This window comes from Symphalangus syndactylus, chromosome 23 (assembly GCF_028878055.3).
Source record: "Symphalangus syndactylus isolate Jambi chromosome 23, NHGRI_mSymSyn1-v2.1_pri, whole genome shotgun sequence".
Lineage (NCBI taxonomy): Eukaryota > Metazoa > Chordata > Mammalia > Primates > Hylobatidae > Symphalangus > Symphalangus syndactylus.
The window spans coordinates 44503299-44755578 of NC_072445.2; the positions used below are offsets into that span (position 1 = coordinate 44503299).

A 252280-nucleotide genomic window follows, 5' to 3' on the forward strand; every position below is an offset into this window, starting at 1 on the left:
AAGACGTAGATTTTTTTCCCACAAGAGACAAATTTGCAGGGCCATTTCAAGACAAGGAAATATATTTGGGGCTAAAATATTTTGATTTCTTTCCTTATTTATTATGTGAGGTCATGCCAGAGCCAGGTTGGAAAGCAAACCATGTCATATAGGGTTAAATAAAACCCCTCTGATGAAACTTTATGGTTTGTAGGGGTGACTCCCCAGGTCCCTTAGGGAGAAATTTGGCCAAGATAAGAAAAAAAGTCAGAGTTTAGTCCTCAAAGACAATGCTCCCCTGAAAACTGCTGCCATTTCTATATATTCTTTATTGAAAATGCAAGGTATGTATCCTGCTTAGAGTAGTGTCAACTGCTGTAACAAATATATTTAAAAGTTTCAGGCCAGGGAAGATGGCTCACGCCTATAATCCCAGCACTATGGGATGTCGAGAGGTGGAAGGATCACCTGAGCCTAAAAGTTTGAGACCAGCCTGGGCCACATAGGGAGACCCTATCTCTTTAGAGAGTTTAAAATTTAGCTGGGCATGGTAGTGTGCACCTGTGGTTCTAGATACTCAAAAGGATTGCTTGGATCTGGGAGGTCAAGGCTGCAGTAAGCCATTAACATGCCACTGTACTCCAACCTGAGCTACAGTGATACCCTTTCTCAAAAAAAAGAAAAAAAGAAAGAAAGAAAAATAGAAAGTTTCAATGGCTTAACCAAATAGCAATTGATTTCTTGCTCACATACTTGTCAATATAGTTGTTTCCTCTTGGCAGGCAGTTTTCACTGGTATGACTTCTTTCTACAGGACTGTTCTTCAGGTGGCCAGGGACTGACCCAGTTCTCCTCCATTTCTTGCTTATAGTCTGAAGAACAACTGTAGAATGTGTGGGAATGCCCATATCCTGAGGTAGGGAGGAACTGCCTGAAACAGCCTGGGCCTGGCTCCTGGCTCTCCTACAGAATGTAACATCTTGAATTAAGGAGGAACTGCTAGGACAACCAGAGCCTTGTTCCTCTCTCCCTGGAAGTAGGATGAGATTTAGCCCAGTGATTCCTGTGGCCCCTGAGGTATAGAGCCTGGGGTAAGCTGCTTTTGGGGCCCCTCAGCTGCAACACCAGTAGGGCATGTGCAATTAGAGCTCCACCACCCAAGGCAGCTTTCATAAGCCTTGGGAAACTGGCACACAATGAATTCTAGGCTTCTGTTGTCTCTTGCCTCCTATCTGTAAGTAATACATTTGCTTCATGTAACTTGTTGCATGTGAGTGTCTTCTGTCTCACCAGGCTCAGGCAGGTTCACAAAATTCACCAGTGCATGGTGAATCTGGTTCACAAAATTGGTGCAGTGAGCACGGCCCTCTTTGATAGAACCATGGCTTTTTGATAAAGTGGAAGGAAGAAGTACCCAGCCCAGAGTGTAGGCATCAACCCAGGGGGGTGCAGGAGCTGGACAAGCAACTGGATGATTTATAAAAGGAAGGATGAGAGGTGAGATTATAAGCCAACAATAAAATTCGAAGGCCTTCTAACCATCTGAACGGATCTTTCCTCTTGGCCAGGGCATTCCAAAGTTTACCTGATTATCTGGTTCAGGCCGTGACAGGAAAGAAGGGCCAATTATACCCCACTCAAGTTTGGATTTCGGGAAAACTGACCAGCATTAACATCAACACATACCTTAAGTCTGATTGGAAGCATTTACAATCTATTCTCTCTGAAGCCTGCTTCCTGGAGTCTTCATTTGCATAATAAAGCTTTGTTCTCCACAGCCCCTTATCATCATAACCCAGACATTCCTTTCTATTCATAATAACTGTTTCAACCAGTTGCCAATCAGAAAATTTTAAATCTACCTGTAACCAGGAAGCCACACCCTCACCTCACCACCCTTTCTCAGCTTCGAGTTGTCCTGCCTTTCCAGACCCAACCAATGTATTTCTTACATGTGTTTGATTGATGTCTCATGCCTCCCTAAGCCCTCCTGAGGGCTGTGTCACGGGCCATGGGTCACTCATATTTGGCTGAGAATAAATCTCTTCAAATGTTTTACAGTTTGACTCTTTTTGTAAACAGGACATAGGTCACCCCCAACCCTGCAGATATGAATGAGCTGGCTGCACTGACTGAGGCCGAGAGAAAGAAATATAGAATAAGACAGTGGCAAGCCACCCTCTGATTGTTGGACACTTGTATGGTTGTTCATTCCTGAGAGCTAGAGAACTCAGGAAATGGATACTCAGATGACCCCTGAAAATCCTGAGAGGGAAGAGGAAGAGGTCCTCTGGTGGTCCCTGAGGCATCTGAGAGGGAACCAAACACAGTTCATAAGGGCGTTTACAGAGCAGAAACTCATTATCCAAAGAATAAATATGGAGAATAGCCAGCTAAATCTTGTGCAGCCTGGGTGGTGTGTTTGTCCAGCTCCTGCACCCCTCTAGGTTGATGTCTACACCCTGGGCTGCATACTTCGGGTATCACTCCTTCCACTTCATCAATAAACCATGGTTTTATCGAAGAGGTTCTATCAAATCCAAATGTCTCAGGCTGAATGACCCAGTTGGGAATGGAGCCAAGGTCTCTGGTTTCCTCCCCACTGGAGGTCAGTCACTCTATATTCCTGTCAAGATAAAACAGGAGTTCCTGTAATAAGCCAGGAACAGAAAGACAAACTTTGGATGTCCTCAGTTATTTGCAGGATCTAAAAATCGAAACAATTGAACTCATGGAGATAGAGAATATAAGGATGGTTACCAGAGGCTTGGAAGGGTAGTGGGAGTGGGAAGAAGCTGGAGAGGAGGTGGTGATGTTTAATGAAAAAGGGCCAGATGTGGTGGCTCATGCCTGTAATCCCAACACATTGAGAGGCTGAGGCGGGTGGATCACCTGAGGTCAGTAGTTGAAGATCAGCCTGGCCAACATGGTGAAACCCTGTCTCTTCTAAATATACAAAAATTAGCCGGGCATGGTGGCGTGTGCCTATAATCCCAGCTACTCGGAAGGCTGAGACAGGAGAATCACTTGAACCCGGGAGGCACAGGTTGCAGTGAGCTGAGACCGTGCCATTACACTGCAGCCTGGGCAACAAGAGCGAAACTCCATCTGAAAAAAACAAAACAAAACAAAACAAACAAAACAAAACAAAACAAAAAACAAAAGAATGAAAAAGACCTAATGTTTGACAGCACAACAGGAAGACTATAGTCAATAATATCTTAATTGTACATTTTAAAATAACTAAGAGTATAATTAGATTGTTTTTAACACAAAGGATAAATGCTTGAAAGGATGGATACCCCATTTTCCATGATGTGATTATTAGAGATTGCGTGCCTGTACCCAAATGTCTCACTTACCCCTTAAATATATCCACTTACTATGTGCTCATAAAATTTAAAATTTAAAAATTAAAAAAAAAAGACATGCTTGCTTCGGCAGCACATATACTGAAATTGGAATGATATAGAGATGATTAGCATGGTCCCTGCTTTTAAAATTAATAATATTCCTTTAAAAGATAAAAAGGGGGAAATAGGAATTCAGATTTTTCTGGTGTTCTTAGATATTGGAACCCATGTGACAATATTTCTAGGTCTCCTTAAGGGAAAAATTAAACTGGTGACATTAAGAGGCTTGGGGACAAAAGCAGTGACCTATGGTTCTTATCTGCTGTGGGGTGCCTCTGGCCATTCGAGGTGCTGGTGACTTTGGTTCCTGTGGCTGAATGTCTTATAGTCATTGATATTTTGGCTGCTTGGGGCTCAGCACATCATCACTGCCTGAGGGGTGCGCCCCCTCACAGCTAAGAATTCCAGCCATTACGGCGGGGCATATCCATGCCTGCCTGCCACCTAAGCCACACAAGTCCCAATGGGTTATTCAACAAAACAGTACTGCATACTAACGGAAGAACAGGACATTATTCTGTTAATTATTGTTACAAATGGAAATGCTACAAACTACCCTGTCATAATGTAACAGCTCAGTTTGGCTAGTCAAAAAAGCTTTCGGATGTGGAGACTAACAATGGACTGTCCCTGGGCTAAATGCGAAGGCCACATGGGCAGTAAGCCAAAAAAGTATTCTAGATACAACCAAGCAAAAAAATTTAATCTTGGAGGCATCCACTAATAAAAAGGAGGTCCAACAGCTGGAAGGCCTCTTTGGGTACTGGGGCATTGGAGACAACATGTACCCCACCTGAGTGTTCTTTTGGTCCCCTAAGTCAGGGTGACCAACAAAGCCACCAACTTTGAAGGGGCCCCTTGTAGCAGTGGGCCTTGGAAGCAGTTAAATAAGCCATGGTCCAGGGACTGCCATTAAAACTTTTAGAGCCTCCTAGCCTGATGGCATTAGAGTAGTCCCCACTTATCCTTGGGGGACATGTTCCAAGACCCCCAGTGGATGTCTGAAACTATGGATAGTGTCAAACACTATATGTACAATGTTTATCGTAGACATACTTATGGTAAAGTTTAATTTATAAATTAAGCACAGTAAGAGATTAACAACACTAGCTTAAAATAGAACAATTATAACAATACACTGTAATAAAAGTTGTGTGAATGGGGTCTCTCTCTCAAAATATCGTCTTGTGCTGTACTCCCCCTTCTTCTTCTTGTGATGAGATGATAAAATGCCTAAGTGATGAGATGAAGCAAGGTGAGTGAAGTAGGCACTGTGATGGAACGCTAGGCTACTGTTGACCTCATGATACATCAGAAGGAGGATCATCTGCCTGGGTGATCCTGGATCACTGAGCCATGATAACATCTGTGGTTGGATGTCAGGGGCAGATGATGTCAATGACTAATGGGCAGATAGCATACACAGCTTGGATAAGCAGGACAAAGGGATGATTCATATTCTGGACAGGGTGGTATTTCATCATCCTACTCAGAGTCACTCGCAACTTAAAACATATGAAATGTTTATTTCTGAAGTTTTTCATTTAATATTTTCAGACCAAGGTTGACCAGGAGCAACTCAAACTGCAGAAAACAGAACCGTGGATAAGGTAGAACTATTGTACAGGAGTTACAACCCCCATTCCTGTTGATTGGAGTTTGTGGCAACAGAAAACTACCAGTGGGATACACCAATCTATCAGATTTTGGACACTTAAGCTGCATGAGGCAGCCACCAAATATATTCCTTTCCAAAAAATTGTATTTATTTTTTTGTCAAGCATTTAGATATATATTTTTTATATAGTCCTTTGGAATGGCAATTCAATATAGAGACACCCAGTATAACATAAATGTTATTACCATTAAAAAAATTAAAAATAAGTTTAAAAAGTAATAAATATTATTACCATTAAAAAATGATAATGGCTACTTCTTGCCACTGATCAGAGGGAAGACTCTATTAGCTAGGTCTGAGGTTCCACATTTTGTGGATCAGAACAACTTAATCATCTTGCTGGCTATGAAGGTGGGGAAGGACATGAAGAGAAACAGATATTGCTCTCTGCACCCCAGAGAAATGTTAAAAATCATTATTAACTCTAAGGCATGGTTTAGGAGAGAGTCTCCCTTATACCTGAAAATATGTTTCTAACCTGCTTGCTATTGCCTGAAGTCTATTTAATGAGGGAGATAGCCTTTTATTCCACAATTAGAACTGAAAGACCTCAAATGCAATGTAAAATGAGTTGGAGCAAATGAATTTTTAAGTCAAAGGTAAACAATAATGATAATTTCTTCCTCTCTCTCTCCTTCTCTCTCTTTCTCTCTCTCTCCTTATGCAACCAATGGTTTGGTCAACTACACCTTATCTTTCAGGCGAGAACTTCATTACTTCAAGTATGCAAATGTGAAACAGATAATGGCCTTGCCTTGCAGAGTTTATCTGATAAGGGATAGTGTTAAAAAGTCAGCAGGTCCTGGGTATGTGAAACTGAGTACCAAGAGGAGACTGGATATCGTGAAGTCAAACTTCTCAAATTCCACAAATTGGCCTCAGGTACAGTCTATTTTTGAAACAAACAGAAATGGAGTTTAAAGACGTTCCACATTTGATGGATGCACAAGCTTTTAGAAGTGCTCTAACTTACCCTTTCAATTGAAAATTACCATCCTGGGAGCTGAGACTGACATTTCTGCAGAACAATCCTTTCTCCCCCAACCCCCAACATTTTTTTTGAAATAGAGTCTTGTTCTGTTGCCCAGGCTGCAGTGTTGTGGCTCCATCACGGCTCACTGCAGCCTTGACCTCCTCTGCTCAAGCGATCCTCCCACCTCAGCTTCCTGAGTAAGCTGGGACTACAGGCATGCGCCACAACCCCTGGTCTTTTTTTTTTTTTCTTTTTTTTTTTGTAGAGACAGGGTCCCACTGTGTTGCCCAGGCTGGTCTCAAATGCCTGGGCTCAAGTGATCCTCCCACCTTGGCCTCCCAAAGTGTTAGGATTACAGATGTGAGCCACTGCACCCAGCCTGAACACCGTTCTCTTTGAACAGTGCCTGACACATAGTAGGCATTTGGTAAATACTTGTGGAATGGATTTGTGAATGATGTACTTTTATTCCTAAATGAATTCTTAATACGTTGTGACCTGTCTTTTTATTGTTCAACAATGTACTAGGAGTGTTTTCATGTCATTTTAAAATTCGATTTTAAAACTTTATATTATGGAAATTTTCAAGAAACACAGAAGTAGAGAATATAGTATAAGGCTGAGTGCGGTGGCTCATGCTTGTAATCTCAGCATTTTGGGAGGCTGAGGTGGGTGGATCACCTGAGGTCAGGAGTTCTAGACCAGCCTGGCCAAGATGGTGAAACCCCATCTCTACCAAAAATACAAAAATTAGCTAGGCGTGATGGCGCATGCCTGTAATCTCACTACTTGGGAGGCAGAGGTTGCAGTGAGCCCAGATGGCATCACTGCACTCCAGCCTGGGCAACAGAGCGAGACCCTATTTCAAAAAAAAAGACCAGGCCAGGCACGGTGGCTCATGCCTGTAATCCCAGCACTTTGGGAGGCCAAGGCAGGTGGATCACCTGAGGTCAGGAGTTCAAGACCAGCCTGGCCAACATGGTAGAATCCCGTCTCTACTAAAAATACAGAAAAAATTAGCTGGGTGTGGTGGCGAGTGCCTGTAATCCCAGCTACTCAGGAGGCTGAGGCAGGGAGAATTGCTTGAACTGGGAGGTGGAGGTTGCAGTGAGCCAAGATCGTGCAGTGGCTCACGCCTGTAATCCCAACACTTTGGGAGGCGGAGGTAGGTGGATCACATGAGCTCAGGAGTTCGAGACCAGCCTGGCCAACACAGCAAAACCCCGTCTCTACTAAAAATAAAAAAATTATCCTGGTGTGGTGGCATGCACCTGTAATCCTAGCTACTTGGGAGGTTGAGGCAGAATTGCTTGAGCCGGAGAGGCTGAGATTGTAGTGAGCCAAGATCACGTGACTGCACCCCAGCCTGGGTGACAAAGTGAGACTCCGTCTCAAAAAAAAAAAAAAAAGAATACAGTATAAAGAAGGCTAATACAAAAAGAAAAATAAATAAGCGAAACAAACAAACAAAAAACAAAAGAAGCCCTCATGCGCCCATTCACAACTACAGCAACTTCAGCAACTTTAACATTTTGCCAGATAGAAAGTGTTCTGTCTCTTTAACCTCCCTTTTCTTCCCACATGCCATACATTTTCACCCCTAAGCATTTTCTGTGCATTTGTGTGTGTGTGTGTGTGTGTGTGTGTGTGTGTTGTTTGTTTTTGTGACAGGGTCTTGCTCTGTCTGTCACCCAGGCTTTAGTACAGTGGCACAATCACAGCTTACTGCAGCCCCGAACTCTTGGGCTCAAGCAATCTTCCTGTCTCAGCCTCCGAAGTAGTTGGGACTACAGGCACACCACCAACTTGGCTAATTTTTATTTTTATTTTGTAGAGACAGGGTCTTGCCCAGGCTTGTCTTGAACTCCTGGCCTCAAGAGGCCTCTGCCTCAGCCTCCAGAAACATTGAGATTACAGGTGTGAGCCATTGTGCCTGGCCTCACACATAAGCATTTTAGAATGAATCTCTGGTAAGCTTTTTTTTCATAACCACGGTGCTTTTATCATGTTTAGTAAAATTAATACTGCATTTTCTTCAGATTGTCTAAACCCAGTCTTATACAAATTTCCCCAATTGTCTCAAAAATATATTTTTATAATTGATTTGTTCAAATGAGGGCCTTAATACAGGCAGATCATTGCAATTTAATGCAGGTAACAGACAGTGGTGTAGGGGATGAGAATGAAACTAATTTTTATCAACTGCTAATTATTGGCTTTTTTACAGCCACTATACTTGTGTTTTATATATGCATGATCTCATTTAATCCTCAGAACATCACTTTTAAACAGTTAGTGCTGAGCTTACATTACCCATGCAACAGGTTCCATCGCTTGGCAGGTGTCAGTCCAATGACTGCAACCACGGAGGATTTAACAAAGGTATTTGATTACTTGCAACAAGTAAAGAGAACATTGGAGTAGTTCCCAGAGCAGTGCCTCCTGGAACAAAGGTGAAAGTGGGGCCTTTATTGTGCTGTTCAGCTGAGTCATTGTATGTAAAAGTGGGATAAAGTCAGCGCAGGTGTAGCCATTGATCATGTTTCTTCATACATCACATATACAAAAAATGATGAATAGGCTCCCGTCTTGGTTTTAATATGGTAATATGGAAAGTTAAAAAAAGTTCTTCTCCAACTCAGGCATCTCTGGATCCAACTGGTTTTTGTTTTGCAGGGGCTGGGGTTGTTCCTGGAAACTTTTTGAAACAACAAAAACTCAAGGTGCAACAGTTACAAGTGGGTACTTTTTCTGCAGTGACCTGGGGATCCTGGGTTACACTTATCCCACAGATGAGGCTCAGAGAAATTAAGTATCCGGCCCAGGTCACTTAGAGATGAACAGATTGCTGATATTTAAAGCCAGATCTGTCTCATACTGAAGTTTCTGTTCATAACTGCTGTGTTGCGTATGATAATAGAGGAAATAGTGAACTACTTCTCAGACTATAGAAATTATAAAATAAATACTTCATGAAGAAAAACATTTTGACTTTATGAAAGTAATGCTGGAAGGAGTTATGCCACTTGCTATTTGTGAGTGTGGGGACCAAGGCTTTTCTTTTGGCCTTCTGAAGTTTCACTGAAAAAGCAACTCACAAAAGGCAAATTAGTTGGAGAAAAGGCATACAAATTTACTTAATGTGTATATACAGGAGCCTTCAGAATGAAGGCTCAACCCCTCAATGAGTATAGAGACTTGTATATCATCTTGAGGTTACAGAAAGAATGGGGGCAAGGATCCTGGCAAAACAGGTTATGGAAGCAGGATGAACAGGAATTCTGTTGAGGGCAATAAATAATTTCTAGGGAGAATCCAATGGGTTTGAAGAACATACAGTGGTGTGGGGCAAAGTCTGTTGGGTCCTCAGAGTGGACAATGGTTTTTGACAAAAGTCTGTTCAGGTTTCTGGACAGACTTTAGTCTTCCTTTCTGCTATATTGTTACTGGGGGTCCCAGTTACTCCTAAAGAGGCTCTTTTCTGTGTGGCGTCCAGAAACCAATACACAAAACCCAGTGTCAAGCAGTGCAGGCTTTATCCAATGACCGCGGAGTTGTAGAAGTGGGAGTATAGCTTGCAAATAACTTTCCAGCCCCTGAGAACTGGGAAGTCACAGATGTACGGTATCTTACTTAGTAAAGAGGCTGGGCATTAAGAGCAAGGGAAGGAATATTCCTGCTTTTTCTTGGGAAGGGACGAAGATTTTCTTGGAATCAAGGAGCCTCTTCTTTTTAGTTCTTTTTCGGTCTCTTCCAGTCATTGTCATGGTGATTGTCAACTGTCATGGTGCAAGTGCAAATGCCATTTAGCAGGGAAATTGGATTAGAATGAAGCTAGAGGTTCTTCAGGGGATGAATAAGCTGCCTAAGAAGAAATCTATGATCACAGACATCCTGTTTTCTAAAATTAAGCAGAGTTAAGCTGAGTAGGAATTTACTCAGTATATCACATATGCCTTGCACTGGGCAACAAAAGCAGAATAGGGGTCCAGCTAAGGCATGTAGGCATTGCAAGGGCAACAAATTCCCTTTTTAAATGTTCACACCTCATTCCTGAGGGGTGCTGAAGGGCAAAGTCTATTTTCTGTAGCTTCTTTATGCTGAGTTTGGGCATAGGTAAGCATCCTGTTGAAGGAGTGAAACTCTTCCTGGTCATTTTCAGATAGGTTTGATTCTCTCCTGGCTATAGGCTTAGCTGTTAGTACCCCTGAGTAGCCCAACATTTGAAGGTTTATGGCTTTTAGGCTTTTTGCAACAAACTTGGTGACAGAGTTCAGAAGTCAGGGACCAAAAATTAAAAGGGTTACTGCTGTGAACAATTACTGAGACAATGGGGCTTAGTCATGGTCCCAACCACCCTAATTAATCATTAGCTATCCTGCCTAGGATGGGTGAAGAGGGTTCTCCCTTTGTCTTGTCCAGTATAGCTATATTTTGATAACAGATTTCTAAGTTTTCTTCAACTTGGCCTGAGGTATTTATATAGAAGTAATATTCCTCTCTTAACATGGTACATGTGCGCCTGCCTCTGCTGTGAGTACATCTAGGGTCGTTCGGTTTTGTAGCACTGAAGTAGGGAGTTCAAGGCTCTCTGTTGAGCATCCAGAGTATTGACTGTAGCTTTCTGTGGTTGTTGAATAAGGATTGAGATGTTTTTAATGGACTTCTCTAGGTCACCTATCTCTAGACACCAGAAAATGCTATAGGGAGTGCCCTATACCACTTCCACTAATAATTAGATTAGAGGTAGCTAAGGGCCCAAAGTGGAGTTGGTCTGGACCGTATAGGTTCCTTTCTCCACAGCCTTGGATCCTGTGATATTTAAAGCAGTGGAAAGGAATACCCTAAGGTTAAATACTTTCCCTGAGGACCCTAGATGAGATGTATTGATGCAAACTCCCTTCTAACAATGAGAGATAGTAATAAAGAGGGTTATGCCACATAACCAAAGGTTTCCAGTTCCTTTTAAAGACACTGCAGGCTGAGGGTGGTGGCTCATGCCTGTAATCCCAGCACTTTGGGAGGCCGAGGCAGGAGGATCACTTGAGCTCAACAGTTCAAGACTAGCCTGGGCAACATAGTAAGACCCCATCTCTATTTTATGAAAGAAAAAGAGAGGGAGGAGAAAAGGAAGAAAAGAAAGGAAAGAAGGAAGGAAGGAAGAAAGGAAAGAAGGAAGGAAGGAAGAAAAGAAAGGAAAGAAGGAAGGAAGGAAGAAAGGAAAGAAGGAAGGAAGGAAGGAAAGAAGGAAGGAAGGAAAGAGGGAAGGAAGGAATGAAAGAGGGAAGGAAGGAAAAAAGGAAGGAAGGAAGGAAGGAAGGAGGGAGGGAGGGAAGGAAGGAAGGAAGGAAGGAAGGAAGGAAGGAAGGAAGGAAGGAAAGAGGGAAGGAAGGAAGGAAGGGGAGAAAGAACAGATGTTGCAGTGGTAAGCCCTTGTAACCAGGCATGGAAGTGGGAGGCATGTAACCCTATGGACCCCAGTTCTATTTCAGGGTCCCATGCACCCTGGGGTCAAAATTTGAGGCCATGCCCTGAAAAATAATCATTAATAATTATATTTGTGCTCCTGCTTTTGGTGGCCCCTGCAGTGAACAATCACCACCTGGGCTTTTTCTCTCACAGGCTGGTTCTCTTATTTAAAGTCCAATAGCTTTAAAAATGACAGCACCATTCTGACCTGTTTGTTATCAGATGTTAACATGCTCCTTTCCTTCCAAATAGCTCCATGTGTGTAGCATACAGTAGGCGTACTTGGAATCTGTGTACACGATGATAATTTTTCCTTCCCCCAACTCCAGCAGCCAGGTTAGTGCAATAAGTTCTGCTTTGTGAAGAGCATCCCGTCGGGAGGGCATGGGCCTCTATAACTTTAGTGAGATAGACGATAGCATAACCTGTCCTGTCTGTCCTCCTTGCATACAGCTACTCTCTTTAGTCAACCATTCGGTTTCTGCATTTTCTTTTTTCTCTCTCTCTCTTTTTTTTTTTTTAGACAGAGTCTTGCTCTGTCACCCAGGCTGGAGTGCAGTGGCACAATCTCGGCTCACTGCAACCTGCGCCTCCCGGGTTCAAGCAGTTCTCCTGCCTCAGCCTCCCGAGTAGCTGGGACTACAGGTGCCTGCCACCACACCCAGCTAATTTTTTTGTATTTTTAGTAGAGATGGGGTTTCACCATATTGGCCAGGCTGGTCTCGAACTCCTGACCTTGTGATCTGCCTGCCTCAGCCTCCCAAAGTGCTGGGATTACAGGCATGAGTCACTGCGCCCGGCCGGCTTCTGCATTTTCAATGGGCTGGTCTACTGGAGTATACTTCTTCCATCACTTCTAGACAGTTGTGGAATAAATGCCCATCCTTAGGTGGAAAGAGAGTGGTAGGGTTCTAATTATTACACACTTTTAAAATTATATGGGGGTTATCAATAAGCGTTACTTGTAACTAGAGGGTCCTGCCTGGGGATAGCCATTCTGCCTCCCTTTCTTTTATGAGAGTTTGGGTATGGTGAAGAGTCCAGATGGTTAAGGGCTGTCCAAAGATTAGTTCTCTGTCTCCTTCAGGAGGAGGGCTGTAGCTGCCACTGACCAGAGGCAAGATGGCTTGCCTTTAGCAACCAGGTCCAGTTGCTTAGAAAAGCAGACCGGAGGCAGAGAGGCTAGTGTTTAATACCCCTAGGGACATTCCTTCTCTTCTCATGGATATAAGGATGGAAGGGTTTGCTTACAGTTGATAGGGCTGATGCTGGGGCCCTCATAAGCTGGGTCTTAACCTCTTGGACTGCTTGGTTGCATTCTACCATCCATTTAAAAGGGCCCATGTCCTTTCCTTTTGATTGTTTATACGAGGGGTGGGCAATGAGGCCAAAATTAGGAATCCAGAGGTGGCAGAACTAGGCCATTCCCAGGAACTCTCAGAGTTGCTTCTGGGTCCTTGGTGCTTATAGTTGGCATATTACCTCCCATCTGTCTTGGAACAAATGTTGTTCTCCTTCTAGGAGGGACCCCAAATAGGTAACCTGCTGCTGAGAAATCCGTGCTTTTCCCTGGGAGACCTTATAACTTCCCTTTCTGCTAAGAAGTTGAAGACTAGCATGGTATTCTGATCTGAAATTTGTTTGGAGGGGCTGGAAATAAGACCCCCCTCAGGATCTCTTTCTAGTCATTTAGAATGAGCCTTCCAGTTATAAGGATCTGAAATTGTGAAGGGAACATGTACAGTAACCATCCTCCTTCCCTATTGGAGACCTACTAGAGGGGAGAGGTAAGATGACTTACCCTGGGTACTGTCCCGGCTGACTCCCTGAGAGGAGTCCAAGGATGATTGGTGGAAAGAGGGTATGTTGCCTGCAGGTAGGGGCTATTGTCCCCGTTTGTCAGATGAGAAGGCTGCTTAAAACCCTCCCTAACTGCTTCCCTCTCCCCTTCCCCTCTTTATCCTACTTCCATGCCTATGCTTAACTTTTCTCCATAACATTTAAGTCATCATCTGACATTATATGTTACTTATTTTCTCTCTGTACCATTAGCATGCCAATTCCTTGAGAACGCACTTGTGTTAAGTTTTGTGTACTGCTCTGTCCCTTTGCCCCTGTGTCTGAGCTCTGACATGCTCAGACAGCGTGCTTTTTGGTGACATGCTATTCAGAGATCTGAGAATTAACATAGAAATGGATTTAAAGAGACCGTGAAATGTAGCTCACACATGGTGGCTCATGCCTATAGTCCCAGCTACTATGGAGGCTGAGGTGGGAGGATCCACTTGAGCCTGGGAGGTTGGAGCTGCAGTGAGCTGTGATTGTGTCACTGCATTCCAGCCTGGGCAACAGAGCCTTGGTTTTTGAGACCCTGTCTCAAAAAACAAGGCCGGGCTTGGTGGCTCATGCCTGTAATCCCAGCACTTTGAGGGACCGAGGTGGCTGGATCACTTGAGGCCAGGAGTTCAAGACCAACCTGGCCAACATGGTGAAACCCTGTCTTTACTAAAAATATAAAAAATTAGCCAGGCGTGGTGACGCATGCTTGCGATCCCAGCTACTTAGGAGGCTGAGGCACGAGAATCGCTTGAACTGGGGAGGCGGAGGTTACAGTGAGCCAAGATAGCACCATTGCATTTCAGCCTGGGTGACAAGAGTGAAACTCTGTCTCAAAAACCAAAACAAAACAAAAAAACACTAAACTAAAACGTAGTAAATGTTCATTAGTCTGTACACTTGCCCCAATGTTTCTCTTTATTTTGTCATATATAAAGTATGTTTTGTTAAAAATAACATTTCAGGTTGAAAATAATACGTGGACAGCAATTACTGCTTACTGCTTAATTGGGTTGTTACTGTGAGGGAAACATGAGCCAGTATCTGTGACACACTGTAAAATGTAAAGTACTCTACAACTGTCGCTAACTGCTGTCCAGAGAACTGTTTTACCCCTTCAGTAACTTGCTTTCCCTCCTCCCCTGCTCCTTTCACCTCTCATTCCTGCTTCTTTCCCTCCTACTCCACGCTTCTCCTCCTTCCCGTTCCTCCCTCTCTCCTCTCCCTCCTCCCACTCCTCACCTTTTCTCTGCTCTCTCCTCTTTCCTCCCACAAGTCCTCCTCGTCTCCTCCTCGTTCCCTCACTCTATCATCTCTTCCCCTCCCTCCCTGCTTCTCTCTCTTCCTCCCCATCCCTCCCTGCCCGTCCCCTTTCCTCCCGCCCCTGCTTTTTCCCTCCTCCCGCCTCTTCGAACTCACGTCTCAGGGTCTCTCTCTTTCTCTAGGCTTCGCCGCCCCCTCGTGGCGAATGTGCATCACTGCATGTGCCGTGGGCTTGAGAAAGTCTCACCCTCTCAATCGCTGTAATGCAGCGGCCTGTAGATGGCAAACTGAGGGCTGTGCACAGAAGGGAACCTCAAAAGCTGAAATGCACATGTTTTGCTCCTAGAAGCGTTGCCAGGCGTGGTGGCTCACGCCTGTAATCCCAACACTTTGGGAGGCCGAGGCGGGCTGATCGCGAGCTCAGGAGTTCGAGATCAGCCTGACCAATAAAAACACAAAAATCAGCTGGGCATGATGGTGCGCGACTGTACGTTTATATGAATACAAACTGAGCTTTATTTCCATCCTCTGCCCCTTCCCCCTTAATAGCATATCCTTCATCTTAGTCAAACCAGGCTACTCCTGAGTCAATGGTCTTCGTCCTAGTCAATTCAGGGGTTTATTAATTAATTTTGGGCCTCTCCTTTTCCTCAGATTACGGTATCTCAGTTTAGACATGAAGAGAAGACCGCTGCTGTGTCCACGCATGGAGAAGAATCGCTGGCCCTCCCTGGTCGTCTGTCCACTAGGACATCTGCCTCTGCGTTCTTGAGCCTTGGTTTCTGAGTGCAGAACCACTAAAATCCTGGCTTCTTTCCTCAGCATCCTGGCGAGGTATCCTCAGCCTCTGAACCTGTCAGCCACATTCACACCCAGAGGAACCAGGAAGCATCCACAGCCTCCCCTACACCCTACAGCTCTGCCTCAGGTCCTCCCAAAGCTATATCCAAATAAGGTTACATTCTGAGGTACTAGGATTAGGATTTCAACATATGAATTTTGGGGGACACAAAACTGAATCCATAAAAAGGTGGTTCGGGTCCTTTTATAAAACATGTTCCAAAAGTCCACGTATCTACAAATTTTTAAAAACTAGAAGATGATTTTGAATTGAGCCTGCTATTAAGAGAGATTTCATTTAAAGACTGAAAATAAACATCTTCTACAAGAATGATATATTTTGTGCATTCCTAAACAATGATCAGCATATGGTAGTTGCTGAAATATGCCATTGTTTCTATAGGAAATGTAGACATTTTAGTTACTTGGGGATGGAAATGGGAAAGTCATTTTCTTTGGAAGAGTAACTAGGAAGGAACCCAAAATAAGGGTATTGTCAAGGATAGTTCACCAGGTGGAGAAGGTCTTAGTTTCTTTCTTAAAGCATCCCCCTTCACTCTCTGAGAAACTTGTCTTCCTATCTTCACCCATGGAGAAAGACACTAAGTCAGTCCTATGCTTCTTGCTGAGTTCACCAGATCTCAGAAATTGTTTCAGTTGTCTGTTAAGGAAGACCTCTATAGATTTAACTTGGCTGTGATACCGTCTTCTCTGGAAAGTCTCATCTCTGAGTTCTGTAGTTGAATATTGTGACTACCACACATGAGAGAAGGGAGAGGTGTGAAAACCAAAGTTAGTGAGGGGTGGTAGGTGTGGGAGAAGAGGGTTGGGGCTCAGAAGGCCTGAATTCTGGCATGAACTGATTCCACACCCTGGAGTGTCAGATTGATTTATTGGCTTAAACAATAAAGAAGAGTTTTCTCAATTAACAAGAAGTTCTCAGGTAGGACAGGGAGAGGCTGTAGTAAGGTGGCATGCCACAGTCATTCTCCCTCCTCCTAGTGATCTTTTCTGTACTGTAGAGGCAGGAAAACAAAACACTACATCTCTCAGGTTCTCAGGCAGTCATGATTTGGAAAAAAAAATGTAGCTTAAACAAACTATATCTAGCAAATCAGATGTAGTCACATGGAATTTGGAGGATAGAAATGAGGTGGGGACTACATTTCTGCAGTTTTAACTGTTGTTTGGTTCTCCTGTATAATGTTGTTAGCAGAGTCTCCAGTGACCCATAATGGATTTTTAAGACTTGAGAGGCGGGCCATAAGGCATCTGTTTTACTGGTGTTGATGCAGGTGCTGCATGGTTCTGGTGCTGGCAGCAGGCAGGAGCTTTCTGATGGTGGTGTTTTTCTTGGTTGTGGCAGTGATGCTGTAGTGCTGTGGTAGTGATACTGTAGTGATTTTAGAAGGGCCAGCAGCTCCCTCGGTGGTCCAGTTCTGCAGTGTGGCATTGGAAGTCAATCTGAATGCTCAACATAAAAATGTTACAAAATTTCTTGTAAAAAATATTTTCCTGTTTAAACAAACTAAAGTGCATTCATTCGATTGTTTGCATTTTAACCCTGACAGAGGACAATTCCAATGTATCCTCATTAAGGACCCAGGTTCTTTCCATCTTTACATTTTGCAAGGTTAATGCAATGCATCAGCTTAGCTCCCTTCATGGTCACGAGATGGCTATGATTGTCCCTAGGATCATATCCAGGCATAATAACATCCAACAGAGGAATTTGTTTTAATTGGTTTGTTAACTGTAGTATCCCCTGGGTCTAGAAAAGTGCTTCGCACACATTAGGCCAATAATAAATATTTGTTGAATGAATAAATGAATGGATGGATGGATCACTCATCTAGAACCACAAAAGAGCCTGTTTACTTTTCTGCTGATTAAGAACATAGTGGCCTACCCTCCCTGCAAAATGGAAAGAATGATTTTTCTAAAGTAACATACACATACACATACACAAAAGTTGAGCTTTCATATCCTAATACTTTGTTTCTAACAATGCAACTCAAACTCAATTAAGCAGAACAAAAAAGGAATGTATCATACTATTACAAGGATACAATGGGGAATGCCGAGGCCAAGCACAGAGCTCCAGCTGCGCCTCCAGTCACAGCTGGGAACCTGAGCAGAGGGAGTGAAGCTGACAAGCAGACGAGTCAGCTGGAACTAGGGGCCACCCCAAGTTCAGGTCTCCCACAGGCTATGGCCTTGGGCAACAGTATGTGTTGGAAGTTTCTAAATCTTTCTGCTTACTGATACCTGTGCTAACCCCGTAATAAGAAAGAAATTCTGGAGATGCATCTGATGCCGAGGGGAACAGCTGCCTCTGTCTGCAAGAAAACACCTTCCTCTGGTGCAGGGGCCTGAACTCTTTTTTTCTGTATATTTTCTGCTACATTTTTGGCTTTGCAGGTCCTCCTGTGTCTTTCATAACTGCTCTTGTAGTGCAGCCATAGATAAATGAACATGGCTATGTCCCGATAAAACCTTATTTATGGGCAATGAAATTGGAATTTCATATAATGTTGATGTGGCACAGATGATTATTCTGCTTTTAATTTATATTCTGCAATCTAAAAATGTAAAAACAGCTGTAGGCTATACAAAAACAGGTAGCAGGCCACATGTGGCCTGCAGGCATGTTTCCTGACCCTTGATCTACCCTAATGACTGTTGGATATTTGAGATGTTTTCTGTGGCCTGGTTTTTCCAATCTACAAAAAAAAGTTTTTAAGAGTTTTTTGCTCAAAGAAAGGAAATCTAGTGAAGGAATTGACCTTTAACTTATCATAGCCTGGCTTTTTTGTTAAAGTGCTTTATATTGAATACAAACCAGCAAAAATCCTATTATCGAACCATCAAACTGTCCTACTATCAAAATGCCACTCTTTCGTAAGTGAATTACTACTGTTTTTATATCTGGGATATGGAATGTTTTATATACTTGATAATTATGTCTTAGAAAAGAAAACATTTTGGCCGGGCGAGGTGGCTCACGCCTGTAATCCCAGCACTTTGGGAGGCTGAGGTGGGTGGATCACTAGGTCAGGAGTTTAAGACCAGCCTGGCCAACATGGTGAAACCCCGTCTTTACTAAAAATACAAAAATTAGCTGGGTGAGGTGGTGCACGCCTGTAATCCCAGCTACTCAGGAGTCTGAGGCAGGAGAATCGCTTGAACCCAGGAGGCAGAGGCTGCAGTGAGCAGAGATTGTGCCACTGCACTCCAGCCTGGGCAACAAAGTGAGACTCAGTCTAAAAAAAGAAAAGAAAAGAAAAGAAAACTTTTTTAAATTGAATATTTGTAATTTGTTGTTCCCAGTGATTTTTATGCTATAAAACTTAGGCACTTCTATAAATACATGTTAAATATAACCCTGTGTTACATTGGAGTTCTTATGATTAGAAACTGCATATTAGAAGGAATTAGTTCAAAGAGCAAACTCTAATGAGAAGACTCATTTATACATTCATTAAAACATTTTTATTACTATCAATTTATTATTATTATTATTATTATTTTGAGATGGAGTCTCCCTCTGTTGCCCAGGCTGCAGAGCAATGGCATGATCTTGGGTCATTGCAGCCTCCACCTCCTGGGTTCAAGTGATTCTTGTGCCTCAGCCTCCCGAGTAGCTGGGACTATAGGTACGTGCCACCATGTCTGGCTAATTTTTGTATTTTTAGTAGAGATGGGGTTTTACCGTGTTGGCCAGGCTAGTCTTGAACTCCTGACCTCAAGTGATCCACCCACCTTGGCCTCCTGAAGTGCAGGGATTACAGGCATGCTCCCGACCTCATTAAAACATTTTCAGTAGATGTAATACTTTGATCATAATTGGGAGGTGTCAATCAAGTTGTCTTGTAAATCAAGTTGGCTTTTTGTTGTCAGATTCATTCCCCATCCTTCCTCTGCTCTGAGCATCCTTGCCTTCTGGCTTCTGGGTAGGGTTAGCCAATGGGAGAATGACAAAAGTTGGAATTCAAGAGGAACTCTGAGACCAGGATATTCTTTCTTTGTGCTTCCTGTAGCATTGCCTGCAATAGCTGCATCCATTCCAAGGTTTGAGATTCTCCCCTTGGAATTCTAGCTCCTGATGGTCATTTCCTGTGGGCCACTGTCACCCTTCTACCTTCCACTCTGGGCTCTAACATGGCCTCTTCCCGCTGCCCCTCCATCCTCAGGGGTGATAATAGCTTCTTGTTGTGGCTTATCTCTGGGTTACCCATCTGTAAATCCTTATCTTGGCAGCCAGTTCATTTTGCTCTTTGTGACACTGTCTTATAAGTTCAGCCTAGATCATCTGCTTCTTGCAGGAAGGTAAAGTGATCTCTTGTATGAAATCTTATCTCAAACAACAGCCTCCCTAACTCTTCAGTTTAAACTTTAATTTTCTCTTCTGTAAAATGAAACTACTGACACTGTTAAAGTCTGCTGACCAAAGACCTCTAGGAACACACCTGTGGTCAAACAAAGCTAGGTTTATTAAACTTGCTACTGCAAGAGAGAATGAATACTAGTGGAATAGTAAGGCATCTAGGTAAGGGGGAGTTGGGAGAAGCTTACTATTCTAAGGAGAGTGTAAGGGAATCAAATATCAGCTCTGGACTGGGTGTGGTCAGGAAGTGGAGCAATTCAGTAACAGTGTGAGTCACTTTTTTTTATCTAGGAGGTAGGAGAATAATTAAAGTGGGGCTGGGGATATCATTGGTAAGAAATCATAGTCACTCTACTATCCTGGAAAAGGGGTATTTACTTTTTTTTATGGATGTAGAGTGTCCTTACTTCTTTCCTGTGTCATATATAGTTATGGAGTGAACTTGTCTTCATCTTGTTCCACCTCAGGTAACACAACGGCCTTGTCTGATCATTGTTTATATTGTGCAACAATATAAACAAAAACAAATTTTTTGTGTGTAAAAGTTGTGTATGTTCAATTGTCCTAGCTTTTAGCTTCTAGATGTTGGGCAATTTTTTGTTTTCAGCACCAATCTCACAGACTTATTGTAAAGATGGAATATATTGGCCGGGCGAGGTGGCTTAAGCCTGTAATCCCAGCACTTTGGGAGGTCGAGGTGGGTGGATCACGAGGTCAGGAGTTCAAGACCAGCCTGACCAACATGGTGAAACCCCGTCTCTACTAAAAATACAAAGATTAGCTGGGTGTGGTGGCACGCGCCTGTAATCCCAGCTACTCAGGAGGCTGAGGCAGGAGAATCGCTTGAACCTGGGAGGCCGAGGTTGCAGTGAGCCGAGATTGCGCCACTGCATTCCAGCCTGGGTGACAGAGCTAGACTCTGTCTCAAAAAAAAAAAAAAAAGATGGAATATATTATATGTCAGCATATAAAAATTCAGAGAAACATTATTGGCACATAAATGCTTAATAAATGTCAGTGCTATGGTTTGGATATGGTTTGCTAGACCCCACCAAATCTCATGCTGAAATTTGATCCCGATGTTAGAGGCAGGGCCTTGGGGGAGGTGTTTGAGTCATGGAGGCAGATGCTTCATGAATAGTTTGGTGCTATTCTCACTGGAGGGAGTGAGTTTTGACTCTTCGTTCTCACAGAACTGGTTGTTAAAAAGAGCTTGGCATCTCCTCCTCTTTCATTTTCTCTCTCTTACCATGCGACCTCCACATACTGGCTTCCCTTCACCTTCCACCATGAGTGGAAGCTTCCTGAGGCCCTCATCAGAAGCAGATGCTAGTGCCATACTTCTTGTACATTCTGCAGAACCATGAGCCAAATACACCCCTTTTCTTTAAGATTACCCAGCCTCAGTTATTCCTTTATAGCAACACAAACAGATTAAGACAATTAGTTTCTTCTAAGTGTCGTTACTGTTGAGAAAACTATAGACTAGACATTGGTGGTACAATAGAGCCGCTTGTACTGGCTCACAGGGGCCAATTATGCACATCTCTTCACAACTTAACATTCAGTGACTGTAGTTTGAATCAGTTATGGTGAGAGAATTTGCAAGCACTACTTGCTGAGATAGTGTCTTTCACTCAAGAGCTGGTTGTTAAACATTTACCAGCACACCCATCTGGGAATGACCAAGACAGTAAGGAGCTCAACAAAAAATAAATGTGGGATTGAAATTTATTAATTTCTTAAAAAATAAATTAAGAAACATCTTTGCTTTGGTGACAGTGGGAAGAAATTTGAGTCAGGCTAAAATAAGATTATACCTAGAATGAAGTCCACATTAATACAACATTTTTAGGGTACTATTGCGTTTACTTTTTTTTTTTTTTTTTTGAGATGGAGTCTCGCTGTGTCACCCAGGCTGCAGTGCAGTGGCACGATCTCTGCTCACTGCAACCTCTGCCTCCCAGGTTCACGTGATTTCTCCTACCTCAGCCTCCCGAGTAGCTGGGATTACAGGCGCCTGCCATCACACCCGGCTAATTTTTTTTTTTTTTTGTATTTTTGGTAGAGATGGGGTTTCACCATGTTAGCCAGGATGGTCTCGATTTCCTGACCTCATGATCCGCCCACCTCAGTCTCCCAAAGTGCTGGGATTACAGGCATGAGCCACCGCACCCAGCTTTGTTTCTTTTTTTTTTTTTTTTGAGACAGGGTCTTACTTTGTCACCTAGGCTAGAGTGCAGTGGCACGATTTTGGCCTACTGCAATCTTGACCTCCTGAATTCAAGCAATCCTTCTACCTCAGCCTCCTGAGTAGCTAGAACTACAGGTGTGCACGACCATGCCCTACTAATTTTTGTATTTTTTGTAAAGATGAGGTTTCGCCATGTTGCCCAGTCTGGTCTCAAACTCCTGGGCTCAAGGGATCTGCGTGCCTTGGCCTCTCAAAGTGCTTGGATTACAGGTGTGAGCCACCACACCCAGCCTTGTATTGCGTTTACTAAAGAGCATTATCTATTTATATATTTCTGCTCAGCTTGGTTTTTTAGGGTGAGAAAGTAAAGTGCGGGAGATATTCTAATTAATTTACAAAACAATGGTGCATTATTAAATGAGGTAATAATTTTCAGAATTTTGGAAAATTGCATTTTCTGCCATATGTTTAGCATGTATGTGTTAATGATTCTAGTTACCTTATTACATGGTGTTTTATGAGAATGCTGTAATTATGAGATTATGCACTAAAACATGGGAGACAAATGAGCAAGGAGAAATAAAGCATTGTTACATTAGTTATGAATAGCTAGTGATACCATTAGCTTTAACACTTGTGTTACTCTATAATGGAGTTGCTATAACACAGCTATACCATAAGTCTCAGTTTTTAAACTCAATAAATGTCTTTTTTCCCCTCAGGCAACATCTAATGCAGGTTTTCTGGTTGGTCTTACCAGTGATCACCAAGAGATCATTGAGCCGCTTTGGCTCTAGGATCATGGAGTTCTTCACTGGATCTTCAGCATTTGACCAACAGAAAGAGAAAGGAACACTCACGAGAAGTTTTCCTAAACCAAGACTTCTTCCCACATTTCATTGTCCATATCTCAGCCACATGGCTACATCTAAGTGCAAGGGAGGATTATGTAGATTAGCTGTGTTTCTGATGGGAAAAGAAACAGACCTTCATAATGTTTTTGTTTTGTTTTGTTTTGTTTTGACAGGATCTCGCTCTGTCACCCAGGCTGGAGTGCAGTTGCATGATCTTGACTCACTGCAACCTCCACCTCATGGGCTCAAGTGATTCTTGTGTCTCAGCCAGCCACCCAAATAGCTGGGATCACAGGCACACCTGGCTAATTTTTGTATTTTTTAGTAGAGATGGGGTTTTATCATGTTGCCCTGTCTGGTCTTGAACTCCTGACCTCAAGTGATCCACCCGCCTCGGCCTCCCAAAGTGCCGGGATTATAGGAGTGAGCCACCATGCTGGGCCCAGACTAGCTTCTATGTTAGAAACAACTCATTATAAATAACCAGACAATCTGCTGTGCTGTGAATCACAGCAGATTTAAATACCAATTAAAATGAGTGAATAAACTTCTATAAGGTATTTCACTGAGTTTTTCATTCCAGTTGCTGATCTGAATTGGTGTTCATTTCCAGGTTTCTCCACAGCTGGATGCTGTCAATGTCCTGTCCAATTTTAGCTGCGACCTGGGATGATGACCATTATTACTATTTTTTTGTTATCCTCATTACAGAAAAATTCTAACATCTAAAATGAGCAAATGTATTTAATTGTTTGCTAACACCAAAATGTAAACTTATGGAAGAAATCAAGAATTGATAAATGTAAATTTTACTACACTCTCTGCTGAATGAGGCTGGTGGTGTGAGCAAATGCATTTAAGAATGTCACCAAACTTTAGCTGTGAGTGGTGGCCCTGTAGTCCCATCTACTAGGAAACCTGAGGCAGGAGAATGGCTTGAACCCTGAAGGTTGAGGCTTCAGTGAGCTGTGTTGGAGCCACTGCACTCCAGCCTGGGTAACACAGAGAGAGAGAGAGACCCTGTCTCTGAAAACAAAAACAAAAACAAAAACAAAAACAAAAAACAAAACAAAAACAAAAACAAAAATAAGAATTTCACCAAACTTTATAGTGATACTAACATTTATTGAGAGCAATTGATGTGCCAGGCATCGTTCTAAGCATGTATAAACTCTTTTAGCGCACAACACGTAAATAAAGTCACAACAATCCTATGAGGTGGATATTATTATCACAATTTTATAGATGAGAAAAGTATATATTTCAACTTTCAGTCAACAGCAGATCACACTGGATTCTCTGGTAACGCCAAATCTGGAGTATCCTTTCATTCTGTAAGCTGCTGCAGATCCTCCTAAGCCCTCAGTTATTTATATTCTGAAACACCCGTTCATTTCGTTGCCCACTGCTTCTGACTCCCAACGCACCCCTCACCCAAGCCGCCTAATCTCTTTCCACGACCCCGTAGAATGACTACCTTAGCTTGTTAACAGTCAAATAACAGCACACAACCTACCAAAGCTACTCTGATATCTACAGGTGAAACACAAACTCCTTCAATTTAGGATTTATGGTCCTTAACAATTGCCAGCTGGAGCCCTTGGGCTTTGGACCGTTTTTCAGAATTAAGAAAGGGAAACCTTTCTCTAGTCCATAGCAAGGCGGGGGAAAAGGTGGGGCGGTCCTTAATTTTTAGAGAAAGATGCATGTTTTATAGCAGTGGACCACTTTTTGGAATATCTTTTCCTAAGAGTTCAAAGCGGCCCCTGCACTATTTGCGGAGATCGTCTGTATGTAAATTCGAGGTCCCCAGACAAACCCCGCTGACTTTAGAAAACTCTGATCTCTGTTTACCCAAGGCAGGCTCTTTAACCAGCCAAACAAAGCGCAGTGCCAGAATAACCCACTCACTCCTGATGACAGGATTTCTTGTTCTTTTTGGGGTCAGTTTCAGGTCCGGTGATCTGATTTTGAAGAATTGTCGGGGTGTGAAATCAACTCTCTCATCAGCTGAGAACGGAGGCTACAGGGAGTCGCCGTTATCTCTCAGAAAAGACGCAGCACAAACAACCTGCCAGCCCCCTCGTGAATTCGTTAATGGAAACACTGGTTGTGACCTGCAGTGAACTTTGGAAACCAATTTAAAACTCAGCTTGATCAGCGTTCCTTAATGAGGAGTCAGGAGAGGAAGGATCCTCATTATTCCCTCTTTGCTGCCTCCTCTCTACAACCCCATTCCAAAGCGACTGACCTTCAACAGAATGTACTTCTATAAAGATAAAAACAACGAAACTCCCAAAACGTCTATATTTGGAATATACAGAGAAAACTACTTAAGAAACGGAATGAAATATAAACAAGAACAGGTGAAAATGAAGCAATTCGGAGGTAGAGAAAATCAGTGATTGGGTGGACAGCAATTTTACCGAGAGGGAAGCAGCTAGGCATTATTTTGTATCTGTTAATAGCTGCCTGGTCTTCACCAGTACCGAAATTATTTTTCATGAATCAGATTGACAGGTAAATAAGAATTAAGTGCCCCGGAGGCCTCGTGGCGCAACGGTAGCGCGTCTGACTCCAGATCAGAAGGTTGCGTGTTCAAATCACGTCGGGGTCAAAGGTTTTTTAGCTCGCTGGCTCAGATAACTGTATGGCGGGGAGTACATTACATATTACAGGGGGAAAATAGTTGCTTTTCCTGCTTCTCCTAGGCACTTGTATACTCAATTACTTTAGCCTCCTCAAAACTCCCCCCTTCTCTTTTTTTAGTAGGCAGATATATACAGGAACATGTTATGGTATTTTGGGGCTTATTTCCGGGTTTATAGAGACGTTTTCACTCTTTTATTGCAAACATTCTGAATTATACTCTTCAGCAACTCATCCGTATTGTTAAACCCTCCTGGACTTCTCTCCATACTCACTCCCATGCCCTCGGCCTTGTCTTTTCATCCATGTCTGTCTCTCTAACCTTCAGAAGCTTAGCAGATCTTCGCAGAGACGTAGTCTGGTTTGAGTGGATGACCTAGGCTTACCTGCTTCATATTTGGATCAGCTGTTCCAGGCTAAAGCGATTCCATAGAACTTCCCTGGATCTCTGCGATTTCCTCAACCCTCCCTGCAAATCACGGAAGTCACTTGATTTCCAGAGGCAGAAAACCTGAATGCAGTTACTTTCCCAAATTCATACAGGGAATGAACCACTACATCAGAGAAGGCTAGATATTCCGTGAACCCCCTAATAGTATTATCTGAAAATGTGCATGAATGTGCTGTTTTTTTCCCCACATGTGGCTCAAGATCCCTTACAGATTATGAATTAGCAAAATACAACATGGAAAAAAGGGAAAGTACGTTTATTTCTTCAGAAGTGTTTAAATTTTTATAACTTACAATGACTTTAAAACATGACATTTGAAATATTAGCAGACGTTCTCTTATGTATTTACATTCACACAATACACAGTGACAAACATTACATCGGAGAAGTGTACCTAAAATAACCTTTTTCCTATTTCTGATTAACTCTTTTCTTAGTAGTAGTCTAAGCCTATGGCCATATTACGAACAGATTACTGTTCTGGAAAAAAAGAAGAGAAGACATAATTTTGCGATTTGGAAACTTGACACACTATAAAAAAGGTGACTATTAACTATGGGACTTCTCACTCGCGTAGCAGAGTGGCGCAGCGGAAGCGTGCTGGGCCCATAACCCAGAGGTCGATGGATCGAAACCATCCTCTGCTAGGGAGGTTCTGTGGATTTGTTTTTTCCCCCTTCAAAAATAGATCTACCTCATAGGAGGAGGAAATTGGTATAATTGTCATGGACACCGTAAGGGAACTTATTTTGATTTGCACCTCTCTCAGAGATCTGCATCTCTGGTTGCAATACATTACTATCCTAATTAGATTAAAAATAACAAAAGCAGTAGTTTTAGCTTGTATTGTTTGAGCACTTAATAGATACCATGCACTATTCCAAGTTCTGAATCATTTATTCCTCGCAATTCTACGAAGTAAATACTTGCTATTACTCTTACTTTACAAATGAGACAAATTGGGGTTTGTCTGCAAGTTGGGGTTTGCAGAGGTTAACTAACTTGCCCAAAGTCATGCAGCTAGTAAATGGTAGAGCAAAGATAAAGCTCTAAACCGCCGTTCTGCATAATTACAAACACTAACATTTACAGCAAACTTCAAACGTTATTTCAGCGATTCCTTCCGAGTTTTATTGGTAGGACACGAACTCACCTAGTATTATTAAATCCCTAGCAAAATGAGAGGTACAATATGTGACATACAGTAACATGTCTAGATTCGAGCAGGCTGTAGGAGACACTTTTTTTCTTGTTCTTATTTTTGTGTTTACTCAAACTAATACAGATGCATAAGGAGACATGTTTAAAGTAGGATGAAATCTACAGACTGTGCAAAGCTTTTGAACTTTTGGAGAGATGTTTAGGCAACTGACGAAATGCTTGGGGTTGAATTAATGATAAATGCCTAGAAGCTTAAGCAGTAAAACAACAAGAAAAGACAATTATGTACTAATGCCAGGGAAAAATAAAAATTGAGAGGAAAGGAAAACTTAACAATGTATTTCTTTGCTCACCTGCTGAATTACGTTTATAAAGTTGTCATATTTTAAGCTACAAATATTAAAGTATGATGTATTGTGCTATAACCATATGAGAAGACATAGAAAGGGAGCATGTGTGTGTCGGGGGTCCTGGGGTGTGAAGAAGAAAGTGAACCAGTTACTCCTCTTATATAAAGTCAACAGAAGGACCATACAAACATATTATTTAGAGATATGTAGTTAAATAATTTTAAAATAAGCTATCTAAATGTTTAAAAAGTAAGCTTAACCACTCAGCCACGACTACAGGTGCCAAAAGTTTTCTTAAACGTCGTACATGTTATTATATGTCACATATTGTACCTCTCGCTTTACCAGGAATTTAATAGCTGAGTTCATGTCCTGCCAACAAAACTTGGAAGGAATCAACAAACTTCAAGTTCAGGCGCATATGTGGTAAGCTGAGAATGTTCTTTGGGTGTTTTCTATAATACAAATCAGGAATATGTTTCAATAACTTTAAAAATTGCTAGAGGACAGGGAGCAGAGAAGAGACTGTTGATTTTTGTTTCAAAAGATTCTTCAAATTATGTGTATGTGAAAAGGATAGAAAAGAACCCAAAATTGTTTGCTATCTAGAAATTTTCTGTTTGTGAATTCTCAATCGTAACTCTCACAGAATGACACAAGATTTTCCCGGACGGACGTGGTGGCTCACGCCTGTAATCTAGCACTTTGGGAGGGCGAGGCGTGCTGATCACTTGAGGTCGGGAGTTCCAGATCAGCTTGGCCAACATGGGGAAACCCCCTATCTATTAAAAATACAAAAATAATTAGCTGGGTGTCGTGGCGCACGCCTGTAATCCCAGCTACTCTGGAGGTTGAGGCTAGGAGAATCGCTTGAACCCAGGAAGCAGAGGTTGCGGTGAGCTGAGATCGCGCCATTGCTCTGCAGCCTGGGCGACACAGTGATACACCTCAAAAAAAGAAAAAAAAATTCCCCTGTATTAAGTTTTATTAAGCAATGTGAAAATTGGTCAGTTCTGAAACTTATCAATTTAGTGATGTGATTTAAAAAAAAAACTCTTATGTATGTGAAACAATGGTGAACTGAAGCTGGAGTCTATTATAAAAATTTTTGTCATCTTGTGTAATTCTTTTAAAAATTAAAATAATAAAATACATAAAATGTATAAATGCCCAGGGAAGGGGCATTTATGTAAATCTCCAAGTTTCCACCAAAAACCAAGCGAGCCAGCCAGGAGTCGAACCTGGAATCTTCTGATCCGTAGTCAGACGCGTTATCCATTGCGCCACTGGCCCTGCCGAGCGCTAACGGACGCGTTATACCTACAGAAAAAAAATGTTTTGGGATTACTGCGTCGTCCTCAACATGAATATATGAAACTTTTATTTCTTTCTGATTATAAGGATTTTGAACCTAAAACCCTCCAATTAAAACAAAATATAGTTTTATTTGTTCCTTTGACTTGGTTTACTCATGAAGTATGATTCCTTCGTGGGTAATGAGAAATCCATCCTCGTGCACAATGATTACTTTCTGAACAACGAAATATCCATTATGATGTAACTTGTGAAAGATCAGAGATAAGGTTTACTTTGGGCAATGAGAAATCCATTTTGAGGACCTCTGAGACATAAATTCAAGTTGTCTTGCCCTGAATCTCCAAGAAATCCATTTTGATGTTAACTTGTAAAAGATCGAAAGTGTTTTTACATGTGAAATATCACTCGGTCGGATGAAACCTGCTTGAAGATGCAAAAACCCCACCACCGTAGTCGGCAGGATTCGAACCTGCGCGGGGAGACCCCAATGGATTTCTAGTCCATCGCCTTAACCACTCGGCCACGACTACAGGTGCTGGATGATTCCTTAAATATCTTACATGTTTCTATATGTCACATATTGTACTCGTTTTATTAGGGATTTAATAACAGCTGAATTCGTATCCTAAGAATAAGATTTGGAAGCAATCAACAAACTTCAAGTTCAGGCACATACATGATACGCTAAGAATGTTCTTTAGGTCTTTTTTATAATGCAAATCAGGAATATGTTTCAACAACTTTTAAAATTCTCATATTTTTGCCTAGTAAGAAAATTATCCTCAGGCCGGGTGCTCACGCCTGTAATCCCAGCACTTTGGAAGGCCAAGGCGGGCAAATCATGAGGTCAGGAATTTGAAACTGCCCAATATGGCGAAACCCCGTCTCTACTAAAAATACAAAAAAATTAGCCAAGGTGGTGGTGCACGCCTGTAATCTCAGCTACTCGGGAGACTGAGGCAGGAGAATCGATTGAACCCAGGAGGCAGAGGTTACAGTGAGCCGAGATCGCGCCATTGCACTCCAGCCAGGGCGACAGAGCAAGACTCCGTCTCGGGGGTAAAAAAATAAAAAATAAATTAAAAAAAAAAGAAAGAAAATTATCCTCAATAAATAACAAAGATGTTCCATAGACATCCCCTATATTTTCTGACGAAGCCCAGTGCCTGCGATATACTAACGGCTCAACAAACGTCAGTGCAATTGTAACTATCATTGTAAAATCCCAGAATCTAGATTCATCAAAATGTTCTGCCGTGAAGATAGGCTTCTGTCTTTTCATAAAACTCAGAATATTTTAACCAGCTGAAAGAACATTTCTGAATGAAACTAGAAAATAGAAAATATTTTTGCGGGTCAAATCCTCTTTCGTTTATGCGGCCTTCTCTCACAAGGGGAGGAACAACTGCATCTGATATTCTGTGAATAGTTTGAAATTATATTCAAAGACCACTTCCAAAGGAAGAGCAGAACCCCAGTTTCTAAAACTACACTACCACTACCACAATACTATGCGTGTGTGTGTATTAGTGAACAAGTCAGGGATTCTGTATTTCATCAATGGCGCAACTCTATGAACAGAAGAAGGGTAAGGAATGATTGATGAACTACTGCTCATGTGCGGATGGATTGAAAATCGTCTCTACTCCAGATCTCTCTCCTCTGGGCTCCAGAATATACAGTTGTCCTATTTTTTTTTTTTTCTTGCATGTCCATGGGCATCTCAAAAGCAATGCAACCCCAAAGGAATGTTCCATAATTTTCCTCAAACTTGAATTTTCTCCAACAATCCAAATTTTTGATGAGATACCAAAACGGAAGACTAGCTACCAAGACCGAAGACTCCGCTTCTCCTTTTACTCTCTCTGATTCCCTTCCTAGCAGGCCTTCAATTCAACCTTCTAATTAGCTCTCAAATCTGGCTCTTCTTCCCCATTCCTCCGACCACGTTTTTTTTTTGTTTTTTTGTTTTTTTGTTTTTTTTTTTTTTTTGACGGAGTCTCGCTCTGTCGTCCAGGCTGGAGTTCAGCGGCGCGATCTTGGCTCACTGCAACCTCCGCCTCCCGGGTTCAAGCAATTCTCTTGCCTCAGCCTCCCTAGTAGCTGGGATTACAGGTGCGCGTGCCACCATGACCAGCTACTCAGACCACTTTTCAAAATGAGGTACTTAGTTTAGGTACTTAGAAGTACTCATGAGAAACTTCTCATTAAGTTATTGCAACAACTTCTTAGTCTTTTGGCCTCCAGTTCCTGATCCCTTAAATGATATATTCGTTTCTTCATTCTTCCAAAAATTTTATTTTTTTAGAATAAAAATAAGCACTTTGAATATGGGTAGTGAGACAGAGAATTGCCTATTTTTTTCAAATTCTTTATATGTGAAATAGCAAAAGCCAAGCACTTTGCTAGGTACTGTTCATTGAATGGAGAGCGAGATTTCTAAAGGATTACAGAAGTTAACAATGAAACAACTGAGTGCAAGTGAGAAGTGCAGCCGTAACATAGCAAGCAGCCCACAGGAAGAGTTCTGGATCTCAACCACAAAGGTTTTAGGTGGTTGCCTGGAGGGTCACTTAGACTCCAAACTTCACGAAGAAAGGTTCCAGTTTTACCTTCTTTACCTCTGAGTCCTTCATAGGTGCTTAAGTATTTTTGGAATGAATTATACTTAAGCTCAGATCTGGATCTGAAGGATGTGTTAAAATGAGACAAATTGGTGTGGGGTGAGAAAATGGGGTAGGGTAGTGTTCCAAACCTAAACCTCATGGAGTGTGGGAGAAACTGAAGAAAGTTCCTTCTAGTTGAAACATTGCTTTTTGGAGGGGTACTGGGAAGGGCATTGATGAGCGATAACACCGGAAATGTAGTTGAGTGGAGATTATGTAGGTAGAGCTAAGTTAGCACTAACCTAGAATGTGTTTCTGACTGTGTCCCTTACCTCTTTTAATGCCTTTAAGGTACCCTGTGGCCTAGCGAGAAGATCGCAGATGACATGGGAGGCCTTCATCTTCTGCATCTGTCCGACCTTTTTAGCTCCTCTTCTGGTCACTCTGTCAAGGGGGCCTGGAACTCCTGAGACGTGAAAGGACCAGCCCTATCTCAGATGGTGCGGGTTTCTTCACCCTGACCTCTGCCATGTTTGCTTGGAGCCCCAGCGCTCATCCTTCAAGGCCTTTTTAAAAGTAGCACAGGCTCTGTCAAGCCTTCTTGAAAAATTAAATTTTTTATTGTAAAAACTTTCAAACCTATAAAGAATGTGAAAGAATAGGCAATTATCTGTATACTCATCACCCACATTCAATAATTAACATTTTGCCGTCTTAGCCTCATCTACCTATTTCTACTGAATCATATGAAATTCACTTGCAGACATGATATAGCACATCAAAATCCATAAACATGTGTCGCCTAAACATGTGTCTTTTATTTAACTACAATATCATTAACGAAACTAAAACAATCGAGCAATTCTTTAAAAATATTTCATATCTGGTTGGGTGCAGTGGCTCACGCCTGTAACGTTTTGGAATGCTGACGTGGGAGGATTTCTTGACCCCAGGGTTTGAGAGCACATGTAACAAAACAAGCCCTTCTCTTGTGCCTCTGTACAAAACAGATTTTAAAAAATCAACCTGGCCTGGTGGCGCGCTCCTGTAATCCCAGCTACTCCGGAATTTTAGGCGGGAGGATGACTTGAGCTCAGGAGTTCAAGGTTACAGTGATCGCGCCACTGCATTCCAGCCTGGGCGACCGAAAGAAACTCTAAATAAATGAATAAAAACATCTAAGTATTTATTTAAATTTATCTAACATATTTTTAGAGTCAGTATTTATGTTTCCTTACATTCTTTCACAGTAGAACAGTTTCCCAGCTTTTTATTTTTATTGTTATTTCTTCATGACATCTTTTAATCTTCCCCTCCCTCCCTTCCTCCCTTCCTCCCCCCAGCCTGGGCAACACAGGGAGATCCGGTCTCTACAAAAAATAGAAAAATAATTAGCCAGGCATGGTGGTGTGTGCCTGTGGTCCCAGCTACTCGGGAGGCTGAGGTGAGGATCACTTGATCACCGGAAGTTGAGGCTGCAGTGAGCCGTGATTTCACCACTGCACTCCAGCCCTGGGGGACGGAGCCAGACCCCGTCACAAAACAAAACAAAATAAGCAAAAAAATCTAATTGTCTCATAGAATGTCCTACATTCTGGATTTGTCTCATTATTTCCTTATGGCATCTTTTAATTTATTTTTGTTCCTTTTAAATTAGAAGATAAATCTAAATGATTGCTCTTGTGATTAATTTGAGTGATTAGATTTAGGTTAAACATTTTTGCCCAGACGCTGTTCTTTACACTGTACTAACTTCACATCAGGAGGCACTTGTCGGGATATCTTGCTGATGGTGAAGACCGAGTGGTGCCCCCCAAGGTTCTTTATTTCTCTCTTTGCAATTGACAAGTAGTTTTGGGGTGGCACTTAACACCATGAGCATATGTTATTTCCCAACCACCTTCTCCTAATGGTTTTAAGGTCGTTAAGCTCGTTTGTTGCTTTGGTCTATTATGTTTCTAAGGATTGCAAATGGTGATTCTTCTAACTCTACCAGTCTTCTGTATTTGTTAGAAGATACTTTTGTCAAACGTGTGGACCTCTTTTCTGCCTTCCTTCGTACCCCAGTCTTTCCAAGAGGTTCCCATGGCAGCTTCACATTAACCCTGTCATAACAGCCTTAAAACTCACGTAGGTTGGCGCTAAATTGTCATTGGTTCTGACGTGCTTTATGGTCTAGAGTGCATTCTACAGTCTGTAAGGTCTGTAAATGGTTCTCATATTCGAGTGTGCAAACGAACCGCTTGGATAGCTTGGTTAAAACCCAGAATCCTAGAGCCCACACACAACGATTCTAAGTAGGTCGAGTGTAGTGCGGACTAGCAAGGGAGGTCGGCCTCGAAAAGTTGTCATTTTTAAGAAGCTCCCAGGTTATGTTACTGGTTCAGGGACTGGACCAAATTTTGAGTAGCGCAGGCCCAGAAGATAGACTGTATGGCGTTATGGTGGAGAGAGAGAGGATAAACAGACACGCGGTGGCTAAGTACAGAGCAAAGGCAAGGGATGTGTAGGAAGGGACCTACAATGAAGATAACTTAGTGAAGTAAGTGGAAAGAAGTACATTTCTGATTACCAGCTTTGAGGAAGGAAAATAACACCAACTTAGTCAGTCTCCCAAACAACCACGGAGGGATTCGAACCCTCAATCTTCTGATCCGAAGTCAGACGCCTTATCCATTAGGCCACGTGGTCCCAGACTAGTGAAGAAAGCAATTTTTTGACAGAAAATAATCTCCTCCCCATGAGTTGTGAATGTACTAAGTATAGTGAAATCATTGTTGTAAACCAAGGAATTTCCAACCCCTGAAAAAAACTTACAGCCTGATTGGGGAAAGACGAAGTTTAATCTAATGGTAAAAAAATCTAATGGCCAGGCGCGGTGGCTCACGCCTGTAATCCCAGCACTTTGGGAGGCCGAGGCAGGCGAATCACGAGGTCGGGAGTTCGAGACCAGCTTGGCCAACACGGTGAAACCCCGTCTCTACTAAAAATACAAAAGTTAGCTGGGCGTGGTGGCGGGCGCCTGCGTGCCGCTGCACTCTAGACTCCAGCCCGGGAGACAGTGCGAGACTCTGTCAAAAAAAAAAAAAAAAAAAATACTGCAATTGTGTTCGTAGCCGCCGCCGTCCTGCCGTCGCTCTCCAACGCCAGCCCAGCGCCGCCTCTCGCTCTCGGAGTTCCAGCCAAAGGAGAAGCGGAGTAAGTAAGGAGGTCTCTATACCATGGCTCGTACAAAGCCGACTGCCCGCAAATCGACTGGCAAATCGACCGGTGGCAAAGCACCCGGGAAGCACCTGGTTACAAAAGCCGCTCTCAAGAGTGCGCCCACTACTGGAGGGGTGAAGAAACCTCATCGTTACAGGCCTGGTACTGTGGCACTCCGTGAAATTAGACGTTATCAGAAGTCCACTGAACTTCTGATTCGCAAACTTGCCTTCCAGCGTCTGGTGCAAGAAATTGCTCAGGACTTTTAAAACAGATCTGAGCTTCCAGAGAGCAGCTATAGGTGCTTTGCAGGAGGCAAGTGAGGCCTATGTAGTTGGCCTTTTCGAAGACACCAACCTGTGTGCTATCCATGCCAAATGTGTAACAATTATGCCAAAAGACATCCAACTAGCAAGCCGCATACGTGGAGAACGTGCTTAAGAATCCACCATGATGGGAAACATTTCATTAAAAAAAGTGCAGTGGTGAGATCTCGGCTCATCGCAACCCCTGCCTGCCGGGTTCAAGCGATTCTCCTGCCTCAGCCTCCCGAGTAGCTGGGATTACAGGCATGCGCCACCAAGCCTGGCTAATTTTGTATTTTTAGTAGAGACAGGGTTTCTCCATATTGGTCAGGCTGGTCTTGAACTCCCGACTTCAGGTGATCCGCCCGCCTCGGCCTCCCAGAGCCAATGCGCCCGGCCTTATTTTCTTGAAAGAGCAAAATATCGGGTTTCTAGGCTGGAACAGTGATTCTCAAACTTTTTCCTACATCCCAATCTCCTGGAAAGCTAGTTAAATAGACTGGTGGGCCCCACGCCCGGTTTCTGATTCAGTAGGTGTGGGGTTCCCTTTTTCCTAGGTTCCCTGCTGCTTCCGACCCTGAGGCACTTCTTGAGAATAGCTAGGCTGGAAGAAGTTCATCCATGGGGCTAGTGGAAAACGGTGAGTTCAGTAAATGTTAGCGGATTCTTTGGGGTTATTGTTGTGAACTGAATGGCCTGTGTACACAATAGAGACCAGAGGGCCCGCGAATTTGGACTGAGAAGTGAGCGTTTAGGCAAGAGATATTATTTATGTTAGGCTTTTGAATCCCAGCAGGTTGAGGATGGGGCGGGTGTGCGGATAGGTTTGAGTGAAGTAAGTGCTGGCTAGGCCAGGTCCTGCGGGGCAGTGCAATGCTGGAATTCTTTTCCTGAAGAGAGAGTAGTCTAGCGCATTTACAGAAAGTACTAGTGCAAACTTCATAACCGTTCTTATTCCTGTTTCACTGCTAATCTAAACCCAACACATAGACACTTTTTCTCGAAACAGAGAAATTCGAGAAATGGAAAGATCGAACTTGAGCAACAACTGTTTTTCATATATGGAGCATTTATTTGGGTTTGGGGTTAATATTTAATCCGGCCACTCCCTTATTTTTCTCAAAAAAGCCTTAGTGAAACTGTGAAAAGAGATCAAATCAAATAATAAAGAAATTGGGAGGAGGATAAGATTAGATTCTTATCCTAAAATGAAAAGATAAAATTGTCGTGACCTCGTGGCGCAACGGTAGCGCGTCTGACTCCAGATCAGAAGGTTGCGTGTTCAAATCACGTCGAGGTCAGGGGTGGTTGTGTTTTGGAAGCTGTCAAAATGATCTGTACCGAGATATTTAGTCAGTCAACCTGGGATAAAGAACTGAAGACATTGACAGAAAGGACACCTTTCGTTTTCTGCATTCACAGATAACTGAGATCTGTCTCTTTTGCCCTGGGCTTGCTGTTATGACCCTAAAATGAAGAATTCCCCTCGTGGACAGTCTATCTTTGGCCACCTCTTTAAAGGGAGATTAAACGCTCTCTTCTGGCATTAGATAACTTTTCCTACACATAAACCCCTAAACGTTGGCGCTTTTTCCATGCTCATGCCCTGCCCTCTTTTCTTCCTGACTCTTCCTTTGCTTATCTGCCTGCAACACTTCATGCCTTCCTCTCAGTTTCATCCCCACTCGACCTGGAGTCAGGAACTTGGAGCCATCCTGGACATTACCTCTTCTTCCCTTCTGAAAGCAGTCCCAAGTTGTGCTGAGTTTTACCTCCTCGTATTTCATGTCCCATTTATCCACTTCTCTCAATTATTACAATGGCCTATTTGCTTCCCTCTTTTCTCTCTTGCCAAGGATATTGACGTAAATCTTTTTTTTTTTTTTTTTTTTGAGACGGAGTGTCACTTTGTCGCCCAGGCTTGGGGTGCAGTGGTGGGATCTTGGCTCACTGCAACCTCTGCCTCCCAGGTTCAAGCAATCCTCCTGCCTCAGCTTCCCGAGTAGCTGGGACTACAGGCATGCGCCACCATGCCCAGCTAATTTTTGTATTTTTAGTAGAGACAGGGTTTCACTATGTTGGCTAGGCTGGTCTCGAACTCCTGACCTCAGGTGATCTGCCTGCCTCGGCCTCTCAAAGTGCTGGGATTACAGGCGTGAGCTACCATGCCATGCCCACTTGTCATTTTTTTTTTTTTTTTTTTTTTTTTTAACAAGCAAGCATTTTCTATTTTACTGTATTCCTAAAAGGTGTATAGAGTTCTGTTAAAGTTCTATACTGTTATTGCACGGTAATTATTTTCTTGCTCCAGATTTCACTGTTAGTAATCTTATTAGTTTGCTAGAGTTGCCATAACAAATACCATAGACTGGGAGGCTTAAATGACAGAAATGTATTTGCTCACACTGATGCCACCTTAGCAGAATTATAAGCAATGACGGAAATCTAACATGACTGACTGACTCCATCTTGCTTCTCACCTCACAGGCTAAATTGTTTTTTTGCTTATTCTAGGGCAGAGGCCAAGATAACTGCAAGAGGAATTCAGTTTACAGATAAACTTTGAGGCAAGGAAAACTGACCTCCAACTTCTTTTGTGGAGACTGAAGCTGCATTCACAAGAACAGGTAAGAATTATGGTAGGGTCCTGAACTTTGCTAAAGAATAGGCGTAGACATAACCTGCCACTGCTTAGCTTGTTTTTCTGTAAGTTTTTTACTGCCCCAGAGTCGCTAACTGGGGGTTGCATGATTTATAACTTCCCAGCCGAGAGCGGTGGCTCATGCCTGTAATCCCTGCACTTTGGGAGGCCAAGGTGGGTGGATCACCTAAGGTCAGGAGTTCGAGACCAATCTGGCCAACATGATGAAACCCCATCTCTACTAAAAATACAAAAAATTAACACAGCATGGTGGCACCTGTAATCCCAGCTACTCCAGGAGGCCTGAGGCAGGAGAATCATTTGAACCCGGAGGCAGAGGTTGCAGTGAGCTGAGACCACACCACTGCACTTCAGCCTGGGCAACAAGAGTGCAACTCCGTCTCAAAAAATAAAAACAAAACGAAAACGTGGCATCTGAGACATTTCTGAGATTTAGCTTTTCAGCAGATCAAGAGATGCCACTTGATCCTAAGACCCCTGCACCCAGTACAGATTTTAATCCATACAATATTCCAATAAAGAAGAATAGAGCATGGAATGAACTCAAATTTGTGCAGAAGTGACTGAGCGTTTTTTTGTTTTGTTTTTGTTTTTTTTGTTTTTTTTTTGAGACGAAGTCTTCCTCTTATTGCCCAGGCTGGAGTGCAATGGTGCAATCCTGGCTCATTGCAACCTCCACCTCCCAGGTTCAAGGGATTCTCCTGCCTCAGCCTCCTGAGTAGCTGGGATTTCAGGCACCTGCTACCATGCCCGGCTAATTTTTGTATTTTTAGTACAGACGGGTTTTCACCATGTTGGCCAGGCTGGTCTCGAACTCCTGACCTCAGGTGATCTGCCCACCTCAGCCTCCCAATGTGCTGTGATTACAGGCATGAGCCACCAAGCTCACCTTGTGACTGAGCATTTTAAAGGCAAAATGAAGGAACGGAAAAGGGAGTGAGCAGGGCTCAGTGGAGTGAAAAATTACAAAAATCAGAAAGAGGAGATTAGTTCATATGAAACCCATCTACGTTTGCTAACTGGTGCTTACAGAAGTTAAGCTCCTACATTCCCACAGAAGTGGGAGACAGGGGCTTTATCTTCAGGTGTTGTTTGGAAGAACAGTGCATTCTTTTGGCAGTCTTGAGTTTTCTCAGGCAGACACTTTAAGGGGGACTAAGGTCATCATCCTAGGGATGTGGTCTTAGAAACTATGTTAGTGTCTTTAGTCTTTAAAGGTCAAGGTTGAGGCCTAGTTGAGAAGAATGTACAGAGGAGCCTGGCTAGAGTTTGGTCAAGGAGAAAATCGTTTTCATTTGACACAGCAGACATAGTGTGGCAGGCCAGGTCTCCCTAATGGCTGAACAGGCAGGCCTCCATGACAATGGTTTCAGCACTGACTGAGTGGTTAAGTTAAATATTAAAAGCAAAAAAAAAAAAGCCAGTGCCCTTATACAAAGACTGGAATGTAACCAAAGCCCACCAAGGGTATGTCTTTAAATGCATGCACACTTACATGTAGACATATAGCTTAGAAGGTATATAAGCTCTGGAAAACTTTGTGATTTTGAGTTGGTCTGACCATAATTTCCAGGCCTTCTCTGTGTACCCCGTTACAAAAATAAACTCCTGGCCAGGCACGGTGGCTCACGCCTGTAATCCCCGCACTTTGGGAGGTTGAAGTGGTCATATCGCCTGAGGTCAGGAGTTCGAGACTAGCCTGGCCAACATGGTGAAACCCCATTTCTACTAAAAATATAAAAATTAGCTGGGCGCGGTGGCATGCACCTGTAATCCTAGCTACTCGGGAGGCTGAGACATGAGAATCACTTGAACCTGGGAGATGGAGGTTGCAGTGAGACAAGATCGTGCCACTGCACTCTAGCCTGGGTGACAGAGCAAGACTCAGTCTCAAAAAAAAAAAAAAAAAAAAGAAAAAAGAAAAAAGAAACTCCCTTATTTCCCAGTTCATCTGCATCTCATTATTGGGCCCCAAGAATAAGCAGCCTGACCCTTGGTTTGATCGGGGAGCAATAGTAGCAGTATTATTCAGTTACAGAAGTGAAAAATAATAAGAAACTCAGAACACTAACAGGAGAGAATTGGTTAAATAAATTTATTATTTATAATAGAGCAAAATATTATGTAGCCCTTAACGTGATATTGAAGAATATCTGATATAGAAAGATGCTTAAGACACTTGAAATAGACAAATGATGTATTAAGCAATTAATTTCCATGTGTGATTATAGATTAGTCAGATTATACGGTATGATCCGTATGGCTAATGATTATACTACAATAATAAGAGTAAATATTTCTGGGTGTGGGATTAGACATCATTTTAATTTGCTTGCTTTTTGCCGACTTGTATTTTTAAAATATTTTAAGATGAAAAGTTTTTATTTGAAAAAAGAAAATATACAAATTATGTTAAAAAAATTGCTGCACATATACTCTGTGCCAGCTCCATAGAAAGATACATCACACAAAGTTTTTGCTCTGGGGGAAATAGTAGTCCAGTGGAAAAGACAGGCAATATCAACTCATAATTAAGAAAAAGGATGAAATTTACAAGGATAAGCCTATGCTTGACCCAGCTGTAGTGCATTGATATGAGTGGTGGCCTCTGACTGGATAATGTGAGTGCCAAGAGTGCAGAATGTGGGATTTAGGGGGGAAATCACAGACTATCTACACCAAAGCAGGATTTTGGACTACTATGAGAGTTATCTATGATTTTAAAAAAGAGTGAGAGGACAGAGAAAAGAACCTATATACTGATCTACAGTCTAGGTAGCCGTAGTTTTGTTTGTTTTCATATATGACAGATAAAACTTAGATTACTTTGTATCAGGAAAGATGCACTGGATAGTTCAACTGTAATTGTTGAGTTTTTGCAACACGATGCACAGTAACAAGTAGAAGTCACCTTTTAAAAATAACCTTGGGCAATTCATCAGCTGTTCTTGAACTCCTGGCCTCAGAGGATCCTCTTGGCTTCAAGGGATCCTCCTGCCTCGGCCTCCCAAACTGCTGGGATTACAGGTATGAGCCACGGCCCAATTTACTGTCTATATTAACATGACTTTACTATTCCACTATTTTCATCAACATACCTTTACCATTCGCAGAGACCTTTGCCCAGGAAGCTAAAGTTGCAAATACATTTTATTTATTCTAGGACCCTATTGTTTATTCCAGGAAGTTCTTGAAACACATATTAACTTCTTAATAGAAGGCCATGGCCAGGCGCGGTGGCTCACGCCTGTAATTCCAGCACTTTGGGAGGCCGAGGAGGGTGGATCATCTGAGGTCAGGCCAACATGGTGAAACCCCGTTCCTACTAAAAATACAAAAAGTTAGCCAGGCGTGGTGGTGGGCGCCTGTAATCCCAGCTACTCAGGAGGCTAAGGCAGGAGAATTGCTTGAACCCGGGAGGCGGAGATTGCAGTAAACAGAGATAGCGCCACTGCACTCCAGTCTGGGCGACAGAGTGAGACTCCGTCAAAAAACGCCATAACTGAGGCTTCCAGTTAACAGCCAAGTGAATGAGCTTGATTTCCTTCCTGAAACTCAAATTTTCTTCCTTCCCTTCCCTCGCCTCTCCTCCCTCCTTTGTCACCCAGGCTGGAGTGCATTTGATGGGCCATCTCGTCTCACTGCAACCTCCTCCTCCGGGGTTCAAGCGATTCTTGTGCCTCAGCTTCCCTAGTAGCTGGGATTACAGGCGCGTGCCACCACGCTCGGCTAATTTTTGTATTTTTAATAGAGACAGGGTGTCACCGTATTGGCCAGGCTGCTCTCGAACTCCTGACTTCAAGCTATCCACCCGCCTCGGCCTCCCAAAATGCTGGGATTACAGGCTTGAGTGTCTTTTTCACTTTGAAAGTCTCCAAGGGCCACGTATCAGCAGACTTTCTGCTTACTTCTACGTTCAAACGTTCTGAGAAATATTCTTACGTATTTACTTACTTCTATGTTCAAACGTTTACTCAGAATATTTAGACATAATATTTGATTGGAGTTTTAAAACATTATAGACAGAGAACATACATTGTCACTTTTTTTAAGGACGGTATGATGATAGATGTAAAAGAAAACAAATCCATGTGACTACGTTTAGCACCGATGCCTGCCGCTCGGGAGGTCTAGATTCAGTTGCCTCCTCCATGCAACTGTAATTTTTTTTTTCCTGTGAATATTTTCGATGCAAATCGCAAGTAAAAAATGTTTGGAAGTAATAACGACTCCCTCCGGTATCCAGGAATGGCTGAAATTTGCCCAAGCATTTATAATTTCACCTTTATAAATTATGCCACCTTTATAAATTATGGAATACACTTTGTTTTCCAATACACTTTGTTTTCCAATAACTCGAAACATGCTTCCGTTTTAGAGAACTTCAACCTCAGCTGATTCTAATTTATCGAGGAAGAATTCTAAACCGCTGGTGTTTGGAAGTGGCGTGCAGCCCCATATGGATGGCCAGTGTGCACTTCTCATTCTCCAGGATAATTTGGCAAACGACAACAAATCATTTAAAATTAGGAAGACGCCAGAAATTGTAGCCTTTAATAAATCCTTGACAGGACCAAAATTGCGACAGCAGAGTGGCGCAGCGGAAGCGTGCTGGGCCCATAACCCAGAGGTCGATGGATCGAAACCATCCTCTGCTACGTGGCAGTGTACCTTTTACTTGAAGACTAGGACCCTACAAAAAAGGGGTTTTAAATGAGGCGTGCTAAACGTCAGCGGACCTGACCCGTGTAAGAATCCATGAGATATCCGGGTGGAAATGCGCATTTGCGGTCTTCAATATCTGTAATCCTACTAATTAGGTGTGGAGAGCCTTTCAGCCAGTGTCTTAGATTTGGAGACCATTTAGGGGTTGGCGTGTGGGCTCTTGTAAAGTCTTTCTTACTTCCTACATCAATATCTCTTTCAGCCAATATCTAAATCTTTAAAATTTTGATTTTGTTTTTTAACCAGGATGAGAGACATTCCAGAGTTGTGACCTTGTCAAAGATGTCTGTGAAAAGAAACATATATTCCTCATGGGAATGTATCCAGGGCGTTGAAGGAGTCACGTAGTCGTGGCCGAGTGGTTAAGGCGATGGACTTGAAATCCATTGGGGTCTCCCCGCGCAGGTTCGAATCCTGCCGACTACGGCAAGCTTTTTTATTTTCAGGTAGAGGAAATCCGGTGCACTACCTGTGCAATCACACAGAATAACATGGAGTAGTGCTTTTTATTTTCCTGTTATTATCTTTCTCCATAAAAGTGGAAGCAGATAATTTTAGTTCTTTTGTGTAACAAGACTTAGAGATTTTTGAAGTGTTACATGGGAAAGCACTTGAAAACACAAGTAATTTCTGACACTGCTATAAAAATGATGGAAAAACTCTCAAGTTGTTTCGCCTTTAAGTCTTCTTGAAATGCTGTCTCCCTATCTGAAATCCAGCTCACGTCTGACTTCCAAAACCGTGCTTGCCTTTAACTTCTGGAATCAATATCTCAAACAAATCCTTTCTGGTTCCCCTCGTATCATCCTACTTTCAGAGGCAAGAATTGCAGAGGAAACACCAGATAGAGGATCTCCAAAACTGTTGCTAAGATGTTTTAAGAGATGTCTAAGTGTTGATATTTTCTTTTATAAACCCTTAAGTAGAAAAACGTATCGTGACCTAAAAGTTCAGCAAATACGCAGTTCTGATTAATCAAGGAACGCTCCTATTCATAATCTCCGTGGGCAGATCAGAACAAGGTTTTGTAAAGGTGAGTTCTGTTCTTGCTTTCTGCCTGCTGGAGCAGTTTTGTTGCTTTCTTGGAATCTGGACTATGCACATATTTTGAGAGGCCAAAGTAAACGGCATTCTCAATGGACCAATTCCACGTACTACATTCATGCTATCAAAAATATGCCAGGAGATCACTGTATTGTTGGCCCCATGGTGTAATGGTTAGCACTCTGGACTTTGAATCCAGCGATCCGAGTTCAAATCTCGGTGGGACCTCTCAAACTTTTAGTACTCTTTCCTTCTCTCAAATTACCATTGTACCCAGGGGAGCGTACACCTGATCACTCAAGCACCTTAACATCCCATCCCAGTCGGCAGCACGATGCTTTCCTGCAGAACAGAATCCTCTAATCTGTCACCTGGAATTTCACATCTGTTCTCTCTTGCCCCTCCTCTCTTGTTGGACGCGAGTTCCTCAGATTTAAATTATCATACTCAAGTTTAAATATACCTTTTTCACCTACCAGACCTCAGTTCTTTCCTTTTTTGAACAATACTCAAACGGGTTCAAGTTTTATCAGTTTCTAAGACGGACTTGGTCCAGATATGTTTGTAGTGCATGTGAGTCTCTTGGAGCTTCTGCTATATGGGATGCAGATAGCATTAATTTAATAAATATTAATAGAATACTACATCGAATAGATGACACGCTGTGTAATCAGTATTTATATGTATTCATGAAATTAACGATTGAAGGTGGCCCCGTGGTGTAATGGTTAGCACTCTGGACTTTGAATCCAGCGATCCGAGTTCAAGTCTCGGTGGGACCTGTCATACTTTTGGTGACCTTCGTTCGTCTCTTGAATCTTCAACACACGCCTGTCTGTAGATTTACTTTTTCACTCACAGTTTCTTCTCCCGATTAGCAAGTGTCATGTAACTCCTGATTGTCATTTCTAGCTTCTGAGTAGCATCATGTCCTTGTACATTCTTGGTCTTTTCTCTTAGCATCTACTCTTCCCCGAGTTCCCAAAGGCAGCCAGGGTGCTATTTGCGTGCTCAGGGTGCTTAATGGTTTATGTGTCAGAGGCCCCGCCTGCGAATCGTTTCTTCTTTGGAAGCCCCTCAAAATGCAAGGATTTACATAAGAATTGTACTAGCAAGTGCCTCATGTAAGGGTCCCATAGTATATCGGTTAGCACTCGGGATGCTGAATCCAGGAATTTGAGTCCAAATCTCTTTGGGATATTAGCAACACCTTGGTCAATTTTCCTCCGTGGTTCTCTTAAATCATTAGCCCACCTTCGAGGTGTACCCACTTGGCTGCAAGCGCTGCCAATCATCATGGCACCCTGTCCTAGAGAAAACTGTCTCTATCTATTGACCTCTGAAATTTTAGCCCTACTCCTATTTTACTTGATGTCTCTTTTTGCCTTTTTGCCCAGAGTTTCTTAGATTCTGGTAAGTTAGAATCTTGGCCCCAGTGATTAAGAGTTTATGTTTTACAGCCCCAAATCTCAGTTTCTTCCTTTTCTAGAGCCTATTTAAAGCGTTCCATCTGCTTCTAAGCACTAACACTGTCCCTAAAATGTTTGGACTGCACGGCGCTGCAGTTGTACACATCTTAGAGCCTCTACTGTCTGTACTCAGTTGGGGCGCCATCCAAACTCCTTAAGCTAATGCATCGTCCACATTATTTGAAAGATTAGCTGGTATGTTAAAAGTACACATCAGTCTTTCAGTAGGGATTCAATTTCCATGTCCTGGTGACTTAATGGCTAGCACCTAGGCTTCAAATTTCAGTGGAACTCTCTCAGTTTTGGTGACTTTGCTCTTGAGTTTGCCCAAATGGAGAAGCACACTTGGGCATGTATAGATAGTCTCACATGCTTGCACTTCTTTTCTGGAGCAACATCCAGCTTCTTGATCTTTTCTCTGGCTACTGAAAGTTGTCCACTGCCCATTACCTTCATGTATCCCTAGAAGCTCTTCTTCTGAAAGCTTTGCTTTGCTTTGCTGGAGCCTGAAGTCAGTTAGACCACTGTAAGTTAATCATCTGCTGGGATGAGTAAATGTTCATGTGTTAGAGGCCCCACCTATGACTTTTTCTTCTTCAGAGCTCACTCCGAATGCTCTGTATGCTATCTCTGGACTCGGGCATGAAAATGTGCAAACCACAAATTGAGTCATCTGAGAGCCTGCATTTTTCTCCCTATGAGAAGCTATCAGTGTTCCTTACATTGAATCTATGCCCATTTTAAAGATTAACTGACCAGATGCAATAGTATACAAATCTTCCCTAGAACCTTTGTTATACAAAGGTACCATGGTATAACGGTTAACACTCTGGACTCCAAATACAGCCATCCCAAATGTGGGTGGGACTCTAAATTCCTTCTGTTGACTCTCTCTACAGTTCAAAACATATCCTCCAGGGCTCTCAATGACAGCAAATGTAGAGCTCCGTGATCTCCTCTGGCCTCTAAAAATTGTTCCAGAAAAAAGCCCTGTAGACTTCCTTCTGCCTATTTAGCCCTATTCATGGTACTATCTTAGTGGCTCTTTATTAGCTTCCTATTGCTTACCACAAATTTGGTGGTTTAAGACAATGTGAATTTATTTTTTGTTATTTATTTATTTATTTTTGAGACGGAGTCTTGCTCTGTCGCCCAGGCTGGAGTGCAGTGGCACAATCTCATCTTACTGCAACCTCTGCCTCCCGGATTCAAGCCATTCTCCTGCCTCAGCCTCCTGAGTAGCTGGGATTACAGGCGCCTGCCACAACGCCCGGCTAATTTTTTGTATTTTTAGTAGGGATGGGGTTTCACTATGTTGGCCAGGCTTGTCTCGACCTCCTGACCTCATGATCTGACCGCCTCAACCTCCCAAAGTGCTGGGATTACAGGCGTGAGCCACCGCATCTGGCCTATTTTATTTATTTTTAAAAATAGGGTCTTACACTATCACTCAGGCTGGACTGTAGTGACACAATCATAGCTCATTGCAGCCTCAAACTCCTGGGTTCAAGTAATCGTTTCCTATCAGCCTCCCAAGTAGCTAGGACTACAGGTGCACACCACCATCCCTGGCTAAGACAACGTGAATTAAATTTTTTTTTGCAGTTTTGGATATCAGTAGTCTACAATAAAAGTACTAGCAGGGCTGCATATCTTCTGGAGACATCATGAGATAATTCATTTTCTCGGCTTTTTCAGCTTCTAGTGGCCCCTTCCTTGCATCAGTTCTTGCTTCTACAGTCACTGCTTCAGCTTCTAGTGGCCCCTTCCTTGCATCACTTTTTCCTTCTATAGTCACATTTTCTTCTCCTGACTCTGAACCTCCTGCCTTCCTTTTATAAGGACCCTCTTGATTACATTGGACCCACTTAGATAATCCAAGATAATCTCCCCATTTCAAAATCTTCAATGAAATCCCATCTGCAAAATTCCTTTGACCACTTAAGGTAACATAAAGTAACATATTCACAGGTTCTGGTGATTGGTTGTGGACCTATTTTGGGGGTCATTATTTAGTGTACCATACCCTCTATTAATAAATAGCAGGCATTTGTTAATGCTCTTTTATCTATTGGTCATGGCTTTTTTCAAAAAGATAATGTATAGATTTACACCAAGCTTATACACAAGTCTTTCAATAGGAGAATCTTATGGAAAGGGTCTATGATGTAATGATTAGCATCTGAACTCAGATTTGGCAAATTTATGGCTATGATGTCTTGTATTTTTACATTGTCTACTATACTCCCTTCCAGCCATAGGCTCCACTGCTCTCTGGCTGATCAGGCCTTCCTGAATGTATTAGTTATCTGTTGTATAACAAATTGCCCCCAAATTGGCAGCTTAAAACAACAGACACATATCCCACATGAGATATCATGAAAGTAATATCCTATCACATTTTCTATTTTCTGTAGGTTAGGAGCAGGTCACTACATCCAGCCAACATTCAAAGGGAGGAGATTACACAGGAAGTGTGGCCACCACACTGTTAAACACTCTAGAGACCTCAGGGCGGAATAAGCCCTAATTGGAGCTGGTCTAATGCTATGACTGACACTTTGCAGACACCTTCTGTTGCTTGGTCAGGAAGTGCTGTATTGGGAGCAATTCCTGGTACCTTTCAATTGGGAAAATTATCTCTTGCCCTCACCTTTTTAAAACTAGTTTTCCTTTGTGTATCTTCCTTTATAATCAAGCCAGTATTGAAGAGCTTGACTGCTGCTCTCTTTTAATATCATGACTGAACAAGTGAATTAGAATCTATACGGATAATGCCCTGACATGAATCCTTCTCAAAAGTTCCCTATGGATTCAAATATGCAGCATGGAGAACCACTGAGCTAATTTTTCCCTGACCACCCTATTTAGCTTGCCACCACTCACTCCTATGCATATACCATCCTCTGACATACTATGTATTTTGGTTTTTTTTTTCTTTTTGGTGAGACAAGGTCTCACTTTTTCATCCAGGCTGGAGAGCAGTGGCACAATCTTGGCTCACTGAACGTTGACCTCCTGGGTTCAAGCGATCCTCCCTCCTCAGCCTCCTGAGTAGCTGGGACTACAGATGCGCACCACCACGCCCAGCTAATTTTGGTATTTTTTATTGAGATGGGGTTTCACCATGTTGCCTAGGCTGGTCTTGAACTCCTGAGTTCAAGGAATCTGCCGCTTTGGCTTCCCAAAGTGCTATGATTATAGGCGTGAGCCACTGTGCTCAGCCTATATTTTGCTTTATAAGTTGTTTTATTGCTTATTTCCCCATAATTAGGTTTCACCAGGGCAGGGAATTTTGTGTGTAGCATATACATCTGTTCTTAGAACGATGCCTGGAACATATGCAATGCTCAATAAATATTCATCAAAAGACTGAATGAATCAAAGAACCAATGAACCCTTCAGGTCCAGGTTTGTTTATCATGCTTTATAATTCCTAATCCAAACACAATCAAGACCAAGCGATATTTTTTCTTTCCAGAACACTTTAGGATTTGTTGCTAACTGAAGCTTTAAAAAAATGAAAATTTGTACATTTCTTGGCCTGCTATGTTTTGATGATGATTTGATACCTAATATGTCCGATATTTGTTAGGTAATTTCTTGATACCTCCTTAGGGTATACAGTTTGAATCTTGATCGTATTCTTAATTGCTTTGCTTTGCTTTTGAGACAGGGTCTTACTCTGTCACTCTGTTACCCAGGCTGGAGTGCAGTAGTGTGATTAAGGCTTGATGCAGCCTCGCCCTCCCAGGCTCAGCTGATCCTCTCACCACAGCCTTCCAAGTAGCTGGGACTACAGGCACCAGCCACCACACCTGGTTAATTTTTTGTATATTTTGTGGAGTCGGGGTCTCGTCATGTTGCCTAAGTGGTCCTCCAGCCTTGGCCTCCCAAAGTACTGGGATTACAGGTGTGAGCCACTGTGCCTGGCCTTATTTTTTTAATGCTACATCATGTCAAAACACACACATACACAATATTATTGTTTTTGTAATTTTATTGGGTATAGGTGAGAAAACAGCCCCTGGTATCCAGGAACTGGTCTGACCCTATTCACGAGGCCTGCATATTGTCAGGAATTGGCCAGGCAGTCACTGCTAGGTCATGGGGTTCTTCTGTTGTGCCTAATTTCACAGAACATTAGCATCAGATTGACTTTTCTGATTGTGATGAAATGAGTCAGAAACAACCAAAGAAATGTTGGACACGGTGGCTCATGCCTGTAATCCCAGCACTTTGGGTAAACCAAGGTGGGTGGATCACTTAAGCCTAGGAGTTTGAGGCCAGCCTAGGCAACATAGTGACATAGTGAGACCTTGTCTCTATAAAAATAAATTTTTTTTTAATTTAGAATTTAAATGAAATACAAACAGATAATAAAAATGACAACACTAAGTATCATTTTCATCACATTTCTTTGTACAAAATAAGCAAAAACAAAACAAAAATCCCTCAGATGGTCCCATGATTCTTCAAGATACAGTCTAAAATCTAGGGTCTGACACTCAGAACCAATCACAGTTTGACTGTAACCCATCACTTCAGCACTTTACCAGTCACTCACTTGGGCTTCTAGGAGAGACAATGGTTATTTCTCAGATGCGTTAGTGCCATCATATAGCAGGCATCCCTCTGGGAATCCTACCGGGGAGTGTCCAGGAGTGCAGCAATAGACATACCTGGTTTAATGATGGCGTTCACATACATGACCTAAGAAAAAAGACAAAATCCAATTTGACTTAAAAAACAGGAGCCGTCACTAACTCGTTTTTCCTTTTTAATTTCTCTTATTTTTCCCTTAGAAAGTGTACTTTGTCATCTTTATTAGGGTCTATTCCTCCCTCCCAGTCTCCTCTTTAGTTTTTCTTCCTTTATGAGAGTAAGAGGGCCATTTATCCATTATTTCCGTCACTGAAAACATTTAACAAAAGAATAGGAATTGCCAAATGAAACTGTTGAGAAAAGAAACATTACATATATCGCGGGAGGTTTGGGCATGTGACGAGGTGGCCGAGTGGTTAAGGCGATGGACTGCTAATCCATTGTGCTCTGCACGCGTGGGTTCGAATCCCATCCTCGTCGCTCGGCTTTCTCTGCTAATCGGCGTTTTACCTTTTTTTAAAGGTTCCCCTTCAGTGAGGTATTATCCGATATACCTCCCCGTTTGCTCACTGAGAATTAGGTGTTTTTAGCTCCCTTTAAGAGAGGTATTTTTCAGTACGTATTAGCACACTAACGTGTGCTGGCACTAACAACCTTCTGTCGGTAACATGATTACTGATTCTATTTTATTAAGGACCGAAAAATTACAGTATTTTAGCTCCGCTCCCTCCGCGCAGGCAGAGGTGTATCCACCGCTGCTCCAGATCCGCAAGACTCTGTTATAGTTGAAAACTGATTTCCGACCCTCTGATTTTTTGCTAACCCCCTAAGTAGCGCCTAGACTTTCTCCTTATCTAGCTGTGATCCGGTGGTTGTTAATTATACATAACTGGGGAGATTTCTCAAAATGCTCGTGTCTCCTCCCCTCCCCTAGACCCACTTAAATCCAAATCTTTAGGGGGTAGAGTCTAGTGGTCGTTTTGCAAGTGCCTTGGGTCTCCCGGATTAAGAACCATCACTGTCCTCACTTCCTTCTTAGTTTTGGTTTCGCTGTTTTGGCAGTTTTCATCATAAATGTGTAATCATAAGGAATTGGGCCTGGCGCAGTGTCACACGCCTGTAATCCTTGCACTTTGGAAGGTTGAGACTGGAGGATCACTTGAGTCCAGGAGTTCGAGACCAACCTGAGCAATATATCAAGACCGCCCCCCACCCCACAACCCCAACCTCCCCGCATTTAAAAAAACAAAAACAAAAACAAAACAAAAAAGAGAGAAAGAAAGAAAGAAAAAAGGAATTGGTTACATATGCCATGTCATTCCTAAATAATGAAGCCCACAGGACCATTAAAATTTATGTTATATAAAAATCGCACACAAAAAAGACTGCTAAACTTGCTAAATACATATTTAAAACTGCCATTTGGCCCGTATCTAAACATCCCATATCTAAACAAAAAACACAAAAAATTGGTTATGCTTATGCCATGCAAAACTTTTCAACTTAAAAAAAAAAATCTTTCTTTTTTTTATTCATGTGGTTTATCAGAGGCTCTGTTGTCTTCCACGTTTAACACATCTCTCCTTCATCTGGTTTAGTGGTGGACAAAGGGGAGGTGTTACATAAAAGTTAGCTGCCTCTATGTCTGTGATGTTTAATGTTTCAGAATTCAAGACTGTTGGCAAATTCCTGACAAAGACCACCAGAGACACACCTGTAGACAAGCAAAATTGGATTTGTTGGTTTGTTGCAAAGAGGGAGACAAAATGCTATGGTGAACCATTAGCTGGCCATAATTTTGTGATTGTATATCCTAATAATTTTTATCTAGAAAGGGAGAGAATAGGCTGGGTGTGGTGGCTCATGCCTATAATCCCAGCACTTTGGGAGGCGGAGGCGGGCAGACACATGAGGTCAGGGTTTGAGCCTGCATGGTGAAACTCCGTCTCTACTAAACATACAAAAATTAGCTGGGTTTTGGTGGCACATGCCTGTAATTCCAGCTACTCAGGAGGCTGAGGCACAAGAATTGCTTGAACCTAGGAGGTGGGTGAGCCTAGATTGCTTGAATCCAGGAAGTTGCAGTAACCCTAGATTGCGTCACTGCACTCTGGCCTGGGTGACAGAGTGAGATTCTGTCTCAAAAACAAACAAACAAACAAACAAACAAACAAACAAACAGGATAAAGCAGGATTCTCGCTATAACTGGTAAAGAAGCAGTGGTCATATTAGCCAGAAAGGAGGAGATGTTTGGTTACTTTTGTTATTTGACGATGTCCTTGTTTCTTATTTTTACTCACCGTGATTATGAATTGTCTTGTTTTTATCTCAAGTCATAATGGCCACAAAATGTCCTTGCCTATTGGTGTTTTTTGAGATTGGTTATACCCAATAGGAGTTGACCAGAGCTTTGCTGTGAGAGCCAGACCAGCTCCTAGCAACTCCGAGTCCTAGCTGTTAATGTCAGACCAATTCTGGCTACTGGGGCTGTTTTTCTCTTCCTCAAGATATAGGTTTATTTGTAAGTTTGGTAAATTCTTCATTTCTTTCCATATCTAAGCCCTTTGCCTAACAACTCTGCAATTCCTCCCAAAGAGATGTGGTGTATTTCCATATCACTTTGACTTTGGCCTTGGGCATGACAATGACTTTGGTCAATGTGATGTTAGCAGGCATGAGTCAATTAGGGCCTTTGAATATGCCTGCATAGTTGGGTGTCCATATGCACCTCTGCCATCTTCATGAGATAAATTTTCTCTTGGGTAGCTGCTGTCTTTTCACCCTTGGCCCCAGAAAGAACATGCTTTGAACTAACTAGAGTTCCTACTGTGAAGCACAAAGGAGGTAAGCTGAAGTGTACTTACATCTTAAGGTACAGCCATTCATATAATTTGGCCTAGAGCTGTTGACCTTCAACTGACACACACAGATGCTTATTGTTATATGTTTTTAAGCATTTGTGTGTGTGTGTGTTTTAATGGAGCAATAGCTGACTGAAACACATAGTCTTTGCTCCTTGCAAGTCATAATAAAAATCTTTATGGTTTTGGCTGGACATGGTGGCTCACATCTGTAACACAGTACTTTGGGAATTGAGGCAGGAGGATTGCTTGAGGCCAGGAGTTCAAGATAAGCCTGAGCAACATAGCGAGACCCTGTCTCTACAAAAAATAAATTAGCTGGATGTGGTGGCACACACCTGTAGTTCTAGTTACTTGGGAGGCTGAGGCGGGAGGACTGGTGGTTGAGGCTGCAGTGAGCCATGATTGCACCACTGCATTCCAGCCTGGGTGACAAAGTGAGACCTTATGTCTTAAAAATATATAATATAATCTTTACGTTTTTGAACTGTAGTGGGGGCAAAATTTTACCTCTATTCTTATTACAATTTCTCCAGCTGAACCTGAGAATTAAATTGATGTAAGGCAGATTAATACAAAAAGACCATGCAAATTCATTTAATAGTTTTCTGTGGCACAAGAGCCTTCATTGGAAAATGAAGATACTACAGTGCAGTGTGAGTGGAACACTTACATGCTGAATTAGACAGAAAGTGGTAAACTACGTAAATGTGACAAGGCAAAGGGGCTTGGGCTTGGGTAGTTACTTGGGTAGAAAAGTGGCTGAGAGGATAAAGGCTCATTTAACAAGATTTGTTTACACAGATTTCCCTCAGCCTCAGTTACCCTAGAAACTAGAATGAATGATACTTTCATTCTAGTTTAGGGAGGACTTATTTCACAGAGGAATTTAATCTTCTGCTTTTAAGAAACAGAATGAGAGTCCGAGTGATATTCTTGCACCTGCTATTTTTCAAGTGCCTTTAATTCAAAATAGTCACTATGCCAGAGGGGCATAGTTTTTAACTCCTTCAGAATATATCTCTTCTAATATAAAGTACAATTTACTTATATAATCTATTTATTCATTTTGTGTTTTCTGTGTTGCTTCCTCCTCTCTTCCTTCAACTCCAAACCTCTTAAGGACATGGGTTTTTGTATACTTTTGTTACCGTGTTCCTAGATTGCTAGATCCTATATTCTAGAATCCCAGTGCCTAGCAGAGTGGCTGGGAGAGAAGCAGGCACAGGGTAGGTGCTCCATGAACATTTACAGTAGTCCCTCTTCTATCCAAGGTTTCACTTTCTGTGGTTTGTTACCCATGGTCAACTGAGGTCTGAAAATAGGTGAGTAATGTACAATAAAGTATTTTGAGGGACAGAGAGATCACGTTCATATAACTTCTATTACTGTATGTAGATTGTTATAATTGTTTTATTATTGTTAATCTCTTAAAATGCCTAATTTATAAATTAAACTTTATCATATGTGTGTATGTATAGGAAAAAACATGGTGTATATAGAGTTCAGCACTATCCAAGGTTCAGGCATCCACTGGGGTCTTGGAACATAACTCCTGTAAATAAGGGGGGCTACTCTATTAAATTCATGAATCTCTTAATCCCCTGTGCAACTGGACCCAACTCCCAGTGTTTGTGATACACATCTAGAAATCTTTCTTCTTGATTTATTTTCTTTCAATTGCTTTTTTTAAATCCAGCTCCAAAAGATGTTTTTCATATTATTTTTTTTTTCTGAATCCCACTCTCAAAGCAGAAAGGCTTACACATTCATCAAAGGGTGCATATATTTTTATTTGGTGGATTTGGGACAAGCTCCTAAATTCCGGTGACCATTTAAGACTCAGGATGTCCACAGATTTCCCTATCTTTTTCAGTTTTCTCCCTTTTGGCACTTCCCAGTCTAGAATGTCTCTCTCCTCCTTTTGGTATTCTTTGCTATCAGTGCAGTAGAAAAAGAAAGAAAAAGAAGAAAGAGTTATGACAGGCAAATTTTTATATTCTTGCATCAGAATTTCCACTTTCATTAAATGTTTGAGGGAGGCTGTGGGGCCCCTGGAAAAAGTCTTGTTTATCCTCTGGTACACAGGATTATGTACTGGTCAGAGAGAGAGGAGGAAGCTTTTTCCTGTTCTTAGAATCAAGAAAAAAGGTGGGCTATGTAATTCTCAAGTATCACTGTATTCATTTTAAAAGGTTACTCTTCTTTTGAGGTTATATACTTTTTCTAGCTTATAAAAGGATGCTCAGTGCAAATGGTGGGTTTTGCCATTAAGAAGGCAGAACATGGTTTTGCATGACATTAGGACATTGACACTTTCTAATCCAATGAATTTCAAAGTCTGGAAACCAGTGCTCAATCCCCACGTTTTTTATACAACTTGGAATCTACAGATGACTAGAGGAAACCAGAATCAAACAGAGCTAAGGAAGAAGCTGGGGACAGGGAGAGGTAATTATTACTCGTTTTAATATTCTTTGCTTTGATCTAGAAACACACTTATGGACTCCATGTGATTTGAATCAATGATCTCATCTGGATGTCTTATGTTTCATCATGATGTCAGCAATTGGAAATTACTTTTCCTTAATCCTAAATTATTATTAAATTCAGGCACACAAAATGTTATTTAGGAATACAAAATGTGTTTTTATATATTTTGCACAGCTGTGTTCCCTGTATTTTCCTGTTTGCACACACACACTGTAACCAGTTGGGCTATTTTAATTACCTTTATATTTTTGCTTTGCAACATCGAATTCAATATTAGGTATTCTCATCCTTTTGATGGCAAGACACCCACAACAAAAAAGTTAAAATGGAGAGTAAGAACTAGTAACATAGGCTTCAGCAGCTGCCAAAACTCCTTAGTACACGCGGTCGTAGACTAAAAAAGAAATGTGAAGAGCTTTTGGCCTAGTGCTAAATCAGAAGAAGCAACAGGTTTTCTACTGTGCTAGCCATTGGGGCCTGGCATTAGTCTGAGACGCTACAGTTTGAGAAAGCTTGGCTTATAGATCTGAATTCCTTTTTTTCAGGGAATTCAATCCTTGAATTGAATCTAAGCCTACAAAACCGAAACGCAGGTGCTTAAAATCCAAACTTGGGGAGAACCTGACAGCTCCAAAATACTAGATGGCTGTATTTCAGTTTTGACTTTCCAGTCTTTCTTCACTCTGTCACTTGTTCTCCTAAGGCCTTTGTGAATGTCTCCTTCTTCCCTTTAAAGGAGAGGAGAAGGAAGAAAAAAAAGGATTCAGAAAACCCAGAGAGCGGATGATTTTTTATTTTTTTCTTGGAATGAAATGGGTAATAAAATTTTCAGGCCCCAAAACAAACCCCCGCCTAACCACGAAGGGATTCGAACCCTCAATCTTCTGATCCGAAGTCAGACGCCTTATCCATTAGGCCACGTGGTCCCTCGCAGCTTCGTTGTTGCTGCAATACTTAGAAAATAAAACGAACTTCCTCCTCACCCCCACCTCCCACCCCCCACCCCCCGTGTTGGCATCCGCAGCGCCCGTGTTTTCGCCAATGAGAAAATGAAAACTTTAGATTACGTGGGATATTTTGGGGCCACAGAATCGGGATTTATAAACGGTTGGGATCGACAATTATTTTAGTCTTGTGGTAATATGACTACTCCTTGGAGAGAAAAGTCGTTTGTTCTGACTCCCAAGGCAGAAGAAGTGGAGTTTATGGCATCTAAAAGATGATAAAATTCTGCATATTGTCTGCATCGAAGGATATGTTAAAATAAACTTACTCAAGGTTTCTTCCCTATGATGCTCATCCACATTCACCATTTACAGACTAGGTTCTTGCAGGGTCTGCCCAGATAGTTGTTAAGAAAACTGCACCTGGAAGGCAGTTTTACCACAAGGCAACATCTGCACCGTGGTCTTTCTCGCCATCCTGCATGGATATCTGCAGACCCTGGAGACAATTACCCCCTCCCCATGCTGTTCTGGTACTTTCTCTGATTGTGATAATATGATATCAGAGCACTTTTCTTGGTATGGTTCTGTTTCGAAAGGAAAGAAAATACTTTCCTTGGGGTTTCTCAGGAGTGTCGAGCGGACTAGAGCCATTACCAGTTTTTGAGGTTCCCATATATTAAGAAGTGAAGGAACACGAAATAGAAATGCAAAAATTTTTATTATTAACAATTTTTATATGTAATGGATGAATCAACACGAAAATGTAATGCATTAGCATCATACTATGGAGAAGATATTTATAGAATTTATAATGTTCCATAGCGCTCTTGGCCCCATCATGGCATATAAAGTTCTATTTTGTGTGGCTTCTTTCAAGCCTGTCAGTGAATCTCTGTGAAGTCAAGTACTTCATTTGAAGATAATGTCAACAGTCTACATATAAGACATTTCCTTAATTTTCCTAAACCCCAGATATTGGGAATAATGGCTCTCCTGGCTCACTTGTGGTAAGTCTTGGTTTCTCCTGGTTAGCAAATGTAGCAGCTTCTGGTGCATAGAAATTGGGCCTTTTACATAGTCTTTCTTTCCCTATCCACAGAATAATATCTGACAAATAGTAGGAGCTCAATAAAAATATGCTGAATTTCTCACTTACTTTTGAATTCTGCAATCATCTTCAATGTGAGAATTATTATTATTTTTGAGACAGAGTCTCACTCTGTAGCCCAGGCTGGAGTGCAGTGGCACCATCTCGGCTCACCGAAACCTCCACCTCCCAGGTTCAAGCGATTCTCCTGCCTCAGCCTCCCAAGTAGCTGGGATTACAGGCGCCCACCACCATGCCCGGCTAATTTTTGTATTTTTAGTAGAGACGGAGTTTCACTATGTTGGCCAGCTTGGTCTCAAACTCCTGACCTGAGTTGATCCTCCCACCTCGACCTCCCAAAGTACTAGGATTACACGCGTGAGCCACCATGCCCGGCCAATGTGATAATTATTTAACAATATTCTTCTATTCTGCAAAAATCTTTGTTGCTCTCTTTCTCTCTTCCTCCTTCCTGGAGAAGATCGAGAGGCTATTACAATGTTTGGATGACCCATAAACCATTATGGGCAGTGTTTGTAGAAGTATTGAGGAGTGGTTGAATTCTGGGTATGTTTTAAAGGGTTTGTGATTAAATTGGTGTGAAATAAATAGAAAAGTCATATGTATCTCCAGTTTCTTTTGCTGTAACAACACAGTTTGCATTTACTGAGACAGGAATGACTTCAGAAAGAGAACTTTGAGGGTGGAGTGTATATGCGTGTGGTGGGGATCTAGAATCTGTTTCAGGATTTACTTCAAGTTGTGTATTGAACATTCAGGTGGAGATGACTAGTGTGGAGTGGTCAGACTTAAATAAATACATACAGTCCCAAACTTTCCCTCTCCCAAGTTAGAAAAGAATTGACTTGCTGAAAAATAAACCAATCAAGGACCAGATCATAAACATCAAAACTTTAAAGAGTTTTTTCCTTTATTTCCCCCCTTATTGATTGATTGCTGTACCTCCTGGAATGGGACAGAGACTTTTTTTCCTCAGGAGAGAACTGGAATAATATTCTTTGTTCACAATTGGTCAGTGGTTTCCTATTGCGCACTGAAAAATAAAATCCAAGTGTTTGCCTTGTATACTCACCCCCTTATGACCTGTTCTTTCCCTTTTTGTTCTGCCATAACTCCAGACCAATTTTAGGTATTGTAAGACCTAAAATTTCAACTGCTGCCTTGAGATTTTTGACCCTCACAGAGCTCCCCAAAAATGCTTATCCACAAGTTCCCCTGTCTTGATAGCTATGACTCCCACAAGCAGGAAAGCTTCCCTACTTGTCCAGTTCCCTTATCTGACAGACCAGCTGCATCTCACTCAGGCCTCAACCTAATTGGTGTCGTCTCACTGCCAGTCACTAAAACTGTTAAAGCAAGCCAACTACATTCTCTGGAGGGAACCAGGAGTCACCCAACCCTCTGATGACTACAAAGCCTACCTCTCACAGCCCCTAATCATTCATTCTGCTCCTGAGTGCAAACCTTCTGTGGCCTTGCACGGTGTGCAGTGCCCTGTTTTTTCCAGGCTGTGAGTATATATGACTAATAAATTTCTGCCAGTCTCATTTATCCAGTGTTGAGTGTCATGTGTCCAGCCTTCTTACTATTTAGGGCAGGAGAATTTATTGTCTTTTAAGAGGTGCACAGGAGGTGATCAGAACACAGCCACTTTTCTCTCCAAATCCCTCTCCCTCACATGACCTCACCTCCATACTTCATCACACTGAATTATTTGTAGTTCCTTAAAAACCTTTAACTATTATGCTTCCTTGTATTTATTTCTTTTTGCTAGGGTGCTCTTCTCGGCTATATTGCAAGTTCTTACTCATTCAAGTTTTGGCTCAAAACCTGCCACCATTTCAGAATCAGACAATTGCCAGGGCAAAATTAATGCAGCAACCCTGTTTTAGTTTTCATTTATCCCTGTAGATAAGTGCCATGGTGATGACCCTTACTAAAATGTCAGAATGTTCACATACTACTGGGTAATAATGTTATTCTATATATCTCAAGTAGTGAGTCACTATGGACTAGGTTGTCAGCATATTTAAAGTAAGTATGATGATTCATGATGTGCACCTGGTGTCTGGTTCCACATGGCTGGCCACATGGTAGCTATGACTAGCTCCCCTTAACAGCTTTGACTCTAATGCCCAAGTGGACTTTGCTATGCAAGCACATGCGTGCAGTTCACAATTGGAGAGAAAGCGCTTTCCTATCCTCAATGAAGACGTTGGATTAGAAAGCCTTCTTTAGCCTTCACCTGTTGGAGGCCAAAGGAATGAGGGACGTGACCAACTCAATATACCACTGGAGGCTATATGAGCAAACAGCAAACTGTTCTCATGAAAGCAGGATGTTGGCAAACTGACAACTGCATCTGTCACCAGAAGGAATGCTGAGGGCAATCATGTCCCAGGCACTGTGTTCCTTAAGGTTATCTATAGGAACATCTGGAGTCTGTTGAACAAAGAAAGCAATCCTGTGAGCCTGTGATAAATCAAGTAGCTGATGGACAGTTACCCCTTCCTCCCTGTTCACTCCACCTAATAAATACGAAGGGCTGTAGAAGCTCAGGGCCCTTGTTCTCTAGAAGCAAGGAGCCCCCAACCCCTTCTTTTAAACAAATTCTTTTGTCTTTGTGTTCATTTCTGCGTTTGTCCTCCTTCGTTCAGTCCTACAGTAACAGCCACAAGTGGTGCCCAAACAGAGACTTGAATGAAGAAGGTCTACTGGAGCAGAGAAAGTGAAACTGATCAGATGAACCCCAGGACGAGTCAGCCAGCAGAGCATATAAAGTCAGCGCCCTGAGGAGGTACTGGGAGCGGGAAGTTTCTGAATCAGGGTAACATGGGGCAGAATTTGTCTATGGAGGAGCAACATTATGTGCAGCTACTTAATGCTCAGGTTAGCTCTCAAACACTAAGCTTCTGCAGGAGTTTACTATGCATAACCCATGGTTTCCACAGACAGGCACCCTCAATGTGGAAAACTGGAACCCAGTAGGAGAAGGATTAAAATGGGCTCATCAAAAAGGTCTCAAAGTTGATCCTTCTGTTTTCTCTGTTTGGGGTTTAGTCTGTACTGTCCTTCTGCCATTGTCCCCTTCTTATTCTGCTGGACCACAGGAGCCACGTTCTGAATCTCAAAAATTGAAGGAATCTTTTGTCCAACCCACAGCATGCATTGAAAATGATAAACAGAAGGCCAGGCACGGTGGCTCACGCCTGTAATCCCAGCACTTTGGGAGGCTGAGGGGGGCGGATCATGAGGTCAGGAGATTGAGACCATCCTGGCTAACACAGTGAAACTCCGTCTCTACTAAACATGCAAGGAAATTAGCCAGGCGTGGTGGTGGGCGCCTGTAGTCCCAGCTACTCGGGAGGCTGAGGCAGGAGAATGGCGTGAACCTGGGAGGCGGAGCTTGCAGTGAGCTGAGATCGTGCCACTGCACTCCAGCCTAGGCGACGGAGCGAGATTGTCTCAAAAAAAAAAAAAAAAAAAAGATAAACAAGAAAGGATGAAAATTGGCCAGTACTGTCCCCCCAATAGCAGAAACATCTGTACTGCCTCCTTCAGTAGCAGAAAGAGACCCCAATACAAAGAATTCTTTGTGCTGCTGCCATAGCTGGAGAGCCCCTAGGACCTTGCGCTTTTCCTATTTCCGTAAGGCCCGATCAGAATAATCCACAGCAGTTTACTTATGAACACACCCCGGTAGAGTTTAAGTTGTTGAAGGAATTAAAAGCTAGTGTAGTTAATAATGTAATACAGAGCCCATTTACTTTAGGATTGCTAGAATCTGTACTCGGTGCTATGTGCCTTCCATCCTTTGATATAAAGCATTTGGCTCGCGCTTGTTTGTCTGCTAGTGCATATCTGACATGGAATTTAAAGTGGCTAGAACTGTGTGCTGACCAGGCTAGACAGAATCTTGCTGCCGGACATGGGGACACTACAGAGGATATGCAACTGTGTAATGGCCCTTATTCAGATCTGGTGAAACAATTGACACTCCCAGGCGCTGCTTACAAGCAGTCTGCCTTGGCCGCTAAACGTGCCTGGGACACCATTCCAGAGCAAAGAGTCCCAGTACAATCTTTTCTACAAGTTACGCAAGGGTCGCAGGAGTCCTATGCACATTTTGTTGTACGATTACAAGAGGCAGTGAGGCATCAGATTCCTCATACCACTGCTGCAGAAGTGCTTACTTTGACTCTAGCTTTTGAAAATGTAAATACAGATTGTAAACGTGCTCTGGCACCTGTGAGGTGTACAAAGATCTTAGGAAATTTTCTCAAAGCCTGTCAGGATGTGGGAACTGAACTCCATCGTTCTACAATGTTGGCTCAAGTAATGGCTAATTTAGTAGTAAACAAATCTAGAAAGGGCCAAGGATCAAGCCCTAAAGTAGGAAAATGTTATAATTGTGGAAAAATTGGACATTTCAAAAAAGAATGCCGTCAGACCTCTGGGCAGAGAGGATCTTATAATGCAGTTCTCCCCAACAGAAAAAACACCAGGACTTTTCACTCGTAATAAAGGAAATCATTGGGTTAATCAATGCCGCTCAAAATTTCATCAGAATAGCACCCCCGTCAGGAAACGAGAAGGGGGCCTGGATCCGGGCCCCTCAAACAATGAGGGCATTCCCTATCCAGGCCACAACCCCATTTCAGGGATGGGTTCCCAGAACATTGATTCCCTCTCCCCAGGAACACCCAGAAGCACAGGATTAGATCTCCCAGTCAGAGAACGGGTTACATCTGTTGGAGGAGACAAACCCATGAAGATTCCCACTGGTATTTGGGGACCTTTGCCAACAGGATATATGGGATTAATTTTGGGCAAAAGCCATCTTAACTTACAGGGTATTACCATGGTCCCCAGAGTTGTTGACTCTGATTATGAAAGAGAAATTCAAGTAGTAGTAATGTCACAAGATCTTTGGGTTTTTGAACTGGGAGAATATACTGCTCAACTATTGCTTATTCCCTGCAAGTTGCACCCTTCCCCATGAAAGGAAAAATGAAGGAATCAAGGATTTGAAAGTACAACAAGGCAGTAAATTTATCTATCACAACCCATAGCATTTAATCGACCCACCTGTACAGTGCAAATTAAAGAAAAGAAGTTCTATGGGCTTATGGATACGGGAGCTGATATGTCAGTAATATTCAAACATTATTGGCCCACCATCTTGACCCCTGCAATTAACTTCTACATCCCTAGTGGGACTAGGAAAGCTCAAAGTGTTCAATGGAATGCTGAGATTTTATCCTGTCTCAGACCGCATGGACAGTCATGTACTTTTCAACCTTATGTCGCAAATATAGCTGTTAACCTATGGGGCCGAGATTTACTGACAGCATGGGATATGAGACTTAAAAATGAAACTATTGATAATCCAGGATTTAAAATGTTAAAGAAAATGAGATTCAGAGTGGAAAAGGCTTAGGAAAGCCCCTGCAGGGAAATCCTGATCCAATATCAGTAACTGGACAAAACAGAAAAGGGCTAGTTTATCAGGATTTTTGGCGGGGGTCACTGATATTTCTCCTCCACTCACTGCTTTGCCGCTAGAGTGGCTGACTGACAAACCTGTGTGGGTGGATCAGTGGCTCCTATCACAGGAGAAACTGATGCAACTCCATCAGCTAGTGAGAGAGCAATTGGAGGCAGAACATACAGAATAGTCATCCCCTGGTATTCACCAGTATTTGTGATCCAAAAATGTCAGGAAAATGGCGACTGCTACATGATTTGAGAGCTATTAATGCACAGATTAAACCAATGGTTGCATTACAGCAAGGTCTGCCATCCCCAGCAGCCATTCCAAGAGATTGGCCTCTTGTAGTAATAGGTCTTAAAGATTTTTTTTTTTTTTTTTTTTTTTTTTTACTATACCATTACACAAAAAGGATAAGCCTCAATTTGCCTTCTCTGTGCCTTCTATTAATCAAAGAGAGCCTGTCTCTCGCTATCAGTGAAAAGTTTTAGCCCAAGGCATGCTCAACAGTCCTATTATGTCCGCATTTTGTAGGAAAAGCTTTAAAGGAGCCTCGCAATATATTTCCCAATGCCTACATCATTCATTATATGGATGATATTCTTTTGGCCGCTCCTACAGATCAAATGTTACATCAGTTATTCAGGGAATTAAAACGAGCCTTGACTGCATGGAATCTCAAAATAGCTCCTGAAAAGGTGCAAACAACCTCCCCATACCAGTACTTAGGTATTATTGTTACTGGAAGAAGTGTTCGGCCTCAGAAAGTAACTCTCTGTAGGGACAGGGTACAAACTCTGAATGACTTCCAACAATTATTAGGGGATATCAATTGGCTGTGCCCGATGCTAGGTATTGCCATCTACCAACTCACACACATTTATCAAACCCTCCAAAGAGATTCTTCATTAGATTCTCCTCGGCAACTTACTAAGGAGGCAGAAGCTGAGTGACAGCTTGTAGAACAGATCCTTCAGCAACAACATGCCTCCCGGCTACAGCCACAAAAGCCTTTGCTTTTGTTTATTCTTCCTACCTCCCATTCTCCATCAGGATTTTTAGGCCAATTCATAGACAAATCTGTAATAGTAATATAATGGCTTTTTTTTTTATTCAATCAGACAGTGAAATCTTTGCAAGTTTATCTTTCTTTAATTACTCAACTTATAACAATAGGTAGGCATAGATAAAAAATGCTTACGGGATATGATCCTGATAAAATTACTGCTCCCTTGGATTCCCAACAACAGGTCGCAGCATGGGAAATGTCAACTGCATGGCAAATTGCTTTTGCAGATTTTGTGGGAATAATAGATAACCATTATCCATCGGACAAGATTTTGCAATTTTATAAAGTTCACCCTTTTATCCTCCCTGTAATTACTCATCACAAGCCCATTCCAGGTGGAAAGACATATTTTACCGATGTCTCTTACAAAGGACGCACAGCTATTTATGCAACTAAGCATACTGAAACAATAAAGATCTCTGGAGTTTCAGCTCAATGCTCAGAGTTAATGGCAGTTATTCAGGTTTTAGAGCTCACGGCTTTATCTCCTATTAATATTGTTTGTGATTCAGCCTATGTTGTAAATGCAGCTAGTTGCATTGAGACTGCCACTATTAAGGGCATCCTAGAACCAGAGCTGCTTAATTTGTTTCTAAGACTTCAACAAGCTATTCTCTCTCCTGCTGCTCCTATTCGCTCTCACACGCAACTTCTTGGACCACTATCTCAAGATAATGATAAAGCAGATAAATTAATTGGTTCTGTATTTCAACAAGCCCAAGCTTCCCATGCATTACTGCATAAAAACACCTCTGCCCTTACTCATATGTTTCATCTGCCTTGCAGCCAAGCTCAAGCTATTGTGCAAGCCTGCCCCACTTGTCAGCATGTCCCTGGTGTTGCACCCGTGGAAGGATGCGACCCACGAGGCTTGGCTCCAAATGAAATCTGGCAGATGGATGTTGCACATACAGCAGTCTTTGGCAAACTTACCTATGTTCATGTGACTATAGACACCTACTCCAATATGTTACATGCCACATGTCAAACAGGGGGAACTGCTGGCCATGTCCAATGGCATTGTTTGTTGTCATTCGCCCATATGGGGGTCTCTAAACAATTAAAAACTGACAATGGACCTGCTTATGTTAGTCGTGCTTTTCAAAATTTTTTACAGTTATGGGCAATCACTCATAAAACAGGAATTCCTTACAATCCCCAAGGACAAGACATTATAGAGCGGGCACATCAAACACTACAGCGTATGTTGAGAAAAAAAGGGGGAATAGGAGACCAGCTACCACCTTAAACAAAATTACATTTAGCCTTGTTTACTTTAAATTTTCTGATGCCTGGTATGGATGGTAAGACTCCGGCAGAACAACATTGGCAAGTGTTAGAGGGAAAGAGGCAAGTTTATCCAAAGGTGTTATGGAAATCCCCGGAAGAAGGACAATGGAAAGGCCCAGTGGATTTGCTGATGTGGGGATGAGGGTATGCTTGTGTTTTTACAGGAGATGGACAAACTGTGTAGGTGCCCTCCAGGTATGTGCAACCATGGAACGGGAGACTGGAGGGATCCGTGGATCGCAACTCTGGGCCTGGTTCCCCCAGTACAAGCCATAGGCCAGTTGAATCTGAATGCGAAGATGGAACGAGGGCCGACTGGAGTCACATTGACATCCACCCTCATAACATGGGGACAGATCAAGAAAACCACGCAGAAAGCTGAGAAAATGCTGGAGTGCCAGGCTCAGGCAAAAACCCCTGACTCGATGTTCTTGGCCATGCTAGCTGTAGTGTCCTGTGCTGTTTGTTTCCCCTGTGTAGAATCAAAAACGTGTTGGGTATATGTTCCTAACCCCTGAGTAGTGCGACCTGTACTCTGGAGTGACACTCCTCCTGAGGTATATCATGATCAGGGAGCATGGACCCCAGGACCCCTAACTCCCCCTGACACAGAACAATTAGACTCTCAGAACAATAGTATCAATTACACCGCCCCATTGGAGGGACTCCCTTTATGCATCACCAAGGACACATCGCTCAATGGCAGTTGCCTTGCAGTCCAATCCCAGGCATGGTTGAGTCACCATGGAAAAATTATGTACCTATCAGGCCTTAAGCTCTATTAATATTACTGGTGGATTTACTAATCCCTCCCGGCCCCATCGTCCAAATTGTATTGATTATACAGAATGGGCTCCCTTCAATAATTCTCACCCCCCTCCTTGGATCCAGTGTCTTGGCCCCTTAGCTAGACAAGTCTATGTTAATGGGAGACATTATTGACTGGGGTCCCTGTGGTCATTTGGATGGGAGACATGAGAATCAGACCTCATGGCACAAACTTCGCTGCCACTGGTGGTGAACATTTAACATTTCTTCGCTATATCGCATTGGGATTCAATCCTAATCTGCCAGGCAACTTGCTTGGCATGGAACAGGCTTTAGTCCGCCTTTGCCTCAGTGGCATCATCAAGGAAAGAGGGGCCCAACTCAGCAGTCAATATGGAAGTTAGCACTCCCATTTATGAATGGCAGCATCTGGGTCAGGATACTATCCAATAATAGTAATAGGACTCAACACAGTTTTAATGTTACCTTTGTAAGAAATATTACTACTTAATTTACAATTTGTGTTTTTAATCCCTGTATCTTTCTGGCAGCTAAAAAGGACCAACTCCAGGTAAACGTCACCCAATTGACTTGTGACTCCTGTCAACTGTATCACTGCATAAATCATAGCACGATACAAACGCACAACATATTCACCTTAGTAATTCCGGGTCGCATTCCCAGACTATGGATTCCTGTCAATTTGTTTGAGCCTTGGGTGGCTATCCCCGCTTTACATTTTGTATAACTCCTTCTTACTCAGCTCACTCATTGTGCTTGTAGAGCCTTAGGCATGGTAATTTTTGCTACAGTCTCCCTAGTTACACTAATAACCTCTGTTGTAGTGTCCTCAGTAGCACTGCACAGCTCTATTCAAACAGCTCAATATGTGAAAAATTGGACGCGTATGGCCAACCAGGCACGGAAGCTTCAAAATAAAATTAACACCAAAATACAAACAAAGGTGGCAATGTTAAAGACTACTGTCCTGTGGCTAGGAGAACAAATACAACGTTTGCAGTTGCAGCAGCAATTGCATTGTCATTTTAACCATACTGATATTTGTGTAATTAATTTGTGTAATATAATCAAAGTGAATATCCACGGAGACTTGTAAAGGCCCATTTACATCCAATGTTACTTTTGATATTAATGATTTACAGAGTAAAATTCTTGATTTGAATAGGCCAACTTAAGAGTATCAGCCCTCTTTAGAAGCTTGGACCTAATTCCAGCAAGGTTTAGCGAAGCTTAACTCTTGGACCTACTTTAAACAGCACCTCAATGTCTCTTTTATAATTATAGGAATAATGTTCTTGTGTCTCTATTTTCTGTTTATAGTCTGTAAAATCGGCTGGACCACCAACTGGCAATTGAAAGCTGCACAGCCTGGAATTGCCTTTATTCAATTAATGCAAAAACAAAAACGGGGAGATGTTGGAGGCCAAAGGAATGACGGACGTGATCAACTCAATATACCACTGGAGGCTATATGAGCAAACAGCAAACTGTTCTCATGAAAGCAGGATGTTGGCAAACTGACAAGTGCATCTGCCACCAGAAGGAATGCTGAGGGCAATCACGTCCCAGGCACCGTGTTCCTTAAGGTTATCTATAGGAACATCTGGAGTCTGTTGAACAAAGAAAGCAATCATGTGAGCCTGTGATAAATCCAGTAGCTGACGGACAGTTACCTCTTCCTCCCTGTTCACTCTACCTAATAAATACCAAGGGCTGTAGAAGCTCAGGGCCCTTGTTCTCCAGAAGCTAGGAGACCCCCACCCCTTCTTTTAAACAAATCCTTTTGTCTTTGTCTTCATTTATGCATTCATCCTCCTTCATTCAGTCCTATAGTAACAGCCACATTCACCTGTGTATATATATATATATTTTTCTGCTTTTCTTGCATTGTATCCTGTGCTATAATGAATCTTTTTTGTTTTTATTTTTAAAACATGTCCTTTAACCCAAACAAAAAATGGTCAATAGATATAATAAATCTTAACTGAGAGTATGGTGAGTCATGTGATTACTTCCGGTGAATTACTGAATTAGTGGGTGGTCATGGGATTACAAGCACTATTTTCCTTATTCCCAGTGCACTTGGTGTACAATCCTTTCACAGAACTACTGTATTGCACTCTACATATTTACTTGCTTAAAAGCATATGGACCAGGCGCGGTGGCTCAAGCCTGTATCCCAGCAGTTTGGGAGGCCGAGGCCGGCGGATTGCCTGAGGTTAGGAGTTCAAGACTAGCTTGGCCAACATGGTAAAACCCTGTCTTTATTAAAAATACAAAAATTAGCTGAGTGTGATGGCAGGCACCTGTAATCCCAGCTACTTGGGAGGCTGAGGCAGGAGAATCTCTTGAGTCCAGGAGGTGGAGGTTGCAATGAGCCAAGATTACGCCACTGCACTCCAGCCTGGGCAACAAGAGCGAGACTCCATCTCAAAAACAAACAAACAAAAAACAAAAAACAAAAACAACAAAAGCATATCTAGACTGTAGACTACTTAAGGTTGTTTTTTTTTTCCCTTAGTTCCTAATACAGTATGTAACACATAAATACCTGAATAGGAATCCTTTCTGAGAGAGAGAAGCATAAAACAGTCCACACATATGTTTAAAAACTAAGCACAGCAAATAGTTCTATTTGAGATATTAAAGGACGGTAGAGAGTAGACACATTTACCAGTAGGGTCCGTAAAAATGTTTTTCTCAGGTCAGAGTTCAATCAGTGCTATGAAGACTCCATACCCACCTCAAAATGCAACTCATTTTCCGAGATTAAGATCCTCGTAGGTGCAAAGAATCTGTGTGGGGATTTAGGGATTCCTAGTCAATTGCCTTAACTACTTAGCAAATAGTGCTTTCTGAATTATGTATCAAAAGATATAAAACTCCATTCCTGGGCTCCCACCCCGCCCTTGGCACTCAGTTTATGGAAGCATTCTCTTTGCTTGGCAGGTTAACTTAACAACTGTCATAACTGGCTGCAATAGTGGCATAGCCACTTTGGCAACAAGATGAATTTGCTTTGTTCAGAGATGAAATATTGATTAATGACACTTGGGTGTCTATGAAAATCAAAATTGTACATGCAGAGATTGTAGTTTCACATTATTTCCAGGAAATGCTTGTAATTCTGGAAATAAAAAAAAAACTCGGCTTCATTTTGTTTTCTTCCGTTGTTTAACCTAAAAAACTGTAACTTAAAAAAAAAGGGATCCTCAGGAAAATAGACAGGGGAAAAAAAAGAGAACAGATTAGCAGAGGATGGTTTCGATCCATCGACCTCTGGGTTATGGGCCCAGCACGCTTCCGCTGCGCCACTCTGCTGCTTCGTCGAAAAGGTTGTCTCACAGTACTCTTAACGACTTACAGGCGATGCGTTCAGAAAAAGCCTACGAGCAGTTGCCTACTTAATACTTTGGCTACCACAGCTTGCCAGCTCACTTTGGAAAAAGGCATCTACCAGAATCAAACAGAAAACAAAACTAGGGATAGAAAAGTAAGTATCAGTACACTAGTGGGCCAGGCGCAGTAGCTCACGCCTGTAGTCACTGCACTTTGGAAGATCAAGGCAGGCAACATAGTGAGACCCTCTCTCAATAAAATAAAAAAGGGAAAAAAAAAACCCCACCCGAAACCTACACACTGGGTGCAGTTAGATATTTAAATGACAATTACAAATTTTAATAAGCAGAGAAAGAAGAGAACAAACTGGGAATAGAATCAGGCCTCCGCGCGGAGGGCGATAATTCTACCACGAATCACGAACTACCATGCCTTCGCCATCGGGAAGAAAACCCTTTCAGTTATGTTTCCCTTGGCTTGGTGATGGAGAGGGTGAAATCTTGCAGTTTTCAAACACTTCCGAAGGGGGGTTTCAGTCCGCATGTGCTTTACAGCAGGCAGCAGAAATGCCAGTCACTGTGACCTTGGGGACAAACTACTCCTCAGGCTTCCGGTCTTGTGGACCGAGGCTCCTCTCCAATCGTCCTAAAGCAACTGAAGCAACAATTGACAATAATTTAAACATGTTAATTTCTTTAATTTGATTTGGTTGTTAAAACAGCCTTAAAAACTCCTATTCCTATTTCCCAGCAATTGCGAGAGACGCCTCCGCGGAGCGGGCGCTCAGATGCCAAAGGCTGGAGTCGTTGGTGACGTCATCCAGATTTGGGCTATGTAGGGTGGGGCCGAGAAGCAGGACCAAAGTTCCCGTATGCGCGCTTTCAGTTTTCAATTAGGTCCGAATTCTCTGCATATAAAGGCGTTGCTTTGCTTTAGCGTTTAGGTTTTTTAAACTGCTTTGGGGAGGTGGTTAGTTATGTCTGGCCGTGGTAAGGGTGGAAAAGGTTTGGGTAAGGGAGGCGCCAAGCGTCACCGCAAGGTTTTGCGCGACAATATTCAGGGCATCACTAAACCAGCTATCCGGCGCCTTGCTCGTCGCGGCGGTGTCAAGCGAATTTCTGGCCTTATCTATGAGGAGACTCGCGGCGTTCTGAAGGTGTTCCTGGAGAACGTGATTCGTGACGCTGTCACTTACACAGAGCACGCCAAACGCAAGACTGTGACAGCAATGGATGTGGTTTACGCGCTGAAGCGACAGGGGCGCACTCTTTACGGCTTTGGTGGCTAAGGCTCCTTCTTGCTCCACTCCATTTTCAACCAAAGGCCCTTTTCAGGGCCGCCCACTTTTTTCGTAAAAGAGCGGACATCTTGTTATCCTGCTTTGTTCCAGGTTTTTGCTGTGTAGTTACTGTGTACGTGCGTTGTTTTCATTTTCAACCACAGGCCCTTTTCAGGGCCGCCCACTTTTTTCGTAAAAGAGCGGACATCTTGTTATCCTGCTTTGTTCCAGGTTTTTGCTGAGTAGTTACGGTGCACGTGTGTTGATTTGCAGGTAATGTTTAACTACTCATAGTTAATTTCGCATGTTTAGGATTTGGGCATAAAGTACTTAAAGCTACTGTTTACTGCTTGTGGGTAGTTGGTATGTGGAATATGTTTAGTTTTTTGTGACACCTTAACACATTAGGTATCAGTGAGTAAGCTGGGTTGGCACAGTTTATAATTCCCGTGGGCCTTCCCCTTTCAGTTTAAGCTTGAAGTGTTCGTAAGGTTCTCAAGGACTACAGAAGTTGGAAACGGAGAGACCGCAAGTTACCCTTTTCAAAATGGCGGGAAGGGCTAAGAACAAAGAAAGCTCGTACCCAGGCGGCGGGCCTTAAACAGGCGAATCCGTGAGCGCAACACATCTGCCTAAGTAGGATCGCAGACCTAAGTCCAGGCGGCGTGCACGCTGCTGATTTTGTCTTGGTGACAAAACTTTGGTCAACAAAAGGCAATGTGGGGTATAAATGTTTACTCGAGAGCTTGCAAGTATTGTTTCCAATAGACCTAAAATGTGTTTCTGAATATTACGAAAACATTAAAAGGTAGGTAGAGTATCGCTTAGCGAGCAATATAGAAACATCACTATAACTTTTTTTGTTGTTGTTGAGACGGAGTTTTGCTCTTTCATCCAGGCTGGAGTGCAGTGGCGCGATTTCGGCTCACCGCAACCTCCGCCTTACGGTTTCAAGCGATTCTCCTGCCTCAGCCTCCTGAATAGCTGGTATTACAGCCGCCCGCCTAATTTTTGTGTTTTTAGTAGAGATGGGGTTTCACCATGTTGGCCAGGCTGGTCTCGAACTCCTGATCTCGTGATCCGCCCGCCTCGACCTCCCAAAAGTGTTGGGATTACAGGCATGAGGCACTGCGCCCGGCCACCAAAACTTAAATTCTTTTTTTTTTTTTTTTGAGACGGAGTCTCGCTCTGTCGCCCAGGCTGGAGTGCAGTGGCGCAATCTGGGCTCACTGCAAGCTCCGCCTCCCGGGTTCACGCCATTCTCCTGCCTCAGCCTCTCCGAGTAGCTGGGACTATAGGCGCCCGCCACCACGCCCGGCTAATTTTTTGTATTTTTAGTAGAGACGGAGTTTCACCGTGGTCTCGATCTCCTGACCTCGTGATCCGCCCGCCTCGGCCTCCCAAAGTGCTGGGATTACAAGCGTGAGCCACCGCGCCCGGCAAAACTTAAATTCTTAACCAGCAATGATCGCCTTTTGAAAAAGTATACATTCAGGTGTCAGGACAATGATTTGCTAGAGACCAAACCTGTAGGAGATTTCGATTGGCTTTTTTTTTTTTTCCTTTTTTGAGGCGGAGTCTCACTCTGTCGCCATGCTGGAGTGAAGTGGCGTGATCTCGGCTCACTGGAACTTCTGCCTCCCGGGTTCAAGCGATTCTACTGCCTCAGCCTCCCAAGTGACTACAGGCTCGCGCCACCACGCCCAGCTAATTTTTGTATTTTTTCGTATAGGTGGGGTTTCACCATGTTGGCCAGGATGGTTTCCGTCTCTTGAGCTCCTGATCCGCCCGCCTCAGCTTCCCAAAGTGTTGGGATTACAGGTGTGAGCCACTGCGCCCGGCCTGGATTGGCTTTTCTAATGGTATCATTTTCCTTGGCTTCTATACTCTGTCCTGAGCAGAAGTGACTTTTATATACTTAGTTGAAATCAGGTTAATATGCTTGTCAGGAACAGTTTATATGTACATACTGGTGCACCACATCAGAGACACATATATGGTTTATCTACGTTGAAGAGAATAGGACAATTGCTGATTTAGGATGATAGTTCCATTGTAAAATCAGATTTTTCCTCTTTGTGGTCAGCAAGCAAATTATAGGGTTATAACTTTGAAATCGAGAAATCAATGGAGTTACTTTGAGTTTCATCTTTTTTTAAAGATATGGACTTGTTCATTAATATGAAAAGAACGATGTTATCGGAGCTAAGGCACTGGTTTGTATGAGGATAGAAATTTAACAACAACAAAAATTGAGCAAGTAACGTATGCCAGGTACTGTTCATGGCTCTGAGAATTATAGGAGTGAATGACAGTGAACAAAACAGTATTTTCTGTATGCATGGAGTCTGTTGGGTGTGCGTTCACACACAAAGTAAGTGAAACTGTATCAGATGGTGCTAAGTGCTATCACTGAAACAGGCTAAAGACGTGTGGAGGGAGGAGGTGATGTTTAATTAATTATTTTTTTGAGATAGGGTCTTGCTCTGTTGCTCAGGCTGCAGTGCAGTGGCGCGATCTCGGCACATTCCACCACCACCTCGCTTAGGTTCGAGCAATTCTAGTGTCTCAGCCTCCTGAGTAGCTGGGATTACAAGCATGCGCCACCACACCGAGCTAATTTTTGTATTTTTAGTACATATGGGATTAGGCTGGTCCTGAATTCCTGCCTCATGTGATCCGCCCACCTCGGCCTCCCAAAGTGCTAGGATTACAGGTGTGAGCCACCGCGCCCAGTCGAGAAGGTGATAATTCTTTACTGATAGAGCTATGGTTGCAGAAAAAAAGACGAGAGAATATTCCAAGTAGAAGGCAAAGTAGCAAAGCCTGGAGATAGCAGAGAGTTATTGTGTCGGGGCAAAAGGGCAAAAGGGGTGCAGAGGAACGGAGATGAGGTCTGAAAGGCAAGTGGAGGTGAGCAGTTTCTATATGGCCGGTCTAACTACTTTGGCTTTTATTCCTAGTGAGGTGGGAGCCACTCAGGGTTTTGAGCAGAGGACTGAGATTATCTGATTTATATTTTAGAATGAGCTGTCTGGATGCCTGATGAATAATAAACTGTGATGGAGCCTGGATAGGAGCAGAGACCAGTTAGGAGGGTACTAAAATAAAGGAGTTGAGATGGTAGTGGCTTGGACCAGTGTATTAGTGGTAGAGGCTGTGAAAAGTTGTTGGATTCTTTATTTATTTTGAAAGAAGGTTGATAGTTCGTTTCTGAGTCACTGAATGTGTAGAGTATGAGACAGAAAATTTATGGATGATTCCAGTGATTTCATTGACAGCAACTGAAATGGAGGTATCAATTGCTAAAACGGGGAAGAATACTGAAGGAACAAGTTTTGGAAAGAATTCCGTGTCTTAGTTTTGGACATCCAGAGAGAGTGTGAGATGCTTATTACACATATCTAAGAGGAAGATACGAAGTAAGCAGTTTGATATATAAATCTGGAGTTCAGAAAAGAGGTCTGGGCTGGAAACATACATTGAGTTTTTACTCCCATGAGAGTAAAAAAGCCAGAAGGTGAAATGATATCTGTTAGGAAAAGAGGATTGATAATGAAGAGAAGCAGTGCAAGGACTGGGCCCTGGGTTAGAGAAGTAAGGAATGTTTGCTTTGTACATAGGACATCTGGATTCCTAACTTACAGTTTTACAAGTGCTTTCTTTAGTAATTCTGTTTCTGTAATTTTTGGAACAAACAGAAAAAGTTATCCCTATTTTACAAATGCAGAAAAATGCCCTTGGTAATAAGGGTATGCAATAATATTGCAATTTTCATTCAAATAACCTATTAAAGTTAGAGCCATGAAGGGGTTACTTTGGAGACCCAGTGATAGATATTCACACCTTTTTCAAAATGTGCCCACTTTCCCCATACATTTTGCTTGCAATTCCAGGAGTTCTCAGGCCTTCTGAAACGTATTTGTGGATCTCAGCTTGATAGCTCTGTATTTGATGCTGCCTTTTTTCTTCCCTTAGTTCTGTGGCTCCTGATGGATCTGAGAAGATGGACGTGGAGGATGAAAATCTGTCTGATTATTTTGAACTGATGTTTGTTGCTATGGAGATGCTGCCTATATGTTGATGTTGCGGACGTTAAGTCACTAGCCCACAGCCTTGTAGTCCATACTCAGAGACCCTGCTACTTACTTGACATCTCAACTTGAAAGTCCAATTAATATGCACTTCAAACTTTAATAGGCTTCAAACAGAATTTCTTTCATTATCTCTGCAAAACAGCTTCTCCCATCATCTTGAAATTAGTGAATGGCATTTTACTGTTTTAGTTGGAGTCATTTCTGTGGTTTTCTTTCACATCCTGCATAACAATCCATCAGTAAGTTCTATGAGCTCTTCTTTGAAAACAAGCAGAATCCAACTGTTTCTCATTCCCACTTCTGCTCTGGTCAAGCCACTGCCAACGCTCACCTTTATTGTTGTAGCACCCTCATTGCCTAGTTTTGTCCCACAGATTTCCAATAAAGGGTGAATAAAATCAGGTCACTCTTCTTCTGAAAACCCTCCAATTACTCTCATTTCGCTAAAAACAAAACCCAAAGTCCTTTCAGTACCTTGCAAGGCCCCACTCTCTGGCTCTTGTTATCTCTTTGGCCTCAAATCCCACTACTCCTTTCCTTCCTCGCCCAGCTCCGCTAGCCTCTCAAACTTGCTGTAAGTATATATCTCTTTCAGGGACTATATATTGACATTTCCCTTTGTGTGGGCAACTCAGCTTCTAGATTTAAGTGTTGCTGCCTCACTTCTTTCAAATAACACCCTCTGTGTGAGGCTGGTTGTGACCCCATTGGCATTACAATCCCGCTCCCTTCTCCACGGCCTTCCCACTATATTTTTCCCTGCTCCTAAGGATCCTGCAGTCTATTTGGAGAGTGAAAACATATGGTTATGAAAAGGAAAGCAGGCATAGAATATTATATGGAATGTCAGATGAATGTAATTCAAGTCAATATCAGAAGTGATAGTTCCTGGCTTGGTGCCAGATGTTGGAGGCCTGTTAGGCCAATGACAGGAATATAGACTTTATTCTGGACAGCAGGGAACCATACAAAATCTCTCCTCCCTGCTTTGGTTCTGATTATGTCACAATTCTAGCATCTTTCACGAAACTAGTTCTTGCACTGAGCATATTAGACTCAAATTATGTGTTTATCTTAATAAGTGCCTAGATGAATATAAATAAAATGAATATAAATCTAAATTTACAATTGATAAAATGAAATACTTTAGTGTACATGTTAGGTTATGTCCTCCTGGCAGAAAAGGAAGATACTTCAAGAACTATCCTTTACACAGCAAGTCTTGTATATTAGCAGTGATTTTTGTAAAGTGCCTGGTCTTTTGAGCATGTATAGACTTTCAGAGTATAAGGGGAGATTGCCTTTTGTATAACCAAATTTCTAATACCAGCAATAGTTATGGAGGTTCTGTATTTTTATGGAAGGTGAGATGACTTTTCCATGAATACATTTGTTCATTATTGTTTCTTTATTTGCTTTAAAATTTATAATTCTAGATACATATAAAAGAATGTAGGCTGGGTGCAGTGGCTCACGCCTGTAATCCCAGCACTTTGGGAGGTCAAGGTGGGTGGATCACGAGGTTAGGAGATCGAGACCATGGTGAAACCCCGTCTCTACTAAAAATACAAAAAATTAGCCGGACACGGTGGCGGGTGCCCGTAGTCCCAGCTACTCGGGAGGCTGAGGCAGGAGAATGGTGTGAAACTGGGAGGCGGAGCTTGCAGTGAGCTGAGATTGCACCACTGCACTCCAGCTTGGGTGACAGCGAGATTCCGTCTCAAAAAAAAATGTAAAGCCAGGTGCTGTAGCGCATGTCTGTAATGCTGGCACTCTGGGAGGCTGAAGCAGGTGGATCACCTGAGGTTAGGAGTTCGGGACCAGCTTAGCCAACATAGTGAAACCCCATCTCTACCAAAAATAGGAAAATTCGCCGGGCAGGGTGGTGTGTGCCTGTAGTCCCAGGTACTCTGGAGGCTGAGGTGGGAGAATTGCTTGAACCCAGGAAGTGGAGGTTGCAGTGAACCGAGATTGCGACTACACTCTAGCCTGGGTGACAGAGCAAGTCTCCGTCTGAAAAAAAAAAGAAAAAAAGTATTAAATCCATATACAAGTTATAAAGGATATATAAAGGATATATAAAGGATAATATGATAACCATGCTTGAACCCAGTTGCCAACCAGATATAAAAAATATGACAAATAACAACTTTGACCTCATCTCTCATCCTCCCACTACTTCCCCTGGAGGTAACTATTGCCTTGAAATGTTGCTGGCTTGGCATTAAAATTCCTTATGATTTTCTGGTCCTTACAGTAATACTGCAAGTTTTGCTTAACTTTCCCATTTGATCCTCTTTGAGGTCACTCATGCATTATTTTATAAACAAGAACATATACTTAGAGTCACATGGATTATTAAGTGGTTCACTAATCTTACTCTATTCTTTCCTTTAATGCTAGGATACTTTTCTCTTGCCTTGTTTTTCAATTTCCTTAGGAATTGTATCTTAAAATTATCCTATTAATTTTTTATATGCCAAACCTAGAATAATACTGTGTACATAGTTGGTGTTCAATAATTATTTGTTCAATTAATTTTTTTTCTGCAAATATGGAGGCAGTAGAAAAAAGAAAAAAATTACTTTTATTTTTCTTAACACAGGACAGGGAAACTTGGAAAAGGAAAGGGCTTAATGGAGAACTTCCTTTTTCTTAACCACACTACTGGGAGTTTTAGAGACAGCCAAATAAAGAAAGTTCTCTCCAGAGGAGCTGATCCTTTCATCCCAAAGAATGCAACAGAATTGTTTACATTTTGGCATTGAGCCTTCTAGTCAGGTTTTTTTCCTGTAACCAACTATACTACACATGTATATGATATATTAATATAAATGAGAATATATGATTTGGCACCTTTCCCAAAGTACTATCCTTCAAGCATATTTTATGTTTTTTTTTTGACATTAGTTTTAATAGCTGCACAGTATTTCATTATGCATAAACCATTTTTGTCTTTTTTCTTCTTTTAAGACAGGGTCTCTCTCTGTCGCTCAGGCTGGAGTGCCGTAACGGGATCATGGCTCACTGCAACCTCTGCCTCCCTGGCTAAAGTGATCCTCCTACCTCAGTCTCCTGAGTAGCTGGGACTACAGGTGCACACCACCACACCGGAGTAATTTTTGTGTTTTCTGTAGAGATGGGGTTTAACCATGTTGCCCAGGCTGTCTCAAATTCTTGGGCTCAAGTGATCTGCCTACCATGGCCTCCCAAAGTGCTGGGATTATAGGCATGAGCTACTGTGCTGGGTCTGATAAAACCTATTTTTAGTGAAACTCCTGCTCTTCAACATTTGTCTTTCCAATTTTTAGCCACAATTAACAAAAATATGATGTTAAAATAGAATCAATAGAATAGGATTTTGTATATTATTAAATATATGATGAAAATGAATGGTGGTAATCTAGGATGAGGACCAAATTTCAAACTTGGATAAGCAGAGCTATGAGGATAATGAGGCCAGTCTTGGTCCTGCTGGGTTTGAGCCACCTGTGGAATACTTAGTTCATACAGTATTTGGAAGACTAATTACTGCACTTCTTGTTATAGACTGATTTACCCTCCTCCCTGCTGCATATGTTGAAGTCCTTCAAAATATGACTGCATTTAGAGTTAGGGTCGTTAAACATATAAAATGAAGTTATTGAGGTGGGTCTGAATCCAATCTGACTGGTGTCCTTATAAGTAAAGAAGACTGGACACACACACAGAGAAAAGATAATGTGAAGACACAGGGAGAAGACAGTTATCGACACACCATGGAGAGAGACCTCAGAAGAAATCAACCCTGCTCACAGGGTTAATCTTGAGTTGTAGCCTCCAGAATTGTGAAAAAATAAATGTTTAAGCCACTCAGTCTGTGGTACTTTGTTATGGCAGCCCTAGCAAACGAATACACATCTCAAACATTTTCATTCTGGGATTATTTTTCTCTGCATTTTTTTCAGTGTTATGTCTGTTTCTCTACCCTAGAAAGACAGACATACAGAACACAGATGCCCGCCCACACCTACTGTGTGCTGTAGGGAAGAAAAAACTTTCCCTTCTACCCATCTGAAATTCATTGGCTGGGGCCCTGTAACAAAAGACAGATTAACGAGAGAAAAGCATATACAGTTGATATGGTTTGGATCTGTGTTCCCACCCAAATCTCATGTTCAGTTGCAATCCCCAGTGTTGGAGGTGGGGTCTGGTTGGAGGTCATTGGACCACAGGGGTGGTTTCTCAAGGTTTAATACCACCCCGTTGGAGCTGTTGGGATAGTGAGTTTTGTGATCTGGTTGTTTAAAAGGGTATGGTACCTCCACCTTCTCTCCCTCTTGCTTCTGCACCACCATGTAAGATACCTTGCTTCCCATTTGCCTTCCGCCATGAGTAAAATCTCCCTGAGGTATCCCCAGAAGCAGAAGCTGTTATGCTTCCTGTACAGCCTGAGGTTTTATGAGCCAATTAAACCTCTTCTCTTTATAATTACCCAGTCTCAGTTATTTCTTTATAGCAGTGTGAGAATGGACTAATACAACATTTATTTAAATTTCACATGACATGGGAGCCTTCGTAAGGAAATGAAGACCTGGAGAAGGGGTAAACCTGAGTGTTTGTACACTAGGTTTGATGAAGAGTGGAGAGTCATGCAGAAATATAATAGGACAAAAAGAAGACTGAGCTAAGGGTAAAACAAACCTAGCAAGGTCTTTTTGTTCAGATTTCTCTCAGAATCTCTAGGACTCATATGAGGGTCCTATGACCTGCTTCTAGGGGAGAAGAGTTGGGAAAAATCAGAGAGACCTTCCTGCCCACGATGCTTCTCATATTCTTTCACCTTAAAATATTCAGTGTGTCAAGGGGCCATATTTTGAGATAGTATGTTCTGAATGCCATCGAGATATACATTGCTGAGGGTAGATCGGAGATAGTAACTTCTTGGTTATTTTCAGAAGTTATTTACCGCAGGAGTGACAAATACAATGGTAGCAGCGACTCAAATCAGAGCCTAAAAATGATGTTACTTCTCTAGTGGTGAGGTGGTGTTCTTCAGCTTTTCAGGCCAGGAATTTACACCAATCAGTTTCCTTTGAAGTGACCTATGTCTCAGGGATACAATGGATTCAGGAAAGTGTGGCCCTCATTAGCCAGCCAATTTCTTATGTTCCAATTAAAGAACATACTTATCAAGGTGCAGAAGTTCATCTGAAAACAGGGCTGTGATTTGGAGGTATATGAGGGAAAGCTAGTCAACAAATGGATGGAAAATAAATGTAGCAAGGTTAGCAAAGTTAATAGGAAACTTGGGGAAAAAAGGAGTAAAAAGGTACTAAGCAATTCTTATGTGAATTTCTAGGTTTCTTTCCTTACAACTAAACACATCTGACCATTAAATGAGGCACCCCTAGTTCTAGTGAGGGCATGAGACGGTCCCTGGAAAATATGAGATATGTTGCTTGAATTGGCAAGCAATGATAGGGAAATCAAACAGCCACAGGCAGTAGGATGTCTTCAGAATACTTCAGAGGAAAGCAATGGCTTTAAAGAGGGGATTGAACTGTTCAAAAAGTATTATTTACACTGCCAGACAAAGAAGCCCATTTCACATCAAATGCTAATTATTCTAGGCCTCAGGACTCTGGGCTTTAAATGTGGGCAGGAGCAAAGGCACCTTCACTATCACTTCAACCAGAGGCTTAGCCATAGCTAATATTTAGGGGGTCATTCTCTGTGCAGACACGGTCCTAAGTGCTTTAGCTGTGTTCTTTGATTCATCACTCCAGCAATGTCATGCAGTAGTTACTAATTGTTACTCCTGTTTGGAATAAACAGATAAGGAAGTGCTTACAAAAGAATTAGATAAATTGCCCAAACTTAGGATTGAAACAATCAATCAGGACTATATCACTTCCTGAGTGATGTCCCCCTTAATCCATGCTTGAATATTTCATGAATATATAATTTAAAATGTATTTAAAATTAGCTTTGGGGAGCAAGAAATGAATGCCTTAGTTATATTTGGGGCTTAGAGAATTTTCTTCACAAATTCCATTAGAAATTTACTTTGAGACTAGCCTGGGCAACACAGTGGGACCCTGGCTCTACAAAAATCATAAAAAAAAAAAAAAATTAAGTGGGTGTGATGGTGCATGCCTGTAGTGCCAGCTCCTTGGGAGACAGGTGGGAGCACTAGCCAGGGAGGTTGAATGCAGTGAGCTGTGGTTGTGTCACTACACCTCAGTCTGGATGACAAAGTGAGACCCTGTCTCAAAACAAAAAATTAAAAACAAATTTTTGTCACTTAATGTTCACAGTAAGTTGCTATGTGGGTATTTGCAGATAATGACATGTAGGTAATAAATAGAAAATAAGATTTTAGAGCTCACATTTACACTGACAATGCCCATGGTTTCCCCACCAGAATACAGTGCTCAGAAAAGTTAAACTTGCTGCCAGGTGATCTTTAGGGCCCAAAGGTCACCATTAATATTATTTCATTTTTAAAAGGAACTTTTGCTGGTGTAAGGACTTTGCTGTGCAACAAAGAGTATGTGTATCTCCTGACCAGTTTTCTTTTATTACAACTGAGCCTAAATTTCCTGACTCCTATGACAGCAAGTAGGCTCCTGCTTGGGATGGTCTCTAACAAATAGTGGGAAGTAATCCTTAGAATCAGAATAGATTCAAATCTCAGTTTTATTTATGTGTAAGAGGCTAGTTACTTAACCTTAATTCTTGAGGTCATTCACCTGTAAAAGAGGAGATTCCATTTCACAGCTGACTGTAGGAAAAAAAAAATCAATGAATGAAATAATGCATTCTAAGGACTACCACACAAATATTAATTCCTTGTAACACTCCTCTCTTAAAATGAAATTTCAGGAAAGGAAGTAGCTGTGGACAAAGTCGTTCCAGAACACGGAGGAGGAGGTTTAGGGAGAACACAGTCCTTGGAGCCTTAAAAAGGCTTACAGATAAAAGCATCTGACTGTAGCACTGGGAATTTTCATTTCTTTGCTCCAACTTCAGGCTATCCTGTTGCCTGTTCTTTCTCTTAAACCTCAATGTTCAGCTAGGAAGATGGTAGAGTTCCTGATCTTGCCAAGAGGTAATATATATAGCTACGTGAAGTAATCCAATAATTATAAACTCAGTAAAATTTGTAGAGAAATCAATGGACTTGGAAGGGGGATATGAGAACGTCTGGTAGCGATCTGCCATGGTTTAGAAATGCAACCAATAGAGGTGATTTCCTCCATCATATGCCGCTCCAACCATTTGAAAGCTAACAACGAACTAAAAGACGAGTTTCGCTTTCTCAGACCTTATTTTAGCTTTAATACTACCCCAAACTTGATTTCCACCAGGTACTCCAAATCAAGGGCAATAGGATGATAAAGTGGCCGGGCGCGGTGGCTCACGCCTGTAATCTCAGCACTTTGGGAGGCCGAGGCGGGCGAATCACGAGGTCAGGAGATCGAGACCATCCTGGCTAACACGGTGAAACCCCGTCTCCACTAAAAATACAAAAAATTAGCCGGGCGTGGTGGCGGGCGCCTGTAGTCCCAGGTACTCGGGAGGCTGAGGCAGGAGAATGGCGTGAACCCGGGAGGTGGAGCTTGCAGTGAGCCGAGATGGTGCCACTGCATTCCAGCCTGGGTGAAGAGTGAGACTCCGTCTCAAATTAAAAAAAAAAAAAAAAAATAGGATGATAAAGTGAAACTAAAAACGAAAACAAAGTTTTAAGGTGGTGGTGTGCGGGGAGAAGAAAAGTGGAGATTAATCTAGAACACGATTTTTCCTTAGCTGCTGAGTGATATGTGTCATATAAAGCTGCATACGCGCTTACTCCTTGGTGACCCTTACAATCTGTAGGGGAAAAAACAACGAACCTGGATTTTTTTTAAAAGAGAAGTCTCGCTCTTATAACCCAGGTTTGAGTGCAACGGCTCGATCTGGGCTCACTGCAACCTTCGCCTCCTGGGTTCAAACGATTCTCCTACCTCTGCCTCCCAAGTAGCTGGGATTAAGTCGCCTGCCACTACTCCCGCCTAATTTTTGTATATTTTAGTAGTAGAAACGGGGTTTCACACCACGTTGGCAAGGCTGGTCTCGAACTCCTGACCTCTGGTGACCCGCCCGCCTCGGCCTCCCAAAGTGTTGGGATTACGGGCGTGAGCCACTGCGCCCGGCCGAACTTGGATGGTTCAGTAAACCCTTACTATCCCATGTGTTGCTTAGCCATCTTACCTTGCCAAGTCTGGAAAATTACAGATCTTTAAATGACAACATGGGTGGCTCTTAAAAGAGCCTTTGGATCTTTGGCGCTTTTACTCAGGTAACTAGTTTACTTGGAGCTGGTGTACTTGGTGACAGCCTTGGTGCCCTCCGACACCGCGTGTTTGGCCAGCTCCCCGGGCAGCAGCAGGCGCACAGCCGTTTGGATCTCCCTGGAAGTGATGGTCGAGCGCTTGTTGTAATGCGCCAGGCGGGAAGCCTCGCCTGCGATGCGCTCGAAAATGTCGTTGACGAAAGAGTTCATAATCCCCATAGCCTTGGACGAGATGCCGGTATCGGGGTGGACCTGCTTCAGCACCTTGTACACGTACACGGAATAGCTCTCCTTGCGGCTGCGCTTGCGCTTCTTGCCGTCCTTCTTCTGTGCCTTGGTCACCGCCTTCTTGGAGCCCTTCTTCGGGGCAGGAGCTGACTTAGCTGGTTCAGGCATGTCCGCGGCCGAAGTGATACCGTCAAATGACTACAGGAAAATGTTGGCGATCCCAAACGCCCTCATTATTTATTTCGTGTATATGCAAATGAGGCTTGCTGAGTTTCGGTTTCTGATTGGTTCTTTTAGTGTCTGAATATATGATAGGTCATTTCTCAACTCCTAAATCTCATTGGCTCTCCCAGAAGCTCAACCTTGCATAATTTGACCTTTCAACTACAATTATGTAAGTCAGAAGTGGTTTTTTTTTTTTTTTTACTTTTTTTAAATACCTCCTTTTCGATTGGCTGAAATCTGTGTTCAGCAGATAGCACAGTCTACTTTGTCGAATATAGATTATAATAGTTTAGCTGCTTGCGTTTTACTAGAATCAATCACTTTCCTTCTTCTAAACAATTATTTAAATACTTCACTGCGTCTAGATGTGGAATGCAGGGCAGCGAAGCTCGCGCCAAGGCTAAAACGCACTCTTCCAGGGCTGGTCTCCAGTTTTCTGTGGGCCGAGTGCACCGCCTCCTCCGCAAGAGCAACTACGCCAGGCGGGTCCGGGCCGGTGCGCCGGTGTACCTGGAGGCGGTGCTGGAGTACCTGACCGCCAAGATCCTGGAGTTGGCGGGCAACGCGGCCCGCGACAAGAAGACCCGCGTCAGACCCTGACGCCTGCAGCTCGCCATCCACGACGAGAAGTTCAACAAGCTGCTGGGCAAAGTTACTATTGCGCAGGGCGGTGTCCTGCCCAATATTCTATACAAGTGACTGACTAGGCAAACAGGACTAATGAGAAAATGTTTAATATCGCAAGTAAGTGCTTTAATGTAGTCGGGAAGAAGCAAGTTCAATAACGTTTACAAAACCTTGTAAAGTTTAGATGGACAGGGCCACTCCAGGGTTCAAGTTATCCTGCAGAAGAGGCTAGTGGGGGTGGTATCCTGGAATATCATCAATAGCACCCAGTGAAAAGTAAATGATAGAGTCGTTGGAAAACCTAAAATTAGCCTGTGCTTTAAAAATTCTCAACCGAAGCAAAACACCATTTGGGACAAAATAGAATTCACTTAATATTTGTTGCTCACTGTTGTATGTCGGTGACTTCTTGGCTCGTGATTTCCCAGGTACACCACCCAGGAATCCTGCCTTATAATGGTCAAAGGTTTCTACCAGCAGTCCAGGTGACTCAAAGAAACGGCACAAGATAAACTTCTCAAAACGTGGTCCTCCGAATCTGGCCCCACAACACATCTACTGAATGAGAATTAGCGTCTTCCAAAGTCTTAAAGTAGTCGTTTACGGACTACAGCTTGAGAAGCGAAGAGTTAGAACTTTAGGAAATTAACGCTCTTGGATCGCAGACTAACCGAAAAAAGAGGATTCAAAAATGAAGTGATTCAGCCAATCAGACTTTCCCATAATTCACCAATCACATCGTTGGACTCTTCAGCCAATGGTTTTGTTGCGCGGGACTTTTGAAAATCAACAAGGCCAATTAGAATGTTTCTGAGTATATATAAGGGCAGTCTCCACTCTGCGAAGTGGCTGAGTTTTTCTTTCAGGTAGTCTGAGATGGCCCGCACCAAGCAGACTGCACGGAAGTCCACCGGTGGCAAAGCGCCGCGCAAGCAGCTTGCCACTAAGGCGGCTCGGAAAAGCGCGCCGGCTACCGGCGGCGTAAAGAAACCTCATCGCTACCGTCCCGGCACCGTTGCTCTGCGCGAGATTCGCCGCTACCAGAAGTCGACTGAGCTGCTGATCCGAAAGTTGCCTTTCCAACGCCTGGTGCGAGAAATAGCTCAGGACTTCAAGACAGATCTGCGCTTTCAGAGTTCCGCGGTGATGGCCCTGCAGGAGGCCTGCGAGGCCTACTTGGTGGGGCTTTTTGAGGACACCAACCTGTGTGCCATCCATGCTAAGCGAGTGACTATCATGCCCAAGGACATTCAGCTCGCTCGCCGCATTCGTGGGGAGAGAGCGTAGAGGTTTCTGGGCAGTAGTTCTATCCAACTTACAAAGGCTCTTTTAAGAGCCGCTTACTTTCACCCGAAAATAGCTGTGATTAACTGATCGAATCTTTGAAACTAAACGCTCGTTTTAGTACTTAAGTTCTCATTTGATTGGCTAAAGTTAATGGTAAGCATGCTATATTTGTTCCCGTGCTTTCTCCCGAACGTACCAGATTGTCAGCGTCCTCTTTTAAACTGGCTTTTAAGGGTTTGGTGCTTCGATTTGGTAGTGGAAGGGGCCACCTAGGTTCATTTTATACATGGTTTGTCTCAAGCGTTAGTCCCGTTGTCTACTTATGTCCATTATAGAAAGGATTTTTTTTCGTTGTGTATTTGTAGTTAATCCCTTTTAAGACTTTACAGGTATGAGCATTGGCAGTTGAGGGTAGGTACGGATATCCTCGGTTGCCGCTTTTTCGTGTCTGAAGCAAGCTATTTCCACAATTCCCTTTTTTTTTTTAAAAAAGTTCTTGGTTTTTCTGTGAAATGATACTATCAGCATTTTTGGCTGACAGTTGATTCAATATTAGAAATTGGTGGCAGAAACGAAAGCCAGATTGGCCTCTACTTTACTGGCAGCATGGGCATTACCTGGGAACTTGTTAGAAGCTCCCAGGGCATTACATGGAAGCTTGTTTCAATCCCCATCTAGGGCTGGAGTCAATCTGCATATACCTCAGATGATTCTCCTGAACACTGATTTAGGAAGCCTAGGTTGTTGGTTTTGGTCTCATCAACAAAGGCATCCTGCCTGTGAACTGTTACAAGGAGTGAGCTTTTGCAAAATGCATGTTTATTTATGTTACAGAATGAAATATTCTATGAAATGTTCTCTAAAGCAAGTGCACAGAACAATCCCCTAAAATAGTTTTATTTCTTTACAGATCAGTTGTCTCAATGCAACATTACAGTCACATGGGAATGCTTTAGAAAAATCTTTACCTGGGGTTCAATGAGACTAATAGCAATCTGTAGAGTGGGCCCAGGGAATGGTAATTAAAATTCAAGTGCTTCTAACAGCTGGGGCTGAGACTCCTTGCTACATAAATTTCAATACTCTCATTAGCTCTGGTTTCACTCTAGGCTTAGCAGTTTTCTAATTGAATCAGTTTGCTTGTAGTTTGCCTTCAGAGAGAATATACTGGTCTCTAAAGACTTTCTGGCTTGCTTGACTATCAACACCTGGCTTTTATAAGAATTTCTTAGGGCAACACTAATGTAAGTTTTTTCTTTTTTGTTTTGTTTTGTTTTTTGTTTTTTTGAAACACTGAGGTCCTTTCAGTGATTGGAAGTATCAGGTTTTTAGGGATGTTACAAGGAGGAACACATACCATCCTGGGCTGCTTGGCATACAACCAAGATATGTTTTCATATAGAACCCTTCCTTTACAGATTAGCACAAGGCCCTGTTTGGGTATTCAGCAGATCCTTCTTTATGACCTTTATTAATTTAGCAACTTGTCATTTTTTTTCACATATTGCTTTTATTTTAAAAACTTATTTGACATTCCAGAATATATGAGAAAGGAGATAATAGTTTAATAAAACCTATGTTCCTCTCATCCAGCTTCAATAACAACATTGGCTAAGTGTTTTATCTATTGATTTTTGTAAAGCAAAGAATGAAACTGCCTAATGGGTTCACCTTGCCCGCTGCCTAGACAAAGCTGATTTATCTAGGCAGGGAATTGCAATAGAGAAAGTAATTCACGCAGAGCCAGCTGTGCGGGAGACCCTGGTTTTATTGTTACTCAAATCAATCTCCCCAGCATTCCAGCTGGGGGGAAGCCGATGAACCAGGAGTTCTGATTGGTCAGGTCAGAGATGTCATTATAGGGAACCGAAGTTGTCTCCTTGGACTGAGTCAGTTTCTGGGTGGAGGCCACAAGATTGGATGAGTCAGTTTACCAATCTGGGTGGGGCCAGCTGATCCATCAGGTCTGCAAAATATCTCAAGCACTGATCTTAGGAGCAGTTTAGGTGGGGTCAGAATCTTGTAGGTTCCAGCTGCAGGACTCCTAAACCATAATGTGTGTGTTTTTTTTTCTTTGAGACAGTCTCACTGCGTTGCCCAGGATGGAGACTGCAAACTCTGCCTCCCAGGTTCGATCGGTTCTGTTCAGCTTCCCAAGCAGCTGGGATTACAGGTGTGCGCCACCATGCCCAGCTAATTTTTGTAGTTTTAGTGGAGACAAGGTTTCATCATATTGGCCAGGCTGGTCTCGCACTCTGGACCTCAAGTGATCCGCCCGCTTTCGCCTCCCAAAATGTTGGGATTACAGGCGTGAGCCATTACGACATACCCCTAAACCATAATTTCTAATCTTGTGAGTAATTTGTTAGTCCTACAAAGGCAGTCTAGTCCCCAGGCAAGGAGGTTTGTTTTGGGAAAGGGCTGTTATCATATTAGTTTTAAACTATAACTAGGTTCCTTCCAAAGGTAGTTCAGCCTACACCCAGGAATGAACAAGGACAGCTTGAAGGTTAGAAGCAAGATGGAGTTGTTTAGGTCAGATCTCTTTGACTGTCTCAGTTACAATTTTGCAATGACAGTTTCAATATCATTTCATCTATTTTATATATGTTATCTGCTATTTAACACCTTATTATGGGCCAGGTGCCTTGGCTCACGCCTGTAATCCCAGCACTTTGGGAGGCCGACGTGGGAGGATCACATGAGGTTAGGAGTTCTTGACAAACCTGGCTAACTTGGTGAAACCCCGTCTCTACTAAAAATACAAAAATTAGCTGGACCGGGCCTGGTAGTGCACGCCTGTAATCCCAGCTACTGGGGAGGCTGAGATAGGAGAATCTCTTGAACCTGGGAGGCGGAGGATGCATCTGGGAGAAAGAAACACAAGTTACACAAAGTCTATGGCCTGTGAGGCCCAGCTGGGCAGATCACTTGAGGTCAGGAGGTCGAGACCAGTTTGGCCAACATGGCAAAACTCCATCTCTACTAAGAAAATACCAAAAAATTAGCCATGCATGGTTGCGCATGCCTGTAGTCCCAGCTGCTCTGGAGGCTGAGGCATGAGAGTCGTTTGTACCTGGGAGGTGGAGGTTGCAGTGAGCCGAGATCATACCACTGCACTCCAGCCTGGGTGACAGAGTGAGACGCTGTGTCTCAAAAAAAAAAAAAAAATGTTTAGTATATTCTTAGGTAAAAAGGATGTAGAAAAGTTAAAATGGATAAAGGGAATGACTGCCAGAGGATGGGAGGGAATGTGGTAGACAGCTGTAATTTTAAAAAGGGTGGATGAGGAAGAACTCACAACTGAGATAAGACTGGGAAAAGAAAATAACTTTTTTTTTTTTTTTTTGTATAGACGAGGCTTCACTATGTCGCTCAGGCAAGTCTCAAACTTTTGCTCAAGGGATCCTCTCACCTTGGCCTCCAAAAGTGCTGGGGCTACCAGACCTGAGCTACCACACCAGGCCAAGAAAATAACTTTCATCTGAGGAATGGGAGTCATTTTAAATTATCAGGCCCACAGTAACATTAAAATGAGACAGCAATCACTACCTACTCCCCTCTTTGAGCTATGTATTCATCTCTAGATACTGCTTGTTATTGTTATAAGTAGCTATAAGTTTATCTAATAATGCCACATCCCACACTGTAACCCACACCCTGTAGCTTTACAATGTATAGCCAATAACTAATGCTATTTCTGTAAACCAATGACAATTCCTGACAAAAAATTTTGTATCAGCCCACCTTCTGTCTCCCCTTTTTTGCCTTTAAAAATCTATTTTTAACAAAGGCCAGTGGAGCTCATATCCAGGATTACTTGGGTCTGAGATTTCTAAGCTGCTGTGCTGACTTTGGCTCAAGTAAACGTTTTTTTTTTTTTGAGACAGAGTCTTGCTCTGTCACCCAGGCTGGTGTGATCTTGGCTCACTGGGTTCACGCCATTCTCCTACCTCAGCCTCCACAGTAGCTGGGACTATAGTGCCCGCCACCATGCTGGGCTAATTTTTTGGTATCTTCAGTATAGACAGGGTTTCACCATGTTAGCCAGGATGAGTCTCCATCTCCTGACCTTGTGATCCGCCCGCCTCGGCCTCCCAAAGTGCCGGGATTACAGGCGTGAGCTACCGTTCCCTGCCCCAATTCTTTTTTTTTTTGAGATGGAGTCTCCCTCTGTCACCCAGGCTGGTGTGCAGTGGTGCAATCTCCGCTCACTGCCACCTCTGTCTCCTGGGTTCAAGTGATTCTCCTGCCTTAGCCTCCTGAGTAGCTGGGACTACAGGCGCATGCCCCTACGCCTGACTAATTTTTGTATTTTTAGGAGAGATGGGGTTTCACCATGTCGGCCAGAATGGTCTCCATCTCCTGACCTCGTGATCCACCCGCCTCGGCCTCCCAAAGTGCTGGCATTACAGGCGTTAGCCACCGCGCCCGGCCATAAATTCTTTAAGTTATGATTTGTGCCTCTGCATCTTTCTTTTAGGCCAACAAGTCTGAAGGAAATCAACTATTTCATCCCCAAGTATACTTCTTTGACATATTTTGAAATGGCTCTTTGGAGGGTCTGCAAACAGAAGTTGCCCTACAGAGCTGCCTTTTGTGGAGATGTGCATCTGTAGAGAAAAACTGCTTTGGTGCTGCCAGGGTTTTTTTCTGAGGCTTTACCTTGTCCAGTCCAGGAAAGATTAAGTGTCTGACACCAGGCCGGGCGCAGTGGCTCACGCCTGTAATCCCAGCATTTTGGGAGGCCGAGGCAGGCAGATTTGAGGTCAGGAGTTAGAGACCAGCCTGGGCCAATGTAGTGAAACCCTGTCTCTACTAAACACACAAAAATTAGCTGGGCATGGTGGCAGGCGTCTGCAATCCCCGCTAGTCAGGAGGCTGAGGCAGGAGAATTGCTTGAACCCAGGAGGTGGAGGTTGCAGTGAGCCGAGATTCTGCCATTGCACTCGAGCCTGGGCAACAGCGCGAGACTCCCTCTCAAAAAAAAAAAAAAAAAAAAAAAAAGTCTGAGTGTGACACCTTTAAAGGTCTGAAAGAAACATTTACTATATATGTATTCTTCCTGAGGGCTGTTACCTGAGTTTTCATCTACATAACAAGACTACCTTTGTTAGCAAAGCCCTCCCATAACCTGTCTTGCATGATTGACCACCCTAACCTGTTTTTGGCCATGCTCTGAGTCCCCATTCTTTAACCTAAAGATGGCATTTAAGCTTCTGTACCCCACTGCTGGGGTTGGGGTAATTACTCTGTGTTTCTCCCTCCTGCATGTTAATAAACTTGTGTGCCTTTCTCTCCTATTAATCTGTTTTTTGTTAATTGATTTTTGAGAAAAACTTCGGAGGGTGAAGGCGAAGATTTTTCTTGGTCCTGACAAGATTGAGCAGAGAAGAGAGTGAGTTCTTTATATATCTGTAGGAAGATCATACCAGAGAGAAGAAGCATTGATTCATGGATCCTGAGTTGGGTGCATATTTGGGCTATGGACATTGTTCTGATAGCCAACTACATAAAACCAGGGTCTTTGTTTTTCTTAAGCTGGAATTTCTAGGTAACTCAGTACTGATTTATACTTTTTTTTTTTGAGATGGAGTTTTGTTCTTGTTGCCCAGGCTGGAGTGCAATGGCGCCGATCTCAGCTCACTGCAACCTCCGCCTCCCAGGTTCAAGTGATTCTCCTGCCTCAGCCTCCTGAGTAGCTGGGATTACAGGCATGTGCCACAATGTCCAGGTAATTTTTGTATCTTTAGTAGAGACGGGGTTTTGCCATGTTAGTCAGGCTTGTTTCCAACTCCTGACCTCAGGTGATCCACCCACCTTGGTCTCCCAAAGTGCTGGGATTACAAGAGTGAGCCACCGCGCCCCGCCTTTTTTTTTGAGACAGAGTCTCACTCTGTTGCCCAGGCTGGAGTGCAGTGGCGGGATCTCGGCTCACTGTAACCTCCGCCTCCCAGGTTCAAGCACTTCTTCCTGCCTCAGCCTCCCAAGTAGCTGGGAATACAGGTGCCTGCATGCCTGGCTAAGTTTTGTATTTTTTTTAGTAGAGATGGGGTTTCGCCATGTTGGCCAGGCTGGTCTTGAACTCCTGACCTCAGGTGATCTCCCCACCTTGGCCTCCCAACGTGCTGGGATTACAGGCATGAGCCACTGAACCCGGCCTGATTCATACATTTTAATTTTTCAAAAGTGTTGCTCCAGATACCCAAGGACATTCAGTTAAGACAGTGAACCAAGAGGCAAGGGCAGGAAGAGATAAGCAATGAGTGCTAACCCCATGGAGGACTGCTCGCCCTATTCAAGGATACCAGTAGTTAAGGAAAGAGTATTATTATATGATAATTTATTTAAAATAAAAAATAAGAGATATGCAAAATTGCTATCATTTTACTTTTCACGTGAAAGAATCTAATGTAATCTTTACAAAAAGGCTTTATATGCTATAACATTTTCTGAGATTTCATTATACTAGATATCTATGGATGAGCTCCCAAGTACAAAGAAAACTGCTCCTACTAGCAACAGAAGTCCACATTAAAATTTCTATAATGGTTATAATATGATGGCCGAATCCATAATAAAACAAAATTAAATTATGATGAAGATGATACATGTTCCCAACTACTGATTTTGAGCCCTAGATAAACCTTGACAAAAAATTGAGAGATCACATTTCTTCTTAATCCTTCATATTAAGTGAGACTATTGTCTGGTATGAGATCCAGGGATTTTATTTATGATTATAACTATCAATAATGGACTATCAATTACTTTCACTTTTTTGGTAAGTGCAGTTAGAGGAAAAAAGACATGTCTGGTGTCTTACAAAATTTACCCAGATTATTCTATGAGACTTTTGGGGAGCAGTGTCAATATTATAGAGTCTTTGTTTTCTCCTTGAGCTTTTCTTTTCTTTTCTTTTTCTTTTCTCTTTTCTTTTCTTTTTCTTTTCTCTTTTCTTTTCTTTCCGTTTTCTTTTTTTTTTTTTTTCTATGTGACAGTCTCGCTCTGTTATCCAGGCTGGACTGCAGTGGTGTGATCCTAGCTCACTGCAGTCTCAAACTCCTTGCCTCAAGCCATCTTCCCACCTCTCTCTCCCAAAGTGTTGGATTACAGGCATGAGCCATCACTCCCGGCCACCTTACTGATTTTATTTAATTTTTTTCTTTAAATATAGAGATGAGGTCTCGTTATATTACCCAGGCTGGTCTTGAACTCCTGGGCTCAAGTGATCCTCCTGCCTCAGCAACCCAAAGTGCTGCAATTACAGGTGTGAGTCACCACATCCAGCCCTCCTTATGTTTTTCTAATGGAGGACCCAAGAGGCAACATATCCAATGAAACTACCTCATCCTTATGGTCACATCCACATTTGAAAGATCACTAGGCTGTGGACAGAAGTTCTACTGCTGATAGATGTGAATATAGCTTCCTCTCCTCTGGTTAATTCTTAAGAAGTCCACATTTTGCTTTGTTTCTCTTCATGAAATCTTATGTTTCTTTTACAGATGAAGTGTTTTGACCTGAAGATTCATCCAGCAACAAGTGAATGCATTTCCTTTTAGAAATTAAGAATCTGGACCCTTCTTTGGTGCAGAGCATACTAGTTAAGATAAATACAAGTTTATTTTCTGCGGATATGAGGTTCAAAAAGGGTATTCTAGATCAGCAGGTCCCTCTTTCTTCCAGCAGTGGCTCTGGAACCTAGAGGCCCTCTGTCTTTGTGGCTTAGCCATCCTAAATGTGGCTTCTACATTTGTCCTGCAAGGGGAAAGAACATGGAAAAATCCTTCATGGAAAGTTGTTATATCCCAGGCCTGGAAATGTCAATCTTTACTTGTATTTGTGTTCCATTGGCAGGAACTTAGCTAAAAGGCCACACCTAAGTGGAAGAGAAGTTGAAAAAAGAGGTTTCAACATGGGCCCAAAAGAAGAAAAAGGTTAAATTAATGACCAGAATTAATAAAAGGCATATGAAATTATTAACATGTACACTGCAGAGGGGGGTGGATAGAGTGATCACCCAATACTGCAATTGGGCATAGATGTTTATCCTACTTCCTAGGGAAATGGGAGCTTGAGAAGTGTTTTTAGGGATATAACAAATGATTTGTAGGGGAATTCAATGGGCTTGAAGAACATGCAAGGGCCTGGGACAATGTCTGTTAGGGCTGCAGAGTAGGCAGTGGTTTGTGACAAAATCTGTCTAGGTTTGTTGACAGGTTTGTGTTTCTCCCTGTGATATTAGTTCATTTAATGAAACCTCAGGGTAGAGACTAAAGATAATTGTATTCTTTGGCAGGTTTGGACTTTAGGCAGATAAGGAACTTCTGAAAACAACTTCATCCTGTGCTTTGGGAGACAGAGGACTGAGAGACAGGGAGGGGTGGGGAGAAGGTCAGAGAGACCTTGTAGCTTCTTCAGTTCAGCATGTCAAAGTGCCATATTTTGGGATATCAGTTTCTGAGCCCCAACAGTGTCATGTATCTTTGATTTTAGATATCCTCGCTTGCTCTAAATCCATTTCCAGAAAACCTGCTTATCTTCTGAAGTTGCTGTGCAGAAGCCCCCATTTTGTTCTTGATAGTGGTAGAAAGAAAAGTGAAATAGAAGTCAGAATTCTTTGTTAGACCCAACTCTAAATAAGCTTGAGCAATCGCCTCATCATTACGAAAATCCATTGTTTCTATTTTATAAATGAGGAAACAAGCTGAATGGTTCTGCATAATGCCTAAAGTCATCCAGTTAATACAAATGATGTAACAAATTTCAACCCAGGTAGTGGGTCTCAAAACTCTCCTAATGTTAAGCATATTCCATTGCTGTGCTATAGTTTGTGAAAATAAATAAAATTTGATGTGATGGTGCATTCCTGTAGCCCGTCCTACTCTGGAGGCTGAGGTGGGAGAGTCATTAGAGACATGAGTTGGAGGCTGCAGTAAGCTATGATTGTGCCACTGCACTCCAGGCTGGGTGACAAAATGAGACCTTATCTCCTTAAGAAAAAAAAACACAAAAAAACCAGCTGTTGGAATTCCTAAAACACATTAAGCTCGAGAGAGATGAGATAACTTGAGTTCTCTTTTTTCTTGTTATATATAATGTCATGTCTAGAATTAAGCAACATTAGGCATTAGGGACAAAAGTCTCCTGCCTTCTTTAAGCTGGAGTGCAGCGGCATGATCTCGGCTCACTGCAACCTCTGTCACTTGGGTTCAAGCAATTCCCCTGCCTCAGCCTCCCGAGTAGCTGGGATTACTGGCGCCTGCCACCACACCCGGCTAATTTTTGTATTTTTTAGTAGAGATGGGGTTTCACCATCTTGGCCAGGCTGGTCTTGAACTCCTGACCTCGTGATCCACCCACCTCGGCCTCCCAAAATGCTGGGATTACAGGTATGAGCCACCTTGCATGGCCCTGGCTTCTTAGTTAATGATCTTTGTTTAACCTCCCCTTTGTTGTCCTGCTTTGCAGGGTCTGTCCCGCAGACACTGGCTGACTGATGATGAAAGGAGTACTCACACACAGGTATGCAGTGTAGCAGCTAGGGGACTGCCTGGCTCAAGTGGCCAAAGTGCAGCCCCGAGAAGCTGGAGCTGCTTGCTTTTACTCAGTGCAGGCAGAATGCCGAAAGCCTGGAGTAAACACAATCTGTGGGTAATTAACATTTATTGTTCCCCTTTCAGGCGACGTCAGTCACATGGATGTTCAAAGGCCGAATCCTGGACAACTTCACACCAACAAATCTGATCAAGATTTCACCTTCACACCCTTGCACATACTCCTCACCCTCTGCTTCAGGGTTACAAAACAGCTGCCTTTAGCTATTCTTCCCCGAAGCTATGCAGAGCCTTCTGAACTTTCAGAAGGCCTGCTCCTTTCCTTATAGTTTTTCTCACCACTCTGACTGATCTCCTACATCTTCCCCTTTTCTGTTTTTTGCATCAGGTTTTGTTGATTGAAGAATACAGATGTGTGCAGTGACAGGCTTGACAGGTGCAGCAGTTACAGCTTGTGTTCCAGCTTTGCATCCCAGAAGCAGAAGGTAACATAAGACAAGCATGAGTATAATCAGTAATATTCTTTTCCAATCAAAGAGTGACCCCCAGGAGTCGGGGTCTATCCGGGAGAGGTGTTTTTCACATTGTTCTATAGGGCTGTTACTGAGGAACCCCACCAGGCATATGTTTATCCCTCCTACCCAAGCAGTCACATTGTTAGAAGCTGGGAAGGGGGTGTCTGCCCAAGTAACAGGGCGGAAGAAAGGTGGATCTAGAAGATGGGCCTAATAGAATGTAGCAGGTACGAATTGCAGGCAAAGTGAGAGAATAAGAAAAACCAATACCCTGCGAGTATTGCAATGTACAACAGAGGAGATAGCATTATCTGGAGTGAACGGTGTTTGTGTCTGGAGCAGGATTTGCTCAGCTTCCTGAGTTGTCTTCTTCAGCATAATGTCTGGGACCTGTGTCGTCCAAGGAAGCCGCATCGTTCTGGGGCTGCGGGTCCTGCAGGGTCATTTCCTTTATTTTTGGTACCGGGTTGGGTTCCAGCGACGCCATGGTATGGTTTCATGTGTCGCGCAGAAATCCAAAGAGGACCTGAGGGGGTGTGAACACAAGCATATCCTCTTCCCCACGTTAACAAATCATTTGGACCTCACCATAGCTTACTATTTACATCTTTCCAAAAATGTAAAGGTTTTGTGTTTTGAAAGGTTTTTGCAAAGTGCTTTTCTATGGCTGATTGAAATTTATAGTTTAAATTTAGGAAGTTAAGGGTAAATAAGTCTAAATTTAAGAAGGTAAGGGTAAATAAGTCTTGTGCTAGTAGGGTCCTTACTCATATTCCCCCTTTTTTGTTTTATGGCTTGTGCTTATATAGAAGGGTGTTCTTTTCCTGAGTTACTTTGGTCTTTACTATTGGAGCATTCCCGCTTCATATGACCTGGCTTTCCTCATTGAAAACAATTTGGATTTTTATCCCTTTTTACTTTTGGAGGCTTTAATGCCATAGCCAATATTCTGGCTTTGTGTGTTTCAGTCCTCACCAGCTGACATGCTCGTATGAGTTCCCCTACTGTAGCTGCTTTCCCTCTGACTGCTTGTATTGCTTGCTGGCAATCCACGTTAACATTTTCATAGGCCAATTGCAACAATAAGATATCAGTGGCCTTGGCATGACTAATTTGTCTCTTAATTGCCTGGGTTAACCGATTGATAAATTCAACAAATGGCTCCTGACGCCCTTGTGGAACATTTATAAAAGATCCCTGTTGAACTCCACCTTTGGGAATTTGGTCCCAGGTCCTGTGAGTGCACAAAGACAGTTATGCATAGGCTTGAGGGAAAAATTTTAATTGTTGTTGTACATTAACATAGGGACCCCTCCCCTGGAGCATAGCAGCTGATATGATCTGTCCTGCCAGTTGATTCTGGTCAGCCTGTTGTTCACACAATTCATTATATTCTGCCCTCTAGAGGAGGTATTGACAGGCCTCTCAAGTTGTTTTAGCTAGCACTGACCAGTCCCATGGAGTCAATATGGTAGTTATCTGCTATGACCTCAATTAATCCTCTTGTGAATGGGCTAGCAGGTCCATTTTCTCTAATGCTTTTCCTTATTTCCTTAAAAGTGTTGAAAGTAATAGGCTCATGTACCCAATTGGCCTGTTGATCTTGCATCACGGGACAAGCCAGGAGCTCCCCTTCTAATGCCGCTTGCCTAAGACAGGGTCCCATAACTGTAGTATATCTCTTGTCTTCTTCCCAATTTACTGTGGGAAGGGAATTAGGAAAAACCGCCGTCTCCTCTTTGGTATCTTTACCCGGGTAATGGCGGGGCTGAGGGAGGAGGAGGAGGCAGTAAGGTAGATGATGGTTCTTCCTCCCCTCCTTTTTTAGGCTCTTCTGTGTAGAGCGGGGCCAAAGCAGCCCTAACTAAGGCCCATAACATTAAAGATGTTACTGGGACCTGTTGCCCTTGTGCATGATGTTGTTTTAAGATTTCTTCCCAGTTGCTCCCAGAGCCCTAGGTCTAGTGTGCCTTCTTCTGGGAACCATGGGTTATGGAATACAACAGTTTGCATTACATTCCTTAATTAAGCCTCCGAAACCAAGGCTCCACTAGCTTTAAGCAGCTGTTTCAATACTTTTATATACTGTTGCTGTTGAGCTGATAACTGTTGTCTCATGATGAAACCCTAGCTTGAAAATCCCCTCGAACTTGGAAATCCCCAGCGGGGACCAATTACTTACTGAGCAGTCACTTTACTTTCATTTTCGAGGGTTCAGTCCAGATCCGTTGCAGCGTTCCTCACACGGGGCACCACCTGCCGGATCTGTCCCGCAGACCTTGGCTGACTGATGGATGAAAAGAGTACTCACACACAGCTATGCAGTGTGTAAGAGCAGCTAGGAGACTGCCTGGCTCAAGTGGCCAAAGTGCAGCCCGGAGAAGCTGGAGCTGCTTGCTTTCATTCAGTGCAGGCAGAATGCCGAAAGCCTGGGGCAAACACAATCTGTGGGTAATTAATATTTATTGTTCCCCTTTCAGGGAATGTCACGCACACACGGATGTTCAAAGGTCAATTCCAGGATAACTTCAAACAAGCCTGATCAAGATAATTTCCCCTCGCTCCCCTGCACTTGCTCCTCACCTTCTGCCTCAAGGTTAGAGAACAGTTGCCTTCAGCTATTCTCCCCAGAAGTTGTGCAGAGCCTTGCTAAAAGCTCCTCTAACTTTATAAATGAAATCTGAACTTCCCTGTTTCAGAATGTTATCTCTATTACTTTGGAGTTGGTATTTCCAGGTATTCCATCCTTATGCTTTGTGCTTGAATAAATTCTTTATATTCTTCAGTGTGCAAGAAGAAGGGCTTAAACAAAAACGAGAAAAATATATTCTGACCCTTTTGGTTATTTTTGTTTGATAAGTTGTTTTCCACATGGGACAATGTTTTCTCCATGGGACAATGTTTCACCATCTTGGCCAAGGCTGGTCTCGAAGTCCTGACAGGTGATCCGCCTGCCTCGGCCTCCCATAGTGCTGGGATTACAGGCGTGAGCCACTGCACAGGCCTTCCCTTCCTTCAGGATTAAATGTAAATATGACAGCTGGAGCTGGAAACAGGGATATATTCAAAAAGACAAAATTACAATGTCATGCGGAAAACTACTTTAATGCAAAGATAGCCTCCAAATACACTACCAGGGAGGCCGTTCCAGAGGCTATGAATAGAAAGTCTCATAGCCCCATGTAAGTTTCCTGAGCTCCATGGCTTATTTAATTTTATTGAATCAATTTAAAACATATAGCAAGAAACAAGCGGAAAGAGCTTTGGCAAGTGAACACTTTTCAGATAGGTTGCAAATGACAGTCTCACTACCTGAATCCTTGGTTATGCATGTCATGTGTGTGGTTTCTCTCTCCTCCTTGCATATTTTCCCCACTGAGAGGGTGATTTCGAGAAACAGAGTTCATGATAAGCAAAGGAGTCAGCAGATGCAAATTATGTGGAGCCACCACATGCTTGCTCTATTGGTATACAGCCACTTATATTGCTCAATAGCGGCATACTGACCAGCCATGCCTTTTATATGCATGCTGTCTGTAGAGGGGCCAATGAAGCCAGCCAAAATGGGTGTTAACAGTGGGCGGTCAATTTATGACCCCATAAATATTGAGTACTTTATAAATATATGGTGTCTCACAAATATCCAGCAGTTTTGGGTTCTTTCATCTCTGTCTCTGAGTAGTGCACACAGAAGCCCTGCTGACTTTCTCTATGTCTAACACGTCTCACAGGCTACTCATCTATGATTGATTATGAATATAGGTTTTGAATTTTGTCTACATCTCACAGACTTCTTGTATAGGTAATACTTAACACTTCTTATGAATTTCGTCTGTCCCATTTGTTAGGTTGTTCCTCCATGGGAGAATTCAATAGCAGAATATATTTGAGAGAATTTCAAATAATAAGAAACACATTATATATAGAGGACAAACACACATTTTATGTCTATATGATATATGTACAGAGAGAGAGAAAGTTTTTTTTTCTTTTCTGAGACGGAGTCTCGCTCTGTCGCCCAGGCTGGAGTGCAGTGGCACGATCTTGGCTCACTGCAACCTCCGACTCCGGGGTTCACGTCATTCTCCTGCCTCAGCCTCCCGAGTAGCTGGGACTACAGGTGCCTGCCACCACCACGCCCAGCTAATTTTTTGTATTTTTAGTAGAGACGGGGTTTCACTGTGTTAGCCAGGATGGTCTCAATCTCCTGACCTCGTGATCCACCCGCCTTGGCCTCCCAAAGTCCTGGGATTACAGGCGTGAGCCGCCGCGCCCGGCCGTGAGAGAGGGATTTCTTTTTTTTTTTTTTTTGAGACGGAGTCTGGCTCTGTCGCCCAGGCTGGAGTGCAGTGGCGCGATCTCCCCTCACTGCAAGCTCCGCCTCCCGGGTTCACGCCATTTTCCTGCCTCAGCCTCCCGAATAGCTGGGACTACAGGCGCCTGCCACCCCGCCCGGCTAATTTTTTTGTATTTTTAGTAGAGACAGGGTTTCACTGTGTTAGCCAGGATGGTCTCGATATCCTGACCTCGTGATCCGCCCGCCTCGGCCTCCCAAAGTGCTGGGATTACAGGCGTGAGCCACCGCACCCGGCCGTGAGGGGGAATTTCTAAGGATATTGGAACTCCCATGTCTGAGCTCTATTAGCTTTGTGTGAGGGAAAAGTAGACTTGTTTTTATTAACGAGTAACTATTTTAAGTTGTTACTTCCAGAGGTATCAGATACTAACACAGGTGGACATTAAAAAAAACTTTTATTAAAAAATTATTTGCATAAATATAAAATATTTGCTGGCTTACAGTATTACTTTCTATATTTCAGTGAGGTTGTACATTTTAGTAAAGCACTTCTATGAAATCCTTGTAAACCACTGATGAGACATGGCCAGATGAGAATATAAACGGGTAGCCCCTATTTTTAACCACAGTTCCATCAATACAGACTTAAACTCTGTACTCTCTCCCTTCCTCTGTCATGGCTCTCTTGTGCTCTCCCCACCCCTCCTCCCTGTCCACTAGGGAGGAGGCAAGAATGTTGTCTACTTTTGAATTCCATGCTGCTGGCTCCTCTTCTTCTGCCATCTCTTTTGCTCCACCCTCCCTCCAGAACTGCCTCCAGGAACTTGCAAGTTTTCAAGATGATGTTAATTCACCTTTTGGCAATTTAAATTCAGTCCCATCAAAAGCCAGTTAAAAGAAAAACGTTACCTTCAGACTTTCTTTAGTTTGTGAGTTTATTGTATAAATATCCACTTTAGATTTCAATCCAGGTAAAGGACAGGGATAGTTTCTGTCTTTCTCACTGCTCTTTACTGAGTATTTTCTGTAATTTAATAGATTCTCAATAAATGAATAAAGTACTAGTCCAACCACCAGATACTTTGCGGAAAAATTGAACGTACATCTCAGATCTAGGCTCTTAAAATACTCTTCCCTTACCTCCTGCTACCCCCACATTTTATGATCCAAGAGAAATGCCCATGAGGGTGGAGGAATGTAGGGATTTCAGTCTATATTACCCTACCATTACAATCGGTAATCTTGGTATTTAAAAAACCCACGGCAGAAGTTGTATACATAGTTTCGGTGATTCCTGTTACCCTTTTCAAGTTAAGACTACCAGAGCCTGGCCTTTTTGCTGACTGCCAACCAACATTACCTAAAAACAAAGACACATAGTTGCCAGGCCCTTTACTATTTATATTCTCTGCTCTTCTTTGTCTTACAAATCTGGTTTTTCAAAGACAGCTAAAACCCCTCATATTACTTGTCGAATAACTTAAAGTTTATTCCATGGCATTTTTTCATTTCCATAAAGTTTGTCTCTCAATCCTTATCTATTAAGAAATTTTTTCTCAGGTATTTGGTAAACTACAACATCCCAGCTGACATTAACTTCCACGAGACTCCTACAAAGACCACATTATGCTATCAAGAGTGGATTATTATAGGCACTAAATGTACTTTCAACTCATTTTGAATACTCAAACTTACCAGCTCTAGACTGGTGGACGTGTTGCTCCAAATTGATTGCATTGTAAGTTGCAAACTTATTTTTTGGTTCCTAAACAAGAATGCCCACTTTTCCTGCTGTGTCAAATTATCTACTCAGTAATACAAGGCAAGGCCGAGGTGGGAAAACTTGCTTGAGTTTAAGACCAGCCTGGACAATGTAGTTATACACCACCTTTATAAAGACAAATAAGCTCTAAAAGCTTAGTGTTTGTCGAAAGCACAGAATAAACTGTTGATGTGGGAAAACTTTACCTGTATTGGCGACACTTCTCCCATAGAATACAGCAGCACCCAGCATTAAAACTCTCAATTGAAATCATTAAGTGGCTCTGAAAAGAGCCTTTGGGTTTGAACATGCGTCCATTTACTTGGAGCTGGTGTACTTGGTGACGGCCTTAGTGCCCTCGGACACGGCGTGCTTGGCCAGTTCCCCAGGCAGCAACAGACGCACGGCCGTCTGGATCTCCCTGGAGGTGATGGTCGAACGCTTGTTGTAATGAGCCAGGCGGGAAGCCTCGCCGGCGATGCGCTCGAAGATATCGTTGACAAAGGAATTCATGATCCCCATGGCTTTGGAGGAGATGCCGGTGTCGGGGTGGACCTGTTTCAGAACCTTGTAAACGTAAACGGAGTAGCTCTCTTTGCGGCTGCGTTTACGCTTCTTGCCATCCTTCTTCTGCGCCTTGGCCACCGCCTTCTTGGAGCCCTTCTTCGGAGCGGGAGCGGATTTAGCTGGATCAGGCATTGCAACAAGATAAACGAATAAGAATACACCCCAAAGTGGACGCTCAGCAGCACAGCTGGCCGTTTTTGTAGGTCTTTTATGCAAATAGGTGCTTAATCATTCTCAATCCCTGATTGGACCAAATCAGCCAATAAAAAAGTTAAATTCAAGTCTACTTTTTGATTGGATATTTATGCGAAACCTACCCTAAATCCTTTTCTACACCACCCGGGGGAAAAAACGTAGTTTTTTCATTCAAAACATTAGAAAAATTAATGCCTTGCCAGTAACATCTAGCTATAAGTTCTGTCTCCTTAGGTGCGAATTTAAACAGAAACAAAGACGGATATTATGTTTCTAATTTCCTACCAAATTGCAGCTTCCGGATTTCAAATTATCTATGAATAGCTAATTCTAAAATGGAAATTAGCTAAAGATTCACGTGTTTCCAGAATTATACCATTGGCTTTCTTTTATAATCTGATCAAGGTCGTCAGCATTCTTACATAAAAATGTAAGCTTTTTCAGTAATCAAAGGATGAACACATCTCAAGAGCCATGGGATTTTAATATCCCCTAGGAACGGAGTGTCTGGAAGTGAAACCAGTGTTTGTTGAAAGGTTCAGAATATATGAAATAGGGTACTTATATTAAAAATAAAATATTTCTTCAAAGTAAGAATTTTTTAAAAAGTATAATGGAGAAATTGAGCTGGACCAATCACTTTCACACGCGGAGTTTTTGAAATCTCTCCGGAACTGCAGAACGTTCATTTCCGTCTGTCAAACATAATCCCAAACAAACTGATTAAAATAAAATCAATGAAGGTACGTAATACAGGTAGGCACATAAAACATAATAAAATGTAAGGAACTAGGAAAAAAAAAGCATTTAGATAGGTTAAGATTTTCTAAAATGAGATCTAGTAGCTGATCACAAGTCCTATCACACTACATAATTCAGGGCGCGAAATTGGAAGATTCGGACCAATCAGAAGGACTTTGCCTTTATAAATAGGAGTAGGAACAACTGTATGTTCAGTTGTGACGGTTGCTTGAAACCCATTCCCATGGCCCGCACGAAGCAAACAGCTCGTAAGTCTACTGGCGGCAAAGCGCCACGCAAGCAGCTGGCCACTAAGGCGGCTCGCAAGAGCGCGCCAGCCACCGGTGGCGTGAAGAAGCCCCACCGCTACCGGCCTGGTACTGTCGCTCTCCGTGAAATCCGCCGCTATCAAAAATCGACTGAGCTACTGATTCGCAAGCTGCCATTCCAGCGTCTGGTACGTGAGATCGCGCAGGACTTCAAGACCGACCTGCGCTTCCAGAGCTCGGCGGTGATGGCGCTGCAGGAGGCCTGCGAGGCTTACCTGGTGGGGCTCTTTGAGGACACCAACCTGTGTGCTATCCACGCCAAGCGAGTGACTATCATGCCAAAGGACATCCAGCTCGCTCGCCGCATTCGCGGAGAGAGGGCATAAGTTATACTGAGGGTGTGTGCCAACTGAAACCAAAGGCTCTTTTCAGAGCCACCAAAAATTTCAGCTGAAAGCGCCGCAGCACTAGGGAGTAACGTCTCCTAAAACAAGGAGGATGGAGGGTTAGGGGATGGGGGCAGGGCCGGTGGCTTTTCTAAACTATGCTTTTGTCTCTTGGCCATTGTCTTCAAAATGGCCGGGAGCGGCGGCTCACGCCTGTAATCCCAGCACTGTGGGAGCCTGAGGCGGGCGGATTACTTATACAAAGGTCAGGAATTTGAGACTAGTCTGGCTAACATGGTGAAACCCCGTCTTCACTAAAAGTACAAAACCAAAAAACAAAAATACGGGCGTGGTGGCGCCCTCCTGCAGTCCCAGCTATATCGGGGGCTGAGGCAGGAGAATCGCTTGAACCCGGGAGGCAGCCGTTGCAGTAAGCCGAGATCGCGCCACTCCACTCCGCCATGGGTGACAGCGAAACCCTGTCTCAAAACAACAAAAAAAGAAAATGGTTGTGTGCTGAGGCAAAACCAAAACTACAGGGACAAAGGAAACAACTTCACAAAAGTGTACTAAAGCTTTATTTGTGACAGTATGGGGAGTTAAATCACATTTTTTTTGGCTTTCCCTGAGAGTTCATTTGAGACATCAACAGGAGAAACGGATACAAGTTAATATAATACAAATTTTACGTGGCATGGGAGCCTTCCAATTAAAACCCCGAGGTGCAGGTGGAGCAGTACACTATGCTCAGGGAAAACTGGATTCAAGGAAATATTGCAACTTTTTTTTTTTTTTTTTTTGAGACGGAGTTTCACTCTTGTCACCCAGGATGGAGTGCAGTGGCGGAATGCGGGATCCCGGCTCACTGCGACCTCCGCCTCCCGGGTTCAAGCCATTCTCCGGCCTCAGCCTCCCAAGTAGCTGGGATCACAGGCGTGTGCCACCACGCCCGGCTAATTTTGTAGTTTTAGTGGAGACGGGGGTTTCACCATGTTGCCTATGGTTGGTCTGGAACTCCTGACCTCAGGTGATCTGACCGCCTCGGCCTCCCAAAGTGCTGGGATTACAGGCGTAATCCACCGTGCCCAACGCAAATTCTTGTTATTCTACTTATTTAATCAGCCTGGCCAACATGGAGAAACCCTGTCTCTACTATAAATACAAAAAATTAGCCGGACGTGGTAGCGGGCAATTGTAATCCCAGAGACTAGGGAGGCTGAGGCAGAAGAATCACTTGAACCTGGGAGGTGGAAGTCGCAGTGAGCCGAGATCGTGTCACTGCACGCCAGCCTGGGCTACAGAGTGAGACCCCACCTCAAAAAAAAAAAAAAAAAAAATCTAGTTATTTCAAAATAATGTAGAAATAGGCTGTGATGGGATTGCTACTTTTATTGCTTGGAATTCCATGGTTTATCAAGTTTGTTTGTTTGTTTGTTTTCCCCACAAATAGTTGTTTGCACTCTTGGCTTTTTGTTGTGGTGACGTGCTCATTAGGCCATAATTCATTTATGCAGTTACATGATTTTTTAGATATTGCTGACCCTGCTTCAAAAACCCATGATCTTTAGGACTGTGTGTTTGGTGTATTGTAACTGCACAATAAAAAATCCACTGTTATTTTGAACATTCTATTTTAGAGACATCATTTATTTCCACTTAAATGCTCTCGTTTAACTAGCTCAGCAAGTATTTTGTAATGTAAAAAGTTAGTGGTGCTTATGTCTTTATTTCGGCTTGTGTGCAAATTCCCCTTTTCTCCTATTAACATTTATGACAGCTTTCCCTGAGTTTCCTGTTGTATCAACCCCAGAAGACAGTCACCCCCTGTACCTTCTGTCCTCCATATGAGAAGAACAGGGCATGGAGCCTCTGGCAATTTACATTATCTTTTTTCTGGTCAATTCTTCATTGCTTAATTGTATAGTGCTTAATATAAGTGAGAGCGCACTGAATGTATCGGTGTTGCAAAGGCAATGTTTTAAAATCCTTCGGTGTGCTTTACCTCTGTATTATTATTTTGTCTATAAAAAAAAGTCTGTGGCAATAAGAATTCGTTTATCAACTGGCCGGTGAGGTGGCTCACGCCTGTAATCCCAGCATTTTGGGAGGCCAAGGCGGGCGGATCACCTGAGGGCAGGAGTTGGAGACCAGCCTGGCCAACGTGAAATCCGGTCTCTACTAAAATACAAAAATGAACTGGGAGTGGTGGCACATACCTGTAATTCCAGCTGCTTGGGAGGCCGAGGTAGAAGAATAGCTTGAACCCGGAAGGTGGAGGTTGCAGTGGGCAGAGATTGCGCCATTGCACTCCAGCCTGGGCAACAAGAGCCAAACTCCGTATTAAAAAAAAAAATCATTTACTAACTATATGCCAGTGTTTTGCTTAAAGTAACTCAATTATTAACAAGTATTTACCCTTTTTACAGATAGGGACATTGAAACTCAGATTAACACGTCGAATGTCGGTGAGAGAGCAGCCACTCCCAGATTCGAAACCAAAAACCAGGCTACTTCTCTTTAGCTGGGCGGCTTGGCAATATGATTAGGAATTCTTTTATGTCATTGAATTTGGGCTTGTTTCAGCTTCAGCATGGTAAATGCTCTAACACACACAGAAGGAGTAAATCTTTAAACACACACAAACATCAAAAATCGAGATACTTTCCTCTAGGTACATGTTTGACACTTTCGTTTAGAGATCCTTATTCTCTAAATGCCAGCAAATCTCCCTACTACAAGAGATTTTCTTGTGTCTTGGTATTACTAGAAGCAGATGGGCGGGGACTGAATATGTTTTCCTGCCTTTCCTGGTCTTTCAGTTTTCGAAAAGGCCTACTCCACCATTATATAAAAGGCTGCGGAAAGCGAGTAATCGTTTTTTTTTTTTTTTTTTTTTTTTTGAGACGGAGTCTCGCTCTGTCGCCCAGGCTGGAGTGCAGTGGCGCGATCTCGGCTCACTGCAAGCTCCGCCTCCCGGGTTCACGCCATTCTCCTGCCTCAGCCTCTCCCAGTAGCTGGGACTACAGGCGCCCGCCACCACGCCCGGCTAATTTTTTTGTATTTTTAGTAGAGACGGGGTTTCACCGTGGTCTCGATCTCCTGACCTTGTGATCCTCCCGCCTCGGCCTCCCAAAGTGCTGGGATTACAAGCGTGAGCCACCACGCCCGGCCGAGTAATCGTTTTGTTTAGAGGTAGTTCCCACGTGTTTATCATGTCTGGTCGGGGCAAGGGCGGAAAAGGCCTTGGGAAAGGCGGTGTCAAGCGCCATCGCCAGGTACTGAGCGATAATATTCAGGGCATTACCAAGCCCACTATTCGGCGCTTGGCCTGGCATGGCGGTGTCAAGCGCATCTCGGGCCTCATTTATGAGGAGCCCCGCGGGGTGTTCAAGGTGTTCCTGGAAAATGTGATCTGGTACGCCGTGACCAACATGGAGCACTCCAAGGTCAAGACGGTCACCGCCGTGGCCGTGGTCTACGTGCTCAGACGCCAGGGACGAACCCTGTAAGGCTTTGGCAGTTAAATGAGGCCAGGCCTTTCCTTGTAATATCGTTAATGGCCCTTTTCAGGGCCACGTACGTTTTCTCCTGAAGGGCTCACGTTTAACATTGTGGAAACTTACCTAACGCACTCAGCAATATTGTGTGTTTTATTGCTGTAGGTGCCCAAAAGCTGTAAGTGTATAATGCTGTAAAGTATAAATTTACGCCAAGGCTGACATACAACATGGAATACAGGTGGTAAATTAATCATGTGTTCAGAGATTAGAAATCTGGTGGGCTGGCTGAGGACATCAATGGCTACATTGTCATTTAAAAGCTCTCAAAATGTGGTTATGGTAGTGTGCTTTTCTCCTTACTGTTAGGATTATCCTCCGTAATTAAAATTGTAGTTTTAGTGCCAAGATAACCCGACTTTTACATTCTGCTTAATAAGCAATTTCAATAACCAGAGAATACGCAATAATTAGCACAAACTTGCCAGGTGCCATTCTGACAAATGTGTCTGCAGTGGAGGGACTGGCCCCCTTGCTAGTTCAATGATCTAATTTAGCAGCACTAAAAGAAGTTTACCTGTTTCATGCCTTTGCTTGTGATCCATCATAAACATAGAAACACCTTGATAAAGGTGTAACTGCAATAATTCGTGCCTCAATTTGCTGTTTACAAAAGTATAGAGGTCAAAGAGCCAATTAAACATCTCAAGAGGCGGAAAAAACCTTCCAGAATGTGGAACATTTGGGACAATTGCTTTGTTCAAAGAGCCACCAACAAAAATTGGAGGACTTTAAGTTTGAAGGAGATTAGAGTAACATAGCAACTAAATGTATTAATTGCAGTCTGTCTCTAAAGTTTTGAAGGGCATTTTGGAGATAATCAAGGAAACTTGAACATGAACTGGATAACAGGTCATTTTAGTAAGTTTTTAAAGAAAGGTTTGATATATTGAGATTACATGGAATTTCCCTTATTGTTAGGGGTTAGATACTGAAGTATGTAGGTGTAAATTCTCATGAGTCTGTCACTTACTTTCAGATGGTGGTAAAATCCAAATTCAATAGAATCTAGTTAGTGGATGACTGATAAACCCATCTTTTATTATGTTTTATTCTGAATATTTTTATAATAAAAATTTCGGAAAAATTAACAGATAATAAACTGTTACAAACTCTGGTGCCATCACGGGAGAGGTCTCTGAACAGGTGAGTGTAAAAGACCTGTCTGCAGAGAGAGGATGGAAGTAGCAGGACACTGAGCCGCATGACACTTGTCATAAGCAGGTACATTTATTCCTCTTGCTCTCACTCTGATCAGCTGTTAGCCAGAGGGGAGGGACATGGAAACAGGGCATTTCAGGTAATTTGAGAAGGGTAGGTCTCCACTAGTGTGAAGACACAAGGGGCAATAAGTAGTTTGATGCCATGGAGACTGGGAATACATATATGACCAAAGATGCAGGCCTGGCAGTTGCCTGATTGAGGAGGGCCTCCTCTTGCAAATTGAGAAACTGAGAATTAACCTTATATTGTTGGAAGCATGTTAACGAGGTGTGACACGGAGAAACTTGCATTTAAGTTACATCAATTCTTTTGGATATTGTGGCCATAAACTTTGTGCTGTGTAGTGAAAATATTGGGTTCCGCTAAGGTCAAGACAGGAAACAAGTAGCCTACACACATGGGATAATTGGAGGAGGGTTTCTTAAAGAAATTATTTGCAAACTGAGGGCAGGATACAGAAAACTGAAAAAGTAGTGCTTCCATCCAGGTCTAGTAAGGATCACTTATAACTCTGAAGGGGCATGGGAAGCAATTGCTATAGCTGCAGAGAGAGGGATCCCTGGCCTGGAGAGATGCTGCTAGCAGCCAGTGAAAGGGAAACTGGGGAATAAATACCTCATCTCATTTTCCTCCTTTCCTCCAGTCTCCTGTGTGGGGTTTCCACTGGCTGAATCCTACCAGAAGGTGGAGGTCGGGGTAGCATATTGGTCAGAACCATACAGTTAGTCTCCCAAAGCCCAGGGCTTGGAGGAGAAAGTGGAAATAAGTCTAGAGGTCCAACTGGAAGACACTTTATGAGGAAATGCCACCACTTCCATGTTTCATAAAATAAATGTCGTGAACAGTTCTGTGTTTGTATTATATGATTATATGTGTTTTTTTGTTTGTTTTTTTTTGGCCAATCCTTTGCCTTGCCACTGGAAACAGCTTGTAGAGACGGTGTCAAACTTTAAATTTTCTGTAGACCACACAGGATCTACAGACTCTTATATAAGAAAAACTTACTCTATATACTTAGTTCCACAGAATTAAATATTTACTTTCTCAGTCTATGAGTTTTTAACTTACAATGGTGTATGTTTGATTTATATTACTTTGCTTTCATAGGGGAAAATGAAACTTGACACAATAATCATTGTGTTTAACAACAACAAACACATGAAGCAGAACACAACAAAACTTTTTAAAAATAGATTTTAATGCAAGAGTCAATCTAGAATTTAAAAACCCTTTCTAGGATACACATTTTCTTTTCTTTTTTTTTTTTTTTTTTTTGAGACGGAGTCTCGCTCTGTCACCCAGGCTGGAGTGCAGTGGCGCAGTCTCGGCTCACTGCAAGCTCCGCCTCCCAGGTTCACGCCATTCTCCTGCCTCAGCCTCTCCGAGTAGCTGGGACTACAGGTGCCCGCCACCACACCCAGCTAATTTTTTTTTTTGTATTTTTGGTAGAGACAGGGTTTCACTGTGGTCTCGATCTCCTGACCTCGTGATCCGCCCGCCTCGGCCTCCCAAAGTGCTGGGATTACAAGCGTGAGCCACCGCGCCCGGCCAGGATACACATTTTCTCATTGTTATTTATTTTTTCTGTCAAAGCCAAGCTTTTTACCTTTCAGGGTTTCTCCACTCTATTCTGTCAAACAACATTCCTGCAATTGCCATAATTTTCTATGCCCCTATAAAGTATGACATAGTGTTTAAACAGTGGATTGTAGCCAAAATGACTGGCTTAAATATCACTGCTCTTGTGTGAAGTCACACATAGATTGGGAGGCAGGCCAAGGATGCTCTGGGCCAGAGGACATGCAAGTGAAAAATCTCAAGCTTTATGTGTTTCAGGAAACAAAGGGAAACCAGTGTGGCCCCTTCCTCTGTTTCCAAAGTGCATCACAATCCATTACCCTTATCACTTCTCTGACTCTGACTCTCCTGGCTTCTACTTATAAGGATCCTTGTGATTACAATGGCACCACTCAGGTAATCCAGAATCATCCAATCTCAAAAGCCTTAATTTAATAACATTGGAAAGTTACTTTTACCATTTAAGGAAACATATTCGCAGCTTTTGGGATTAAGATGCGTGTGTCTGCGGGGGAGGCATTATTGTCTACCAGAAGTATAGTTAAGGCATAAAACCTTTTAATAGTGTTGTAAAACGACTCCGAATTCCTAAAATACACAAAACTCCATTAGAAAATAGTTAAAACCCTTTTTGTTTGAAACTCTAAATTCTTAGTTGCCAGCTGACTGGTAATCGCACATTAACTGTGATGTTTAAAGGGATATTGAATAGATAATAGTATTCTTGGGAGGGCTATAGAACCACGCCTGATGACACTTCCAGGGACAAACTCCAAAGCTGTGCTGCAGAACTAGTCAGGTGCTGGTGTGTCACACCTGCTACTTCTGAATCAGAACTTGACTCACCTGTAACCTATGGCTGCTGCTACTGCCAAAAGTTGGCCCATCTGACATCTGTCACAGCAGAAACAGAAGCTTTAGGCAGTCTCTTCTCTCCTGGGTCCCATTTGTGAAGAGAAGTCTTTTAAACCTGTGACTCATTGGTGAAGCCTAGGTTACATATCTGCATTCCAGCTGCAAATGAGGCTGAGTATTGAAGTTCTGAAACCCAGGGAAGTGAGGCAATGTCCTAACCTGAGAATTTGACAAATTTATCCATGAAATAAATGGACCAGTATTTTTTGAACCTTTTCTCCTTCAAGTTCCAAAGTAAAACCAAAAGTACATCTATTTGAAACTAAAATTTTATGACACAATATTTTTACTTACTAGATGGGATACTTTGATAATTTCTAGTTGTTATATTGGATTCTATTAATGTTTTATATGCTGGTTGGGACCCACTAAATTATTTTCATTACCCATGAATGGATCTCGATCTGCATTTTAAAAAGTCTGTAATATAAATTGTTGGCAGCCATGAATATTGACATTTGTGTAAAGGTGAATAGAGAAGATGGTTCTGTGGGAGTAGAGATATTGCTTAATTAAAGGGGAATGATTTTTATAACAGTATATTGGTGATGGCCCAGATAGCTTAATTTCATTGATTCCTTCAGTCATTGCACAAACATTTATGAACTGAATACTACGTCCTGAGGATACTAAATTAAAGACATTGTTCAAGGCCTGAAAATATCTTGGGAAGAGGGCAAGAATTACTGCCAACTATTTAAGTGTGCAGTAGCTCTTAAGTCATATAGGGAATTCTGAAGTAGGGCTAGGGACATGTGTAGAGTGTGCTTCGTGAATTGTAAGGAAACCCCAGATACTGATTTTGCCCATAGGAATCAGGTAAAGGCCTCTTGAAGAGGAAACCCCAAGTTGAAGAATATTTGTGGAACAGTGTATGTAATGAATTACCATTGACAAAAAAAGAACAGATGAGAAGCCACTTTTTTGGTGTGGTGAAAAAATGAAAACGTTAGGAGGCAGGATCACAGGTGATAACCGGGTAGGTTGACAAAGCACAAGGAGAAACACTTTAGGTTATAAATTGCCAGTACTTGAGAAATAAAGCAGTAAGATTGTCAATGACCTGAAATCACAGTAAGTGCCCCAACAAAGAATTCACTGGGTAAGACAAAAACTTGGGCTTTTTTTTTTTCTTTTTGAGACGGAGCCTTGCTCTGTACCCCAGACCTGGAGTGCAGTGGCACGACCTTGGCTCACTGCAACCTCAGTCTCCCGAGTTCAAGCGATTCTCCTGCCTCAGCCTCCCGAGTAGCTGGGACTACAGGTGCGTGCCAGCACGTCTACGTCTAATTTTTGTATTTTTAGTAGAGACGGGGTTTTGCAGCGCTAGCCAGGCTGGTCTCGAACTCGCTGAGCTCAAGTGATCCACCCGCCTCGGCCTCCCAAAGTGCTGGAATTACAGATGGGATTACAGACATGAGCCACCGAGCCCAGCCAAACTTGACTTTTTTTTTTTTGAGACATGGTCTCTGTCGCCCAGGCAGGAGTGGAGTGGCACCATCTCAGCTCACTGAAATCTCCACCTTCCCTGCTCAAGCGATTCTCCTGCCTCAGCCCATTCAGATTAGCTGCGACGGCAGGCGTCCGCCACAACGCCGGGCTAACTTTCCTATTTAACATTTTTAGTAGGGACAGAGTTTCACCATTTTGGTTGCCCAGGCTAGTCTCGAACTCCTGAGCTCTGGTAATCCGCCCGCCGTGGTCTCCCAAGGTGCTATGATTGCAGGCCTGAGGCACCGCGCCGGGACATAAGTAGTGGATTAAGTTTACCAGTAACTGGTCTGTCCATAGCCGCCCTAAGATCATTCACATTCTATGGCTAATAAATAACACTAAGGCCGGGCACGGTGGCTCACGCCTGTAATGCCTGCACTTTGGGAGGCCAAGAAGGGCGGATAACCTGAGGTCGGCAGTTCGAGACCAGCATGACCAACAAAGAAAAACCCCGTCTGTACTAAAAATACAAAATTAGCCGGGCGTGGTGGCGCATACCTGTAATCCCAGTTACTCGGGAGGCTGAGGCAGGAGACTCTCTTAAAATCGGGAGGGGGTGGTTGCGGTGAGCCGAGATTGCGCCACTTCACTCCAGCCTGGACAAGATCAACTCCGTCTCAAGAAATAAACATGTAATGCTAGTGTAATTAAGTCCCATCCACCTAACATAGGAGTAAATTTTAGAAACCTGGGAATAAGACACATCACATACGTCAGAAAAGGCTGCTGGTATTCCTAAACCATTTCCATCCTTTTCCGTGGCTTGCGATCGAAATACCTCGTTTCTAGTATCGTTTCGCCTTCCCTTTGTCCTTAGCACATCCACCATCTTGGGAGGATCGCTAAAAACGGCTCGGTTTAACTCAGCTAGAATCCCGTTTACAAAACGAAACCCAAATCATCATCAGTTACAGCCCTTTGTGTGACGAAGGAGGTGGCCCTGTAAAAGGGCCTTTTATGGATGAGCTATTAAATAAAAATCTGGGGTGAGGCTCAGCCACCAAAGCCGTACAGAGTGCGACCCTGGCGCTTGAGCGCGTAGACCACATCCATGGCAGTGACTGTCTTACGCTTGGCGTGCTCCGTGTAGGTTACAGCGTCCCGGATCACATTCTCTAGAAACACCTTAAGAACACCGCGGGTCTCCTCGTAAATGAGGCCCGAGATGCGTTTCACGCCGCCGCGTCGGGCCAAGCGACGGATGGCGGGCTTGGTGATGCCCTGGATGTTATCACGCAGCACTTTGCGATGGCGCTTGGCGCCTCCCTTCCCTAAACCTTTACCACCTTTGCCCCTACCAGACATGATCGGAGACAAACAGCAAATTTTAACCTCCGCAACTTTGCTACTCACTGAAGCCTCTTATATATCAATTATGCGGACCTTTTTGAAGACTGAATTGGAGGGGCGGGAACGAAACCTCTGTCTCCGCCTTTTCCGTAACTTACTGGGCGTCCCCTACACTATTGCCTTGGGAAGGAAATGAGGCGGTGAGGGTAGGGGAAATGCAAGTTGATTTGACTCCTTCCTGTTTCCTTGTTTGGGTCTTGAGTGTAGATTTCTTTGTCCTCTAGTCCAGTGCCTGTGGGCTCTCGAAGAACTGATAATGTCTGTCTCCTAAAAGCCTTATTATTTGCAAAAAGGAGGCAGTAACGCTACACTTGTCTACCGAATGGATAGACAAGAGAATAAAATTATTATTTCTTTTGAAACAGTTTTGCTCTGTCGCCCAGGCTGGAGTGCAGTGGCGTGATCTTGGCTCACTGCAACCTCCGCCTCTCGGGTTCAAGCGATTCTTCTGCCTCAGCCCCTGCAGTTGCTGCGACTACAGGCGCGCCTCACCACGCCCTGCTAATTTTTGTATTTTTAGTAGAGATGGGGTTTCGCCATGTTGACCAGGCTGGTCTCCGAACTCCTGACCTCAGGTGATCCGCCCGCCTCGGCGGATTACTTTGTAATCCCAAAATTCTGGGATTACAGGCGCCTGGCTTTAATTTTTAAATGTGAAGATTTTTTAAAAATGTATTTTTACTATTTTTTTTTTTTTGATACGGGGTCTCACTGTGTTGCCCAGGCTGGAGTGCAGTGGTGCTATCTCGGCTCACTGCAACCTCCGCCTTCTGAGTTCAAGCGATTCTCATGCCTCAGCCTCACGAGTAGCTATGATTACAGGCACGCATTGCCACACCTGGGTGATTTTTGTATTTTCTTTTTTTTTTTTTTTTTTGAGACGGAGTCTCGCTCTGTCGCCCAGGCTGGAGTGCAGTGGCGCGACCTCGGCTCACTGCAAGCTCCGACTCCCGGGTTCACGCCATTCTCCTGCCTCAGCCTCCCGAGTAGCTGGGACTACAGGTGCCTGCCACCGCGCCCGGCTAATTTTTTGTATTTTTAGTAGAGACGGGGTTTCACCGTGTTAGCCAGGATGGTCTCGATCTCCTGACCTCGTGATCCGCCCGTCTCGGCCTCCCAAAGTGCTGCGATTACAGGCGTGAGCCACCGCGCCCGGCCGATTTTTGTATTTTCTTAGTATAGATGGGTTTTCGCCATGTTGGCGAGGGTGGTCTTGAACTCCTGACCTCGGGTGAACCACCCACCTCGGCCTCACAAAGTGCTGGGATTACCGGCGTGAGCCACCACGTCCGGCTATTTTTATTAATTCTTAAAATGTAGCAATACTTCTTAAATTTGGCCAATCATGAGACTTAGCGTTTGGCAGAGACATATACATTCACATCGTTTTTGGCATTCCTAATAAAGAAAGACCTCTAGTCAGGGAAACCAATATTTTTTTTTTTTTTTTTTTTGAGATGGAGTCTTGCTCTGTAGCCCAGGCTGGAGTACAGTGGCACAATCTTGGCTCACTGCAAGCTCTGCCTCCCGGGTTCAGGCCATTCTCCTGCCACAGCCTCCCGAGTAGCTGGGACTACAGGCGCCTGCCACCACGCCCGGCTCATTTTTTGTACTTTTAGTAGAAACGGGGTTTCACCGTGTTAGCCAGGATGGTCTCGATCTCCTGACCTCATGATCCACCCGCCTCGGCCTCCCAAAGTGCTAGGATTACAGGCGTGAGCCACCGCGCCCGGCGGGAAACCAATATTAATTGAAGTTTCATTCTTAGTTTTTCAGTGTATGATGCAATATCTGAGGTGTAAAGATAAGGAACCCCAGGCTTGAAGACATTATCCTCTAATAAATGGCATTGTATTGTTGGCTCAATTCTGGAGTCTCGTTACCTTGCTACCTACCACTGCTTTCGTGCCACTAAAGCATACATGGTAAATCATGGTGAATAAAGGTTTGTAAATTAACAAAAATAATACTAATAAATTCTGTGAAATACTGTCCTAATAAAAGATTCCAGAAGAAATGTTCTACACACAGATCATAGGGTGTGTAGTAGAAAAATTCAACATTAACTCTTACATTCTACTGCTTCACATTCATTGCCTCCTATATACTGCAGGGGTAACTTAAAAATCCCTTCTCTGCTGGTGCCTAAAAGCAGTGAAAAGATTATTCATTTTGTGGAGTTAAGAGTCTACTTAAATTTTGGCTTAGGTTCAGTTACCTGTAGGAATAGACACAAGGATCTCAAGTGCTCTCCTTTTTGTGGTAGGCACCAAACAAGCATCATTCATTCATTCAACAATTTAATGTCCACTACATGCCAAGAATGGTGTACAAATACCAGGTTTACAAAGATAATCACATTTATTCTCTTAAAGAACTCAAAAGTTTAGTAAAGGGAAAAGTACACTCAGGGTTAGGGGGCAGATATCAGAGCAGCATACTTCTACTTACTGCCAAGTATTTAAGGGTGGAACAGCCATATCCCAGCTTTACTGGCATCACTCTGAAGCTTGTTAGACATACAGAATTTCGGGCCCAACCCCAAATCAATGGAATTGATACTGCATTTTTAATGAGATCTCTAAGTGGGTGGTAGGTATGCTCTTCCAAGTTTGAGAATAATTGTTTTAAAGCTCTGCTGTCCTATATTAGCCACTAGCAACATGTGCTCATTTTTATTTAAATTAATTTAAATTAAAAATTAATTTGTACGCTTACTCTAGCCACATTAAGGTACTCAGTAGCCACATATGGGTAGTGGCTACCTATTGGACAGTGTTAATACAGAATATTTTTATCATCGCAGAAAGTTCTATTGGGCTGTATCTATGATAAGGGGGTTTCTTCTGAACAGCTTCTAATCCAGTCTAGAAGGGAGGAGGGAGTTTGGTGGATGCCTGAGACATGTAAAAAGAAAATTGTAAGTCTGAGTGTAGTGGTGGCCTTTTTAGGAAATAAAATTAATACAATACTGTTGAAGAGGAATTTCAAGGAGCCAGTGTCCTCAGGTAAGACTACCTCATAGACAGTTACAATCGATGTGATTTCTCATGGACCTTTGGAACACATTTGATTCTAACACAAATCTTTATTTTCTATAATAGTCTATATATGTTTTCGCCCCTTTTAATATTTATTCTACATAGTTTCTTTTTTTTTTTTTTGGAAATCTTTAAAATCTGAATTGTGTGATGCTTAAGCACAGTGTCACTGGACTGATCTATTGAATACTACCTACAACTCTCACAGTCATTTACTATGGTGATGGTGGGGATGGGGGAGTTAACACAAAATGAAGAGAACACTGGGCCTTAAGTTAGATAGCTATCACTTATCTAACTAGTTTTTCCTAGCTACTTTTTGCATCTATAAAATAAATGGTTCCAACCTCAGTGTAATGGGAAATCTACTGTTTTAGATTATATTCAGTTTTAGGATTCCAAAGCAACACAGAACTTTTTTTGAGGACTACCAAAGTAATAGGTGAAACTTTGCAGGACTTCAAGTTTACAGTCCATGGGGTGATCCAGCTTTCAGGAACCTTGTCCGTGCCACAATTACAGAGAAGATAAGTACCAGGTCCCAACTTATGTAGCCTAGCGCCTTTCCTCTTTGAACATCTGGCGAACTTTGTTGGTGAAACTGAGTCTCAGTTATTGCCCTCCAGAAAGGGCAGAGATTCGTTAGCCCAATGCCTTTTTACTTATTGAGATCCTAAGTAGCCATGGGAACCAGTCAGTGTTGCACAAGAACGAAATGGTGGCATCTGTTAATTGACTATATCAAACACGGTGAACAATTCCAACAATTATTCAACAACTATTAAGACTACAATAATGATCAAAATAATAAACAGTAAACAATCTGAATTTTAATTGTATCTTTACGTCTTGGCAATATACAGCTATGGTCCCAAAAAAGAAATACTTATGGTATGCTTATGACTATCACTGTTGAAAATGATATCCATAATGATGCACCGCCCCTGCCTCCAGAAACCTATAAAATGCTTCCCTACTGGAATTATGGGGTCCTACTAATCCAATTCTATAAGTTTAGCTTTTTTATAAACCAAATTTGTATTTCTGTGGTACATAACACGGTCTTAAGTCCCAGAGACTTGTTTCCCATACATGCAAGAGAGTAAATAATTACTTAAGACAAGCTTAGTAATTTTATTATTTTTTTTTTTGAGATGGAATTTCACTCTTGTTGCCCAGGCTGGAGTGCAATGGCACTATCTTGGCTCACTGCAACCTCCGCCTTCTGAGTTCAAGCGATTCTCCTACCTCAGCCTCCCAAGTAGCTGGGATTACAGGCGTGTGCCACCATGCCCGCCTAATTTCTGTATTTTTAGTATAGACAGGGTTTTACCATGTTGGTCAGGCTGGTCTTGAACTCCTGACTCAGGTGGTCTGCCCAGCATGGCCTCACAAAGTGCTGGGATTACAGGCGTGAGCCATTGTGCCCGGCCAGACAAGCTAAGTAATTTTTATGAAATTAGTTGAATGAGGAGAGATGACATCTTTAAAGTCGATTATTTTATCTGGGATTTATATGAAAAAATCCTCTAATCACTATTGAGTGTAGGCCAGAATAACTTGATTTTTTGAAATGATTATTTTTGTTAGAAGAAACATAACATCAAACTACTTCTCTTGTTTCTTTAACAAACATAGGAGTTCATTTCAGCATCTGATTATTTGATGGAGAATATCAATTTTGTGCTTCATTATCCAATAATAACCTAATTCCATCAGCTGTATTGCAAACTAACAGATAAGGAATACTGAAGTTACTTATGTTTGCTCTGAAATGTTTGTTCAGCTCCTTAGGTGGACGTATTCAACCAATTAATTTAGGGTGTGACAGCTTAGTTCATATTTTATGTGTAAAAAGCCAAGAAGAATGATGAAAATTTATTTTTTTTATTTTTATTTTTTGAGACGGAGTCTCGCTCTGTCGCCCAGGCTGGAGTGCAGTGGCGCAATCTCGGCTCACTGCAAGCTCCGCCTCCCAGGTTCACGCCATTCTCCTGCCTCAGCCTCTCCGAGTAGCTGGGACTACAGGCGCCCGCCACCACGCCCGGCTAATTTTTTTGTATTTTTAGTAGAGACGGGGTTTCACCGTGGTCTCGATCTCCTGATCTCGTGATCCGCCCGCCTCGGCCTCCCAAAGTGCTGGGATTACAAGCGTGAGCCACCGCGCCCGGCCGAAAATTTAGAGTGATTTAAATCAGATTTTTTTCTTTCTAACCCTCGATGCCCACACTTGCAATGTTGAAAATTTGTATTTTATTTTTTTAAAGTGACTTTTACCAGTTATTGAAACAGGTTGTACAGAGAGAGAGGAAGGGAAATTTGTATTATAAATATAATTTTAAAATATAAAAAATGTACAAAATTCTATGATGAATATTAGCAAAAAAGTGTCTTTCATTAAATTATTTATAAAGTGATGGGACATGAACATGTACACAAGCTCTCAATGCTCACAGTTGCCAAAATGATGTTGGCCTGCCATTCTATTATTTGTTGGTTCAGTTTTCTTTTTTGGAGATGTGGTAGTTGATCTTTAATGCCCATTCTAGGTCGGAAAAATCCATGATCCTAACTTTTAAGAGAAGGTTGGTAACTCTACTTAGGACTTTTTTTTTCTGTAAGAGGAATAATGTAGCCTCACCCTTATCTTTCTTTAAATGTTTAAACCACGGAAATATGGAGATCAAATCCAGCTTACACACTGGTAACTCAAATACTATTTTTTTTAAACTATCTTTTCTAAAATTATCACCCCTCTTGTACATAGAACTTTCTACCTCAGTGCCAATTCCTAGAGGTTGATGTAAACAGCTCGCCAGAGAGCCTGTGCTATTGTTCCTGCGAAAAAACCCAATTTCCCTGCACATTTGGATAAAAATGAGTTTATCTATATAAAGTTGAGACGATAAGAATTCACAGAACAATACCCCAGAAGAGAGATTTGCAAATGAAAGAGGGAGAAATAGTATTTTTAAGGAAAACCTGAAAGTTGTCTCGATTTGACCGAAGTTTGAAAGAGAGTTGGGGGAATAAGAAAAGTTTCAAGATGCCGGTTTTAAAACTATGCATAGAACAAAAGTCAGGAATGAAGCCCGAACTCTCTCGGATCAGTTTCCCCCAAATCTCTAATTATTTCATGCCCAGATTTCTTATATTTTTACTCTTTTTTAAGGGGCAACAAACACAGCAGCGCGGTACATACGAGGAGTCCTTTTCCAGCAGCGCCGCGCATGGAGCAAGGAACCAATCATCACTCAGCGTCTCTCTATATAAACCCTCAGCCTCCCTCGTAGAGGACACGCTGTTCTGACGGTTTCAGATTACTTTTGTCTTTTCTGGCAAGACGAAAACATGTCAGAGACTGCTCCAGTTGCTCCTACCACTCCTGCACCCGCAGAAAAAACACCTGTGAAGAAAAAGGCGAAGAAGACAGGCGCAGCTGCCGGGAAACGCAAGGCATCCGGACCCCCAGTGTCTGAGCTTATCACCAAGGCAGTCGCAGCTTCTAAAGAGCGCAGCGGCGTTTCTCTAGCCGCGCTTAAGAAAGCGCTTGCGGCTGCTGGTTACGATGTAGAAAAAAACAACAGTCGCATCAAGCTTGGCCTCAAGAGCTTGGTGAGCAAAGGTACCCTGGTGCAGACCAAAGGTACCGGTGCTTCTGGCTCTTTCAAACTCAACAAGAAAGCGGCTTCCGGGGAAGGCAAGCCCAAAGCCAAAAAGGCTGGCGCAACCAAGCCTAGGAAGCCTGCTGGGGCAACTAAGAAGCCCAAGAAAGTGACTGGCGCCGCTACCCCGAAGAAAAGCATCAAAAAGACGCCTAAGAAGGCAAAGAAGCCAGCAACCGCTGGTGGGACCAAGAAAGTGGCCAAGAGGGCGAAAAAGGTGAAAACACCCCAGCCAAAAAAAGCTGCCAAGAGTCCAGCTAAGGCCAAAGCCCCGAAGCCCAAGGCAGCCAAGCCTAAGTCGGGGAAGCCGAAGGTTACAAAGGCAAAGAAGGCAGCTCCGAAGAAAAAGTGAAACTGGCGGGACGTTCCGCTTTGCAAATTTAAACGGCTCTTTTCAGAGCCACCCACAGGTCTCCGTCAAAAGAGCTGAAGCCTTTTTTTTGGGAGGGTGGGGTGGAGAGGGGTGGCGGTGCTGCGGGGTTGTGCGGCCACGGTCTATCCCAGTCATGCCGGTTGGGGGGTCAGTAGCTCACAGCTCCCAGCATTCTGGGCGCAAGGATCTTCCTGCCTCAGTCTCAACCAGTCACGGGAGTAGCTAAGGCTACTTGAGCCGCCAGGTCCTACTTTTTCAAGTTCCCGCGGTGGTGTGATTGGCTGGCTGATTTCTCTTAAAAGCGCAGCACTTAAAAGCGGCCCTGAAAAAGTTTTATTACTGGCACAGGGATATGGTGTAAATGCTTTAGTTTACTTTAGCATTGAGGTGACGAGCACAGCCCGTCCTGGGTGTGAGCAGCACGTGGCATGCCCAAGGTTCCTGCGGCCCACGATCTTGTGCAGCTGGTCGTTGAGAATGGCCCAGCTGCACAACTGCAGGTGGCGCCAGATGTCTGTCTTTTCGCAGGCCTTTGATAATAAGCCTTAGCTCTGGGATATCGGCCCTCGGGTACTGTATTTGGAAATAGGCAGTGTGGGGGCTGCACTGCCTGACGAGGTGGCTCGCCTGTAATCCCAGCATTTTGGGAGGCCGAGGCGGGCGCATCACGAGGTCAGGAGTTCGAGGCTAGCCTGAAGAACATGGTGAAGCCCCATCTCTACTAAATAAAATACAAAATTAGCCGCGCGCCTGCAATTCCAGCTACTTGGCTGAGGCAGAAGAATCGCTTGAACCCGGGAGGCGGAAGTTGCAAGCCGAGATCGCGCCACTGCACTCCAGCTTGGGCGATAGAGCGAGACTCCGTCTCAAAATAAAAAGTGTGGCCATTGTCATTTTCTGTCAGTGGCCAGCGTCTCCAGGACTTGTTTTCCCAGGGGATCTCTTGCTTGTTCATTTATTTCTGCCTACTTTTAACCTCCTAGCACTGCCGCCAAGTAACACTAGCGTGCTGGCCCAACCCGCTGGGAGTAGCTGTCTTTGCGGAGGACGCGGTGTATTCGCCCTACTGGCAACTGTAGGCCCGCGTGGCAAAGCAGGTCTTGTTTTTGGCGCGAGTTTGGTCTTGCTTCCCGCGTCCAAGTAACGTTAGAAAAAAATGCAATTCTAGTATTATGCCAATCGGAGGGATAGTTCATAGTCTCTGGCTCAGTTTTGTAAAACTTGCTTTTTCTGTTGGTTTGCAGAGCCTGCTGAATTAACCAATCAGAACGTATTCTTAGTTTTTTATTTGCGTGGTTTTTCCGAGAGAAAATTTTTCACCAATCAGGTTGCGATATTAAAAGTTGTGTATACTGGGACGTAGTCGAAAAGCCTGTTTTTTTTCCACCTCCCGCTCAGATGGAATTCTCCAAATGGAATTCTCTTTTTGGAGACTACTCACCTTGTCATTCTGCGTCAGTCTGTACAAGTATTGCTACCACCCTGATGCTGAGAGATAGCAAAAAGTATGAAAGGAACCTCTGTCAGCTTATAATCTACTTCCTTTCCCAAATTGCTTTCTCACAGATTGAGCTGAATCAGGGAGCTATAGTTAGCTATCCAATACATATTTGGTGATTAGATAAGAAATAGAGAGGGAAAAATAAATGAAAAAACTTGGAGAAGGGAGGAAGAAGCCTGAAATTGGGGTTACCAGGACCAAGAAATGGGCTATAGGAAGTTGGGCTGACTTGGATGTACTACTGTTTCCATTGTATTTGGGAGGCTGAGGTTATTTTTTGTTTGTTTTGTTTTTGATTTTAGAAAAACCCACTTAATAGTACGGAGAAATCGCGACAAAATCTGATTTCTACAGATGTTTATGGGACTCTAGATGGGAAAAAATTACATTTTCACAAATCCTAAATGCAATTTGCTTATTTCGTGAGTACAGGCAGCTAATCACTGGATTTCACATCAACGATAATCATAGATATTTTTATATCACTTTGTACTTATTACAGGTGTCTTGAAATAGTTTACACTAATTGTGAACCTTTGAAGCCAACATTATACTTGCTGCTAGATCTTATTATTTGATGTGTAACTAAAGCACATATACAGACTTTAAGAAAAAAAAATTTAGTGTCACTACCTTTCTTACCCTGTATAAGTATTTTTTAAAAACATGGTTTTGAGAAGGCATCTATAGATTTCCAGAGTCTCCAGAATACATAGCACAAAACAAGTCATGAACTCTTGAACAAGTTTGCAGTGGGACCAAATACCATAAATCCCTCATGATTATAATACCTCTTAATCTTCTTTGTTTACATTCTGCTTATTAGTTAATATTTTATTATATTTTACATTATTATTTGCCTCCCTCCCCACAAAGAAAAGGATGTAGCCTGTGATATCTTTCTAGTTATAAGCAGGAGTTTAATTTTTTGGGAACCACGGCTACATCACACAATTTCTTCTTTGTAGAGAAAGCCAAAATACCTCCCTGTATGAGAGTGGCTTGATTGAGAAGGGGATCTGAATAAATGGGAAGATTTGAAATATTTATTCAAAATAATCTTTTTGAAAATGAGTGAAAAGTACAGGTATGTAGGGGTGAGCAAAACTTCACCCTCCGAAAGTTCACTGAAAATCAATGGAAAAAAAGCACATTAATAGAAAAGTCAAAATTCATCATAGGTTTATGTGACATGGGAACCTTCACAATGAAGGCCCAGGGGTACAGGGGAAACTGTCCATTTTTATGCTCAGTTTCAACAAAGTACCAACTGCCATGTAGAACTGTGATTGGATAAAAAGGGTGTCATCTAACGCTAATAGACTGGGGAAACATAGCAAGGCCTCTGTGTCTAGACTCTTTTGGCCTCTGGCAAGATTCTTTCCTTCTGGGTATTCCTTCCTCATTCTAGAGGACCCTCTCTGGAATGAGGGAGGGTCTTATGACCTACAGCCAAACAACGTAAGACATATACTTTCTTATGGCTAGCTTTTACACAGAAAGGAGGGGGGGAAGTTACAGTAAGATTTTTAGGTTTTATGGCTGGCTTTGAAGAAAAAGGGGTTCTAGTTTCAGTAACCACCTTGGGGAAGAGGGATTCTAGTGATTATGTGTAGCCTAAACGGAGGATGAGAGGCCAAAGGATAGCAGGAGGTCACTTCTGCTTCTAAGGCCTTTGTTTTGGGGTATTATTTTCCAATTCCCAATGGGGAGAAGAGATCTGGGAGGTCTTTAGTACCCAGAATGACAAGATTTAGGCTTTTGATGAAAAGTGATAAGGAATAAAAGAATTAGGTGGGGAATGTGGCATTCCGCAAGAGCAGTCCAAATGAGTATAACATACCTCTAGTTTCTTACTGTTACAAAGCACTTACTTAACTGCCTCACCTGGGCGGTTACAATGCATTTATATCAGGTATAGCTAAAATGCTTGATTTACTGTTAAGAAACTTGGAGCTTAGAAAGGTTAAATGGCAAGAAATGACCATTTGCTGTCAGTAAATGGTGGACCTAGGTCTCAAACAAGTTTCTTGATTCCTAGAATCATTCTTATGCTGCTTCAATTCTGTTACATCAACTGGAAAAGGAGTGGTATTTTCCAGTTCCTTTTTAGGCTCATTAAGAAATAAGCAGAATTTATGTATTTCTGTTTCCGGCCCCTTGTGAAGTATCCATTTCACAATGTGTTTGGAATGCAAGAGAAGCAATTAAATGTGATGATTCAATCAATGATCTTCCAGAGTTGCTCTGATTTATATAAATTCATATTCATATTCATTTGCCACAGAGGACATGCACTTGTTTTCAAGGAAATCTGAACTTGTTTAAATCTTTCTCCATATTTTAAAATTTTGGTAGCAGTTATAATGAATATCTTGAGATTGGTAAAGAAAACTAACAGTGTCTTAGCATGGAAGTTGTGAAGGGCATTTTCATATTATCTTAGCTGTTGGAGAGTACTTATGTGTATGGCATAGGTCTGACACAAAAGTAATTTTTAGGATCAACCTGAAGTCACTACTTTAACTGGAGGAAGCAGATTTTCATGGTATTGTGGGGAGGCCTCAATCATCCCTGTTACACAGTCACTAAATCAGGTTGATTTTTAAAGAATCCTCAATAATTCTGACATATTCTCCCGTCTACATTATCTCATAGCTGGATTATTCCAATGCTTACTATTTCCCTAATTTCTCTAGCCTCCAATTTCTAAATTCTTAACTATTTATTTATTTATTTATTTATTATTTTTTGAGACAGAGTCTTGCTCTGTCGCCCAGGCTGGAGTGCAGTGGCTCAATCTCAGCTTACTGCAGCCTCTGCCTTCTGGGTTCCAGTGATTCTCTTGCCTCAGTCTCCCAGGTAGCTGGGATTACAGTCACACGCTACCATACCTGGCTAATTTGTTTTTGTATTTTTAGTAGAGAGGGGGTTTCACCATGTTGTTCAGGCTGGTCTCAAACTCCTGACCTCAGGTGATTTGTCCACCTTGGCCTCTCAAAGTGCTAGGATTACAGGTGTCAGCCACCACGCCCGGCCCATTTTCAAAAACAAAAACCAAATATGCCTTATGAAAAAGGTCACTGGCTTCTCATAGGTTCAAGGGAAAGCCCTGTAGCGTCTTAGCCCCTTTTCATAATACTGTCTACTGGCACTCACAGACACTAATAACAGCGTAGCCTTTCTATTTCTTCTTCTTCTTTACTATTATTATTATTATTTTTTACAACTTTGTTCAGGAATAATTCCCTGTGAGAATCTTTCTAATACTTCCAATTCCTTCTGAAATTACATCTCCATGCAAAAGTCCCTCTAATTCAAAACGTAAACTTATCTCTGAAAATGTGCTTTCATGACATTTAATAGTTGAGAACAATTATTATCAATAGAAAATTTTTAATGCATCTATTATTTTCTCCCATCAACTAAACTGAACTCTAGAGCATTTGTCTTATTTTCCACTACTCTAGGGGCACGTGTGTGTGTGTGTGTCTGAATTAAAAAATTCCATCAATTGGGTTACATTATTGTCAGATACTCATCAAATTCAGTGGTTTCATTTTCTGTTTTCCTGGGTGGGAAAACAAGAGTAACAAATTTCTCTGCCCCTTTCATGACCCTTGTTTCAATGGCCTGATTTACAGACTACCTTATCTTCGGAAGTATACCATTTTATATATATACAATTTTTAGTGGGGGCAACTACAAAACAAAAACAAAGAAAAAAAATTTCACCTTTGCCTTGCAAATTCCAAAATGTTACATATCAATATTTAGTGTTGGCAGGTCGAGTAGGGAGAGTATGGAGAAATAATAAAATGGGATTTCTGAATTGTCTTCAGTTTTAGCTATTATCTTTATAATATGAAGAAACGACTGGTTATTCAGATATTACATAGTTGTTTTATTTTAATTATAAGTACTTGCAGGCAACTATGTAACTGTGAAATGGATATATACTATATAGTGTGCCAACAAGTACATAGAAAATATGATCTTACACATGAGTCAGATTTGAGATCTTCCCCAAATAAAATCACAATTTATTTTAAAGACATCTGGTAATATTTACTACTATCTCAGTGTATGCCTTTGAAAAAAGTTGCCTGGGTATATGTGGTTAAATCAAGGCTATTATATGAATAGTATGCAGAAAGGCTAAAATTTGTCAGTGTTAATGTCATATTTTACTGTATGTCCATCAGTTACATTTCTGTGCAATTTGCAGTACTAATTATAGTGTAATAGAACTTCACAATCATATAAGACCCTGTAAAGTTCATTTTATTATTATTGTTATTGTTATTTGAGATGGAGTCTCTCCCTGTCACCCAGGCTGCAGTGCAGTGGTGCAATCTCAGCTCACTGCAACCTCTGCCTCCTAGGTTCAAAGATTCCTCTGCCTCAGCCTCCTGAGTAGCTGGGATTACAGGTGTCCGCCACCACACCCAGCTAATTTTTGTATTTTTAGTAGAGATGGTGTTTCACCATGTTGGCCAGGCTGGTATTATTATTTTTTTAAGATGGAATGTTGCTTTGTCACCCAGCCTAGAGTGGCGTGGCGTAGTCTCAGTTCACTGCAGCCTCTGCCTCCTAGGTTTAAGTGATTCTCCTCGCCTCAGCCTCCCAAGTAGCTGGGATTACAGTCATGTGCCACCACACCTGGCTAATTTTTGTATTTTTTTTAGTAGAGATGGGGTATAGCCATGTTGGCCAAGCTGGTCTTGAACTCCTGACCTTAGGTGATCCGCCTGCCTTGGCCTCCCAAAGTGCTGGGATTACAGGCATGAGCCACACTGCCTGGCCTAAGACCCTGTAAATTTTAAAACATCCATTTATTTTATTGTATGTGAAAAATTTAAACATGTTAGTAGCTCTTCCAGGTGATAAAGCCCTCAGGAGTAACTGATGAGGATTCTGCTGAGGCTGTTTATTTAAAACAGTAATGCCTAGTGGGGAAAGTTTTGGCTCCAGCACTATCTGAAATTATCTTAGTTTCAGTTTTTAAATTTGTTTTAGATAATAGATAACTGTTGAACTTACATTTTTGGAGGCTTCATAAAATACTGCATGACTTCTGGCCCATTGCAGCCACTCAATAAGTGTGGATTTTTCCTATTTAGAAAAACTATATATTAAAATTATATAAACTTTATCTAATCTTTTATTTTTTGTAAATAGGAATGCACTCAATGGTAAATTCTGTTCAGTAATCTTGTATTTTAAATCTCAACTTGAGTAAATTTCTGGAGGCTTTGTTTTAGGCCAATGACCATGCTAGATGTCCTGGTGAATTTAATGATATAAAAAGATGCATTCTGTGTCCACCAAGTCCAAGTCCTCAAGTACTGAAGTCCAACAGCTGTAAGAGAAATACAGGTTAAAACCTGTTGAGCTAGAATCTTAAAGAAAGTACAGGATACAGGAAACAACATTCAAATAGAGAATGCTTCTATCCAGCATAATAGGATGTTCACTATGTTACAAATATCTGACAGCAGTTACCTTAATTATGGATAGTTATGCGGTTTTCCTCATGCACTGAATCTCCAATTCACAAGACCCACGTCTTCATGTCTGACAGGCTTCCATGAACAAAAATTTCTTCCATAAATCTCCAGAACTTCTTACTATGGCCACCTTGGCCTGCAGAGCTATTTACAGCTTTGTCACTATTAATTTTACCACATGACTAACCTCTTTCCTTAGTGCAACTTGTGGGAAAAGAGCACATTAAAAAAAGTTAATAGAAATTTCTCAATGACAGTTAAAAATACTCCACCCCATTTCAAAACTGAGGAATTTGCTGAAATGTTCAAATAAACAAAATTCTTCCAAACAGCATGTAGTATCCCATATAGTACACACACCCGTCTGTATTTCTAAATAACAGCCTGTATGATTTCGGAACAGAATTCCTTATTTTCCTTCCCTTCATCTACCAGTTTCGAAGCTGTGCCTTTGTAGGGAAAGGAAAGGCAGAATATTTTCTGTAAGAACTTTGAAGCCGTCCAAGGATTTTCATGTTTTGTTGATAAATATGGGGTACATTTAATGAGATTTGATTAAGACAGGGTATTTACTAAAGTTGAAAAGTTCTTTTAAGATACCAGCCGGAAGGCCGGGCGAGGTGGCTCATGCCTGTAATCCCAGCTACTGGGAAGGCTGAGGCAGGAGAATCGCTTGAACCCGGGAGGCGGAGGTCGCGGTGAGCCGAGATCGCGCCAATGCACTCTAGCCTGGGCAACAAGGGCGAAACTCCGTCTCAAAAAAAAAATAAAAAAATAAAAAAGAAAAGAATGAAAAGAAAAGAAAAGAAAAAAGCAAACAAAAGATATCAGCTGGGAAGTTGAAAGGGCTCATGATTTCTGCATTTTCCTTTCGCACTCAGGTCTGTCTGAGACACCCATCTGCACCTTCGTTGCTTTGACTCCTGCAGTTTAGAACCTAAGCAAGGCTGTCAAGTCTGCAAGAGCTGTGTGGTAGTGCCAGGGGTCTAGGTGTTCCAGCTAATAACCTTAGCCTTAGACCAGTATCAGGCGCACAGAGAGGGTAATCTTGACCGCACCCAAGGCGCCGACCGTCGCCGGCAAGTAGCTGGGTCTGAAAACACTAGTGGAGTAAGGCAGCCTGATGCAGACCAAAAGCGCTGGCCCCTCGGGCAAGGTCAAATAAACATCAGGGAAAGGCAAATCCAAGGCGTTGGAAGCCTAGGCAGTTAAGACCTAAAATGCAGGCCACCACTTGAAAGAGCGTTAAGAGCCAGAAAACAAGAGGATGGGTTAAGCAGGGGCCAAGTGGCCGAGTTAGAAAACGAGAACAAAGTACAAGAAAGAAGCAGCGGGCCTGAACAGCAAAACAAAGCCAGCTAAACCAATGGAGAACGGCGTAGGGAGGCCCAGCCCCAGGCGAAACCCGAGGAAGCGCTTAAATTTGGAAACTTAAATGAAGCATTGAGGACTGAATGCCACTATTTCAAATGTCTATTTGGATCAGTGCAGTTTAGTGGTCTAATGCGTCTCAAAGGATTACAGCTTTTTTCATGGACAAAATGGTTGGCTCTGAAAAAAGAGCCTTTGGATTTAAGGTTTGCACTCAAAACAATTTACGCCCTCTCCCCGCGAATGCGGCGGGCAAGCTGTATGTCCTTAGGCATGATGGTCACGCGTTTGGCATGGATAGCACACAGGTTGGTGTCCTCGAAAAGCCCCACCAAGTAGGCCTCGCAGGCCTCCTGCAGCGCCATCACCGCGGAACTCTGGAAGCGCAGGTCGGTCTTGAAGTCCTGAGCGATTTCTCGCACCAGGCGCTGAAACGGCAGCTTCCGGATTAGAAGCTCGGTGGACTTCTGGTAGCGACGGATCTCCCGCAGAGCCACGGTACCAGGGCGGTAGCGATGGGGCTTCTTCACGCCGCCCGTGGCCGGAGCGCTCTTGCGAGCTGCCTTAGTGGCCAGCTGCTTGCGCGGTGCTTTACCGCCTGTGGATTTACGAGCCGTCTGCTTTGTACGCGCCATAGCTCATCTGCCAAGTAAGTGAGTTAGGAAGATTGGTTTGCCCCTCTATTTATACAGGAACAGAATCACTCTGATTGGATTGTGGACAATCCCTGTTAGTGATCCGTTGGTAAATTCCGGAAGTGGTCGTAGAGATTCACGATTGGTTTATTTTTTCAGTGCAAGATTCTGATTGGTAAATTTGGATAGAAAACTGGCTCTTTCAAACAAGTCTTTTTTTATTACAGGTTTCTTTGATGTTTCACAGAGCATGACCTGCAAAGATATTGATCATTTAACTTAATAGACTGATCTTTTATCCTGTTTGGCTATAAAAAATCGAATGTGTTTGCATTAGAAAGTGCTTTAGAATTTTTTCAAAAATCTCCGCTGCTTTTTTCTGCTTCATTTTCCTGAAGTTTTTCCCTTCCCTATTCACTCATTTAAAATCCGTTGTCTAAGTATCTCTCAATGATTCCTCGTTTCATTATACAGTACGTAGCTAATTCACTCAAACAAGGTTTTCTAAGATACACTGTTTAAGCATAAGGAACTTTGTGTTTCAGTTGTGTTATAGTAAAATTCTAACATCCTGGAATCCTTACCTCTAATATCGGGTTTGACTAAAAGAATTTAACGCTACTATTTCGTTTTGTTGAAATTAAAATGTCCAGACATGGCAAGAGCCGTCAAAAAAGTATTTTCAATATAAAATCTTCAAAAAGATGGCGGCGAAGAGAGTCTTAGGTTGTTTCTTTATAAGACAACAATGGCGCAGTTTCTCCGGATCCCTGCGGAAGAGAGCTGAGGTGCACCGAACAATTTAAGACACATCCAACAGAACGTTTACAGGAACTGGACTCACCCAAATAACAGGACTTCTTAACTTGGTTTTCGCTTCCAAACTCAGCGGCTTCCAATTACTTTGAAAACGTAACAAATGTTTACTGGAAAAGATTCTTAAGGAATGACATTATAGCCTAACAGTATTGTAAATTAACCTACCGGATTCCCTGTAAGGTGTTCTTTTCCTAGCCAATAAAAAGAGCAGTTTGGGAATTCCTAATTTACATACTTTTAATCTATTGGCTACTTTGGTTCAGGCAGAGTTTAGATTTACAAGTTCGAGTTTGTGTAAGCGTACTATAAATATTTCAGAGGGGGATAGTGCGCGTGCGTGCCTGTTGCAAGGTCTAGTTTCTTTTTGTTTTTTTTTCCCAGTAGGTTTTCTTTCTCATTGGAAAGCTATTTTGTAAAGTGTTGTAGCAGGTTCGCAAGGACGCTGGCATGTAGTCCAAGGCGATTGACATCATGAATATGCTGGAGCCCCCGTCCTCCAGGGAGGGGAGACGGCTAAACCAAATTTATCTCTGCCCGCAAATGCTCGCGGATGTCTGCAAGCTGGAGGGGGGAGGAGACAAAGGATGCTTTGTGCATTCCTGCTCATTCCCTGAATTGTGTTAAACCTGCCCTATTTTAGGGCATTCATCAAAATTCTGCTAACCACAGGATTGATAAAATTGCACCTTTCAAGTTAGTGTCTATTTTGCAAATTTGAATTATCTTAGGACTCGTGGGCAAGTCTTGACTGAAATTACACATTGTCGTGCGTTTCAGTCTCACATCTGAAATATATATGAGTCCCTTCTTCTCTCCTTTTCAGAAAAAGAAAATTCTGTACGCTTTAAATCAAGGTAAAACGGTTAGGTATTTTTGGCAAAATTGTTTTATAGGAAGCAAGGAAGGAACTGAAATCCTTTTGTACAATATGATCACCTATTTGTGGGCTGGGCTGTTTGTTAATGAGAGCTATGCCCCCTCTGTGCTTTTCCTCTCCACACTCCCTACATCTTGTCTTCTGAGGCCCAAGACCTGTTTATTGATAGTATCTTTTGTTTTCTCATTTTCATTTTAGTTTTTTCATTTCTATTATTAGAATGTTAATATCTACATCTAAAAAATGTTTCCAAAATCAAAAGATAAACTTTTAAGTCACAGTCAGTGAGAACCATTAAGGAAATTCCATCTTTATGCCCCATAGTTTTATTTCCTCCCCAGTGTTCTTAAATCTGTCAATCCGGTGTTCTGCCATGGGAACCTACCTTCAGTTCCTTTCATAATCCTCATCTTTAAATATGTGTAAAGCTTTATTTTAGAAGTCAGTGCAAAATTTACATGATTACATAAGAACTTAGCAGCTCACTTGTATTAATCAGTAATTTCCATCACTATCTCCATACCTGAACACAATTTCCCATAGGATCTGCGTTATGTGATAAAACAGTCAGAAACTAATTGTGGCTACTGAGCATTTGAAATGTGGTTGTTGCTGCTGAGGACTGACTTTCTTTTTTTTGAGAAGGAGTCTTGCTCTGTCACTCAGATGGTGTGCAGTGGGGTGATCTCAGCTCACTGTTAGCTCCACCTCCCAAGTTTAAGGGATTCTCCTGCCTCAGTCTCCAGAGTAGCTGGAGTTACAGATGCTTGTCATCACACCCGGCTTATTTTTTTTGAGGCCGGTGGTGGGGGGTGGTGGAGGTATTTTTAGTAGAAACAGGGTTTCACCATGTTGGCTAGGCTGGTCTCGATTTCCTGACCTTAAGTAATCCATCCACCTCGGCCTCCCAAAGTGCTGGGATTACAGCCGTGAGCCCCTGTGCCCGGCCTGAATTTTTATTTTACTTAATTTTCATTATTTTAATTCGAAGGCTGATACTTCAGTTATTGGAAAATGTTAGAATATGTTTTAAACAGTCAGCTATATGAATTTAACTTTTCAGCACTGAAGTTTATGAAAGCAAAATGAAATTCCATTTATTTCCAACAAAAATGTAATATCAAATTGAATAGGATGTCCCTCATATTTAGAAGACTTAAGATTTAAAAAAAATGTGAAATATTGAATAATGTTTTTATATTGACTATATTTTGAAATAATTATTTTGCATTTTGTTTTAAATACAGTAATTATTAAAATTCCTTTACCTGCTTATTAATTTTTAAAATGTGCTTACTGGAAAATTCAAAATTACATCTGCGGCTTGCATTATTCTTTTTTATTTTTATTTTTTTTTTTGAGGCAGAGTCTCGCTCTGTCACCCAGGCTGCAGTGCAGTGCTGCTGTCTTAGCTTACTGCAACCTCTGCCTCTCCGGTTCCAGCGATTTTCCTGCCTCAACCTCCTGAGTAGCTGGGATTACAGGCACCAGCCACCACACCCAGCTAATTTTGGTATTTTTAGTAGAGACGGGGGTGGGGGGGGTGGGGGGGGTCACCATTTTGGCCAGGCTGATCTTGAACTCCTGACCTCAGGTGATCCACCTGCCTTGGCCTCCCAAAGTGCTGGGATTACAAGCGTGAGCCACCGCATCTGGCCGTGGCTTGCATTATTCTTTATAGATAGCATTGTTCCAGGATTCTCCATTTCTCTTCTCTGTTTCTTGATTCTTTACCGTATCTTGACAGCATAGGCCTTGAAACAATGAGGACATTCAATATATCTCCATTAACCCAGTTATAGCATCTGGACTTTATTTACAATAAATCAATATCTATATTTATGTCTACATCTATATGTCTATACAGTTGTGTTAGTGAACTAAGGGGGCTTGTTAAGCCATTACTCAATGATGCAAGAAGAGGTGGGCAACTAGCAAAATTATTGATGTTTGAATTTTTCCATAGCAAAATATCAGTAAATGGACAGTAATTGAAATTCTTTTAGCTAGGCACAGTGGCTCAGTCCTATAATGCCAGTGACCCAGGAGGCTGAGTTAGGAGGATTGCTTGAGGCTAGGAATTTGAGGCTGCAGTGAGTCATAATTGTGACACTTCAACCAAGTCTGGGCAACAGAACAAGACCCGAAAATGAAAAAAACAAAACAAAACAACAACAAAAAGTGTTATATGAATATTTTTCCGTCGATCATATGTTTTTGAAGGACAGCCTCTACAACTGCTAATTCTGGTGTTTAAAAAAAGGGGAAGATAAATCACTGTGGAAGCACAATGCCATTTCATGAAAAGAAAAAGTCCAGAAAATAATTTGCTATTCCTGGAAGCTACATAAACTCCAAGAAAAACTCAGATGAGAACATCAGGTCAATTACTTTGAAGTCTGAAAAGAATAAAAAGTTAAAGTGTTCATCATTTTATAGAAGCCAAGGCGAGCTCTGAAGCTTTGCTGAAAGATTAGCTTGCAGAAGGCAGATTAATTGGAAAAAAGTTACACAAATTTATTAACGTGTTCAAGAGAGCCTTTTGGATCAAAACACAAAGATACAGGAAAAATTGTCCACTTTTATGCTTAGGTTCAACAACATGTGGACAACCTTGTAGAAATTTGATTGGATAAAAAGGGTATGATGAAACATTAATAAACTGAGTGGAGAAACCCAGCAAGGCCTGTTTGTCTAGACTCTTCTTGGCCTCTGTCAACTGAAGAATGAGACGGTTCATACATTTGCAAAGGAGCTTTATTTCTCAAAGAGTTGCAGCCTGCAAGGTGGCCATTCTGACAGGCTGGGAAGGGTAGCTTTGGTTTGCTGCGAGACGGGCACTTGGAGGGAAGCAAGGAGGGATAAAACAGGAATTTTTGAGGAATGGGTTGGTGAAATATACATATTCAACAGGTTATAGGAGGAGCTATGAATATTCATGAAGGAGACCCAAGCACATGTGTATTAGGTTTACATGTAGGTAAGATATGTCCCATGATCACTTTGGGGTGAAGATTTAACATGTAAATGAGTTATAATTAGGTCCTATACACAAAACTGAAATGTAGGGCAGAAGTCCATGATCTGCATTCTCAGGAGACTGGTCACAACCAGTCATGGGCCTGCAGTCATTTATCAAGAAACTCTATGGTCCTTAATACCTGTCTTGTCTGGACCACCATGGAGGAGGGTGGAAGGGACCAGATAAAGTAAGTAAAGGGGCTTTCCAGTGTATTATTCCCTCAAATCAGACTTTGAGAAAATCTAGCAGTGATTAGAACGGGGAAGAGGGGTAGAAAGAAACAGGATGTGCAGCCTCCATCCTGTCATGGCTGGGAACTTAAATTTTGGGGTCTTTTAGCCAAAGGAGGGCACATTATTCTGTCAAAGGGTTTGGAATTTTCATTTCATCCCTCGCCTCTTTGAACATGCATTCCTTCCTTCTGGGTATTGGGTATGGGACAGCTCCATCTCTGGAATGGGGTCTTATGACCTGCAATTAAACAAGGTGGATCAAATAATTTCTCTGTGGCCAGTTTTTACACAAAAAGGTGGAGGGGAAGTTAGAGTAATATTTTTAGTTTTTATGGCTGGCTTTGGGGAAAAAGGATTCTGGTTGTCTAAGCCACCCTGGGAAACGGGAATTCTAGTTTCTATGTCTAGCCTCAGGGGAGAATGGGACTGAGAGACAAGAAGGCAGGAGAAAGTCACAGAAAAATTTTGCTTCTGAGGTTGCTTCTTTGGCCTTCATTTTGGGGTATTGTTTCTGAGCCCCAATTTGATTGTGTAAAGAATGTCAAGGAGTTATACTATGGGGCTTCATAGACATTTATCTTGCAATTGCTATATTTTAATCTTGTTCTAGTGAAAATTTAGTTTAAGAAAAATTGTAAGACTTGTAAGGAAAAAAGGGAGGGGGTGTAATGTATCCCACTATAAGAAATTTATAGTTTTTACAAAGTTTGCAGGGAAGTGTGCTTACATCATCTCACAATTTACTATTGAATAAAGGTATCAAACTTATTGAAGTTACTTCTTGGAGGCTTTTGTCTGGTGATGCAAATAATTTCTGTTATTTGTATCACCAGAAATTATTTTTGATGCAAATTATTTGTGATGCAAATAACTTCTGTTCAGTGGAATAGATATAATTCCAATTATTTAGAACCCTAGGGGCATTAATTTTTTTAATAATCTCATTCAGCAACCTTGTCCTAACATTTAAGAAAGGGCAGCTTTTCCCTTAAGTAGCTCAGTGACTTCTGGTAGCGATGAATTTCGCCATGATTCAGGGCCTATATCTGAGGGACATCTTCAAGGTGCTGGTGGCCAGAGTGCTCTTGCTGGCTGCCTTGGTGGCCAGCTGCTTAGGAGGCTGTCTGCCACCGTTGGACTTTCGTGTGGTTGGCTTGGTGCAGGCCATGACCTTTCATATCAGATTTACAGATCACTTCTCTTTATAGGGCCTGGTGTGTGATCCAATTAGATTTGAGATTTTTTACAGAGAAATGTGACTGGATTTCTACTAAAGTTGAATAATTAATTGTGCTTTACAGTGTAGTCCATTTATAAATTTAGGTCATAAAACTAAGTTTTTGCTGCTGGGTTTTTTTTTTTTTCTTTCCTAAACAGGATCTTGCTTTGCCCCCCGATAGCTCGCTGCAACTTCGAACTCCTGGGCTCAATCAATCCTTCCCCGCCTAATTCTCCCAAGTATCTAAGATCTCAGACTGAGCCACCACGCCAGGCTTTTTCCTTTTTTTTTTTTTTGAGGCAACGGAATCTCGCTCTATTGCCCAGGCTGGAGTGCAATGGCACGATCTTGGCTCACTGCAACCCCGCCTCCCAGGTTCAAGCGATTCTCCTGCCTCAGCCTCCCGAGTAGCTGGGATTTCAGGAGCCCACCGCCATGCCTGGCTAATTTTTTTGTATGTTTAGTAGAAACAGGGTTTTGCCATGTTGGCCAGGCTGGCCTCGAACTCCTGACCTCAAGTGATCCGCCCATCTCGGCCTCCCAAAGTGCTGGAATTACAGGCATGAGCCACCGGGCAGGGCAGGCTTTTTACTTTTTGTGGAGATGAGGGGGCTGTCTCGCTTCATTGCCCAGGCTGGTCTTGATCTCCTGGGCTCAAGCCTTGGTCTTTCAAATTGCTGGGATTACAGGTCTGAGCTAGGGCGTCAGGCCATTACTGCTTAGTTTTGTTTACTGTTTATTTTAGAATACTGTGTTAATTGCTCCTTTTGAAAAGAGAAATCCAACAAACACAATTCTCGCTGGAGGAATGTAGTCTTTTTTTGAGACATAGTCTTGCTCTGTTGCCCAGGCTGGAGTGCAATAGCGTGATCTCGGCTCACTGCAGCCTCTGCCTCCCAGAGCCAAGCGATTCTCCTGCCTCAGCCTCCCAAGTTGCTGGGACTACAGATGCACACCACCACGCCCGGCTACTTTTTGTATTTGTTTAGTAGAGACGGGCTTTCATCATGTTGGGCAGGCTGATCTCGAACTCCTGACCTTGTGATCCGCCCGCCTTGGCCTCCCAAAGTGTTGAGATTACAGGCATGGGCCACTGAGCCCAGCCGGAATGTAGTCATGTTTAAAACTTAAAAAGCCCGCCCTGAAATGCTAATGGGCAGCTATCCTTCTTTGTTCTCTCATTTCTGCATTAGTATTTCAGCATTAGTATTTCAGCCTTTTCTGACAAGTGCACATGAATAAACAGCCTGTGTATTGATAAATTTGTATACACACCATGGACCTATACACAAAATAACGCAGTGACACCCTGGTGTCACAACCTCGGTTTCTATTCTTGTATACCTTTATAAACGCATTTTTACTGCAAAGAAACACCAGTAAGATAAATTAGCGCATGAAATGTGAGCAAGGATTTCAAGACAGAACTGACCAGTAACGTCAGAAGCGTTCGTGAAACTAGGACAGTGGTGAACATTGAGATTTCAGGCATCGTATGTGTATTCCAGCACTTTACAGAAAACGTGGGTGGCTCTGAAAAGAGCCTTTGTTTGAGACTCGGGATCACTGATCGACTTGACTAGTAATCATTTCACTTGCCCTTGGCCTTATGGTGGCTCTCCGTCTTCTTAGGCAGCAATACGGCCTGGATGTTGGGCAGGACACCGCCCTGCGCGATGGTCACGCGACCTAGAAGCTTATTTAGCTCCTCGTCGTTGCGGATGGCTAGCTGCAGGTGGCGCGGGATGATACGGGTCTTCTTGTTGTCGCGAGCCGCGTTGCCAGCTAGCTCTAAGATCTCCGCCGTCAGATATTCCAGCACCGCCGCCAGGTACACTGGAGCGCCGGCCCCGACTCGTTCGGAGTAGTTGCCTTTGCGGAGAAGGCGGTGCACACGGCCAACTGGAAACTGAAGCCCGGCCCTGGAAGAACGAGTTTTAGCTTTTGCCCGAGCTTTGCCGCCTTGCTTTCCACGTCCAGACATAGTGGCTTCCTAACAGCAGAAGAGCTAACAATCCACAGAATAAAGAAAAAGAATGGGCTCGATGGAGGAATAAGAAGCTAGTTATAGTCGTCGGTAGAATTGTGAAAGGCGCAATTTGATTGGTTAAAATTATTCTTTGACGAGTCAACCAATTAGAAAGGAAATAAGGTGAAGGCTCTTTTACATGTATGCGTCACTAACACATTGCCCAATCAGAGCTGGATATTTTGAATTCTTCATTTGCATGAAAGGCCTATAAAAGGAGAGACTCTAGACACTAACTCTTGTTGAAGTGCATTCATTCTTATTGCTGTTGTTGATTTCTGACGGCATGCCTGAGCCAGCTAAGTCAGCTCCTGCTCCGAAGAAGGGTTCCAAGAAGGCTGTGACCAAAGCGCAGAAGAAGGATGGCAAGAAGCGCAAGCGCAGCCGTAAGGAGAGCTACTCCGTGTATGTGTACAAGGTGCTGAAACAGGTTCACCCCGATACTGGCATTTCATCCAAGGCCATGGGTATCATGAACTCCTTCGTTAACGACATCTTCGAGCGCATCGCAGGCGAGGCTTCCCGCCTGGCCCACTACAACAAGCGCTCGACCATTACCTCCAGGGAGATCCAGACGGCCGTGCGTCTGCTGCTTCCCGGAGAGCTGGCCAAGCACGCAGTGTCCGAAGGTACCAAGGCTGTCACCAAGTATACAAGCTCCAAGTAAATGTGTGTTTAGGTACTTTAAAACTCAAAGGCTCTTTTCAGAGCCACTCAAGTCTCACATAAAGAGCTTTAATATTGAATTTCACCGTTTTCTAGGGAATAATTTTTCCAATTTTGTAATCCCAGCACTTTGGGAGGCTGAGGCGTGCGGATCGAGACCAGCTTGGCTAACGTGGTTAAATCCCGTTTCTCCTAAAAACACAAAAATTAGCCGGGCGTGGGGCAGGTTCGTGTCATCCTAGCGACTCGGGAGGCTGCGGCAGGAGAATCGCTTGAACCCAGCATGCAGAGGTTGCAGTGAAACGACATGTCGCTTTTGCATTCCAGCCTGGGGGACAGAGGCGAGGCTAAGACTCAAAAAAAAAAAAAAAGAAAAAAAAAAAGTTGATCAGGAGATACTCCTATTCTGTGTTGGCAAGATCCTGTAATCCTATCACTTTGGGAGGCCGATGCATGAGGCTCTCTTCAGCTCAGGAGTTAACAGATTTGCCTGGGCAACACAACTCGTCTCTGCAAAAAATGAAGCTAACGGTGTGACGGCTTGCGTCTGTACTATCAGTTACTCGGTAGGCTGAGGTGGTAGGATAGCTTAAACTCGAGCTAGAGACGGCAGGAACATGTGAATACGCTAGTGCAATTCCAGCCTGGGCAACACTGGAAGGGGTAGGAAGAGTAGTCTGGGTCCCTAAAGATCACCTGACAGCAAGTTTGACTTTTCTGAGCACTCTTGTGGAGTTTGTTGTGGAGGGAATACCATAGGCATTGGCAATGTAAAGTTGAGTTAAAAAATCTCGTTTTCGGCCGTGCGCGGTGGCTCATGCCTGTAATCCCATCACTTTGGGAGGCCGAGACGGGCGGATCACGAGGTCGGGAGATCGAGACCATCCTGGCTAACACTGTGAAACCCTGTCTCTACTAAAAAAATACAAACAAAATTAGCCGGGCGTGGTGGCACTCACCTGTAGTTTCAGCTACTCCGGAGGCTGAGGCTGGAGAGTCTCTTGAACCTGGGAGGCGGAGGTTGCAGTGATCCGAGATTGCGCCACTGCACTCCATCCTGGGCGACAGAGCTAGACTCCATCTCATAAAAAAAAAAAAAAAAAAAAATTACAGGTTTTGCTGGCTGGGCGCAGTGGCTCTCGCCTGTAATCCCAGCACTTTGGGTGGCGAGGCGGGTGGATCACTTGAGGTCACGAGTGCAAAAATAGCCTGACCCACATGGTGAAACCCCGTCTCTACTAAAAATAACAAAATTAGCCTGGCGTGGTGGCACATGCCTATGTAACCCCAGCTACTTCGGAGACTGAGGCAGGAGAAACGCTTGAAACCGAGAGGCGGGGGTTGCAGTGAGTCAAGATCCCGCCATTTCATTCTAGCCTGGACAACAAGAGCGAAAATCCATCTCAAACACAGAAACCATTAGTTTATACTCATTAATCAAATTTCTAAAATGGGATCAAAAAAAAAAAAGTCACTACTCCATAGTACTCCATGAGCAACCTCAGGTTTCTGAAAACAACATAGTACTCCAAAGTATGGCGCATTGACATAGTAAATATTCTGAGACATTAGTAGAACAACATAGACAGGAATGTTCTTATGACCTTCCTCTTAAGCAGGTCTCAAGACCCTCCTGTGAGTCTTGCAGAGTATGAGAGGAATGTGAACAATAGAACTTGCTAGATTTCTCCTTGTTTATTATCCTTAGCTCGTATTATTTTTGTCTTGTTATATTTCTGCATGACTCTCTACTCTTCATCAAACCTAGTGCAAAAACACTCAGGTTTAAGCCCTTCTACAGGTCCTTATTTCCTTATGTCATGTAAAACTTTATATTAAATGTGAATGTTTTTCTCTTGGCCGGGCGCGGTGGCTCACGCCGGCTCACGCCTGTAATCCCAGCACTTTGGGAGGCCGAGGCGGGTGGATCACGAGGTCAGGAGATGGAGACTCATCCTGGCTAACACGGTGAAACCCGGTCTCTACTGAAAATTCAAAAAAATTAGCCGGGGGTGGTGGCGGGTGCCTGTAGTCCCAGCTACTCGGGAGGCTGTGGCAGGAGAATGCCATGAAGCCTGGAGGTGGAGCTTGCCGTGAGCCAAGATCAGGCGACTGCAATCCAGCATGGGCGACAGAGCAAGACTCTGTCTCAAAAAAAAAAAAAAAAAAAAATTAAAAATTAAAAAAAAGTGTATATTTTTCTCTTGTTAATCTGTATTTTGTTTCAGGGCCCCAGCCAATGAACATAAGATGGGTAAAAGGAAACGCTGTTTCCTCCCCTACAACATACAGTAGGGGTAGGTGTGCATCTGTGTTCTGCGTGTTTGTCTTTGTGGAGTACAAAAGCTGGCATAACATAAAAAAGGTGTGGAGAAAAGTATTCCCAGAATGAAAATGTTTGAGAAGTGTGTTCGCTAGGGCTGCCAAAACAAACTACCAAATACTGTGTGGCTTAAAAAAATTAATTTTGTCACAATTCTGAAGGCTACAAGTTCAAGATCAACCCAGTGAGCATGATTGATTTTTTCTGGGGCCACTTCCTTGGGTTTTCCCCTCTCTGGTCTTTCCTGTGTGTGTGTGGTTTGTGTTTTAATATCATCTTATAAGGACAGCAGTCAGAATAGATTAGGACCCACCCTTAAAACCTCATTTTACACCTTTAAAGACCTTATCTCCAAATAAAGTCACATTTTCAAGTAGTTGGTATTGGACTTCAATGTTTGAATTGTGGGCTGGGGACAGGCAATTCAGTCAATATCAAAAATTATGGTGATTAGGCTTCTAAATAGTACATGAAATAAGTAGTTCACAGGCATCTCAGACTCAGCGCAACCAAGACAGACCTTATGATACTCTATCTTCACTTAACTCATCCAAGTTTGAAATCTAGTCCCCATTCCAGACTACTCCCTTTTCTTTTCTGCAAATATTTAAAAATATACAAACTCTCATTGATTGTAACTTCTAATTTTGTTAAAATTGTCCATATTTTTGTTTACTGTGGCTAACAACTGGAAATATTAATGTTGAAGTGTTGGACTTTGCCTAAAACTAGGTTTTATCCCTAATGGAATATTATGCAGCTGTTAAAAATAATGCTTTTAAAAAAACCGACATAAAATATGCTCATGGTATTGTATGGGGTAAATCCAAGTGGCCAAATAGTGTATTCGTATTTACATGATGTCACACACACACACACACACACACACACACTACAGTTTTAGGGAAAAAGAGTGACTATAAGGGTCAATGCCAAGATGTTAACAGTGCTGTTACATTTTTTTTTGGTGCAATAGACAGCTCCTCTAAAGATAACTTTCTCTATTTGTCTCTATGCCAAACTCTCAATGGTGTGGTTAAGAAATAGGAAACTCTCCCTAGGCTCTTTCCTCTCCAAGTCTCCCTGCCGTATGTTAAGAAAAATTAACTTATTCCACAAGTAATTATTGAGCACCAACTACGTACCAGCTATTATCCTATGCAATAAAAAACGAATAGAGTAAATTTAAGATACGCTGACTAAAGAAATGGAAAATCAAGAGAATAGAATATCCTAGCATAAAAGGAAAAAAAAAAAAACAGGAAAAAACAGACTAAGAATTATTTGTGAACCACCTAATAATATGTGTGACTCTGAGCACATGTTCATGTTTATGAAATAATGTCCTAATGACCTCAGAGAGGATCAAATGGGAAGGCTAATTTAAAAAGTACAAAATGACTGTAAGGAACAGAGGAACAAGAAGGATTAAGGCCAGAAAGTGACATAATTTATGGTCATGGTTACCTCTGGGGGCAGTAGCAGGAAGATGAGAGATGAGTTCAAAGCAGTTTTTGGTAATATGACAAATATAACAGATATAACGAATTTTTTGATTGACAATTGGGTTCAAGCATGGCCATCATGTTATTCTTTATAACTTGTATATCAATTTGTTACATTTTTAAATGTATCTAGAAGTACAAACTTAAAAGCAAATAAAGAAAAAATAATGTACAATTATGTCTGTGGAAAAGTCACTCCAACTTCTATAAAAAGAACTGTAAACTATGAAATATTGCTTATAGCAAAAATTTGGTTATGAAAAAGGAAATCTCCCCTTATACTCCAAAAGTCTGTAGATTCTGAAAAAAGAGTGAGTGCTTAACAAAAATCTCTGCTACTATGTAAGACTTGATTTTTTTTTCCTTTTTTTCCTTTTTTTTCAGATGGAGTCTTGCTCTGTCACCCAGGCTGGAGTGCAGTGGTGCGATATCGGCTCACTGCAACCTCCACTTCCCGGGTTTGAGTGAGTCTCCTGCCTCAGCCTCCCGAGTAGCTGGGACTACAGACCACGTGTGCCACCATGCCCGGCTAATTTTTGTATTTTAGTAGAGATGGGGTTTCATCATGTTGGCCAGCCTGGTCTTGAACTCCTGACCTCAGGTGATCTACCTGCCATGGCCTCCCAAGGTGCTGGGATTACAGAGGTGAGTCACTGCACCCGGCCTGTGAGACTTGTTTTGTTCTTCTTGAAATATTTTCCTTTTCTGCCAGGGAAAGGAAATACTTCACATGCACACTGAAGTATTTCATTTTATCATTTGTAAATTCATTTAGATTTGCGTTTATTTATCCATTCATTCAGGCACATGTTCAGATAAATTAAACACATAATTTGAATTCAACATACTCAGTGCAAGAAATAGTTTTGTAAAAGATATGAGAATTGTTTTACATAATCAGAACAGTTGAGGGGTCAGGAAAGGGATTTTGCGTGGTTCCATATTGTTCAGAATAAAGTCCACATTCCTGTCACTGGCCTAACATGCCTCCAAACGTGGCACAAAGCCATTTGGCCAAGCATCAACCATCTCTTCCAATACTGACATGATTTATACTATTTTCTGAACTTCTATTTTCTTTTGAGATGGAGTCTTGTTCTCGTTGCCCGGGCTGGAGTGCAATGGCATGATCTCGGCTCACTTCAGCCTCTGCCTCCTGAGTTCAAGCGATTCTCCTGTCTCAGCCTCCCAAGTAGCTGGATTTACAGGTGTGTGCCACCATACCTGGCTAATTTTGTATTTCTAGTAGAGACAGTGTTTCACCATATTGGTCAGGCTGGTCTCGAACTCCTGACCTCATGTGATCTACCCACCTTAGCCTCCCAAATTGCTGGGCTTACAGGCTTGAGCCACCGTGCCTGGCCTGTTTTCTGAAATTGTATATAGTATTTAATTCCTGCTCTGATTCCCATGAGGGCATGTTTTGACTGACCAAATAGACTGGAAGCTCCTCAAGGGCAGGAAAAAATATGGAGGTGGTGGGGAGGGGTTGTAATGCTAAACAGTGCTGTTAGGGATAGCCTCAAGAAAACTATGATATTTGAATACAAACCTGAAGGAAGTGAGGGAACAACACCTACAGAAACCTAGAAGCTGAGTGGACCACTCAAGGGGAACCATCAGTACGTCCTTCCTGAGAGTGATGAGTACTTCTAGCAAGTTCCAGGAACTAGTCGAGTTGGCTAGGAAGGAGAGGAAGAGTAGCGGGATTTGAGGCCAAAGAGGTAACAAGGATCAGACAGTGTGGCACTGCAACCCACTGAAAGGACCTTGAGTTTTTTTTTGTTGTTGTTGTTGTTTTGAGACGGAGTCTTGCTCTTTCGCCCAGGCTGGAGTGCAGTGGCGCTATCTCGGCTCACTGCAAGCTCCCCCTCCGGGGTTCACACCATTCTCCTGCCTCAGCCTCCCGAGTAGCTGGGACTACAGGCGCCCACCACTGCGCCCAGCTAATTTTTTGTATGTTTAGTAGAGACGGGGTTTTACCATGTTAGCCAGGATGGTCTCGATCTCCTGACCTCGTGATCTGCCCGTCTCGGCCTCCCAAAGTGCTGGGATTTCAGGCGTGAGCCACTGCGCCAGGCCTTGAGTTTTTCATTAAGTGACATGAGACCCACTGGGCGGTGGGGGGGGTTTCAGCAGAGGAGTCATCTGATCTGAATTGCCCTTTATTGGAATTCCTCTGGGAGAACCAGGTGATGATGGTGTTGCAATAATAAAGGTAGGAGATGGCAGTGGCTTGACCAGAGGAGTAGCAGTGGCAATGAGAAATGGTTGGATTCTGTTTGTGATTTCAAGGAAGAGCTCATAGAACTTACTGATAGATTATTATGTAGGATGTGAAAGAAAAAGACATGATTCCAACTAAAAGTGTATAAATGCCATTCACCAATTTCAAGATGATGAGATTAGCTGTTTTGGCAGAGATAACGAGATTCTGTTGAAATTGGAAGTTCATATTAATTGGACTTTCAAGTAAATAACAGGGTCTCTGAGTATGGAGTACAACGCTGTAGGCTGGTCATTTAGTGTTCACGACATAAATATATGTATAGTATCTCCATGGCAACAAGGAAACATCAGTTCAAAGGAATCAGATGGAGATTTTCATTTTCCAGGTCCATCTTCTCAGAGCCATCAGAAGTGGCAGCGCTAAGGGAAGAGAAAAGGCAGCATCAGATACAGAGCTCTGAAGCCGGTTTCCACAAATAGGCTTCAGGATGCCTGAGAACACATAGAATTGCATCAGGGGATTCAAATGTCCCCAAATATGTGGCGAGAGTGGGTGTGTTTTGGAAAACCTGTGAATATCTATCACTGGATCTCCAAAGTGATCTCCCCATGGCTCTAACTTTAATAGATTATTTAAGTGAGGATTCCAATGTTATTTCATACTCTTATTAGTAAGGGAATTTTTCCACATTTGTAAAATAGGGATAATATTTATTGTTTGTTCTGAAAATTACAGGAGAAAAGGAAAATTACTGGAGAAAGAAATTGTAAAACTGTAAGTTAGGAATTCACGTCATGAATACAAAACAAACACTCTTTACTTCTTTGACCCAAAGCTTTTTCTCTTTATTATCTACCTTCTTTCTTAAGAGATTTAATCCCATCTTGTGGCTTTTTCACTTTTATGGCAATTATGGTTTGACGACTGTGAATTATATCTCCATGTTTCTTTTCTAACCTGCAGGTTTTTATAGCCAACTGCCTATTTCATATCTTTCATATCTTTCTCTTAGATATGTAACAGGCATCTTAAATTCTCTCTGGATATCCAAAACTAAGGATTTGAATCCTCTCCAAAACTTCCTTGGAACACGGTGAAACCTCGTCTCTACTAAAAATACAAAAAATTAGCCGGGCGTGGTGGCACACACCTGTAGTCCCAGATACTCGGAAGGCTGAGGCAGGAGAATCACTGGAACCTGGGAGGCTGAGGTTGCAGTGAGCCGAGATTGTACCACTGCACTCCAGCCTGGGCGACAGACTGAGACTCTGTCTCAAAAAAAAAAAAAAATATATATATATATATATGTGTGTGTGTGTGTGTGTCTATAAATCAGATTATGTCAGTTCGCTCAAAACCTTGCAGTGGCTCCCATCTCACTCAGAGTAAAACAGTAGTCACACTGGTCTACAAGGCCATATAGAGACTCGTCTCCATTTGCTTCGCTCGTCTCCATTTGCCTCGCAGATCTTACTTGCTTTTTCTTTGCACCCTCTCCGATACCGGCAGTGGGTTCTTGCCCCTCAGGAAATAGAAATCAACCAAGAATCTAAGATGCACTTGAGCAAGGAAGTTTATTAGGGCTTTCAGCTTGAGCAGAAAGGGAGACAGCAACCAGAGTTATACTTGCAGCTGGCTCCTTGAAAGCAAGCTAGTCTAGTTTGTTATTCTTCTCCGGGCTTTGTCCAGGTGACATCATGGCATGTTTGGGGTGGTCTGTTGGATACACCTTTGCAGTCCCTTGTCATGCTTTTTCCTGTGTCTCAGGTCTCATTGGCATCTTAAATCTCCATGCAGGGGTATGATTTTTATCATTAACGTGATGCAAAAGTTAGGTTAGGATAATCTAAGGCCCTACAGCACATGTTCATTTGGGGAAGGTCTTTTGGAAGTCCCTATGCTGATGGCCAGGATGTTTGTGGTTAGAGTGTTCTATTTCTTTTATGTCTGATTGGCTGATTTTATGAGCGGAAGCTTCAATGGCTGCAAGGTTATGGAGCTGGGTGCTGCTGTAGTCAGCATAGTATGTAAACAAGTGTGGAGGGGTCCCTTGTCCTGCCTTCCATTGTCTGCCTCACCTCTGCCCCTTTTTCCAGCCATAATACCTGCTTTTTACCTCCAGGCTTTCCTGCTTGGTATTCTATTTGGCATACTCTCGCACTTTCTCAATGTATTTTTTATCACTTTATGAGTAAAATTTTCCAAGACCGTATCATTTAAAATACCACCTCTTCCCTCCACATGCTATGCCTTTTCCTGCTTCGGTGATCTTCATAGCAGTCAGCACCATCTGACACACAGTTTTACTTATTTTGTGTATGTACCCCCACCCAGTAACTATAAATTCTATGAATACAAACATCTTGTTTTGTTCTTTCTCATTCACTGTTCTAATTCCCAGAGCACAGAACAATGCTTGGTACATGCTATGTGCTCCTTTTTGTCGCTGTTGTTACATTAACATCCTCATAAAATTTTTCTCCTCAAACTAGTGCCTTAGCACCAGTAACATGATGCTTTTCATACATATGCATGAGCTCACGCTTTTTGAAAATGACATTCAAAATAACTATTTATTTTCCTGATTTCAAAGTATCAGCCTACAGATTACTTGCTGGCTAGAAGAAACATCTGGTTTTCAATGGAACTATCACTCTAAACCAACGTTTTTTTTTTTTTTTTTTTTGGCAGTCTTTCTCTGTTGCCCAGGCTGAAGTGCAGTGGTACCACCTTGGCTCACTGCAACCTCTGCCTCCTGGGTTCAAGCGATTCTCCGGCCTCAGCCTCCTGATTAGCTGGGATTACAGGTGCCTGACACCGTGCCCAGTTAATTTTTTTATTTTTAGTAGAGTCCGGTTTTCACCATGTTGGCCAGGCTGGTCTTGAACTCCCGACCTCAGGTAATCGACCCACCTTACCCTCCCAACGTGCTGGGAATAGAGGCATGAGCCACTGTTCCCAGCCCAAACCTGCGATTTTTCTATCACTTGGAGTTTACATAAACCAGACATCGTGTGTTTCTGATGTAGTGTACTACTATGTACCTTAAATCTGTAAACTGTTCCTGACAGGAATATTCACCTGATTTCAATTAAGTGTATGGAAGTCACTTGTACTTTATAGGGCATGGAGTACAGAAGCCAAGTAAAATGATTAAGAATCAAGCCAATACAAAACAAAACAAAAAAACATTCCGTAAGTCTGGTCTCCAAGAAATCAATGTCCAAAAATGGGGAAGTAGAGGAGAGGAGCCTGTTTTAGATAAGAAAACTGGAGACACAACCGAAGTTATGGCTGGATCCTTCTTTAAACAAACCGGATCTCCAAGACATCTGGGGCATAACCGGGATGTTTTTAATGTGGAATGAGTACATGTCTTTTTTGAATAATAGACAATGAGATCCAAGTAGGAAGTAACAAAGGCTTTATTTTCAGAGGGAGAAGCAATCCCAGGATGGAATGAGCGCTCCGTGGCAGTGAACGGGAGATGGAATATATATATGCCTTACAGAGTCAATCTTACATACAGATTGAGTAGGTTTGGAAAAATTCTATGAATATTCATGAGGGAAGTCAGGCACTTGCACTTTGGGAAAACATGTAACACACATTTCAACCATGGGGAGCCTTTTATCATTAGAATGAGGTGGGATTTACTGTATGCCAAAAGGTGAACTGTAGGGCAGACAATTTGTTCAGTCTCTACAAGCTGGCTGAAACTGGCTTAAGGTCTATTGTCCACTTATCAATAACGAGTATCTACAAGACTGGTCCTCTAATTAGAGTTGTGGCAGGACTGCAAAGCAAGGGAAAGGGGTTTCTGGCTGGTCAATCAGAATCCCTTGGAAAATTTTCTAACTATAGTTTCTACAATGCTTTCTAGCAGTTGGTTTCTGCTTACAGGAAAGAAACCATATGGCAATAACGCTAAGATGATCAATCCTTCATTTTTTCTGCTAGCCATGCGACTCGATTATGTTTAAGTAGTGTATACCTAACAATTTGTGGTATGATGTCCTATTATAGTATAGTATGTATACTATAAAAACTGTCATTGCTATTGTTAACAAGTGATGTTTCTATACCGTTGTTCACTAAGTAACATCCTACCTACTTTTTAAATGTTTTTATTATCGATATTCCAGGGGTTCAGTCTAGGTCCTTCTGCTCGCCAGAGAATGTCAATGACTTACAGGAAGGAAAGCTTTAATCCAGTGCTGCTGCTTAGGAGAAAGGGAGATGAAATCACAAATCCGTCTCCCCGACCAAAATCTGGGGGATTATGTAGCGAGAAGGACGAGAAACAGGAAATCAGGGAGGGATAAGGAAGCAATGATGCATGAGACACAGTCTCACAGTCTGAATGCAGTGAGCTGGTTTCAGTTCCTTACCTCAGGCAGGAACATGAGTTCCTAAACTTTAACATTTGTCTCATGTGAGATAAATGCTAAATTTCAAGCTTTAGAGTTTAAGGACGGTCAAATTCCTTTATTAAAAACACAGCAAATATCAGAACTTCTAAGACAACTAGGTTGGTTTAAAAGAATTCCGAAATGCATGCTTGCAACCTCTCCTTGCGTGAGCTTATCTACCCCAGGAGCTTCTACACACCAGAAAGCCGGTCGTTAGGTTAAGTAATAGAAAACAGGCCGCTAGTACTTAAGGCCCACAATCCTTCCCAAGATTGGCTGCGCTAACTCGCGGGTCCGGCCCGTTGCCAGGCACCAGCTTTGTTCCTCGCTCTCCGCCATTTTGAGCGGTTACGCAGTCTCTTGCAGCTTTCCTACTTATGTCGAAAACCATGCAGTTTTTAAGTACTGAAAAGTGGTAAGGGAAACAGATTTGAGACACTGTTACTTTACCCTTTTCAGTGCAATCTAAGGCCCTACTACACCTCCTGAAAAGGCTCTATTTAATACAGTAATTGTAAACACAAAGGGATCGTAGCCTAGAAAATCGTATGCCAAAACCCCAAATGTAATTTGGAATGGAAAAAAACGGCAAAAGAAATACGTACCTATTCACAGGAGCAATAGCTTTAGAAACAAGTCACGAGCTCTTTTGAGGAAAAGTGTGGGCGGCCCTGAAAAGGGCCTTTGATTTGAGAAGTCGAGATGTTGAATTGTTTAAGCGGGAGCATTAGCCGCCGAAGCCATAAAGAGTGCGTCCCTGTCGCTTGAGGGCGTAGACCACATCCATCGCTGTCACAGTCTTGCGTTTGGCATGCTCCGTGTAAGTGACAGCATCACGAATCACGTTTTCCAAAAACACCTTCAGAACACCGCGAGTCTCCTCATAGATGAGACCAGAAATGCGCTTAACACCCCCGCGACGAGCAAGGCGCCGGATAGCAGGCTTGGTAATGCCCTGGATATTATCTCGCAGGACTTTACGGTGACGCTTAGCACCTCCTTTACCCAGCCCCTTTCCGCCTTTGCCACGACCAGACATGCCGAACACACCAACAGAAAACGCCGCAGAAATCTGGAAGACAAGTGAAGGTAGTACCCTTATATTCCGGGAATTCGGACCTAATTGAAGACTGAGAACGCACATACGGGAACTTTGGTACTGCCTGCTGGCCCCACCCCTCTCAGATTAGACCGGGAGGACGTTACCAACGACTCAGTTCCCGCCGGCAGAGTGCGCTCTTCATGGAGGCATCAATGCAAGTCTTGCGTTCCCAAAGAGGAAATTTAGGCGTATTTTAACAAGTAAATGAGATTAAATACATTAACATGTTTAATATCATTTGCTGCTTGGGATGCTCTAGGACGACTGAATAGGAGCTTCAGCTCACAAGACCGGAACTACAGCAATCTCCTTCCATGAGGAGTTCAGCTTTGTCCCCGTAGGCACGGTGCCTCGGGCATTTCTGTTGCTTGCTCTCTTGGGGACGGAACCCCCTTAGGAAGTGTTTGAAAACTGCAAGATCTCACCCTCTCCACCACCAAGCCAAGGGAAATCTGACCAAAAGGATTTTCTTCCCGAAGAGAAAGACATGGATAATTAGTGATCCCGCCGGGCGTTGCGGCTCACGCCTGTAATCCCAGCGCTTTGGGATGTTGAGGCGGGCGGATCACCTGAGGTCGGGAGTTCAATACCAGTCTCCAACATGGAAAAACCGCGTCTCTACTAAGAATACAAAATTAGCTGGGCGTGGTGGCGCATACCTGTAATCCCAACTACTTAGGAGGCTGAGGTAGGAGAATCGTTTGAACCCAGGAGGCAGAGATTGCGGTGAGCCCAGATCACACCATTGCACTCCAGCCTGTGCAACAAGAGCGGAACAACGTCTCAAAGAAAAGAAAAAAAAAAAAAAAATTTGATCCCACGAATTCTGGTCCTCGCTGTGGACGCCCGTGTTACATTTTTGGCTTATTTTTCTTTCTTCCCTGTTTATTAAAATTTATAATTCTTATTTAAATATCTAGCTAACTCGCACATCTAAACCTGGAAACTCACTGGTGTGTTAATGTTTACTTCTCTATTGTTAGTTTTCTTTTCTCTTTGATGCTGGTAGCAGCCTTTATCACAAGAGAATTGGCAACCTGTAATGGGCCAAGTTATTGAATAGGCGACTTCCTACAGCCTTTTAAAATAAAAGGTAGTGTTGGGACTCAGAAAACAGTGCTGCAAAATGAAGCCTCAGCAGTAAGTTTTTCTCCTTCTCCCACCTTTTTCTCCTTCCCATTCTTCCCCGAAGCTAGCTATAGGAACTAGACTCCTTCCTCCCCAAGATGGAACATATAAACCAAAGCTAGACCCAAAGCTAGCCATAAAACCTAAAAAATATTAATCCAACTTTCCTTCTGCCTTTTTGTGTGAAAACTGGCAGTAAAGAAATTGCCTGGCCTACCTCGTTTGATTGTAGGTCATAAGACCCCGATTTAAGAGAGGGCTTGTCCTATTCCCAAGAGGAGAGAATGCTGCCCAGAAAGTCCAAGAAGAATCTAGACAGGCCTTGCTGGGCTATTATCATTAGCTCAATCTATTAGCATTAGCTCGTACCCTTTGTGTCCAATCATATTTCTACACAGCTGTCCATACTTTGTTGAATCTAAGCATAAAAATGTATGATTTCCCCTGTATCTTTGGGTCTTCTGTTCGAAGGCTACTGGGTACATGTTAGTTAATTTGTATGTCCTGCTAGACTTACAAATGTTAGGATTTCTACTGTGAAAAGAAATCAAATATGTAGAAACTAAACAAAAAGGAACTGTAAATTGCTGCCGTTAAAATCCCAGCAATATCAAAATTCTGTGAGACTGTGATATTTAGGAAGAATTTACATGCTTCTATAATAATAGTATTTACACATTTGTATTTAAATATATAAAATTGTAATTTAATAGAATATTAGTTAATACATTACTGAATTCTCTTTTTTTTTTTAAGTTTTTTCGGCTGTAAGTTTATTCAGTGCAAAATAATCTTCTCCAGTTTTACTGAGGTGGCTGACCAGAATCCAAATCTGCCTCTAAAGTGGAATTCGGTTGTTGACCCAGCCCCAGCCTTGGCTTTCTTGTCAGCACCAGGGGACACAGCACTCCGTCTGTAGGTATCTCTGTTGGCTTCCCCTCTTGTGAGTCTTGCAGGTTGCTCACCCTCCAGACCTTGAGGCGGAGGCCTGCCAGTCTCTGGGCGGCTGCGATGTAGGGTGCAGGCACAATCTCTGGGGGCAGATGAAGGTAATTACGGAGATACTGGATGCCCTCATTGGTGAGGTACCAGTAGAAATGTCTCCAGGCAAACTGTTCCTTCAAGTAGCCTCGGGACTTGAGAGACTGTGTGGCCTTCATGACATGAAGGTTGGGCACATTCTTGTCTGCCAATTCTAGGTGCTTAGGCGTGTGGACATCATTCTTGGCCACCATGACTCCCTCCTTAAAAGGGAGTTTATAAATGGCAATCCGGTTCTTCTTAGGCATCAACATCTCGGCAGCTGTAGGGTCCCGGGCCGGGGCTGGTACATTACTCAATTCTTAAACTTGCATGGGTGTATTGGTTTCCTATTGCTGGTTTGAAAATTTATCACATTTTATGATTAAAAAATACAAATTTATAATTATATAGTTTTTAAAATTGGGACTTAGTCACAGATCTTACTGAGCAAAAGTGTCAAGGTGTTGGCTTGATATTAACTAAAGAAATAAAGAACCTGTATCTTTTCCCTTGTCTTTTTACCTGATAGATGCCACTCTCTCCTTAGATCATGGTCCTTTTCTTTCATTTTGAAAGCCTGCAATTTATGGCCAAATTTTTCTCATGCTGCCATATCTCTAGTTCTCTATTCCAATTCCCTCTTCCACTTCTAAGAATCTTCGTAATTATATTGGGTTAATTCATAACATGCAATATAATCTCCTTACTTTAAGGTCAGCCAATTAGTAGCCTTAATTCCATGGAAACCTTAGTTGCCCTTTGTCATGTTACCTAACAAAGACTCCAGGAATTTGCAGACTCCAGGGATTAGGATGTGGTCATCACTGGGGTAGCCTTATTCTGCTTAACATAGTGGATCATAATATTTTTAGAATCTGATAGAAAGCTATATAATTTGTTCTGGGAAGGGGAAACACATATGGCCACATTTCTGCATATAATTTCAGAAAGTTGTTGTAGTCCCCTCAAGCTGATGTAGACCTTAGTTTAGATATTTACTTCTGGAACTACAGAAAGCAAAAATCGACTGCTATCCCCATGTAAATTTGCACATGAAGCTACTTAGTATTTTTAGTTTTCATTTTTCTAGGTTTTTCTTGCTGCTTTCATTTTTTTTCAGTTGGGTTTTGTTTATTTGAATGTTTATATATGCTTTGTATGTGCTGTGTTCTGTGTCCATCTATGTGCCGGACAGGGAGTGGGAAGTTGAAAAATAATTACGGGACGGGTGTGGTGGCTTATACCTGTAATCCCACCATTTTGGGAGTCTGAGGACGGTGGATCACCTGAGGTCAGGAGTTCGAAACCAGCCCGGTCGATATGGAGAAACCCCATGTGTACTACAAATATAAAAATTAGTCGGGCGTGGTGGCGGGTGCCTGTAGTCCCAGCTACTCCAGGAGAATCTCTTGAACCCGGGAGGCAGAGGTTGCAGTGAGCCGAGGGCACGCCACTGCACTCTACTCTGAGCAACAACAGCGAAATTCCATTTAAAAAAAAAAAAAAAGTAATAATGTAGAATACTATTCCTTTTTTAACTGGGTTGAAATTCTAAGAATATTTTGCATATAATATTTTAAATATTTTTAAGATACAAAAACATTTTGTAAAAATTCTAAGTATTCTACAATGGATGCCATTCATAACAGTTTATGATCTCAAGTAAGGTTTGTAATTACAAAGAATACAGTAAAACTTCAATATCTTTATATATCAGTATATAGAATAGAAAAATTGTGGTATTTCTAAGTAGAATGACAAATTATTTTTTCATTTAAAAATTGCAACTTTTGCCTATTAGAATAAAATGAACACATATGAAGTCAACCCTGAAAGAAAAAAAGTCAAAAACAACTTTGAGGAAGTGACAAGAAAATATTTTAGGATTAGGGGTGTTTCTCTCCTGGACTCCCAGTCATTACTCCCAAATGGTATTTTGCCAGTGGCCAAACTTTTCTTTAACTAAACCAAGAACAATTTTGATTATTAGTGCTGCATCCAGGCACCGGTGTTCACATTTTTTCAGTTTTCATGCACATTACTTTTCTTGCTTTCCTTATATTTTGAAGAATTTGATTACATTATTTTAACCAGCTAAATTCGCCAATGCTGTGATGACTAAACCGGAATTAAGGAAGACATTCCTTTCCCTCGCACTATGTTAGTAGCAAAAAAAAATTAATTTCAAAAGTTCTTTTCTTATGAAACCATTTTGACAAGGGACACATCACAGCACAACATAAGAAAAATGTGCATATGAGCACAATGGGCCAGCCTTCTAACCAGCACTTGGAGTAAAGCAAACATGCTACGGTTAAGTACAGCATTTTGCCTTCAACCAGTGAAAAGAACTGTGGTCTAGACCTACACAGCAGCAATCTCCTCAAATCAGGATAAAACCAAACCTGTTGGTGGCAAACACAGAAAATATGCAGGTAATTACAACTCTATAGCTGAAAAAGTGGGTGGCTCTTAAAAGAGCCTTTGGGATTGGGTATGAAGACGTTAGAATTACTTAGAACTGGTGTACTTGGTGACAGCCTTGGTGCCCTCCGACACGGCGTGCTTGGCCAGCTCCCCGGGAAGCAGCAGGCGCACGGCCGTCTGGATCTCCCTGGAGGTGATGGTTGAGCGCTTGTTGTAATGCGCCAGGCGGGAAGCCTCGCCAGCGATGCGCTCGAAGATATCGTTGACGAAGGAGTTCATGATGCCCATGGCCTTGGATGAAATGCCGGTGTCGGGGTGGACTTGCTTTAGCACCTTATACACGTACACGGAATAGCTCTCCTTGCGGCTACGCTTGCGCTTCTTACCATCCTTCTTCTGCGCCTTGGTCACCGCCTTTTTGGAGCCCTTCTTTGGGGCAGGAGCGGACTTTGCAGGTTCAGGCATGATAAACACTTCGTCCACAACCTAAAGGGAAATGCAAGTGTCCTCACTCTGCAGCTGGTAATATTTGTAGAGCTCCTATCCTAAACTGGCATTTAAAAGCTTACACATTGATTGGATAAATTGTCTTGTGTGCCCTGTGGTATGCAAATTAGGTGATTCTCGCGTTTCTTTGCAATTGGTTGGTTGTTCTAGCCAATCAAATAGCGTTATTTACAATTCGACTTCCAAGTATAATAGTTTCTTACTTGCTAACAAAACTCACTTTTATATTTTTGTCTTCACTGCTCAACATTGTCTTTGAGATTTCAAAATGTCCGGACGCGGCAAGCAAGGCGGAAAGGCCCGAGCCAAGGCTAAGACCCGCTCTTCGCGGGCCGGGCTCCAGTTTCCTGTGGGCCGAGTGCACCGCTTGCTCCGCAAGGGCAACTACTCCGAGCGAGTGGGGGCCGGCGCGCCAGTGTATCTGGCGGCGGTGTTGGAGTACCTGACCGCCGAGATCCTGGAGCTGGCGGGCAACGCGGCCCGCGACAACAAGAAGACCCGCATCATCCCCCGACACCTGCAGCTAGCCATCCGCAACGACGAGGAGCTAAACAAGCTGCTGGGTAAAGTCACAATTGCTCAGGGCGGTGTTCTGCCCAACATCCAGGCTGTACTGCTCCCTAAGAAGACTGAGAGCCACCACAAGGCCAAGGGCAAGTAAAACGAGAACTCGCATATTGGCTTTTTACGGAAGCAATCTTAACCAAAGGCTCTTTTCAGAGCCACCCATGTATTCATTAAAAGGGCTCACATTTTCTCTATCTAAGTACCTATTGCAGTTTTCTTTAATAATTCGTCCACCTATAAGTGGGTGTTCTTACACTATGAACCGTGAAACAGCATCCATTTTAAAGATGCCATAAAAATACTTAAGCAAATTGTCCGGGTGCGGTTGCTCACGCCTGTAATCCCAGGACTTTGGAAGGCCAAGGTGGGCGCATCACAGGGTCAGGAGTTCCAGAACAGCCTAACACGGTGTGAAAACACGTCTCTACTGAAAATACAAAAATTAGCCGGGCGTGGTGGCGCGCGCCTGTAATTTCGGCTACTTAAGAGGTTGAGGCAGGAGAAAAGCTTGAACCCCGGAGGCGCGATCTCGGCTCACTGCACTCGTTTGGGCTACAGAGCCATACTCTATCTCAAAACAAAAACCCAAAAAAGCAAACTAATTAAAATGCAAAGAGACTTTGTGTCACATGTAATTTACATCGATCAATGCAGCAGCTCGTTAGGATTGCAAAGCTGTTAAAAGGCCTGAGAAATACAGGAGAGAAGTTAATGTTTGTCAGTGTTTACATTTACATACAAATATAGTTAGTGACTTAAAGCAACAGAACCAGAACCAACCTTTTATTGTCTTTTGTATGCATCTTAATGATACGAAATAACCTGTAATTTGTAAAGATTTTTGGGTTTGTTTTTGCAAGCCACTTTCGACTCTACTGAGCTAACCCTAATTAATTATAAATAGGAATACAAACCTACATCCTCTGGAACCAGATGGCCCTTAGGTGGTGTTTCTTAGCACAGTGTTCAGCATGACTTAAAAGGGCACACTGGTCTTTTTGTGCCATTTATAAATTTGGCTTTTTTTTTTTTTTTTTTTTTTACAGCAGATTACACAAATACCAGTTGAACTTGTAAAAGATAAGAGAGTGCGTTCATGAGGATGTCATATTGTGGTGAAATTAAATATGCTCATGTAGCTTAACATCAGGTTTCAAATTGTTACTTATGAGTTAATAGTCATGGTGCATTTGGAACAAATTATTGAAAATATCTCCAAGTTTAAATAGACAAATCAAGATATGAAATTAGCCTTTCTAAACTTAAGAGGGTAGAAAGAAATCACTTGGCCAATCACAACTAGCGCGCGCCTTTTTAAAACGTTGATCAAAGCCAGTTTCAGTGCCAACATTTGAAAAGAAATTAAGACACGTCATCCTAGTAGCTAGATACAATTTTGCAAAGGAGAATCAAAGTAGGTTTTAAATAAAAGCCAGAAACATGGCACAGAGGCGAAAGGGTTGAAAACCCAGCAGTTAAAGGAGATGGACTGAGGAAAGTTTTAATATTTGGTCTACATGCAGGAGATGTTCTGTCAGGGAGTGGACGTTTCCACCAATCGAGCTGCAGGGGAATGGCTGCCTTGTCCAATCAGAACAGGGCTGTCTTTATATATACGGGTAGAAAAGGCTAGCCTTTTGTTTTTTCGTCATTTAGCAGGGTTTAGAAGTTCGCAATGGCTCGTACCAAGCAGACTGCTCGCAAGTCCACGGGTGGGAAGGCGCCACGCAAGCAGCTGGCCACTAAGGCTGCTCGAAAGAGCGCTCCGGCCACCGGCGGCGTGAAGAAGCCCCACCGTTACCGGCCCGGCACTGTGGCTCTGCGCGAGATCCGCCGCTACCAGAAGTCGACAGAGCTGCTGATTCGCAAACTGCCATTCCAGCGTCTGGTCCGTGAGATCGCGCAGGACTTCAAGACCGATCTGCGCTTTCAGAGCTCGGCGGTGATGGCGCTGCAGGAGGCCTGCGAGGCCTACCTAGTGGGGCTCTTTGAGGACACCAACCTATGCGCCATTCACGCCAAGCGAGTGACTATCATGCCCAAGGACATCCAGCTTGCTCGCCGCATTCGTGGGGAGAGGGCGTAAATTGTCTTGTGAATGTGTGCTAACCAAAACCCAAAGGCTCTTTTCAGAGCCAACCACCTTTTCTATAAAAGTTGCTGTGTACTGTTGCTGTCCGTAAACTGGAACCTCTGTTCAGTCAAGGTAGGTAAGCATTCTTAACCTCTATCCGTCCCCCTTCCCCTTACGGAATTGGTGTAAAAAGCCTTATTATAATTGGGCAGTTCTTAAAACAGCCTTTAAGGTACTCTAGTTTTAATTTCTCTTTGCTTTGGGGGCCGCTTTCTTAGGCTTGGACACCTCTGGCTTGGGAACTTTCTTGGCCACCTTTGACCAACCAAACTTCTCCAGCAGCCCCCACCCGCAAAAGCCTTTGGGGTCTGCTTAGTACTCTTTGGAATAAGGACGCCCCAAGCTTTCGTGGGCCTCTCGGCTGCCGGGACAGCTGTCTTGGGCATTACTGCAGCGGCTTTTCTGGCCTCGGTCTTGGTTTTCCTAACACCGCCTGGTTTAGCTGGAACGAACCCGAGGCGCTGCTCTCGTTAGCACGAAGATGCCCTCGTTTGTTTTCAAGGCCTAACTTTATTCAAATAATTTTAAAAAATTTGTATTTATTTTTAGGGACGAGGTCTCACTATGTTACCCAGGCTGGCCTCAAAACTCCTCAACTTGGCCAGGCGAGGTGGCTCAGGCCTGTAATCACAGCACTTTAGGATGCCAAGGCGGGCGGATCACGTGATGTCAAGAGTTCGAGACCAGCCTGTCCAACACATTGAAACTTCGTCTCTACTGAGAATACAAAAATTAGCCGGGTGTGGTGGCACACGCCTGCAGTCCCACCTACATGGAAAGCTGAGGCAGGAGAAGGGCTTGAACCTGGGAGGCGGAAGTTGCAGTGAACCGAGATCGCACCACTGCACCCCAGCCTGGGCAGCAGAGCTAGTCTCCATCAAAAAAAAATCCCCAAACACAGACAAAACCACCAAAAACTACTCCTTAGCTTAAGAGATTCTCCGGCTTTGGCATCCCAAAATGCTGAGATTACAAGCGTAGGCCACCGCGAACGGCAAGGCCCGGCTTAATGCAGCCGCTCTTCATATCCTAGCCGCCAACACCTACTTGAGCGCGGCCACAGGCCGCTGCGCTTCTTGGAGGCGGCTAAGTCATTAGTGATGAACTCACAGAAGGGCCCTGGACGTCTTGCGCTTCACTGCAACTTCGGACTTGCAAACCTTTTTCTTTACTTCAGTCTTTGACTTGGGAGACAGACCAGGAGTCACGGCATGTACAGTTTCGGACATGATTGTAGGTTTGGATATCTAACAGTTAAAAAAAAAATCAGGCTGCGAGTGTGTCTGTGATTACGTGTATGTCACACACAGACACGCTGCGCGCTGATTGGTTCCCAGCTCAGTCTTTCAGCTTGGCAGCAACCTAGTCTCAACCCTGTTTCTGAGTTGTGTTTGCTGAAATTCAGAAAAGCAAAATAGTTTAAATTTCCTGAGGAGGAATCACACCAATTCTATTCTACAATGAACTGGAACGGCTAAGGCTTTATGATCTTTACATTTTCTTTCTCTAGTTTTTATTAAGGCAGCCTCGGCCTTTATCAAAAGCCCCAACTTTCAGAGATTCACAATTCAGAGGGACAACTTCTTGGTTTTCATTTAAAATATAAATTCTTCCATTCGTGTCTTCAATTGCTTGCTGTCTTCTAATAATAGCCTACACATTTTTGGCTTCTCATACATTGAACAACTACTTGATTTTCACTGAGATTTAACGAGGAAATCTGTTTTATATGAGAAGAGAAACAACAGGTTCTTTTTGAATTTCTCCACAAGAAGAGCATTACGGATACTTAGAACAACAGCTCTTTCTGATAAAATTAGTTGGGACTGAAAATATTTCATGATAGCTTCTTGTAACTATTTGGACGTTTAGTTAATTTGGGAGGGTTCCAGTAAATGTTCAACGTTTCCTTGGGAAAATGGGAAATACAATGATCAGTGATTCTCCTGACATTGGGACTGTTTGCATAGCTGAACTCAGGAGAGATCCAGGAAAGGTCATAAAACAGAGAGAGTTTGAGTCGTTTAAGGGTCAAAAAAATTTTTTTTTTAATTTTTACTGGGGGAAATTAGTTATTAAAATATTCATGAGTCTTTGGGCTCAGGGGTCTGTCATGCTTGGTGACATGGGGAAGATAGACTTTGGCAAAATATTCAAGTACCAGGATCGAGGAATATACACACAAGCACCACACACACACAAAATTCCCTACAGAGAGAAATTTAAAAAACAGCCATGTTTCATATTCAGTACTACATTTCTTGTTTAAACAAGGATATAGGCTTATAGTGATGAAGTACAGCTTATGTTCGATATGAGAAGAAAATGGAGTGATGATAGAAAGTGACTTAACTGATTTTCTTCACTCCTCAATGTCTTGAACGTATGCTGATCTGGGGAGCATATACATTTCTATGTTTTACTAAGACTATGAAGGAGATAAATGCTGGGAACAGACAGAGCAAAGCCCAAAAGGTGAGGGTTTCACACTTTCTGATGTCATCAAAATACAAACGACTTCATGTAGCAAATTAAACTAGGACATGAACAAATTAATAAATGTTAATAAAAATTAAAATCAAATGTTTGAGATGAGACATGAGCTAAATATGAATCACGTTTACTTTGGGTGTGTATTCACTTTTTTTGGAGCCCATGTATTTCTAATCTTAACATGGCTTTGACCCATTTTATATTTATATTTTATATTTACATTTGGTTTCCTGGAGCACCAACAAAGGAAGAACTGACTTGTAGCCTTCCAACCGCAGGAATTCTCTAAGGTACTGTCCTATTTGCCTTCATGGGTTTGTGAGTTAGTTTCTTACAGGTAACTAAAGTCTCTCCCTTCAGGCCTGTCCTCTTGCCTAAGTATCAAACTTGGATTTCTAGATGATTGCTGGATATCTGCTTGTTCATCTTCTATACCAGACTCTCAGTATGACCATCCTCATCTAAGTAGCTTCTGTCTAAGATTGCTGGATATTGGCTTAATTGTTTACGTATATCATACCCTCAACATATCCAACCACATCTAGGAAGCAACCTTTCAAGTGACATTCCTATATATTCTACTCACAACAACACTATTGCTTTGTTAACTGACACTCCAATTATTCCCTTTCCTTTGTTGCCAAATCCAATCTCTTACTAAGTTTGGTGAATTCTTCCTAAATTCATCTTTCCTTGTTTATTTGCCTTTTCATGGTTGTAATTCTTGCTCTTCTATCTCTTCTTTGGACTGGCTATTTTTATAGCCTTTTTATGGGTGGCTCCTTTCTCTCATCCCTCTGTGCTGTCATTCATTCTCTTCATTGCTCTGGGTGAAATATTCTTCATATGAGCTTCAAATTTACATGCCCCATCTCCTTGTAGCTTTATGTTTTCTTCACTTAAAAACTGGTTTTCTCTATTCTTATAAGCCGTGAAGAAAAAGCTGGATTCATATAGCTTTAGATTTAAGAATAATCTTAGTATGGCAATCAAACTCTTTTATATGGCCTTAAATCAACAATCTGGCAGTGTGGTTTAGTAGAAGCATGGAATTTGCAAACATGATGACATGTATTTCAGTCTTCTTTTGCCCCTTAGGAGCTATGTGATCTTGGTCTAATTATACTACCTTGCAGAGTATCTTTTTTCAGTTCTTTTTCTTCTTTTTTTCTCTCTCCCCTACCCTGTTTTAAACTTCAAACTAATCTAATGACATACTTTGAAATTTTTATATTGTTCATTCCCCATCTCTCAAAATAGATGAGATCTCTCTCTGTTTTGAATTCTTACATTGATGTCTTTCTTTCTTTTCTTTCTTTTTTTGAGATGAAATCTCACTCTGTTGCCCAGCCTGGAGTGCAGTGGCGTGATCTTGGCTCACTGCAACCTCCGTCTCCCTGGTTCAAGTGATTCTTCTGTCTTAGCCTACTGAGTAGCTAGGACTACAGGCGCGCGCCACCACGCCCAGCTAATTTTTGTATTTTTAGTAGACACTAGAGACGGGGTTTCACTGTATTGGCCAGGCTGATCTCTAACTCCTGACCCTGTGATCTGCCTGCCTCCGCCTCCCACAGTGCTGCAACTACAGGCATGAGCCATGGCACCAGGCCCCCTACATCGATTTCTTAAAAGGCCATTATAATCTGTTTCGTATTATCTGCATACTTCTCCACTTTTAAATCTTCTTAGTAGTTTACAAACATCTAAAAGTACAGATTGGTATTATAGTACAGCATACAAATATTTATGTAAAAAAACTTGCAGAAATACATATAGGGAGTTGTGTGGAACCAGAACATAACTCAAGTGCCATTAACTTTCCATTTCTTTATTTTGCCTTTATGGCTACTCCCCAAATGATTGTTTTCTGCAGCAGTAGGCCCTGTGCAGTATTGTTGACATAGTAGTGCTTGACTTTTTATTTTTCATTTTAAATTGAATAACTGGGTGAGGCATTATATACCACTGAGGATGCAGATCAGTTATAAAATAGGTAACTCGTTCAAGTTTTCACCATTTAGCTCTCAGTGGCCCATACTATGCCTCTCTTTCTAAGAAAGATTTTATTTTATTTATTTACTTATTTATTTATTGAGATGGAGTCTCACTCTGTCACCCAGGCTGGAGTGCAGTGGTGCAATCTTGGCTCACTGCAACCTCTGCCTTCCGGATTCAAGTGATTCTTGTGCCTCAGCATCCCATGCCATGTAGCTGGGATTACAAGAGCATGCCACCATGCCCAGCTAATGTTTGTATTTTTAGTAGTGTCAGGGTTTCTCCATGTTACCCAGGCTGCTCTTGAACTGGGCTCAAGTGATCCACCAGCCTTGGCTTCCCAAAGTGGTAGGATTACAGGCGTGAGCCACCGCGCCCGGCCAGAATAATATTTATTTATTTTTGAGATGGAGTTTCGCTCTTGTCACCCAGGCTGGAGTGCAGTGACTTAATCTTGTCTCACTATAACTTCTGCCTCCCAGGTTCAAGCAATTCTCTTGCCTCAGCCTCCCAAGTAGCTGGGATTACAGGTATGCACCACCATGCCCAGCTAATGTTTGTATTTTTAGTAGAGACGAGGTTTCATCACATTGGCCAGGCTGGTCTTGACCTCTTGACCTCAGGGGATCCACCCACCTCGACCTCCCAAAGTGCTGGGATTACAGGCATGAGCCACCTTGCCCAGCGCAGAATAATGGTTTTAAATGCATTAGATAATATATAGGAATGCAAAGTGAAACAATTATATTAGTATGCCATTATCAAATTATAAAAAATCTAAATTGGTGAAATATTAACATCTGTGCTTTTAAATTTTTTATTTTATTTACTTACTGATTTTGAGACAGAGTCTCACTGTTGCCCAGGCTGGAGTGCAATGGTACGATCTTGGCTCAGTGCATCCTCTGCTTCTCAGGTTCAAGCGATTAGCCATCCAAGTAGCTGTGCGCCACCATGCCTGATAAATTTTTGCATTTTTAGTAGAGACATGGTTTTGCCGTGTTGGCTAGACTGGTCTCGAACTCCTACCCTCAAGTGATCCTCCCATCTGGGCCTTTCAAAGAGCTGGGATTTACAGGCATAAGCCATGGCCTGGCATATGTCCATTTTAAATTAATACATTAAATAATAATCTACCCATATGACTAAGATTTATTATAGTTTTGAAGGACTGAGGTTTTTTTTTTTTTTTTTTTTTTTTGAGGTGGAGTCTTGCTCTGTCGCCCAGGCTGGAGTGCAGTGGTCTCCGCTCACTGTGAGCTCCGCCTCCCGGGTTCACGCCATTCTCCTGCCTCAGCCTCCCGAGTAGCTGGGACTACAGGTGCCCGCCACCATGTCTGGCTAATTTTTTTGTATTTTTAGTAGAGATGGGGTTTCACTGTGTTAGCCAGGATTGTCTCCATCTCCTGACCTCGTGATCCTCCTGCCTTTGCCTCCCAAAGTGCTGGAATTACAGGCGTGAGCCACTGCGCCCGGCTTTAGGATTGAGATTTTTAAATGAAATTTTGAGATATTGGCAATGGGAATGTGATATAAATAAAAGCACTTGTCCTGCCAATTACACTGTTTGTTGCCTGAGTTCATACACAGAAAAAATGCTGAGATTCTGTTGGAGAATAGTAAAAAGAAAAAAAAAAAAAGATTTGACTTTTTTTTTTCTATACTCATTCCCAGATCCCCTGAAGACTTTCTTTTTTTTTTTTTTTTTTTAATTTTTTTTTTTTTGCATACAAAAACAATAAACATTTTCTAAAAATACATACAAACAAAAAGATGCGTATCAAACATATTAGGAAGGTTGCACATGGGAAGTCGGGGAATAGAAATGGGGGTGGGAGTTAAAATAAATGAGAGAGGGACTTTATATGGATCAGTGATAATAACTCAATCCTCTATTTGACGAAGAAGAGGGAGAAGGAAGAGGAAGAAAAAGAAAGTGGGATAAAGGATCAGAAAGGGAGGAAAATAGAAAAAATTAGAGTATGACTCCAGGGTAGACCTGTTTTTTTGTCATTGAGTTGGTTGGTTGGTTTGTCTGTTGTATTCTTCATGTTTCGCCAAGTTGGCCAGACTGGTCTCGAACTCCTAGCCCGAAGTGATCAACCCGCCTCGCCCCCCAGAGTGCCGGGACCACAGGCGTGAGCCACCACGTCCAGCCCCCACATTGCTTCTGGCCTCCGTGGTAGACCTCCCAGACGGAGCGGCCAGGCAGAGGAGCTCCTCACTTCTACCCAGACACGGGGCGGCCGGGCAGAGGGGCTCCTCACTTCCCAGACGGGGCGGCCAGGCAGAGACGCTCCTCACTTCTTCCCAGACGATAGGTGGCCGGGCAGAGGCGCTCCTCACTTCCCAGACGATGGGTGGTCGGGCAGAGGCGCTCCTCACTTTCCAGACGATGGGTGGCCGGGCAGAGGCGCTCCTCACCTCCCAGACGGGGCGGCCGGGCAGAGGCGCTCCTCACTTCTTCCCGGACGGGGCGGCCGGGCAGAGGCGCTCCTCACTTCTTCCCGACGGGGCGGCCGGGTAGAGGCGCTCCTCACTTCTTCCCGGACGGGGCGGCCGGGCAGAGGCGCTCCTCCCCTCTTCCCGGACGGGGCGGCCTGGCAGAGGCGCTCCTCCCCTCTTCCCGGACGGGGCGGCCGGGCAGAGGCGCTCCTCCCCTCTTCCCGGACGGGGCGGCCGGGCAGAGGCGCTCCTCACTTCCCAGACGATGGGTGGCCGGGCAGAGGCGCTCCTCACTTCCCAGACGGGGTGGCTGGGCAGAGGCGCTCCTCACTTCCCAGACGGGGCGGCCGGGCAGAGGCGCTCCTCACTTCCCAGACGGTGGGCGGCCGGGCAGAGGCGCTCCTCACTTCCCAGACGGTGGGCGGCCGGGCAGAGGCGCTCCTCACTTCCCAGACGGTGGGCGGCCGGGCAGAGGCGCTCCTCACTTCCCAGACGGTGGGTGGCCGGGCAGAGGCGCTCCTCACTTCCCAGACGGTGGGTGGCCGGGCAGAGGCGCTCCTCACTTCCCAGACGGTGGGTGGCCGGGCAGAGGCGCTCCTCACTTCCCAGACGGTGGGTGGCCGGGCAGAGGCGCTCCTCACTTCCCAGACGGTGGGTGGCCGGGCAGAGGCGCTCCTCACTTCCCAGACGGTGGGTGGCCGGGCAGAGGCGCTCCTCACTTCCCAGACGATGGGTGGCCGGGCAGAGGCACTCCTCACTTCTTCCCGGATGGGGCGCCTGGGCAGAGGCGCTCCTCACTTCTTCCCGGACGGGGCGGCCGGGCAGAGGCGCTCCTCACTTCTTCCCGGACGGGGCGGCCGGGCAGAGGCGCTCCTCACTTCCCAGACGGGGCGGCCGGGCAGAGGCACTCCTCACTTCCCAGACGATGGGTGGCCGGGCAGAGGCGCTCCTCACTTCTTCCCGGACGGGGCGGCCGGGCAGAGGCGCTCCTCACTTCCCAGACAGGGCGGCCGGGCAGAGGCGCTCCTCACTTCCCAGACGATGGGTGGCCGGGCAGAGGCGCTCCTCACTTCTTCCCGGATGGGGCGGCCGGGCAGAGGCGCTCCTTACTTCTTCCCGGACGGGGCGCCCGGGCAGAGGCGCTCCTCATTTCTTCCCGGACGGGGCGGCCGGGCAGAGGCGCTCCTCACCTCCCAGACAATGGGTGGCCGGGCAGAGGCGCTCCTCACTTCCCAGACGGGGTGGCCGGGCAGAGGCGCTCCTCACTTCCCAGACGGGGTGGCCGGGCAGAGGCGCTCCTCACTTCCCAGACGATGGGTGGCCGGGCAGAGGCGCTCCTCACTTCCCAGACGATGGGTGGCCGGGCAGAGGCGCTCCTCACTTCCCAGACGGGGTGGCCGGGCAGAGGCGCTCCTCACCTCCCAGACGGTGGGTGGCCGGGCAGAGGCGCTCCTCACCTCCCAGACGGTGGGTGGCCGGGCAGAGGCGCTCCTCACCTCCCAGACGGTGGGTGGCCGGGCAGAGGCGCTCCTCACCTCCCAGACGGTGGGTGGCCGGGCAGAGGCGCTCCTCACCTCCCAGACGGTGGGTGGCCGGGCAGAGGCGCTCCTCACCTCCCAGACGGTGGGTGGCCGGGCAGAGGCGCTCCTCACCTCCCAGACGGTGGGTGGCCGGGCAGAGGCGCTCCTCACCTCCCAGACGGTGGGTGGCCGGGCAGAGGCGCTCCTCACTTCCCAGACGGTGGGTGGCCGGGCAGAGGCGCTCCTCACTTCCCAGACGGTGGGTGGCCGGGCAGAGGCGCTCCTCACTTCCCAGACGGTGGGTGGCCGGGCAGAGGCGCTCCTCACCTCCCAGACGGGGCGGCCGGGCAGAGGCGCTCCTCACTTCCCAGACGGTGGGTGGCCGGGCAGAGGCGCTCCTCACTTCCCAGACGGTGGGTGGCCGGGCAGAGGCGCTCCTCACTTCCCAGACGGTGGGTGGCCGGGCAGAGGTGCTCCTCACCTCCCAGACGGGGCGGCCGGGCAGAGGTGTTCCCCACCTTCCAGATGGGGTGGCGGCTGGGCAGGGGTTGCAATCCCAGCACCCTGGCAGGCCAAGGCAGGCGGCCGGGGGGTAGAGGCTGCCGCGAGGCCAGATCACGCCACCGCACTCCAGCCCGGGCAACACCGAGCACTGGGTGAGCGAGACTCCGTCTGTAGTCCCAGTACCTCGGGAGGCTGAGGCGTCAGGAGCCGGCGACCAGCGTGGCCAAGATGGCGAACGCGTGCCTGCATCCAAAGGAGAAAAGGCAGGCAGCGGTGGCGCGCGCCGGCAGTCCCAGGCAGTCCGTGGCGCGGGCAGCAGCAAACCGAGTAGATTGCAGCCTGGGCCAGAGAGGGAAAGAAAGAAAGAAGAAAGAAAGAAAGGAAGGAAGGGAGGGAGGGAGGGAGGGAGGGAGGAAGGAAGGAAGGAAGGAAGGAAGGAAGGAAGGAAGGAAGGCTCCCCTGAAGACTTTCTATGTATCCCAGGCTAAGAACCTTACTCTGCAATCTTTTCCATGTACCATAAACTCATCAAACAGCAAACAGCTGTGATAAACTTGGTTCTCCTCACAAGTCATGGAAGAAAAGCCAAATATTCCACCCAAAGGACCTGGAACTTTTTATGGGGATTAATGATGAGTTAAGTTTTTAATTATTTATTATTTTGAGGAGTTCTCAAAATCAGATTTTAGCAAATTAGAATACTCTCATCCCTTTAGAAGGGTGAACCTTAAGGATAGGAATTGAAAACACCCACAATATTGTACTATACCATAATTAATGTTTAGTCATTGCTTATTTGGAATCTAGACATTTTTCTAAGCATTTTGATAGGATTATATCATTTCAACTTAACAAATGCTTACAAGTTAGATTTTTTAAAATACATTTACAACAAGGAAACTTAGTATAGCTTGCCCAGGGTTACTCCCACAGCATGTATGTGGAGCAGGCTGTCTCTATGATAGTTTGGAGGCATACTATGATGCCAATTTGTTGGAGTAATAGAATGTGGTGAATGATGCAGTGCTAGCTACAATCTGTCCATGATTAAAGGCACAATCAAAGCATAAATTTCCATAAATTTCAGCCCAACAAGGTTTTGTTTTACGGATGTACATTGTCTTCAATGGGCCCTCAGTGATCTTATCCTAATTTGACCTCTAAATGTGTAACTTTCATATACTTTTAGTTCCCTCAGTAGCACTATCTAGCCTGCATGCCAAAGAGCCCTGCTTGGTTAACTAGGAATGCATAAATCAATAAAAATAGTCTCAGAGACAATAAAGATATGAGTTGCTTAAGGTACTTGGAAAGCACCTTGTGGCCCAGCGCGGTGGCTCACGCCTGTAATCCCAGCACTTTGGGAGGCCGAGGCAGGTGGATCACAAGGTCAGGAGTTCGAGACCATCTTGGCCTATGGTGAAATCCCGTCTCTACTAAAAAGAATACCAAAATTAGCTGGGCATGGTGGTGGGCTCCTGTAACCCCAGCTACTCGGGAGGCTGAGGCAGAATTGCTTGAACCCGGGAGGCAGAGGATGCAGTGAGCCTAGATTGTGCCACTGCATTCCACCCTGGGCACCAGAGACCCTGTCTCAAAAAAAAAAAAAAAAAAAAGCACCCTGTGAGGGAAACTGTGTGTACTAATTATTTCATATTCCGGGAAAAGTGGGGGACAACTGTCAGGCTTCTTTGTCGAAAGTTTATGAACTGATGGCTCAGTTAATGGCTGCAAATATAGTGTGTGTATATATATATATATATATATATACATATATAAGTAGGAGTATTTATTAAATCCCAGCTGAGACTCTTTTGTTGCCTCAGGCCCCTCTTGGTCTCCTCCAGTCTGAGCAGGGAAGAATTACACAGAAGGGCGGGAACTGACTGTGGTTCCCGCCCCTTCCAATGAGGTTTTCAAACAGGTCCGTCACGCTATTATAAAAGTGCTGCGTGCCTCTGCCAGAGATATTGTGTTACAGACTGAGCAGCAGTGCCTTCAGGATGTCAGGCCGCGGTAAGGGCGGAAAGGGTCTAGGAAAAGGTGGCGCCAAGCGTCACCGTAAGGTATTGCGTGACAATATCCAAGGAATCACCAAGCCCGCCATCCGGCGCTTGGCTCGGCGTGGCGGCGTCAAGCGTATTTCTGGCCTCATTTATGAGGAGACTCGCGGAGTGCTGAAGGTTTTCTTGGAAAATGTAATCCGCGATGCTGTCACCTACACGGAGCACGCCAAACGCAAGACGGTCACAGCCATGGATGTGGTGTACGCGCTCAAGCGCCAGGGACGCACTCTGTATGGCTTCGGCGGCTGAGCTTAGCTCGACAGTTCACTCACAAAACCAACGGCCCTTTTCAGGGCCACCTATCCACTCAGGAGAAAGAGAAGTAGTCACTGCTAAAAATTAATGTAGTTTCACGTGTTTAGTAGATCCGGTTTTCAAGTTAAATTGTTTTATTACGTCTCGGCTTCGTATCTTATTGGCCAGTGAGGATAGTGTATTTTGTTTTATTCTTAAGTTTATTTTCAGTCTTGCTCTGTCGCCCACACTGGAGTGCAATGGCGCGATCTCGGCGATCTGCAGTCTCCGCCTCCCGGGTTCAAACGATTCTTGTGCTTCAGCCTCCTGCGTAGCTGGGGCAACCGGCTTGCGCCACCAACACCTGGCTAATCTTTGTGTTTTTTGCAGCGATGGGTTTTCGTCATGTTGCCCAGGCTGGTCTTGAACTCCAGCTCAAAAGAGATTTCCCTCCTCGGCCTCCGAAAGTGCTGGGATTACAGGCGTGAGCCACCACGCTTGGCCTGTTTTCTGCATTTCTGTAAGGAGGCTGATGGCAAACTGCCGCTAACATTCTGCATGGCTATCAGAGAAACAAGGTAGCAAAACCTGTATCTCAGAAGGCAAGTGGTAAAGGCTGATGCTGCCGTGAAGAATAGTGAAAGAAATGGAGGTAGTTACTAGTTCCTACCGAGGCATTGTTACATGAAAGGAAGACAAAATGGCATTCAGATGGTTATTGGTGTGGGGGGATGGGAGGTGTGTGAGGCACTTGACTGGCAAATAACAATCTTTAAAGAAGAAAGTAGTAATTACCGTGAGAAAAACAACCGTGGAAGTACATAAGATTCAACATTTTTTAGTGGAATGGGGAGAGGCCAACTTGTTTGTCTCTTGCTCTGAGCTGCCTTCCATCCAGATCTACTGGTTTTCTATTGTTGAATTTAAAAGGACTTTTTATTTATGTACCCGTGGCCAATTTAAAGGTATGTTGAACGAGTTCTTTTTTTGTTGTCGTTTTATCTTAAATAGTCTTAGACTTTATTATTAACACAAATCATTTTACCTTAAATCATAGATCAGGTTACTGTGGGTGCATGAATGGGCGTTTAAAACCGAGGTTGTCATGATTAAATTCCCACCTTCTTTCCCTTTACACCTCAGGAAATGAGACAAAAATAAGTAAGCCATTCTCTAGTGGGTTACTCCAGTCCTTACAATCTCAGGACTATCAGTATGCCACTGTATTATTCGCTGTCCTCAAAATGGATTTTAATTTGTGGAGAATATTGAGTAAACCCTCATTTTTCCAATAAAGTTTTTTCACTTTATCATAATAAAGAGAAAGCTAGACAGGTGGCTATCTAGCAAGAGACATTTCCTAGGCTTTCTGGGAGCAGATGTAAGCATGTGGCTACATTATTTCCAACACAGGTGAGACACATAGAAAAGTTACTACCAGGTCTGGGCTTTGAAACTTCCATGTTACCTTCTTCCCCAACTATAATGGTATTGATTTCATTTTGAGCAATTAGAGAACATCAGGCCCTAGGAGATGACAGAACATTGACTTGGAATGAACAAAATTTCCTGATTGATCACAAGGAGCAGAGCTGCTTCACAAAGCTGGACTAATCACAATAGATTTGTTCCATGAAACAAAAATATCTGTCTTTAAGCTTATTTATTGTTGAGTCTCTTTGTAAGCAGCATAACTTTATCACACAAAATTCAGTTTTGTTACTAAACTTATTTAGTATTGTGGAACGTCCTTCCATTGACCTAAAAGCTCTTTACAGAAAAGCCGATGCCAAATGAGCCTGTCAACTTGGTATCACCTCTGTTGTGTTCCATTACAGACAGAACAGAGTGGGGCTAATTACAAGTTAGAGATTAGGCAAGGCACATGGCTCACGCCTGTAACCCCAGCTCTTTGGGAGGCCAAGGTGTGTGGATCACTTGAGGTCAGGAGTTTGGGACCTGCCTGGCCAACATGGAGAAACCTCGTCTCTAATAAAAATACAAAAATTAGCTGGGCATGCTGGCACACGCTTGTAGTCCCAGCAGCTTCGGGGTCACAGAGTGAGACTCTATCTCAAAAAAAAAAAAAAAGTTATCAATGGATAGACTAGATAGTCTATATGTCTTCAGCAGTGGTAACCTGTATATTTCAATGGGCTGACTTCCCTTAAAGAGTGGTTCTGCCAGGCACGGTGGCTCTCACCTGTAATCCCGGCACTTTGGGAGGGCAAGGCAGGCGGATCACCTGAGGTTGGGAGTTTGAGAACACCCTGGCCAACATGGAGAAACCCTGTCTCTACTAAAAATAAAAACCTAGCTGGGCATGGTGGTGCATCCCTGTAACCCCAGCTACTCAGGAGGCTGAGGCAGGAAAATCGCTTGAACCCAGAAGGCAGAGGTTGTGGTGAGCCAAGATCGTGCCATTGCACTCCAGCCTGGGCAATGAGAGCGAAACTCTGTATCCAAAAAAAAAAAAAAAAAAATAGAGCAGTTTGTAGTAATAGATGGATCAAAAACTCCTTTGAGAATCTGTTGAAAATAGACATATGAACATAGACATTTTATGAGGCTCATTTATTCTCAGAAACTCAAGGAACTCCCAGGGCTCCATGGATTCCTGTCAACAACCAGAAGTCTAGGATTTCAGGGTCTGAGATCTAGAGATCCCAAATTTAAAGATAGAGAGGAATCGCAGACATAATACTAAATAATACATTGAACAGGAGTGAGTTTGTTACCATTTACTGAGTGAAATAGACCTATATATTCTTCTTCTTTTTTTTTTTTTTTTTTTTTTGAGATGGAATTTCTCTCTGTCACCCACACTGGAGTGCAGTGGTGTGATCTCAGCTCACTGCAGTCTCTGCCTCCTGGGTTCAAGCAATTCTGTTCTTCTGCCTCAGCCTCCCAAGTAGCGGGGACTACAGGCCTGTGCCACTATGCTCAGCTAATTTTTGTATTTTTAATAGAGACAGGGTTTTGCCATGTTGGACAACCTGGTCTTGAAATCCCGACCTCAGATGATCCTCCCTCCTTGGCCTCTGAAAGTGGTGGGATTACAGGCGTGAGCCACCATGCCCAGTCTATTATCTCTCTTCCTTCACTAGGATATGAGCCTCAGAAGAGCAGTCTCTTGTTTGTCTTGCTCACTGAATTATTTCAATGCCTGGCACAAAGGGAACGCAATCAGTATTTGATGAAATACTGAATGAAATCCCTTCAACTAGTCTCTGATTTGTTTATTGTATCCTCTGCTCCATTACTCCTGCCATTTCTTTGGCTTGAAACTTTATCCTCCTTCAACATCCTTATTTCCCTCCACTGCATCCAGTCTCCTGACGCCGGAAGCATATTCCTAGAACTAGTTATAATTTTGTTAGTCCTTGCTCACAAGCTTTCTATAACTTTATTGTCTGCAAAACAAATCTAAACTTCATTGTTTGACATTCAGACTCTTTACAATCTTCTCCCACGTGTTTATCACAAGAAAACTCCATGTGAGCAGGAGGCTTCCTTAGCATATTCTTTATCTCAGCCATCTCCTTTATTTAACAAGCTCCCCAGGTGATTCTGATGCACACTGAACTCTGAGAACCACTCTTCTCAGTACAAAAGTCCTCAGTACAAAATTCACTGCTTGGCACTTGAATGTGAAGGAATGACTATCCATTTTCAACCTACTGGATATTCCTTCCATCCACCTTCGCCTGGAAGGTGCTTGTATCAGGCACTGCAGATGCCTCCTCCCCAAAAGTCATTTCCCCTCCTTTCTTCCTAATACAACTTTATTTCTTTGTTCCCTGACTTGGTCTCCAGAGAAGGCAGAGTTCCCTCTAGCCTCAGGGATCTGATTAATTTGACTACACCTATCCTAAAGATCACATGCCCCTTATTAGTTATTGGATTGTGGATAGGTATATAGTCAGTTTTTGTGATTAGGAGAATCCTTAACAATGGAGACCTAACTTCTCTAAGAACATGATTAAGATGAGATGGGGATTGTCGATCAATGAACAATGTGTGTATGTGTGTTTGTGTGCGAGCGCGAGTGTGGTTGCACACTGAGAATTGTTCAAGTCTAATTGGTGAAACCAGACAGGTCGTGGAGGTGAGGCGGTGGAGGGAAGAGGGTTTTATTTTTTCCTTTAGAACCTAAAATAAAAATCCAAATTAAGACCTTTTTGAAGTAATTGAGGAAAAAAAGGAAAAAAGCAAATTCAACATTAAGAACTACTTGAGAGCAGCAGTCTCCTTTCCTCCTTCCCCACCCCTGCTCCAGACCCCCATAATATGGGCTTCTTTGGTAAAACCCGTATTTTTAAGGATTCTTGAGAAACGAAGTTCCTCTTCATAGAGCAAAACTATCAAAGTACTATTGCCTCTTAGGTGCTATCGAGTGATACCTCATAAAACACGGAAACCAGAGTTTCATAAAGCCACCAGCCCAGACAGTGCCATTTTAAGTTTTAAAGACATGCCTATTTCAGCTGCAGGAGTTTCTAGTATCTTCACATGTCAGCATATAGCTCCAATTGTGAAAAGGTGAGTGGCTCTGAAAAGAGCCTTTGGGTTTACTAAGGCAGTTGCAGGGCCAAGTTTACTTGGAGCTGGTGTACTTGGTGACGGCCTTGGTGCCCTCCGACACAGCGTGCTTGGCAAGCTCCCCGGGAAGCAGCAGTCGTACGGCGGTCTGGATCTCCCTGGAAGTGATGGTCGAGCGCTTGTTGTAATGAGCCAGGCGGGAAGCCTCGCCGGCGATGCGCTCGAAGATATCGTTGACAAAGGAATTCATGATCCCCATGGCTTTGGAGGAGATGCCGGTGTCGGGGTGGACCTGTTTCAGCACCTTGTACACGTATACGGAGTAGCTCTCCTTGCGGCTGCGCTTGCGCTTCTTGCCGTCCTTCTTCTGCGCCTTGGTCACGGCCTTCTTGGAGCCCTTCTTCGGGGCGGGAGCGGATTTCGCTGGCTCGGGCATACTATCTTTGCTGTTTTGCAGGTAGGAATGAAAATGAAATGTACCTCTCCTGATCCTCGGAATTTGTAGACAATGTTATGTAAATGAAGGTTTAGTTTCTCCATCTCTGATTCGTTATTTTGTCGTGAAGTCTGCATGCAAATGAAGGAGCCTAGGTCTACTCTCCCATTGGTCATATCCTGAGAGCAGTTTTCGAGCACGGGCCACCTAATTAACATTTTATATAACAAGTTCCTACTATTGCAAACAATTCAGATTAGTTTACTTATTTTATAAACTGGAAGTTGGTCTCCTCTATGCTTTTAAATGCCAGGGACACAAAGCTCCTGGCGCAGTTACGTCTTCGAATTGAAAGGTCGGTTTAAAAGCTCCTGGAAAAGCTATGCCTTGACATTCAGATGTAGATTCTGGAGCAGCAGGAGAGACCTGAAGAAGGCAAGCTAGGCGACTGGCGATCACCCACACAATCCCGAGAACAGTGTTTCCCACTTTTTACAGAATGCACAAACACATCGTGAAAATAAAGGGCAAGCACAATAAAGCTCCGGAGAAAATAACAACAACAAGAAAGTAAATAGCATCTCTTGAAGAGAGCTGAGACAGGAAAGAATGTCTTAGCCAAAATGGCTACAGTCCTTAATGGAAAAGCAAGTCACACCTAGTTTAGCCCTACAGCGAAGATCAGAAATAAATATTCAGTCTAACTAGTGAAAATATTTTTTAAAAAATTAAAATGAAAGCCTGCTATTTAACAAACAGCTTTACTTTCAAGTTAATGTCTTGTAATCCCAGCACTTTGGGAGGCCGAGGCGGGCGGATCACGAGGTCAGGAGATCGAGACCACGGTGAAACCCCGTCTCTACTAAAAATACAAAAAATTAGCCGGGCGTGGTGGCGGGCGCCTGTAGTCCCAGCTACTCGGAGAGGCTGAGGCAGGAGAATGGCGTGAACCCGGGAGGCGGAGCTTGCAGTGAGCCGAGATTGCGCCACTGCACTCCAGCCTGGGCGACAGAGCGAGACTCCGTCTCAAAAAAAAAAAAAAAAAAAAAAAAGTTAATGTTAATATCTTTGGCTAAAGCCCGCTGCTTAGCTAACTTCAGTTTAAGAAACTGTTCTTCCTAAATTTGACTGTCCTTTTTAAGCCCCCCCTCCTTCACGCCACGCTCCCCAGCCCCCTAGCGCCTCTCCTCTCCTGCCACCATTCCCACTTCCTGGGCCCTAAGTCTCCAGGAATGAAGGTGCTGCGCAAAAAGTATTCCGCTTTGTGGGTTAGCATCTAACAAAAGTGTACTCTGAATTTATTGTGTCTTATCTTTGCTTCACAAAATAATTTGTTGTTCTCACTTCAGTGATGACGAGAAAACCTTAAAATCTGTTTAACATCTTTTTTTAAAAATTTTCTATGTAGCTAATGTATTAGTGTTCAGAATAATAGCTAATGTGCTTTATTTGTATTTATTTAATCAAAAAATCTTGGGCGGGGCGCAGTGGCGCACGCCTGTATTCCCAGCACTTTGGGAGGCCGAGGCGGGTGGATCACCTGAGGGCAGGAGTTCGAGACCAGCCTGACCAACATGGTGAAACCCCGTCTCTACTAAATACAAAAACTTAGCTGAGTAGGGTGACGCATGCCTGTCATCCCAGCTACTTGGGAGGCTGAGGCAGGAGAATCGCTTGAACTCGGGAGGTGGGGGTTGCAGTGAGCTGAGATGGCACCATTGTACTCCAGCCTGGGCAACCAGAGCAAAACTCCTTCTAAAAAAAAAAAAAAGAAAAAGAAAAAAAAGGGCCAGGCGCAGTGGCTCACGCCTGTAATCCCAGCACTTTGGGAGGCCAAGGCAGGTGGATCGCTTGAGGCCAGGAGTTTGAGAACAGCCTAGCAAATATGATGATACCCTGTTTCTACTAAAAATACCAAGATTAGCCCAGCGTGGTGACACATGCCTGCAATCCCAGCCACTTGGGAGGTTGAGGAAGGAGAATTGCTTGAACCCGGGAGGTGGAGGTTGCAGTGAGCGAAGATTGTGTGCTTCTGCACTCCTACCTGGGAGACAGAGTGAGACCCTGTCTCAAGAAAAAAACAATTTTTTATTTTTAGAGAAGGAGATCTCACTATATTGCCCAGGCATCCTCCCATCTTAGCCTCCCCAGTCACTGAAATTACAGGTGTCAGACACCAAGCCTGGCCCTACATTTTGTCTTAATCAATCTTATTTTTTTTTTTTTTTTGAGACAGAGTCTCGCTCTGTCGCCCAGGCTGGAGTGCAGTGGCGAGATCTCGGCTCACTGCAAGCTCCGCCTCCTGGGTTCACACCATTCTCCTGCCTCAGCCTCCCAAGTAGCTGGGACTACAGGCGCCTGCCACTGCGCCCGGCTAATTTTCTTTTTTTGTATTTTTAGTAGAGACGGGGTTTCACCGTGTTAGCCAGGATGGTCTCGATCTCCTGACCTCGTGATCCGCCTGCCTCAGCCTCCCAAAGTGCCGGGATTACAGGCGTGAGCCACTGCGCCCGGCTATCAATCTTATTTTTGTTTTTGTTTGTTTTTTGGTTTTCCTTGGTTTAAATATCTAAGAATGGATCCATAAATTGTAATTCATTTAATTTTGCCTAATTTATCTTCACATAATTGGAATCACAAGCTGTATATAATTTTATGATGTTTTTTATCCAAAGCAATGTTTTTGAGATTCATCCATGTTCATATATGTTACTCCAGTACCATCATTTCATTATTTTAAATAGCTAAATATATAGTAACACTGGTTTATTCAATTTATTATAACAGACCTTCATATTGTATCTATCTGGGATTATCGAGGTCATTACTTCTGTGAACTTTCTTGCACATGTTTCCTGGTGTAGATGTGCACACATTTCTCTAGTATATATGTAACCAGGTGAGAGGCTGGTTGAGACATTCACATAGAGCTGCTCAGGGTGAAGATACATCTACAGATCTAGAGCTCAAGGCTGAAGCCTGGCATAGAAAAATGGCAGGCCACCCTGCCATCCCTCAACCCTTAATGTCTTTACAAGGTTTGAATAATTGTCCCTTAAACCATCATAAATACCGACCATAAAAATATCTGGATGGAGAGAACCATTTTGCATTTCCTATTTCTCACTACGTAATATTTTTTTTTCAGCTTCCGAGTTCCCTTCACTGCCCTGCCCTGCCCTCCCATCCCTTCCCCTTCCCTTCCCTTTGTGGGCATGGTGGCACACGCCTGCAGTAGCTTGATCTCAGCTCACTGCAACCTCTGCCTCCTGTATTCAAGCAATTCTTGTGCCTTGGCCTCCTCAGTAACTGGAGTTACATGCATATGCCACCATGTCTGGCTAATTTTTATATTTTAGTACAGATGAGGTTTCACTATGCTAGCCAGGCTGCTCTCGTATTGCACACCTCCAGTGATCCGCCCACCTTGGCCTCCCAAAATGCTGGGATTACAGGTGTGAGCCACCACTCTTGATCGGGCCTGATTAATCTTTTAAAGATATTTTTATTCGACCCAGAAATCCCATTACTGAATACATACCCAAAGGAATATAAATCATTCAACTATAAAGACACATGCACACATATGTTTATTGCAGCACTATTTATAATAGCAAAGACATGGAACCAACCCAAATGCCCACAAATGATAGACTGGTTTAAGAAAATGTGGTGCATATACAATATGGAATGCTAAGCAGCCATAAAAAGGAATGAGATCATGTCCTTTTCAGGGACAAGGATGGAGCTGGGAGCCATTATCCTCAGCAAACTAGTGCAGGAACAGAAAACCAAATACTTTAGGTTCTCACTTATAAGTGGTAGCTAAACAATGAAAAAATATGAACACGGGAGAGGAACAACACAGAGTAGGGCCTGTTGGAGAGGTAGGGGGAGGGAGAGCATCAGGATAAATAGCTAATGCATGCTGGGCTTAATACCTAGGTGATGGGTTGATAGGTGCAGCAAACCACCATGGCACATGTTTACCTATGTAACAAACCTACACATCCTGCACATGTATCCTGGAACTTAAAATAAAATAAAATAGAAAAAGAAAAAAAAAAGATATTTTGATTGCTATTGGTGATAAGATCTTTAAAAACAAAATCCTATGAATTAAGTCTGTTCATTTTTTCCTGAAAATTATGTAGAGACGGATTAGTGAATTTTAATCTTATTAGATTAGTTGCCTTCATTGATAAGATAAATTGCATGAATTTCTTTTTTAAATAATTCAATCAACACAGATAAAGCATCAGTAATGAAAATTTTCGGTGTTAATTCAGGTAGGATTTGGTTGTTTAAGTTAAAGAAACAAAATGAATGACAACCCTACAGAAATGTAAGATCGAAGAGGGCAGGAATTTTTGCTTGTTTTGTCCATTGATGTATATCTAGCACTTAGAATAGTGCCTGGCACATAGTACATTCACATAAACATGTGAAAGGTGGCAGAATATTCCAGATTACAATATGCCATTGTGGCATAAGGATTATTTTGAGCTAAAGGGACTTAAAAACAGCAGATGCAAGAGGGATGCTCTTGTAGCAGGACGAGCCGCAGACAAAACCTCTCAGACACCGAGTTGTAGAAGGAAGGGCTTTATTCAGCTGGGAGCATCAGCAAGCTACTGCCTTAAAATCTGAGCTCTCCGAGTGCACAATTTCTGTCCCTTTTAAGGGCTCACAACACTAAAGATTACACATGAAAGGGTCATGATTGATTTGAGCAAACAGGGGTTACGTGACAGGGGCTGCATGTACTGGTGGTCAGAGAGAAACAGAACAGGGCAGGGAGTTTCACAATGTTCTTCTATACAATGTCTGGAATCTATGAATAACATTGATTTCTAGTTATGAGTTGATTTTTAACTACTGGGTTTAGGCCAGGCAGGCCCAGGCCTGGTTTCGGGCCTGGTGCCAGGCTGCCTGTCTTTGGTTTTACTTCCTTGTTGTTTTTTCTTAAAACAGGTACTGAGTATAAAACGATATAAAATAATATGAGAGGGTCTTTCTCTTCCTTCACTCTGATCTCCCATTTTTCTTCCTAGGAGATAAAACCTCCCTATAGAAGATGTCCTCCCTGGCTGGGTGCAGTGGCTCACGCCTGTAATCCCAGCACTTTGGGAGACTGAAGCTGGCAAATCATGAGGTCAAGAGATCGAGACAAAAATTAGCTGGGCATGGTGGCACGTGCCGGTAGTCCCAGCTACTTGGGAGGCTGAGGCAGGAGAATCGCTTGAACCAAGCTTGGCTAATTTTAGTCGTTTTAGTAGAGATGGGGTTTCACCATATTGGCCAGGATGGTCTGGATCTCATGACCTCGTGATCTGCCCGCCTCAGCCTCCCAAAGTGCTGGGATTACAGGCCTGAGCCACCATGCCTGACCCATGAGTCTTATTTAAATCACATATGATGAAGGGTGGCTTTTGCAGTAAGCCATTTTTGGAATAAAAGAAGATGGGGAGGATTTTGTTAACCATTGCTGTTTTTTTTTTTTTTTTTATCACAGAGCTCAGATAAAGGTCAATAGGCCATTGAACACTGCCTAAAAAATAGGCAAAATTAAAATGAAAAATAATATCAGTATTATCAGTTGCAATCAATGACATCATTTAAATCTCACTGGGTCTGATGTTTAAAAAATAAAAATGTAAAAGATTAAATACATTTGGTTTTATTTTAATGTAATCAGAAATTACTGACATATATTATTTAAAGCAATATATGTTGGATATCATGAAAATTGCCTGTCTAGTCATATTTCCTGAATCTCAATCGCTCTTAAGTCTTCTGAGGTAGTAATCACTTGATGATGAGCTAAAGGGTGTTACCTGGACCACAGGATCATTACTTTAAAAACAAAATTGGCTAGTATGCTTACAAATAAGTAGGTTTCTCTGATAGAAATTTTTCCCATAAAAGTTCTCTCCAGCTCCAAGAACAGTGATTTTTTTTTCAGGTTTACGTACAACAAAACTCAAAAATGATGCAAGATATTAAATTAAATGGAATATATCCAAGATATTTTGCTATATGGTTGCAATTTCATGGAATTATTATGTTTTATTTTGCCTTTCTAAAAAAAAAAAGTAAATGTCAGTTTTTGTTTTTGAACATGAACAGTATTTTATCTTTTTATGATTTTTTTTTAATTGAAGCAAAGAATATATGTAATAATGTGCCTTAGAGAGTACTCCTCTTATTTGGGCCTGAAAACAAATCATGCGTGGATTTAAAAAGATAATAATAATAATTATTATTATAATAATAAAGAAGACGACAGACAAATATCCCTGGAAAATAAATGTTTACCAAGACAGTGCTAGTTTAGCAATATTAATATCAGAGAAAATATTAAAGCAAAGGTGTTCATAGGGATAGAGAGGGACACTGTAAGGACTCTTATTTGCAATGTGGAAAAGATATTCTGGAAAGCTCTATTGAAGCAATACACCTATGAACTAGAGAAACTACAACCAGGCCGGGCGCGGTGGCTCACGCTTGTAATCCCTGCACTTTGGGAGGCCGAGGCGGGCGGATCACGAGGTCAGGAGATCAAGACCATGGTGAAACCCCGTCTCTACTAAAAATACAAAAAAAAAAAAAAAAAAATTAGCCGGGCGTGGTGACGGGCGCCTGTAGTCCCAGCTACTGGGGAGGCTGAGGCAGGAGAATGGCATGAACCCAGGAGGCGGAGCTTGCAGTGAGCCGAGATCGAGCCATTGCACTCCAGCCTGGGTGACAGAGCGAGACTCTGTCTCAAAAAAAAAAAAAAAAAAAAAGAGAAACTACAACCAACAAACTAGTACTTAGTTACTCAATTAACAAAAAACACAAGGGGCCGGGCGCGGTGGCTCATGCCTGTAATCCCAGAACTTTGGGAAGTCAAGGCGGATGAATCACTTGAGGTCAGGAGTTGGAGACCAGTTTGGCCAACATGGTGAAACCCCATCTCTACTAAAAATACAAAAATTAGCCGGGCGTGGTGGTGCGCACCTGCAATGAGAGCTACTCAGGAGGCTGAGGCAGGAGAATCGCATGAACCTGGGAAGTGGAGGTTGCAGTGAGCCGAGATCATGCCACTGCAGTCCAGCCTGGGTGACAGTGCAAGACTGTCTCAAACACACACACATCCCAAAGAAAAAAACAGCAAAAAAAAAAAAAAAAAAAACCACAAGGGAAATTCCCAGAAACCATCCAGAACAATAAAATTTAGAAGCCGGGCGCGGTGGCTCACGCTTGTAATCCCAGCACTTTGGGAGGCTGAGGCGGGCGGATCACGAGGTCAGGAGATCGAGACCACTATGAAACCCCGTGTCTACTAAAAATACAAAAAAATTAGCCGGGCGTGGTGGCGGGCGCCTGTAGTCCCAGCTACTCGGAGAGGCTGAGGCAGGAGAATGGCGTGAACCCGGGAGGTGGAGTTTGCAGTGAGCCGAGATCGCGCCACTGCACTCCAGCCTGGGTGACAGAGCGAGACTCCGTCTCAAAAAAAAATAAAAATAAAAATAAAAAATAAATAAATAAATAAATAAAATTTAGAAGCTGAAACTAGGGTGACAAACGGGGCATCTTTGGTTCTCTGGGGGCAAATACCATTAATCAGGATTATGAGCTCTGGGAATTAAAAGTCTGTCCCTTGGGGAATAGAATTATAAGCTCTTAAAAAAAAGTGAAGACACATAGCATAAAGCCAGAATGGTTTGAAAAAAGGGTAGCCTGGAGAAAAAAAAAGGAAAAAAGAAGAAAAAAACTCGTAAACATCCCTGGGATAAAACATTGTTTCTCTCTACAGGACTCTGACTCTGAGGAGGTGGATGGAGAAAATTGGCCCCAAAGATTTAAATGAAGTCTTGAGTTCCAATGAAGAACTCCTGAAATTAAACTGACTCAGGCTTATAGTGCCCCCTTGTGCCTGATGAAGACAAAACAAACCCCTACAGGAGGAAAGCATCTTGAACCTAAGTTCTCTACATCCACACACATTATCTATTTATGGACCAATCATTTATTGAACACCTATTATATGCCACACACTCTGTCAGGAACTTAGGATGTTTAAATATAAGTTCATAACAAATGTCACAAAATCGAAGAAAGTTTGCCTTATAAGCAAAGAGCCTATTTCCTCCTAGATCCCTAGGCAAACAAAGGATTTCAGATATTGAAATGATTAGATACAGACTATAAAAATCACTATTTACTGAAAGTTTAATGAAATAAAAAATAGAATAATAAAATAAAGACCAAGGGATAATCAAAACCAAGTACATTTGAAAAAGAACAAAATAGAACTTTGCGATACTCCATAATGATAAAATAAAAATCCAAAAATAAGATGTAACATTCAAAACTTTATATGCACTTGACTACAGAACCCCTACTATGTCAATAAATAACTGACAGAATTAGAAGGAGAATTTCAAATTTACAATTGTAGTGTAACCTTTTAATATTATGTATGAGTGTTCGATACTCATATTATAAGCAAAGAAAAATGCTAATGGTTTTCTAGGATTTGAACAAGACAATAAGCAAATTTGATCTATGATTACCTTCATTTGACACAGAAAACATCCCTTCTTTTTTTCAAAGCACACATTGGACAATTTCAAAAAAAAATTAACCCTGGTTTCAGACAGTTATAGAAATTAAGGAACATAACTACAAAAAGGGAGATATAAAGAATGACAAGAGAATGCTGTGTAACTTTTACAAAAAATTAAACTCAGTGGAAAATAATTTTCAAGAAAAAGAAGAAAATTAATAGACAAGCTGAGTAAACAAATTATGATTATGAAAATAAGGTAGGTACTTAAAATTTTCTATGTCCTTCCACCCAAATGCTGCCAAGTCCGGTCGGATTTTCCAAGTTTTAGTGAATTTTTAAGGAATAGATTATCTCTTTTTTTTATTTTTTTTTTCTGAGATGGTTCTTGCTACGTTGCCTAGGCTGTAGCGCAGTAGCTATACACAGGCATGATGGCAGCACCTTACAGTCTCCAACTCCTGGGCTCAAGTGGTCCTTCTGCTTCACCTCCTGAGTAGCTGGGACTAGAGGGACGTGCCACCTCACTTGGCATGATACCTATTTCACAGAATCTGTTACTATAGAAAAATAGCTCTCCTACTCACTTTTTTCTTTTAAAATTGTATAACGTTATTAGCAAAACTGGAGGAGAATACAAATTTTAAAAAGGAAGGAAGAGAGAAAGAAGAAAAAAACAAAATTACAGTTTTGTCTCACTAATGAGCATTCATTTTTGTTTTTTAGAAAAAAATGCCTATTATGAGAAAAAATGGAAACCAGGAGAAATTGCAGAGACCATGTTATTTAAATAAATAGCTGATTATATAGGGTTTATTCTAAGAATAGAAGGAAGTTTAGCATTCTAAATCTGCCAGTTTAAGAAATTAATAAAGGAAGGCCCACAGCGGTGGCTCACACCTCTATTCCTAGCACTTTAGGAGGTTGAGGCAGGTGGATCACTTAATGTCAGGAGTTCAAGGCCAGCCTGGCCAGTGGTGGGAACCCCTGTCTTCTACTGATAATACAAAAATTAGCCAGACGTGGTGGCACGCATCTGTAGTCCCTGTTACTTGGGAAACTGAGGCTGGAGAATTGCTTGAACCTGGGAGGTGGAGGTTGTAATGAGCTTAGATCAGGGCACTGCACTCCAGCCTGGGAGACAGAGTGAGATTCCATCTCAAAATAAAATTAAAATAAAATAAAATAAAATAAAAAAGAGATTAATAAAGAAAAAACATGATCATCTCCAAAGATACTGAGAAAGCATTTAACAAAATATAACATTCTTTCATCATAAACACTTAACAGACTACAATGAGAAGAGAACTTCATAAGGCAGAGCTACAGTGAGTATAACACTTAATGGTGCCGTTTTGGAAGGATTCCCATAGAGGCGGAAGGAAGACAAGTGTGGTGTGAAAGTACTCCTATTCAACATGGCATCACAGGGTTTGGCCAATACCATGAGATAGGAACAAGCAGTCAGAAGAGCAAGGATTCAATAGGAAAAGATGATTATCTTTGAAAATAACATAATTGTCAAGGTAAAAGTTCACAAGAATCTATAAACAATTAGATCAAATAAGAATTGGAATTAGTGGGCATAGGCCAGGCGTGGTGGCTCACGCCTGTAATCCCAGCACTTTGGGAGGCCGAGGTGGGCGGATCACGAGGTGAGGAGATAGAGACCATCCTGGCTAACACAGTAAAATCTCGTCTCTACTAAAAATACAAAAAATTAGCTGGGTTTGGTGGCACGTGCCTGTAGTTTCAGCTACTCGGGAGGCTGAGACAGAAGAATCGCTTGAACCCGGGTGGCGGAGATTGCTGTAAGCCGAGATCCAGCCACTGCATTCCAGCCTGGGCAATAGAGCGAGGCTCCGTTAAAAAAAAAAAAAAAATTAATAAAAGAATTGGAATTAGTGGGCATAAGAGTACCATACAAAAATTTATGGCGTTTTTATACACTAGCAATTACCTATCTGAAATCAAGATATTATAGAAAAGCCAGACATCACAACAGTACCACAGATTCTAAATCCAAGAGTAAATATTCCAGATGTATATGATAAAAATTATGAAATATCATTGAAGTACATAAAACAAGATCCATTTTAAAAAGAGGCAGTTTTATAGTGTACTACGTTTGTTTTGTGATGATTCAACATATTAAAATGTTCATATATTCTAAACTATCCTAAAAGGATAGTTTTCTAAACTACTGAAAAACTTAATGCCAAGCAAACCTTAATGAATATTTTGTAGAGCACTGTAAAATTCATATCAATGAATGAAAATAGTCAAGATGATTCTCAAAAAAAAAGAAAAAAGGAAAAGAAAGAACAGAGAGTGATGGGCCTTGACTTAGTACTATATATGAAGACATATAAACCTACAGTAATTAAAACAGTGTGGCATTTGGTCTAGGTATAAACAGCAGGTGAGTAGAACAGAGTGAAGCATTTTTGGAGTTTTCTGGGAGCCTCTTTGCTGACATACTCTAATTGCCTATAGATCGCTCTTCACTGGATGCTTTAACTCTGTATCCCTGGGAATGAGGGGGTTAGAGAGGGTGAATAATGATAAAATATTTCTCTGATTTTAAACTCAACTCACAGTTTGCTATAGGAATCTGGTTGACTCAAGTTGGTGACTGTTTTCAATACAGAGAATGGAGACTTCATCTTCATATATGGTGTTGGGATGCTGAAGGAAGATGAAGAGAGAAGCATCCCTGAAGACCAGAGAAGTGGTAGTTGAGTGGGCGTATAGTGTGATATGGGGAGAGTACCATAAAAAAAAGAAACAGGTATATACTGTACTATGTTTATGTGCAGTACTATTATTAGCAGAGAGAACAGTGGAAATCTCATTGATCATGTGAAATACAAGGTTTTGTTTTTACATGTTAAATTAATTCCTTAGAGTTACCAAGAGATAATATTTGTAGTGTAAAGAAGGGACCCTGGAGCTAACCTGCCTAGGTCAGAAAGCTCTCTGCCATGTATTAGGTGTAGGAAATTGGACAAGTTATTTTAAGCTTCACTTGGTATATACTCATGGGTAAAAGTGGGATAACAGGCTGGGCGTGGTGGCTCACGCCTGTAATCCCAGCACTTTGGGAGGCCAAGGCAGGCGGATCACAAGGTCAGGAGTTCCAGACCAGCCTAACCAACATGGTGAAACCCTGTCTCTACTAAAAATACAGAAATTAGCTGGGCATGGTGGAGCGCGCCTGTAATCCCAGCTATTTAGGAGGCTGAGGCAGAAGAATCGCTTCAACCCGAGAGGTGGAAGTTGTAGTGAGGTGAGATCGCGCCACTGCACTCCAGACTGGGCAACAGAGGGCGACTCCATCTCAAAAAAAAAAAAAGGAGGGTGGGGCGGATAACAGTGCATAGGTATGTCTTGGGGCTGACATTAGTATCTAGAAATCACTTAGAAATGTATGTGAAAAAAAGAAATAAAAATAAAAAGAAATAAAAATAATTCATAAGGGTTGTCAGCTATGTGCAACAACGGCTGCATTGTCTTTCTTGCACCTTAGGTGTTTCTGCCTTCGTGGGCACCTTCCTTTATTAAAATATTAAAGTCATATGAAGATTAATATATAACGTCTTCTTCGACTTAAATGTTCATTTTTTTCCTTCTGACTTTAGAAGAAATTAAAATATTTTCATGAGCCTCCAAAAGAACTGCGTACCCTAGACACCGTGCCTGCTGTTTAACGGAGGACGGCACTGCGTGTACCTGAAGATGATTTAAAAAAAAAAAATACAATTAGGAAATAATTATTCGCACACATTCATATACATACATACATACACTGAATCCTCACAGGAAGAGCCCTACAGGCGTGAGAACAGTAAGGGAGGTGCAAGAAAGGTCTCCTTGGAGTTGGGAGGCGTATTTTCAGCTACTAGAGAAGGGGGGAAGTGCCAGCTCCCCGAGAAGAAAGCAGGAGAATGCTGAGAGACGGAAGCTGAAATTTTCTGCCTGCTTCCTCACTCTTTTCGTTGGTTTCAGCCGTCTGAAAAACCCTTGTGAGAGGAGCAAAAAGATCAAGGGAAGATTGTTGCCTTGCTCTCAGTCTTCAAAATTTTCGGTCCTCTGTTTGTTTTGAGACGGAGTCTCGCTCTGTCGCCCAGGCTGGAGTGCAGTGGCACGATCTCGGTCACTGCAACCTCCGCCTCCCTGGTTCTAGCGATTCTTCTGCCTCAGCCTCCCGAGTAGCTGGGACTACAGGCGCGTGCCAACACACCCGGCTAATTTTTTTGTACTTTTGGTAGGGACGGGGTCTCACGGTGTTAGCCAGGATGGTCTCTATCTCCTGAACTCGTGATCCGCCCGCCTCGGCCTCCCAAAGTGCTGGGATTACAGGCGTGAGCCACCGCGCCCGGCCGCTCCTCTGTTTTTAAACTGTAAAGGACTCCACTGGATTGTTCGAAGTCTCCGATGTCCCGCGATCTGGTGGCCGCAGAAGAAAGAGGCCGAGTCGGCGGGCACTGGGAACCACCAGTTAGTGGCCTACGGACAACCTCCCGGACGCCCGCGCCGGACTGACGTTAAACGTACGTGACGCCCTATGCCGGAGCCGGATGGGCGTAACGTGGCGGCGGCGTAACGTGTGGATCTGTCGTCAGGGCACGAAGGGGCGTGGCCGGACGGCCCTATGACGGGGCCGGCGTTTTTGGCGAGGGTTGATGGGATGACCTTATGAGGCAGCCTGCGTGGAGGGGCACGACCGGTCCCCAAGACTCCTTTTCATGGCCGCTTTGCCGCACCGGGAGTAGGATGACCGCTGTTATTTTTCAGGACCTCTCATCTTCAGTTTGAAATTCTGTGCGATTTTCCGGCTTTGTGTGGCTATTTAGTATTTGCATTTTAGGGCAGTTTCATTTCCTTTAAAGTAAAGCTCTCCAAGGTGGTCTCCGGACCAGCAGCATCAGCATCACCTGGATAATTTAGAAGTACAAATTATCAGGTCGTACCTCAGATCTAATGCATCAGAAAAGTTTTGTGACTGCTTCAAAACATTGTTTCCCTTAATTCAGATGCTGGAGGAGACCTTTCAAATGCCAGCTTAGCATAAACTAACCTGTTTTTAACTTCAGGTTCATTACCAAAGCCAAATCAGTGTTTAGGCCTTACCCACTCAGACCTTCTTGATGCTGGAAAGTAAAGTGAAAATAGGTAGATAGATGTCTAGAAAGGGGAGGTCTTAGAAGAAGGGTTTGGATCAACAATCAAGGCAGAATTTACAATTCTCCGCAGATTTTATTAATTATAACTTTTTTTTTCAGACTTCCTGCCATCTTCTCATTCAGACTTTTCTTAGCGAAGGTAGTCCATGGCAAGTAATGAATTCCCAGTAACTAGGTCTGTAACAGAAGTAAATTGTATTTTTATGTCTATAAACTCAAAAAGTAACATGAAGTGCAAACACCTTGTTTAGTTTCTTCCACTCGGTAACCTTCTTTTGATGAGCCAGTGTGTAGCAAACCAGGATGAGTTGGATTTGGGTGGGACCCACAGTCATTTTCAGGCAGACGAGACTTCCTAAGTTCTATGTATAGATTCATATTGTGAGTTATTTTATGCATTCACTTCTCCTCTGTCTTCATGTCTCTCCCTTGATTGAAGAAATAAGAAGGGTTTAGTTATTCGGTGCCATTTTGCCATCACCATTAATATTTTCTTTTTTTTTTTTTTTTTGAGATGGAGTCTTGCTCTGTTGCCCAGGCTGGAGTGCAGTGGTGCCCTCTTGGCTCAGGGACTACAGGTGCATGCCACCATGCCTGGCTAATTTTTGTATTTTTAGTAGAGACGGGAATTCACCATATTGGCCAGGCTGGTCTGGAACTCCTGACCTGGTGATCTGCCTGCTTCAGCCTTCCAAATTGCTGTGAGCCACTGCACCTGGCCCCTCCCTTTTTTAGTAGGAGTTTGCTTCTTCCATTCCTTTTCTGAGTCCTTCTCAATTTCTCTCACCTTTTTTCTCATGCTCTCCCCAATTTCCTAGAAAGTAATTGTAACGTGGCTATAATATGTATAAAATACTGTTTTGTATTTATAAAGAATATTTTGAAATTTTAAAACAGAATATTTTATTACTCAAAAATTAGAATACATATGTTTGCCTTGATGCAATTAATTTGGTAGTTCCTGTATGAGCCCACGTTCATTTGACTTTGCTGAAGATTTCCAGAGTTTGAGAAACACTTTTTTAGGCTTTAGTGAAAGACAAAGGTAAATGAAAACAATTAACTGTAAGTCTTTTTAACTGAGGGCTCCAGGAGGTCAAGGACCACCATATCTCTCTGTGTATCGGCAGTGCCCAAGCCAGTGCCTAGGGAGTTTTGCATACTTCATGAATTTCCTTCCTTCATGACTAATTCCTTCTATTTGATTTCTTTTCTTTATACCTCTCTCTGCTGAGTGTTAATCTGTTAATCTTACACTTGGAACTTTTTTTTACTATTACTTAATCATTAATCTTAAGTTTTATATATTAAATTATTAACTTAGCTTTAACTTCTTGTCCAATTTAAATTTCATTAATTTGTTTTTTCCATTTTTAAACATTTTTTCATACTCTGCAGTATTTTCTAAGATTTAAAATTTTTATTGTATTAATTTTTCTGCTTCAGTTTGTTTTCTTTAAAAAGGCCCAATCTGTTTGTTGGACATTCTAACAACAATCATGCACTAGAGAATTGCTTTACAGACTGCAGTTTAAAATTTCTCAGATGAATTAATACATTCAATGCATATTTTTAAAAAAGTACCTGCTATGAGCTAGGATAATGTTTTATATAAACTGTAGAGGCACTACTTTGTCCTCTACAATATCTGGGAAAAGTCCATCAGGATATTATGAGGGGATTTTAATGGGCTTTGTCTCTGTGGATAGTGGTCAATTTTAGTCTGAATTGTGGAAATTCTTAAAGGTTCTACCATTTATAAACGTATCAGAGCCAGGTGATTGTACATTTGATTTCTATGTAGTCTTTAAATCACAAATGCTTTTTACATCCAAGCATTTCAAATATAAAAAAGCTATGGTGGTTTTAAATTATGTTCATAAATTTTTTTACATTTTTTTGCCTAATCAAATTTTTATTTTTACTTATTTATTTATTATTTTTTTTAAAAAATGGAGTTTCGGTCTTGTTGCCCAGGCTGGAATGCAATGGTGTGATCTCGGCTCACCACAACCTCTGCCTCCCGGGTTCAAGTGATTCTCCTACCTCAGCCTCCCAAGTAGCTGGGATTACAGGCATACGCCACCATGCCTGGCTAATTTTATATTTTTAGTAGAGACGGGGTTTCCCCATGTTGGCCAGGCTGGTCTTGAACTCCCGACCTCAGGTGATCTGCCCTCCTCAGCCTCCCAAAGTGCTGAGATTACAGGCTTGAGCCACTGGGCCCGGCCCAAGTTTTTATTTTTATACACTTTTTTTTTTTTTTTGGTATTAAAAAGGAAAGCATAATTACCACAAATTACAAAGGACTAAAGCAGGACTAGAATAATAAATGAATCAATTCAGCCTGGAAAGCAGATGCCTTCAATAATATTAATGTTATAATACAAGCTCATTCAAGTATTTTACGTTGCTTTTTTTTTTGTGCTTTTAAATATGATACCCTGTATACATATGTAACAAACCTGCACGTTGTGCACATGTACCCTAAAACTTAAAGTACAATAATAAAATAAAATAAATAAATAAATACGATACCCTAGCCCATAGTAAAGATAATATACTATAAGTGTAAGGTGGAACCTTCTCTACAAAGCCAGATGACAAGTTTTTGTCTCCAATGATAAACAGCTCTGAGTTCTTATCTTTTCTACTATCAACATGCCTGAAGGGGGAGAGGGTTGGGGCTGGGGAAAATCCAAGGACCCTTCAACATGGGAGGATTCCATTCAGGAGGGTACCAGATAATTCAGATCACTCTACCTAGCCTTTTTTGAAAAAAAAAAAAAAAAACAACAATCCTCACCCTCCATAGTCATCTTCCTTGGCTCTTCTCCTCACTTCCAGGGCCTTCTAAGTAGCTTACTTACTTTTGTAAAATCAATCACCAGGAAAGGGATTGATAGAACAACACAAAAATATTTAACAACTTTTGACATAGGGGCTTAGCACCTCTATCTGAGCCCCAGCGGTCTAGGCTGGGGGAGGGCTGGATGGCCCTTCTCTACTGGTAGTGCATTTGTTCCCAGGTGCAAGAGCAGGTGAAAGAGAAACCTGCCCCTTAACAGGGGTGAGACACACAGACCTTCTGATGTTTGAAGCCCAAAGGTTGTGTTGGCATGGACAAACCTTGAAAGAGATATGATGGGCCGGGCGCGGTGGCTCACACTTGTAATCCCAGCACTTTGGGAGGCTGAGGCGGGCGGATCACAAGGTCAGGAGATCGAGACCACAATGAAACCCCGTCTCTACTAAAAATACAAAAAATTAGCCGGGCCTGGTGGCGGGCGCCTGTAGTCCCAGCTACTCGGAGAGGCTGAGGCAGGAGAATGGCGTGAACCCCGGAGGCGGAGCTTGTAGTGAGCCGAGATTGCACCACTGCACTCCAGCCTGGGCGACAGAGCGAGACTCCGTCTCAAAAAAAAAAAGAAAGAGATATGATGAAAAGAGAGATCTCGGCAGGCTGTTGCTTTGTGTCTCAGGTCTTGGATCCCCATGGGAGGATAGTGGGTATGAAGTAGCTAGCCCTGATGGCCCCTGCCACTTCTGGCATGCTTGTCACAGATACATCGGTCCTAAATTCAAGTGTCTTCAGAAATTGAATATGTAAACTACTCTTTGCAACATTAACTCCTATCATTTTACAAAAAAAAAAAAGAAAAGAGAAAATTAAAAAAAGAAAGAAAAAAAATGTGAAGAAAAGAAAAAAAGAGGCCGGGCACGGTGGCTCATGCCTGTAATCCCAGCACTTTGGGAGGGCGAGGCAGGCAGATCACCTGAGGTCAGGAGTTCGAGACCAGCCTGGTCAACATGGTGAAACCCCCGTCTCTACTAAAAATATAAAAATTAGTCAGACATGGTGGTGCATGCCTGTAATCCCAGCTACTCAGGGAGGCTAAGGCAGAAGAATGGCTTGAACCCAGGAGGCGGAGGTTGCAGTGAGCCAAGATCAAACCATTGCACTTTAGCCTGGGTGACAGAACAAGACTCCATGTCAAAAAAAAAAAAAAGCCGAAAGCGTCCCCCTCTGCTCGTGCCGACCACCAATCTATGTTGAGATGAAGTCCTTACCTCCCTGCCCAAAAGGGGCTTCCTCTTTGAGGAATGTGTGTGAAGAAGATGGCAGCCCCCTGGCCTGGGAGTAAACCCCAGATAAGAACAGCCTTCCCCCACATCCCAAGGCTTCTTTGTGTCCCCAGATGCAGCAGAGGAAAAACAATGAAGTTTCTGTGGTGCTGGATATAGTACATGGCTGCATGACCTGAAGGAAAGAAGGAATAAAGGGAAGGAGGAGGGGGTCCAGGAGCCCAGTATCTGGTACGATGCAGAGCAGGCACCAGACTGAGCAGGGAAAGGCCTCAGATTGCACTGTCATAGCAGAGACCGTGGTTCGAGACATGGGTCATAGGAACTGAAATGGGCTTCCCACATACCAACCACTGGGAGGTCAAAGGCGAGGAAGGGCCCAGGCTAAAAGCAATGAGATGCCCAAGGTAACAGGCAAGACTTTGTCAGCCTGTGATACTGTCTCCTACTTCCAGCCTTTGGGCTCAACAGAGGAACCAGTTGAAAAGGAGGGTCAAAGACATTGAGTAAGTGAGCAACAGGACCACCAACTCCTCTGTGTTGCCCAGATCCCATTGAGAGTGAACAGGGAGTTATCCCTGTACCCGACACACATCCCAGTCTGTGTGGGTCAGTCCTTCATCACCCTCCCTAGCTTCTGATGACAGGAGACTTCAGCCACTCCATTGTCATTCACAGCCCAATCCAGTCAGTGGCTGAAGAAGAGAAGTCAGGTATACTCTATGTCCACATATATTTTCCTGCTACAGGGCTTCACCAGCTGGCAGGGTTCCCTCCTGGCCCCCACCTCCTTTTCATCCCTCATTCTCAAGTAGGGTCGATTGGAGGGTGGGCAGAGATAGATGGCTTACAGAGCGGGGATGAGACTAGGCCCTAGGAGGAGAATGGCAACTTTCTCCACTTTTTAAGAGAGACAGAGCCATGGCCGGGCGCGGTGGCTCACGCTTGTAATCCCAGCACTTTGGGAGGCCGAGGCGGGCGGATCACGAGGTCAGGAGATCGAGACCACGGTGAAACACCGTCTCTACTAAAAATACAAAAAATTAGCTGGGCGTGGTGGTAGCGCCTGTAGTCCCAGCTACTCGGAGAGGCTGAGGCAGGAGAATGGTGTGAACCCGGGAGGCGGAGCTTGCAGTGAGCTGAGATTGCACCACTGCACTCCAGCCTGGGTGACAGAGTGAGACTCCGTCTCCAAAAAAAAAAAGAGAGAGACAGAGCCTCCTTGAGGTCTGAGATCTTTCAGGTCAACACAGGAAACATTTCCAAGCCTCAGCTGTGGGTGTTCACCTTTTCTCTCTGGGGTAGGGGAGATGTTCCAGCTGAGAACAAGTATGTTCCAGATGCAGGCCAAGTTTGTTCTCCAAAAGTTTGAAACAAACTTGGCCTTGGGGTTTCATGGGTAGGATGCAGGACGTCATGGCAGGACAGGGCCTGGCATGAGGCAATAGCAAGCAGAGCAGGGACACAACGGTAGCAGCTGTGTGCAGACACAGAATATCAGCTTCAAACAATGCAATAGCAAAGCTATCTTGGGCATGGTTCTGATCCAAGCCACCACCAACTCTTGCCTCCAGGACAGAGGCTGTGTACATGCAGCAGCCCAGACAAAGATTCTAGGGAGTCCAAGACCAGGCACATCCAGAGAAGGTGGAAGCTCTTTGGGTTGGCTCTCCACCGTGGAAAACAGACATTTGGGTATTTCGGATTCCCACTCCACAATAAGGCAACTTAAAAATATTTCCAAAAACAAAAATCTAAGGGGAGAGGATAGACATCATTTTCTGTGGATTCATTGGGGGATTTCTGATTTCTTGTTTTTTAATTATTGATTTTTTTTCCCCATTTTCCCAGGGATGGAAAGGTCAGAGAAAAATAAATCATCTTTCAATAGTCTTTCCTGATATGAGCATCTCTCTGGGCTGGGGAGTAAAGAGTGTGGGGAGAGGAGAGTGAGAGGCTAGAATCTTTCCCCAAGCCCCAGTTTTAGATCCTTTGGTTTCCTTCTCCCAGAAGATGGCAGAAGGGCATGGTAGGGACAGCAGAGAGAGAACATGGTGATGACAAACCCTACAAGATCAAGGTGCTGGTTCTCTTGGGGCTCAGGGGTACCACCAGAGCCTTCCATGGGATGGTGCTGGGCAATGGGGCCTGCAGAGCCTTCTTGTGGGCTGCATAGTTGGCTGGAAGGGGAGCAGGAAGACGTTAGGTGTGGGGACCAGGGTTGCAGCCTACTAGCTATGGTAGGGCTGCAGATTTTGGTAATCCAGATGAACTATCAATAATTTAAAATTTTATATATAAAATTTTATATATATATATATATCTCCCCCTTGCTCTCCCCTCTTAGAAGAAGTTAGGATGTAAAGAATCATAGAGGGGAGGGAAGGGGATGTTGAGGCTCCTGTCCAGGGGTACTCTGACAGCCCAAATGGTGTACACATTGCTACTCAGTACAAAGGCCCATCCTAATAACTCCAGGCCTGTCCTTTTTTTGTTCCCCGTCCTGGGACTGGGCATGGCCATAGACTCTTGCCCATCCCATCCCTTTCCCTGCCTCAAGCACCAGGGCTAAATGGTTTTTCACTTTCCCAAATCTGTGTGTCTGAGTGCTGGCTTGTCCACTTGGCATCTTTCAGGATGGGCTGGCCAGTGGGTGGTATAGAGGGCTGGCTGATCATGATGGCAGGTCTGCTGGGAGACTGGGAAGGGCACTGCTTCCTGCCCTCACCCCTGCCACCTCCTGCTACCACTGAGTGTTGCTTGTGGTTGGCCTCCTCACCCATGGGGGGGATCTACTCAGAAGTCTTCAGGACGTTGGAATTTGCTGAGGTATTTTTGCAGTTGGGGTCAATGTCCACATTTTTGGCTTTGGAATATTTCAAGAAGTTCTTTTACTATTCTTATCTGAAAGGGTGTAGCTTAATTCTGCTTCTGGGTATGTGCCAGATTTCAGTGACTTGCTTATATTGAATAACATGTGCCGGAGGAAATGGCTCACACCTGTAGTCTTAGCTACTTGGGAGTCTGAGGCAGGATTGCTTCAGCTCAGGAGTTCCAAGCTGCAGTAAGCTAAGATCAGGTCCCTGCATTCCAGCCTGGGTGATGGAGCAAGACTCTGTCTCTAATAAATAAATAAATAACGTTTAAAAAGTGTGGCAGAAGTGTGTAAGTTTCGAATCTTGTTCACAAAAGGCATTGCGGCTTATTCCTCCCCTCTTCTCTTTCTGTTTTCTCCTGCTAAGAGAAAACAGTTGTTTGGTTTTGAAGATAATCAGTTACCCCTCTAGAGAAGTGTAACGGGCAAGGAACTGAGACCTCCACCCAAAAGTCAGCTTGAACTTGCCAGATATGCGAGTGTGCCACCTTAGAAGGGAATCCTCCAGCTACAGTCAAGGATTCAGATGATTGCAGCCTATGTTTACAACTTGACTTCGACCTCAAGGAAGACTCTGAGCCATAACCACCTAGCTAAATCACTTCTGGATTCCTGACTCACAGAAATTAGTTTTGGGATAATTTGTTACACGGCAATAGATAATATAATAGAGATGGGGAGCCCCACATTTAAGCTGATAGAGCCACCATAATTTTTATAATGAAACTTGATAAAGGTAAGCCCAAAATAGAACATAATAGAATGGGCCAGGTGTGGTGCCTCATGCCTGTAATCCCAGCTACACAGGAGGCTGAGGTAGGAGAATCGCTTGAACCCAGGAGGTGGGGGTTTCAGTGAGCCGAGATCATGCCACTGCACTCCAGTCTGCGTGACAGAGCAAGACTAAATCTAAAAGAAAAAAAAAATCATAGAATGATTTTATGCAAATAGAAATGGAAAAAATCCATGAAAAATATTAACAAAATTTACTCAGATATTATTTAAAATAATAACATAACATGACCAAATAAGATTTGGACTAGGAATAAAAGTATGAATCAACACAAAGAAATCTATCTATACTTCATGGCAACAGGTTAAAAAAGAAAAAGCATATGATTTCTTCAGATGTCAAAGTGATCGAATAAAATTCATAAATCATTCCTAATAAAAAATCTTAAAAGAAGATTAGAAGGAAACTACAGGGCTCGGCAAGGTGGCTCACAGCTGTAATCCCAGCACTTTGGGACCCCATGGCGGGCAGATCACTTGAGGTCAGGAGTTTGAGACTAACCTGGCCAGCATAATGGAACCTTGTCGCTACTAAAAATACAAAAAAATTAGCCGAGTGTGGTGGTGTGCACCTGTAATCCCAGGTATTCAGGTGGCTGCGGTGAAGGTGGGAGGCTGGGAAGGGGAGGCTGCGGTGAAGGTGGGAGGCTGGGAAGGGGAGGCTGCAGTGAGCAGAGATCCGGTCACTGCGCTCCAGTCTGGGCAACAGAGCAAAACTCTGTCTCAAAACAACAACAAACAAAAACCAAAAACTACATTAACACAATGAAGACTACACATACACATGCATGCACATACACACAAAAGCAATTATAAATCATCAACCACCGAAGTAATTTCTATGAACAGCAGGAAAAAGACAATACCTGGTAGCATGTCTAATATGACATATTGTTTGTGATGGTAGCTAGCATAGTAAGATGATTAAAGCAAACAATACATAGTTACGGGAGAGAATATCGAACGTTTTTATTCGCTAATAGTACTATATACAATTAAAATCAAGTCAGTCGACTAAATATTGATTAGGATTAATAGAATTTGATAAAGTTAGCTAGACACAAAATTCATGTAAATAACCAATTATCCAATTATCCTCTTACATGCAGAATTTCAAACAGTGCTTTAGTGTGAGGTCAATATGTCAATATGTAATAGAAGTCACAATCTTTTGAAAATCAGTATTAAATTTGTAAAAATTTGGAGAGCTTGTTAATTCACAGCACACATAGTGACTCCCTTTTTTTGTATCATTTTTCTGTTTAAATATTTACTTTGTTAACCTAGGTTTGCTTTGATGAGCAATAAGTTAGGTTTCAATTTTTATTTTCTTATATTATTTTTAATTATTAGTAATCCATCCATTCTAGAAAATTATTGGCCATGATCTTTTAAATCTCACATTTGCATCATTCTCCCTGATTGTTTCTTCTGGTACTGTGATTAGATCAACGTCAGATCATATTTTACTACTAATTCTAGGTCTCTTTTCATTTATTTATTTATTATTTGAGACAAGGTCTCACTCTCATTGCCCAGGCTGGAGTGCAGTGGTGTGATCATGGCTCTCTGCAGCCTTGATTTCCCTAGCTCAAGTGATTCTCTCACCTCAGCCTCCTGAGTAGCTGGGACCACAGGCACGCACCACCATGCCTGGCTAATTTTTTGTATTTTCAGTAGAGTCGGGGTTTTGCCATATTATTCAGGCTGGTCTCCAACTCCTGGGCTCAAGCAATCCTCCTGCCTTGGCCTCTGAAAGTGCTGGGATTACAGGCATGAGTCACCTTGCCGGGACCTAATTCCAGGTTTCTTAAACTCACTTTTGCATTTTTATCTCTGCATTTCAGATAATTCCTTAAGATCTGATTACATAGTTTATTAAATTTCTACTGGTAGGTCCAATTGGCTGCTGTTAAACACATGCAGTAAGCTTTTCTTTTCTTTTCTTTTTTTTTTAGGAAAGAAATGTATTAGTGGAATTTTATTGTTCTATTTTATTTACTATCAATTTGTTAGTACTATTAGCATTCCAAAAACTGAGGAAATTCTGTTTTTAAACACAAATCACTCTTTTAGTATATTCAACAAATCTTTCTCTAGTATTTTTGTTTTATTCTTTTACATTATTTTTCAACTGTACACATGGTTTTGGTTTAATATTTTGATTCACCTTAAGATCACTAAATTTGAATGAGTTTTTACATATTCAAAAGTAAAACAGTTCCTAAATTTATAATGATACTAAACATAAATCCATTGGGTACCTTTGGAGGTTGCTAGAGAAGTAATGTATCAATCTGAAAATGGATACAAGAGAAGTAGTCAAGCATTTAACCTGACTATCCTATAAAAATTGTACCACAGGATAATTTTCTCTTTATAGAAGTATTCTAGCTCATACATGAAGATGGAATGATAAAAATAAAACACTTTAATTTTGTAATACTCTTATGAAATACAGTCATCTCTCTTTATCTATAGGGAATGCATTCCAAGGCCCCTAGTGGATGCCTGAAACCGCAGATAGTATTGAACACCACTGCAGTCAATTTTAACACATTTCTTGTCATGTCTTCCAACCATAAATCTAATGTCTTTCCCACTTTTAGTGCTTATCTCATATTGTGGCTGTAACTTTTGCAGTTTGAAGTACAAAGCAAAAGTAGTAAAAAAAAATTTTTCCCACTTCACAGTTTGACAGATATAACACTCATTGCTTCCATAGATCTTACAACTTTAGTGTAAGTTTTTTTCTTTCTTTATTAATTGGAGAACTTTCACCTTTTCACTTTAAGGAAGCACTTTATGGCTTCTCTTTGGCATATCCAAATTGTCAGCATAATTTATCTTGCACTTTGGGACTATTACTAAGCAAAATAAGGGTGACCTGAACAAGAGCACTGGGATACCACAACAGTTGATCTGATAACAAGATGGCTACTAAGTGACTAACATACATGTAGCATAAGATGGGCTAGACAAAGGTATGATTCACATGCCAGGCAGGACAGACCTGGAAGGCACAGACAATACAACATTTCATTACTCTACCCAGAATGGTGGGCAATTTAAAACTTACGAAGTTTTTATTTCCAGAATTTTTTATTTAATATTTTTTGGACTGCTGTTGATCTGTTCTGAAACTGCAGAAAGCAATACTGGGGATAAGGGTGGACTACTGTAATGAATCCAGGCAATTCCCAGAATCAACTCTAATAAGATAAATAGAGAGGGAGAAGGAAAAAATAAGATGATACATGCCTCTTGACAGAAATACACAATTATACCTATGAAATATTCTTGTCAAAAATTTGAATCTAAACAGATCAGGACTCTGGATTTAAGAATTATTTTATAGAGGACACAGAGGTCAGGTAAAGATTTTAAATAATACCATTAGGATGGACACAGCAACAACTGTACTGTGAAAAACTCCACAAAACAAATGAACAGCTTCTTTGAAAATAAATCTCAGAGGAGGACAAAGTGGGAGGGGGGCCTATAGAATAAAAAAAAATGATGATTTATCAACCAAATTCAATGGGTAAACCTACCTTGTTTGTATGATTCTATAAAACCAACAGTGAAGCAAAGAAATATTTGACGATATTAAGAGATTGTCTAGAGTTTTAACCTCTGCAGTAAGCTTTTCATTTCAATTTGTATTATAATTACATGTTTATTTTCTAGAATTTCTATTAGGTTCTTTTTTCAAACCTGTGTGGTCACTTTTGTATTTCCTTAGTCCCTCAATATATTTATAAGACTTTTTGTTTCTTTTTTTTTTTCTTCAGATGGAGTGTCACTCTTGCTGCCCAGACTAGAGGACAATTGCGTGATCTTGGCTCAATGCAACCTCTGCCTCCTGGGTTCAAGCGATTCTCATGCCTTAGCCTCCTGAGTAGTTGTGATTACAGGTGCATGCCACCGTGCCTGGATGATTTTTGTATTTTTAGTAGAGACGGGGTTTCACCATATTGGCCAGGTTGGTCTTGAACTCCTGAGCTCAGGTGACCCACCTGCCTCAGCCTCCCAAAGTGCTGGGATTACAAGCGGGAGCCACTGTGCCTGGACTCTTTTTTTTTTTTTTTTTTTCCAAAAAGACACTAGTCATTTCAAGTCTGTATTTTTTTTTTTTTTTTTTTTGAGACAGAGTCTCATTCTGTGGCCCAGGCTGTAGTGCAGTGTTATGATCTTGGCTCACTGCAACTTCTGCCTCTCGGGTTCACGCGATTCTCCTGCCTCAGCCTCCTGACTAGCTGGGATTAAAGGTGCACACCACCACACCGGCTACCTTTTTGTGTGTTTTTAGTAGAGACAGGGTTTCACTATGTTGGCCAGACTGGTCTTGAACTCCTGACCTCGTGATCCGCCCGCCTCAGCTTCCCAAAGTGCTGGGATTACAGGCATGAACCACGGCGCCCGGCCTCAAGTCTGTATCTTGTTAATTCTCCCTTTTCATTCATTTCCATTGTCTGTTGCTTTTTTTTTTTTTTTTTTCAGAGACAGGATCTCAAACTTTTGGTCTCAAGCAAGCCTCCAGCCTCAGCCTCCCGAAGTGGTGGGATTACAGGCATTAGCCACCACGCCCAGCTCCCATTGTCTGTTGCTTTTGTTTTCATTAGTCATACTTCTGGTTTCATGATGTTTGTTTAATTTAGATTGTGAAGCTGCTTGTGCGTTTTTGGGGGGATATTTTAGCTGTGGCAATTTGTTGAGGTGTAAAATGAAGCTTCTTTTCCAGAGATGACTTGTAGTTGTTTCTACCAGGTGCTCAGGGGCACAAAACCAGCCTGGGATATGCCTAAATTAAATTCTCAGCTTGGGTGTTTGAATCCCTATGGTATGAATGCCAGGAACAAGTAAGCATCAAGGATGGCTTGTAGTCCAAGCCTTAGCAGTAGAATCTACACCGCTCAGAACTCAGCTTCAGAGCTGACTCTTTTATTTGCATTAATCTGTGATGGGTTTGTATGTGTGTTTATTTTCAGTTCATCCTTCTACCCTGAGGTGACAGATTTTGGTCTGGTGTCTCACCTTCACCTAAAAAGATTTCTTATCAGGCTCTATACCCTGGTCAGTTTCCATGGGTTGGGTAAAAGCCAGCTGTAGTGCTTGGGGTTTAACATGGGCCAAGTCCCTGGCTCTGAATTTACTTTCTTAGACCCTCTTTGTTACTTTTAAGAATTTAGAAAATATTACTCAGGCTTTTATTTATCCAAGTACCACGCTTGCCATGTTATGGAAAACGTATCCCATAATCCATGATTTCATGTTTGTTTATGAGGGCATGAGGACATTATGAGGGCATGAGGACAAACTTCTAAATTCATTCCTCTTTCAGACAATGATCATCCATCACTTAAATTCTCCATCTCAGCCAATATTTGACTCCAAACCTAGCCTCATCCATCTCACATTTTTCACGTCTCAAGTATTGGTTCCTTTCCTTCTGGCCACTCCCTCCTAGTTCCCGCCCAACTCTTTTCCGAGATTCTTTTTCCCCCACAATCATCCATTCCCCAGCAGTGAAAACCTTTTGTCATCATCCTGCCTTGTGCAGCAGAAGCTATATCCTGCCAGAAGGAGGTTTTCTTTCCCTTTCTACCTCCTCCAGTCCTCGGTACTCAGGGGCATCTAGGAAAGGGTAAACTGTAGTGCAAAGGGGGCTTCAGTCCTGCGATAACTATTGCCTACCTGCAGTCAGACACTTTAATGATTGACTATTTGGTTTCTGCCGTTACCCAGAGGACTTTTAACCTGAAAGCTGCTAAAAGAAAACTATAAAGAGCTTTCTGAAAAAGACGGTTTAGCAAAAGAATTTTAAGGTGTCTCAGAAGCTGCTTCTTTTTCCTGCACCTTAGCGCCTAGGATCCGCCTTTCCCTCCCCTACTCGCCAGAGCTTCAGACAGAAACTGGCCCAATTACAAAACAAATCAGAAACCTTTGTAATAGTTCCGTGTTCAGCTCACATTGTCTTCAGCCTTTACTTGCAGTTATTACATATCTGCATGGTAAAAATTTTACAAGAAAATGGGGGGCCGGGGTGGTGGTGGAGAAAGCTCCAAATATAAGGAAGTTGTCCAGAGCGTGCACTTTCGTGCTCGGGGCGGGCCATCACCACACCGAGTCCCGGATCAACATCACGATCAACTTGGAAATCTGCACACGGAAACGAAAGAGCTCTACATTTACAATACTTTGTTTATGCTAGTGTTATGTGATACTAAATGAGCTAACGATCTAATATGTGCCCATAGCACTCAATTTCTGGCAACCATTGTTATTCCCTAAAACTTCCAAGTTATTTCCTCTGCAGTACTAACGTAACATTAAAGATTGGTACTGTAGTGCTAAGTCCAATAATCCCCCTTTTGAATGAAATGATTACAACTCATTTATTGGAAACATGCGTGGCTCTTAAAAGAGCCTTTGGGATTAGGTGTAAAGATGCTTACTTGGCAAAGTTACTTGGAACTGGTGTACTTGGTGACGGCCTTGGTGCCCTCCGACACGGCGTGCTTGGCCAGTTCCCCCGGAAGCAGCAGGCGCACGGCCGTCTGGATCTCCCTGGAAGTGATGGTCGAGCGCTTGTTGTAATGCGCCAGGCGGGAAGCCTCGCCTGCGATGCGCTCGAAGATGTCGTTGACGAAGGAATTCATAATCCCCATTGCCTTGGAAGAGATGCCGGTGTCGGGGTGGACCTGCTTCAGCACCTTGTACACATACACTGAATAGCTCTCCTTGCGGCTGCGCTTGCGCTTCTTCCCGTCCTTCTTCTGAGCCTTAGTCACCGCCTTCTTGGAGCCCTTCTTTGGGGCAGGAGCAGACTTGGTAGGTTCAGGCATCGTAGTGTTAACTAGTTACAACACTGTTGCAAACACCTGAGAAAATAATCACTCCCACCGAGGCCCCGTTCATTTATAGATGCGGTATTCAAATGAGGTTAATCAGATTTCGTTTATGATTGGATTAATTTTAGTGTGTCGTCACAAATGCCAATGTAAACGACACTTAAAAGTCTACCTTTTCATTGGCTATTTCGTTCCTTTACTTTTACCCAATCAGAAAACCCACACCAGACTACCCGAGGCTACTATAAATAGGCCTCTTTAGGCAAGACAGCTGTGCACTTCGCTTGGAGCAGTTGTTTTTGACATCCGACTTTTTTAGCATTGTGGTGTCAGAACTTACACTGAAAAGATACTTACACTGAAAAGATACTTAACAGATTAGGAGAGCTTACATCCCTTTCTTCCTTCAACAAGTTATGGGACTCGTTGCATACAGAAGCCGTGCTAATTGGGACATCCCCCAAGTCTGGCAGTATGTGTCAGTGGTCTCAAGCACTTGAAATGGACACGTACTCAACTCCCTCATTGCCTGCCATACTCGGTAGGGAAAACCAGTAGGCTTGCAACCAGCATAGAAATTGATACACTGTGCTGATTGGAACTCGGAAAAACCCAGCATAGAAGCCCGGGAAAACCCGGACTTCGGTTTTCCCTGCTATCTGCAGGCCAGGTCGTGCTAAGTGCAAACTCCTAGGGAGGCCCAAATAGGTTCAACTCCAGCATTCGAGAACGCAATAAAACCGCGATGTCGCCACTCCACTCCGGGTTGGGCGACGTATAAGCGACGCGACGCTAGTCAAACAGCTCCCGAGACGCCAACACACAATCCCACTCTTCTCCCCCCCGACTTCGTTCCCGGGAGACCCGCCCCTGCTTAGCAGCATTTTCCCCAGCCACGCCCCCTAGTAGTGCAACAGCTCGTTTACTGAGAGCGGTGGGTGGCTCTGAAAAGAGCCTTTGGGTTGTGTTGGGCTTCTAAGCAGTTGGCCAAAGGAACTTTCTACTTTTTCTTGGCTGCCGCCTTCTTTGGCTTGGCTGCCTTGGGCTTGGCGGTCTTTGGTTTAGCCGCCTTGGGTTTCACTGCTTTGGCCTTCGCTGGGCTCTTGGGCGCCTTTTTTGGCTTGGCTGCTTTCGCCTTTTTCGGGCTTTTCGCTTTTTTGGACCCAGCAGCCGCAGCCGGCTTCTTCGCCTTCTTTGGGGTCTTCTTGGCGCTCTTCTTAGGGGTGGCTGCCGCCGTCGCCTTCTTGGGCTTCTTCGCCGCTCCTGTTGGCTTCTTGGCCTTGGCCGCGCCTGCTTTTTTAGCCTTAGGCTTAGCTTCCCCAGAGGCCGCCTTCTTGTTGAGTTTGAAGGAACCCGACGCGCCGGTGCCCTTGGTCTGCACCAGGGTGCCCTTGCTCACCAGGCTCTTGAGACCCAGCTTGATGCGGCTGTTGTTCTTCTCCACGTCATAGCCAGCGGCTGCCAGCGCTTTCTTGAGAGCGGCCAAAGATACGCCGCTGCGCTCCTTGGAGGCGGCAACAGCCTTAGTAATGAGCTCGGACACCGGGGGCCCAGACGCTTTGCGCTTGGCCGCACCTGCAGACTTGCGGGCCTTCTTCTTCACGGGTGTTTTCTCGGCAGGGGCCGGAGCAGCGGGCGCGGCAGGCGCAGTCTCTGACATGTTGAAGGCAAGCGTGAGCGAGAGCAACTCGAGCCGGAAGCAGAGGCACTGGCCGGGACTCGGGCCGCGGCGCTGCGCCCGCCCGTTTATATAGGGCGGAGCTGCGCCGTGATTGGTGCGCTGTCCAGCCCGCCTCGCTGGCAGCCGCAGAGTGTCCTCTCGGATCCCGAGTTGTGTTTGTTACACCTCAAAAAAGGCCAAAAATATAAAAATTGTCTACACCGAACTGCCCGGTTTTTCTCAGATAATGATCCCCGAACCCTCAGGCTTCACGCAGATCTCAAATTATGAGGAAAGCACAAAGCCTTGTGCCAAAAACTTGCAATATTTCCCGCCGCGCTTGGCAAATTTCAACTCAGAGAAACAAAACTTTCTATTTTCTTCGTAAATTATAAACCGATCTTTAACTGTGGAATTTTCTGACCTCTCAAATATGATACTCCAAGTGGTTAGCTTCTTATATGTCCAAAAAGCATGCCACTGGCATTAAGATTTTTATTACAAATCTGCACTTAAGTGAGGGAAGTAACACAGGCTCCTCGGAGAGTCCTGCCTATTGAGCCGAGGGCATTTGAGTTCATCAAACTGGTTTAGTTTAATGCCAAACAAATTATTGCCCATTTGAGATTAAGTTTTGGACCCCTGGGACATCAATCTATGCAGCCATGGTTTTACATCTGTCCGCTACATCTGAGTTTTTAAACAATTCCTTTGGATAATTCTTTCCCTTTCTGCTCCCAAGGGTTGGGGGCGGGGCTGTTGCTTCTCTTCTTCTGGACAACCTCTCCATGGATTGAGATACCTTGAATTCGGGGTATTTGGGAACCAAGGGAAATGTACTCAGCGTACAGAGATGAAAAAGGATTTTCAAATGTGATGTTCATAAAGTCACTGGAAGTGGAGGGCACTCTAAAGCATTTGTCTGCAGCCTTGCTGAGTGCTTTTGGCATATGCTTCAGAACCAAATTGCAATAAAGTAGCTTAGAGCTGAAATTCAAGCATTGATGATAAGGGAAAATAAATAAGAAATGTAGATTGAAACATATCTACTCCCATTATTAGAGAAACCCAGTCCCTATTATTACTGACTAGTTGAGGAATGACTAGTCCACTCACCATGTATGGTTTCAATTCCCCTGAAGATTGTATCCCAATGCTTCCCAGAGCTCCATAGAAAGAAAAATAAGTGACATGTAGTGATTAAATGACAAGTTCAAATTTCGATCTCAGAAGCAGAGCTTTGAGAGTCTATCTAAGCTATTATAAATCATTGACCTCTGAAAACATCCTTTGAACAATGTCTGAGTGAATTTCTTTAGGTAGTTGCCCAATCAAGAAGAGTGTATGTAAGTTGGCAATGAAAGCCCAACCAAAAGAATTATTTCTGGGCCAGGAGCGGTGGCTAACGCCTGTAATCCCAGCACTTTGGGAGGCCAAGGCGGGCGGATCACGAGGTCAGGAGATCGAGACCATCCTGGCTAACACGGTGAAACCCTGTCTCTACTAAAAATACAAAAAATTAGCCGGGTGCGGTGGCCGGCGCCCGCAGTCCCAGCTACTCGGGAGACTGAGGCAGGAGAATGGCGTGAACCCGGGAGGCGGAGCTTGCAGTGAGCCTAGATAGCGCCACTGCAGTCAGGCCTGGGCGAAAGAGCAAGACTCCGTCTCAAGAAAAAAAAAAGAATTTTTTCTGAAAAACGATATGGCTGGAACACTATGGGTGGAACTACAAGTCACTTATCATGGAAACAAAATAAAATTTTGCGCAGTGCTATAAGGTGATATGATACTGTTCTGTGGACGTGGCTGATTGTAATACGGCGTTGGATATCACTTTAAATTTTAATTTCATTGCCCAAAATCTCCAGACACAAATTCTGCTACTGAAATAAGGAGAATATAGAATTTTGATATGACACGAGTGAAATGTATCAAAACAGTATTGTTTAATGTTGAATTTGTTATAAAAGTGATGTAAATTATCAATGTTTTTAATATCTTGATGTGTAAATATTTTCAATCTAATTATTGCACATAAGTGCAAAAATAAATGTGCCCTTTGGTATTTATTGAAATAAAAAGGGAGATGGATAAATCACCAAAACAGACTAGGGAAAGTGATTATATGGGCATTTGATTCCAGAATGGTAATATTATACCTATTTAATGACAACAAAAACCACTCCTGTAAATGACTGAAACTTACACAACACATGGAAGTTTGCTTTCACATGCCTCACTTTATCCAGTGTATTCCTCATGGCTAGGAAGGAGTTAAACTCTCCAAATTCTGTGGTCTTTCAAATTCCACTGCTTGCCCCCTTAAGGTGTCCTGTGTTTTCTTTTCTTTTTTTTTTTTTTCTTGAGACAGAGTCTCACTGTGTCGCCCAGGCTGGAGTGCAATGGCGCGATCTTGGTTCACTGCAATCAGCGCCTCTGCCTCCAAATACATGGGCTGGGAGAGGTGGCTCACGCCTGTAATCCCAGCACTTTGAGATGCTGAGGCGAACAGATGACTTGAGATAAGGAGTCCGAGGCCAGCCTGACCAACAAGGTGAAACCCCGTCTCTGCTAAAATAAAATAAAATAATAATAATAATAATAATAATAATAATAATAATAAAGTTAGTCAGCTGTGGTGGTGTAATCCCATCTGCTCGGGAGGCTGAGGAAGGAAAATCCCTTGAACCAGGAAGGCGGAGGTTGCAGTGAACATGCTCTCGAGCCTTGGTGACAGAGATTGAGGATTGGTCACTGTGAAATTAAGCATCTATTTGACACTTGTCGCTGATGAAACAGGAACAATAACAAAAGGCCTTACCTTCTTATTGATCAGCAGGCTGGCTATCTCAGAACTAGGCGTGTGTACACACACACATGTTCATGCATGTGTTCTATTTTTTATTTTGTTATTATTTTTTTGAGATGGAGTTTCGCTCTTGTCACTGAGGCTAGAGTGCAATGAATGGCGCGATTTCTGCTCACTGCAAACTCCACTTCCCGGGTTCAAGCGATTCTCCTGTCTCAGCCGCCCAAGTAGCTGGGATTACAGGCACCTGCCACCACACCCAGCTAATTTTTGTATTTTTAGTAGAGACAGGGTTTCACCATGTTGGTCAGGCTGGTCTCCAACTCCTGATATCAGGTGTTCCACCCTCCTCGGCCTCCCAAACTGCTGGGATTACAGGCATGAACCACCCAGTCATGCATGTGTTTTAAACATAGATTCTGAGGCCTTGCTCAAGATTATTCTGATGTAATAACTCTTCAGTAGGTCCTCAGAATCTGAATATTTATCAGGTTTCTCATGCCACTCTTATGCCGAGCCAAGTTTGGGAACTCTGCTGAACTCACTAGAGATGACCAGCAGGGCAAATGTGCTTCCTGTCACGTGAGTTCTCCCACGGATTTCTGGGCGTGTCTGTGAGATCTTAGAAAAGATATCCATGCTGAATATGACCATATATTGGAAAGACGGGGACAGCATTAGTCCAATCCTGACTTCCTTTGATTCACACCTGGCTGGCCACTATAGCGGGCTGAAGAAGGAGAAAGGAGAGTAACTAAAGTTAAGCATCCAGTGAGTCATTATTTTCCAACCACAGAAGGTAGACTGAACCTTGGCTGCTTATGGACTACTTGAATCCTCTAGTACAGCATCTACATTCCTTATGCATTTTATCATTTTTAATGATAGTTATCCTTTCCATTTGTTGGCTACTGTACTACGTGCTATCTGAAATTTTTTTTTCCCCCCACAGCTGGGCTGCAGCCTGAGTTACCTGCATTCTTACTTAGTCAGTGTAACAATCCTCTGTTATGGATAGTATCTCTACTTTACAAAGTAGGAAATGGACATGCAGAGGTTAAAAAGTTCTCTTGAGAAAACCGTTGGTAAGAGGTACATTCCAGATTCCAGCACACATTGGTTTTACTTCAAAGCATGTATGCTTATTAAACAGTGTTTTCTCAAACTACAGGTCTGAACAAGCATGAAAAGTTGTGAAATCAATTTAGTTGTCAAGGCCAAAATATTTCTCTTTTTAGTGAAATAGAATAGAATATAAAATACCAGTTTTCATTGCATGTAGTTTTAGTTATATACACAAATCTTTGTGTGTTAGGCCCCTTAGTAAAAGACCTTTCTACTGTGCCTGTTCACATGTCCACAGTATGTCTTCCTTGTGCAATTTCTTGAGCTTTTATAGTCATAAAATATTATCAAGTATATTATTCTTTAATGAGCTAAGAAAGTAATTTGTTATCACTGACATTTTTAAAGCCTCTAAGGTACCCTGAGTGGTGGAAAATTGGGGACACTCTAATTGTTTTTATTTTGGACATGATAGCAGTAATATGCAGCTGCAAATATGACTATGAACTAAGGGGAACAATGTGATTTGCAGAAAAGTTGAAAGAAAAGACAAGATTGTGCTTGGTTGCTTTTACCTCACAGTTCTGCAGTCAAAGAGCTTAATTCTGAATTTCTGTATTTTAATATGATGTTACCATGATTGTTTCATTAAAGACAGAATTTGGAAAGGAGCTGCTTTATACTAGACAGATGGACTGTATATTATCTTCAACATTGTTTCCTTTTTACTTAAGTCAATAATTAAAGCTGTGGTTTGCACACCCATGGTTATTCATCACAGCAATGTTTGGAATTATAAAATATTTCAAAAAACTTTAATGCCCCATATAAGAGAGTGATTGGATAAAGTAGGATGCATTTACACAGTGCAGTAATATGCAACTACAAAAATGACTAAGATCTCTATGAACTAGTATAAATTCCAGGATATACATTTAAGTGATAAGGCAAAGTCCAAAAGAATATACTTAATATAATGACCTTTGCTGAGAAAGAAGGGAGTATAAGAAAACACACAATTTTCTATTCATTTGTGCAAAAGAAATATAGAAAACCAAACCAAAAACTAAAAATCACTGGCTACCTATGGGAGGTGGATGAGAAAGAAACAGGTGGAAAGAAGGGGGAATGGGAAAAAACAGTAAGGATAAGAAGGGACTGACACGTTTTTGACTATACCTTTTCATATAAGTGACCCTGACAACTATAGTAATGTTTCATATACAAGCAAAATAAACTATTAAACAAACGATTAAAACTGATAGAAATAGGGGATACAAAATGAATGAAACAAATAAACCAAGCTGTATTAACTTAATAACATAGTAATACTTAAGGGAGGGAAGAAGATAAAAGTTAACCTAAGTAACATTGGAGTAGAATACTAATTGCATACTCCCTGGGCAGGCACGGTGGCTTACACCTGTAATCCCAGCACTTTGGGAGACCGTGGCAGGCAGATCACCTGAGGTCAGGAGTTCAAGACCAGCCTGGCCAACATGGTGAAACTCAGTCTCTACTAAAAATAAAAAAAATCAGCCAGCTGTTTTGGCACGCACCTGTAATCCCAGCTACTTGGGAGGCTGAGGCAAGAGAATCACTTGAACCCGTGAGGCAGAGGTTGCAGTGAGCCGAGATCACGTCACTGCACTCCAGCCTGAGTGATGGAGCAAGACTCCATCTCAAAAAAAAAAAAAAAATTTATTTGGATACTTTAAGACTAAAGACAAAAAAAAATCATATATACATATACATACACACTGTAATCTAATATATATGGATTAGTATAGTATATACTATAATTTAGCAAAAGTGTTTGTTATTAATATGGGTTATCAATTCTGAAACTCCTTTATGTGCACATTACTATTAAGCAAATAAGTAAAATTATCTATTTGTATATAATGACAGTCAGTGTTCTCACTGGTGGAAAAAGAATATTTAGCTAAAATGAGCCTTGAAAAAAAAAACTAGCCAGGTGTGGTAGTTTGCACTTGTAGTACTAGCTACATGGAAGGCTGAGGTAGAAGGATCCCTTGAACCCAGGATTTCGAGGCTTCAGTAAGCTGTGATTGCACTGCTCACTCCAGCCTGGGCAACAGAGCAAGACCTTGTCTTAAAAAAAAAAAAATTAAAAGTATTGGATTTTAACTTGTTTATAAATAAAAAGAAGGGATAATTCTTCCTTACAGTATAATTCCAATTAGTAAATGTAGTAGGAAGGAGGTAAACAGAAAATGATCATTAGGCAAACAATATTTGTTTGTTTGTTTTTTGAGACGGAGTCTCGCTCTGTCGCCCAGGCTAGAGTGCAGTGGTGCGATCTTGGCTCACCGCAAGCTCCGCCTCCTGGTTTCACGCCATTCTCCTGCCTCAGCCTCTCGAGTAGCTGGGACTACAGGCTCCCGCCACCATGCCCGGCTAATTTTTTGTATTTTTAGTAGAGATGGGGTTTCACCGTGTTAGCCAGGATGGTCTCGATCTCCTGACCTCGTGTTCCCCAGCCTCGGCCTCCCAAAGTGCTGGGATTACAGGCTTGAGCCACCGCTCCCGGCCGGCAAAGAATATAGTGATCTCGTTTCATATAAAATCCATCAATGGGTGCTAAAATTAGTGGGCACAATTTTTTTTTTTTTTTTTTTTTTGAGACGGAGTCTCACTCTGTAGCCCAGGCTGGAGTGCAGTGGCGCAATCTCGGCTCACTGCAAGCTCCGCCTCCTGGGTTCACGCCATTCTCCTGCCTCAGCCTCTCCGAGTAGCTGGGACTACAGGCGCCCGCCACCACGCCCGGCTAATTTTTTGTATTTTTAGTAGAGACGGGGTTTCACCGTGGTCTCGATCTCCTGATCTCGTGATCCGCCCGCCTCGGCCTCCCAAAGTGCTGGGATTACAAGCGTGAGCCACCGCGCCCGGCTAGTGGGCAAATTTTAAGAAGCATGATTTGCTTCTCCGAGTTACCTTATCAACTTCAAAGGAAAAGATAGTAAGTTTGCACTGAAGAATCCTAGCAATCACCACCTTAACTAAGTAAAGTAAACATCACAAAGTAACAAGGCATATGTGCTTCATAAACTCATTGCATTGAGAAGGACATTGTATCATTTTGGTAGTCTTTCCTGTCAAAAAGACAGAAACTCACTCCAGTGGAAAAAAAAAGGACAATCATTAAGGGATATTCTTCAAAATAACTGATCAGCACTCTTCAAAAGTGTGAACATCACAAATATAAGAACAGACAGCAGAACTAATACAGACTTAAAGAGACTAAGAAACAAGTAGTAACTAAATTCAGTGGGGGATCCAGAATAGGATTCTGACACAGAAAAAGAACATTAGGGGGAAGATGTGTGATATTTGAATAGGTCAGAAATTTAGTTAATATTTTACCAATGTCTATTTCCTATTTCTGATCATTGTATATGGTTATGTAAAACGTTAACATTAGAGGAAAACAGTTGCTGAAAATAAGAAACATTGTATACTCTATTTGCAACATTTTTTTCGCAATTTTTTGCAAAAATAATTCTCTTAGGATTTTGTCATGTTAGAATACTTTCCAACGGGCGTGGTGCCTCACGCCTGTAATCCCAGCACTTTGGGAGGCCGAGGTGGGCGGATCACGAGGACAGGAGATCGAGACCATCCTGGCTAACACGGTGAAACCCCGTCTCTACTAAAAATACAAAAAATTAGCCGGGCGTGGTGGCGGGCGCCTATAGTCCCAGTTACTCCGGAGGCTGAGGCAGGAGAATGGCATGAACCCAGGAGTCGGAGGTTGCAGTGAGCGGAGATCGCACCACTGCACTGCAGCCTGGGTGACAGAGCAAGACTCCGTCTCAAAAAAAAAAAAAAAAGAAGAAAGAAAGAATACTTTTCATAGGTGGTAAAATGAAACAATGCAAAACACCAAACTGTGATATAGAGAGTCTCCATAGTGGTGGAAATACAAATTATTTTTATTATTGTATGTAAACCTTTATGTGTTTTCAAAATTTCTACTGTCGGCATGGATTTCTTTTTTAACAAACAACATCTTTCTAGAGCTGGGCATGGTGGCTCACGCCTGTAATCCCAGCACTTTGGGAGGCTGAGGTGGGCAGATCACTTGAGATCAGGAGTACAAGATCAGCCTGGCCAACATGGTGAAACCCTGTCTCTACTAATAATACAAAAAAATTAGCTGGGCACAGTGATGGGGATTACAGCTACTCAGGAGCCTGAGGTGGGAGAATCTCTTGAACCTGGGAGGTGGAGGCTGCCGTGAGCCGAGATCCTGCCACTGCACTCCAGCCTGCGTGACAATGTGAGACTCTGTCTCAAAGAAAGAAACAAAAACCAAAAACAAACAATGTGTTTTTCTTAAAAATATGATAAAGTTTATTTTTTAAAAAATGTCTGCTTAGTGTCCTGGACATCCAGATACTATTCCCTTTGTACTCTCCTTCTCTTCATTATCTGAACTTTTATTAAAATCATTTTCTAGTTTTTTTCTTTATAGGTATATGTACATATGTATCCATGAACAGTATGATTCAGTTTGTCCTGTTTCTGAAATTCATGTATGTGAAATCATAGTGTATTATTGTGTGCCTTGCTCTTTTTTTCCTTCACTAGGATCCATTCTTCTTTATTATATTGATGCAGAAAGCTCAATTTTGTTGATTTGCATTGCTGTTTTATATTATAAATTTGGCCCCATGTATTTACTTATCTAGTGTACTCCTCATGAACATTCTCATGGTTGTATAACTTGGCATATTTAATTTTGTTGACTCTTCAGGCTTGTGTCACTAAACTATCTCATAAGAAATTTGATGATTCTGAGGCCACTGTGGTCTGTGAAAGCCAAGATGCACGTGGAGACCATGTTTGGGCATTCCTCTCCTACCTTCCTCACCTTTCCCCTTTTCTCCCTTCCCCTCTCTAATTTCAGTAAAGCTGATCACAACCAACTAAATTGTCTTCATGAATAGCAATCAGAATACTGAAGAAATACTATGTTATAGGCGGCAGGGTGAAAAACATTGGTTTTGGAGATATTAGCAAACTTTCCATTCACTTTAACATTGAACCTATAATCATTTTCTCAAAGAATCTCTTCAGCATCTATTTATTCAAAGTTCTGGCCTCTCTTCGGAAGAGGTGGTTTAATGAACACATTGCATTTGGCCTTCTTGTGTATCTTCAGTTTTTTCAGTTTCTCTCTTTATCTATGATAATTCCGTTATTGTTTCCTCAATATCTCTTTACTTTTTCCTCCCCATCCCCCTTATATTACATGAATTTGCTGGTTTGTAAATGTAAGGATTATCTGTTTACACATGATCACTAATTTATATGCAGTGGCAGCTTGGCATAGTGTTTAAACAGATTGACTCTAGTTTAGACTCTATTGCTACATAACAAATTGTCCCAAAATTTAGTGCCTTAAAATAACAGGAAAAATTCATTATGTCACACGGTTTCCATGATTCAGGAATTTGAGGGAGAGTGAACAGTAGTTTCAACGTGGGATCTCTCATGAGATTGGAGGCAAGCTATTTGCTGGGACTTTAGTCATCTGCAGACTTAAGCTGAAGAATGGGACTGGAAAATTCCCAGATGGCTTACCTAGCTAGAAAGCTGATGTTGGCTATTAGCAGAAGACTTCCGTTCCTTGCCACATGACGTCTTTTGTAGGGCTACACAAGGGTTCAATATATGGCAGCTGGCTTCCTCCAGAGTGATTCAAGAGACAGCAAAACAGAAGTCACAATATTATTTATGACTTAACCTTTTGGGAGTCACAATATTTATTAGTTTCATAGGTCAGAGTTATCCAATTTGGGAGCAAGATACACAAGATACACAAATCTGTGAATACCAGAAGGTGAGAATTTACTGAGCCATCTTGGAGTCTGGGTATCAGAGTTATGGAGACAGACCACTCCATTTCAATCTCATTCCTGTATTGTTTACTAGGTGACTTTAAGAAACTTCTTAAACTGTTTCTCAATTTTCTTATGCCTAAAATTTAGATAAGAATATTATAGTAAATTGTACTATTGCTCCCATGATTTTACGGCCCTTTTTGGGAGTATTATATATCCTTGCCCATTGATATGGGTTTACTATATTCCTCTCCATGTAAGGAGCACTCTTTCCTACTATCTACACATCAGTCTTTATAAGTGAGTTGCTTTGGTCAATAAAATATGAGTAGAAGTACCATGTGTCTACTTTCCTGTAGAATCTTTGAGAGCATTGAGATCCTTTTATGTCAGTTTCTCTCAGCCTGGGTCTGTCTATGAAGAAAATATGGAGCAGAGCCATTGCTGATCCATACAGAAATAGAATTTGGGCCTGAAATAACTCTTCTTGTTATTATCCACCAAGATGTGGGGAGTTTTTATATAGCTTGGTAAAAACTTAATGGTTACAACTATTACCTACTTTAGTAGAATTATTGGTAGGAGTAGACAATATTTTTGAAGTGCTTATAACAATGTCTTGCACATAGTAAGAATATCTATTACTATGATTATTCAAACCTAAATTCACATGAAATAGGTTTGTAAGCCATACCATTACTTTATCAATTTATAATGAAAGATACACTTCATATTAAAAATTTGTATCAGAGCCGGGCGTGGTAGCTCACGCCTATAATCCTAGCACTTTGGGAGGCTGAGGCAGGCAGATCACGAGGTCAGGAGATCGAGACCATCCTGGCTAACCTGGTGAAACCCCATCTCTACTAAAAATACAAAAAATTAGCCAGGCGTGGTGGTGGGTGCCTGTAGTCCCAGCTGCTCAGGAGGCTGAGACAGGAGAATGGCATGAATCCAGGAGGCAGAGCTTGCGGTGAGCTGAGATCGCGCCACTGCACTCCAGCCTGGGCAACAGAGCAAGACTCCATCTCAAAAAAAAAAAAAAAAATATGTATCAGAGATGTGTTTATTGCATTACATTCTGGTCTGGAGGCAAAGATACAAATTAGAAGATAATTTCTGTTCATAGAGTTGTAAAAAGACATTTTCATCAAGCAGTGGTCTCCTGACCAATCGGCTCCTCTATCCCGGGGACACTTGTGTACTTCGCTCTGCTCTGTGGAAAAGATACAGTGAACAATTCACCATTCTATGAGCTCTTCATTTTCTAGGTGATCACCGGCCTTTTTTTTAATCATAGTTGCTCTTACATGAACTCTCTGAATTTCTAGTGTGGAGACTAAAGTAACTCAATCTTAGATGCTAATCGTGCTGTATTGACTTCTAAATAATCCCAGTTCTGGGACTGCCTCTAATATTTCTTTCTTTTTTTTTTTTTTTAGAGACGGAGTTTCGCTCTTGTTGCCTAGGCTGGAGTGCGATGGCACGATCTCGGCTCACCGCAACCTCTGCCTCCCAGGTTCAAGCAATTCTTCTACCTCAGCCTCCCGAATAGCTGGGATTGCAGGCATGCACCACCACGCCCGGCTAATTTTGTATTTTTAGTAGAGACGGGGTTTCTCCATGTTGAGGCTGGTCTCGAATTCCTGATCTCAGGTGATCCACCCACCTCGGCCTCCCAAAGTGCTGGGATTACAGGTGTGAGCCACCGCGCCCAGCTGAATGCCTCTAAGATTTCTACTTCCCCGTACTTACCATAAATCCTGCCCTTAAGTCAAAACAATCTTGATGTTATTGTAAACACATACTTACTATAAATCCTGCCCTTAGGCAAATTCCCAATGATCTATAAGCCCTGGGGTTTGGGGTGGGGTAATGGCAGGTGGGCAATTTCACCAAGTTGTCTACATGCCATGGAAGACATGGCTTCTGTTTATAAGTCCCTATTAAAATTTTCTTTCCTGATTTGTCATCATCCTTCTTATGCCTCTGTTTCCTTGGCCTTTGGAGGCACGTTTTCTTAGAACTACTAATGGAGGAACATGTTTTCAGTATAATATAACTGTTTAATTTTTCTCAGTTATGGCCAGGCACGGTGGCTTATGCCTATAATCCCAGAACTTTGGGAGACTGAGGTGGGCAGATCATCTGAGGTAAGGAGTTTGAGACCAGCCTGGCCAACATGATGAAACCCCGTCTCTACTAAAAATATAAAAACAATTAGCTGGGTGTGGTGGTGCACGCCTATAATTCCAGCTACTAGGGAGGCTGAGGCAAGAGAATTGCTTGAACCCAGGAGGAAGAGGTTGCAGTGAGCCAAGATTGTGCCACTGTACTCCAGCCTCAGTGACAGAGCAAGACTCCATGTTAAAAAAAAAAATTTTGTCAGTTACAATATAAATGTAGTGGATGACAATTTATTGCAATATATTCATGAAGTTTACTATAGAGTAGATACTATGTGCTAGATGCTGTTCTAAGCACTTGACAAATACTCAGTCCTTATAATAACCCTTATACTCTTAAAACCATTTTTGAGAAAACAAAATCATGCCCAAAGATGTCAATTGCCTATGGTCTTACAGCTAAGATAGATGCCTCTCTTCATGAGATTTTTCTAGTAACGAATTCTACCACTCTTTGTAAATTATTATCCTAAGTACAACAAGATGTGATTTTCCTGTTTGTTAACTTTATTCTTTTTTTTCCCCGAGACACAGTCTCACTCCCATTGCCCAGGCTGGATTGTAATGGCATGATCTCGGCTCATTTCAGCCTCCGCCCCTTGGGCTCAGGCAATCCTCTCATTTTAGCCTCCAGAGAAACTGGGATCACAGGTGAACGCCACCATGCCCTGTAAAGTTTTGTATTTGTTGTAGAGGCAGAGTTTTGCCATGTTGCCCAGGCTAGAACTTTATTCCTAAGCACACTTCCTTGATTTGGGGGTGAGGTAGAAAGCAGGGAGTGGAATATAAAACTGGAAGCGATTTGTGAGATAATGTACTTATTTTATGAAGTCATGGCATGATTCATGTTAGCTTTCCTCATAGTGTCCACCAGTGGCACTCACCTTCTGGAATATGGACAATTCAGGGTTTTGGGTTTTCTGTTCCTTTCCTTTCTTCTTATTTTTTACTATTCCTCCTCACTGTCCCATGCTAGTCTCAAATAAAATGCTTCCACCACTTCTCAATCAGCATGCAGTTCCTAAACCTTCCTTATGGAAAAATTCTAGAGTCCCTAATATTCAGAGATTTAAGGGACCACAGATATCACAAATCTTCCCACTTTACAAAACAAGAAACAAGCCCAGAGTGGTGAAGGTACATCCTGAAGAAGTGACCATCCTCTAAATTTCCAGCAGCATGAGGACCAAGTCTGACATTTAGGACTAGCAAACACTCCAAACCATCCTCTCTGTACATGAGTTGCTCAGGAAAGGCCAGTGTTCATTCAATCCTACTGTTTGTCAGTGTACAAGTACAGCCCACTCTAGGGATTTCATATAGAAGGAATTAAATAGAGGTAATTAGATAAACAGGTGATGAAAGAGTTGAGAAACCCAAGAGAGGGGGTGAGGACAACCCACAGATATGCTGCAGCAGAAAGTTCTCACCTCTGTCCTCTAGGAACAAAGAAAGGGAAGAGGTGATGCTGGAGTCAAGCAGGGAGAGCACAGGCTGGTAAGGCAAGAACTGAGACCACCAGGAGAAAGGCTCTGTGGTAGGACTAAAGTACCAAGGAGGCTGGAGAAGCCCCAGGAAACAAAGAAGAGAAATACTCTGGCCCCACCATCATCGTCCATCAGTGACACTCATTGGCCAAATCTACTGGAAACTAGAGAGCAAGGAAACCTGGGAAATGTAGTTTCCAGTGAGATACAGCAGCATCAGAGAGTAAATGGGCAAGTGACAGAAACAAACAGAAACTCAAACACCACAAATATTTCTGCAGTTTTAGATTGCGACCCTGTACCTGCATGTGACCCTGTACCTGCATGTGACCCTGTACCTGCACTTAGCAAAGTGCCCTAGAAAACACAGAGGTGCGCTTCCATTTGTAAGGATATCGGATCAAGAAGACAGTTTTGCCTTGTTTTACACAGGTTGTGATTTACCCAGTGGGGCAGGCATTCTCTAGGATGATCCCTGCCTTTAAGGGTTCGTCCTCTGGTATTATCTCCTTTCCTGTGGGCTGCACCTAGGGACTTGCTTCTAACAATAGAATATGTCAAAAATGATAGTGTGTCACTTTTGACATTAGGTTACACAAGGTTATGGCTTCTTTCTTGGGTCCTCTCACTTGCTCATTCTTTTGGAAGAACGTCAGCTGCCATGTGGTACACTGTCCTGTGGAGAGGCCCACATAGGGATTTGAGGCCTTTGGTCTAACAGCCCTGGAAAGAATTGTATTCACTGAATCATGTGAATGAGCTTAGAAATGGATCAATTACATGTAGTTTGGATAGCACAGCAAACTACAGTACATTTGGGCAACAAGGAATATCGATCTCAACCTGAGGCTCAGCTTCTGAGCTAAAGGTTAGATACGAGCTAAAAGTTAGATTCCTGATCACAGAGCCAGACAGCCAGTCCACATATGCTGCACCATGACACAAATGTGGGCCCACCAGAAACCAGGAGCTCAACTCTCAGGTCCTACATGAATGACTGCCACTGAGGCATCTGGGGCATGTGGCAGTAGGGGCTTCCACATGTTTCAACACTACCCAGTGCAAAACAGAAAAGAAACTTTTCTAAAGTGATGCTTTAAAAATAGCTAATGTTAAATGGAGAGGAAAGATAGTGGGCAAATAATGGACAACAGAAAGGGGGGCATAAATGGAAAATTACAGAGAGAGCTATTGGTTTGTGACTTTCATTAAGAGCATTTGAGAAGATGAGATACAAGGTGACTGGAATAATGATTAAGAAGTTAAATCCTAGCCCTTTAATGAAAGCCTATATCCACTCATTTCCACTGTCTACCACCTTCGGAAGTAATTTAATTCCTCTCGTGGCTTCTGCCTGTCTTGTCAGCAGGCACAGTGTTGCTTGTGCCAGCTGGAACTAGTGGGCAGAGGGTTGCAGATACACAGTGCCTGTTCTCCTGCAGCCTACAGAGCCCTGAGCCCAGGAAGGGGGTAGCCTGATGCACAGAGAGGCTGTGCTCCAGAAAGGGACCCACACACAGCCCGGGCTGTCCCTCTTCGTAGAGAAAGCATGAGAGCAGACTTGATAAAGAGAATAAACATTTTCTGTGTGGGTGTTAGCTGAGAAAGCCAGCCTTCCAGCACCTGGGAACATTGGCTGATCCTCCCACAGGGAAAGAAGCAGCCATTGTTCCCAGTTCATTGCCAGGCAACCCAGAAAAAGTCCCTGGGGTCATTGGTTGAAGAGCTCTGCTTGTGTCTTCACAGTGCCTTTGCTCACTGCATTCCTAGCTATGCTGTTGCTGACAGTTCACATTCCCAGCATCACCATCCACCAGACCACGGTCACTTTCTCAGAAGGCCTCCCTGCCCCTCTGGGAGTGGGAAAATGGTCAATGGAGGGCCTCACTGAGGTGACATTTAAGTAAGTGAGTATCTGCAAAAAGAGTGTTCTAGGCTTCCTCACAAAATTTGGAGAGCAGACATGAAAACAGGGAAGGTGAGAAACAATATAGAAATATATGCAGTGGGTACAGCTCATAGGAAAGAGTATGGAACTTAAATCAGACCAGAAGCGTAGGAGTCATTTGAGACAGGGCCCTTCTGGGTAGGAAAACAGCACAATAGAGTGATCCAATGTGCATGTGCTGGATGGAGTTGAGGAGTGGGGAGAGAGATGAGGCTATCGTTACCAGGAAGGAGCAGAGAATATTTAAGGCAGTGGTGTGATGATGCATGTTTACTGGCTCTCCAGGAACAAAACAAAAAACCCTGATGTAACATGCTAGTTCCCATGGTGTAAATGCTGCCATTATGGCCAGTTTCAAACCACCAATGTTACACTGGCCAGAGTAGAAAGGCTTTAAAATGAGGCATAGATAGATCTTTAATTGGAGATCAGAGAAAATGAGTACCAAGGGCAGAAATATATCTCAATGTGTGGATGTGGAAAAGCCATTGACTTGTTTTTGTGACCATACCTAAGGCCAATCAGTTCAGAGCCCCAGCCTCTTCATCCTTAATCTGAAGGGACTGTGCTAAAGAAAATGGGAGTTTCTTTCTGTGCTCTTTCATTGATTCTTTCCTTCTACAGGCCCAATCTACCTAGGGCCTTCCTCATTTCTCTTTGCTCTGCCAAGTTTGCTCAGGTACCCAGTCTAGATGAATTCCCCATGCCCTCACTGAAGGTAGGAAGTCAAGTTGAACCAAAAGCAGAATGGGCAGTGGGGGGGCATCCCTGTTTGGAAAGCCTCTGCTTCTGGAAAGGTGGCTCAGCTGAGCTACAAACACGCATGCCCTCCACTGGGGCTGCTGCTTCTGAACCTGGAGCTGACTTGGTGGGAGGTGTGTGGGTATACTACTCCACCACCATTCAACATTCCATGTCTACCAGGCTGACTCTTCTAAAAGCTTCACTTAGCCATGGGGGCAAACTGCAACCAGAATCAGTTAGTACTTAGGTGTAAGAACCCCAATTACTTCAATTTCTGCAGGTGGAAGCCAGCAAATCTCTGACAGGAATCCCAACATCCTCTCCTGCTTTCACTTGTCCACATTTGAAAATGGACAGAAGACAGTCTTTATATAATCTTGCACACATTTACGTCAGGTTTTACAAGGAATATACTGTTTTCTCATCTGCCATCTCATTTGATAGTTTTTCGTAACTCTGGGAGGTACTATTACCTTATTTTACAGAAGAAAAATTCTGGGATGGCAGGCAACTAATCCCATCAGACACTTGGTGAGTGGCAGAGCTGGAACAAAATCACAAGTATTTTGGCTTCTGATTCCTCTTTCCAGAACACCTGAGTGTCTATGCAGGTAGGTGTGTGTGTGTGTAGACACACAAAACCCACTTTTTATAGGTTTATTGTATAGGCATTTTTGGTTTTTTTTGACAGGGTCTTGCTCTGTTGCCCAGAGCTGGAGCGCAGTGTTGCAATCATGGCTCACGGCAGCCTTGACCTCCAGGGCTCAAACAATCCTCCCACCCCAGCCCCGGAGTAGCTGGGACCAGAAGTGCAGGCCCACTAAGCACAGTTAAATTTTACATATTTTGTAGAGATGGGGTTTCGCCATGTTGTCCAGGCTGGTCTCGAAATCCTGGGTTCAAGCCATCTGCCCAACTTGGCTTCCCCAAATGCTAGGATTACTGGCCTAAGCCACAGTACCTGGCAAGGTACTTCTTAAGAATAAACTTGGTGTTCCCTTCTTCCAACTCAGCCTATGATATTAAGGTGGCTCTCTTGCCAGCTCCTGAAAATACAGGGCCAGAATTGAAATTTCCATCCAGAGTAGGCCTCATGAATTCATCAGCCATTTCTCGAGTGACTACTATTTGCCAGGCAGCGTCAGGTACCATGCTGGGACCTGGGAATACAGCAGTGGACCATACAGGCCCTTAGCCACCAATACACACAGATTTTGTAAGAGTAACAGTCAGTCTTAAAATCAGACCTTGGCCGGGCGCGGTGGCTCACGCTTGTAATCCCAGCACTTTGGGAGGCCGAGGCGGGCGGATCACGAGGTCAGGAGATCAAGACCATGGTGAAACCCCGTCTCTACCACAAATACAAAAGAATTAGCCGGGCGTGGTGGCGGGCGCCTGTAGTCCCAGATACTCGGAGAGGCTGAGGCAGGAGAATGGCGTGAACCCGGGAGGCGGAGCTTGCAGTGAGCCAAGACTGCGCCACTGCACTCCAGCCTGGGCGACAGAGCGAGACTCCGTCTCAAAAAAAAAAAAAAAAAAAAAAAAAAAAAAAATCAGACCTTGACTGCAGATGAAAAAAGAGGCAAAATAGGGCAGGCAGGTCAGGGGGATGTGTTTCCTAATCATTATGCAAGGAAGGGAGGAAATATCAATTTAACCAGGGAGGTGTCCTAGGCAGAAAATTAATGGCACATGCTTTCCTCTCCCTTTGCGTTACCTTTTATTACCTCACGCCAGGCTGGAATTTGGGAAATCTGTTTCTATTACAATGTATACATTATACATTAAATAAGATTATGCAATTACAAATAAAATTATTTCAAAATTAAGAAATTACACATAGTACAATTAGAATTAAATTTGAAAATAAAATAATTTTATTTGTTTTTTTTTTTTGAGACGGAGTCTTTCTCTGTCCCCCAGGCTGGAGTGCAGTGGCGCGATCTCGGCTCACCACAACCTCCACCTCCTGGGTTCACGCCATTCTCCTGCCTCAGCCTCCCGAGTAGCTGGGACCACAGGCGCCCGCCAACACGCCCGGCTAATTTTTTGTATTTTTTAGTAGAGACGGAGTTTCACTGTGTTAGCCAGGATGGTCTCGATCTCCTGACCTCGTGATCCACCCGCCTCGGCCTCCCAAAGTGCTGGGATTACAGGCTTGAGCCACCGCGCCCGGCCCAATTTTATTTGTGCTGTTCTTTAGAGCACCAAACAATTCATACACATGATCTTCATTCTCATAGCCACCTAAGGTAAGTATTACCTCCATTTTAGAGGTGAAGAAGTTAAGGTTCAAAATAACTAATTTGGTGATGGCCACATAGTTTTTAAGAACCTTGAGTCTAGCCCAAGAGTGACTGGAATTTTCAGTTCACTTACCACCATTCCAGCAGAATAGCAGAGCAATTTCAATTTTGCAGTAAATCAAGGTAAATCATCCCAGAACTGTTTGATAGCAAAAGGCTAAAACAACTCAAGTGGCTACCAACAGTGGACAGGTTACATAAAATATAATGCATTTGCATAATGTAGTACATGCAACTGTGTACAGGAAGCTCTGTATGTTCTCATAGGGAAAGTTCTCCAAGATAGATTGTTATAAAAACGGCAAGTGCAGAAAAGTGTATACAGTCTGCTACTTGACCAAGGATGAAAAAAGTGAAGATAACACGTATCATTCATTATTGACTGATATCAGCAGGAATGAATACTGGGCAGATACACAAGAAAAAGAAAAGTGATCACCTGGGTAAGTTGAGGGGTGGATTCTTTATATATACCTCTTTACTTCACATCGTTTGAACCCTGTAAATGTTATACTTATTTAAAAAATTAAACACATTTTGTATTCTGAAGAACTTCCCCTCAATATTCTTTCTCTTCATTTTACCCTCCTTATCTCCCCACACGATGTAGTATGTTTTTAACAAAAAAATTTGCGGATGCAGAATCAATCAGTAATGTAGGAACATTGATGCCATCCATCCACTTAATTCTTAGAATTGGTAAGTTTGGCAGGCACTCAGGATCCTGGCATCTCTCTGAAATGAGAAGCTTTTGCAACCTAAGAGAGAGAAGAAAAAGTAAATATATCTGGAAACCTCTTTCTTGGCCTTCCTTACGCATACAGAAAAACTTACAGATCCTTTTCTTCATGAGTTAGCTTCTTTACAGGTACCACAGCCCTTCTCAATTCCTCAAATAACTCCCCATGGTGTAAAAGGACCTATCCAGGCTAGACACTCCAGTTTTGCTCTTCAGATAGGGCTGCCAGATTTGGTACATTAAAAATACTGAATGTTCAGCTAAATCTGAATTTCAAATATACAGCATATATATATATTTTAATGTATAGGATGTCTCATGTAATGTTTTGGTGTGCAGTGAGGGGCATACTTAAGCAATTATTTGTTGCCTGTTTGAAATTCAAATATAATTGGGTGTCCTGTATTTTGTATAGTAAATTTATCCTCTGATTCCACTTGGAGGAAGCTAGTTAAGTGCACTTGAACTTATTAGCCCAGGGGCACAAAAAGTACCTAGCCCAGTGCAATCCAGTAGAATTTTCTGTGATGATAGACATGTTCTATGTCTGTGTATCCAATACAGTAGACACTAGCAACTTGAAATGTGGTGAGACTGAGGAAACTGAATTTTTGACTTAATTATTTAAATTTAAAATATCACATGTGGCTAACGGTTACTGTATCGGAGAGCAAAGCTCTAAAAAGAGTAATGTATCTCCCCCCTTCAATTTAGCAACTGGGATTTAAGATCCAGTGATGGTTAAAATGATATGTAACTCAGGAATACACTCCTAAGTCTCTGTAGCTTAGATAGTGACTACTCCATTTCTGCACAAACATGTTTTGCTGTCAACATAATCATTCTGAGTTTTTTACCCTGTATTTACTGAAGATTTATTATATGGAAACGATGTGAAGGGCCAGGGTACAGGTAGATGTGAAGGTAAAGGGTACAAGGTAAGGTAAAATTCTTCAACAAACTTATCCTAGCAGGTAAGATTATTCTAATGCTGAATCATCTCAGCATTAGAATATAAAAGTTGGGGTCGGGCACAGTGGCTGAGGCCTGTCAATCCCAGCAATTTGGGAGGCCAAGGCAGGCGGATCACTTGAGGCCTGGTGTTGGAGACCAGCCTGGCCAACATCTGAAACTCTGTCTTTACTAAAAATACAAAAACTAGCCAGGTGTGGCAGCATGCACCTGTAATCCTAGCTACTTGGGAGGCTGAGGCAGGAGAATCACTTGAACCCAGGAGGCAGAGGTTGCAGTGAGCTGAGATCACACCACTGCACTCCGGCCTGGGCAACAGAGCTAGACTCTGTCAAGAAAGTAAGGGAGGCAGGGAGGGAGGGAGGAAGGAAGGAAGGAAGGAAGGAAGGAAGGAAGGAAGATAAAAGCTGGGAGATTCCATTATTACAAAGTAAACATTAAGTGGATGAAACAGCACAAATTTGATCACACACACCAGCTGTGTGACCATTTTCTTTCCATGATTTTAAGCAAATATCTATTAACCCTAGACCCAGAGCATATTAAAGATAATTATTTTATGCATGATGCCAGCTAGCAGAGAACAGGCCCTTAAAAGAATTAACAATCTAGACAACTTAGAATTATCAGTATACATGATGTCTGGAGAGGTTAGTGCAGAAACTGGGAAAATGGTAAGAGTGTGGAAAACAAATGGGGTGTAATTCTAAACTTCACAGTGTTCCTGGTAGCTGGGTAAGGTGAGTAGGTAATGTATTAACAATGATTTAAATAGACATTTTTATACAGAAATTCAGATAATCACACTCTGTGCAGTGAAACAGCTTTCTGGGCTAAAAAATATCTATTCTCTGGTTTATTTACCAGATACTTGCGTTCCCACTAAGTGTCAGGCCCTCTGCTAGATGCTGGGACATAACAGTGAATGAATAGACCAGGTCTCTACTTTGTGGAGCTAGGTTTAATGGAAAGAGGCAAACAACAAGGAATCTGATAAATAAAACTTCAAACTGCATTTGAAAGAATATAAACAGGATGAGTGATAGAACATAATTTGAGGTGGGAAATGGAGAAAGCTTACTTTCTCTCTTTATACTTTAAAAAATATATACTTGCTCATTTTAACAGTTCACACAGAGATGTTTATAAAGGTTTAACCTCTTACCCCATTCAATTAGGCTGGTACAAAAGTAATTGCAGTTTTTGCCAGTGAAAGTAATAGTAAGAACCACAATTACTTTTGCACCAACTTAGTTTCAGCTCTGAGATAATTAATGTGATATGTTTTCTTCCATACGGTTCTCTATTTACTCTCATCAGTTGTGTGTGTGATTTTGTTTCACCGGATTATTGTTTCGGGTAGCTGCTAACATTCCATAGTATAAATGGATGTCTATGTCAACAGTATTCTTATTTATAGTTATTTAAATGTTTTACATGTATAATTAGGGTTTTTTTTTTTTTCTTACTACAGTTTTGAGTAGTTTTTTTGTTTTGTTTTGAGATGGAGTCTCACTCTGTTGCCCAGGCTGGAGTGGTGCGAGCTCGGCTCACTGTAACCTCTGCCTCTTGGGTTCAAGCTATTCTCGTGCCTCAGCCTACCGAGTGGCTGGGATTACAGGCATCTGCCACCATGCATGGCTAATTATTGTATTTTTAGTAGAGATAGGTTTTAACCATGTTGGCCAGGCGGGTCTCAAACCGCTGACCTCAAGTGATCCACCCGCCTCAGCCTCCCAAAATGCTAGGATTACAGGCATGAGCCATCGCGCCCGACCTCTTGTGACAGTTTTGAGAGTCCTTACATATGTAACCTTACCTAGTGGGGCCTTTATTCTAGATTGTTGACACTCTCCCTTTCCAAATGTCTATTAATACAATTTAATAGACGTTGCCAGGAAAAGTTATGAAAAACTATATGATAATGGCAATTCTTCCTCATCCTTTGCAGTCCTGAGTATACTGGCTTTAGTGGTTGTCTATTCATAGGTAAGAAATGGTACCCCAGGCTGGGCGCAGTGGCTCATGCCTATAATCCCAGCACTTTGGGAGCCTGAAGTAGGTAGATCATCTGAGGTCAGGAGGAGTTCGACACCAGACTGGCCAACATGGGGAAACCCCATCTCTACTAATAATACAAAAATTAGGCCAGGTGCAGTGGTTCACGCCTGTAATCACAGCACTTTGGGAGGCTGAGGCGGGCGGATCACAAGGTCAAGAGACCGAGACCATCCTGGCTAACCAACATGGTAAAACACCATCTCTAATAAAAATACAAAAATTAGCTGAGCGTGGTAGCAGGCGCCTGTAGTCCCAGCTACTTGGGAGGCTGAGGCAGGAGAATCGCTTGAACCCAGGGGGTGGAGGTTGCGGTGAGCTGAGATCGTGCCACTGCACTCCAGCCTGGGTACCTGAGCAAGACTGTCTCAAAAAAAACAAAAAAAAAGTATCCCTTTGTTGTATTAATATGCATAATTTTGAATTATTAGGGAAGTTTTTTGTTTGTTTTTCATATGTATTGGCCATATGAATTTAATATATGATATAAAATATCATTTAATCATTTTTTATATTATGTTGTTTGCCTTTTTACTAACGTTTTGCAGTTTGTCCTTGTAAATTGAGGTTACTAACCCTGTATGTTTTGGAAATCCTTTATCCCAATTTATTGCTCTTTCTACAACTCTCTTTACATATATTCTGTCTTAAACCACTTTTGGACCTAACTAGTCTGTGTCCTTTCCTATATGGCTTGTGTTTCACCTCACTTAGTAATGACACCCTCCCACTACCATTTCCAAACACACACACACACACACACACACACAAATTAGGTATATAAAGGGTCTCCTAAAATGTCATCTGATATTTATTTCATATTCTCAGATTTTTAATCCATTTAGCTAGGTCTATTTTAAATAGCCTTGTGTGAAACAGAGCTGAGACCTGATGAGTGAAAATGAGCTCACCAGAAGAAAAATCAAACAGGCATTTCAGAGATTGAGGCCAAGAAGGTAAATGTCTTAAATGAGCAGAGCTTAGCTGCTTGATGTGAAGAGACCCAGCGTGGCTGGAACAGCAAAGGAGAACAGAAGAGGTGAACAGAGGCCAGAGGTGGTCACTGAGTGGGCCCTCAAGTCATGGTAAGGAGTATGGAGAATGAATTATTGCATGTATTGAATATGTAGGTGACGTGACTCACAGATACTTTGGATTTGTAGAGATGAAGGAAATGTAGCAAGTGACACTCTTAGAATGTTGATTTGAGTAAATGGTAGTGTCAGTTATTGAACTGGGGAGAACTGCAAGGGATAACAGGCTTAAGGAGCACATTTATTCCTGTGTCTTGGAAGTGTTTAGGGTGTAAGACCTATTAGAGTTCTAAATGGAGATGTCAAGTGAAAAAATGTGGCTACACACATTTGCATTTCAGAAAAAAGGTCAGGCTGGAGATGTGAAATTGGAAGTTTACTGCATATAGATAGTCTTTGGAACTGTAGTATTGATGAAGCCATTAATGAGACAGAACAAAGACTAGGTACCAGAGCCAAGCTCCAAGTTTCTAAAATTTAGAGCACAGTACAGTCTGGTCATTTTGAGGTGAATACTTAATGACAGAACAATTTGCTGAAGTGTAAATTTAGAGCCCTACACTTTTAGCTCTGATTATTAACAAATACAAGAAAGAATGGATATGGTTATCTGCCTGGTGTCTGTGAAATAATTTAAGCCAGGAAGAGATCCTCACCAGAAACTGACTATGCTGGCAACTTGGATCTTAGACTTCCAGCCTGCAGAATTGTTAGAAAATAAATGTCTATCGTTTAAGCCACCAGTCTGTAGTATTTTGTTATGGCAGCCCAAGCTGACTAAGGTTTTGGTACCCAGGCGTGGGATGCTGCAACAACAAATACCTGAACATGGGGAAGTGGCTTTGGAAATTGGTGATGGCTAAAGGCTGGAAGAGTTTGAGGTTCATACTAGAAAAAGCCAATTGTGAAGGGACTATTGATAGAAATATGGACATTAAAGGCAATTCTGGCAAAGGCTCAGAAAGGAAGAGAGCTGGAGAGAAACTTCTCTTTTCATAGAAACTTAGATTTATAACGATCATGAATAGAATATTAAATATGTTGGTTAAAATATGGACATTAGGCCATGCGTGGTGGCTCATGCCTGTAATCTCAGCATTTTGGGAGGCTGAGGGCACAGATCATGAGGTCGGGAGTTTGAGACCAGGCTGGCCAATATGGCGAAACCCTGTCTCTACTAAAAATACAAAAATTAGCTGGGCATGGTGATGCGCTCCTGTGGTCCCTGCTACTCGGGAGGCTGAGGCTGAAGAATCGCTTAAACCCGGGGGGTGGAGGTTGCAGTTAGCCAAGATCACACCACCGCACTCCAGCCTGGGAGACGGAGCAAGACTCCGTACCCCCCACCCAAAAAAAAAATATATATATATATGTGTATATATATACATACATATATATACATATATATGGACATTAAAGTCAACTCTAGTGAGGTCTCAGATGAAAATGAGGGACAGGTTATTGGAAACTGTAGAAATCGCTGTTCTTGTTATAATGTGTCAAGAACTTGGCTGAATTACGCTCTAGTGTTTACTGGAAAGAACTTATAAGCAGTGAAACTGGATATTTACCAGAAGAGATGTCTAAGCAAAGTATTGAAGGTGTGATTTAGGTCCTCCTTATTGCTTATAGTAAAATGTGAGAGGAAAGAGCCTAAATAAAGAAGGAATTTTTAAGCAAAACACAATCAGAACTTGGAGATTTGGGATAGATTTCTCAATCTATATTGTAAAAATTGAGAAAGCTTTTCTTGAAGAGGTATGGTTGAACCATCTTTTCTTTTTTTTGAGACAGGATCTGGCTATGTCATCCAGGCTGGAGTGCAGTGGCACAATCTCAGTTCAGTGCAACCTTTGCCTTCAGGCTCAAGCAATCCTCCCACCTCAGCCTCCTAAGTAGCTGGGACTACAGGTATGCATCACCACACCCTAGCTAATTTTTTGTTGTTGTTTATAGAGATGGGGTTTTGACATGTTGCCTAGGCTGGTCTCTAACTCCTGAGCTCAAGTGATCTGCCCTCCTCAGTCTCCCAAAGTGTTGGGATTACAGGCGTGAAACATTGAGCCTAGCCTGAACAACCATTTGATAAAGAGATAACGGGTGTGACCCAAGGATTTAATCAGCCAACTCAGCAGAAGCCAGGAAGAGAGATGGGATTATTCCAGCAGAGACACTGCCAATTTAAACTAACATAGGCAGAGAAAACAGAAGGAACAAAGCAAGGTTGTCGACTTTTTGAATTCTATAGAACAGGATCATAGAGCTACTTGGCTGTCAATGTGTACTATTCTTTAAGAAAAGGAAAGACTGACCCACCAAAGGCAACTTACAAGATCACTAGGACTGACTCTTTTTTGTTTTTTCTTGAGGCAGTCTCACTGTCACCCAGGCTGTAGGGCAGTGGTGTGATCTCAGCTCACTGCAGTCTCCACCTCCCAGGTTCAAGGGATTCTCTTGCCTTAGACTCCCGAGTAGCTGGGATTACAGGCTCTAAATCTGTAGCCTCCCAAGTAGCGCACCTGCCACCACGCCCAGCTAATTTTTGTATTTTTAGTAGAGATAGGGTTTCCCTATGTTGGCCAGGCTAGTCTGGAACTCCTGACCTCCAGTGATCCATTCTCATCGGCCTCCCAAAGTGCTGGGATTACAGGCAGGAGCCACCAGGGCTGCCACTTTGATCTCAGACTCAGAGAGTACAGATGGGATAGGGTGGAGGTGGGAACATGTAGTCAAGGCTGACTCTACCTGAGTTTCAAAGATGCCCTGCAAAACTGTGTGGGAGAGTCCCTCACAGATGGCTGCCTGGATGGGACCCCACCAAACTGAAAGACCGAGACTTCAGGCAGGGCAGATGGAGTAGGCCAACCACAGAGCCAGAGGTGACACTGACACACCACTGGGCCTGGAAGTTAGGGCATCAAGCCAAAGAGAGTTTTTCTTAAGACCTAACAGAATTTGCCTTGCCAGGTTTTGGACTTGATTAGGACACATTACACCTTCCTTCTTTCCTGTTTCTCCATTTTCTAATGGGAATGTCTATTATGCCTGTTTCACCATTGTACCTTAGAAGCATGTAACATTTCTGGTTTCACACATTCAAAGCTAGAAAGGAATTTTGTCTCTGGATGAATCACACATTGAGTCTCATCCATAACCTGATTTAGATGATTTTTTAGATGACACTTTGAACTTTAGAATTGATGCTAGAATGAGTTAAGACTTTCAGGGGGCTTTTGGGATGGAATAATTTTTTTGTTTTTTTTTTTGAGACGGAGTCTAGCTCTGTCGCCCAGGCTGGAGTTCAGTGGCGCCATCTCGGCTCACTGCAAGCTCCGCCTCCCAGGTTTATGCCATTCTCATGTCTCAGCCTCCAGAGTAGCTGGGACTACAGGCGCCCGCCACCATGCCCGGCTAATTTTTTTTTTATTTTAGTAGAGATGACGTTTCACCGTGTTAGCCAGAATGGTCTCAATCTCTTGACTTTGTGATCCGCCCGCCTTGGCTTCCCAAAGTGCTGGGATTACAGGCGTGAGCCACGGTGCAGGCCGGGATGAAATAAATTTATCTTGTATGGGAGAAGGACATATGTTTTGGCAGGTCACGGACAGAATGTTATGGACTAAACTGTGTCCCGCAAAATTCATTTATTAAAACCCTAAACCCCAGTGTGACTGTATTTGGAGATTGGGCCTTTAGGGGGTACATAAAACTAAAGATCATAGGATAGGGCCCTAATCCCATTGGGGCTGGTGTCCTTACAGAAGATGAGACACTTAGAGCTCACTCTCCACTCAGGCACCAAGGAAACACCATATAAACACAGTGAGACGGCAGCCATCTGTAAGTCAGGAACAGATTCTCACCATAAACTATGTTGGCACCTTGATCTTAAACTTTCCGTCTCCAAAACTGTGAGAAAGCGAATTTCTGTTCCAAGCCTCTTAGATATGGAAAAAAAGATTCTGTTGTTTAAGCCATCCAGTCTCTGTTATTTTGTTATGGCAGCCTGAGTAGGCTAAGACAATGAAGGATGTGGTAAAACTTTACGTCCCAACCACATACCAAAGAGGCTGGAATTTAGCACACTTTCTTCTTTCAACTGTAGGCAATGTGCACAAGTTCTAAATCCTAAGACATGTTGGTTCCTTTACTCTGCGCCCAAACTACAACTCAAACAAACAACTGTAATATAATATAACAGCCAATGAAGTTCTGACATTTCTTCAACATGAGTACACTAATTCAATGCCAAAGAATTCATTTTGTTTTGAAATCAATGTGCCATATTCCAATTTCTGTTGAAGGTGCAATGGTTATATCTATTCTTTTTAATATAGATTTATCAGGCTGGGCACGGTGGCTCACACCTGTAATCCTAGCACTTTGAGAGGTTGAGGTGGGCATATCACCTGAGGTCAGGAGTTTGAGACCAGGCTGGCCAACATGGTGAAACCCTGTCTCTACTATAAATATAAAAATTAGCTGGGCGTGATGGTGCACACCTGTAGTTCCAGTTACTAGGGAGGCTGAGGTAGAATTGCTTGAACCTGGGAGCAGGAGGTTGCAATGAGTGGAAATCGCACCAGTACACTCCAACCTGGATGACAGAGCAAAATAATAAATAAATAAGATTTATCAGTTTATCAATAATATAGTTTTCTTTTCTAGGTGTAAATATAGGTAATGACTGTCCTTTAGTACATTTTCTCATGATGCTCCTCTTACTTGGTTTGGTACAATATTAAGTATTGAAATAAAATAGAGAATCCTGTCACTACATATGAAACCTTATTCCATTTGCTCATCTCCAATATGCATGGGAAATTCTCAAATTGCTAATAATCTTGTAACACACATGCATTATATTTAACAAGAATATATAAATTTATAATTACAATTTAGGATCAACAGATGACAAAACTTTAGAAGGTTTGTATTTAACCTTAAAATATTATTTTTAAAAATTGGTTATAAAATTTCTAATACTTTTTTTTTTTTTTTTTTTTGAGACGGAGTCTCGCTGTCGCACAGGCTGGAGTGCAGTGGCGCGATCTCGGCTCACCGCAGGCTCCACCCCCTGGGGTTCACGCCATTCTCCTGCCTCAGCCCCCACAGTAGCTGGGACTATAGGCACCCGCCACCTCGCCCGGCTAATTTTTTGTACTTTTAGTAGAGACGGGGTTTCACCGTGTTAGCCAGGATGGTCTCTATCTCCTGACCTCGTGATCCACCCGCCTCGGCCTCCCAAAGCGCTGGGATTACAGGCGTGAGCCACCGCGCCCGGCCTAAAATTTCTAATACTTTTTTTTTGTGACCTCAAGGGGAAAATATAATTCTTATAAAAGAGTTCAAATGATTTACAGAATACAAAAAGTGAATAGAGATGATGAATGAATTAAAGGATATTGCTACATAGATTTGGAAATTTTAAAAGGGAAATTACAATTGTTGACTTTGTGTTAAACTGATCTGCTTTGTTCAGGATACCTTATGTACCGAAATATGATTTTATCTCAGCCTCACATCTCAGTAAATTCCTGAGATAAACTTTTGTCCCTGGTGCCCAGGTGCCTTTGGTAATTGGGAGACCTCTAGGTTTAGCATCCTCATCCACTTGCCTCAATTTAAATAGTCCTCCCCAGGGCCATTCAGGCAAGGTAGATGAAAACTTGCTCAAGAGTTGGAATCCAATTGAAGCTACCGAAATTCATTGCTCAATAGATAATTTTCCCCAGAAGTAACTAGGGCTTTTGAATGTAACAGTGGCATTTCAAAGTAGAAGGTAAAGTATTTTGGAGATAAGGAGACAGGACAGAGCTATGAGGAATGTCCTTTTCCTAGGGACTAGGCTCTTAGCAGTACCTCTTAGGTAAGAACTGGTTAACTGGCACCTTCTATGTCTCTCAAGCTCCCAGAACAAACTGCCAAATGCAATTTGGATTTTCGGAATATATTTTCTTTTTTGTTGTTGTTGTTATTTTTGTTTGTTTGCTTTTTGAGACAGCCTCACTCTGTCGCCCAGGCTGGAGTGCAGTGGTGCCATCTCGGCTCACTGCAACCTCCCCCTCCTATATTCAAGTGATTCTTTTGCCTCAGCCTCCCGAGTAGCTGGGACTACAGGCGTGCCCTAGCAGGCCCAGCTAATTTTTGTATTTTTTAGTAGAGATGGGGTTGGTTTTTTTTTGAGATAGAATTTCATTTTGTCGCCCAGGCTGGAGTGCAGTGGCACGATCTCGGCTCACTACAACCTCCACCTCCTGGGTTCAAGTGATTCTTCTGCCTCAGTCTCAGTAGCTGGGACTACAGGCGCTGCTGGGACTACAGGCGCCTACAGGTGAACACCGCCACGCCTGACTAGCTTGTGTAGTATTATTAGAGACGGGGTTTCACCATGTTGGCCAGGCTGGTCTCAAACTCCTGACCTCACGTGATCTACTCACCTCAGTCTCCCCAAGTGCTGGGATTACAGATGTGAGACACCAGACCAGCCTCAGAAGACATTTTCTACTGGAAAGAGAAAACACCATTTGCAACCTATTAGTCTAATGTTTAATACTTAATGTCTTCCTTAGTAATAAACCGACTCTCTAGAACAAAGTGCTTCCTGGCTGTCTAGTCATTGATTCATTCAGTTCAACATTTTCTCAATGCCCAACAACCAAGTGTCTCTTGTATGCCAAGTTCTATGCTGATTATCAGTAATCGAATAAGAGGGGGTCTACATCTCAAGTATTGCTTTAGATGAAAGCCTCTAGGTTAACAAACTTAACACAATGTATCATTCACTACTAAATAGACCAAATACAAAATCTTGTTATTGGAGCCCAGAGAGAAAAATTGAAATTCAAGTTTTCTCTCTCTCCTTTTCTCACCAAAGTCAGTTGCACCAAGTCTTGTAGCTTTTTACTGAGCCATCTTCTCACCTGTCCCCTTGTTTTATCTGCCACACCCTAAATAAAAATTGTACTGGCTTTTCTTTCCCTGGGTTTACAGTGTTAATACATTGTCAAGATTTACCTCTTCATGTAGATTCCCTGGGGAAAATTACCTTTCCTCCTTCCCTTAAATTATTCAGAAGTTAGAAAGCCATTAGTAACATTCTAGTATGTGGACAGTTTACCCATTATGTATGGATGTTTTGCTCTTTCTATTTTTCTGACAATAATCTCTTAAGGAGGTGTGGTTATAGAATAGCCAGCTGTTATAAGTACTGTTTTCCTGGCCTTGGAACTTGGACAAGTTCTTTAAGCTGTTTCTTAGTTTGCTCATCTCAAAATTCGGAATAAGGATAAAACCTATCTCTTAGGTTGTTGGATTAAATGAATTAACATACTGGAAGCTCATGAAATGTGCCTGGCACACAGTAGTGTCTAATAAACCATCTATCTTATTCAGCCTGTTTTTTGATTTCAGAATCTACACTTGCTGAGCCAGGTTCTTTTCATTTCAAGGTGAGCAAAAGCATACAAGGAAGAGATGAAGGCAGGAAGAGATTAAGCCCTAGGCCAACGTCACATACCGATTGGGAGCTGGAATAAAAGGCAATTTGGCCTGGGAATAAAAAGGATTCCAAGGCCCATAAGGCAATTCTAACCTTAGGTTCCAAGTTCTCGGACATACAGGAAATGCTGACGGGGAAAATCCGGTCTTCTCAGCCCAAGAGCCATGTGGAAACCAGACCTTCAAATCTGATGATTCTCAGCCCAGCTGCCCATTAGAATCGTTGTAATTTAAAAATACCCTCGGAAAATTCTAATACGTGGCTATCAAAGGTGATCATTTGCTTTTATGCCACTTTGTTTTCACCCAAATGGGACATCCAACCCTTTTCCTTTGAGGGTAGTTGTAGGGAAAGGAGGGGGTGAAGGGAGGGAAGAGCGGAAAAGGCTGGATCCGCCCCGACCCGGTATCAGTATCTGGGAAGTGGGAGGCGCGTCAGCGGTAAACAGCTTCTGCTAGGATTATTATCTCCTGCCACACATTCGGATTTGAAGGCTCCAAACGAAACAATGCAAAACGCTTCAGTGGAGTTCCAGAAGCGTTAGACTAAACGACTGGGTCTGTTTGGCCAGTCTGAGCAGCTGGGAGCTGATGCGTAGGCAAGACTTAGCCCACCTAGACTTTCCTGTCCACTTAATTCCGATCAAAGCAGAAACCGGCCGGGCGCGGTGGCTCACGCCTGTAATCCCAGCACTTTGGTAGGCAGAGGCCGGCGGATCACCTGAGGTCAGGAATTCGAGACCAGCCCGGCTAACCTGGTGCAACTCCGTTTCTACTGGTGGCGGGCGCCTGTAATCCCATCTACTAGGGAGGCTGAGGCTGAGGCAGGAGAGTCGTCTGAACCCGGGAGGCGGAGTTTGCATGCAGTGAGCCGAGATCGCGCCACTGCATTCCAGCTTGGGCAACAAGAGCAAAACTCCGTTTCAAAAAAGCAAGCAAACAAACTGCAGAAACCGAGATCCGGAAGAAAACCTCGGCGAGATTCACAGAATCCAGGAAAATAGGTCTCTAGAAATTTGTCCATGGTCCCAGATCTCCATTTCTTGTGGGTGGGGCAGCTGTTACCAGATCCCAAGAAGCAAAGGTTTTTTGAGGGGACGGTGTCTCACTGTTGCCCAGGCTGGAGGGCAGTGGCACGATCTCGGCTTACTACAACCTCCGCCTCCCAGGCTCAAGCGACTCTCCTGCGTCAGCCTCAAGAGTAGCTGGGATTACAAGGTATGTGCCACCACGCCTGACTTTTTTTATTTATTTTTTTAGTAGAGAGGGGTTTCACCATGTTGGCCAGGCTGGTGTCGAACTCGTGACCTCAGGTAATCAGGCCCCTCGGCCTCCCAAAGTGGTAGGATTAGAGGGGTGAGCAGAAAGCAAAGGTTTTTGAGTGGCCACATGCCCCACTCTATTTCCTTTTCTGCCTGTAATGGCAACCCAGACGCTTGAGCCGCTTAAAATACAAGAGTAAGTTGCATGTCAGGCATCGTTCTACATTAGGGACATTAGTCTGTTTTTTACAGACACCTTTCACACTCCCTGGTTAACTTTTAAAGACACTCTGCACTTCAGCAGGAATGGAACCTGTCTCAGATTTAAGAAAGTGAGGTTGCGTACAGCCTAAATTGAGGAAATAGACGGAGGACTAGTGGAGGATCGAACAAGGTTGCCAACACGTTAGTTTTGCCTTCAACTGACATTTTTAAAGTAATCAGAACAAAGCTTTTAGATCACAAGGCATCCCTGCGTGTAAACTGTTAGGCACTAACTATGGTCGATCTTACAAAACGTTAACTAGAATATTTCGTTAGAGTATGATAGTACGTGCGAACATTAGATCCATAACTGACCTATTACATACAAACAGACCAACCTTTAGTAACGGCGCTCCCCAAAAAAACCGAAAAGCAAGAATACACCTTGTTCCAGGTTAGCATAAAATTAACTTACCAACTTACCTTAGTACCTTTTTTCCTTCTATGTACAAGCAGTGAGGTTAGCTCTTCCTTTGAAACGGTAGGGGGGCTCTGAAAAGAGCCTTTGGGTTTGATAGCGTTTCCGGGAGCTCAGATGCCTGTCAAATCACTTGCCCTTGGCCTTGTGGTGACTCTCGGTCTTCTTAGGCAGAAGCACGGCCTGGATGTTAGGAAGGACGCCGCCCTGAGCAATTGTCACCCGGCCTAGCAGTTTGTTGAGCTCCTCGTCGTTGCGAATGGCCAGCTGCAAGTGGCGCGGGATGATACGGGTCTTCTTGTTGTCGCGGGCCGCGTTGCCGGCCAGCTCCAGGATCTCGGCGGTCAGGTACTCCAACACCGCCGCCAGGTATACTGGCGCGCCTGCCCCAACCCGCTCTGCGTAGTTGCCTTTGCGGAGCAGGCGGTGCACTCGGCCCACCGGGAACTGGAGACCAGCGCGAGAAGAGCGGGATTTCGCTTTGGCACGAGCTTTGCCTCCCTGCTTACCACGTCCAGACATCGCAATCAGACAAAATTACCAAAACCAGCGGCCGAAGCTCACGAGAAAACAAACAAAATCGAGAAATATGTAAAACATGGCTGCTTTTATAGGTAGTTCCTGGGGAGTAAATCCGACTTTTTGATTGGTCGGTAGCAAATGCTAGTCAGGTAGCCAATAGAAAAGCTGTACTTTCATACCTCATTTGCATAGCTCTGCCCACGGATGACAACTCTGCAGTTTGTCTTCCAATTAACTAAGAGGTACTCTCCATCCCTCATTAGCATAAAAGCCCTATAAGTAGCAGAAATCTGCTCTTTACTTTCGACACATTTCTGGTGTTTTAAGATGCCTGAGCCAGCCAAGTCTGCTCCCGCCCCGAAGAAAGGCTCTAAGAAGGCGGTGACCAAGGCACAGAAGAAAGATGGCAAGAAGCGCAAGCGCAGCCGGAAGGAGAGTTACTCTGTGTACGTGTACAAGGTGCTGAAGCAGGTCCACCCCGACACTGGCATCTCTTCGAAGGCCATGGGCATCATGAATTCTTTTGTTAACGACATATTTGAGCGCATCGCGGGCGAGGCTTCCCGCCTGGCGCATTACAACAAGCGGTCGACCATCACCTCCAGGGAGATCCAGACGGCGGTGCGCCTGCTGCTTCCCGGAGAGCTGGCCAAACACGCCGTATCGGAGGGCACCAAGGCTGTCACCAAGTACACGAGCTCCAAGTAAACTTTCCAAGTAAGCATCTTAACACCTAACCCCAAAGGCTCTTTTAAGAGCCACCAACATACCCACTAAAAGAGCTGTGGCCAGACGCCAACTTTTATTTGGCGGCGGGAGGGTATTAGAAGGTAGGGATTGGAGAGGGGTGGGGACAAGTATTGCAGCTTAGAGGGACAAAGGAGCCTGAACCCGGAAGAAGCCAGCTATTAAAAATGGGTTTGGGGGGGTCAATTCGTTGTGCTTAAATTTAAAATGGAGACAAGCGGCCATTTTGCTTGCTAACTCGGCGTTCCCAGAAGAAACCTGGCTCGCTTAGGTTTCGGACCCAGCTGTCGCTGTACGTCGCCAGGATCAACGGTTGCCGTAATGTCATAATTTCGCCACCAGCTTCCAGCCAATAGGCTGTCCTGTCATTTTTAATATTAACCATTCGAGGGAAAGCTGGTTTGAAACGCTGATTTACGTAGCGGACCGGAGTGGGAACCTGGGCAGTAACTGTCTAAGGAAGGGACACCCCCTCCTCTGTTTTCGTGGCGCACACCTTCGTAGTATACTGAACGCTGTGTCTCCTGGGTTTCCAACTGCCCCAGTAATAAAGTCTTTTAACCTAATATGCGTCAGTTTTGATAACAAGACTAAGTCAGTACAGAACTAAAGATTTAAGCCCTGCGCCAGATGTTGCTTCATACATCTTATTCTATTCAACTGGTTTATTCAAGATTCAAATCAAATTTTACTGAATCCCAGTGCTCAGTCAGCCATAAATAGTGTGTTGCCTGATTGAAACTTAAAATCTCCGTAGGGGGCTTGTAACATGCGGAAAAGTTTGAAAGTTGCTTTAGTAGAAGCCAACTGTTAACTGCTGGGTAAATTGACAAGCCTTCGAACACTGAACTGAAGGCCAGTAAGGACTAGGCGCTGGGTGGCAGAATGAAGAGGAGACGCCATTAAACTTAGCACATACCCTGTGTCTCCCAGAGGACCTTCGCTTCCTAGACAACTGCAGGCCGCTTTATGGCCTGGGAAATTCCACATTCCTTTAAGTATTTTACTCATGGTCTATTTCCAGGCAAAGATTTTAAGATGAAAGGTTAGAAGTAGTCTACCTATCTTTTTATTCAAGTCTAGAACACGTTTTTAGCACCTAGAAGTGAAGTTTGCTTTCTCCATTAAAAACCGGGAATATACAATGAATAAAATTAGTGTTAAAGCAGATTTTTACAAATTTAAATACCATGTAATTTAGGTTACAGTTATTTAACTTAAGGACTGTGTGATCTTAAATCTGCAATTTCTTTCACATCCGGAAAATCAACTAAGGCCGGTCTTTGGTGCCAGACAAGGCCTTATAGTTGAACACTGCTGTGCAATCACAGGCTGCCTTGCCTAGATAACTTATCTGAGAGATTCTGATGAGAAATGAAATTTCCGGAGTCCCTCACAAGTAAATTTTTTTTTTCTTTTTTTTTTTTTGAGACGAAGTTTCTCTCTTGTTTCCCAGGCTGGAGTGCAGTGGTGCAATCTTGGCCCACAGCAACCTCCGCCTCCTGGGTTCAAGCCATTCTCCTGCCTCAGCCTCCGGAGTAGCTGGGATTACAGGCATGCGCCACCACACCCTGGCTAATTTTGTATTTTTAGTAGACATGAAGTTTCTCCATGTTGGTCAGGCTGGTCTCGAACTCCGGACATCAGGTGATCCGCCCGCCTCCCAAAGTCCTGGGATTACAGGCGTGAGCCACCCCGCTGGGCCTAAATGGTTTTTTTTCTATGCCTCTAATGGACCTAGTCAAAGACTTATTCCCATTCAGACTGACCGCTCTCCTACCTGCCAACTAACTAATCAGTGTAACCAAAATCTGCAAACAAAATTCAGTATTCTTTCCCTGTCTTTTCCCCTTTCTCTTACATAAATTATGTTTTTGCCTGTGTTAGATGAAATAATTCTATTGCTTGTTCTCTCTTCTGTACAAGTACCCAGTAAGCAAATTATTAACTTCTTGGTCATTTATTTCTGAATTTTCCACCAAGATAGTGTTTATGTGAGTCATACAATAAGAACCAACAGAAATGTGTGACTTGGAAACAGCTTGTCTATCCCTGGACCCTTTGAGTTTTCTGTTCACCTTCCTTTGGCTTTTGCATGCTAAAAGTTTATCGTCTGCGTTTGTTTCTTGTTTTGGTTATTCTAATTGGACTTGGCTGATTGGTTGCATATTGGTAGCAGTAGTAGAATTTGAATTCTGGTTTTCTGGTCACATCATTAAGTGATTAGTCAGTGGAGAGGACAGGAAATCTGGTTTATTTATTAACTTTTTTTGGGGTGTTTTTGTTTGACGATGTTGATATTCTCTGTGAGAACACAGGGTTAGAGTTGGTGTTTTTCTTTCTGACTTTACATGGGATTTGATGTTTTGTGCTTGTATGCCTCTTTCCACCTTCCAAAACTTGAATTTTTTGAGTCCAAATAGTTGTCGGTATCTGCAAAACCAGTATTCCTGTGTTAAGATGATATGAATATAAAATGGCTGCCCTGTTTTAACTTTTGACTTTAAGAAAGTGTTAGGTCTAACAGGAGACAAAAAGGAAATCAAGGAAACCGAATGTCTGGTCTCAATAACTGCTATGCCAGAGGTTCTACAGCTTATTATTAATTTTAGTAATTTCACATTATTGCCCCTTCAGGTTCTTTAAGGTTAGAGGACAGAAGAAACATGTTGTTACAAATTGGACTATTGAGTCAGGAAAATAAGAGTGCTTCCAATATCTGAATAAAACAAAGATTTAATATTTTCTAAACCTTAATGAGTTTATTGTAAGGGATATGACGCTGGAAACTAGAATTTTCTACTAAACTGAGAATCAGAGAATTATTCATATTCTCAGCAATGGTACCACCTGAGGACCTCTGATCTTAATTACATACTTTTATTTCTTTAACCTACGGCTCTGTTTTTACCCACTTTAAATTCTGTTCTATTAGCACGGTTAGCTTTTCTAATTGGCAATAAGACCGAGACTATCTTTTTTTTTTTTTTTTTTTGAGACAGAATTTTGCTCTGTGGCCCAGGCTGGGGTGCAGTGGCACAATCTCGGCTCACTGCAACCTCCGCCTCCAGGGTTCTAGCGATTCTCCTGCGTCAGCCTCCCCAGTAGCTGGCATTACAGGCGCACCACCACGCCTGGTTAATTTTTGCATTTTTAATAGAAATGGGGTTTTGCCATCTTGGCCAAACTGGTCTCGAACTCAGGTGTCCACCTTGGCCTCCCAAAGTGATGGGATTACAGGCGTGAGCCACCATGCCCAGAAAAGACTATCTTATTTTATGAATTTAAATAATTGTGAAATTATCCACTTACGGGAATTAATAAATTATAATGTAATCTTAAATTTTAGTTGGCTTACATAAAGACTTAAAATACATCAATTTAAATAAAAACTCATTTGTCTAAAAAAAAAATCAAAAATTTTCCTTGTGCTTTAAATGTGCTACCTCTTTAAGTTGTAATTCAGAGAAAAAAAGTTTAACTGTGAGTTTCATTAGTGGTCTTAGTTAACAGGTTAAAGTATTTTGTAAAAAAAAAAAAAACCTCACAATTTTTAAATAACATAAAAATATTAATACCTCTTTTATTAGTTTTTTTATAGGGAAAATATATAATACATCTAATCAAGATTATTTTTTGGACAAATTGGCTGAATAATTTAATTTTAAAAATGGCTTTATTATAATGTAAAAATATTAGCATAATATTATAGTATACACAAGTTTAGGGTTCATGTTCTAAAAAACAAAAACAAAAGCTAATTTAATTTGAATTTACTAAATTTCTACTAGTTGTACTGGTTAAATGAGTTAACATCAATTTATTTGTAATTTTAAAATTGTAAATTATTCATTGAACCAAATTAAATCATAATAGATAATGTCATTTTAATATATTTTTTTTATTAATTTTTTTGCATACAAAAACAATAAACATTTTCTAAAAATATATACAAACAAAAAGATGCGTATCAAACATATTAGGAAGGTTGCACATGGGAAGTCGGGGAATAGAAATGGGGGTGGGAGTTAAAATAAATGAGAGAGGGACTTTATATGGATCAGTGATAATAACTCAATCCTCTATTTGACAAAGAAGAGGGAGAAGGAAGAGGAAGAAAAAGAAAGTGGGATAAAGGATCAGAAAGGGAGGAAAATAGAAAAAATTAGAGTATGACTCCAGGGTAGACCTGTTTTTTTGTCATTGAGTTGGTTGGTTGGTTTGTCTGTTGTATTCTTCATGTTTCGCCAAGTTGGCCAGACTGGTCTCGAACTCCTAGCCCGAAGTGATCAACCCGCCTCGCCCCCCAGAGTGCCGGGACCACAGGCATGAGCCACCACGTCCAGCCCCCACATTGCTTCTGGCCTCCGTGGTAGACCTCCCAGACGGAGCGGCCAGGCAGAGGAGCTCCCCACTTCTACTCAGACACGGGGCGGCCGGGCAGAGGGGCTCCTCACTTCCCAGACGGGGCGGCCAGGCAGAGACGCTCCTCACTTCTTCCCAGACCATAGGTGGCCGGGCAGAGGCGCTCCTCACTTCCCAGACAATGGGTGGCCGGGCAGAGGCGCTCCTCACTTCCCAGACGATGGGTGGTCGGGCAGAGGCGCTCCCCACTTCCCAGACGATGGGTGGCCGGGCAGAGGCGCTCCTCACTTCCCAGACGATGGGCGGCCGGGCAGAGGCGCTCCTCACCTCCCAGACGATGGGTGGCCGGGCAGAGGCACTCCTCACTTCCCAGATGAGGCAGCCGGGCAGAGGCGCTCCTCACTTTCCAGACGATGGGTGGCTGGGCAGAGGCGGTCCTCACCTCCCAGACGATGGGTGGCCGGGCAGAGGCGCTCCTCACCTCCCAGACGGGGCGGCCGGGCAGAGGCACTCCTCACTTCTTCCCGGACGGGGCAGCCGGGCAGAGGCGCTCCTCACTTCTTCCCGGACGGGGCGGCCGGGCAGAGGCGCTCCTCACTTCTTCCCGGACGGGGCGGCCGGGCAGAGGCGCTCCTCACTTCCCAGACGGTGGGTGGCCGGGCAGAGGCGCTCCTCACTTCTTCCCGGATGGGGCGCCCGGGCAGAGGCGCTCCTCATTTCTTCCCGGACGGGGCGGCCGGGCAGAGGCGCTCCTCACTTCCCAGACGGGGCAGCCGGGCAGAGGCGCTCCTCACTTCTTCCTGGACGGGGCGGCCGGGCAGAGGCGCTCCTCACTTCCTCCCGGACGGGGCGGCCGGGCAGAGGCGCTCCTCACTTCTTCCCGGACGGGGCGGCCGGGCAGAGGCGCTCCTCACTTCTTCCCGGACGGGGCGGCCGGGCAGAGGCGCTCCTCACTTCCTCCCGGACGGGGCGGCGGGGCAGAGGCGCTCCTCACCTCCCAGACGATGGGAGGCCGGGCAGAGGCGCTCCTCACTTCCCAGACGGGGCGGCCGGGCAGAGGCGCTCCTCACTTCCCAGACGGTGGGTGGCCGGGCAGAGGCGCTCCTCACTTCCCAGACGATGGGTGGCCGGGCAGAGGCGCTCCTCACTTCTTCCCGGACGGGGCGCCCGGGCAGAGGCGCTCCTCATTTCTTCCCGGACGGGGCGGCCAGGCAGAGGCGCTCCTCACTTCTTCCCGGGGCGGCCAGGCAGAGGCGCTCCTCACTTCCCAGACGGGGCGGCCGGGCAGAGGCGCTCCTCACTTCCCAGACGGGGCGGCCGGGCAGAGGCGCTCCTCACTTCCCAGACGGTGGGTGGCCGGGCAGAGGCGCTCCTCACTTCCCAGACGATGGGTGGCCGGGCAGAGGCGCTCCTCACTTCCCAGTCGGTGGGTGGCCGGGCAGAGGCGCTCCTCACTTCCCAGACGGGGCGGCCGGGCAGAGGCGCTCCTCACTTTCCAGATGGGGCGGCGGCCAGGCAGGGGTTGCAATCCCAGCACCCTGGCAGGCCAAGGCAGGCGGCCCGGGGGGTAGAGGCTGCCGCGAGGCCAGACCACGCCACCGCACTCCAGCCCGGGCAACACCGAGCACTGGGTGAGCGAGACTCCGTCTGTAGTCCCAGTACCTCGGGAGGCTGAGGCGGGCAGAGCAGTCGGCGTCAGGAGCTGGCGACCAGCGTGGCCAAGATGGCGAACGCGTGCCTGCATCCAAAGGAGAAAAGGCAGGCAGCGGTGGCGGGCGCCGGCAGTCCCAGGCAGTCTGCGGCGCGGGCAGCAGCAAGCCGAGTAGATTGTAGCCTGGGCCAGAGAGGGAAAGAAAGAAAGAAAGCGATAATGTCATTTTAAAAAATGGAATTAAATTTTATGTTACTAATTATAAGGATTCAATGTGAGCTTAAGTACTGAGTTCACAATGTATGATAACTTTAAGAATTTAGGTGAATATTATTAAATTGAGTAAATTAATGCTCAATCTTTGGATACCTGGACAATTTCTAAATTGGAGGGTACAAAATACAAATCACAAGAAACAGTGTAGTTTATGCAAATAACATTTTTACACAGTTTAGAATAACCATTGATAAACAGATAAGAGAACATATGATTGCCTTAGAATAGATACTGTTGCTTTTGCCACTTTAGATTTGTAAATCACGTACTGTATACATGTGGGCCTAGAGGACCATGCAGGTTTTGGATGACTGCCTCTGTTTTCTTCATGCCTATGAGGGAACACAATTGCCTGCTTTGTTTAAGGGCCATGGTTAATCCAAACAGCTCTGACTCTATCGAGTACTATAGCTACAGAGAAACACAGGTAAGCATTCAAGATAATGACTACCTTGAGCCTTTACTTATTTAAAAAGCTGTTACTGTTAATGTGGTACATTCAATTTACTATGGATTGTCACTCTAAAATAAGACTTCAATCTTTTTCTTATTTTTATATAGCCATGATTTATATTCATATCTTAATGTAATAACCAATCTTCTCTGACAACATTATAACAATGCTGGAACCTCCATTTTCAGTACTTCAAACAACAAATACTGCTTTTATACTTCAGAGCAGATGGATATGTGCTTCCCAGTTGTAAACACATTTGGAATCTCACTGAGAAATACACTATCACTAAAAATACAGTTCTGGGATTCATTAAAAGACCTCCAGAATTCTGGAAGTAGGAAGTTTCCTCTTCAAAGTCTACAGATGAAGATGAGGTCTGAAATAGACAGCTTCTTCCTTCCTTTACCTGTGGTATTATTCTGTTTTGTCCTTTTCTCCATTAGCTGTCTTTTCAGTGATGAAATTTTGATCTGGCCCTCCCAAGTATTAAAAAACAAGCAAATAAACAAATCTCGGTTATATTTTACTAAGAGATTGGCATGCTAACTTTTTGCAGGTTTGTAACAAGGACCTTTGTACCTTGACTAAAAGTTCCTAAATAAGAATATTTACTAGAAAATTTATTTCTGCCTATGGCCCACATTTGAGTCAAAATAATCAATTAGGAAAAATGAACTTGTTTAACTAAAGTTGACCAAACTGATCTTTGAGACCTATTCATCTAACTAAGACAAGTCAATTAAATTCTTGGAGACAATTTGGATTTTAAGGAATTCTTATAATATTTGTAATTACCCTCATAACTTTTTTTTTGCCCTACTTCTGTACTTCTCTAATATGCAAATTATTAAATGTTGTTACAAAGCCATTTAAAAAAAAAAAAAAACTAAACAAATTCACATGGTTAGACTTGCTCCTTTATGAGATATTTTTACCAAAAATGGAGGAGTTGAAAAACTCTGGTGCCAGAAATCGTGAAGACATGGCCTACCTAACATGGAAATGTTGATTGTCAGTGGAAAATATTACACAGAGATAGCCACAGTGCTGCACAGCCAATCTTAAGTGTTTCTAGAGAATCACGAATTGTTTCTAAAGAATCACTAATTGTTTTCTTTTAACATTCTTGGTTTATACAAGAAGAGAGTATCCATACTAAACTCTTCTCTACTGAAAATAATATGCAAACATAACATCCTATTCCTAGACAGTTTGTAGTTTTTTTCTCCCATTTCTATTTTATAAATCATCTTTTTAAAATACTTTGTTGAGTGAGATCAGTCCATTGCTTGATACACCTTGTGCATAAGTAAATAGTATGCCAAAAATTAAATGTCTTTGAGTCACAGTTTGACAAACTCAACTACCCTGAGCCTATAGAGTGGTAATAATTGCCCTACTCATAAAGATGGGGTGAAGATTAAATGAAATAGCACCTATAGAACACTAGTTCCAGACATGGTATCATGCTAGTAAAATGGCTGCACAGCATTGCTCAATGATGACAAAAAGTGAAGCCTCTGGAGACAAACTCCAAGTTTGACTCCCAGATCACCACATATCAGATGTGGGACTCTGAGGCAGGTCATTTAATCTCTCTGTGCATTAGTATCCTCCTCTATACCTTAAGGGTGATGGTAATAGCACCTACCTTCTAGAAGTATGTAAAGATTAAAGATCCTTAATGCATGTAAACCACTGTGTTTACTGCTGTTTGACAAATTTTATTTATAACCATCTTTACACTCCTAAAGAAGGACTTGAAGCAGCTTATGACTGAAGACTTTGGTAGGAGTTGGCCTTCTGTAAATTATAAGAATTTCAAAAATTATTTGATATAAAAATGCCAGTTGATCATAATATGTTTACTGAGGTCCAACAGGTTGAGAAAAAATACACTTTTTTTTCCCTGAATATATGAAATTAGCTCTCTAGGCATATTCCTAAGGACTTAAAGAATAACTGTCATTTCTCTTAAATCTTCCAGATTTGGAAGGGATATATATACTCAGCACATTGACAGATAATCCCAGTAGTCCTAAATTAAAAGACATTAAAAATTAGTGAAACTTTTCCTACCTTTAGCCTGTGTAATCCTGGATGACCAAGCATAAAATTAAATTGAGTAGAGTATACCACTGTAACATTTCCTGAAAGATATTCTAGGCTCTGAGTAATTTCTTTGGGGTCTGAAGATCAGTTTGACATATCCTCAAGTATCATGAGTTCACTGTAATTAAGAAAAAAGGAGTAAATCTGGAGAATGAGCCACTTTCTTACTACTCCCTGACCTCAGTTCTTTTTTTTCAGAGACAGGGTCTCACTTTGTTGCCCAGGCTGCCAGGCTGGAGTGTAGTGGCGCAATCACATCTCATTGTAACCTCCACCTTCTGGGCTGAAGCCATCCTCCTGCCTCAGCCTCCTGAGTATCTGGAACCACAGCAGGTGCACACCACCATGCCAAGCTAATTTTTTAAAAAGTTTTTTGTAGAGATTGGGTCTTACTATGTTGCCCAGGCTGGTCTCAAACTCCTGGGCTTAAGTGATCCTCCTGCCTCAGCCTCCCAAATTGTTGGGATTACTAGCGTGAGTCACTGTACCCCGCCCCATCTCAGTTCTGAGGAGGAAAAAATATGTAATAATAATGGGACTTCGATTTGCTGATTTAAAGATTCATGTAATTCATCCAGTGCGCAATTTGTAGAATAATTAATAGAGACATCTGGTCTCGTGTTTCTACAGTTGTTCGTGCCTTGATAGTAGATCTCCTTGCTGCTGGCTCAGAAGGGTAAAAGAGCAGAAATGATGGGGCTTCTCTCATTCTATGAGGAAGTAGACCTATGTAGAGGAAGCTACCTGTAGTAAAACCTTATCCTCATCACTTAAAATTCTAGGCTTATTCTCTGACCATATCAAGTTTTCAAATGGTAAAAGAATTGGATTCAAGAGAAATATGAATAAACTTTTGTTTTCACTTTTCTCCCTCCTCTCCCCCCATTCTCCCTTCCTTTATTTTCTTGTCCTTAGTTTTCTTTTCACTTTTTTGTCTACTGTTATTGGCCCAAACTCAGCTGTAGGCTAGAACAAAAAAAAATTGAAAATTAAAATGTGCCCCTTTTGTTGTTAGACTTGCTTAAACAATTGGGATAATGAACCTTGGACACTAGATTTTAAAACACACAGATTTGAGCTTCAGTGCACTGAAATAAATATATTTTTAACAATTAAAAAATAAAATTGCACGTTTAAAAATTCTGCAGAGACAATACACGTTCTGAGATCTTGAATGGAAGGAAAACTGCTAGCCTCAAGAGTGGATCAAAGATGCTCAGCAGGCAACAGAGTAAGAGCATGTTGGAGGGTTTAGAGAGAGTGCTCAGGGTTCTAGGCTCTAAAAATCAGACAGTCCCCACAGCCTGGCCTTTGTCGCTATTATCTTCTTTATGAAAAACACTAAGTCTTTTTCCTCGCTGGACAAATTCTTATTCTTCAAGGTTAGATCAAATGGAACTTTAGGACACTGACTAGGTTACATTCATCTTTTAAGAGCGTACAGAGATTCAAGGGCTAGAGGGTGTGGGTTTACTGCACAGGCTCACTATCCAACAGCTGTGCTACCTGGGAAACTTAACCTCTCTGTGCCTTAATTTCCTCATCTATAACGCAGGGAGAATGACAGTAGGTATCGCATAAGGTTGTTGCAACAACTAAATGCATTGGTATCTATTATGTAAAGTGCTTAAAACACTGCCTGGCACAGAGCAAACATCCAATGAACTTCAGCCATCATCATTATCATTGTTCTCATAGTCAAATACAATATCTCATATCTGATAAATTACAGAAGTGAATCACTCTCTCTCTTTTCTCCAGGGGGAGACAACAGCTTTTAGACATATCTTTTCCAGCGGTCGTCGCTGCTGGACACTGTTTCATCTTGCAAATAAACCAATGAAAATGAGTGATTGTAGAAGAAGATAAATGGAGGTATTTTGAACAATCAAAGAAGGACAAATGAACACCTGGCTAAGAAAAACTAGCTTTTTTTCTATGCATAAAACTATTAAAATGTTCTTCATAGAAATTTATGACTTGAGAAACATAAAGACAAAATTAAAATAACTCCTAGTATCTCCTATTCTTTTTATATGTATATCATATATATTCATATTCATATATACATATCTCACATCATGTATCATATATAAAATAAATTTAGGTGTCATATGATATGTATTTAGATAAATATACTTAGAAAATTTTTTACGGATGTATAATTTATGGATGTATTGATAATTATGTATTCGTTATTGACTACTTCGATTGATTCCCATTTTTATGCATTTTATTATAGATTATACAGCTCACACATCTTTGTACATAAATCTTTGTTCAAATATTATTTCCTAAGGATAGACTTCATGAAGTGGAAATACTAAATCAAAAGTGAAAAACATTTTTTAAGGTTCTTAACATATACATTCCCAAATTGCTATTCAGGATCATACCAATTTATAATCCCAACATAATATGGAAATTCCTGTTTTATAGCACTCATATTTACAATAAATTTTTAAAATCATTGTTAACCTAATAGGCCCCCAAAAGAAAAAAAATTGAAATTACATTTCTTTATTTTAATGACTCTATTACTGAGGGTCATTTTTCCCATGTTTCTTGTTAGCCATGACCCTATAAGAAATAAACTGCGCTGCAAAATCATAAACATGATTATCAGTCATTACATGGGAAGGCACTATATAAAGAATAATACCTTAGGTTAAGGCCAAATAAATATTTATCAGGTGCCTCTTCTGCGGAGGACTCTGAAGGGATACTAAACTGCATTTAGCTGCATGCAACTGAAACTACTTTTACCTACATTTTCTCTTACAAACATTATAACTACTCTTTGAGAAAGTGTTTACTATGGACTGAATTTTCTCCCCATCCCCCCAAATTCATATATTGAAGCCATAAACCCCAATATGACTCTATTCCTAGACAGGACTTATAAGAGGTAATTAAGGTTAAATGAAGTCAGTAGGATGGGTTCCTAACTGGATAGGATTGGTGGCCTTATAAGAAGAGGAAGATTCTGCACTTGGTCTTCCAAATTAAATAATTTATTTAAAAGAAAAAAAAAAGAGGAAGAGAGAGAGCTCTGCACATATACTGAGGAAAGGCTATGTGAGCTCTCACAGTGAGAAGGTAGCACTCTACAAGCCAGCAAGAGAGCTCTCACCAGAATCCAGCCATGCTATACCCTGCTCTGAGACTTCCAGCCTCCAGAACTGTGAGAAAATTTTGTTGTTTAAACCACACAATCTATGGTATTTTGTTATGGCAGCCCAAGCCAACAAAGACAGCATCATTGCTGTCACTTACAGACAATAAAACTAAGACTAGGAGAGATAAAAGTTAAACTTGTCCAAGGTCACAAAAGCCAGAAACAAGTGAGGTGAGAAGCTGACCTTGTTCTCCTCAATCCAAGGCCAGGACTCCTCCACTCCACATGTAGATAGCCACCTCACAGTCAACAGCCAAATGTCCACACCCCAGAGTCAGCATTAGACCAAGATGTCTTACCAGGAGACAAATGCCTCATCTTGAATAAATATGTTCTAACAACTTACCCATGTAAAATATTGAACCTCATGAAAAACAAAAATGCAAAGTATGTAGAAAACTATGCTTGCCACTTAATTGACAGTGATACAAAGCTTAATGATATCCTTATAGTCTTGGAGGGGTTTGTATATGTGGTGAAACAGGTGCTCACGCACTGCTGATAGACTGTAAATTGGTCCCAGAGAGACAAATAAACTGGAAGGAGATATGCTTACGTTTACTTTTTTAATGGAAAGATATGAGATATACCTGGAAATTCGATTGACCATGCATCTGTTTCTTCAATGGGTATGCACAGTTGAGCTGTTCCCATGCACCAGGCACTGTAATGGGACAATTGCACATGAGAGTCAAAAATCTCAGTCTCATGAAGTCAACATGCTCATGGAGAGGTGCCACCCACTAAACTAATATTTGTATATCAATTATGGATACATTGGGCCACATTTTACAGAAATTCACTTACAGTGGGTTAGCCAGAAGGGATTTGTTTTTCTCGATTGGCAAGACGGCTAGGCTGTTTTGTTGGGGGCTGGCAGGAGCTGTCTAGGCTGCCCAAGTATGCAAGTCTCTTCTATCATCCTGTGTTAACCATCTTCCATGTAGCTTTCAACCTCATGGTCATCTGCAGCGTGTCTAGGGGTCATATCTATGTTCCATGCAGGAAAAAAGGGTAAAGGCAAAGGGAATTAGGCATGTACCATCTTAATGCACACCTTGGTTTTCAGAAAATTTAAGAAGAAAGACTTTCTGCTTTTTTCTGACTTCTGTATTCTGGATTACAACGCAAGAGAAATGTCACCCTAAATTCTAATGTTTTTCTCTCCTTGCTTTCAAAAACTGACTCATTAGCCTCCATGTGGCTTGGAAAAATTATTTCAGTCGAGTAATGAGCTGTTCATAGAAATGTTTTGGACATCAAGTCTGTGTTGTTAACATTATACATGTTAAGCATAGAATAAAAAACAACATGATGTGGGTACATTTCTTTACTTACATGTAAGTACTTATATACTTATAGCTGAAAAGAGAAGTTGAAATGTCAGGTGGAACGGAAATAAGATTACCACCTAGATGTTTCCCCTATGGGTGATTTTCAGCTATGCTAATCTTTCTTCCAGGTCAGGTACTTCCAGAACTTCCTAATTAAATGGTGGCCCTGATCTTAGTTCCTCTCTCCTCTTAGACATTTTCCAGGACTATATATATAAGATGTGCAGTTTATAAATGAGTAGCAGAAACCTACTGAACAAATTATTCAGGCTCATCTGAACAGAGAGGACACCCTCTCTGCTACACTCTTTCAGTGATTTCCCTACCTTGGGGTCAATTATTGTCTTGGACATTGATTTAAGCACATAATAATTGTTGTCATTGCTTATGTTTGGATTTTATCTCCCAAAATAGATGGTAAATTCTTTAGAGACCAAGTAATACTTAAAAAAAATTTTTTTAGTGTTTTTTTTTCTGCGTCTCTCAGCCCTGTAATAGCATCATACTTACACTTGTTAGATTTTTAGAGACAACTTTTACAAAACATGGAATTATCTACATACCCTTTCTACAAAACAGACAAATTAAATACTCGGTAGTTGAACAAAAAAAAAGCAGTTCAAATAAAATACTTGAAAATGAAGAAATCATTTGAACAGAGTTAAAGTTAATTGTAAAATAATGTCTGTAAAAATTATTGCCAATCAAATATAAAGTTCAAAAATAGTGCCTGAAAAAGGAAGAATCATATGAAAAGGGAGTACTCGTTTTAAAAATGTTAGATATCAGGAAAAGCCAAGAAGTGAATATGGTAAGAGTGCTATCAAGTGAAACCCTGCTAATCTCACTGAACATGTAAAAATCTGTAGATGCCTTTATTTTATTCACTCACACACATATGTAGAAAAAGAAATATATGGTAAACATTTGAAAAACCAAACTAGAATGTAAAATTAATACTTTAAAAAATGGGCTGTATACTTATCACCAGAGATAAGAATTTATTATTTTTAAAAGAAAATAGTTATTTTCTTTGTGACTGTTTCCATGACTTTGCTACTTAGAAGTTAGAGATGCCAAAGTTTATCTAAGAAAATGTTTATGGAAGTACTATTTCAATAAT

General features: G+C 42.8%; 16 protein-coding genes, 1 long non-coding RNA gene, 13 other non-coding genes and 3 pseudogenes across 42 annotated transcripts; 19 read left to right on the forward strand and 14 right to left on the reverse strand.

Moving 5' to 3' along the window:
* Positions 1-3407: 3407 nt before the first annotated feature.
* LOC129473857 (uncharacterized) lies at positions 3408-3497 on the forward strand (annotated as a pseudogene).
* A 21934-nt stretch (positions 3498-25431) lies between these two features.
* On the forward strand, positions 25432-25503 carry TRNAW-CCA (transfer RNA tryptophan (anticodon CCA)). Its single transcript has one exon. It is a non-coding gene; the product is annotated as a tRNA-Trp (tRNA).
* Positions 25504-26561: 1058 nt separating this feature from the next.
* On the forward strand, positions 26562-26633 carry TRNAM-CAU (transfer RNA methionine (anticodon CAU)). Its single transcript has one exon. It is a non-coding gene; the product is annotated as a tRNA-Met (tRNA).
* Positions 26634-28717: 2084 nt separating this feature from the next.
* On the reverse strand, positions 28718-28790 carry TRNAR-ACG (transfer RNA arginine (anticodon ACG)). The gene has a single exon. It is a non-coding gene; the product is annotated as a tRNA-Arg (tRNA).
* A 472-nt stretch (positions 28791-29262) lies between these two features.
* On the reverse strand, positions 29263-29344 carry TRNAS-AGA (transfer RNA serine (anticodon AGA)). The gene has a single exon. It is a non-coding gene; the product is annotated as a tRNA-Ser (tRNA).
* Positions 29345-34038: 4694 nt separating this feature from the next.
* TRNAR-UCG (transfer RNA arginine (anticodon UCG)) lies at positions 34039-34111 on the reverse strand. Its single transcript has one exon. It is a non-coding gene; the product is annotated as a tRNA-Arg (tRNA).
* A 433-nt stretch (positions 34112-34544) lies between these two features.
* LOC129473584 (histone H3.3 type 1) lies at positions 34545-78671 on the forward strand. Its single transcript, XM_055264231.2, is given in 5 exon segments — positions 34545-34887; positions 34889-35003; positions 69797-70374; positions 71834-71963; positions 74080-78671. Coding segments are annotated over 3 exon segments (675 nt in total). The 5' UTR covers positions 34545-34641; the 3' UTR covers positions 70111-70374; positions 71834-71963; positions 74080-78671.
* Positions 36159-36230, forward strand: TRNAW-CCA (transfer RNA tryptophan (anticodon CCA)). The gene has a single exon. It is a non-coding gene; the product is annotated as a tRNA-Trp (tRNA).
* On the forward strand, positions 42178-42249 carry TRNAM-CAU (transfer RNA methionine (anticodon CAU)). Its single transcript has one exon. It is a non-coding gene; the product is annotated as a tRNA-Met (tRNA).
* Positions 42661-42742, forward strand: TRNAS-UGA (transfer RNA serine (anticodon UGA)). Its single transcript has one exon. It is a non-coding gene; the product is annotated as a tRNA-Ser (tRNA).
* On the forward strand, positions 43517-43588 carry TRNAQ-UUG (transfer RNA glutamine (anticodon UUG)). The gene has a single exon. It is a non-coding gene; the product is annotated as a tRNA-Gln (tRNA).
* Positions 44071-44142, forward strand: TRNAQ-UUG (transfer RNA glutamine (anticodon UUG)). The gene has a single exon. It is a non-coding gene; the product is annotated as a tRNA-Gln (tRNA).
* Positions 49833-49914, forward strand: TRNAS-GCU (transfer RNA serine (anticodon GCU)). The gene has a single exon. It is a non-coding gene; the product is annotated as a tRNA-Ser (tRNA).
* Positions 53550-66901, forward strand: LOC129473594 (uncharacterized). Its single transcript, XR_008654300.2, has 3 exons — positions 53550-53621; positions 59502-59641; positions 66804-66901. It is a non-coding gene; the product is annotated as an uncharacterized lncRNA (long non-coding RNA).
* TRNAR-UCG (transfer RNA arginine (anticodon UCG)) lies at positions 55643-55715 on the reverse strand. The gene has a single exon. It is a non-coding gene; the product is annotated as a tRNA-Arg (tRNA).
* On the reverse strand, positions 68733-68804 carry TRNAM-CAU (transfer RNA methionine (anticodon CAU)). Its single transcript has one exon. It is a non-coding gene; the product is annotated as a tRNA-Met (tRNA).
* On the reverse strand, positions 75588-83084 carry LOC129473579 (histone H2B type 1-C/E/F/G/I). Its single transcript, XM_055264225.2, has 2 exons — positions 82434-83084; positions 75588-76211 (listed from the first exon to the last, which is right to left on the reverse strand). Exon 1 carries the CDS (start codon positions 82909-82911, stop codon positions 82531-82533), a length of 381 nt encoding a protein of 126 aa, XP_055120200.1. The 5' UTR covers positions 82912-83084; the 3' UTR covers positions 75588-76211; positions 82434-82530.
* A 130-nt stretch (positions 83085-83214) lies between these two features.
* On the forward strand, positions 83215-101864 carry LOC134735725 (histone H3.1). 2 transcript variants are annotated; one of them, XM_063632790.1, is made up of 7 exons: positions 83325-85035; positions 90498-90616; positions 92391-92488; positions 94357-94410; positions 94569-94927; positions 97438-97553; positions 100815-101864. In XM_063632790.1, exon 1 carries the CDS (start codon positions 84472-84474, stop codon positions 84880-84882), a length of 411 nt encoding a protein of 136 aa, XP_063488860.1. In that variant the 5' UTR covers positions 83325-84471; the 3' UTR covers positions 84883-85035; positions 90498-90616; positions 92391-92488; positions 94357-94410; positions 94569-94927; positions 97438-97553; positions 100815-101864. The 2 variants fall into 2 exon arrangements, with proteins under 2 accessions (XP_063488859.1, XP_063488860.1); XM_063632789.1 differs by lacking the exons at positions 90498-90616; positions 92391-92488; positions 94357-94410; ... (1 more) ...; positions 97438-97553; positions 100815-101864 and adding an exon at positions 88238-88622 and having other exon boundaries at positions 83215-85035.
* LOC129473582 (histone H2A type 1-H-like) lies at positions 83341-83667 on the forward strand (annotated as a pseudogene).
* LOC129473443 (histone H2B type 1-H-like) lies at positions 99691-101715 on the reverse strand. Its single transcript, XM_063632799.1, has one exon. It carries the CDS (start codon positions 101713-101715, stop codon positions 101335-101337), a length of 381 nt encoding a protein of 126 aa, XP_063488869.1. The 3' UTR covers positions 99691-101334.
* An 867-nt stretch (positions 101865-102731) lies between the features above and the next one.
* Positions 102732-103516, forward strand: LOC129473365 (histone H3.1). Its single transcript, XM_055263797.2, has one exon. It carries the CDS (start codon positions 102764-102766, stop codon positions 103172-103174), a length of 411 nt encoding a protein of 136 aa, XP_055119772.1. The 5' UTR covers positions 102732-102763; the 3' UTR covers positions 103175-103516.
* Positions 103517-106367: 2851 nt separating this feature from the next.
* On the forward strand, positions 106368-171179 carry LOC129473357 (uncharacterized). 3 transcript variants are annotated; one of them, XM_055263786.2, is made up of 5 exons: positions 106368-106679; positions 127227-127236; positions 134550-134567; positions 157144-157499; positions 168571-171179. In XM_055263786.2, the coding sequence occupies exons 1-5, from the start codon at positions 106387-106389 to the stop codon at positions 168881-168883; spliced, it is 990 nt and encodes a 329-aa protein (XP_055119761.1). In that variant the 5' UTR covers positions 106368-106386; the 3' UTR covers positions 168884-171179. The 3 variants fall into 3 exon arrangements, 1 of the variants encoding a protein (XP_055119761.1); XR_010119139.1 differs by lacking the exons at positions 106368-106679; positions 127227-127236; positions 134550-134567; positions 168571-171179 and adding an exon at positions 163304-163618 and having other exon boundaries at positions 157107-157683; XR_010119138.1 differs by lacking the exons at positions 106368-106679; positions 127227-127236; positions 134550-134567; positions 168571-171179 and adding an exon at positions 158161-160189 and having other exon boundaries at positions 157107-157683.
* On the reverse strand, positions 112877-149811 carry LOC129473356 (histone H3.1). Of its 4 annotated transcripts, XM_063632756.1 has the most exons (4): positions 149477-149811; positions 142659-142691; positions 129056-129390; positions 112877-113274 (listed from the first exon to the last, which is right to left on the reverse strand). In XM_063632756.1, the coding sequence occupies exons 1-4, from the start codon at positions 149760-149762 to the stop codon at positions 112936-112938; spliced, it is 993 nt and encodes a 330-aa protein (XP_063488826.1). In that variant the 5' UTR covers positions 149763-149811; the 3' UTR covers positions 112877-112935. The 4 variants fall into 4 exon arrangements, 2 of the variants coding, with proteins under 2 accessions (XP_063488826.1, XP_055119759.1); XR_010119136.1 differs by lacking the exons at positions 112877-113274; positions 142659-142691; positions 149477-149811 and adding exons at positions 127019-127234; positions 130233-130394 and having other exon boundaries at positions 127378-129643; XR_010119137.1 differs by lacking the exons at positions 112877-113274; positions 142659-142691; positions 149477-149811 and adding an exon at positions 127019-127234 and having other exon boundaries at positions 127378-133382.
* On the forward strand, positions 118407-121729 carry H1-3 (H1.3 linker histone, cluster member). Its single transcript, XM_063632782.1, has one exon. It carries the CDS (start codon positions 119685-119687, stop codon positions 120348-120350), a length of 666 nt encoding a protein of 221 aa, XP_063488852.1. The 5' UTR covers positions 118407-119684; the 3' UTR covers positions 120351-121729.
* On the reverse strand, positions 135713-137603 carry LOC129473367 (histone H2A type 1-B). Its single transcript, XM_055263801.2, has one exon. It carries the CDS (start codon positions 137540-137542, stop codon positions 137150-137152), a length of 393 nt encoding a protein of 130 aa, XP_055119776.1. The 5' UTR covers positions 137543-137603; the 3' UTR covers positions 135713-137149.
* Positions 137829-140451, forward strand: LOC129473372 (histone H2B type 1-C/E/F/G/I). The gene has a single exon (XM_055263807.2). It carries the CDS (start codon positions 137874-137876, stop codon positions 138252-138254), a length of 381 nt encoding a protein of 126 aa, XP_055119782.1. The 5' UTR covers positions 137829-137873; the 3' UTR covers positions 138255-140451.
* LOC129473364 (small ribosomal subunit protein eS10-like) lies at positions 151757-153377 on the reverse strand (annotated as a pseudogene).
* LOC129473368 (histone H2A type 1-D) lies at positions 155127-156084 on the forward strand. Its single transcript, XM_055263802.2, has one exon. The coding sequence runs from the start codon at positions 155179-155181 to the stop codon at positions 155569-155571; it is 393 nt and encodes a 130-aa protein (XP_055119777.1). The 5' UTR covers positions 155127-155178; the 3' UTR covers positions 155572-156084.
* Positions 171180-172991: 1812 nt separating the features above from the next.
* On the reverse strand, positions 172992-173890 carry LOC129473374 (histone H2B type 1-C/E/F/G/I). Its single transcript, XM_055263809.2, has one exon. It carries the CDS (start codon positions 173844-173846, stop codon positions 173466-173468), a length of 381 nt encoding a protein of 126 aa, XP_055119784.1. The 5' UTR covers positions 173847-173890; the 3' UTR covers positions 172992-173465.
* Positions 173891-201360: 27470 nt separating this feature from the next.
* Positions 201361-202187, reverse strand: H2BC5 (H2B clustered histone 5). Its single transcript, XM_055263806.2, has one exon. The coding sequence runs from the start codon at positions 202185-202187 to the stop codon at positions 201807-201809; it is 381 nt and encodes a 126-aa protein (XP_055119781.1). The 3' UTR covers positions 201361-201806.
* H1-4 (H1.4 linker histone, cluster member) lies at positions 201361-203916 on the reverse strand. The gene has a single exon (XM_055263790.2). The coding sequence runs from the start codon at positions 203851-203853 to the stop codon at positions 203194-203196; it is 660 nt and encodes a 219-aa protein (XP_055119765.1). The 5' UTR covers positions 203854-203916; the 3' UTR covers positions 201361-203193.
* A 17900-nt stretch (positions 203917-221816) lies between these two features.
* On the reverse strand, positions 221817-237146 carry LOC129473366 (histone H2A type 1-C). 6 transcript variants are annotated; one of them, XM_063632791.1, is made up of 3 exons: positions 236521-237146; positions 233512-233578; positions 221817-223026 (listed from the first exon to the last, which is right to left on the reverse strand). In XM_063632791.1, exon 1 carries the CDS (start codon positions 237035-237037, stop codon positions 236645-236647), a length of 393 nt encoding a protein of 130 aa, XP_063488861.1. In that variant the 5' UTR covers positions 237038-237146; the 3' UTR covers positions 221817-223026; positions 233512-233578; positions 236521-236644. The 6 variants fall into 6 exon arrangements, with proteins under 6 accessions (XP_063488861.1, XP_055119774.1, XP_055119773.1 ...); XM_055263799.2 differs by having other exon boundaries at positions 233512-233575; positions 236521-237105; XM_055263798.2 differs by having other exon boundaries at positions 233512-233575; positions 234666-237105.
* A 180-nt stretch (positions 237147-237326) lies between these two features.
* LOC129473370 (histone H2B type 1-C/E/F/G/I) lies at positions 237327-250374 on the forward strand. Of its 2 annotated transcripts, none has more exons than XM_055263805.2 (2): positions 237327-237741; positions 241892-241934. In XM_055263805.2, the coding sequence occupies exons 1-2, from the start codon at positions 237365-237367 to the stop codon at positions 241917-241919; spliced, it is 405 nt and encodes a 134-aa protein (XP_055119780.2). In that variant the 5' UTR covers positions 237327-237364; the 3' UTR covers positions 241920-241934. The 2 variants fall into 2 exon arrangements, 1 of the variants encoding a protein (XP_055119780.2); XR_010119140.1 differs by lacking the exon at positions 241892-241934 and adding an exon at positions 248407-250374 and having other exon boundaries at positions 237328-238328.
* The last annotated feature ends 1906 nt before the right edge of the window (positions 250375-252280 follow it).

What these genes read in the sequence shown, in the direction of transcription:
- LOC129473579 (XM_055264225.2), bottom strand. Translation starts at nt 82,911, where the DNA reads ATGCCTGAACCAGCTAAGTCAGCTCCTGCCCCGAAGAAGGGCTCCAAG.
- LOC134735725 (XM_063632789.1), top strand. Translation starts at nt 84,472, where the DNA reads ATGGCCCGCACCAAGCAGACTGCACGGAAGTCCACCGGTGGCAAAGCG.
- LOC129473443 (XM_063632799.1), bottom strand. Translation starts at nt 101,715, where the DNA reads ATGCCTGATCCAGCTAAATCCGCTCCCGCTCCGAAGAAGGGCTCCAAG.
- LOC129473365 (XM_055263797.2), top strand. Translation starts at nt 102,764, where the DNA reads ATGGCCCGCACGAAGCAAACAGCTCGTAAGTCTACTGGCGGCAAAGCG.
- LOC129473357 (XM_055263786.2), top strand. Translation starts at nt 106,387, where the DNA reads ATGTCTGGTCGGGGCAAGGGCGGAAAAGGCCTTGGGAAAGGCGGTGTC. An exon ending in CTATGCGCCATTCACGCCAA is followed by an intron (nt 157,500 to 168,570) that starts GCGAGTGACTAT and finishes CAGTGCCTTCAG; the next exon opens with GATGTCAGGCCGCGGTAAGG.
- H1-3 (XM_063632782.1), top strand. Translation starts at nt 119,685, where the DNA reads ATGTCAGAGACTGCTCCAGTTGCTCCTACCACTCCTGCACCCGCAGAA.
- LOC129473367 (XM_055263801.2), bottom strand. Translation starts at nt 137,542, where the DNA reads ATGTCTGGACGTGGAAAGCAAGGCGGCAAAGCTCGGGCAAAAGCTAAA.
- LOC129473372 (XM_055263807.2), top strand. Translation starts at nt 137,874, where the DNA reads ATGCCTGAGCCAGCTAAGTCAGCTCCTGCTCCGAAGAAGGGTTCCAAG.
- LOC129473356 (XM_063632756.1), bottom strand. Translation starts at nt 149,762, where the DNA reads ATGTCTGGTCGTGGCAAAGGCGGAAAGGGGCTGGGTAAAGGAGGTGCT. An exon ending in GGTCAGGAGTTCAAGACCAG is followed by an intron (nt 129,391 to 142,658) that starts GCTGGCCAACAT and finishes TTGGCAGATGAG; the next exon opens with CTATGGCGCGTACAAAGCAG. An exon ending in TCGAGGACACCAACCTGTGT is followed by an intron (nt 113,275 to 129,055) that starts GCTATCCATGCC and finishes AAAGTTGCGGAG; the next exon opens with GTTAAAATTTGCTGTTTGTC.
- LOC129473368 (XM_055263802.2), top strand. Translation starts at nt 155,179, where the DNA reads ATGTCCGGACGCGGCAAGCAAGGCGGAAAGGCCCGAGCCAAGGCTAAG.
- LOC129473374 (XM_055263809.2), bottom strand. Translation starts at nt 173,846, where the DNA reads ATGCCCGAGCCAGCGAAATCCGCTCCCGCCCCGAAGAAGGGCTCCAAG.
- H2BC5 (XM_055263806.2), bottom strand. Translation starts at nt 202,187, where the DNA reads ATGCCTGAACCTACCAAGTCTGCTCCTGCCCCAAAGAAGGGCTCCAAG.
- H1-4 (XM_055263790.2), bottom strand. Translation starts at nt 203,853, where the DNA reads ATGTCAGAGACTGCGCCTGCCGCGCCCGCTGCTCCGGCCCCTGCCGAG.
- LOC129473366 (XM_063632791.1), bottom strand. Translation starts at nt 237,037, where the DNA reads ATGTCTGGACGTGGTAAGCAGGGAGGCAAAGCTCGTGCCAAAGCGAAA.
- LOC129473370 (XM_055263805.2), top strand. Translation starts at nt 237,365, where the DNA reads ATGCCTGAGCCAGCCAAGTCTGCTCCCGCCCCGAAGAAAGGCTCTAAG. An exon ending in ACCAAGTACACGAGCTCCAA is followed by an intron (nt 237,742 to 241,891) that starts GTAAACTTTCCA and finishes AAGAGGGAGAAG; the next exon opens with GAAGAGGAAGAAAAAGAAAG.